At 43.4% G+C, this 272901-nt stretch overlaps 8 protein-coding genes and 1 non-coding gene across 17 annotated transcripts in view; 2 read left to right on the forward strand and 7 right to left on the reverse strand.

The window, feature by feature from the left end:
• LOC120063963 (interleukin-1 receptor type 1-like) overlaps window positions 1-11688 on the reverse strand; it is a 20343-nt gene extending 8655 nt beyond the window's left edge. Inside the window, exons 1-4 of the mRNA XM_039014273.1 lie at window positions 11577-11688; window positions 3042-3119; window positions 673-925; window positions 406-586 (exon numbers count right to left, since the gene is read on the reverse strand). Of these exons, the coding sequence (XP_038870201.1) occupies window positions 406-586; window positions 673-925; window positions 3042-3119; window positions 11577-11688 (624 nt within the window). The remainder of the gene's footprint in view (window positions 1-405; window positions 587-672; window positions 926-3041; window positions 3120-11576) is intronic.
• Window positions 11689-29647: 17959 nt separating this feature from the next.
• Window positions 29648-132216, reverse strand: LOC120064272 (mitogen-activated protein kinase kinase kinase kinase 4-like). 7 transcript variants are annotated; one of them, XM_039014721.1, is made up of 32 exons: window positions 131897-132212; window positions 131522-131587; window positions 80441-80497; window positions 77013-77138; window positions 73630-73740; window positions 73182-73272; window positions 72859-72989; window positions 72433-72487; window positions 72234-72312; window positions 71664-71839; window positions 71489-71561; window positions 71161-71371; window positions 68561-68722; window positions 68386-68472; window positions 64529-64684; window positions 61527-61742; window positions 59257-59369; window positions 57256-57413; window positions 56964-57061; window positions 56730-56738; window positions 55991-56172; window positions 54765-54882; window positions 53856-54170; window positions 51365-51479; window positions 50965-51132; window positions 50727-50870; window positions 47488-47622; window positions 46903-47003; window positions 46585-46734; window positions 45711-45870; window positions 45454-45593; window positions 29648-30120 (listed from the first exon to the last, which is right to left on the reverse strand). In XM_039014721.1, the coding sequence occupies exons 1-32, from the start codon at window positions 131951-131953 to the stop codon at window positions 30037-30039; spliced, it is 4044 nt and encodes a 1347-aa protein (XP_038870649.1). In that variant the 5' UTR covers window positions 131954-132212; the 3' UTR covers window positions 29648-30036. The 7 variants fall into 7 exon arrangements, with proteins under 7 accessions (XP_038870649.1, XP_038870647.1, XP_038870652.1 ...); XM_039014719.1 differs by having other exon boundaries at window positions 68371-68472; XM_039014724.1 differs by lacking the exon at window positions 61527-61742 and having other exon boundaries at window positions 68371-68472.
• A 20230-nt stretch (window positions 132217-152446) lies between these two features.
• LOC120064273 (LON peptidase N-terminal domain and RING finger protein 2-like) lies at window positions 152447-159131 on the reverse strand. The gene is made up of 10 exons (XM_039014728.1): window positions 157844-159131; window positions 156634-156752; window positions 155749-155871; window positions 154912-155070; window positions 154512-154831; window positions 154266-154380; window positions 153889-154010; window positions 153454-153775; window positions 153160-153309; window positions 152447-153056 (listed from the first exon to the last, which is right to left on the reverse strand). Exons 1-10 carry the CDS (start codon window positions 158583-158585, stop codon window positions 152898-152900), a joined length of 2331 nt encoding a protein of 776 aa, XP_038870656.1. The 5' UTR covers window positions 158586-159131; the 3' UTR covers window positions 152447-152897.
• Window positions 159132-205276: 46145 nt separating this feature from the next.
• LOC120064274 (phosducin-like protein 3) lies at window positions 205277-207878 on the reverse strand. The gene is made up of 6 exons (XM_039014729.1): window positions 207790-207878; window positions 207345-207477; window positions 207037-207127; window positions 206445-206588; window positions 206015-206223; window positions 205277-205835 (listed from the first exon to the last, which is right to left on the reverse strand). Exons 1-6 carry the CDS (start codon window positions 207793-207795, stop codon window positions 205693-205695), a joined length of 726 nt encoding a protein of 241 aa, XP_038870657.1. The 5' UTR covers window positions 207796-207878; the 3' UTR covers window positions 205277-205692.
• Window positions 207879-217957: 10079 nt separating this feature from the next.
• Window positions 217958-233769, forward strand: LOC120064275 (TBC1 domain family member 8-like). 3 transcript variants are annotated; one of them, XM_039014730.1, is made up of 20 exons: window positions 217958-218320; window positions 220636-220746; window positions 220892-221010; window positions 221243-221471; window positions 221982-222222; window positions 223147-223354; window positions 223793-223978; window positions 224178-224330; window positions 224874-225024; window positions 227233-227447; window positions 227537-227654; window positions 228355-228640; window positions 228731-228872; window positions 228975-229073; window positions 229198-229266; window positions 229404-229650; window positions 230170-230235; window positions 230359-230445; window positions 230521-230639; window positions 232233-233769. In XM_039014730.1, exons 1-20 carry the CDS (start codon window positions 218194-218196, stop codon window positions 232689-232691), a joined length of 3432 nt encoding a protein of 1143 aa, XP_038870658.1. In that variant the 5' UTR covers window positions 217958-218193; the 3' UTR covers window positions 232692-233769. The 3 variants fall into 3 exon arrangements, with proteins under 3 accessions (XP_038870658.1, XP_038870659.1, XP_038870660.1); XM_039014731.1 differs by having other exon boundaries at window positions 230545-230639; XM_039014732.1 differs by lacking the exon at window positions 230521-230639 and having other exon boundaries at window positions 232233-232373.
• Window positions 233770-234932: 1163 nt separating this feature from the next.
• On the reverse strand, window positions 234933-239052 carry LOC120064277 (60S ribosomal protein L31). Its single transcript, XM_039014733.1, has 5 exons — window positions 238930-239052; window positions 237981-238087; window positions 236329-236454; window positions 235467-235579; window positions 234933-235155 (listed from the first exon to the last, which is right to left on the reverse strand). Exons 2-5 carry the CDS (start codon window positions 238085-238087, stop codon window positions 235124-235126), a joined length of 378 nt encoding a protein of 125 aa, XP_038870661.1. The 5' UTR covers window positions 238930-239052; the 3' UTR covers window positions 234933-235123.
• On the reverse strand, window positions 235941-236077 carry LOC120064541. The gene has a single exon (XR_005478612.1). It is a non-coding gene; the product is annotated as a small nucleolar RNA SNORA5 (small nucleolar RNA).
• A 627-nt stretch (window positions 239053-239679) lies between the features above and the next one.
• Window positions 239680-243381, forward strand: LOC120064279 (CCR4-NOT transcription complex subunit 11-like). The gene is made up of 7 exons (XM_039014735.1): window positions 239680-239998; window positions 240154-240318; window positions 240544-240696; window positions 241777-241979; window positions 242101-242303; window positions 242430-242526; window positions 242776-243381. The coding sequence occupies exons 1-7, from the start codon at window positions 239680-239682 to the stop codon at window positions 242971-242973; spliced, it is 1338 nt and encodes a 445-aa protein (XP_038870663.1). The 3' UTR covers window positions 242974-243381.
• A 119-nt stretch (window positions 243382-243500) lies between these two features.
• On the reverse strand, window positions 243501-262859 carry LOC120064278 (plastin-2-like). The gene is made up of 16 exons (XM_039014734.1): window positions 262737-262859; window positions 259983-260059; window positions 259636-259796; window positions 259366-259495; window positions 258935-259067; window positions 258751-258832; window positions 258431-258596; window positions 258107-258249; window positions 257906-258001; window positions 254931-255126; window positions 254735-254813; window positions 254532-254646; window positions 245635-245768; window positions 244414-244534; window positions 244136-244260; window positions 243501-244011 (listed from the first exon to the last, which is right to left on the reverse strand). Exons 2-16 carry the CDS (start codon window positions 260047-260049, stop codon window positions 243879-243881), a joined length of 1881 nt encoding a protein of 626 aa, XP_038870662.1. The 5' UTR covers window positions 260050-260059; window positions 262737-262859; the 3' UTR covers window positions 243501-243878.
• Between the last annotated feature and the right edge of the window lie 10042 nt (window positions 262860-272901).

The following is a 272901-nucleotide window of genomic DNA, read 5'->3' on the forward strand; positions in this document are numbered from 1 at the left end:
TCAAGTTTTCTAATTAAAATGGATAATCATCATGCTGCATTTTGGTCCTCCGATCCTTCTTACTACTCCTCCTCAGATGAGGAGGACGACGAACGTGACACATGGGACCAGAAATCCGCCATGGCATTTCTGACACACCAGACTCTTTTTCCATTGAGGCCCCGACATTGGCCCATTTCCTTTCCTTGAGGCCCCCAAAATGCCCGTTTTTGTCTCTGTGGCCCCCATTCTTAGCCAGATAATTCTAATTCTGTACAAAAAAAAAACAAGTTAGACTATCCCATTGGACCAGCCCATTCGGTATTTTCCCGAAATGCCATTTGGCCAGTCCGCCCCTGCTGTCAGGCGTCCCCTCTCAACACTCTCCTATTAAACTGCACTGTCTGTTTACCCCATTGGACTCACCTTGTACCACTGGATGGAGTAATTGTCCACTTCCCTGATATGGTCACTCAATGGGCAGTTCAGGAAAGAGTTGGCTGTTTTGGTCAGGACCTGTTCTGCCATTTCTGGTCGACTGCATTCTTCTGGGTTGGTGTGGTTCACAATCAGTAAGGCAACCTTCTTGTAGCACCTGGAGGGTAGTCTGTTATCAAAGGTAACAGGAAAGATTTACACACACACACACACACACACACACACACACACAGCAGACAAAAGTATAGCCCCTACCTCACAACACACACATAGTCTCCAGCATCCTCCATCGTGATGTTAAAAATCCAGAGTGTCTTCCCCCGCACCAGAGTCTTTCCTGTCTCCCTGGTCAGCTCTGTCCCAGTCCTTGGGTCATACCATGAGATGTTATAGGGGATGCTGCGGTTGTCAAACATGTTGAGGTCCACCAGGGTGGACGTCAACATGGCAGCATCACCGGAAACTGAAAAGACCCGCTCAGTCTCTCGTCCTTTGTCCACACAGAGCTCTGCACACAAAGAGTATATAGAGTAAAGACAAACATGCAGTACAGGGACTGTTTGAGGACCACCATCTTATTTAATGAGGCCACCTCTTAAAGAACAGAATATATTGGGGAAATGATGCACACCAAAAAAGTATGCAATTATTACGCGTGTCATGTAGTATGCATAGACAGAGTTTTTACATAGATGGCCCTTTCAAAATATATCTCTTCAGAACAAATTCTCCAGTGTTCATGTTTTATTAACACTGATGGTGTTAAATCAATACTGAAAGTGTTGAGTCTGTGGACCCATAGACACCAGAGCTGGGTTAAATGAACACACTGATTAGTGTAAAGCCTTATTCAAATATTTCCCACAGTGCAATGAGTTACCACCCATTACTTTATTTTTTTGTGACAGAGACATAATTGTTGCATTCATCCATTTTTTGTCTTGTAGACTTCAAAAAGTAAGATCCTAAATTAATATGTTTTCATAAAAAATGTATATTTAACACAATGCCATATGTATTTCATAAGGCCTTATTTTGCAGGCATAGTTTTAACCAAATACAGGGGCCTGAAACTCATACACATCACTTTGAACTAAAACCATGCCCATCATATTTCCCAGCATGCTCTATTGCAGGATTTTTTTTTATTTTGAATTGTTTGTTTCAATATCTGTTTGTGCAGGTACATTGGTACATTGATTGATTAAGTGTTTGTTAGCAACATTAGCAACAAACGTAAACCTTTTATTCTGAGAGTGTAATACAAGGGCCTGAAATCCATGTTTTACAAGCCACATCAGGCCTGCAAATCACATTATGCTGGCTTACAAAGTGATGTGTAATTCCTATTGAAATCCAATCAGTGGGTGGAGATCCAACAGTTGGAAAATGAATTCACCTGCAACCTGCATTCAGAATGACTGCCAGGGTTAGGAACATTAAGAACTAAGTGATTGGATTAGTTTAGAAAAATGTATGTAGTTTATCTTTGTGTAGTATATTGAAACAAACAATTCTAAAATATCAACCTGCAAAACAGCCAACGCCGGCCGTAGTTTTGGTTCAAAGTGATGTGTATGAGTTTCAGGCCCCTCTATTAGGGTAAAACTAGGCCCTCAAAATAAGGCCTTATGAAAGACATATGGTATTGTGTTAAATATATATATTTTATTTTAACATTCACTGAGGATCTCACTTAATACTGGGTGAAGTCCATATGACTGAAAATGGATGAATGCAACAACCATGTCTCTGTTAATAACAAATATTGTCATGGGTGGTAACTCTGCAATTTACTCAGGCAAGACAATCTGGGAAATATTTGAATAAGGCTTTATACTAAGCAGAAAGTTAATTTAACACTGTTCCGGTTTTTATATGGGGTCCATAGACAACACTTTCAGTGTTGATTTAAAGGTCATGAATATATAAAATTAAGTTTTTCATGAAATTGGATGATATTTGAAGGAAACCAGATCAAATGATGATGATCAAGGTATGAAAAATGACTGTAGATTCTACATTGATAAAGTTTGATCATAAAGTTACTGGTCCCCTCCCCCACGTTAACGTGACATCACGTTAACTCTTATTTTAATACACCAATGGAACTGTACCATGATATTCTCCTACCTAATTTAAATAACTATCATCTTTTAACCAACATCGGAGAAGACATGTTTGCAGAGGGGCATGGTTTATATAGCTAGATAGCTACTCTACTGGTGCCAAAATGTGACTGAATGGTGTCAGCAAATATAATTACAAGTTTACCCTATTAATCTATGGCAAATATTCTTATATTTTTCCCCTTTCATGTTTGTCTGGTGTTAGCTAGTTACTGGCTAGCCAGGTCTTCAGCCAGCATGGAACAAAATGGAGGAAGGGTAGTTTAAAACTGCACGCAGATATTTGCAGCGTTGCTTTATAAAATTATATAATTCCATCAACCCCCACCAGAGGTCAGACTTAAGACATGACAAAGTGAAGGACCATGTTTCTGGATATAGAGCTGTTAACTTGATCCAGTTTAATTCAATCAGTACTTCTAGCTGTCCTCGTAACATGGTTGATTGATTGATTGATGGCTGATGAATTCTGTGGGTAAAGTTCATCCTACTTACCTCCTACTGCCTTGGAGCTGCCAATGAGACAGAGGAGTGAGAAGAGCAAGAACTGCAACATCTGACTCCAATCCATAGCTGAAACAAAGAGACACACAGAATCACTTGTGAGTTTTAGTCACGCATTGCCATAATAGACTCAAATGAACTATTAGAACCAAGGATCACATCACACTGTCCAAAATCTTCAGCAAGCAAAATGATCTCACATACAAAAGTATCATGCTTCTTTCTAACCATCCACTGAATCCCTTACTTGTCAACTGAATGTCTGTCTCCCACACAAACACACCCCACAGCTACACAAATTATCCAGTGTTAAATCAACACCGAGAGTGTTAAATGAACACTGAAAGAGTGTACCCCTATAGACACTGGAACATTTTAAATAAACACACTGCTTGGTGTAAAGCCTTATTTTTTATTTATTTTTACTTTTTCCTAGAGTGCATTGCCTTTCAAGTGAATTGTAGAGATACAGTACTATCCGAGACTGTATTTGTTAGTGACAGAGACATGGTTGTTGCATCCATCAGCTGTCCGAGCAGCTAACCGATCGCTGCAGCTGTACATAGCCCATCTGTAAATAGCCCATCCAATCTACCTACCTCATCCCCATATTGTTTTTATTTATTTTTCTGCTCTTTTGCACACCAGTATTTCTACTTGCACATCATCATCTACACATCTATCACTCCAGTGTTAATTTGCTAAATTGTAATTACTTGCTACTGTGGCCTATTTATTGCCTTACCTCCTCACGCCATTTGCACACACTGTATATAGACTGTTATTGTGTTATTGACTATACGTTTGTTTATTCCATGTGCAACTCTGTGTTGTTGTTTGTGTCGCACTGCTTTGCTTTATCTTGGCCAGGTCACAGTTGTAAATGAGAACTTGTTCTCAACTAGCCTACCTGGTTAAATAAAGGTTAAATAAAATAAAAAAATATTTTTTCAGTCCAAGGGACTACACCAAGTGAGATCCTTAGCAAATATGTTATCATAAATTGTTTATTATTTAACACAATACTATACATATTTCATATGACATAATGTTAAGGGCCTACTCTGAACATAATTAAATGTTGAATTAACACTCATTGTTGTATAATAACCCGTGTTGGTGTTAATAACCAGAGTTGAACCAAAACCACGCCCATCATAATCATATTTCACAGCGTGCTCTATTTCAGGTTGATTTAAAAATTGCAAGTACAATGATTAATTAATGTTATGCATCTCAAATATAAATGTCATACATTTTCCAAACTAAGCCGACGTGTTAATTGGATTTATTGCGCCAATTACTGAAATGGTTGTTCCAGTTTAGAAGCTTTAGGTCAGGTATTCCCAAACTGGGGTATGTACAATGCCATCGGGGGTATGCCAAATATAAATGTGATTCACATTTTCAAACAGTCCGTTTATATTTTCCAACGGGGCTATACATTTGGGTGAGGTTTCTTTCTCACCTTAGTAGCCTCGTTTCACTGCCAAAAATAAAATTAAACCATCTAGTGTTCAGCGAAATAACAACACAATGTCAAATACAGGTATCCTAGTCAAATAATTAACATCCAATCACATTAACCGTTACTCTCTCGCGGGAATTCCAATATGTAGCCAAACGTAGCTGCTGCTCATTCCGTTTGCTCGAAAATTGATAAATGGTTAAAAAAAGTAAGGTCCGCGTCCATAGAGACACATACCAGCAGTTCTACACCTGCACCTGTCGACAACACAAGTTGTTCTGCTTCCACGAGCACATCCAATGCTAGCATCAGTAATTCTACATTTGTTGTTAGCCCAGCTAACTTAGCATGGACACTGACAGTTGTGAATCTGATGCAGCCAAAGAGTTACTCCCCCCTTACCCGGGAAAGCACCAAACAACAGACAGGGACTTTGGACCATCGAAGCGGCGCAAATATGATGGGAACTACATTGATTTGGGGTTCACTTATATTGGAAGTAGTGCCTTTCCTCAGCCACAGTGTGTTATATGTGCAAAAGTATTATCTCACAACTCGATGAAACCTTCACTCTTGCGCAGACATTTAGAAACAGAACATGCCAAACTTAAAAATAAGCCACGGGAGGTTTTGAGCGAGAATTAAGATGACTTTCGAATAGTAAGACATGTATAAAAGCAACAGATACCATTAATAAGAATTTGTTCTTAATTAACTGACTTGCCTAGTTAAATAAAGGTAAAATGAAATTTAAAAATAAGGAGCTAGAAGCATCTTATATGGTGGTGTCACGATTGTCGTCGGGAGAAGGAGAAGAGGACCAAAGTGCAGCGTGATAAGTATTCATAATACTTTTGAAAGGTGCAACAAAAACACTAAACAGAAAATAACCACCCACAACTACCCGTGGGAAAACAGGCTACCTAATTATGGTTCTCAATCAGAGACGACGATAGACAGCTGCCTCTGATTGGCAACCATACCAGGCCAAAACATAGAAATACAAAACCTAGACATACAAACATAGAATGCCCACCCACATCACACCCTGACCAAACAAAAAATAGAAACATACAAAGCAATCTACGGTCAGGACGTGACAGGTGGCTAGGACAGGCAAGCCCCATACTATTGTGGAGGACTTAATTCTTCCTGCTGCCGCGGATATGGTTGTGTCGTGAAACACTGTTTCACGACACATCAGTGACATGGCAGGAGATGTTTTGAAACAATTACTGCTTCGCATACCAGACAGTGAATTCTATGTTGTACAGCTGGATGAGTCAACAGATGTGGCGGGCCTGGCACAGCTCCTGGTATTTGTCCGTTATGTTTATGGGGGGTCAATTAAGGAAGACATCCTCTTCTGCAAACCACTGGAAACCAGGACAACAGGAGAGGATATTTTTTAAGTACTGGACAGCTTTGTGACATCAAATGGACTTTGGTGGTCAAGAAGTGTTGGTATCTGTACTGATGGCGCAAAAGCCATGACAGGGAGACATCAAATCAAATCAAATGTATTTGTCACATACACATGGTTAGCAGATGTTAATGCAAGTGTAGCGAAATGCTTGTGCTTCTAGTTTCGACCATGCAGTAATATCTAACAGTAATATAACCTAACAATTCCACAACAACTACCTTATACACACAAGTGTAAAGGAATGAATACGAATATGTACATAAAAATATATAAATGAGTGATGGCCCAACGGCATAGGCAAGATGCAGTAGATGGTATAGAGTACAGTATATACATATGAGATGAGTAATGTAGGGTATGAAAACATATAAAGCGGCATTGTTTAAAGTGGCTAGTGATACATTACATCAAGATGGCAAGATGCAGTAGATGGTATAGAGTACAGTATATACATATGAGATGAGTAATGTAGGGTATGAGAACATATAAAGTGTCATTGTTTAAAGTGGCTAGAGATACATTTAATTACATCAAGATGGCAAGATGCAGTAGATGGTATAGAGTACAGTATATACATATGAGATGAGTAATGTAGGGTATGTAAACATTATATAAAGTGGCTAGTGATAAATTGATTACATCAATTTTTCTATTATTAAAGTGGCTGGAGTTGAGTCAGTATGTTGGCACCAGCCACTCAATGTTAGTGATGGCTGTTTAACAGTCTGATGGCCTTGAGATAGAAGCTGTTTTTCAGTCTCTCGGTCCCCGCTTTGATGCACCTGTACTGATCTTGCCTTCTGGATGATAGCGGGGTGAACAGGCAGTGGCTCGGGTGGTTGTTGTCCTTGATGATCTTTTTGGTCTTCCTGTGACATCGGGTGGTGTAGGTGTCCTGGAGGGCAGGTAGTTTGCACCCGGTGATGCGTTGTGCAGACCTCACTACCCTCTGGAGAGCCTTCCGGTTATGGGCGGAGCAGCTGCCGTACCAGGCGGTGATACAGCCCGACAGGATGCTCTCGATTGTGCATCTGTAAAAGTTTGTGAGTGGTAACGGGAGTACAAGCAGTTTCCCCCGATGCCACTTGGGTACACTGCAGCATCCACCGAGAGGCTCTAACTGCCAAGGGAATACCTGACAGCTTGAAAGACGTTTTGGACACTACAGTGAAAATGGTTGACTTTGTTATAGCAAGGCCCCTGAACTCTCGTGTATTTTCTGCATTATGCAAAGATATGGGCGGCGACCATGTAACGCTTTTACAACATACAGAATTGTGCTGCTTATCAAGGGGCAAAGTATTGACACGTTTTCTTGAATTGAGAGATGAGAATAAAGTGTTCTTTACTGACCATAATTTTCCCTTGTTTGACTGCTTGCATGATCACGAGTTTCTCCCATGACTGGCCTATCTGGGTGATATTTTTTCTCGCCTGAATGATCTGAATCTAGGATTACAGGGACTCTCCACAACTATATTCAATGTGCAGGACAAAATTGAGGCTATGATTAGGAAGTTGGAGCTCTTTTCTGTCTGCATTAACAAGGACAACACACAGGTCTTTTCATCATTGTATGATTTTTGTGTGCAAATCAACTCAAGCTTACGGACAATGTCAAATGTCAAATGCGAAGCACCTGAGTGAGTTGGGTGTGAAATTACACAGGTACTTTCCCGAAACGGACAACACAGACAACTGGATTCATTATCCCTTTCATGCCCTGCCTCCAGTCCACTTACCAATATCTAAACAAGAGAGCCTCATCGAAATTGCAACAAGCGGTTCTGTGAAAATTGAATTTAATCAGAAGCCACTGCCAGATTTCTGGATTGGACTGCACTCAGAGTATCCTGCCTTGGCAAATAGCGCTGTTAAGACACTGATGCCCTTTGCAACCACGTACTTATGTGAGAGTGTATTCTCTGCCCTCTCTAGCATAAAAACTAAATACAGGCACAGACTGTGTGTGGAAAATGATTTAAGACTGAGACTCTCTCCAATACAACACAACATTGCAGAGTTATGGGGATTCTTTCAAGCACACTCTTCTCATTAACCTGTTATTCACAATTTTCAATGAACAAATAAGGTTTTTAATGTTAAGTAAAGAGCAAAATCATTGATTATTATTATATTATTATTTGTGCCCTGGTCCTATAAGAGCTCGTTGTCACTTCCCACGAGCCGGGTTGTGACAAAAACTCTCACTCATTCTTATGTTTAATAAATGTATCATATAGTGTGCGTATGGCAGGCTTACAATGATGGCAAAAAACAACATTTGAGAGTGCACTGACCCTGGTGCTAGAGGGGGTACGCAGGTTGAATGTTTTAAGGGGTACGGGACTATAAAAAGGTTGGGAACCACTGCTTTAGGTAGTCTCATATTTCAGTATTCCCAACCCTGGCAGTCATTCTGAATGCAGGTTGCTGGTGATCTAAAATTCAGAAGGTTGGATATCCCCATTCTTGCTGGATATTTATCAGATTTAGACATCACTTTGCAAGCCAACATGTTGGGTTTTTCAAATGATCCAAACAGGGTTTATCAAATTAGTTTTTATTCACTTTCTTTCTGGGTTGGCCAAGCAGCTCGGTCTTTTTAAACATAATCCATAGATTATTTTCAGATAGTTATTTAGATAGTTATTTTTGGCCATCCGTGAGAGTAAATGTCATTCCTGTCGAACATGTTAATTTTGTACACTGTAACATAACATTTTACTTGAAAGTTATTCCACATCACATAATCTAATACAAAAATGTTAACATTATTATTACTATCCCATTGGGGATATCCGATTATGATTTGCATAGGCTTTTAAGGAACTCATATACTTCTGTAGGCTTAATTAAAGCTAAAAATAAATAAATAAAATTCAACAGAACAGATCAACTGGAATTACATTTACTCTCACGGGTGGCCAAAAATGACTTCCTGAACCTACACCCCTACTACGTCAAGCCTCCAGTCTTCTGATTTGACCCACTCGGTCATATCTCAGTAACCCAGAGTCCCCAAATCCAACCTTGCTCTTTTTAAAAAACTACCAAACTAAGTGACCCAATGCATGCAACTCAGCTGTTGGGTTATCCAAACAATTCAGTATGTTTTAGAGTGTTAGCCCTCATGAGGCCTTATGAAATACATATTGTATTGTATTAAAGGTCCTAAACAGTCATTCTGAAAAGTACTTTTTCTGTCATGTCTAACTACCAGGAAGTTTGTAAAGAGGCTGAGTATGCCGGGAGCTTATATTCATGAGCTCATCTTGACTGACAGCTCTTTGAAACTCCCATGTAAAGAAACTTGGATGCAGTCAGCCATGTTGCAACAAAATCATCTCAAGCAAATTTGCTGATACACAAAGCAACTCAAACATTGAAATTGCATCAATGATATCAATTCTTTTTTATACATCCCCTGTTTGGCATGTCTCTTGTGATGCAGTTCACAACAGCACTGATCAATGTGTTGACATGACAACTGCTTCAGAGTTTTGAATGACACCCCCACCCTTTGTTCCATGCTAGCTGAAGACCTAGCTAGCCAGTAACTAGCTAACACCAGACAGAGATGAAAGGGGAAACATATAAGAATCTTTGCCATTGATGAACAGGGTAAACTTTTATTTATATTTGATGACACCCTAAAGTCAAATTTTGGCACCAGTAGAGTGGGTATCTAGCTATATACCACATCCCTATGTAAACATGCCTTCTCCAATGTTGGTTACAAGGCAGTACTTTTCGAAATGTTGCCATTGGTTAATTAAAATTAGACTGAAGGCGATGTCACCTTGTTCCCTTAATAACGAATCCAAGTGTTTGACATGGGGGAGTTGACCAGTAACTTTATGATCAAACATTATCAATCTAGAATCAATTGTAATTTTTCATACTTTGGTCATCATACTTTGATCTGGTTTCCTTTAAATATCATCCAGTTTCATGAAAAACATGATTTTGACTGTCCAATACCTTTAAATAGCTCAATTTTAATGATAACATATTCACTTAGGATCTCACTTGGTGAAGTCCATAGGGGAATTTGCTGTGTAGAGACAATCTGGGGCAGGCCTTCACGGAAAACAAAAAATATTTGACTACAGGAGTCACCACGGTAGTCAACCACTACAGCCCGTGACGGTAGTCAACCACCACAGCCCGTGACACGCAGGCAGGCGAGCTAATACCTCATACCTGGAGCAAGGCCAGACACATCCCACCACAGAAAGACTCTATCACCAGGGGGGAACAACCCTAACCTGGGAGAACTACCTTGCTGCACTCAAACCCTTAACAAGAACACATTATTCTGCTAGTTGCTCACCAGGACTGATTAGTTGAATCAAAAATCTAATCAAAGTTTATTGCTCACATAGACAGTTTAGTAGTTGTTATAGTGGGTGCAGCGAATTGCTTGCATTATTAGATCCTTACAGTGCAGTAAAATGTCAAACATCAGGTGTGATTTAGCAAAAGCCTGCATACCCAGTTGCTGTCCAGCAGCAGGGTTGGCTATCCCTGGAGTGATGATACTGTGCGGCGTAAGAGTCATATGGAATAAAATAATGGTTAAACCTGGAATTTTTAGTTGCTACGTATAAATTAAAAATATATACCCAGTGATTGTTATAGAATATAACTTATGAATCCCTCATAAGCTTAGTTCAATTGTTGTAACCCATCAGAACCCAAAATACAAGCTTGCTTTACTCCAATGATCCACTACACTACTTTCATACGCAACAGAAGGAATTAAAACGTGAAATGCAAAACAAGATAATGCGACTCACAAATGAACGTAACAGAGAAGAACATCAAGGCAGTACAAAATACAATTTAAAAAACTCTAAATGTCACCTACCTGACTGAACCCTAGTCAACACTTTACTCAGAAGTCAACCACACACACCACTAAACACCCTCGAAAATTCCACTCCTGGGGTTGACACAGTTGACTTTTTTTTAGCAGGTTACTCATGCAGGGTCACAGCTCTGCACTCTCTCTCTTTAATACGTGCATGGCCAACGCTTTTTACTCCATGATCATACAGAGTACTAACCGGCAGCAACAACTAACACATTCTTAGCATACATTAATGATATAGTCATAAATTAATGATATACTGTATACCCATTGACTCTTAAAGGATAACTTATAAATCCCTCATGAGCTTAGTTCAACTGTCGTACACCATCAGAACCAAAATACAAGCTCGTTTTACTCCAATGTTTCTAAACAATGTAAATGTAAACAAACACTGTATTGCCTCAAAACATGGTTAAAACTATAATTTTAATATGATGGATGGTCAGTCTTTGCATAGCTCTGTCTATAAATTTGATAGTGTTTACATTTCTCCAGGTCCATCCCTCAGCTTTTTACCAAAACACGGGTTGGGTTACCACTTTGTTATTGTTTCAGTTAAGGATTCTAGCTTTAAAGTTATATCTCTAGTTATCACTGGTTAACCTCTGCAGGATAATTTACTGCCATTATTTTTTGCATTTGACACTTCAGTCACAAGAACAGAGAGATTGTCCTCAGCTATCTTCCCCGCAGGGACCCGCACGGTAGCAGTTGAAAAAGTGAGGAAAGGTGAGTGCCCTCCAACCCGATCACCAAGCTGGGGATCCTGGGACTGATAACCTCCCTCTGCAACTGGATCCTGGACTTCGTAATGAGACAGCCCCAGACCCCAGGTGGTGAGGGTAGGCAACAGCACTTCCGCCATGCTGACCATCAACACAGGGGCCCCTCAGGGGTATGTGTTTAATCCCCTCCTGTATTCCTTGTTCCCCCACGACTGCATAGCCACGCACAACTCCAACACCATCATCAAGTTTGATGGCGGTGAGACAACCTACCGGGATTAAGTCAGAGACTTGGCATTGTGGTGCCAGGACAACAATCTCTCCCTCAACGTCAGTAAGACCAAGGAGCTGATCGTGGACTACAGCATAAAGAGGGGAGAGCACGGCCACATCCACATGGATGGGGCTGTAGTGGAGCGGATTGAGAGCTTCAACTTCCTTGGTGTCCACATCACTAAAGACTTAACACACACAAACACCCGCACAGTCGTGAAGAGGGAACGACAGCGCCTCTTCCCCCTCAAGAGGCTGAAAAGATTTGTCATGGGCCCTCGGATCCTCAAAAAGTTCTATAGCTGCACCATCGAGAGCATCTTGACTGGCTGCATCACAGCTCTGTATGGCAAATACACCGCCCTCGAATGCAAATCGCAACAGAGGTCCTGCCATCCAGGACTTCTACAGTATATCAGGCAGTGTCAGAGGAAGGTCCGAAATATTGCCAAAGATTCCAGTCACCAAAGCCATAAATTGTTCACTCTGCTACCGTCCAGCAAACAGTGGTCGAATCAACAGACTCCGAGACAGCTTCTACCCCCAAGACTTAAGACTTTGAAATAGCCATAAGATTGCTAAATAGTTAAATAAATGGTTACCCGTTTGGATATCCACAGTGACCCTATCTTGCACTGACTCTATGCACACTTAGGCCGTGTCTACATATGACACTTACAAGTGACTTATGCAATCAGAATACGAAGATCGCATTGAAAAGATGGGTCTAGATGCACAACAGTTACATTGTGATTTGATTGTGTTCAGATCTTTACCTCAGGAGGTAGTCAGGGACGCATTGTGTGTGGATTTCTCCTCAGTCTGGACAAATTCATGCTACCGAAAGTGCATACAGTGGGCAACATCATCAGCACGTCGCCCACAAGTCTCCATAAAACTTGTGTTTTGGGACTGAGAGGTAGCTTTTCATTATAACGTTGGAGGAAATACATTCCAAGAGTATGTTTGCTGGCCTCATCAATGCTAGCCAGCTAGCTAATATTTAGAAGAAAAATAAATCTGTTTCGCTACAATTATGCTAACCTGTTTGCAATCCCTTTAGCATTGCTTGCTAGCTAGCTACAGAGGTTAGCAAAGCTAGTCACCTACATTAGTTACAGTTGAAGTCGGAAGTTTACATACACTCAGGTTGGAATCTTGTTTTTCAATCACTCCACAAATGTCTTGTTAACAAACTATAGTTTTGGCAAGTCGGTTAGGACATCTACTTTGTGCATGGCACAAGTCATTTTTCCAACAATTGTTTACAGACAGATTATTTCACTTATAATTCACTGTATCACAATTCCAGTGAGTCAGAAGTTTACATACACTAAGATGACTGTGCCTTTAACTTCTTATGGCTGCAAGGGGCAGTATTGAGTAGCCAGTTAAATCGTGCCCATTTCAAACGGCCTCGTACTCAATTCTTGCTCGTACAATATGCATATTATTATTATTATTGGATAGAAAACACTCTCTAGTTTCTATAACCGTTGGAATTATGTCTCTGAGTGAAACAGAACTCATTCTACAGCACTTTTCCTGACAGGGAGTGAGATTTCAGAAATCTTGGCCCCTGGTCCCAGGTCAGTTTTAAGGTCCCTGTAAATGCTATGAGGATACAAACACTGCCTACGCCTTCCTCTAGATGTCAGTAAGAGGTGACAATTTGAATGGAGTCGATTGCGCAATCAGGGCCTGTATAAAAGAGCACAAGGCGGAAGTAGCTTTCTTTTCTTCCTGCGCCTGACGCACGATGGACGTCGGGACTGGCCTCCTTCCAAGCTTTGGTTTAGCCACTTATATATCGCCGGTCATGTTTTTACTCGTTATAGGTGTTAAAAACATCATAAGGTAGTTAATTTAAACCGTTTTATAGCAATTTATATCCGTTTAGTGCGATTTTGAGGCATTTCTTTGTGGTGCACTTTGAAGCGCTGGGCACGTTTCCAGTACCGGTCGAACGTTAGTGGCCATTTCGACGGGACAAGAGGACATCTTTCGACCAAAAGACGATTAGACCCGAGAAAGGATACATTGCCCAAGATTCTGATGAAAGATCAGCTCATAGTAAGAACTATTTATGATGATAAATCGTTGTTCTGTTGAAAAATGTTAAACGCATAAATCGCCATTTTTTTTTGTGTAGCTTCGCTTGGCGAACCCTGTATTGCACAGTAAGGATAATTTTAGAAATGTAATTCAGCGATTGCATTAAGAACTAATTTGTCTTTCGATTGCTGTCCACCCTATATTTTTTAGTAAAGTTTATGATTAGTTATGCATTAGATTAGATCACTGTCAAAGATGGCGGCCGACGTTTTCGGCCCAGGTTGGCTACTATTCTCATTGTATAACCACGGTTTTTTGTGGCTAAATATGCACATTTTCGAACAAACTCTATATGTATGTTGTAATATGATGTTACAGGAGTGTCATCGGAAGAATTCTGAGAAGGTTAGTGAAAAAATTAATATATTTTGGCGATGATAACGATATCGCTCTCTTTGGCTTGAATCAATGCTCGGGTAACGTTTGCATATGTGGTATGCTAATATAACGATTTATTGTGTTTTCGCTGTAAAACACTTAGAAAATCTGAAATGTTGTCTGAATTCACAAGATCTGTGTCTTTCCATTGCTATGCGCTGTGTATTTTTAAGAAATGTTTTATGATGAGTAAATTGGTAATACACGTTGCTCTCTGTAGTAATTCTAGTCGCTTTGGTGAGATTTGTGATGGTGGCTGCAATGGCAAACTATGATTTATACCTGAAATATGCACATTTTTCTAACAAAACCTATGCTATACAATAAATATGTTATCAGACTGGCATCTGATGAAGTTTTTTCTTGGTTAGTGGCTATTTATATCTTTATTTGGTCGAATTTGTGATAGCACCTGATGGAGTAAGAAACTGATGGAGTTAGAAAAGTGGTGTCTTTTGCTAACGTGGTTAGCTAATAGATTTACATATTTTGTCTTCCCTGTAAAACATTTAAAAAATCGGACATGTTGGCTTGATTCACAAGATGTGTACCTTTCATATGCTGTATTGGACTTGTTAATGTGTGAAAGTTAAATATTTAAAAAAAATATTTTTTTGAATTTCGCGCCCTGCACTTTGAGCTGGATGTTGTCATAGGTGTACCGGTGTCGGGCTGCCGCCATAAAAGGTTAAACAGCTTGGAAAATTCCAGAAAATAATGTCAGAAGCTTCTGATAGGCTAATTGACATCATTTGAGTCAATTGGAGGTGTACCTGTGGATGTATTTCAAGGCTACCTTCAAACGCAGTGCCTCTTTGCTTGACATCATGGGAAAATCAAAAGAAATCAGCCAAGACCTCAGAAAGAAAATTGTAGACCACCACAAGTCTGGGTCATCCTTGGGAGCAATTTCCAAACGCCTGAAGGTACCACGTTCATCTGTACAAACAATAGTACGCAAGTATAAACACCATGGGACCACGCAGCCGTCATACCGCTCAGGAAGGAGACGCGTTCTGTCTCCTAGAGATGAACGTACTTTGGTGCGAAAAGTGCAAATCAATCCCAGAACAACAGCAAAGGACCTTGTGAAGATGCTAGCGGAAACAGGTACAAAAGTATCTATATCCAAAGTAAAACGAGTTCTATATCAACATAACCTGAAAGGCCGCTGAGCAAGGAAGAAGCCACTGCTCCAAAACTGCCATAAAAAAGACTAGTTTGCAACTGCACATGGGGACAAAGATCGTACTTTTTTGGAGAAATGTCCACTGGTCTGATGAAGCAAAAATAGAACTGCTTGGCCATAATGACCATCGTTATGTTTGGAGGAAAAAGGGGGAGGCTTGAAAGCCGAAGAACACCATCCCAACCGTGACGCATCATGTTGTGGGGGTGCTTTGCAGCAGGAGGGACTGGTGCACTTCACAAAATAGATGGCATCATGAGGGAGGACAATTATGTGGATATATTGAAGCAACATCTCAAGACATCAGTCAGGAAGTTAAAGCTTGGTCGCAAATGGGTCTTCCAATGGACAATGACCCCAAGCATACCTCCAAAGTTGTGGCAAAATGGCTTAAGGACAACAAAGTCAAGGTATTGGAGTGCCCATCACAAAACCCTGACCTCAATCCTATCCTAGAAAATGTGTGGGCAGAACTGAAAAAGCGTATGCGAGCAAGGATCCCTACAAACCTGACTCAGTTACACCAGCTCTGTCAGGAGGAATGGGCCAAAATTCACCCAACTTATTGTGGGAAGCTTGTGGAAGGCTACCCGAAACGTTTGACCGAAGTTAAACAATTTAAAGGCAATGCTACCAAATACTAATTGAGTGTATGTAAACTTCTGACCCATTGGGAATGTGATGAAAGAAATAAAAGCTGAAATAAATCATTCTCTCTATTATTATTCTGACATGTCACATTCTTACCTTCTTATGGCTGCATCCCGCTACCGGGATCGATATGGCAGCAGCCAGTGAAAGTGCAGGGTGCCAAATTCAAAACAACAGAAATCTGATAATTAAAATTCCTCAAACATACATGTGTCTTATATCATTTTAAAGGTAATCTTGTTGTTAATCCCACCAAAGTTTCCGATTTCAAATATGCTTTTCAGCGAAAGCACTACAAACGATTATGTTAGGTCACCACCAAACCACAATAAGCACAGCCATTTTTCCAGCGAAAGATAGCTTTCACAAAAAGCAGAAATAGAGATAAAATTAATCACTAACCTTTGATTATCTTCATCAGATGACACTCATAGGACTTCATGTTACACAATACATGCATGTTTTGTTTGATAAAGTTCATATTTATAACAAAAAATCTGAGTTTACATTGGCGCGTTACATTCACTAGTTCCAAAAACATCAAGTGATTTTGCATAGCCACATCATTTCAACAGAAATACTCATCATAAATGTAGATGATAATACAAGTTATACACATGGAATTATAGATATACCTCTCCTTAATGCAACCGCTGTGTCAGATTTCAAGAAAACTTTACGGAAAAAGCAAATCATGCAATAATCTGAGACGGACCTCAGAACAATAGCCAAATTAGCCGCCATGTTTGGGTCAACAGAAACCAGAAAATACATGATAAATGTCTCCTTACCTTTGATGAACTTCATCAGAATGCAGTCCTAGGAAACCCAGGTCCACAATAAATGCTTGATTTGTTCGATAATGCCCGTTATTTATGTCCAATTAGCTACTTTGGTTAGCGCGTTAGTGGTAAACAATTCCAAAGTCACAAAGCGCATCCTCTATAACGTGACGAAATGTCAAAAAGTTCCGTAACTCAATCTTTAGAATGTTGTTAACATACATCTTGAATAACGTTCTAACAGGAGAATTAGATTGACTTCAGAAGAGCGGTGGAACGGAGGTCCTCCTCATGTGAAGGCGCATGTGAAAGCATGGTCAGCTCGTGGCAGTCTCCTTCGGCCCCCCTTCACATTAGAGTCATCAGACGAAGTTCTATTGACTGTTGACATCTAGTGGAAGCCGTAGGAAGTTAAAACTCATCAATATCTCGCTGTAATGTCAATGAGAGCTTGGTTGAAAATCTGCCACCTCAGAAACAATTCAAACAAGAAGTGGAACTTCTCAGGTTTTTGCGAGTTCTGTTATACTCACAGACATAATTCAAACAGTTTTAGACACTTCAAAGTGTTTTCTATCCAATATGAATAATAATATGCATATATTAGCAACTGGGACTGAGGAGCAGGCAGTTTACTATGGGCACCTCTGTGCACCTTTCATCCAAGCTACTCAATACTGCCCCTGCAGCCATAAGAAGTTAAAATAAAGTGGTGATCCTAACTGACCTAAGACAGGGCATTTTTACTAGGATTAAATGTCAGGAATTGTGAAAAACTGAGGTTAAATGTATTTGGCTAAGGGTTATGTAAACTTCCAACTTCAACTGTATGTATATATATATATATATATATATATATATATATATATATATATATATATATATATATATATATAAAACAATGAACCATGGGCTAAATTCGGCCAGTGTTGGGGAACCAGGATATATACACACACATTCACATACATTACATACGGACACATACGTAACACACACACACGCATACCGACAACACAGACACACGTTTACCGACACAACACAAACACACACACACGTTTACACTCATTATATGCTGCTACTACTCTGTTCATTATTTTACTCTTATTATTCTCTATCCTGATGTCTAGTCACTTTACCCTGCCTTCATGTAAATATCTAGTTCAATTACTCCGGCACATTGATCTGGTACCAGTACTCCCTGTATATAGCTTCATCGTAGGGACCACAACCCTTACTATAGTCAGTCTATTGTGGTAGCAAGGTGGGCCCCATGACATAGCTGCTGGACCATTCTGGATAACATTTTGCTCTATTATCAGAACTAACTTGAAACATGCTGTTATTCCTTCCTAATGGCTACATACATAATAAGCCCAAGTGTACCAATAGTTTGGAGTAACAATTGCAGTACCTATATGAATACATTTACCTTCTTAGAGATGATAAACCCAAGGTGCTCCTCTTCACTTCGTTTCACAATGAGGGGTTTCAGGTTCGCTGAAGTGTGATTTTAAGTTAAACTCTTTAGGTTGACAAGACAATGCTGGAGGTTGTTTTCTTGATGTGTAAAACCTCACCTGGATTTTTCCCCCATTTGATTTGAGAATCCCCAGTCCTAACCAAACAGAGGCACAGGAGTGAGTCAGAAGATGTAGGATACCCCCGCCTTTTAGGGGCCCTGCCCTACTTCTGTCCTAGAGCTAGGAAGTGGCTTCTACCTCAGAGATTCACAGAAACATCATGTGAATGCACTTCTTGGAACCTATCGTGCAGTCACACAACCACAGGTGCACATGGACTCTCGCTCAAACACAAACACACAGCGGTTAATACTCAGGTGGGGGGAACTATGTAACCACCAACTTTCTCTTATTGTCATCTCTCATTTGTTTGATTTTAGTCTTGCTGATCTCAAGGGAATAGGTCAACTTAAATGTATGAAACCAGCAATAGATCAAATACCACTCAAATTAAATGTGTATATGGGGCCTCCCTAGTGGCGCAGCGGTGTAAGGCACTGCATCGCTGTGCTAGAGGCTTCACTACAGATCTGGGTTTGATCCCAGGCTGTTTTACAGCCGGCCTGACCGGGAGACCCATTAGGCGGCGCCCAATTGGCCCAGCATCGTCCGGGTTAGGGCAGGGTTTGGCCTGCTGGGATGTCCTTGTCCCATCGCGCTCTAGCGACTTCTTGTGGCAGCCGGGCGCATGCACGCTGACTTCGGTCGCGAGCTGTACAGTGTTTCCTCCGACACATTGGTGCGACTGGCTTCCGGGTTAAGCAAGCAGGCTGTCAAGAAGCAGTGCGGCTTGGCGGGGGTTGTGTTTCTGAGGACACATGGTTCTCGACCTTCGCTTCTCCCGAGTCAGTACGGGAGCTGCAGCGATGAGAAAAGAGCATACCAATTGGATATCCCAATAATTGGGGAGAAAGGGGGTAAAAAGTATGAGGGGAAAAAAAGGTTTGTATATGCATTTGCATTTACTGGCACTTTTGGCATTTCTTATTTTACAGAAATAATTTTCAAATTCAATACAAATGACCTCCCCATTGGTACAACTCAGCATTATATCATTCTGTCAGGTAGGCGTACATTGCAGTCAACATTTAATTGGAAAGTTTTTTGGGGAAACCCTTTAGAAATGTTCATGCAAACAGTGCATGGTGAATGGATTGCACATTGCAAATAACCTACTAACCAAGACTAAGGACAAAACTTGTTCAATACCTGATTTGCATACCCATTGTTGCCTTAGTTAGCATTTACTGGTAGATATCATATGTGGAAACGTATTTCCTACCTACCGGATACCGATGTCATTCTTCTGTGAGCTGCTCCATGCGACAACTAGTTAAGAGCTGAGCGCTCTTGCTGCCTGCAGATGATATTCCACTGAAACTAGTTTATCAACTATATTTCACATGCTTTGTGATTGTGTAGGCTACTTTGTGCATGATCCACTACACTACTTTCATACGCAACAGAAGGAATTAAAATGTGAAATGCAAAACAAGATAATGCGACTCACAAATGAACGTAACAGAGAAGAACATCAAGGCAGTACAAAATACAATTTAAAAAACTCTAAATGTCACCTACCTGACTGAACCCTAGTCAACACTTTACTCAGAAGTCAACCACACACACCACTAAACACCCTCGAAAATTCCACTCCTGGGGTTGACACAGTTGACTTTTTTTTAGCAGGTTACTCATGCAGGGTCACAGCTCTGCACTCTCTCTCTTTAATACGTGCATGGCCAACGCTTTTTACTCCATGATCATACAGAGTACTAACCGGCAGCAACAACTAACACATTCTTAGCATACATTAATGATATAGTCATAAATTAATGATATACTGTATACCCATTGACTCTTAAAGGATAACTTATAAATCCCTCATGAGCTTAGTTCAACTGTCGTACACCATCAGAACCAAAATACAAGCTCGTTTTACTCCAATGTTTCTAAACAATGTAAATGTAAACAAACACTGTATTGCCTCAAAACATGGTTAAAACTCAAATGTTGATATCATAGATGGTCAGTGCTTGCATCGATAGCTGTGTCCATGAATTTGAGAGCTTACATTTCTCCAGGCCCATCCCTCAGGCGGGGGGACCGCTTCAACTAAGAATTCTAGCTTTAACGTTACTTCTCTAGTTATCACTGGTTAAAGGTGCTACACATAGGATTTTTTTTGTATTGTAATTTCAGAAAATGTCCATAATATATCTGATGTAATAGTAGAATGGTAGTGTTTCACAGTATTACTGTACTTACCCACCAGCGTTGTGATTGGCTGTGATATTCGCTTATTGTTTTCTCCCGCCGGAGCGGCATCTGTTGTCAAAATGGGAAAGCTGTTCTGACTTTGTGTCTATGTTATCTAGTGGAAATCGCTCTGTCAATTCTTGGTTGCTAAAATTCGACACTGTTTGCTTAATTTCAGTTTATGTGAGAAAAGAAACAATGAATAGTGTAGGGAATCTATGCTAGCAGATACCCATAGACTTCCAGTCATTGCACTAATGCTAGTTAGCATTGGCTTGCAAAACTACCTCTAACTTCCTTCATACTGGACACATACAAATTATATCCACAAGTTCTCTGGGGAAGTAAATAAAGGGCCTCATTGCCACAATCCTGAAGTATAATTTTAAAGCCTGCAGTGTGAATAAGGCTTTAGAGGGCCTCCAGGCAGAGCTAAATGGTGGGGGCTACTTAAAGAGCCAGTGCAATTGAGACACAACATGAGCTCCATGGTGGAGTTGCTTCTCCGTGAGGACCACAAACCTTACTGAAGACATTGTGTTGTGGTAGCCAGGTGGACCTCATGACATACAGTGCATTCGGAAAGTATTCAGACCCCTTGACTTTTGCGACATTTTGCCACATACCCCATAATGACGAGGCAAAAACAGGTTTTTAGTAATGTTTGCACATTTATTAAACAGAAATATCACAGACCTCAGAAAAATAATTGCAGACCTCCACATGTCTGGTTCATCCTTGGGAGCAATTTCCAAACGCCTGAAGGTACCATGTTCATCTGTACAAACAATAGTACGCAAGTATAAAATCCATGGGACCATGCAGCCGTCATACCGCTCAGGAAGGAGACGCGTTCTGTCTCCTAGAGATGAACGTACTTTGGTGCGAAAAGTGCAAATCAATCCCAGAACAACAGCAAAGGACCTTGCGAAGATGCTGGAGGAAACAGGTACAAAAGTATCTATATCCACAGTAAAACGAGTCCTATATCGACATAACCTGAAAGGCCGCTCAGCAAGGAAGAAGCCACTGATCCAAAACCGCCATAAAAAAGCCAGACTACGGTTTGCATGGGGACAAAGATCGTACTTTTTGGAGAAATGTCCTCTGGTCTGATGACACAAAAATAGAACTGCTTGGCCATAATGACCATCGTTATGTTTGGAGGAAAAAGGGGGAGGCTTGAAAGCCGAAGAACACCATCCCAACCGTGAAGCACGGGGGTGGCAGCATCATGTTGTGGGGGTGCTTTGCTGCAGGAGGGACTGGTGCACTTCACAAAATAGATGGCATCATGAGGTAAGAAAATTATGTGGATATATTGAAGCAACATCTCAAGACATCAGTCAGGAAGTTAAAGCTTGGTCACAAATGGGTCTTCCAAATGGACAATGACCCCAAGCATTCTTGTGTTGTGGCAAAATGGCGTAAGGACAACAAAGTCAAGGTATTGGAGTGGCCATCACAAAGCCCTGATCTCAATCCTATAGAAAATGTGTGGGCAGATCTGAAAATGCGTGTGCGAGCAAGGAAGCCTACAAACCTGACTCAGTTACACCAGCTCTGTCAGGAGGAATGGGCCAAAATTCACCCAACTTATTGTGGGTGGCTTGTGGAAGGCTACCCGAAACATTGACCCAAGTTAAACAATTTAAAGGCAATGCTACCAAATACTAATTGAGTGTATGTAAACTTCTGACAAACTGGGAATGTGATGAAAGAAATAAAAGCTGAATTAAATTATTCTCTCTATTATTATTCTGACATTTCACATTCTCAAAATAAAGTGGTGATCCTTATTGACCTAAGACAGGGAATTTTTACTTCGTGTCACATATCAGTTTGCAAAAATGTAAAAAATAAAATATAAAAAAATGATTATATTTTATGCTTTCTTGAGTAAGGCATCTCCAAAAATCTCAGTGCTTTCTGTCGTGGAGGGGCAGCCAGCGGAAAATACAGAGGGTAGGGGTTGATAATCTTCTCTACTATTGCTGTGATTGTCTCAGTGTTCTGTCACTCAATGGGGACACTACATCACCACAAAATCTACATGGAGAGCTTGAAAGTTCAAGCCCCCTTGGGTGCTGCCATAGATTTACATTAGAAGTGCCATTCCAAAAGGCTCAAGGTCATTGGCCACAGATAAAATGACGTCAAATCACGTTAGATCTACTGTAGCTTTGATTGGACTGATCATGTCAACGTCATACTTTCAAAATCTTAGCTAGCAAGCTAGACAAGCAGTCATCCTCATGAATCACGTTGAAAATCTACTGGCAAATCCTTTTCCATCCTTGTCATATGAAGAGAAATCATGGATAAAACATATCAGTGGTCATCGGCCAATTAACATAAACATTACACAACAAGTTGGAAATCGCAAATTCAACAATGAGTGGTTTGGAAGGAATCATTCACTAACTGCAAGCGTTGAAAAGTAATCCCTATTTTGCTTCCCCTGCCTGCCTGCCTGCCATTCGGTGGAGAGGGTGTGTGGTGCAAGTCTGAGTTTAAGGGTCTCTCTTTACCAAGCTTAAAAGGATAAACATTCACATGCAACACCATGGGCCAGAAAAGGTTGAATACGTTGGCCATGCTGTCAAGCCAGCATGACATCTGCCGCGCTCAAAACAACTGGGAACTCAGAAAAAAACGAGCTCCGACTGGGAAAATACGTTTTGAACGGTCATACAACTCGGGATTCCATATCGGGAACTCAGGCCTCTTTCTAGAGTTCCTAGTTGTCTTGAAAGCACCAGAAATCCAGAGAATGTCAGACTTTGATGACAAAGTTTCATGGCAAAATTTGCCCACAAGAAGGACAGCCGCGCAACATTCCTGTTCAAGTGGGCATAGCATAGCTCTGAGTCCAAAAATGTCTTGTATGCTACTGCATAAATTATGTAATATGCCAGGGAGATAGTTTTACTTTCTTAGATACAGTATACATAAGTGTAGGTTGTAGTAAGCTGTTAGTAACCCATGTGCCTCACCCTAATAATTTGGTCTCTTTCTCCCTCATAACTTAGCCTACTGTTCTGACTTGGTAACTGCTGGACCATTCTCAAATCTATAAAGTGTTACTCTTTTATCAGAACTAACTTTAAACCTGCTGTTAATCCTTCCTAATGGCTATCTTCATGCTACATATGTTTTTTCTATCCAATAGTAATAATAATATGCATATTGTACGATCTAGAATAGAGTACGAGGCAGTTTAATTTGGGCACAATTTTTTCCAAAGTGGAAACAGCGCCCCCATATTGACAAGAAGTTAATCCCATTGAGAACTTGTGGTCAATCCTCAAGAGGCGGGTGGACAAACAAAAACCCACAAATTCTGACAAACTCCAAGCATTGATTATGCAACAATGGACTGCCATCAGGCAGGATGTGGCCCAGAAGTTAATTGACAGCATGCCAGGGCGGATTGCAGAGGTCTTGAAAAAGAAGGGTCAACACTGCAAATGTTGACTCTTTGCATTAACTTCATGTAATTGTCAATAAAAGCCTTTGACACTTATGAAATGCTTGTAATTATACTTCAGTATTCCATAGTAACATCTGACAAAAATATCTAAAGACACTGAAGCAGCAAACTTTGTGGAATATAATATTTGTGTCATTCTCAAAACTTTTGGCCAAGACTATATGTACAACAGATGTAAAAAAAAAAACAGGTAAAAATGGCACCTTATGGAACAGCGGGGACTGTGAAGAGATACACACGAAGGTACAGACACACGCATATGCATACATTGTAATATTGTTGTATGGTGGTATTATACATTTTGTATTGTACATTTTGTATTGTAGATACAGTATGTAGTGGTGTAATAATGTATATGATGTACTGTTTTATCTTTTGTTTTATATGTCATGTAAGTGCTTTAATGTGTTTGGAACCCAGGAAGAGTGGCTGATTTCTTGGCATCCCTAATAAATACAAATACAAATACTCAAAAAAGTATACAGCTGCTCCATCGAGAGCATCCTGACTTGTTGCATTACCGCCTGGTATGGCAACTGCTCGGCCTCCAACCACAAGGTGCTACAGAGGGTAGTGCGTACGGACCAGTACATCACTGGGGCCAAGCTTCCTGCCATCGAGGACCTCTATACCAGGCAGTGTCAGAGGTAGGCCCTAAAAATTGCCAAAGACTCCAGCCACCCTAGTCATAGACTGTTCTCTCTGCTACCAAACGGCAAGCGGTACCAGAGCGCCAAGTCTAGGTCCAAAAGGCTTCTTAACAGCTTCTTACCTCTTTTTTTTCTTAAAACTACATTGTTGGCAAAGGGCTTATAAGTAAGAATTTCATGATAAGAGGAAAATAACTTATATGTAAACTGTTATACCCACTGTCTTAGTCTACTACTACCACTACAACTACCACTACTACTAATACAGAGCAGTTAATTAAACTGAAGTTGGGAAAATATAAAAACAAACTGTCTCAGTTCCCTCAGATTACATTTGTACAGTACAAGCCAACACATACCCTAGTGTATCTTTTGTATGTACCAAATCAAATCAAGCTTGTTAGTGTGTGCACATCTTGTTGTTACAGCCTGAACTCGAAATGGATTAAATCGTTTTTTCCCCTAACCCATCTACACACAAAACCCCATTATTACAAAATTAAAATGTGTTTTTTGAAATCTTTGCAAATGTCTTGCAAATAAAATAAAGAAACATATATTTTACGAACGTATTCAGACCTCTGAGTAAATACATGATAGAATCACCTTTGGCAGCAATTACAGCTGAGTCTTTATACGTAGGTACATCCCTAAGAGCTTTGCACACCTGGACTGTACAATATTTGCACATCTTTTTTAAATTATTCAAGCTCTGTCAAGTTGGTTGTTGATCATTGCATGACAGCCAAGTCTTGCCATAGATTTTCAAGACGATTTAAGTCAAAACTGTAACTAGGCCAGTCAGGAACATTCAATGTCGTCTTGATAAGCAACTCCAGTGTATATTTGGCCTTGTGATTTAGGCTATTGTCCTACTGAAAGGTACATTTGTCTCCCAGCGTCTGTTGGAAAGCAGACCGAACCAGGTTTTCCTCTAGGATTTTGCCTGTGCTTAGCTCTACTCAGTTTATTTGTATCCTAAAAAACTCCCTAGTCCTTGCTGATGACAAACATACCCATAATATGATGCAGCCACCACCATGCTTGAAAATATGAAGTTGTACTCAGTGATGTGTTGTGTTGGATTTGCCCCAAACATAATGCTTTGTATTCAGGACATAAAAGTTCATTTCTCTGCCACATTTTTTGCAGTTTTACTTTAGTGCCTTGTTGCAAACAGGATGCATGTTTTGGAATATTTTTATTCTGTGCAGACCTCCTTTTCACTCTGTAATTTAAGTTAGTATTGTGGAGTATGTACAATGTTGTTGATCCATCCTCAGTTTTCTCCTATCACAGCTATTAAACTGTAACTGTTTAAAAGTCACCATTGGCCAAATGGTGAAATCCCTGAGTGGTTTCCTTCCTCTCTGTCAACTGAGTTAGGAAGGACGCCTCTATCTTTGTAGTGACTGGGTGTATTGATACACCATCCAAAGTGTAATTAATAACTTCACCATGCTCAGAGGGATATTCAGTGGCTGCTCTGCGGTCCCGTTCTGTGAGCTGCTGTGGCCTACTGTACCACTTCGCGGCTGAGACGTTGTTGCTTCTAGAATCTAGACGTTTCCACTTCACAATAACATAACTTAGTTCAACGGGGCAACTCTAGCAGGGCAGAAATGATACAAACTGATTTTTTGGAAAGGTGGCATCCTATGACAGTGCCACATTGAAAGTCACTGCCAATGTTTGTCCATGGAGATTGCATGACTGTGTGCTCGATTTTATACACCCGTCAGCAATGGGTGTGGCTGAAATTGCCAAATCCACTAATTTGAAGGGCTGCCCACATACTTTTGTATGTAATGTATTTGTTGTAGAAAATATTTCTTACCATCAGGGACATACTATTGGATAATGCATGATGACATTCTCGCACTCTCCACTTCAAGAATTCAGTCAGTCAGAGAGGGGACAAGACAAAAGACTACAGTAAATCTTTATATTACTTTAGAGTTTATTCAAAGAGAAAAGACCTTCAGGAAAATACAAGACTTCCTGTCATACACAGAGAGCACATAAGTTAGAGTAGCATGGCAGAAACACTGGAGAAAAACACCCAAGCCTGACTTACATCCAAGCCTGCAAGGAACGGACTTTATGTCACTACAATGTCCCCACAACTCTGGGAACGATGTTATGGGATCATCTGGAGAATCAAATGTTGCATGTGTATTGTTTATTGTGTTTTGAGTTGTTTGAAAAAAAAATAAAAAAGGCATAATTTAGGATTATTGACGAAAATCATGTTCAATATAAAACAAGCTAAAAAAACGAATATCATGATACACATTAGTGTAACAAAACATTGCCTCTGTAAACATTGCCATTTTCTCAACCTAACATGAGCGTTATAATAGTCAACCACTGCAGAGTACATAAACTATTGTTAAGCTTCTTAACTAAGTCTAAAACTTAATGCTTCAAGTGAGATCTTAAAAAAGTATATTTATCAACATTGTGGTTTCGTCATTCCTTTTACACTTTTAATGTTGCCATCTTGGCACTTTTATAAAACATAAAATCAGCAAGCGAATGCTTTTCAGATTGCGAAGAAATTGTTGTCCGTTTTTCCATTAATAGAATATCAATAACCATAAACTTAATAAACTTAATAAACTCACTTACGCCACTCATGAAGGCCTTGATGTAACCAGAAAGACATAGTGGGACAGCGCTGGGGGGGGGGGGCTATTCAACACACACACGTACAGCATTGGGGTTCGCTTTTCAAACTGGTTTCTTTTTCCATATATAAAAAAGGTTGGCTTGTGAAAAAATTCTGTGATGTATAATTTGCAGTGCCTTTCCCACAGCTCTACACACAATGAATGGCATGACTGTTAGTAGGAGAAAGACCCAACTCAGAGAGTGATTGACCCACCATGGAGTCTGAAACACAGTTAGGGTAGAGAATCTGTCCCCTTAGGTGAAATAACTTTGATCCATCATCACCATTAAAACACAGTTGTGTTCCTTGGGAAAAGTAGGGTAATCCTCCTCAGGAAAATAATATTATTCATGTTGTTTGTCACCATGTTTTAGGCAGGTCAGATACCCTGTCGTGAGAGAGCCGTGGCAGGGAATATTGCAGTGTATTGAATAGTCTTCAGATGTACAGACTATACCCTTTAACAGTGAACAACAACAAAAAAGATTCTTCCCAAAGTGGGTTTCTGTGGTGAACACCTTCAAAGAGCTGTAGAATCACAGATGTCACCCATGCTCTGGCTTCTGATGACCAGTCTGCTCTCCTCTGATTTGAAACAGTTGTTTTGTTTTGCCTTCCATTAACAAGCTGACACATCACACGAGAAGGACAAGAAGTAGAGCTCAAGACTTCTTTATTGAGCCTGGCAATGTTGTTTACAGTTAAACACTGAGGTCTAAGCCCTGTTAGCGCATCAGGTTGATTAAGCTACTGTGAGCATACCGGCCCCACAGGAAACTACTGTGGCCTAGCACCTTCTCAACTCAGAGCTGTTAACGCTCAAGCCCCGATTCACTTTAAAACATTGAGTTTGTGAAAGGAGTCACAACCTAGTCTCAGAAACTATTCAGAATTGCCCCAAAAACTGACATCTTCCTTAGAGCCTCCATTGTTTAATATTCACTTGTGTCAACTTGAAATTGATCACTTGTGACAAGGAACACAAATAAAATTCTCATGCCTTTGACCACCACACAGTATATTTCTTTCTACATTCTTGACACTTAGTGCATTGCATTCATAAAAAGATATTAATGAAAAACAACAATAAAACACCACTGTTTTTTCCATCCACCGACTATGAGTCCATTGAGTTTTGCTGACCATGTGTAACCTTTCTGCTACAAAAACTTACATTGACACCCCTCCTCTCTCATCTATTGGCCCCTTTACTACCACACACAAACTGTATATGACCTGAACCTTCTCCTCCACTCTCTTTTATTATATCTGTCTATTCACATCAGGACCATGTCCTCCATCCTGGACTCTGATGGTCCAAGCCGGATCACATCGTCATGTTGGACTGAGGATTCCACTAACATGACCATTGAAACTATGAATGATATTAAATTAATATTTATTATACATAGATACTATTTAAATGTTTTACCCACCCACTCTCTGACTCCTAAAGCATTTGAATGTGTTGTGGGTTGGAATAAAAGCAAAGAAGACTGGAGGCTATGTGCATTGTGATTTTTAAAACCAAGGTCAAATAAATATTAACTCCAAATAGTTACTTTTTTTAGGGAATCATAATAAAATAAAAAACACTATTTCAAAGTCCATCTGGTTCAAATCCTTTTCCATGAACTTGCCCATTAAAATACGGTAGCTGTCCTAACTATCAACACACTCCAGCTGAGTCCTCTCAGATAACAGACTTACGGTAAAATGCATAGGCCCTTCCCACACACTGTGTCATGACAGCACTGAGCCTAGAACCAATTGGCTCCCTTGCTCAGCTTCTTTATTCCCGCCTCCTCCCTGACTGACAGCTTCAACACCTGCCCCCCCCCCCCCCCCCTGCAGTCAGCAATCATTGGACCAAACAGAAAGACATTGACATACACTACCGTAGCATTAACACTGTATGCTCCGCCCCCTGCCCCTCCTTCGCTAAGGAAAGGAAGGGGTGGAGGGGAGGGGGGCACCTGAAATACGAGCAGAAGATGCACAGTTAGTAGTAGACTTTAAGCCCATACCACAGTCAGGAACTAGGAACGACACACACACACACCAACACACACACACACACACACACACACACACACACACACACACACACACACACACACACACACACACACACACACACACACACACACACACACACACACACACACACACACACACACACACACACACACACCTTCAGGGCAACGGCCCCGCACAGACGTGTGTCCACAATCTGTTGAGCACCAAAGTGGGGCAAATTGTTCACCCCCTTTCTTCACATTTTTTTATTTGATTTATAATCAATTAACTTCATTTTTTACAATTCTCATATCTGGTATTCACGGCTGGGGCGACGTCATCTGGATGTTGTGTATCCTCAATATAGCACGATGCTCCGGGTCGAAGGTCTATGTCGGAGGTGGTTGGCTTTTGTCCGTTGGCATCGCTGAACGTCGGGTAAAACGTGGTTGGTTGGTTTCCAGTGTAGAGGGGGTGTAGTCTCTCTACCAGCTGAGCAGAGAGGTGCGCCCCAGGGTCATAAAGTACACCTGGCTGGCTCCTCCGGATCGCACCGAGGCAAAGAACACCTGCGTATGGGAACACATGCACACACGTCAGTCAATAATGAAACAAATCAGTGACATCAGTAATGACCTTAGTGATCACTGTTTTACAGCCTGTGTTCATAATGGATGCTCAGTTAAACGACCTGTCCTGATTTGTCAGACGCTTGCTAAAAAACTTTAATGAGCAAGCCTTCCTTCAAGACCCGGCCTCTGTAAATTGGTATAGAATCAGCTTGATCCCCTCTGTCGAAGACGCTTGGACCTTCTTTTTTAATATTTTCAGTGGTATTGTTAACAAACACGCCCCCATAAAGAAAATGAGAATTAAAACAGGTTCAGCCCCTGGTTTGACCGTGATCTGGCAGAGTTACTCTACCTCAAGAATTCCATTTGGCAAAAGGCTTGGCACACGCATACTCAGGCTGACTGGCTCTAGTTCAGGAAAATTTGAAATAAGTACACTCAGGCGAGCAGTTCTCTCTCTGTGGGTCTAATCCCAAGAAGTTCTGGAAAACGGTTAAAGACCCGGAGAATAAACCCTCCTCCTCACAGCTGCCCATGTCCCTTAATGTGTGTCACGCCCTGACCTTAGAGATCCTTTTTATGTCTCTATTTTGGTTTGGTCAGGGCGTGAGTTGGGGTGGGCATTCTATGTTTTGTTCTATGTTGTCCTTTTCTATGTGTTTGGCCTGGTATGGTTCCCAATCAGAGGCAGCTGTCAATCGTTGTCTCTGATTGAGAACCATACTTAGGTAGCCTGTTCCCACCTGTGTTTGTGGGTAGTTGTTTCCTGTTTTGTGTTTTTTCACCTTACAGGACTGTTTCGTGTCGTTCACTCTCTTTGTTGTTTTTTGTCATTCAGTGTTCAGCTTATTTAATTAAATTTACTATGAACACTTACCACGCTGCGTATTGGTCCGATGATTCCTATTCCTCATCATCAGACGAAGAGGAGAGTCGTTACAGAACTACCCACCACCAAAGGACCAAGCAGCGTGGTAGGAAGGAGCAGCAATTGATGGACTCCTGGACATGGGAGGAAATTTTGGAAGGCAAGGGACCCTGGGCACAGCCGGGAGGGTATCGCCGTCCTAAAGAGGAGCTGGAGGCAGCCAAAGCGGAGCGGCGACGCTACGAGGAGTTAGCTCGAGGAGAGGTGCACGAGAGGCAGCCCCAGAATTATTGTTGGGGGGGCACACGGGGAGATTGGCGGAGTCAGGTAGGAGACCTGAGCCAACTCCCCGTGCTTACCGGGTGGAGCGTCGTACTGGTCAGGCACCGTGTTATGCGGTGGAGCGCACGGTGTCTCCAGTACATGTTCATAGCCCGGTGCGCTACATCGCAGCTCCTCGCATCGGCCGGGCTAGAGTGGGCATCGAGCCAGGACGGGTTGTGCAGGCTCGTTGCTCGAGACCTCCAGTGCGCCTCCACGGCCCAGTGCATCCGGTGCCTCGGCCAAGGACAAGGCCTCCTGCATGTCTCCCCAGCCTGGTGAGTCCTGTGCCTGTGCTAAGCCCTAACCATCCTGCATGTCTCCCCAGCCTGGTGAGTCCTGTGCCTGCTCCCAGAGCCAGGCCTCCTGTTTGTCTCTCCACTCCAGTGATAATCCATGGCACAAAGCCTCCAGTGATGATCCATGGCACGAAGCCTCCAGTGATGATCCATGGCACAAAGCCTCCAGTGATGATCCATGGCACAAAGCCTCCAGTGATGATCCATGGCACAAAGCCTCCAGTGATGATCCATGGCACAAAGCCTCCAGTGATGATCCATGGCACAAAGCCTCCAGTGATGATCCATGGCACAAAGCCTCCAGTGATGATCCATGGCAAGAAGCCTCCAGTGATGATCCATGGCACGAAGCCTCCAGTGATAATCCATGGCAAGAAGCCTCCAGTGGTGATCCATGGCAAGAAGCCTCCAGTGGTGATCCATGGCAAGAAGCCTCCAGTGGTGATACATGGCACGAAGCCTCCAGTGGTGATACATGGCACGAAGCCTCCAGGGATGATCCATGGCACGAAGCCTCCAGTGATGATCCATGGTACGAATCCTCCAGTGATGATCCATGGCACGAAGCCTCCAGTGAGGAGTTATGGCACGAGGCCTCCAACGAAGGCCGTCAGTCCGGAGCCTCCAGCGACGCCCTCTAGTCCAGAGCCTCCAGCGACGCCCTCTAGTCCGGTGCCTCCAACGACGCCCTCTAGTCCGGAGCCTCCAGCGTCGCCCTCCAGTCCGGAGCAGCCAGAGTCTCCCTCCTGTCCGGAGCAGCCAGAGTCGCCCTCCTGTCCGGGGCAGCCAGAGTCGCCCTCCTGTCCGGGGCAGCCAGAGTCGCCCTCCTGTCCGGGGCAGCCAGAGTCGCCCTCCTGTCCGGGGCAGCCAGAGTCGCCCTCCTGTCCAGGGGCAGCCAGAGTCGCCCTCCTGTCCGGGGCAGCCAGAGTCGCCCTCCTGTCCGGGGCAGCCAGAGTCGCCCTCCTGTCCGGGGCAGCCAGAGTCGCCCTCCTGTCCGGAGCAGCCAGAGTCGCCCTCCTGTCCGGAGCAGCCAGAGTCGCCCTCCTGTCCGGGGCCCGCTGCGAGGGTCCCCAGTCCGGGGCGAGGGTCTCCGCTCCAGAGGCGCCACCTCTGTGGGCCAAGACTAAGGTGGAGCGGGGTCTACGTCCCGCACCAGAGCCGCCACTGCGGATAGATGCCCACCCAGACCCTCCCCTATAGGTTTAGGTTTTGCGGCCGGAGTCCGCACCTTTGGGGGGGGGGGGTACTGTCACGCCCTGACCTTAGAGATCCTTTTTATGTCTCTATTTTGGTTTGGTCAGGGCGTGAGTTGGGGTGGGCATTCTATGTTTTGTTCTATGTTGTCCTTTTCTATGTGTTTGGCCTGGTATGGTTCCCAATCAGAGGCAGCTGTCAATCGTTGTCTCTGATTGAGAACCATACTTAGGTAGCCTGTTCCCACCTGTGTTTGTGGGTAGTTTCCTGTTTTGTGTTTTTTCACCTTACAGGACTGTTTCGTGTCGTTCACTCTCTTTGTTGTTTTTTGTCATTCAGTGTTCAGCTTATTTAATTAAATTTACTATGAACACTTACCACGCTGCGTATTGGTCCGATGATTCCTATTCCTCATCATCAGACGAAGAGGAGAGTCGTTACAATGTGGCTGTTACTGACAAGGAGCACATGGCTGGGCTCTTTAAATCACCACTTCATTAACTTCTTATGGCTGGGGGTAGTATTGAGTAGCTTGGATGAATAAGGTGCACAGAGTAAACTGCCTGCTACTCAGGCCCAGAAGCTAAGTAGATTTGGATAGAAAACACTCTGAAGTTTCTAAAACTTTTTGAATGATGTCTGTGAGTATAACAGAACTCCAGGCAAAAACCTGAGAAAATCCAACCAGGAAGTGGGAAATCTGAGATTTGTAGTTTTTCAAGTCATTGCCTATCAAATATACAGTGTCTATGGGGTCATATTGCTCTTCCTAAGGCTTCCACTAGATGTCAACAGTCTTTAGAACCTTGTTTGATGCTTCTACTGTGAAGGAGGGGGGAATGAGAGCTGTTTGAGTCAGGGGTCTGGCAGAGTGCCACGAGCTCAGTCTCACGCGCTCCCGTGAGAGTTAGCTGCGTTCCATTGCATTTCTACAGACAAAGGAATTCTCCGGTTGAAACATTATTGAAGATTTATGATAAAAACATCCTAAACATTGATTCTATACTTTGTTTGACATGTTTCTACGAACTGTAATATGACTTTTCGTCTGAACTTTCGCCTGGACTTGCCCGTGCCTCCTGAGTTTGGATTTGTGTACTAAACGCGTGAACAAAAAGGAAGTATTTGGACATAAATGATGGACTTTATCGAACAAAACAAACATTTATTGTGGAACTGGGATTCCTGGGAGTGCATTCTGATGAAGATCATCAAAGGTAAGTGAATATTTATAATGCTATTTCTGACTTCTGTTGACTCCACAACATGGCGGGTACCTGTATGGCTTGTTTTTGTGTCTGAGCGCTGTACTCAGATTATTGCATGGTGTGCTTTTTCCGTAAAGTTTTTTTGAAATCTGACACAGCGGTTGCATTAAGGAGAAGTTTATCAAAAGTTCCATGTATAACACTTGTATATTTTATCAATGTTTATTATGAGTATTTCTGTAAATTGATGTGGCTCTCTGCAAAATCACCGGATGTTTTGGAGGCAAAACATTACTGAACATAACGCGCCAATGTAAACTAAGATTTTTGGATATAAATATGAACTTTATCGAACAAAACATACATATATTGTGTAACATGAAGTCCTATGAGTGTCATCTGATGAAGATCATTATCCTATTTGACTCAGCCATTGCCCGTCCAACATTTTTTAATCTCCACCCCTTCCAATGCGACTAACCCCGATGCTCCTCCCTCTTTTTCCCCTGCCCCACTACAAAGTTTTTCACTGCAGGCAGTCACTGAGTTGACTTGGCCAAAGCTTTTGATACAGTAGACCATTCCATTCTTGTGGGCCGACTAAGGAGTATTGGTGTCTCTGAGAGGTCTTTGGCCTGGTTTGCTAACTACCTATCTCAAAGAGTGCGCTGTATAAAGTCAGAACATCTGCTGTCTCAGCCACTGCCTGTCACCAAGGGAGTACCTCAAGGCTCGATCCTAGTCCCCACGCGCTTCTCAATTTACATCAACAATATAGCTCAGGCAGTAGGACCCTCTCTCATCCATTTATATGCAGATGATAGTCTTCTACTCAGCGGGCCCCTCCCCGGATTTTGTGTTAAACGCTGTACGACAAAGCTTTCTTAGTGTCAAACAAGCTTTCTCTGACCTTAACCATGTTCTGAACACCTCTAAAACAAAGGTCATGTGGTTTGGTAAGAAGAATGCCCCTCTCCCTACTGGTGTGATTACTACCTCGAAGGGTTTAGAGCTTGAGGTAGTCACCTCATACAAGTACTTGGGAGTAGGGCTAGACGGTTCACTGTCCTTCTCTCAGCACATATCAAAGCTGCAGGCTAAGGTTAAATCTAGACTTGGTTTCCTCTATCGTAATCACTTCTCTTTCACCCCAGCTGCCAAACTAACCCTGATTCAGATGACCATCCTACCCATGCTAGATTACGGAGATATAATTTATAGATCGGCAGGTAAGGGTGCTCTCGAGCGGCTAGATTTTCTTTACCGTTCGGCCATCAGATTTCCCACATCACTTCATCCTATACTCCTCTGCAAACTGGTAATCTCTGTGTACCTGTCGCAAGACCCACTGGTTGATGCTTATGTATAAAACCCTCTTAGGCCTCACTCTCCCCTATCTGAGATACTTACTGCAGCCCTCATCCTCCACATGCAACACCGGTTCTGCCAGTCACATTATGTTAAAGGTCCCCACATCCCTGTGTCACTCCTCTTTTCAGTTCGCTGCAGCTAGCGACTGGAAAGAGCTGCAAAGAACACTCAAAATTGACAGTTTTATCTCCATCTCTTCATTCAAAGGCTCAATCATGGACACTCTTACTGACAGTGTGGCTGCTTTGCGTGATGTATTATTGTCTCTACCTTCTTGCCTTCTTGTGCTGTTGTCTGTGCCCAATAATGCTTGTACCATGTTGTGCTGCTGCCATGTTGTGTTGCTACCATGTTGTTGTCATGTGGTGTTGCTACAATGCTGTGTTGTCATGTGTTGCTGCCATGCTATGTTGTCTTAGGTCGCTCTTTATGTAGTGTTGTGGTGTCTTGTCCTATATTTGTATTTTTAATCCCAGCCCCCATCCCCGCAGGAGGCCTTTTGCCTTTTGGTAGGCCGTCATTGTAAATAAGAACTTAACTGACTTGCCTAGTTAAATAAAGGTTAAATAAAAATAAATAAATAAAAACATCGGTTAGTTACCACTGCCACAAAGTCACAACTGTTGGACCTGTCTCCATGCTGCTGTGCTGTTTGTTGCTACTTGGCTACCTACCAACCTTTTGGTTTTTACTTTTACTAACTGTTTAATCAAAATCTGCATTTAACACATTTACCAATGTCTTAGTTTTTACCTCGCTCTACTATTTTCATTTAACTTTTTCACCCTGGACGCTTTATCTGGACATGGTTCTACAGGACCACCAGCCAAAGCTAAGTAGTAACATTAACACCATGACATTTAATTGCAGTAGCTGTACTCATAATATACAGGAGAACTATCGCCTTATGGTGAGGATAGCCGTGTTGCAAGCACAGCTTCAGATGCAATCGTTAGGCAAGGGCAATTTTAATTTTTTTTATTTTAAAATTTTATCCCCAATTTTCGTGGTATCCAATCGCTAGTAATTACTATCTTGTCTCATCGCTACAACTCCCGTACGGGCTCGGGAGAGACGAAGGTCGAAAGCCATGCGTCCTCCGAAGCACCACCCAACCAAGCCGCACTGCTTCTTAACACAGCGCGCCTCCAACCCGGAAGCCAGCCGCACCAATGTGTCGGAGGAAACACTGTGTACCTGGCCCCCTTGGCAAGGGCAATTTTAAGGATGAAACAGCATCTGTGCAACCAGTAAGTACAGATAGTAGTATAAATATCCCCACACAGTACCCGCAGCCGGACAATTTTCTGGAAAGAAATGCTGTCGGCATACTCAGCCGGTGTCGCTCATTCAGCCGACAGAAACTTTCAACCGGTTTTCCCCTTTTAGCAACGACTCAGAGTCAGAGGCCGAGCCTTCTCAGGTCTCTCCTCCACCCGTTACGGGGTCTGAGCTGCCGAAGCCTCCCATTATTAGCTCTGACAAATTGAAAACCCTAGTCACTGGCAACTCCATAACCCGCAGTATTAGACTTAAAAATAATCCTCTAGCGATCATACACTGTTTACCAGGGGGCAGGGCTACCGACGTAAAGGCTAATCTGAAGAGGGTGCTGGCTAAAGCTAAAACTGGCGAGCGTAGAGAGTATAGGGATATTGTTATCCACGTCGGTACCAACGATGTTAGGATGAAACAGTCAGAGGTCACCAAGAGCAACATAGCTTCAGCCTGGAAATCAGCTAGAAAGATGTGTCGGCATCAAGTAATTGTCTCTGGCCCCATCCCAGTTAGGGGGAGTGATGAGCTCTCACAACTCAATCGCTGGTTGAAAATAGTTTTCTGCCCTTCCCAAAAGATAGAATTTGTAAATAATTGGCTCCCTTTCTGGGACTCACCCACAAACAGGACCAAGCCTGGCCTGCTCAGGAGTGACTGACTCCATCCTAGCTGGAGGGGTGCTCTCATCTTATCTATGAACATAGACAGGGCTCTAACTCCTCTAGCTCCACAATGAGATAGCCTGCTGCCTGGCCTGCAACCTGTTAGCCAGCCTGCCAGCTCAGTGGAGTCTGCCACTAGCACAGTCAATGTAGTCAGCTCAGCTATCCCCATTGAGACAGTGTCTGTGCCTCAATCTAGGTTAAGGAAAACAGAAAATGGCGGTGTTCGCTTTAGCAATCTCACTGAAATAAAGACCTCCTCCATTCCTGTCATTATTGAAAGAGATTGTGATATCTCACATCTCAAAATAGGGTTACTTAATGTTAGATCCCTCACTTTCAAGGTAGTCATAGACAATTAACTAATCACTGATCATAATCTTGATGTGATTGGCCTACCTGAAACATGGCTTAAGCCTGGTGAATTTACTGTGTTAAATGAGGCCTCTCCTCCTGGTTACACTAGTGAGCGACTAGTGAGCGTCTAGTCATGTAATCTATGCAGCCTAATCAATCACTTTTTATAGCTACTGTTAACAGGCCTCCTGGGCCGTATACAGCGTTCCTCATGGAGTTCCCTGAATTCCTATCGGACCTTGTAGTGATGGCAGATATTCAAATTTTTGGTGACTTTAATATTCACATGGAAAAGTCCACAGACCCACTCCAAAAGGCTTTCTGAGCCATCATCAACTCAGTGGGTTTTGTCCAACATGTCTCTGGACCTACTCACTGTCAGTCATACTCTGGACCTAGTTTTGTCCCATGGAATAAATGTTGTGGATCTTAATGTTTTTCCTCATAATCCTGGACTATCGGACCACCATTTTATTACGTTTGCAATCGCAACAAATAACCTGCTCAGACCCCAACGAAGGAGCATCAAAAGTCGTGCTATAAATTCTCGTACAACCCAAAGATTCCTTGATGCCCTTCCAGACTCCCTCTGCCTACCCAAGGACGTCAGAGGACAAAAATCAGTTAACCACCTAACTGAGGAACTCAATTTAACCTTGCGCAATACCCTAGATGCAGTTGCACCCCTAAAAACATTTGTCATAAGAAACTAGCTCCCTGGTATACAGAAAATACCCGAGCTCTGAAGCAAGCTTCCAGAAAATTGGAACGGAAATGGCGCCACACCAAACTGGAAGTCTTCCGACTAGCTTGGAAAGACAGTACCGTGCAGTATTGAAGAGCACTCACTGTTGCTCGATCATCCTATTTTTCCAACTTAATTGAGGAAAATAAGAACAATCCAAAATGTATTTTTGATACTGTCGCAAAGCTAACTAAAAAGCAGCATTCCCCAAGAGAGGATGGCTTTCACTTCAGCAGTAATAAATTCATGAACTTCTTTGAGGAAAAGATCATGATCATTAGAAAGCAAATTATGGACTTCTCTTTAAATCTGCGTATTCCTCCAAAGCTCAGCTGTCCTGAGTCTGTACAACTCTGCCAGGACCTAGGATCAAGAGAGACACTTAAGTGTTTTAGTACTATATCTCTTGACACAATGATGAAAATAATCATGGCCTCTAAACCTTCAAGCTGCATACTGGACCCTATTCCAACTAAACTACTGAAAGAGCTGCTTCCTGTGCTTGGCCCTCCTATGTTGAACATAATACACGGCTCTCTATCAATCGGATGTGTACCAAACTCACTAAAAGTGGCAGTAATAAAGCATCTCTTGAAAAAGCCAAACCTTGACCCAGAAAATATAAAAAACTATCGGCCTATATCGAATCTTCCATTCCTCTCAATTGTTTGGGAAAAAGCTGTTGCGCAGCAAAACTCACTGCCTTCCTGAAGACAAACAATGTATACGAAATGCTTCAGTCTGGTTTTAGACCCCATCACAGCACTGAGACTGCACTTGAAGGTAGTAAGGTAGTGAAGGTAGTAAATTACCTTTTAATGGCGTCAGATCGAGGCTCTGCATCTGTCCTTGTGCTCCTAGACCTTAGTGCTGCTTTTGATACCATCGATCACCACATTCTTTTGGAGAGATTGGAAACCCAAATTCGTCTACACGGACAAGTTCTGTCCTGGTTTAGATCTTATCTGTCAGAAAGATATCAGTTTGTCTCTGTGAATGGTTTGTCCTCTGACAAATCAACTGTAAATTTCGGTGTTCCTCAAGGTTCCGTTTTAGGACCACTATTGTTTTCACTATATATTTTACCTCTTGGGGATGTAATTTGAAAACATAAATGTTAACTTTCACTGCTATGTGGATGACACACAGCTGTACATTTCAATGAAACATGGTGAAGCCCCAAAATTGCCCTCGCTAGAAGCCTGTGTTTCAGACATAAGGAAGTGGATGGCTGCAAACTTTCTACTTTTAAACTCGGACAAAACAGAGATGCTTGTTCTAGGTCCCAAGAAACAAAGAGATCTTCTGTTGAATCTGACAATTAATCTTGATGGTTGTACAGTCGTCTCAAATAAAACTGCGAAGGACCTCAGCGTTACTCTGGACCCTGATCTCTCTTTTGACGAACATATCAAGACTGTTTCAAGGACAGCTTTTTCCCAACTACATAACATTGTAAAAATCAGAAACTTTCTGTCCAAAAATGATGCAGAAAAATTAATCCATGCTTTTGTTACTTCTAGGTTAGACTACTGCAATGCTCTACTTTCCGGCTACCCGGATAAAGCACTAAATAAACTTCAGTTAGTGCTAAATACGGCTGCTAGAATCCTGACTAGAACCAAATAATTTGATCATATTACTCATATTACTCATTTGATTACATATTACTCATAGTGCTAGCCCCCCTACACTGGCTTCCTGTTAAGGCAAGGGCTGATTTCAAGGTTTCACTGCTAACCTACAAAGCATTACATGGGCTTGCTCCTACCTATCTTTCCGATTTGGTCCTGCCGTACATACCTACACGTACGCTACGGTCACAAGACGCAGGCCTCCTAATTGTCCCTAGAATTTCTAAGCAAACAGCTGGAGGCAGGGCTTTCTCCTATAGAGCTACATTTTTATGGAATGGTCTGCCTACCCATGTGAGAGACCGTTAAGTCTTTATTGAAGACTCATCTCTTCAGTGGGTCATATGATTGAGTGTAGTCTGGCCCAGGAGTGTGAAGGTGAACGGAAAAGCTCTGGAGCAACGAATCGCCCTTGCTCTCTCTGCCTGGCCGGTTCCCCTCTCTCCACTGGGATTCTCTGCCTCTAACCCTATTACAGGGGCTGAGTCACTGGCTTACTGGTGCTCTTCCATGCCGTCCCTAGGAGGGGTGCGTCACTTGAGTGGGTTGAGTCACTGACGTGATCTTCCTGTCTGGGTTGGCGCCCCCCCTTGGGTTATGCCGTGGCGGAGATCTTTGTGGGCTATACTCGGCCTTGTCTCAGGATGGTAAGTTGGTGGTTGAAGGTCCCTCTAGTGTTGTGGGTGCTGTGCTTTGGCAAAGTGGGTGGGGTTATATCCTGCCTATTTGGCCCTGTCCGGGGGTATCATCAGATGGGGCCACAGTGTCTCCTGACCCCTCCTGTCTCAGCCTCCAGTATTTATGCTGCAGTAGTATGTGTCGGGGGGCTAGGGTCAGTCTGTTATATCTGGAGTACTTCTCCTGTCTTATCCGGTGTCCTGTGTGAATTTAAGTATGCTCTCTCTAATTCTCTCTTTCTCTCTCGGAGGACCTGAGCCCTAGGACCATGCCTCAGGACTACCTGGCATGATGACTCCTTGCTGTCCCCAGTCCACCTGGCCGTGCTGCTGCTGCTCCAGTTTCAGCTGTTCTGCCTGCGGCTATGGAACCCTGACCTGTTCACCGGACGTGCTACCTGTCCCAGACCTGCTGTTTTCAACTCTCTAGAGACAGCAGGAGCGGTAGAGATACTCTTAATGATCGGCTATGAAAAGCCAACTGACATTTACTCCTGAGGTGCTGACTTGTTGCAACCTCGACAACTACTGTGATTATTATTATTTGACCATGCTGGTCATTTATGAACATTTGAACATCTTGGCCATGTTCTGTTATAATCTCCACCCGGCACAGCCAGAAGAGGACTGGCCACCCCTCATAGCCTGGTTCCTCTCTAGGTTTCTTCCTAGGTTTTGGCCTTTCTAGGGAGTTTTTCCTAGCCACCGTGCTTCTACACCTACATTGCTTGCTGTTTGGGGTTTTAGGCTGTGTTTCTGTACAGCACTTTGAGATATCAGCTGATGTAAGAAGGGATATATAAATACATTTGATTTGATTGTCCCGGAAAATGTAAAAATTGGCTTATATCGAACCTCTTCGATATTATACCTCTTGGTGATGTCATTCGGAAACACAATGTCAACTTTCACTGCTATGAGGATGACACACAGCTGTACATTTTGATGAAACATTGTGAAGCCCCAAAATTGCCTACCGGGAAGCCTGTGTTTCAGACATAAGGAAGTGGATGGTGGCAAATGTTTAACTTTTAAACTGAAAAAAACAGAGATGCTAGTTCTAGGTCCCAAGAAACAAAGAGATCTGCTGTTGGATCTGACAATAAATCTTGAAAGTTGTACAGTCTCAAAACAGTGAAGGACCAATAATATTTCAAGGACAACTTTATTCCATCTTCATAACATTGCAGAAATGATGTGGTAGAATTACAACATTATGTTAATCACATTACTTTTATATTAGAATGTATTCCCATATTAGTACTTTCACAATGTCTGTCCTTCTGAGAGGAGTCTCTGAGGCTTAACGCTGACAGCTGATTTACGATGCCTTGGTGATAAAACCTAAAGACTGCAATCCATTCCATGATTAGTGTCTGTGTGCCTGTCTGCCAGTACCAGGCATACCCTCCCTCCAGTTTATTTCTCCCACATGGCAGATGAATACTGGACTTCATAAATTAAGTGAAGGACCTGGTGTCCTATGTTGCATTAGTATTTTTGTACAAACAAGTAGAAAATGACCTAGAGACAGAACCTGGTGCAATGTAAATCTTGCTGTCTGTTGCATGAGAGCACAATCTACCTTTGTATAATTTCACAAATCTGTTGTTTGTTCCGTATTCAGGTGGATGTGTCTTAACTATAAAATGCTGTGGCTTAGTTCTGCTCAGTGATTACCTTAAGGGTGGTTACCGACCAACTCCATTACTGAAGTAATTAAAAAATAAAGTCCAATTGTTTTGAAGAAATCTAAAAGTCTCTCTCCTTTACTAGAATAATTCCACGACACCATGGTTTTGTCACATCTAGATTATTCTACTGCAATGCTCTACTCTCCGGCCACCCGGATAAAACAGTAAAAAGACATCAGTTAGTGCTAAACACGGATGCTAGAATCTTGACTAGAACCAAAGAATTTGATCATATAACTCCTGTGCTAGCCACTACATTGGCTTCCTGTTAAGGCTAGGGCTGATTTCAAGGTTTACTGCTAACCTCAAATATTACATGAGATTTCTCCTACCTATCTCTCCGATTTTGTCCTGCCATACATACCTTCATAAGCGGCAGGCCTCCTTATTGTCCCTAGAATTTCTAAGCAAACAGCTGGAGGCAGGGCTTTCTCCTATAGAACTTAATTTTCATGGAATGGTCTGCCTATTCATGTGAGAGACAGAGTCGTTCTCAACCTTTAAGTCTTTACTGAAGACTCATCTCTTCAGTAGGTACTATGATTGAGTGCAGTCTGGCCCAGGGGTGCGAAGGTGAACGGCAAGGCACTGGAGCAACGAACCGCCCTTACTGTCTCTGTCTCTCCCCTCACTCCACTGGGATTGTCTGCCTCTGACCCTATTACGGGGGCTGAGTCACTAACTCACTAACTTACTTACTTACTTACCTAGCTCTTCCATGCCGTCCCTAGGAGTGGTGTGTCACTTGAGTTGGTTGAGTCACAGATGTGATCTTCCTGTCTGGTTTTGCGCCCCCTCGGGCTCGTGCAGTGGAGGAGATCTTTGTGGGTTATACTCAGCCTTGTCTCAGGGAAGGAAATTGGGGTCTGATGATATCCCACTAGTGGTGTGGGGGGAATGCTTTGGCACAGTGGGTGGGGGTTATATCCGGCCTGTTTGGCCCTGTCCGGGGGTATCATCGGATGGGGCCACAGTATCCCCTGACCCCACCACAGCCTCAGCCTCCAGTATCTATGCTGCAATAGTCTATGTGCCGGGGGGCTAGGGTCAGTCGGTTATATCTGGTGTAATTATCCTGTCTTATCTGGTGTCCTGTGTGAATTTAAGGTCTATGTATCAGGACTACCTGGCCTGATTACTCCTGGCTGTCCCCAGTCCACCTGGTTGTCCTGCTGCTCCTGTTTCAACTGTTCTGCCTGCAGCTATGAAACCCTGACCTGTTCACCGAATGTGTTACCTTGTCCTCGACCTGCTGTTTTCAACTCTCTCTCTTTACTGCACCTGCTGTCTTGACCTCTGAATGCTCGGCTATGAAAAGCCAACTGATATTTACTACTGAGATACTGAGCTATTGCACCCTCTACAACCACTGTGATTATTATTTGACCCTGCTGGTCATCTATGAACGTTTGAACATCTTGAAGAACAATCAGGCCTCAATGGTCATAATCTCCACCCGGCACAGCCAGAAGAGGACTGGCCACCTCTCAGAGCCTGGTTCCTCTAGGTTTCTTCCTAGGTTCCTGCCTTCCTAGGCAGTTTTTCCTAGCAACCATGCTTCTACATCTGCATTGCTTGCTGTTTGAGGTTTTAGGCTGGGTTTCTGTACAGCACTTTGTGACATCTGCTGATGTAATAGGGGTTTATAAATACATTTGACTGATTGATCGGTGATACATCAAGATAGAGGCGAACTTACAGACATGCATATGATTTTTTGATGCCATTCACAATCATTGATCCATATTGACCATGGAAATCAAGATGTGTCGTCATGAATTATAAGAAACCTCTAGTGATAACAATGCAGAGAATTCCTATTTAAACAACAGTCAGTAATACAACCCATAAAATCTATGGTAAAGCTATATCAACCACCAGGAAGTCAAACCCAAGATAGAAATTCTCTGGCCTCTGGATTGTCTAACAACTTCCCAGAAGTATACAGTACATTCAGAAAGTATTCAGACCCCGCAACTTTTTCCACATTTTGTTGCATTACAGCCGTATTCTAAAATGGATTAAATAGTCCCCCCCTTATCTAACAACACATAATACCCCATCATTACAAAGCAAAAAGAGTTTTAGATTTTTGTGCATTTCATATTTTTTTACTGAAATATGACATTTACATAAGTATTCAAACCCTTTGTGTTATTTCATAGTATTCATGTCTTCACTATTATTATACAATGTAGAGAATTGTAAAAATGAAGAAAAACCCTTGAATGAGTACGTGTGTCCAAACTTTTGACTGGTACTGTATATACTAGGCGGTGTCAGAGGAAAGCCCACATTTCTTTATTTTAAAGACTCCAGTCACCCCAGTCATAGACTGTTCTCTCTGCTACCGCAAGGCAAGCGGTACCGGAGCGCCAAGTCTAGCACCAAAAGGCTCCTTAACAGCTTCTACCCCGAAGCCATAAAACTGCTGAACAATTAATCAAATGGCCACCCGGACTATTTATATTGCCCGGTATATATTGTACCGGTACCGAGTCAATGTGTGGGGGTACAGGTTAGTCGAGGTAATTTGTACATGTAGGTCGGGGTAAAGTGACTATGCATAGATAATAAACAGCAAATAGCAGCAGTGTAAAAATAAAGGGGGGGGGGGGGGGGGCCCCCCCCCTTTATTTTTACACTGCTGCTATTTGCTGTTTATTATCTATGCATAGTCACTTTACCCCGACCTACATGTACAAATTACCTCGACTAACCTGTACCCCCACACATTGACTCGGTACCGGTACCCCCTTTATATAGCCTCATTATTGTTATTTTATTGTGTTTCTTTTTATAAAATGTTTTACTTTAGTTTATTTAGTAAATATTTTCTTAACTCTAATTATTGAACTGCATTGTTGGTTAAGGGCTTGTAAGTAAGCATTTCACGGTAAGGTCTACACCTGTTGTATTCGGCGCATATGACAAATAAAATTAGATTTTGACAGAGTTATTCATGTAAACAGACCTGGGGAGAGTACCTCCAAATGTGTGTGTACGTGTCCAGGGGTCTCACCTTGTCGTTCCTCTCACACAGGAACTTGAGTCTCTGGGCTCTCTTGTGCATGAAGACTCCATCCAGATGTCCAGTCTCCACAGATCTGATCTCTATGGCTTTCTCCCCCCAGCCCATTATCTGGTTAGAACGGATATAGGCTACAGAGAGAAAGACAAAGGATAGGGCGGTGAGTCGGTGGGATGGCAACCGAGTTAACATGTTTAAATACATAATTTAAGGACCTATTGTGTGTGAGTGTGTCTGTGTCCACTTACCCACAGAAGTGGGCATCTCGCCCCACTGCAGCACCACATCCTTGGTGATGCGTCCGTAGGTGTTGACATAGACACCCTCGTCCTCGTAACACACCAGCAGCTCAATGCCATCTGTGTTGGGCAGGATGATGATGGCATGGGACTGGATACTGGTCTGGATCTACAGAGAGACAGACACAGAGAGAGAGAAAAAGAGCACGAGAGGGAGAGAGAAAGAGAAGAAAGGATAAGAGAGAGAGCGAAAGAGGGGGGAGAGAGAGCAAAAGAGAGGGGAGAGAGAGCAAAAGAGGGGGGAGAGAGAGCAAAAGAGGGGGGAGAGAGAGCAAAAGAGCGGGGAGAGAGAGCAAAAGAGCGGGGAGAGAGAGCAAAAGAGCGGGAGAGAGAGCAAAAGAGGGGGGAGAGAGAGCAAAAGAGGGGGGAGAGAGAGCAAAAGAGGGGGGAGAGAGAGCAAAAGAGCGGGGAGAGAGAGCAAAAGAGGGGGGAGAGAGCAAAAGAGCGGGGAGAGAGAGCAAAAGAGGGGGGAGAGAGAGCAAAAGAGGGGGGAGAGAGAGCAAAAGAGGGGGGAGAGAGAGCAAAAGAGGGGGGAGAGAGAGCAAAAGAGCGGGAGAGAGAGCAAAAGAGGGGGGAGAGAGAGCAAAAGAGCAGGGAGAGAGAGCAAAAGAGGGGGGAGAGAGAGCAAAAGAGCGGGGAGAGAGAGCAAAAGAGGGGGGAGAGAGAGCAAAAGAGCGGGGAGAGAGAGCAAAAGAGCGGGAGAGAGAGCAAAAGAGCGGGAGAGAGAAAAATTATTAATTCAATAATGAAGTTATCCTTGAAAGAAAAAAAAGGAGGAAGAGAAGGGGATGAGAGGTTCCATAGACATGAGTGTGTTTCTTACATGGGTGGGCAGGTAGATGTCGTAGACGGCCCCCGAGTCCACGTCCACAGCATGAAATCCGTTACTGGAGCCATAGATTACCTTTAACCTCTGACCCTCCTCCACCGTCAGGTCAACCAGCAGGGGCTTGTGCACCAGGTCACCAAACGACTGCAGGGGTCAACCAGGGAGCAAAGGTTATTCACATACAGTACAGTAGTGTGTGTGCATGTGTGTCGGGAAGTCATTTTATCATTGTCATGACAATTCACAATAGCTGCATGACTAATTGAATAGATGGAAGTGAATATGCATAAGCAGGGGCATCGAAGGTTTCACCTTGAAAGCCATGAACTTGTGGTAGGGCTTCGGTGCCCATGCATAGACCTCCACCGAGTTCTTCAGGGCCAAAACCAAAAACTTGATCCTCTCGTATTTCACTGGGGAATAAACCAGTGGGGACACATGAGGATGTTGCCATAAGGAGGCACCAACTAACAGGGTCAATTCAGAGCATCCTCAAGACGTTTAATGACACAGTAGCCTTATTGTTTTTAAGTTCTCTGCCCCAGATACTATATGTAGTAGGAAATCAAATTCTACCAAAATGCTATTAGCTGACATATATTACAGTCTACTCAGAGATGTGACAGTGCAGAATTGGGACATTGTGTTTGCTGGGTAGACAGAGGGTATTTCGTACGCTGCTGTAGATTTCATTACCAAACTCTGGACTCTTCCAACATGTTTCAGTCATGTCATGAAGTGCTGACTTATAAAACAGTGGTTCCTAAACATGTGTGCAGACTCATTTGACCATGACATAAATTTCTATGCAAAAACTGTCCTCAATTTTCTCCGCAAAAATGAACTTCCCATCCTTTCAATTCCACTGGCCAGATGCATGCTGGAGATGGGACATACCAACTTTGTAGTGAACAGCACCCTCCAGGTCTCCCACAGTGACCCAGCCCTGCTTCTTCTCCACCTCAGGGTCGTTGTGCAGGATCTTGTTCCTCAACCAGGACAGATAGTACACACGCAACTTGTTCTTCTTGCCTTCACAGGACAGGGTCAGACAAGCGGGAGAGGTCAAGAGTCAGGGTACCTACGATATATAATCCATATGTAATGGCACAGGGGGTGAAGTTTCCCCTAGGTACAGATCTAGGATCAGCTTCCCCTCCACCAATCCTAAACTTAACCATTAGTGGGGAAAATCCCAAACTGACCTAAGATCAGCATGTAGGGGCAACTTCACCCTACTCCTATGTAATGGGTGGAGGAAGCGTCTTTATTGTACACACCGATTTCAATGAATAAAGGTATTATTGGAGTTTTTACTATGTATTTAATTATTGGTATTATATTAGACATCATTATCAATACTAGTACAGAGGATATGCTGAGTCAGTGACAGGGTCTGTATTGTTGTAGAACCTGTACTGAATATTTGACAACACGTTGCAACATAACGGAATATTGTGTTTGTAAATTTAGGTCAAGGTCGAGGTCAAATTGAAAGACAACATTTTCTTTAAACTGACCAACAAGTCGGCACACACACACACACACAACTTTTATATTCATCTACCGAGAATGATAGAGTACAATGACATGAAGAATAAAAAATATGCTAAAAACTGAAGAAGCAACATCAAATTGTCTCAACGTCTCTTTTGAGCATGGACCCTTTCTTCATTCATTGCAAAATGACATCAAAATGACAGATGACACTGTATCTATGTGTGTTTCCGTGCTTCCACCATGGAAACCTTTGCATGTGTGTCAGTGGACATGCAATACAAATATATGATGTCGTACACTCTAACTAGCCATTTACTCGATTTCCTCTGGCTGAATGTCTGTTGGGTGACACCAGAGGAACCAGTGCTGGTTGTTACAGTGAATGGATGACGTGACCACAGCACAGGAAAGAGAAGCAGGAACCTACAGTGAGCCACCGCCCGACACCTTTGCACGAACGGTCTCATCAGAGAGATCACCTAGACATCTTAAAAGTGTGTGTGTGTGTGTATGTGTTGTGATAGAAAAATTATGTATTCACCTTATTTGTTGGATATGTAACAATTATTTACTTAACAAAACAGTAAGATATTTCTGTCCTGCTAATGCTGTGTTTTATGGTCTCCACTCTAGCACCTTGCAGCTAGTCTGGCTGTTGAGGACATGGGTTTTACTAGAGAAAGCTTGAAGCTGACAATTGATTGATGTTGGTGATAAAAGCTGGCATTCCATTGACAAGAAATGGTGTGTGTGACACAAGATAGAGATAGCCTGGAAGAGTTCAGAACAATCCCTCATTGTCCATTCTTCCTGGCATCTGGGAAACAAAGCCAGGTTGGGGGTAAAACACCATCCTGTGTAGATAACCAAGGTGGCTTATGGGAGATGGAACCATTGTGACTAAGCATTTTTAGGTCCTATATAATATAATTATTTTCATTTTCAGTTAGGCTCTCAGCCTAACAGTCAGAACAAGACTGTTGGGCTGACGTTTTCATTATTGCAATAATTAATCGATATTAAATAAAAATGATTGTTTGAAGAAATGATCAAGTCTCTCTCAGTACTGAATTTCACACGACAGTGTTTGCATGTCTGTGTTTTCCCATGTACAGTTGAAGTCGGAAGTTTACATACACCTTAGCCAAATACATTTAAACTCAGTTTTTCACAATTCCTGACATTTAATCCTAGTAAATATTCCCTGTTTTAGGTCAGTTAGGATCATCACTTTATTTTAAGAATGTGAAATGTCAGAATAATAGTAGAGAGAATGATATATTTAAGCTTTTATTTCTTTCATCACATTCCCAGTGGGTCAGAAGTTTACATAAACTCAATTAGTATTTGGTAGCATTGCCTTTAAATTGTTTAACTTGGGTCAAACGTTTCGGGTAGCCTTCCACAAGCTTCCCACAATAAGTTGGGTGAATTTTGGCCCATTCCTCCTGACAGAGCTGGTGTAACTGAGTCAAGTTTGTAGGCTTCCTTGCTCGCACACGCTTTTTCAGTTCTGCCCACAAATGTTTTACAGGTTGAGGTCAGTGGCTTTGACCACTCCAATACCTTGACTTTGTTGTCCTTAAGCTATTTTGCCACAACTTTGGAAGTATGCTTGGGATCAATGTCCATTTGGAAGACCCATTTGCGACCAAGCTTTAACTTCCTGACTGATGTCTTGAGATGTTGCTTCAATATATCCATATCATTTTCCTCCCTCATGATGTCATCTATTTTGTGAAGTGCACCAGTCCCTCCTGCAGCAAAGCACCCCCACAACATGATGCAAACCGTAGTCTGGCTTTTTTATGGCAGTTTTGGATCAGTGGCTTCTTCCATGCTGAGCGGCCTTTCAGGTTATGTCAATATAGAACTTGTTTTACAGTGGATATAGATACTTTTGTACCCATTTCCTGCAGCATCTTCACAAGGCCCTTTGCTGTTGTTCTGGGATTGATTTGCACTTTTCGCACCAAAGTACGTTCATCTCTAGGAGACAGAATGCGTCTCCTTCCTGAGCGGTATGACGGCTGCATGGACCCTTGGTGTTTATACTTGCGTACTATTGTTTGTACAGATGAACATGGTACCTTCAGGTGTTTGAAAATTGCTCCCAAGGATGAACCAGACTTGTGGAGGTCTACACATTTTTTTCTGAGGTCTTGGCTGATGTCTTTTGATTTTCCCATGATGCCAAGCAAAGAGGCACTGCGTTTGAAGGTAGGCCTTGAAATACATCCACAGGTAAACCTCCAATTGACTCAAATGATGTCAATTAGTCTATTAGAAGCTTCTAAAGCCATAACATAATTTTCTGGAATTTTCCAAGCCGTTTAAGGGCACAGTCAACTTAGTGTATGTAGACTTCTGACCTACTGGAATTGTGATACAGTGAATTATAAGTTAAATAATCTGTCTGTAAACAATTGTTGGAAAGATTAGTTGTGTCATGCACAAAGTAGATGTCCTAAGCGACTTGCCAAAACTATAGTTTGTTAACAAGAAATTTGTGGAGTGGTTGAAATACTAGTTAATGACTCCAACCTAAGGGTATGTAAACTTCCGACTTCAACTGTATGTGTAATAACTGTGCATGTATAGTGTGTGTAGTAACTATATGTATAGCGTGTACAAACCTGATATAGTAACCAGGACGTTGAGTCCCTCTAGGACATCCATTTGTTGGAAGCGGCGTCGGCTGATGAGGGGATACACCTTCCCCTGACCGCTACGATCCAGCAGCATCAGGCCACTCTCTGTCCCCACCAGCAGGTTCACTCCTACAAACACTTTGGCATTTAGTTTGCTGCCACCTGTGGCGAAGACTGATATGACTGAGATAACTACATAGCAGAGATAATTGTGACAACTCACCCCAGAGCGCAGCACACAGGATCTCAGAGTTGAACCTCTTCTTGTACTTGCGGATCTCTGGGGTGTCGCTCTGCGGCCGTGTGTTGACAGGGTTCACATTGACCACGGAGCCTTTACGTGACGGGTCCGCCCTCAGTGCCTCCGCCAGCCTGGCATCGTTCCCAAAAGCTGCGGAGGACAAGGAAGGGATTGAGTGTAAATACAAGCAGATTATGTTTTACTATCATATAGATTCAGTTATATTTAGTATACATTTATATAACTTTTGTCAGTTATAAACAGGTGTTCTCTGGTGTTGCCTCAGAATCTAACACCAGGTTGATTGACACTGGAGGGAACCACTCAGATACTACTGAAGGGGACTTGACATCCAATAAGGGGGCTGGGAGAACGGGTTTACCCAGGTTGTTGAGAGCGGCGCCGGATGTAGAGACCTGGAGGAGGCGTGGATCGATAAAAGGAGTGAAGGAGGAGGAGGACTTGTGTTTCTGCATTGTGTTGCTGACAGAATGACTCTAGAGGAGCAGGAGAATAGAACAACAATGAGGATACATAGAATCACACGTATTTCTACCATTATGACATTGACTTACCTGCCAACTCATAGACCAAGACAACAATGACAGCAGTGTGTGCAATATGAAATATATAGTGCCTTCGGAAAGTATTCAGACTCCTTGACTTTTTCCACATTTTGTTATGTTACAGCCTTATTCTAAAATGTATTAAATGTTTTTTCCCCTCATTAAATCTACACACAATACCCCATCATGGTAAAGCAAAAACAGGTTTTTAGAAGTGTTAGCAAATGTATTAAAAAAACCTTTGGCAGCGATTACAGCCTTGTGTCTTCTTGGGTATGACGCTACAAGCTTGGCACACCTGTATTTGGGGAGTTTCTCCCATTCTTCTTTGCAGATCCTCTCAAGCTCTCAGGTTGGATGAGGAGCGTTGCTGCACACCTATTTTCAGGTCTCTCCAGAGATGTTTGATCGGGTTCAAGTCCGGGCTCTGGCTGGGCCACTCAAGGACATTCAGACACTTGTCCCGAAGCCACTCCTGTGTTGTCTTGGCTATGTGCTTAGGGTCGTTGTCCTGTTGGAAGAAGAACCTTCGCCCCAGTCTGAGGTCCTGAGCGCTCTGGAGCAGGTTTTCATCAAGGATCTCTGTACTTTGCTCCGTTCATCTTTGCCTCAATCCTGACTAGCTTCCCAGTCCCTGATGCTGAAAAACATCCCCACAGCATGATGCTGCCACCACCATGCTTCACCGTAGGGATGGTGCCAGGTTTCCTCCAGATGTGACGCTTGGCATTCAGGCCAAAAAGTTCAATCTTGTTTTCATCAAACCAGAGAATCTTGTTTCTCATGGTCTGAGAGTCATTAGGTGCCTTTTGACAAACTCCAAGTGGGCTGTCATGTGCATTTTACTGAGGAGTGGCTTCTGCCTAACCCCTCTACCATAAAGGCTTGATTGGTGGAGTGCTGCAGAGATGGTTGTCATTTTGGAAGGTTCTCCCATCTCCACAGAGGAACTCTAAAGCCCTGTCAGAGTTGTTGGTCACCTCCCTGACAAAGGCCCTTCTCCCCCGATTGCTCAGTTTGGCCGGACAGCCAGCTCTAGGCCAGCTCTAAGAAGAGTCTTGGTAGTTCCAAACCTCTTCCATTTAAGAATGTTGGAGGCCACTGTATTCTTGGGGTCCTTCAATGCTGGAGACATTTTTTGGTACCCTTCCCCAGATCTGTGCCTTGACACAATCCTGTCTCGGAGCTCTACGGACAATTGCTTTGACCGTATGGCTTGGTTTTTGTTCTGACATGCACGGTCAACTGTGGGACCTTATATAGACAGGTGTGTGCCTTTCCAAATCATGTCCAATCAATTGAATTTACCACAGACGGAGTCGAATCAAGTTGTAGAAACATCTAAAGAATGATCAATGGAAACAGGATGCACCTGAGCTCAATTTTGCATCTCATAGCAAAGGGGCTGAATACTTATGTAAATAAATACAATTTCTAAAAACCTGTTTTCAGTTTGTCATTATGTGGTATTGTGTGTATATTGCTGAGGATTTTTTATTTATTTAATACATTTTAGAATAAGGCTGTAACGTAGAAAAATTTGGAAAAAGTCAACGGGTCTGAATACTTTCCGAAGGCACTGTATAAGTTCAATATAAAGTTCAAAGACTACCAAAGAGAAATGTTGAAAGACGGAAGCAAGAAACTGAGGCAGATGTAAGGAGCATGCAGCTATCAGGCTTAGGGAAAAATTCACAAAATCACACATTGAAGTAAAGTGAACAAGGCAAAAACAAGAGGTCTCTATGGTGGTGGGTAAAAGTAAAACAGATGGAATGTTCAGGTAAAAACAAAAGCTGAGGAACAAAAATATATTTAAAGGAATGTTTTTTTAATGGTAAAGCAATTGCCAGTGCTAATTCATGAAATATGCTACGTTGTAGCCTAGTCTTGAGAGGGTTTCTGGAATATGTCTTTAACGATCTGACTGATTAAAATAAACAAATAATAATCAGAGATAGAGATCTTAGGGCTAAAGGAATACCTGTAATGGGCCTCCAAGAACATGTAAGCCAGTGCAACCTAATATAGTCTCAAAAAGAAGAAATTATGTCAAATACCAGAAACTTGCTAAAAATGGTCAAAATAATATTTTTTCAGAAGGAGCAACAAAAATGATCCATCACCACACCACCGTACCTACAGAGCTTGGAGGAAACTAGATTAGTCGTCGCACTCAGAAAAAGGAAACGATAAAGAGCACCACTAGGTGGCCAGAGAGAGAGCAGATGCAACCAGCAGAGGGTGCTCCTTGCAGGCCCAGGCCTGAAGGAGGACCAGGGGTCAGAGGGGGGCAGAGGGACATACCTCCAGGAGTATGCTGAGCTTGTCCAGGGGGCTCTGGGGGGACATGGACATGGTGGGGCTCGCCATGCTGGAGGAGGAGGGAGAGGAGGAGGCAGAGGAGGAGGGGGAGTGGTGGCTCTGCTGGATCAGGTCAGGCAGGAGGTGAATGCGGCCCACAAAGCCATTTTTCTCCTGGTGGCCTTGGAGACCAGGGTGGCCTTGGAGGCCTGGAAGGCCCTGGAGGGCAGGGTGAATCAGCCCAGGGCTGGTGTTAAACCCAGGGACAGGGCCATGACCAGGGCTGGGGGCAGGTCGCTTTTTGTTGTCACCTGTACTCTGGAAGTAAGAACAGGGGCACACTTTGGGTCTAGATTTCTTTCTCTGCGGTGGAGGGATTCTATTGGCTATTGTGTTAAGGGAAGACTAGTCTACTAAAGTAGTCTAGTAAAGTAGTCTACTGAAGCTACAGTCTACTACTGTAAGAGACTTCAGACACATTCAATTGAGGATTAAGTATAAGAAAATGGTCAACAACAGACACCAAAAGTATAATAATTTTGTTTACATTTATTCATAAATGATTTCTATGACTTTAGTGGAGCCATTTTATGATGTTCAATCTGTTGCAGGACTACCATCTAGCCTTTATACTTGTCATCTAATGGGGGAGCGGGTGGTTAATACCAGGTCCATTTCTCCAGGCTAACCGACCCCTTTCCACTCTAACCCAAACCCTTTCACCAGCAACACAAAGTAAACAATGACAGAACAAATAAGATGAGGTCCAACACAATATCAAACAGTGGGTAAACTATAAAGGGACAAATTAGTAAATTAAATACCACAATAAAATAACTAAAAGGTTTACAGTGTGTGACTGATATGTTGTTATAAGAGAGGTGGACGGCATGGCCTGGGTGTTGGCCTTACCGGTCTGACGATCAGAGTGTCATCTTTACAGGGCGTGATTTTAGAGTCACTCTCGCCCTCGTCGTGAACGATCAAGGTCTTCACCGATTCCATCTCTCCGTTGCTTAGTCTGGAGGAGCTGGTGGAGTAGATCGAATAAACAGAGAACCAGGAAGATGGTTAGTGCTGGGGGAAAAAATCAATACAGTTACATATCGGGATATTATTTTTGATGATATATGGTATCGTTTTCACAATATGGCAATATTATTTTTGCACTAGTTTTCTGTTCCTGCACCAAAACTCCAGTATTTTTCCTTCATAGCTTGTTCTCCATCTTCTTTTTAAATAGGGAGCCAATTTGTTTTCAGCACTTTTATTTCCATGACTGATCAAAGCTCGTTTTCTCAAGGCTCTCTCTTGTCTCTCTGCAGCAGACGTATGGTTTAGACTATCGAATCGCAATACATATAGAATCCTAATACACATCATATTGGCACCGAAGTATGGTGATATTATCGTATCTTGAGGTCCCTGACAATTCCCAGTCCTAGTTATAATGACCGGACTTTTCCTTCACTTCAATCAAAAGCTCAAATATCATTGCAATATGATGTCATTGAGTACATTTAAATGCACACTAATAATTCGATATTAAACGGATTATGGCACTAGGCTGAGTATGGCAATAGTCAAGTAAACACCTAACTGCTCATTTTAAATCAGGGTAAGGTCATAATCGAAGTAAGCATACAACGATTAAGCACCTGGTTTTCTGAGCAGTCTTTCTAATTATTAGGACATGTAAATGCCTTTATTAGAGTTCCAGCTGTGCAGTTTATCTGTGCATGTGCTAGCACGAGCAGCACAAGCTTCCTTCTTTTGCGCGACTGAAGTGAGTTCGGAAAAACAAAGTATGAATCGTAGAAATAGTTTTCACAAACACACTTTAATATGTCCGATCTAAGAATCAAATAGTTATCTCAAAAATAACATGGTCGCTGTGGTAGAATGTTTATTTTGATTGGTGATTTTGGGCAAATATCCCATCAGGTAGCCTGATTTCAGATGTGTCCATGTAAACAGGATTATTAGAGAAATCGTTATTCTTGCAAAGCATGTTAATGTTTAAAGCAAACTATTATATTAATCTGACTTTTCACAACAATTGTATTATTGCGTGCATGTAACTGTACTCATTGTGAGAAGGGTTAGGGGTTAGGGTTCAGGTGTCCTCCTCTACATACACAGCGTGAGAGTCCTCTGGTCCTGAGGTAGACTCCTCTCCTCCCTCCTGGTCCACCTCTTCATCATCCTCATCCTCATCCGTGGTCCCCGACTCCTCACTAGATGAGGAGTAGTCCGTCACCTTGTGGGGGCGTTGCACGTCCTCCACCACACGCAGCTCTTTGGCCAGCGCGGTCAGGTCCTGTGGGGGGGGGGGGGGGGGGTCAGAGGTCAAACTATGCTTCCATCCCTTTCTTCTCTCTCTTTCTTTCAGTCTTGCTTTCCCTCTCCCTCTCTTTTTTAGCTCTCTTTCCGGGTTGTGGATGTGTTACCAGGTTACTCGCAGGGTTAAATGCAGGAGACAGGATGCAGGAAGCTGATGGGGGAAGAAGTGAGGTCACAGGTGCGCCAGCCAATGAAGAGCCGGCCGGTGAGTAGCAAAGCCAATAGGATATGAGAAAAGAGATGAGTAAGTACATACACTGCTGCCATACTGCCAATGTGTCCACAAGGCTGGAAGAGGTTAGTGAGTCCATCAAGAGACCAGACCCGAGCATACAAGGAAGGAAGGGGCTGCAAGTATGTGAGTGATTGAATGATCCAATAGAAAGAAATAACAAGTATGAGGGGAGGAGATTGAGGTTAAAAGGAACATGAGTAAAATAGCACCAATCAGGAGAGAGGCAAGCCATTAGTACAAAACCCTTCAGCCAATGAGATCGTCAGTACAAATACACACCCCATTTCATTCTAGCTTACCACTTCCCCCTACAGAATTCACAAGTACCGGTAATCCACAGCGCAGAGGGCGAAACAAACACACACACACACACACACACACACACACAAAGAACTATGTCAGATTATTGTAAAACCATCATTCCCACTCAAAACTTAATTCCACCTCTTTCTGAAGTGTCACAACACTTAGTGTAGTTCAACACTAGTTAGTACACTAGGTAGACCACTAGTTTCACGGGGGTCAGGTCTCACCGCCAGTCGGTTAGTTCTGACCGACTCCTTCCTCTCCTCAGGTTTTTTCCCAGTATGCTCTGGATGCTGGAGGGGAGAACCCTCAGACTTTGATGAGGCTGAGAGGGGGACAATGGGGGATACCGGTCAGTAAATTAAAGAGCAATGTGGAGAATTGTGCCAAGAATTTAATTGTAAATGTGAGTACTTTGTAAACAGTAATTATGTGTGTGTGTGTCTTGAGAGTGTGCATGTAGGAAACTATGCGTGAGACTATGAATGCATGTGTGTATCAGGGGAATAGCAGACTCACAGCGGGCTCTGAACCTCTCCCCTGAGCCACTGTGAGAGCTGGGCTGGGAGCTGGAGTTACTGGAGCCGGAGGAGCTGCAAGTACTACCACTGCCACTCGTTGGCCTGGGAACCAGTTTCTCCACCCGCTCCCACAGCAGACGCGGCTCCGCTGCAGCACTGTGGAGAGAAACAGAGAGGGTTTGTTATAGTATAGACACACAACCTTTACATATAGACACACAACCTTTACATACTGTATAGACACACAACCTTTACATATAGACCTACAACCTTTACATACTGTATAGACACATACTTTACAGACATACATACTTTACATACTGTATAGACACATACTTTACAGACATACATACTTTACATACACACACAGTACTTTACATACACTCAGTGGTCAGTTTATTAGCTACACCATCCCGTTTACAAAAATTGTTCACTCCTACAGACAGTGAGTCAGGTGGCCGTGGCTTGTATATAAAGCAGGCAGAAAGGCATCGAGGCATTCAGTTACTGTTCGATTGAATATTAGAATGGGCAAAATGAATGACCTAAGCGACTGAGTGTGGTATGATCGGTGGTATGATCGGTGACAGGCGCGCCGGTTCCAGTATCTCAGTAACGGCTGGCTTCCTGGGTTTTTCACGCACGACATTGTCTAGGGTTTACAGAGAATGGTGTGACAAACAAAAAACATCCAGTCAGCGGCAGTCCTGTTGGTGAAAACAGCTTGTTGATGAGAGGTCGAAGGAGAATGGCAGTCGTGCAATCTAACAGGCGGGCCACAAACAGACAAATAACGGCGCAGTACAATAGTGGTATGCAGAACATCATCTCGGAATGCACAACTCGTCAGTCTTTGTCATGGATGGGATATTGCAGCAGACGACCACACTGGGTTCACTCCTATCAGCTAAAAACAAGAAGAAGTGGCTCCAGTGGGCATGCGATCACCAACACTCAACAATTGAGGAGTGGAAAAACATTGCCTGGTCCAACAAATCCCGGTTCCTGTTGAGTCATGCTGATGAGTCAGGAGAACATGGCCCTATACTGACAGGTGTCAACGGTACTGGCTGGTGTCAGTGGTGTGGGAAATGTTTTCTTGGCACACGTTAGGTCCCTTGATACCAATTGAGCAATGTTTTCATGCCCTGAAGAATTCAGACTGTTCTGGGGGCAAAGGGGGGTCCAACCCGGTACTAGATGGGTGTACCTAATAAACTGGCCACTGAGTGTAGACACATACTCTTTACATATAGACATGTATACAAATACATACAGTACATATTAATAGACAGACCCATAAATAAACACAAATACTTTTCCATAGACACAGACATGCACAGTCTCAAAGGAGATGAAGCTCAGCATTATAAAGACATACTAAGAAGGGAAGAGTGTGTGTGACAGTGCACACACACACACACACACAGGAGACAAGGATATGTAACGCATGGCAGAACAGTAAGTAATGTTACATAAATCCAACCCAATATCCATACATTGAGAAGAGGGCTCTACAGAGTACAGATAGACACACAGTGTAGAGATTTTACATTAGGGAAAGGGGATACCTAGTCAGTTGTACATTGAATGCATTCAACCAAAATCTGTCTTCTGCATTTAACCCAACCCCTCTGAATCAGAGAGGTGTGGGGGGATGCCTTAATCGACATCCACATCATCATCACCTGGGGAGCAGTTGTTGGGGGTTGACTGCCTTGCTCAAGGGGAGAACAGAAGATTATTACACCGGGGCCCGCTCAGGGATTCGAACCAGCGACCTCTCGGTTACTGGCCTAAAGCTCTTAACCGCTAGACTACCTGCCGCCCAGTACTAACAACCCGAATAGAAGTGGAGATGGTGGAGTGGTGAACAGAGGGACAGACGGAGGGAGAGACAAACAGCGACAACAAAATAAAGCAAAAAGGATCAATCGAAAGAGAGAAATAAAGAAAACGAGACAGAGAAAAAGATAAATGGAGGGACGTGAAAAGGTACCTGCAGGCGTTCCTCTGGCCCGCCGGGTTGTTAGGCGTGGCATTGAGGTTGCCATGGAGAGGAGAGTCCCTGCGTGACAGTACTGGAGACCTGGACGTTGTCCTCACAGGAACCTTCCACACATACAGATGCCTGCTCATAAACACACTCTACGGGCACACACAAACTCTCGGAGGGCGTATGTGTAGTGTGACAGGGGTGCCAGGAGCACAAAAGCTAGACACACACTGTTAAGATGTCCCTAGAAAGTCCCCAAAACGTTTCTACAACGTCCAAACTATGTCCCTGCATACTCACACTGCGTAAAGCCAAACCACTGAGAGTGAGTTCTGTCTGACACAGCAAAAGACAGCATTATATCCACACCAATCTTCCCTCAAATGTTTTTCATCAATGAGCAAATTTCAGGTCTGCTGAGCGCAGAAAATTCTGTGCGTGCTTTTACTGTGAACACTAAGGCTGTATCCGCTTTAAGTTAATTTTAACAGTGGTCAATTAGGCTACTGTGGCTATTTGATCATAACGTAGGCCTACCACAGAGTGGCTTACCATTAAAAACAATGGAGACAATGCATCCCATAACATTTTAACATGGAAATTGCTGTTCTATCGTTCAGCCTACAGTAGCAGCCAATGTGTGGTGTTCAATGTAGGCCTACATTCCATGAGACCTTTGAAAAAAACATGCAGGGCTTGACATTAAGGGCTTGACATTATTGTCCTTCAGACAAGGAGGTGACTGAAAATGTTGTTGCGTTGTTTGATGCAAGAAACCATTTTACTAAATAAAACTCATAATTAATCCCATACCATTATTGCAGAGAATCAGACAAATTATGCTACCCTCTGCCTTTTGGCTACTTAGCTTATTCAAGCATGTCTCAAAATACAACACTGCCCCCTTTAAGACAAAAAAAAATGCGCTTTAGCTAACTTGCTTTTCAAAGACACCTAGAAATGCACACGTTTTGTGCTCTTGTAGGAAGTAATCACTCCCCCATTGCTGTCTACAAATGATCTATAACTGGGCTAATAACTCACTAAGTATATGAACAAATGTATAAATGTGCACGTCGCTACACATAGTTCTCGCTTTGATCTCAAAACAAACACATCTACTCACAACAGCCCATGCTGTAAAAACAGTCCAGTTAAAAGTGAATGCCACAGATCCATATATGGCAATGGTATTTTTGCATATAGGCCTACTGCAGCTCTGATTGGATATGATGCACAGGTTTGTGTAGAGCCGTGCCTGTCAATGAAATAGAATCCTAGTCTGATGTGATTCTCTGCGCGCTAATATTTCTTCTGCGCAGCAGTCCCGGGGAGCTGCGGGCCCACACAGGGGTTGATAAGGGAAGCGTGTGGATATAATGCTGTCTTTTGCTGTGTCAGACCTAACGCTCTCTTTCAGTGGGGTGGCTTAACACAAAAACAGCTTTAAAGTTATATCATAGATTTCAGCATTTCTCTTTGGTAGTTTCCAGGGGACAGGAGGGAGAACAGCTTAAGAAGGAACAGGGGGAAGCATCGAAAGCAAAGCAGGGCGGAACACAGCCACTCCATTCAGATGGAACGCTAACTAACACTGACATTGATATGAGACACTACCAAAGGCTTACACAGGAAGCAGGGGGCAGAACAGGAAATGGCATACTCATACCTCACCAAAGAAGAGGAAGTGATGTTTGATAGTTAGGCCCTATGTGAAGAGAGGACAATAATACCACCTCTAATTTGTGCAGATGGGGGGCAAAAAAAAGGTCACGATTTCAACATGAGGAATATTTTCCTTGGAGAACGTTTCTAACAGTCTGAATCCTACCCTTTATTTGTGACAGCCTCCAGCGTCCCATTGATTGGGAGCATCTCTAAAATGCTGAGATGCAAAAGCACTCAGCTGTCGAGTGATTGCTGCTGCAGCTTTCTTTCTCTGGTATTTTTACATCAGTCTGCTATGGAGGGCTGGGAGGTTGAACGAGGGAGGGTTCTGAGAGGAGAGACAGAGGGGGAATAGAGAACGAGCCTCTAATCCTTTCATAACGTTCTGCTCTCTCTGAATCCTCTCAGCAGGCTAGAGTGAGGAGGAGGTCGCTCCGTTTTAGAACTGTTACTAAGACAAATATCACTCTGCTCACTCACTCCAATGTTGTCCTATCCAGCATCTAGTGACTACTAGTATACCGGTCTACAGTTCAGACTTCCTAGCAAAGCCGTCTAATGACTACCAGTTTACCCGACTTTGCCAGAGGATGGGCCTATCTTACCCTGGGAGGGGTGTCGTCTGTGGGGGCCTTGTCAAGGGGCAGGGCCTTGGGCTGGGGGTTGGACTGCGGGTCAGTGCGTGCGGGTGATGATGGTGCAGGGTGATGGTGCTGCTCCTGAGAGCACAGGTGGAGGTGTGCAAAGCTAGGGACGATGGGCTCACTGAAGGAATGGGAGCGTGAGACGACGGGGGGAGCGGCCAGGTGGGACCACTGGACCTTCCAGAGACAGAGACAGACAGGTGGTGTCAGAGGGGGAGGACACATTGGGAGGAGTGGGGAGGTTTGGGGGAGGAGGAGGAGGAGGGAAACAAGAGAACAAGACCACAAACCCAAGCAGCAGACAGTGATTGGATACTGAAGCTTCAGGAAGCATCAAAATGGGCGGAGTTGTCTTGAGACCAATGGGAAGTCTTAGGAAGTCAGATTAACCATTTGATTGTTTCACATCACAGACAGCCAATGACTGCTCCACCCGTTTTGATGCTCATGACACTTCACTCTCATCACCAGTTGTGAGAATGAGCATGGATCACATAAACAAGGCATACACAGATCAGCTACTGTAGCATCATGCATAGACAGTTAGACACAAACACTCACATAACGGCATGCACACATTCAAGGATACTTTTTCTGTTACAAGTAACTAAGAGTGGGTGCACCTCAGCCACGCTCAAGGTCCTAAACAATATCTTAACCGCCATCGATAAGAAATAATACTGTGCAGCCGTATTCATTGACCTGGCCAAGGCTTTCGACTCTGTCAATCACATCCTCATCGGCAGACTCGATAGCCTTGGTTTCTCAAATGATTGCCTCGCCTGGTTCACCAACTACTTCTCTGATAGAGTTCAGTGTGTAAAATCGGAGGGCCTGTTGTCCGGGCCTCTGGCAGTCTCTATGGGGGTGCCACAGGGTTCTATTCTTGGGCCGACTCTCTTCTCTGTATACATCAATGATGTCGCTCTTGCTGCTGGTGAGTTTTAGATTCACCTCTACGCAGACGAACATCAAACATCTCCAATCCAAAGTTAAATCTAGAATTGGCTTCCTATTTCGCAACAAAGCATCCTTCACTCATGTTGCCAAACATACCCTCGTAAAACTGACCATCCTACCGATCCTCGACTTCGGCGATGTCATTTACAAAATAGCCTCCAATACCCTACTCAATAAATTGGATGCAGTCTATCACAGTGCCATCCGTTTTGTCACCAAAGCCCCATATACTACCCACCACTGCGACCTGTATGCTCTTGTTGGCTGGCCCTCGCTTCATACTCGTCGCCAAACCCACTGGCTCCAGGTCATCTACAAGACCCTGCTAGGTAAAGTCCCCCTTATCTCAGCTCGCTGGTCACCATAGCAGCACCCACCTGTAGCACGCACTCCAGCAGGTATATCTCTCTGGTCACCCCCAAAACCAATTCCTCCTGTGGCCGCCTCTCCTTACAGTTCTCTGCTGCCAATGACTGGAACAAACTACAAAAATCTCTGAAACTGGAAGCACTTATCTCCCTCACTAGCTTTAAGCACAGAGCAGCTCCCAGATTACTGCACCTGTACATAGCCCATCTATAATTTATCCCAAACAACTACCTCTTCCCCTACTGTATTTATTTATTTATTTATTTAATTTGCTCCTTTGCACCCCATTATTTATATTTCTACTTTGCACATTCTTCCACTGCAAATCTACCATTCCAGTGTTTTACTTGCTATATTGTATTTACTTCGCCACCATGGCCTTTTTTTGCCTTTACCTCCCTTATCTCACCTCATTTGCTCACATTGTATATAGACTTATTTTTCTACTGTATTATTGACTGTATGTTTGTTTTACTCCATGTCTAACTCTGTGTTGTTGTATGTGTCGAACTGCTTTGCTTTATCTTGGCCAGGTCGCAATTGTAAATGAGAACTTGTTCTCAACTTGCCTACCTGGTTAAATAAAGGTGAAATAAAAAAAATAAAAAAGAGGAGTATAATCCAATAGGGACATATCCATACTAGGTTTATAACTGAATTTATTCCCTTTCCAATTGACTTCAAATATGCACTGAGAAGCGCTCAGACAGGAAACCCCAAAAAGATTTATCACTCAACAAATACGTTTTCTGTAACAAGCCCAACACGCCTCATATCTGTCTCTAATGACGTGTCACTAACGACAGAAAAGTGACTAATGCATTTAATGGCTCTGCGAAATCATTTAGCAATCAATTACATCATCATCATCACCAAATTCCACACTGTTACATCTAATTACCATGACATGATCCAAAAACAGAATGTTTCCCTGAATGGTGCCCTGTGACATTAATGACTGTATTCACGCTGGGTTGGTTGAGTCTCTGAGCAGATGATATTAGTAATATACTGAGTCACTGTGAAATCAGAAAGACGAATTATGGATGTGTTTGTGTTGTTTAGCACACAGTCAAGATGTACATGTAACAGCTCTACCTTTATAAAAGGAGTCACCAACCTGGCAATGTACACACACACACTCACACAATAGAGAAAGCAGTCAGAGGTAGAGGGAGTGGGTAAAGCTGGTATTGAGCAATGAGTGGCCAGAATAGAAGCAAGCAGCTTGGACCTCGTAATAACACAGTGGTGGAGGATAGGCTGTCACCCAGGGAAGGGAAGATGGAGTTACCTATTAAGGGACTAGAAAAGGTTAACTATGTCATCAGTAAGGGACAGAGAACAACACCCACATTTCTCCACACTGTGAAAGAATTCAGCTAGAACAGAGGCTAGAAGAGAGTTAGCGAGGGGGAAGAGATAGTAAACACAATAACAAAAATCTACTTTAGCTAGTAAGACACCACTACTGCAGATACACAACCCGGAGAGAGAGCGAGAGAGAGAGACCACCCTGTTAGAACTACCTGGAAGGAAGAAGGGATTGGAAAAAGTAGAGCTACGGAAAAGGGCAGAGTAACGAAAGGAGGAATAAGCAACTGGCGATCGGCCATCTTGGTTGTTGTGGTTACCTGGGGTTCCATGGGCCTTTGCATGGCAGGCTGGACAGCAATGGGGGCGTTTCCATTGGCGATGGTCTCGGCGGCGCGGGGAGGAACCGGCGGCTGAACCTTAACCTGGGCGGCCTGAGGAGAACCTTGGATGTTCTTACGGTACCTCTCATCAGCCTGGAGGGACAGAGAGAGAGGGACAGAGTCATTAACCATCATCAGGACAAAGAGGATCGAGCCACAGCAGCAGTGGGAGGGTCAGTAGTAAGACATTTCAGGTGGTCTTTTGAATTACCTGTTATACTAAAGGGGCATTATCATAATTCTTCACAATTTCACAGTATTATTCCAACCAGTGTGGAAATATGTAAAACACAGGACACTCACCTTTTTGACTGCACTAGGCGTTTAATGTTTTATGTTCATAATAATTTAGTTTGGAGAAGAGACAAATATAAAGAAGAGTTTTAATTTTTCCAAAGTGCTGTATTTCCATCTGACAACAGGGGTCTTTATTTGACAACAAAACCCAAACAGGACACTTCCATGTACACTCGATTGGACAGATTGGCAAAATGCTAAGATATTGCCATCTGAATGTAGAAAGGATATGGGTAGGTAGCTTGGACATGCATTTTCCCAGGGGTGTATCTGTAGTTTCTATAGAGGCCTCATCCTGAGCAGGAATAGTAACATGACCACTACAGTGAAAGTCCCTCACACCAGAAATCAATCCACACACCCCACATAAAAATGCACACCTTACAGCAGTTTATGACTACAGCAGCAGCACAAGCAAAAGCTTTTGCACAAGCAAAAGCAGCATTCGACAGTAGCGTCATGGCAATGAAGCTTGGGTTCACCTCTCCAATCGGCCCAGGCATGGGGGCCTTTGGGGTCAGGGGTCAGTTGCTGTTGGGACTTGGTCCTCTCCTGGATCAACAGCTGTGGGGACATGGTCCTCTCTTGGATCAATAGTTGTTATGGGGAATTTGTCCTATCTTGGATCAATTGTTGTTGTGGGGACATGGTCCTCTCTTGGATCAATAGTTGTTGTGGGGACATGGTCCTCTCTTGGGTCAGTTGTTGTGGGGACTTGGTCCTCTCTTGGGTCAGTTGTTGTGGGGACTTGGTCCTCTCCTGGATCAACAGCTGTGGGGACTTGGTCCTCTCCTGGATCAACAGCTGTGGGGACTTGGTCCTCTCCTGGATCAACAGCTGTGGGGACTTGGTCTTCTCCTGGATCAACAGCTGTGGGGACATGGTCCTCTCTTGGATCAATAGTTGTTATGGGGAATTTGTCCTATCTTGGATCAATTGTTGTTGTGGGGACATGGTCCTCTCTTGGATCAATAGTAGTTGTGGATAATGAGACCTGTTGGTGGCTGGCTGCAGGGGTTTTGGCTGCTGTTGGAGGAGCAGTAGGTAGGTCTGCTCCTGCTATAGCTGCTTCAGGGCCTTATGCTGCTCCTCCAGCTCCCAACACGTGTTCTACTGAGTGCAGGGAGGTGTGCTGATGCATCATCATCTAAACTTGGCCCCCCCACTGAAGCATGGTGTGTGCTGTTCTATTTGAAGTAGTTCTGTATAAATAAGGGCTGGTGTCTTTATGGTACAAGCTGTATCCATGTAATGAGTAAAATGTTGAGTGGGTTTGTATTTTCACTGGGACCCAATTAGGTGTTTAAATGCTTTGAAAATGTTTACTATTACAATATAGGCCAAATATTGGTTTAAAATGTAAAAAGGAAAAATGACTGAGCTAAAAGCTGATGATGCGTAAGAAGACATGAGGGAGACAGTAAGACATTGGTTGAGAGAGAGAAACGATGACAAGCAATGGTGGTGTGAAGTTGAAGGGATGTGGGTGATCATATCCTCACATTATCTAATGTCCTCGTCAAACCCCTGGAGGAACAGAGGCCTTCAACAACACACACAGTGTTAACACGTTGCCACGCAGATCCGCTAACAACACACCATCTCAGCAGAGTTAGGAACATTGGTAGAGAAACAATGAAAACCTTCTCTTCCTGTTGGTAGGACACTCCCACATCCTGGAGACATCCTCAATTAAGGACTGTAATAAACATTCTGGCTTCCCCAACTTTGCCCAGAGAATGAATAACTCCAACCTCAATAGTTAGCTCCATTCAGATATACTGAGATGTACTCTAACTAGATATTAAGAGTAGGGTGTGACAATAAATCCATTTTTCAACACCCTACTACAGAGCAAAACCCATAGACTGCAAACCCCTGACTTAGAAGGCTAGAAGAACAGATGGATAATGGGAGATATACAGTAACAGTCCAAAGTTCGGACACACCTACTCATTCAAGGGTTTTCTACACTGTAGCATAATAGTGAAGACATCAAAACTATGAAATAACACATATGTAATCATGTAGTAACCAAAAAAAGTGGTAAAACAAATCAAAATATATGTTATATTTGAGATTCTTCAAAGTAGCCACCCTTTGCCTTGATGACAGCTTTGCACACTCTTGGCATTCTCTCAACCATCTTCATGAGGTAGTCACCTGGAATGCATTTCAATTAACAGGTGTGCCTTGTTAAAAGTTCGTTTGTGGAATTTCTTTCCTTCTTGAGTCAATCAGTTGTGTTGTGACAAGGTAGGGGTGGTAAACAGAAGATAGTATTTTACCAAATAGGGCTAAGTCCATATTATGGCAAGACCAGCTCAAATAAGCAAAGGGAAATGACAGTCCATCATTACCTTAAGACATGAAGGTCAGTCAATCAGGAAACTTTCAAGAACTTTGAAAGTTTCTTCAAGTGCAGTCGCAAAATCCATCAAGCGTTATAATGAAACTGGCTCTCATGGGGACCGCCACAGGAAAGGAAGACCAAGAGTTACCTCTGCTGCAGAGGATAAGTTCATTACAGAGTTCACGTAACAGACACATCTCAACATCAACTTTTCAGCGGAGACTGCGTGAATCAGGCCTTCATGATTGAATTTCTGCAAAGAAACCACTACTAAAGGACAGCAATAAGAAGAGACTTGCTTGGGCCAAGAAACACGAGCAATGGACATTAGACCGGTAGAAATCTGTCCTTTCGAATGATCAGTCCAAATTTGAGATTTTTGGTTCCAATCGCCGTGTCTTTGTGACGCAGAGTAGGTGAACGGATGATCTCTGCATGTGTGGTTCACACCGTGAAGCATGGAGGAGGAGGTGTGATGGTGTGGGGTGCTTTGCTGGTAACAATGATTTATTTAGAATTCAAGGCACACTTAACCAGCATGGCTACCACAGCATTCTACAGCAATTCACCATCCCATCTGGTTTGCACTTAGTGGGACAATCATTTGTTTTTCAACAGGATAATGACCCAACACACCTCCAGGCTGTTTGACTAAGAAGGAGAGTGATGGAGTGCTGCATCAGATGACCTGGCCTCCACAATCACCTGACCTCAACCCAATTGAGATGGTTTGGGATGAGTTGGACCACAGAGTGATGGAAAAGCAGCCAACAAGTGCTCAGCATATGTGGGAACTCCTTCAAGACTCTTGGAAAAGCATTCCAGGTGAAGCTGTTTGACAGAATGCCAAGCGTGTGCAAAGCTGTCATCAAGGCTACTTTAAAGAATCTCAAATATAAATATATTTTGATTTGTTTAACACTTTTTTTGGTTATTACTTGATTCCATATGTGTTATTTCATAGTTGTGATGTATTCACTATTATTCTACAATGTAGAAAATAGTCAAATTTAGAAAAACCCTTGAATGAGTAGGTGTATCCAAACGTTTGACTGGTACTGTATAAAAGGCTAGACGAACAGATGGATAATGGGAGATATACAGATGGATAGAAGATAGATAGGCTTACACAGTTCGGTCTCACCAGTAGCATGGCCTGTTCATGGAGCAGCTGCTGCTGCAGGATCTCCAGGTGCCTCTGCTCCTCCTCCAGCTGGCGACGGATGTACTCCTGTCAATCAAACCACACACACAGCAAGTGTCAGGGGTAGACTACAAGTATCATGAAATAAACTGTTGTTGATAGAGAGTTCTCCTACCTGCTCCCGGTCAGCCCTCCTTTTCTCCTCCTCAGCCCTCCTGCGCTCCTCCTCCTCTTTACGCCGGCGTTCAACCTCTTCCATGCGCCTCTTGTCATCCTGCTCCCGGCGACGCTGCTCGCGCTCCTGCTGCCTCCTCATCTCCCGCTCACGACGTTGTTGCTGTGGATGACCATAGAGCAGGCGTCAGGAGCAGACATCACTATGCATTAATACTCTGAGCTCTAGCTCTCTTGTTTCTGGTCACCATATCTGGACTTTATGAGATAAGCTAGCCATTTCTTATTGTGAGCATGTGAGATGCTTATCTCACTTCCCAGGGTTCACGGTTGGTGGACTACACTACGTATGTGCCAAGTTGTACCTGTAGGCTTACCATCACCACTTCAGTAATACTGGCAGGCTTCTCAGTTGGCTAATTAGTGTTCATTTATTGCAGCCATCTCTATAAATACAGTAAGTAGCTCTACACCATTATAAAATGGGTGGGTCTAATCCTGAATGCTGATTGGTTAAAACCGCATTCCAGCCGGTGTCTATTCCACAAGTTGCCACCGGCTAAATCGATGACGTTAAAATGCCTATTTACTCTGTTCCATCTGACTGCGCAATCCACTGTCTCATCAACTCAGCCAGGTAATTTATAAACTTGATCTCCACTATAAAAAGCATCTAGACATGATCTCACATTTATTTTAGACTAACATTTAATTTTCAACTGCGGAGACTTGTATAAACCTTGCTGTATGTCTCTATGACATTTGCAACATTGTTTCAATATTCAAATTCGATCTCCTGCTGTCCCATAGTAATTAGCTGTCGTGAGTCGGGACGAAACAGACAGGCAGGCAGCGTTTCTTAGCCAGTCAAAATTATGATTCAGCTGGCATCATTTTTATGGATATATCCCAAAAAATGTATATTGAAAAAAGGCAAAATGAAATGCAGCTAATTTGCAGTCTTTCCAGCTTCAGTTTGAAGTGATTGTGTTACTGTAGCTATGTTGTTAGCTAGCTCCTCTGAACGACAGTATCCTGACGAGTGAGTACATTTTCTATGCCAGGCGAAGTCGCGCCTCATCAGCTTATTGTTATGGATGTATCCAAATAAATGTCACTAGAAAACAGCTTAAACAAATGCAAATTCAGATACTTTGCTGTAATTCTGGCTCCAGAATAACAGCAAACTGTAAGTTAGACACGACTGTAAGTTAGCTGTAGTTGGCTAGCTAGCAAGCAAGGGATAAGAACGTTGCCAGCCAGTATGGCAATGGAACACTTAGAACGAACAACCATAGATCGAGAACAAAAAGACGATGACTGGAACGCGTCTCTAGCAACCCTAGATTTTTGTCGGGATTATATCTTCTGGAAGGATGAAAAAGTATGAATAAATTGATCAAACTAATGTTTTTAATGAAAATATGTCAATCATTATTTGAATATGTTGGTAACCTGTTGTATAAAAGTGATAATGCCCTCGAAGCCGGTGTTTGGAGGATATATTGGCACGGGCCTAACAACACCCAAGCCAATATTTCCTCCAAACACTGGCTTCTCTGGCATTATCACTTAAGTAGAATAAGTACCCTGTGGTGGTCCCTGGCTGCATCATGAAAAAGCATGTCTCCGTATTTAACCTTTAAACATGGACTATGCCATATAATTCTCATGCCCCTTGGTCAACTCGCCCAAGAGGATTCCCTGACCCTACAGTATAATGTGATTCATTAATGCATTTTCTCATTAATCAGAAAAAAGCCTGAAACTGTAGGAAAGTGTATGCAGAGGTTAAAGCAAAAAAAAATGACTGAAACAAGTCGATGACTGAAAAGGCGAAGTTACACTCCCATTTCATGTAGTTCTTTCAGGGAAAGAGGATCCTTTTGTACATGTATTAAACTGTGAGTTTGACCAATTGAAAAAAAATAAAAAATAATAACAAACAATTTTTAAATAAATTATCCATATGACGGAAATCCGTCGGAAGTGACGGAGAACTTTAACCCTTGTGTATGGGAAACTATATGGGGAAACTATGGGAATATTTGTGATTTTGAACTATTCTACACTGGAGGAGCACTCAGCTGTTATATTTTCTGACTCAATTGTACAGGTTATGTGTCTTTAAAGAGGTTCCAACCAGATAACTTAGACATGGTAATATCATGGGGACTACTGCATATAAGGCATGGGTCAGGGAATTGGCTGTGCCGTTTTCTGCAGACTAAAACAACCGGAAGTTCTCTCTCTCAGGTTCTAGTAGCTAATGACTGAGGAAGAAGTCTTTCTGACCCAGCCTCCCAGAGAGGCTAAAATAAAGACAGACAGAGCCCTGTGGTCTTCCTCAGAGAGATAAAGGCCAATTAGGAAACACAGCCCAGAGGGCCAGAGGCTGCACACAAATACACTAATCACTACACATTACTAGAAACACAACACAGAGGGGGGAGACGTCTGTGAGGAGTGTGTTGACTGCTTTAGCACACACACAAACACACGTTATGCACACATACACCATTTATGGGTGCAGACTGCAGAGTAAAAGGAACAAACACACACCATTAGACAGGGAGAGAGAACACACACACTCTTTCATACCTCCTCCAGCCTCCTCCTCTGCTCCTTCTGCTGCTCGATGCGTTTCTGCCTCTCTGCCAGTAGTTGGCGCTTGTACTCCTCCTGCTCCCGGAGCTGCTGCTCCTGCAAGAGCTGCTGTCTGCGCAGGGCCTCTGAGCGCTCCTTGTTCTCTTGCTGCAGACGGATGAAATCCCTACGCAGGGTTGACTCCCCTGGTTGGTTCACTATGGAGCTACAGGACAAAGACATATGTTAGTATGGAGCTATGGATCAAACAGACACTTTAGCTAACGCATTTGCTATTAGTATGTTGGCTAGTTTTTGCCATAGGTATATGTGGGTTAGTTACCTGGGCTCCCCCTCCTGCTCCTGAGCTTCCTCCTCCTCTTCCTCACTCCCGCTGTACTCATACTCGGTCTCATCTAGAGAAGAGAGGAACGGTGAGAATGTTTAAGTAAAAAAAAAAATCTTGTGAAGAAGAGGTTTTGGAGAAGTGTGTGTGCATTAGTATGTCTAAGACTCACCCTTCTCCCCCCTCTTCTTCTTGGTGCGGTCGATGTGATCTTTGAGCTGGATGCGGACCTGCCTTTCATTGGGCTGGTCTCTGATGAAGGGGTGTTTCAGCAGCTGGTCGGTGGGGGGGCGCTGAGTGTAGTTCTTCACCAGGGAGCCCTCGATGAAGCTGCAAAACTTCTTAGACCTGAGGAGAGGAGGCATTTGTTACTTTTATGAGCTTATGCTATATCTACCAGGGGATGTCAGCTGAGCTATTTTTGTATTTAATCTTTATTTAACTAGGCAAGTCAGTTAAGAACAAATTCTTATTTTACAATGACGGCCTACCCCCTCCCCTAACCCAGACGATGCTGGGCCAATTGTGCGCCGCCTTATGGGACTCCCGATCACGGCCGGTTGTGATACAGCCCAGGTTCGAACCAGGGTCTGTAGTGACGCCACTAGCACTGAGATGCAGTGCCTTAGACTGCTGTGCTACTCGGGTATGAAGGAGTTTCACCAGTGTCATTGTTCACAGTGGGATTGTAAAATGGTGGCTTAAATGTTTGAAATCATAACGGCAGAGATTAGTCACACACCATTTCTTTGACTTGAGTCGAGGAGGAGGGTTTCTGGGGATGAGGAAGAGAGCTCTCATTGGATGCATATCGCACAGCGCTGGAAGACAAGACCAAACCCAGGTCAGACAGAGGAAAACAAACATAATTTCAACCAGGTTTGCCATCTGGGACAAATAGTAGTGTAGAAGTCCAATAGTAAAAGAATGTCTGTACTTACGAGGAGCTCCCTCAGCCATCTCTATAGCTGTGATTCCAGTGGACCACAAGTCACTCTGCAGGAGAAAACACACTATGAAAGATATGGACACAGCTACCATTGTGTGTGTGTGTGTGTGTGTGTGTGTGTGTGTGTGTGTGTGTGTGTGTGTGTGTGTGTGTGTGTGTGTGTGTGTGTGTGTGTGTGTGTGTGTGTGTGTGTGTGTGTGTGTGTGTGTGCGTAAATCTATGCATGCATACGTCTATAGGATGGTAATTACCACCCTCTCTGGTCCTGACAACATCAGCCCCAACCTGCTACTGTACTGTCCCATCAGCCTACACAGCCACATACAATGGCACAAACGCAAACAGCTATCAATCCACCAACTCGACACATCGCTGGACACTGACAGAAAGCAGCATGGTTTTATTGAGCGCATCTTACTCTGTAGTCATAGGTGGCGTCTGGGTTCTCGTCGCAGGCGATGACCTCGGGCGCCATCCAATAGGGCGTACCAATGAAGGTGTTCCTCCTACCCACTGTCCGGTCCAGCTGGGCGCTCACACCGAAGTCCACTGGAGGAGGGGGGAGTAGACCGGTCAGAACCAGTTCAAACTAGTTTAACACCCACATATCAAACCAGCCCCATGCAGTTTAAGCCAGCTTAAACCAGTTCAAACCAGTAATAAAGCAGTCCCAGTTCCAATCAGGCCCAGCTAAAACCAGGCCCACTTGAAAGGCCCACCAGTTTAAACCAGTGAACTCACCTAGTTTGACCTCTGCGTTCTCAGTTAGCAGCACGTTCTGGCCCTTGATGTCACGGTGGATCACATGGTGGGCGTGGAGGTGAGCCAACCCCTGAGGAGACACACAGTCATTTATTGTTTTTTAACCTACTTGTAGAATCTCCAAAGCTCAAAAATAGGAAGAGTTGGGGCTTCTAGGGCAATTCAGGCAGCTGATTGAGTAACTTTTTACTGAAGAAAGTGTTTGTTTTATATTGTGTTTTGCTTTTCGTGTATATTGATGTGTATAGTGTATTATGTATATTCATGTGTATTGATGTGTATGTCTGATAGAAGGTTCATCTGTAAAAGACCTTGGTCTAAGCATGACTCCCTTTCGAAATAAAGGCTACATAAACAAATAAAAAATAAACTACAGATCCCAGCATCCAACAGCAGGGGAACTTGTAGGGCGTAAATGTGGACTCACCCTGAGGATCTCACGAGAGATGTAGGCGATCCAGTCCTCCTTCAGTGTGTTGCCCTTGGTGTTCTTCACAAGGTCTGTGATGGAGCCTGCACCACAGAACTCCATCACCAGCTAGAGACCCAGAGAGAGAGAGAGACCCAGAGAGAGAGAGAGAGAGAGAGAGAGAGAGACCCAGAGATACCCAGAGAGAGAGAGAGAGAGTTAGAGTAATGTGCACACTATGCAGCCATTATTATTAACAGTGTAGATGTGAAAGATTAGAGTCACAGCTGTGAAAACACTAGACCGAGTACTTGAGTCTTTACTGGGAGAACCACTTACTCTCCTTCCTTCTCTCTCCCTCTCTCTTTCTAAGAAAACTATTGATGGTTGGCAATAAATTGGGAATAACCCTGGTCTAGCAAATTATAGCAAGATAAATCCCTCTCTCCCCTACTCCATCCCTCCTCCTCTCCCCCCTTTAGTTTCTTGATGCACCTGCACCTCTGAGAGACAAAAATCCCCAGAGTTTGACAGGGGCCATCAAAGGTAGCACTTTCAGAGAAACACACAGGGACTGACTCCGAGAGAAGGCAGGTGAGGAAGGGGGAGTTCAAACTTCACCCAACCTTTAGAGGATTGGAGGAGAGAAGGAAGGGTGGTTTGTGGAGGGTATGCATCAGTGGAGGCTGCTGAGGGGAGGACAGTTCATAATAATCTTTGGAATGGCATCAAACACATGGAAACCCAGCCATTGCCACGAGCCCATCTTCCCCAAATAAGGTGCCACCAACCTCCTGTGGTATGCAGGTACCCACTACCCACTCACTTGAGGGATATGGGTGGGTTGGAGTTAGGTTGGACGCAGCTATGGTATCCATATTTGTCATAGTGATACTAACGTTTGTAGGTGGGGTAATTTGGGCTGTATGGGTTAAAGCAACCAAAAAAAATCCCATTACAAACTTAAGTCAATATCAGATCGGCAGGAAAGATTTATACCACAATTACGAAAGAAAGCAATACTAAAGCACACAATTACCATTAGAAATAACATTTTGATGGTATCATATTTTCATTTCATACCTTCTCATATTTTGGTTGCTAGAGACGTGACCCAGTCGTTCGTTCGATTAGCTTGATATTTATGGATGCGACTCAATAGATTTTTCTACATGTTCCGTTGCCAGTTCTTGTCCCTTGCTTGCAATCTAGCCAACTAGCTATGGCTAACACAGTCACAAACTCTGCAGCCAGAATAACAGCAATTTGTGTTTAAGTTGTTTTCTATTTACATTCATTTGGATACATCCATAACAATGAGCTGATGATGCCTGCTTTTGCCTGGCATAGCTAGAAAAGTTTGCCCTCGTCAGGACACTCAGTCACTGTTCATTACGAGGAGATCACATTGCATATCAAACACTAGGCTAGAAGCTAGCTAAATAGTTTGTTGCTAGCAAACATGCCAATGTGACCTCCGAATTCAAAAAATACCAGTTGCTGAAAACAGCTGGTGAAACTAGAAACACGTGGGAGGATTTGACAGCATTGCGCCACTTGCGTCATGACTGCAACATAGGAACCAGAGAAATTCATGTTCATCAATCACCACGTTAGGTCATCAGATGGGCCAAAAAAATATGTATCTGCAAAAACAAAGCAATGCTAGGAACACTATATATACACACAAAAGTATGTGGACACCCCTTCAAATTAGTGGATTCGGCTATTTCAACCACACCCGTTGCTGACAGGTGTATAAAATTAGAGCACACAGCCATGCAATCTTCATGTGTAACTCTGTGTTGTTGTATGTGTCGAATTGCTATGCTTTATCTTGGCCAGGTCGCAGTTGCAAATGAGAACTTGTTCTCAACTAGCCTACCTGGTTAAATAAAGGTGAAAAAATAGACAAACATTGGCAGTAGAATTGCGTTACTACAGAGCTCAGTGACTTTCAACGGGGCACCGTCATAGGATGCCACCTTTCCAACAAGTCAGTTCGTCAAATTTTTGCCCTGCTAGAGTTGCCCCGGTTAACTGTAAGTGCTGTTATTGTGAAGTGGAAATGCCTAGGAGCAACAACGGCTCAGCCGCAAAGTGGTTGTCCACACAAGCTCACAGAGCGGGACTGCCGAGTGCTGAAGAGCGTAAATATCGTCTGTCCTCGGTTGCAACACTCACTATGGAGTTCCAAACTGCCTCTGGAAGCAACGTAAGCACAATAACTTGTTGGCAGGAGCTTCATGAAATGGGTTTCCATGGCCGAGCAGCTGCACACAAGCCTAAGATCCCTTTGCACAATGCCAAGCGTCGACTGGAGTGGTGTAAAGCTTGCCGCCATTGGACTCTGGAGCAGTGGAAACGCGTTCTCTGGAGTGATGAATCACGCTTCACCATCTGCCAGCCCGACGGACGAATCTGGTTTTGGCGGAATTCAGGAGAGCGTTACCTGCCCAAATGCATAGTGCTAACTGTAAAGTTTGGTGGAGGAGGAATAATGGTCTGGGGCTGTTTTCATGGTTTGGGCTAGGACCCTTTGTTCCAGTGAAGGGAAATCTCAATGCTACAGCATACAGTGACATTCTAGACAATTCTGTGTTTCCAACTTTGTGGCAACAGTTTGGGGAAGGCCCTTTCCTGTTTCGGCATGACAATGTCCCTGTGCACAAAGTGCGGTCCATACAGAAATGATTTGTTGATATTGGTGTGGAAGAACTCAACTGGCCTACACCCATCGAACACCTCTGGGATGAATTGGAACGCCTACTGCGAGCCAGACCTAAATCACGAAACATCAGTGAACAACCTCACTAATGCTCTTGTGGCTGAATGGAAGCAAGTCCCCGGAGCAATGCTCCAACATCTAGTGGAACGCCTTCCCAGAAGAGTGGAGGCTGTTTTAGCTGCAAAGGGGGGACCAACTCCATATTAATGCCCATGATTTTGGAATGATGTTCGACGAGCAGGTATCCACATACTTTTAGTTGTTTAGCGAGCTACCATTTTTCCCTGTTGGACCTGCATTGATAAGATATCCAATTTCAGTTTGTGTGGTTCTCGATTTAGCTTTCTGTAACTTTGTAGCAAGTACGGTCTGCATGTGTAGGTGCATATTGTGTCATGATTGCAAGTTGTCCCGATATCTTTTCCAACAGTCCCGTTATCTGGTGTTAATGTCCATTCTAGAATGCCCTTCCGTCCAATCAGAAACGAGTGTCAACAATGCTGTGGTAAAAATATACATTTCATTTCTAAATACTTTCTACCTAGTTTTAGTGTGGCCTGGAGTGTGTTTTTTACCTAAACCTCTTGCGTCATCCATATGATGTAAATCCGACGCAGTGACGGAGAACTTTAACCCCTGGGGCTGAGGGAAAGCAGGAGGTAAACCAACTTACCCATAGTTGGTCGTCGTGTCCTGGGGGGCTCTTCTTGATGAAGGCTCCGTAGTAGGTGGCTATGTTTCTGTGGTGGGAGTACTTCTTCAGCATATTAATCTCCAGTTTAATCTCCTCCTCTTCATCCTATAAAGAGCGCAGGAGAGCAAATGAGGGAGACCATTAATTGAGTTAATGTCTCCCAGATGACCTGATAACAGTTTAATCTGGGAGCCCCCAAGACAAACAAACAACCAACCAACCAACCACAAGTCATACACACACACACACAAACTTCCTAACAAGCTATTTGTTTTGTTTATGATGGCTTATGAGATGACACTCCATGGTTGTTTACCACTCTTGGCATTCTTCAGACCGTAAGTTTATTGTAATCATGACAACAACAATAACAGAACAGGCTGGTATTTATTCAACCACATTATGAGCCTAGTAAATACCACAATTTATTGACTTTCAGTCAAACCGAGACTGTTGATGAGCATGGCAGTGAAAACAGCACATTCTATATCGTACAAGATAATGGAGCCTAATAAACCAATATCACACACACGGTGTGTAGGATTCACTCATAAACCATGTCAGGCATCCATTTAATGAGAAAACATCGATTCAGTGTAATTTTTAACAATACTCCCTCAACATGTGGTCTTCCTGTTGGTAGAATGACGTGACATTTCCCCTGCCTGGTTTTATCATTCAGAGAGGGGGGAGAGAGAGACAGAGAGAGAGAGAGAGGAGCTGACAGACAGAAGCGGTTGGGGTCTGGGTTACAGCTGCTCAGGCAAGGAAATATGACATCATCTCTCTCCTCTATCTCACCTTCACATCAGTCTGCACTCTCCATAACCTCATATCTCACCACACCATCTTCTCTCACTCTGTCCTTCGTATGCCCCACTTTCCTCATTGTCCTGATGCTATAACCACCATTCTAACTCATGAAATGGTGGGAGAAGGTGGTATCAGCCATCATACAGATAGTATCACACAATGGAAAAAATAAGGGTGATGTGCAACCCTTTTTTTTACTGGGTGCAGAGAGTGATGCAACACCTCCGCCAACCATTTTCTCACCTTCTACACTGTAAAGATATTCAGCTGGGAGAGAGGAGAGAGAGAAAGCACGAGAAAGATAGAGAGAGCACAAGAGAGAGTGGAAAGATGGAGAGGCTGTGTCTGTATCAGGGCTTTTACTAAGAACTTCTGACTACTATTGAATCACAGTGAATGATAGCCACCAACAGCAGCCTTTCTGCTAGGTTAGGGGAGCAGGCCTCTAGATAGTACAGCCCTCTGCTCTGCCGCAAGTAGACCTAATGTGATTAGAAGTTATACAGTGAGACACAGAGGCAGGCAGAGGAGTGGTAGGTAGAGAAAAAGCAACAGAGGAAGGGAGAGAGGAGAGATGGGTAGTGATGGGAAAGAGAGCAAGACAGAGAGAGATGGAGCAAGACAGAGGGTGTGAGGGAAAGCAACCAAGAGAAAAAGGGCAGCGATAGGAAGAGAGGGAGAGAAAGAGGGACAGAAGAGCGAGACAGTGGTCAAGAGAGGTGAAGAGAGCCAAGTGGCTGAGCGCCTTAGACCCCTCCCATAATCCCACTGCACTTCAACTGAACCTTCTGAGAGGAGGAGGAAAGAAACTCTCCCTCCCTCCCCCTCTCTGTGCTGTATGTAGGACAGGATGTGGTATCTGGGTCAGGGCACATATGCTGAGATGAGCCTGTAGAGTAAAGTGAAGCTAGAACTATACTGGAGCTGTCTCTAGATCTACTGTAGTATGTTCTATACAGGAACAAACATACATGGTAGGGAGCTTGGCCAGAAGTACTAGGCTGACAATACATGCTTCCATCCTAGGCATGTTTCCATCCTAGGCATAGACCCTATAACTGGTGTGCACCACCGCTACACACCTCAATGATGCTACCTGACTCTGTTTCTTGAAGTAGTAGGCTACAACAACACAGTTCAACAAAATATACCGAAAATACCTCAAGTAATAGCTCACAAACAGATGTTTTCTGCTGACCAGGAGTTCCTGGATGGCACATATCATATGTCCTGTCGGTTCACTAGACTAGCTTATCTATCCCCCTGCAGGACAACCAGAGAACATTTTCAAAAATAAACAAGCTACTCCAACCCAACTCTCGCTCCTGGCAAACACCCAAACCTCAACTGAATTGTTTATTTTACAAAACGGCTTTAAAAACCCTCCTCTCAGAAAAGAGCTGATGTGTGTAAAATATCTCTAACATGTGTAGATCACCAGTAGGACTGTATACACGGCAATACTCTCATTCTCTGTGCTCCTACGGACTATCCATCCTTCTCCCTGTCCTAATCGCTATTCCATCTTTTCTTTAGTCTCTATTTTGCAACGTTCACATGAGAAATGAAAGGATTGTGCTCAGATGTCTTTTCAAATCAATTATTAGAGACAGGGTAGGAAGATGCTTTGTCATGTAGACAAATACAGTCTAACATTTGCTTAGTGACAATAGCCTGGGTCTGTCTTTCTGTTCAGGCACCATAAGAGACACCGTTAAGGCAAATGGGTGGAGGCAGACACTTAGTACACACACACACACCTCGAAGGCAGGCTGACTTCACAAGACATGACAGGGGGTCCATAGAGACTGTGTGCAACCCTCCTCCAGAGTATCTGAACACCAGACCTCTCAGCACTGCCTAACGCTGCCCTGGGCTACATAAAACCACCTCCATCCAGCTCCAAACACAAACTCAGCTCTGTGGCATGAAGAGGAAAAACACGGAGGTTGAAGCACTACATTCATATAAGCCTGATATTATGGCTATTTTAGGAGGGAAAATATTGACTAGGGGAATTGGGGAAAGGTTTATCTTGGCGACTGTTGCCACCCTGCTACAGTATTTGTGTTTTGGTTCAAATTAAAGACATACTGTATCTAGGGCCTCGGATGCAATAAAACTCAACTTGGGATATGTCCCAAATCTACATGGGCTAGAATGTGGCTATGGAGTATTTATTATTAAGCATAGCTGGATCATTAAGCATAGCTGGATCAAGTACTAAAGATCTATTCTGTGATCCAGATTTTTACTTGATTTGGTCTTGACATAACGTCTGACAAGGGATGTAATTTGTGTATCTAATGGTTTGGGTCTTAAAAAGGAAATGTCTCTCTGAGGAGCCTATTGGAGGGAATATAAAGTCTAGAATGAGTCCAAGGAAGGATTAGACCATGATGTTATAAATCAACAGATTATTCAGGAAGTAGTCTATCAACACTGGGAACCAAAATGGAACTGTTAATGAATGGAAGTGAATGTGTGGGAGCAAATGGACAACCAAGTAAAGCTATGGCGACTACCAAGTAAAACTGTCAGTCAAACCAGCTCTCTGTTAAATCACACACAAACCCAATCGAGCACCAGTTTACCTCTGTGACGTCCATGACCTTGATGGCCGCCAGTTGTCCTGTCTTGACATGTCGGCCCTGCAGAGAGAAAAAGGGATGAATTAATGACGTAATTTCAACCCTGACATGCAAAGTATCCATGTGACGTAGTTTCAGTCAGAAAGACCTTGAGTGCTTGATCCCAGACTAAATACTGGAGATTCCTTGATTCCTAACCATGAGTTATTACTCTACATGATGATCATGGAAACACCAGACATCAGATACCTAAGCAACAACCCAGTCCATATCATTGAGTCAAGTACTAAAGATCTATTCTGCCATGCTTTTCTCTTTTCAGCTGAAACCAGTCTTTAGTTACCTCACAATGTGAATGACTCTAACCACTGCAGACTTCAATGACATCATATTTTCTGTTAACAGAGGAAGCAGCAGAATAGAGGGGACCACTCTGCAGTGAAACTGCCAGACAGAGAGAGGGTCAGTGAAGGGTAGGGGAATAACACTGCTGCAGGATTGGGTTTCCTTTGTCTGAACCGGCGACACCTGAGCTGGACCTGACCCCCACTGTCTAAAATGGGAGAGTCCGGGCGTTGAGTGATGAGGGATTAACCCACTTCAACAAGGCGGGGGAGGGGGTAATGAGGGGGTCACAGGCTTTGTTGGTCTGACTGGAAGCAGACTAGTAGAATGACTAGAACAAAGAAAGAAGTGGGTTCACAACCTTGCATTAAAACATTGCATTTTCTACTGCTTAAAAATCATAATCACAGTAAGCTAGTTGTAAGAGATAGAGAGAGAGATGAGAAACAGAGAATCCCAGAGTCACGACAGATCAGTTGTATGGGCCATATGTCAGTGCTGAGTTTGGGAGTCAGTATCAGAGTGCTAGTCTTTATCCCAGAATGCTTTAGTCTCCTCAGTGCCCTGCTTGGAGCAATCACCATGACAACCTGTCCTACCACGGCTTTTAACAGAGAGGGAGGAGAGAAGGCTGAAGTAGAGGAGTGACAGGTTTAGTGAGTGTGTGTGTGTCCATCCTCAGGGCTTGGCAATCCTGCCTGAGTCGCACTAGACAGGACACAGATTTAAAAGCTCTGCCGAGAGAGGACTCTGACAAAGACACCCCACCAAGGGCAGGGATCTCAGCCAGGCAGCAGCAACACAGGACCTCCCAGCACAGGACCCAACGAGGACCCTGCCAGCTACCATACAGACTGCACCACAACACCCTTGGGCTGCCCAGGGATACGCCAGACCAGAAAGGCCCTATAAATGAACCACACACTCCCTATCAAACAGAACTGGACTAACTATTTCCCTGTTTAATGACAGGCATGGTGTAGGCAGCTGTGGTCCTGGGGGGGTCCTGTCTGGGAGAGGGGGTAATCTAATCTGGAGATCTGTCTAAGGACTGTGGGGATTAAAGAATGTCTCACCAGTCCACATTTACACAAACACACATACGTACAACACAAAGAGCAGCCTGTTGTAAGCATAACAGAAAATGTCCCATCACTGTTATATACCAACAACTACATACAACTAAATTGCAGAGTTACAATTCCTATACTGTTCATGAATTGAATTGGTCTTTCGATAATGGTGCAGAATGGTCATCTAACAGCGGTGTTATTACCCAGCGATGTTATTACCTTGACAAGACCTTTAGTGTGAGAAGGCTTGGCTGAAGTCCAGTAAATGGCTTCTATCATTGAGGCCACTCCAGTCATGAGTCTCTCTAACTCCTATCAGTGTGCTGTGAGGCTTTCAGAGGGACGGTAATGGACTCATTTGGCTCATGTGTGTGTGTGTGTGTGTGTGTGTGTGTGTGTGTGTGTGTGTGTGTGTGTGTGCGCAATGGATGACTCAGCTAAACTGGTATAATGGCCACACATGCTTGAGGAAGATGGATGCTGCAGTTAAATGGAAGCTGATGGAAGTTGACCACTGGCGTCCTTCACTCTGAGTGACCACTATGTACTCAGACACACACACACACACACACACACACACACACACACACACACACACACACACACACACACACACACACACACACACACACACACACACACACACACAGACAGTACAAGTCAAATATTGCACACAACTACTCATTCAAGGGTTTTCTTTATTTTTACATTTTCTACATTGTAGAATAATACTAAAAACATCAAAACTATTAAATAAAACATGTGGAATCATGTAGTAACCAGAAAAGTGTTAAACAAATCAAAATATATTTTAGATTCTTCAAAGTAGCCACCCTTTGTCTTGATGACAGCTTGCACACTCTTGGCATTCTCTCAACCAGCTTCATGAGGTAGTCACCTGGAATGCTTTTCAATTAACAGGTGTGCCTTGTTAAAGGTTAAATAGGGGAATTTCTTTCCTTCTTAATGTGTTTGAGCCAATCAGTTGTGCTGTGACAAGGTAGGGGTGGTATACAGAAGATAGATTTTGATTTGGGAAAAGACCAAGTCCATATTATGGCAAGAACAGCTCAAATAAGCAAAAATAAATGACAGTCCATTACTTTAAAGACATGAAGGTCAGTCAATCCGGAACATTTCAAGAACTTTGAACGTTTCTTCAAGTGCAGTTGCAAAAACCATCAAGCACTTTGATGAAACTGGCTCTCATGAGGACCGCCACAGGAAAGGAAGACCCAGAGCTACCTCTGCTGCAAAGGATAAGTTCATTAGAGTTACCAGCCTCAGAAATTCCAGCCCAAATAAATGCTTCACAGAGTTCAACAGACACATCTCAACATCAACTGTTCAGAGGACACTGTGTGAATCAGACCGTTGTGGTCGATTTGCTGCAAAGAAACCACTACTAAAGGACACCAATAAGGAGAAGAGACTATAAGGAGAACACGAGCAATGGACAATAGACCGGTGGAAATCTGTCCTTTGGTCTGAGGAGTCCATATTTGAGATTTTTGGTTCCAGCCGCCGAATCTTTGTGAGGCGCAGACTAGGTGAACGGAGGATCTCTGCATGTGTTGTTCCCACCGTGAAGCATGGAGGAAGAGGTATGATGGTGTTTTGCTGGTGACACTGTCAGTGACTTATTTAGAATTCAAGGCACACAACCAGCATGGCTACCACAGCATTCTGCAGCGTTACGCCATCCCATCAGGTTTAAGCTTAGTGGGACTATCATTTGTTTTTCAACAGGACAATGACCCAAAACACACTTCCAGGCTGTGTAAGGGCTATTTGACCAAGAAGGACAGTGATGGAGTGCTGCATCAGATGACCTGGCCTCCACAATCATCCGACCTCAACCCAATTGAGATGGTTTGGTATGAATTGGACCGCAAAGTGAAGGAAAAGCAGCCAACAAGTGCTCAGCGGCGTCTGGTAAGACAAGGAAGGGGTGGTGGTCGATGTATTTTTGTAAACAACAGCTGGTGCACGATATCAAAGGAAGTCTCGAGCTATTCCTTGCCTGAGGTAAGGTTTCTCATAATAAGCTGTAGACCACACTACCTACCGAGAGAGTTTTCACCTGTATTCTTTGTAGCTGTTTACATATCACCACAGTCAGGCTGGCACTAAGAAAGCATTGACTGAGATGTATTCCGCCATTAGCAAACAACAAAACGCTCACCCAGAGGCGGTGCTCCTAGTAGCCGGGGACTTTAATGCAGGGAAACTTAAATCAGTTTTAACAAATTTCTATCAGCATGTTAAATGTGCAACCACCTATACTCCCCACACAGAGACGCATACAAAGCTCTCCCTCTATTTGGCAAATCTGACCATAATTATATCCTCCTGATTCCTGCACCAGTGACTAGATCAATAAAAAAAAAAGTGGTCAGATGAAGCAGATGCTAAGCTACAGGACTGTTTCGCTAGCACATACTGGAATATGTTCCGGGATTCCTCCAATGGCATTGAGGAGTACACCACGTCTGTCATTGGCTTCATCAAAAAGTGCATCAATGACGTCGTCCCCACCATGACTGTACGTACATACCCCAACCAGAAGCCATGGATTACAGGCAGCATCCGCACTGAGCTAAAGGCTAGAGCTGCCGCATTCAAGGAGTGAGACTCGGAAGCTCATAAGAAATCCCGCTATGCCCTCCGATGAACCATCAAACTGGCAAAGCATCAATACAGGACTAAGATTGAATCGTACTACACCGGCTCTGACGCTCGTCGGATGTGGCAGGGCCTGCAAACCATTACAGACTACAAAGGGAAGCACTGCCAAGAGCTGCCCAGTGACACGAGCCTACCAGACGAGCTAAACTACTTCTATGCTCGCTTCGAGGGAAATAACACTGAAACATGCATTAGAGCACCAGCTGTACCGGAAGACTGTGTGATCACGCTCTGCACAGCCGATGTGAGTAAGACCTTTAGACAGGTCAACATTCACAAGGCCGCAGGGCCAAACGGATTACCAGGGTGTGTACTGCAAGCATGCGCTGACCAACTGGCAAGTGTCTTCACTAACATTTTCAACCTCTTCCTGTCCGAGTCTGTAATACCAACGTGTTTTAAGCAGACCACCATAGTGCCTGTGCCCAAGAACACTAAGGTAACCTGCCTAGGACTACCGATCCGTAGCACTCACATCTGTAGCCATGAAGTGCTTTGAAAGGCTGGTCATGGCTCACATCAACACCATCATGCCAGAAACCCTAGACCCATTCCAATTTGCATACCGCCCCAACAGATCCACAGATGATGTAGTCTCTATTGCACTCCACACTGCCCTTTCCCACCTGGACAAAAGCTCAGCGTTCAACACCATAGTGCCCTCAAAGCTCATCAATAAGCTAAGGACCCTGGGACTAAACACCTCCCTCTGCAACTGGATCCTGGACTTCCTGACGGGCTGATCACCAACAACAACGAGACAGCCTAAAGGGAGGAGGTCAGAGACCTGGCCGTGTGGTGCCAGGACAACAACCTCTCCCTCAACGTGATCAAGACAAAGGAGATGATTGTGGACTACAGGAAAAAGAGGACTGAGCACACCCCCATTCTTATCGATGGGGCTGCAGTGGAGTAGGTTGAGAGCTTCAAGTTCCTTGGTGTCCACATCACCAACAAACTAACATGGTCCAAGCACATCATTACAGTTGTGAAGTGGGCACGACAAAACCAATTCCCCGTCAGGAGACTGAAAAGATTTGGCATGGTCCTCAGATCCTCAAAAGGTTCTACAGCTGCACCATCGAGAGCATCCTGACTTGTTGCATCCCTGCCTGGTATGGCAACTGCTCGGCCTCCGACCGCAAGGCACTACAGAGGGTACCATTACATCACGGGGGCCAAGCTTCCTGCCATCCAGGACCTCTATACCAGGCGGTGTCAGAGGAAGGCCCTAAAAATTGTCAAAGACTCCAGCCACCCTAGTCATAGACTGTTCTCTCTGCTACGGCATGGCAAGCAGTACCGGAGCGCCAAGTGTTGGTCCAAGAGGCTTCTAAACAGCTTCTACCCCCAAGCCATAAGACTCCTGAACATCTAGTTAAATGGCTACCCAGACTATTTGCAGTGCCCCCCCCCCTCTGTTGTCATCTATGCATAGTCACTTTAATTAACTCTACCTACTCCCTCAAATAACCGGTGTCCCCGCACATTGACTCTGTACCGGCACCCCCCTGTATATATTATTATTTTTTACTGCTGCTCTTTAATTACTTGTTACTTTCATCTCTTATTCTTATCTGTTTTTTTTTAAACTGCACTGTTGGTTAAGGGCTAGCCGAGTAAGCATTTCACTGTAAGGTCTACACCTATTGGTGCATGTGACTAATAGAATTTGATATGTGGGAATTCCTTTAACCTTTCTAGGACACACGTTCCGCTAGCGGAACCCCCCCCACACATTCCGCTGAAAAGGCAGCGCGGGAAATTCAAAAATATTTTTTTGAAATATGTAACTTTCACACATTAAACTTCTTCTCAATAGGGGGTGCTATTTGCACTTTGTAATAATTTCGTTCCCAAATTAAACTGCCTCGTACTCAATTCTTGCTCGTACAATATGCATATTATTATTACTATTGGATAGAAAACACTCTCTAGTTTCTAAAACCGTTTGAATTATATCTGTGAGTGAAACAGAACTCGAGTTAGAGCTATCCTATGAGGATGTGAGAATGCAGAAATCTGCTTGCTGTTCTGAGATCGGTTTATAAATATGCCTGTCTTCTATTGGTTGAGATGCACTGCATACGTCTTCCCCTGGGTGTCAGCGAATAGTGAGAGTTGAAATGGGGTTGCTAGGCAGAACTGAGAGCTTATAAAAGACCTCGGAACAAAGTGTCCGGCCTTTTTTCACTTCGCTCTGACGCAGGGAGGACATCTGGCTGTGGCTCTAGAACGCTCCGGTTATAGGCCTTAGATATATCCGGTCATGTTTTTATTCGTTATAGGTGTTAAAGACATCATAAGGTAGTTAATTTAAACCGACTTATAGCAGTTTATATCAGTTTATTGCGATTTTCTGGAATTTCTTTGTCACGCGCTATCACGAGTTGGACACCTCTCCTGCACATAGCTAGCGTTAGCTGCTATTTCTACAGGAGAAGAGGACATCTTTCAACCAAAAGACGATTGTTCTGGAGAAAGGACACCTTGCCCAAGATTCTGATGGAAGCTCGTCGAATAGTAAGAAGTCTTTATGCTGTTAATTCGTATTTATGTTGACAAATGTTAAACAATAATTCCGCCATGAATTTTGGTGCGGTCTCGCTTTAGCGCACGCTGTATGCGCAGTAACGTTAATTTTAAAAATCTAACACAGCGGTTGCATTAAGAACTAATGTATCTTTCATTTGCTGTCCAACCTGTATTTTTTAGTCAAGTTTATGAATAGTTAATCGATTAGATTAGGTGCCTCTCCAAGATGGCGCCGGACAGATTGCTTGAAGTTTGGCCACTAATCACATTGTATAACCACGATTTGTGCCGCTACATATGCACATTTTCGAACAAACCCTATATGCATTGTGTAATATGATGTTACAGGACTGTCATCTGAAGAAGTTTATGAAGGTTAGTCAAAAATTATATATCTTTTGCTTGCTTGTTACGATCGCTAACCTTTGCTGCTGGTAAATGGTGTTGTGTTTCTGGCTATTGTGGTAAGCTAATATAATGCTATATTGTGTTTTCGCTGTAAAACACTTAAAAAATCTGAAATATTGGCTGGATTCACAAGATGTTTGTCTTTCATTTGCTGTACGCTGTGTATTTTTCAGAAATGTTTTATGATGAGTATTTAGGTAATTCACGTTGCTCTCTGTAGTTATTCTAGTCGCTTTGGTGAGAGTTGTGATGGTGGCTGCAATGGTAAACTATGATTTATACCTGAAATATGCACATTTTTCTAACAAAACATATGCTATACAATAAATATGTTATCAGACTGTCATCTGATGAAGTTGTTTCTTGGTTAGTGGCTATTTATATCTTTATTTGGTCGAATTTGTGATAGCTACTGATGCAGAAAAAAAATGGTGGAGTAAAAAAAGTGGTGTCTTTTGCTAACGTGGTTAGCTAATAGATTTACATAGTGTCTTCCCTGTAAAACATTTTAAAAATCAGAAATGATGGCTGGATTCACAAGATGTGTATCTTTCATCTGGTGTCTTGGACTTGTGATTTAATGATATTTAGATGCTAGTATTTACTTGTGACGCTATGCTAGGCTATGCTAGTCAGCTTTTTTACTGATGGGGGTGCTCCCGGATCCGGGTTTGGGAGGAATTAGAGGTTAACAAGTCCAATACAGCAAATGAAAGATAAACATCTTGTTAATCTACCCATCGTGTCCGATTTAAAAAATGATTTACAGCAAAAACACAACATATGATTATGTTAGATCACCGCCTAGTCCAAAAAACACACAGCCATTTTCCCAGCCAAAGATAGTAGTCACAGAAAGCAGAAATAGAGATAAAATGAATCACTAACCTTTGATGATCTTCATCAGATGACACTCATAGGACATCATGTTACACAATACATGTATGTTTTGTTCGATAATGTGCATATTTATATCCAAAAATCTCAGTTTACATTGGCGCCATGTTCAGAAATGCCTCCAAAATATCTGGAGAAATTGCAGAGAGCCACATCAAATAACGGGAAATACTCATCATAAACTTTGATGAAAGATACATGTTTTATGTGGAGTATGATGTATATTTCTGTTATTTGTATGTGAAGCTGGTTGAGAGAATGCCAAGAGTGTGCAAAGCTGTCATCAATGCAAAGGGTGGCTACTTTGAAGAACCTCAAATCTAAAATATTTTTTGATTTGTTTAACACTTTTTTGGTTACTACATGATTCCATAGTTGTGATGTATTCACTATTATTATACAATGTAGAAAAGAGTACAAATAAAGAATAACCCTGGAATGAGTAGGTGTCCAAACTTTTGACTGGTACTGTATATATACACTGCTCAAAAAAATAAAGGGAACACTTAAACAACACAATGTAACTCCAAGTCAATCACACTTTTGTGAAATCAAACTGTCCACTTAGGAAGCAACACTGATTGACAATAAATTTCACATGCTGTTGTGCAAATGGAATAGACAAAAGGTGGAAATTATAGGCAATTAGCAAGACACCCCCAATAAAGGAATGGTTCTGCAGGTGGTGACCACAGACCACTTCTCAGTTCCTATGCTTCCTAGCTGATGTTTTGGTCACTTTTGAATGCTGGCGGTGCTCTCACTCTAGTGGTAGCATGAGACGGAGTCTACAACCCACACAAGTGGCTCAGGTAGTGCAGCTCATCCAGGATGGCACGTCAATGCGAGCTGTGGCAAAAAGGTTTGCTGTGTCTGTCAGCGTAGTGTCCAGAGCATGGAGGCGCTACCAGGAGACAGGCCAGTACATCAGGAGACGTGGAGGAGGCCGTAGGAGGGCAACAACCCAGCAGCAGGACCGCTACCTCCGCCTTTGTGCAAGGAGGTGCACTGCCAGAGCCCTGCAAAATGACCTCCAGCAGGCCACAAATGTGCATGTGTCTGCTCAAACGGTCAGAAACAGACTCCATGAGGGTGGTATGAGGGCCCGACGTCCACAGGTGGGGGTTGTGCTTACAGCCCAACACCGTGCAGGACGTTTGGCATTTGCCAGAGAACACCAAGATTGGCAAATTCGCCACTGGTGCCCTGTGCTCTTCACAGATGAAAGCAGGTTCACACTGAGCACATGTGACAGACGTGACAGAGTCTGGAGACGCCGTGGAGCATGCAACATCCTCCAGCATGACCGGTTTGGCGGTGGGTCAGTCATGGTGTGGGGTGGCATTTCTTTGTGGGGCCGCACAGCCCTCCATGTGCTCGCCAGAGGTAGCCTGACTGCCATTAGGTACCGAGATGAGATCCTCAGACCCCTTGTGAGACCATATGCTGACACATGCACATTGCACATGCACATGTGGCCTGCTGGAGGTCATTTTGCAGGGCTCTGGCAGTGCACCTCCTTGCACAAAGGCGGAGGTAGCGGTCCTGCTGCTGGGTTGTTGCCCTCCTACGGCCTCCTCCACGTCTCCTGATGTACTGGCCTGTCTCCTGGTAGCGCCTCCATGCTCTGGACACTACGCTGACAGACACAGCAAACCTTTTTGCCACAGCTCGCATTGACGTGCCATCCTGGATGAGCTGCACTACCTGAGCCACTTGTGTGGGTTGTAGACTCCGTCTCATGCTACCACTAGAGTGAAAGCACCGCCAGCATTCAAAAGTGACCAAAACATCAGCCAGGAAGCATAGGAACTGAGAAGTGGTCTGTGGTCACCACCTGCAGAACCATTCCTTTATTGGGGGTGTCTTGCTAATTGCCTATAATTTCCACCTTTTGTCTATTCCATTTGCACAACAGCATGTGAAATGTATTGTCAATCAGTGTTGCTTCCTAAGTGGACAGTTTGATTTCACAGAAGTGTGATTGACTTGGAGTTACATTGTGTTGTTTAAGTGTTCCCTTTATTTTTTTGAGCAGTGTATATACATACACACACATAACGTAGCAACCCTTTGCATTGATGACAGCTTTGCACACTCTTGGCATTCTCTCAACCAGCTTCACATTGAATGCTTTTCTCACACTATGAGCATGCACACACCCAGTACAAAGCAATATCCTGTGCTTATTGCCTACTCAGTCTAGCCTCTTTCCCTCACCTTGAGAATTTGTAGAACACATTATCTCTCTCCAAAGGCTTTTATGCAATTTTAAGTGTATATGAGTTTGAGAGAGAGACTTGGGTACAGAGGTGGCGGGGGGAGAGATGGAGGAGAGGTGGCAGGGGAGGAGGGAAAGGGAAGAACAGAAGAAGAAAAAAAGAGGCTGAAGGCCAAGTTTTTCTGCTGATCTAAGCAGGTTTTCCGGCAGAATCTGGGAAAAGAGTGTGTCGACTGGACCTAATCACAGCCCCTCCCCACACACAAACTCTCAGATACCGCCACAGACTGGGTGCATACGGTAGGCAGGGCTGGTATAGGTGCTCTGACTGTCATGATGTCAGTTTCAGCCTTTGGCTGTGTCTCAATGAGCTGTCTCTCACTCGCTCACTATTTCCCTCCTTCCCTCGCTCTCTGCTTCAAGGGGTTTGGTTTTAGGCCTCTTTGAAGTAAAATAACCCACAAATGATTGGCACCCAACCAGCTCACTTTCAGAGGTTTGCATGTGTGCGTGTGTGCGTGTGTGTGTGTGCGTTCTCTCCCAGACCAATCACCGGAGGCCAACTTCACTATGACATCATCCTCCTCTCAGGTTCCTCTACTCCAGACAGTCTTGAGTCTGCCCTCTGTCTGCCTAACACAAACAGATGCACGCACACACACAAACAGGAGCATGCTCACACACACACAAAAGGACAATAACCCCCCCACCATGTGAGTGTTTCTATTTTCTGTGCATTAACTTCCCCATAACTTGCTCTATGACCAGTCTCTGTGCTGTATCATAATGTATCTTCTCTACCCAACCCTACTGAAAAGTCTGTATTCTCTGCCTCTAGTCAGTCAAATATAGGAAGTAGTGGTTAGTTTGTCTTACCTGCGGCTTGAATTGAATAAAAACAAATTACATAAAATAGACTAAAGTCCACCGTCTCAGTTGACTGTGCAAAACTTACATCTTTGACCACAAGCAAACCATTTTGGAGTGACTTCCTCCATAATAGTAATTTCACAAAACTTTGGTCATGTTCCAACAGTCTTGAAAGGCCTGTTTTCCTTCAACCTTCTAACTCCCCTTCCAATAATCACCAAGGGAAGGAGATGTGGTAATTAAGCCTTCTAGGACTATGGGGACCAGACCCCTTCAGTTAATAAGATAATCATTCTGGGAGTCTGACCTTTGACCCCAGCACACAAGGGGTTAATCTAGAGTCCTCATTAAAAGGACCAGAGCACCATTTGGCTTCCTGTCGACCTCCACAAACCATAACCCAACGCCCATCCCGAACTAACTAACCTCACCCCTTTTCTACAAATGGCAACAAATGGTGGAACATTAATTATTCTCCTATGCAGTAAATAATGGTGACAGTCAAGGACTGACTGGAACTAGTTAACCTCTTTGGGCTAGGGGGCAGTATTTTGACTTCTGGATGAAAAGCGTGCCCAAAGTAAACTGCATGTTACTCAGGGCCAGAAGCTAGGATATGCATATAATTGGTAAATATGGATAGAAAACACTCTAAAGTTTCTAAAACTGTTAAAATAATGTCTGTGACTATAACAGAACTTATATGGCAGGCAAAAACCCGAGGACAAACCATCCAGAAAAAAATAGGTTCAGCACCCCACTGTTTCCAAAGGCTGTCATGTTTAATATGAAGGGAAAACCTTTGTAGTTTGTAGTTTTTCTAAGTGGCTCCCATTTTGGCTGTAGTGTTTTCATGCGCGTGGATGAGAGTGCGTTCTTTGTTGTTTATCTCCGGTAAAGACAATAACAATTCTCTGTCTTAAATTTTATCGTTTATTTACGTATTAGGGTACCTGAGATTTGATTATAAACATTGTTTGACTTGTTTGGAAAAGTTTATTGGTAACGTTTGGGATTCATTTTGTATGCATTTTGAAGGAGGGAAACCCGTGGATTATTGAATGAAGCGTGCCAGCTAAACTGAGTTTTTGGGGATATAAAGAAGGACTTTATTGAACAAAAGGACCATTTGTGATGTAGCTGGGACCTTTTGGAGTGCCAACAGAAGATCTTCAAAGGTAAGGCATTTATTTTATCGCTATTTCTGACTTTCGTGGCGCACCTGCCTGGTTGAAAAATGTTTTTAATGGAAATCAATCAAAACAAAGAATGCAACAGAATGCAAAAGCAGTAGTATATCAAGTACAGAACAAACCAAAGCAGAAAACTGAAAAAGAGTGAAAAGTTAATAAAGCAGTAGAGTATAGGAAGTGTATAGTTCAATGTCTTGTGTCTGAGGAAGATAAAAGCCAGATAAGAGAGCCACTTCCCTGAGGAAATACCAGGGGAGTAGAGTCATCCTGTATCAGCACACACAAATGTGAAGCTTCTCACACACATTTTTATTTAACTAGGCAAGTTAGAACAAATTCTTACAATGAAACCCTCCTCTAACCCGGACGACGCTGGGCCAATTGTACGCCGCCCTATGGGACTCCCAATCACGGCCTATTGTGATACAGCCCGGAATCGAACCAGGGTCTGTAGTGACGCCTCTAGCACTGAGATACAGTGCCTTAGACCGCTGCGCCACTCAGGAGCCTATACACATTCCTGTTTTTCTGTGTCTATCAATACTGAAATGCCACCATGCAAAAATAAACGTCCATGACTGGAAACTGGCCCTGAGCACAGTGAAAGAGAGAGCGCGAAAGAGAGCGAGAAAGAGCGAGACAAAGTATGTGTGTGTGTGTGTGTATCTGTTGTAGTACTGCTCCATGCCCGCACCTGGCCCTCTTGTCCCGTTCCTCAAGCCTAGAGGGGTGCAATAAAGAACCCCTTGTCCAAAAAACTGGAGGTACACACATACAACCACACACACACACATTACAGAGCACTCCAGCCCGCCCAAGCTCACTGAGGAGGGAGACAAGAGAACCAGAGCAGAGGAATTAATGTTGAAGCACTGCATTCTAGATACCAGAACATAATTAATGTTGAAGCACTGCATTCTAGATACCAGAACAGAATTAATATTGAAGCACTGCATTCTAGATACCAGAACAGAATTAATGTTGAAGCACTGCATTCTAGATACCAGAACAGAATTAGCACACCAAAATGCTTTTTTTTGTTGCTTTTCTGATATATGTTTGTTTCAATCTCATGTACACACACTTACGCGTGAACAGATGTACACTTACGAACAAACATGCAACCACACTGACACAGAAAAGCACAAACACACCATGCAACCAAGCAATTTAGTGCAGCACAACTCTGTAAAAGGCCTGTGATGTAGACTTGTGCAAGAACATGCAGGGGAATACACCACCACAACTCTTCATCTCGAGCAAGAGAGGTGTGTCCTTTGTGTAAGTAGGCAAAGAATACAGTCGTGGCCAAAAGTTTTGAGAATGACACAAATATTAATTTTCACAAAGTCTGCTGCCTCAGTTTGTATGATGGCAATTTGCATATACTCCAGAATGTTATGAAGAGTGATCAGATGATTTGCAATTAATTGCAAAGTCCCTCTTTGCAAATGAACTGAATCCCCAAAAAACATTTCCACTGCATTTCAGCCCTGCCACAAAAGGACCAGCTGACAACATGTCAGTGATTCTCTCGTTAACACAGGTGTGAGTGTTGACGAGGACAAGGCTGGAGATCACTCTGTCATGCTGATTGAGTTCGAATAACAGACTGGAAGCTTCAAAAGGAGGGTGGTGCTTGGAATCATTGTTCTTCCTCTGTCAATCATGGTTACCTGCAAGGAAACATGTGCCGTCATCATTGCTTTGCACAAAAAGGGCATCACAGGCAAGGATATTGCTGCCAGTAAGATTGCCCCTAAATCAACCATTTATTGGATCATCAAGAACTTCAAGGAGAGCGATTCAATTGTTGTGAAGAAGGCTTCAGGGCGCCCAAGAAAGTCCAGCAAGCGCAGGACCGTCTCCTAAAGTTGATTCAGCTGCGGGATCGGGGCACCACCATGACAGGAATGGCAGGAATCAGAAATGGCAGCAGGCAGGTGTGAGTGCATCTGCACGCACAGTGAGGCAAAGACGTTTGGAGGATGGCCTAGTGTCAAGAAGGGCAGCAAAGAAGCCACTTCTCTCCAGGAAAAACATCAGGGACAGACTGATATTCTGCAAAAGGTACAGGGATTGGACTGCTGAGGACTGGGGTAAAGACATTTTCTCTGATGAATCCCCTTTCCGATTGTTTGGGGCATCCGGAAAAAAGCTTGTCCGGAGAAGACAAGGTGAGTGCTACCATCAGTCCTGTGTCATGCCAACAGTAAAGCATCCTGAGACCATTCATGTGTGGGGTTGCTTCTCAGCCAAGGGAGTGGGCTCACTCACAATTTTGCCTAAGAACACAGCCATGAATAAAGAATGGTACCAACACATCCTCCCGAGAGCAACTTCTCCCAACCATTCAGGAACTAGTTTGGTGACGAACAATGCCTTTTCCAGCATGATGGAGCTCCTTGCCATAAGGCAAAAGTGATAACTAAGTGGCTCAGGGAACAAAACATCAATATTTTGGGTCCATGGCCAGGAAACTCCCCAGACCTTAATCCCATTGAGAATTTGTGGTAAAAAATAATCACGGTTTTCGATCATTTATTTTAAACATTAAATGCATTATGAAATAATGAGATTAAAATGATTAGAGCTTTTTCATGGAAATTCTAAAGCCAAAAATGTTGAACATTTAACTGCCAAAACATTGAAAATATTCCATTGTCTCTGTCAGATCAACATTGGGTAGACAAAAGAAAAATAAGACAGTTGTGTGTATTACTTACTTTTATTTGATGACTATATCATCTCATTCCTTAAAGTCATCATCTCATCTCTGCTGAGGCAGTAGCAGCCAACCAGCTAACCATCTAACATGATCTCTGTTCTCCCCATACTGTACTGTCTTTAGTCATCCTATTTTGCTAGGCTAGCCTTCCTAAGTGGTGAAGAGCTGTCTGACAATCATTTAACTCGTTTTTCAAAGAAGATGAGGCATACTTTCACAAACTCTCTCTATCCCCCTTTCTCATCGTTGTGTTGTGTACATATGCGGTATGGGTGTAATCTAACATAGCATGCCTAAAAGTGTATCCATATCTGTCTGAGACAGAAAATAGCAGGCTCAATGGATTATGGTCGTTGTAGTTAATTACAACGTTTCTGCGCTGAATTAGGTTGAATATTGGCTTAATGAAAACTACAACTTTCTTCAGCCCAGCATTCCATTTAGTTAACGACTTAATTTCTCTCATTAATTATTTGATTTCTCTAGAGAAACGGCATGTTAGGCTTAAAAAAAAGATTTTTAAATAAACTAAATAGAATTCAAGTAATTGAACCGACGTCAGTCAATTAGTTGTTTAATAATGCATAAAACATTTTATCAAACTGCTGACTGAAGATGGGACAGCCGGGCATTCATGCGGTTGAATCCGTTTCTGCAGTAACATGGACTCTTAACGTGATGACACTGTTGCTCCTTGCTGAAACAAGCAAGGTTTTGTAGCAAACGAGCACACAGAAAGGTTCAGCAGCAGGACACAGAAATAGAATTTATGGCAGCACATGCAGTCAGGAGCAGCACATGCAGTCAGGAGCAGAGGAAAACACATGTTACGTTACAGCCTTATTCTAAAATTGATTAAATTAATAAAAAATCCGAAGCAATCAACACACAATACCCCATAATGACAAAGCGAAAAACTGTTTTTTTTAAATGTCTGCAAATGTATAAAAAAAAAAAAACAGAAACATTGTATTTACATAAGTATTCAGACCCTTTGCTATGAGACTCGAAATTGAGCTCAGGTGCATCCTGTTTCCATTGATCATCCTTGAGATGTTTTTACAACTTGATTGGAGTCCACCTGTGGTAAATTCAATTGATTGGACATTTTTATTTTATTTTTTTAATTTCACCTTTATTTAACCAGGTAAGGTAGTTGAGAACAAGTTCTCATTTACAACTGCGACCTGGCCAAGATAAAGCAAAGCAGTGCGACAGAAACAACAACACAGACTTACACATGGAATAAACAAGCGTACAGTCAATAACACAATAGAAAAAAAGAAAGTCTATATACAGTGTGTGTAAATGGCATGAGGAGGTATGGCAATAAATAGGCCATAGTAGCAAATAATTACAATTTAGCAGATTAACACTGGAGTGATAGATGAGCAGATGATGATGAGCAGATGATGGTGTGTAAGTAGTGATACTGGTGTGCAAAAGAGCAGCAAAGTAAATAAAAACAATATGGGGATGTGGTAGGTAGATTGGGTGGGCTATTTACAGATGGACTATGTACAGCTGCAGCGATCGGTTAGCTGCTCAGATAGCTGATGTTTAAAGTTAGTGAGGGAAATGTAAGTCTCCAGCTTCAGCGATTTTTGCAATTCATTCCAGTCACTGGCAGCAGAGAACTGGAAGGAAAGGAGGCCAAAGGAGGTGTTGGCTTTGGGGATGACCAGTGAGATATACCTGCTGGAGCGCGTGCCTACGGGTGGATGTTGTTATCGTGACCAGTGAGCTGAGATAAGGCGGAGCTTTACCTAGCATAGACTTATAGATGACCTGGAGCCAGTGGGTCTGGCAACGAATATGTAGCGAGGGCCAGCCAACTAGAGCATACAGGTCGCAGTGGTGGGTGGTATAAGGCGCTTTGGTAACAAAACGGATGGCACTGTGATAGACTGCATCCAATTTGCTGAGTAGAGTATTGGAAGCTATTTTGTAGATGACATCGCCAAAGTCGAGGATTGGTAGGATAGTCAGTTTTACGAGGGTAAGTTTGGCGGCGTGAGTGAAGGAGGCTTTGTTACGGAATAGAAAGCCGATTCTAGATTTGATTTTGGATTGGAGATGTTTGATATGAGTCTGGAAGGAGAGTTTACAGTCTAGCCAGACACCTAGGTATTTGTAGTTGTCCACATATTCTAGGTCAGAACCGTCCAGAGTAGTGATGCTAGTCGGGCAGGCGGGTGCAGGCAGCGAACGGTTGAAAAGCATGCATTTGGTTTTGCTAGCGTTTAAGAGCAGTTGGAGGCCACAGAAGGAGTGTTGTATGGCACTGAAGCTCGTTTAGAGGTTAGTTAACACAGTGTCCAAAGAAGGGCCAGATATATACAGAATGGTGTCGTCTGCGTAGAGGTGGATCAGGGAATCACCCGCAGCAAGAGTGACATCGTTGATATATACAGAGAAAAGAGTCGGCCCGAGAATTGAACCATGTAGTACCCCCGTAGAGACTGCAGAGGTCCGGACAACAGGCCCTCCGATTTGACACACTGAATTCTATCTGAGAAGTAGTTGGTGAACCAGGCGAGGCAGTCATTTGAAAAACCAAGGCTATTGAGTCTGCCGATAAGAATACGATGATTGACAGAGTCGAAAGCCTTGGCCAGGTCAATGAAGACGGCTGCACAGTACTGTCTTTTATCGATGGCGGTTATGATATCATTTAGTACCTTGAGCGTGCCTGAGGTGCACCCGTGACCAGCTCGGAAACTGGATTGCACAACGGAGAAGGTACGGTGGGATTCGAAATGGTCGGTAATCTGTTTGTTAATGACTCCAACCTAAGTGTATGTAAACTTCCGACTTCAACTGTATATACACTGCTCAAAAAAATAAAGGGAACACTTAAACAACACAATGTAACTCCAAGTCAATCACACTTTTGTGAAATCAAACTGTCCACTTAGGAAGCAACACTGATTGACAATAAATTTCACATGCTGTTGTGCAAATGGAATAGACAAAAGGTGGAAATTATAGGCAATTAGCAAGACACCCCCAATAAAGGAATGGTTCTGCAGGTGGTGACCACAGACCACTTCTCAGTTCCTATGCTTCCTAGCTGATGTTTTGGTCACTTTTGAATGCTGGCGGTGCTCTCACTCTAGTGGTAGCATGAGACGGAGTCTACAACCCACACAAGTGGCTCAGGTAGTGCAGTTCATCCAGGATGGCACATCAATGCGAGCTGTGGCAAAAAGGTTTGCTGTGTCTGTCAGCGTAGTGTCCAGAGCATGGAGGCGCTACCAGGAGACAGGCCAGTACATCAGGAGACGTGGAGGAGGCCGTAGGAGGGCAACAACCCAGCAGCAGGACCGCTACCTCCGCCTTTGTGCAAGGAGGTGCACTGCCAGCGCCCTGCAAAATGACCTCCGGCAGGCCACAAATGTGCATGTGTCTGCTCAAACGGTCAGAAACAGACTCCATGAGGGTGGTATGAGGGCCCGACGTCCACAGGTGGGGGTTGTGCTTACAGCCCAACACCGTGCAGGACGTTTGGCATTTGCCAGAGAACACCAAGATTGGCAAATTCGCCACTGGCGCCCTGTGCTCTTCACAGATGAAAGCAGGTTCACACTGAGCACATGTGACAGACGTGACAGAGTCTGGAGACGCCGTGGAGAACGTTCTGCTGCCTGCAACATCCTCCAGCATGACCGGTTTGGCGATGGGTCAGTCATGGTGTGGGGTGGCATTTCTTTGTGGGGCCGCACAGCCCTCCATGTGCTCGCCAGAGGTAGCCTGACTGCCAATAGGTACCGAGATGAGATCCTCAGACCCCTTGTGAGACCATATGCTGACACATGCACATTTGTGGCCTGCTGGAGGTCATTTTGCAGGGCTCTGGCAGTGCACCTCCTTGCACAAAGGCGGAGGTAGCGGTCCTGCTGCTGGGTTGTTGCCCTCCTACGGCCTCCTCCACGTCTCCTGATGTACTGGCCTGTCTCCTGGTAGCGCCTCCATGCTCTGGACACTACGCTGACAGACACAGCAAACCTTTTTGCCACAGCTCGCATTGATGTGCCATCCTGGATGAACTGCACTACCTGAGCCACTTGTGTGGGTTGTAGACTCCGTCTCATGCTACCACTAGAGTGAGAGCACCGCCAGCATTCAAAAGTGACCAAAACATCAGCTAGGAAGCATAGGAACTGAGAAGTGGTCTGTGGTCACCACCTGCAGAATCACTCCTTTTTTGGGGGTGTCTTGCTAATTGCCTATAATTTCCACCTTTTGTCTATTCCATTTGCACAACAGCATGTGAAATTTATTGTCAATCAGTGTTGCTTCCTAAGTGGACAGTTTGATTTCACAGAAGTGTGATTGACTTGGAGTTACATTGTGTTGTTTAAGTGTTCCCTTTATTTTTTTGAGCAGTGTATATATTTAACTTTTTTTGTTGTTGCCATTTTGTTATTACGGAGACTGCGGTCACTTGGACTGGCCAATTACAGTCATCCAAAATTCCATGACCGTCACAGCCGTAGGTGTAAGTGTGTGTTGCACATACCATCAGGTCAAGTACTAGTAAGTAAGAAGTTAAATTCTGCGCAGTGGCACAACTTTCCCACACCTAAGAGTGCTCAGCACATATTTAGATCCACTGGGGTTTGAGTTACACACACACACACACACACACACACACACACACAAGGTTTATAAGTGGTGATGGTGATAGACTACAATATGAAAGGTTCTCCAAAATCAGCACCCTGGATAGTGTGAAGTAAATCTCCACGCTTCCGCCAGACGTGCCGCAGAGAGACCTAAGCATAACACCTTCAAATCTTAACATAAGACCATTTGGAGACAGTAAAATGCTAGCCAGAAGCTGGGAAAAGACTGCAGCTCCGCTATGCAATCCCTGCTTTATGGTGTGTAGCTTACAGACAGACAGAGGATCCCCCCTCCCCTCTCCTCCATCATACACCCATCCCCTCCTCACATTCCTCATTTGAAGCACAAGAATCACTAGTAAAAACAGCCAGGGGAGTGGAGCTAGAAGTGTTAGAGAGGCAGGGGCAGTGTTGCTCAGGCCTGAGCCCCTGAATAAAGCCAAGTGAAGCCCTGGGCACACAGGAGGATTACCGCGCTGTCCGATGCCATTATTCATGTTATTACGGAGCACTATCATCTGGAGCGCTGCGCTGCCTCGCCCTGTCAGATCCACCTTGTCCAGAGGGAGAGAGTTTATTTCATAAACTCATTCAGAGCGTGTGGATCTGGGATGAGTGAATTACAGAGATACAAATCAGAGAATCCACGAAACAAAGGGGCTCAAAGGAAAGCTTTCTTAGACTAACATTGGGGGGGGGGGAAACAATTAGGATTTGGAGCCTGAGGAAGTTACAAGCTAAAGTGGCTAGCTAGCTAGATGCTAATCATATCCATCGTCCAGAATTAGGGCTCTCAAACAATTTAAAATAATTCAAATCGAGTTAATGGCATTAGTTAATCACAATTTAGAATGTGTCAAAATTTGCCCCCCCAAAAAACAATAAATAATCTGTATCAGAATGTTTTTAAATGGCATTTTCACCATAAAACACAAAAGTCACTGTAACATTACAGCTACTAATAGTACCCGCAAAACACCAGTCTCAACGTCAACAGTGAAGAGGTGAAGCCGGGATGCTGGCCTTCTAGGCAGAGTTGCAAAGAAAAAGCCATATCTCAGACTGGCCAACAAAAATAAAAGATTACGATGGGCAAAAGAACACAGACACTGGACAGAGGAACTCTGCCGATAAGGCCAGCATCCCGGAGTCGCTCTTCACTGTTGACGTTGAGACTTGTGTTTTGCGGTACTATTTAATGAAGCTACCAGTTGAGGACTTGTGAGGCATCTGTTTCTCAAACTAGACACTCCAATGTACTTGTCCTCTTGCTCAGTTGTGCACCGGGGCCTCCTACTCTTTCTATTCCGGTTAGAGACAGTTTGCGCTGTTCTGTGAAGGGAGTAGTACACATCGTTGTACGAGATCTTCAGTTTCTTTGCAATTTCTCGCATGGAATAGCCTTCATTTCTCAGAACAAAAATAGACAGACGAGTTTCAGAAGAAAGTCCTTTGTTTCTGGCCATTATGAGCCTGTAATCGAACCCACAAATGCTGATGCTCCAGATACTCAACTAGTCTAAAGAAGGCTAGTTTTATTGCTTCTTTAAATCAGAACAACAGTTTTCAGCTGTGCTAACATAATTGCAAAAGGGTTTTCTAATGATCAATTAGCCTTTTAAAATGATAAACTTGGATTAGCTAACACAGCGTGCCATTGGAAAACAGGAGTGATGGTTGCTGATAATGGGCCTCTGTACGCCTATGTAGATATTCCATTAAAAATCAGCTTTTTTACAATGGTAATTTTCAACATTAACAATGTTTACACTGTATTTCTGATCAATATGGTGTTATTTTAATAGTGACGACCCTCCCACTCTGCCTGCCGTATTCTTTCTCTTTGCTCTCGTTTTCCTTATTAGTATGCCGGTGGGCGGAGCCGGGAGGGTCGTCAGCGACATGGGACACACTTGGGCCCGGGTGTGTCCCAGGATAAATACACCACTTCCCCATTTATGGAGGAGACTCTCTCCATGCAGACACCTTTATAGATTTTGTTGTGGTATTTTTGGTGGCCTTTTGTTTGGGCACCTTTCAACAACCCACATTATCACATTTACGCATGCAAACACTCACACTACTGATTACACACACCATTGTTAATTGTATTTAGTTTACTTCATTTAATAAATATATTTTGTTATTCCTTGTCTCCCTTTTGTTATGAACTTTGAGCCGGTTCGTGACAAGTGGGGGCTCATTCGGGATAATAAGGTTGGTTCCTAGACATTTTGGTGTATAGCACTTTGTTGCATTATGAAGGACTAATACTAGTGTCATTTGGCTTACTAGTATGTGTGGTGTTTGGGAGAAAAGTTCTATAAAAATTCTATAGATGCTTTGTTTGTATCTTTTGTTACAGTTTTTGAGTTTGGTAGGCCCAGTATTGGTTGCCTTTGTTTGTTTTTGGTAAACTTGGCACTGCGGTGGATAGTGTGCTGTGTTGGAGAGAGTACATTGGTTAGTTTCCAGGCCCCTGCCCAGCCTGGAAACTCTTGCTTTACTCGCTGTTGGGACATTGGTCTGAGGTGAATACAATTGGCTGTGTACCTCAGTGGGAGATTTGGGTAGGGTAGTGACACTTACTACCCGGAGCTATAACCTTTTTCCCCTGTTAGGCTTAGTGACTTGTTTCATTTTGGAATACGATGGCCATGGTTATTTTGTCTGTTATTTTTGTGTGGTGTCTGTGGACTGAGCAGTTGTCTCGGGGCACATCCGTGGCTTGGGGGAATCTGCCAGGGTGCTGGGTGGTTTATTTCCTTGCCAGTGGGCTACAGTGCGCAATTACCCACCGCAAATCTGCATGAAGACTAGGGTTGAGTTACTGTAGGTTTTGGGGAAGCTCCATATATATCTCATCTCTCTTCTGTGGTGCCCAGTGTGATTGTCACTTCTCTTGTGGTCTGGTGTGTTCAGCAGAGCGGAAGAGCGAGAGATATATATTTTTTTGTATTTACTTCTGACTATGGCGTCTAATGTAGACGAGTTCATTCACTTTCCATCAGAGGAACTGTTAGAATTAAGTAATAAAGAACAGCTGTTGAAGATCGCTAAACACTACAAGTTTAGTCAAAATCGGGCCAGTGGTGTCTGAGATATCGCGTGGGTTAGCTAGACCATATCCCTGGGCATGTGTGCCAAATCAAACAGGTCAAGAGATAAACGTGCCCGTTAGCGCGCCACCATGTAGTCGATATGAATGTTCTTGCATATGTTGAGTCTTGACAGTGTTTTCAACATGTATACCCACTTTTGTTACAATACAAATATCCATGACTGCTTTATATGCATTTATGTGCCAGAACGTCCACATTACTGTTTTAGGTACTAGTCTGGAAAATATTGCGTTGAAACCTTTTGTCCATAGATGCCACAAATCAAGAATTGCGCAAATCAGTAACTCGGTGCCAGAAGAGAAGCGCCTCAAGTGTTTTTCACAAAATTGTAAATGGCGGAAAATCCATCATGGCATATCTTATGAATCGCAAATTAGTTATTTGTGAGAGGGACTTATATAAACTCAGCAAAAAAAGAAACGTCCCTTTTTCAGGACCCTGTCTTTCAAAGATAATTCGTAAAAATCCAAATAACTTCACAGATCTTCATTGTAAAGGGTTTAAACACTGTTTCCCATGCTTGTTCAATGAACCATGAACAATTAATGAACATGCACCTGTGGAACGGTCGTTAAGACACTAACAGCTTACAGACGGTAGGCAATTAAGGTCACAGTTATGAAAACTTAGGACACTAAAAGAGGCCTTTCTATTGACTCTGAAAAACACCAAAAGAAAGATGCCCAGGGTCCCTGCTCATCTGCGTGAATGTGCCTTAGGCATGCTGCAAGGAGGCATGAGGACTGCAGATGTGGCCAGGGCAATAAATTGCAATGTCCGAACTGTGAGACGCCTAAGACTGCACTACAAGGAGACAGGTCAGAAAGCTGATCGTCCTCACAGTGGCAGACCACGTTTAACAACACCTGCACAGGAACGGTACATCCGAACATCATAGCTGCGGGACAGGTACAGGATGGCAACAACTGCCCGAGTTACACCAGTAACGCACAATCCCTCCATCAGTGCTCAGACTGTCCGCAATAGGCTGAGAGAGGCTGGACTGAGGGCTTGTAGGCCTGTTGTAAGGCAGGTTCTCACCAGACATCACCGTCAACAACGTCGCCTATAGGCACAAACCCACCGTTGCTGGACCAGATAGGACTGGCAAAAAGTGCTCTTCACTGACGAGTCGCGGTTTTGTCTCACCAGGGGTGATGGTCAGATTTACATTTATCTTCGAAGGAATGAGCGTTACACCGAGGCCTGTACTCTGGAGCAGGATCGATCTGGAGGTGGAGGGTCCTTCATGGTCTGGGGCGGTGTGTCACAGCATCATCGGACTGAGCTTGTTGTCATTGCAGGCAATCTCAACACTGTGCGTTACAGGGAAGACATCCTCCCTCATGTGGTACCCTTCCTGCAGGCTCATCCTGACATGATCCTCCAGCATGACAATGCCACCAGCCATACTGCTCGTTCTGTGCGTGATTTCCTGCAAGACAGGAATGTCAGTGTTTTTCCATGGCCAGCGAAGAGCCCGGATCTCAATCCCATTGAGCAGGTCTGGGACCTGTTGGAACGGAGGGTGAGGGCTAGGGCCATTCCCCCCAGAAATGTTCAGGAACTTGCAGGTGCCTTGGTGGAAGAGTGGGGTAACATCTCACAGCAAGCAATTGGCAAATCTGGTGCAGTCCATGAGGAGGAGATGCATTGCAGTACTTAATGCAGCTGGTGGCCACACCAGATACTGACTGTTAGCAGTGAGAGGACGTTTCTTTTTCTGCTGAGTTTACCTAATTTCATGACTTTTCAAAGTTTTAATTGTCAATCTCTTGTTATAGCACCACCATCTGGCCAATCAGTGTAAGTGTAAATGTAGGATCTTTATGGCAAGACACATCATTCACCCATGTTATTCAAAATTGGGCCAGTGCTGTCTGAGATATCACATGTGACTAATGTACCAACGGACGGAGACAAAACCATAGTCAACGTTCCCTCTAAGCTGCATACAGCTCCCCTGGGACTGCAGCGCAGAAGAAATATCAACCCACGCAAGAAGCACAAGATTGAACTTCACTTTCCCTTTAGTTAACACTATCAACGTTTCCATCTACTGTAGGAATTGCCAATATTAGCAATTTCAATGCAACATAGCGAAACTTAACTATGCAAGAGATTTTCTTGTAGGCAGAACGCACCGGATGGGGGATTCTATTGCATTGATAGGCACGACTCAACTGTACTCTACAGACAGGTGTGACAACCAATCAGAGCTGCAGTATCCCTTTATGCAAATAGATCATTGCCATATATGGATCTGTGCCATTCCTTTGAACTGGATTGCGTTTACAGCATGAGTGGTCACGAGTAGATGCTCTTGTTTTGAGATCCAAGCGAGAGCTGCATGTAGCCACGTGTGCACATTTGTTCCTTATATTTGCTAGTAAGTGAATTATTAGCCCAGTTATAGCTAATTTTAATTATCCTCTTAGGCACAGAACCTGATCAAACCAAACCTGGAACCAATGCTACGGTTAATCAGAGAGGGGACAGCAGGGGAAAGCGGTAACTGAATTAGCGGGAGCTGTCTGTGTTAGCTATTAGCCTATCTGCCCTCTTAAACGGATGGGGAGAGCTAATGGCTGAACTAGCCTAGCTCTTATTAGCGAATAAGACGAGCTGCTAGGTCTGGCTTCCAGTTATGATTTATACTCCAAGCTCTGATATTAGGATTCATTATTGCTATGGGGAGTGACAATTACCTTAACATCCGGATGGGGGAACTCAATAAAACCAGACCATTATGAGACTATTATAACTATGCTTAGAAATGCAGGAAAACCCAGAAAAACATTACTACTGATGGATATTGTCAATGCCAACCAGCCACTTACCTACTGCACTGTTGAGCAACCCAAAATACAGCCCAACCAGTCAACTAACAGATAATCTCACAGCACCGTTAACACGAGCAGATAATGGAGTCTCAGAATCATTTTACACACCAACCATTTCAAGGACAGACAGTCCATCGGATACAGTGCAGCCAGCTAGTTATAGCTACAGGCAACCATTATGAAACAACACAGACGCATGTCTGTTGTCTGACACGACTTCAATAGTGATCAGTTGCTCAGCCTGCCTGGTCTCATTTGCCTTCCTGTATGTGAAAAGTCAAAAGGCCTAGTTTCTCTGGCTGGGTAGTGATGCAAGAAGAGCACTGCTACAGAAATCTATTAGCCTCTGCTGCTTTCTAAATGCAGCATGCCTGAATACTGTACAAATGACGTATCTAAGAGAGCTACATAGTACATGAGCACTGGAGAGAGACACACACGGCAGTATTTTACTCCTTTCTTCTTTCCATTCCATTGGGTTATAGGGGTTAATACAGAAAGCATATGTATTCTTTATCAAGCCTCGAGGGGAGGTGTGTGTGTGTGTGTGTGTGTGTGTGTGTGTGTGACTGTGAATGTAGAGTAGGCCTACAAATGCATAGTGTAAAGCATCAGTGCATTCTTGCATGAATGTGCACTCTCAGCGAGGACGGAAACAATCGGAATCGGATGCATCTGGTTTTTAGGGGAGATGGAAGAGATCCTTTGGACCTCCTCCACAATTACTGGATTGGTTGAACAGTGCAGAAGGGAATCTCCCGATAGTATTTCTTTTCTCTCGTCAGGACCAGAATGTGGGGAATCCCACTCAGGCGTTTCTTTTATGCCTGCTACGTAAGGTTAATGAATGTGTGACTGGAGAAGTGTACATCTGGAAGAGTGTGTGAGGGAGTGTGTGTGTGTTTGTGAGTTGGTTCTTCTATTCTTGTGGGGACCTAAAATCCCCCAAAGGATAGTAAAACAAGGAGAATTCCCACATCCCCATGAGGACAAAGGCTATTTTAAGCTTAGCGGTTAGGTTTACAATTAGGTTTAGAGCAAAGGGTTAGTGGTTAGGTTTAGGGTTTGGGTTTGGGTTACGAGTTAAGGTTAGGGTTAAGGAAAAAAAATATTTTCAACGGAAATAAATTGTAGGTCCCCATGAGGATAGAAGAACAAAACATGTGTGTGTGTGTGTGTCATCTTCTTGACTGGACACACAACAGTGCAGGGGTGGCGTGGTGTGCATATTCTCATTCCCATAAGACATAAACCTCTGGTTGCACTACAGAGTGCAAGGATTGCATCACCATGGAAACAAGCCAACATCATAATCCTGATTTAGCTCTGTCATAAAGACCAATCTATAGAGGTCAAAGGTCAGAAAGGTCTCCAACCTACCCAAACACCCACACTATTTCTAATCATATGTATTGTACTCATGCATCATTGAGTGGCAGTAATGTGATGGAAAGACTGAGAGGACAGGTAAAGATGAAGAGCGCTGCATGGTGGTCCTGGCGGTGTATATAGGTGCAGTTTGACAGAAACAGGGTTGCCCCGTCCACTCCACTTTGGCCTGTATGACTACCAATTACATACAGCGAGAGGCTGCAGCACACACACACACCACCACCAACCTTCCCAGGGCCAAGGGGAGACCCTCCCATACCAGCTCCTTTAAGTGCACTGAGCAATAACATCACCGCACACGCCAAGCTCCAATCACAGAGGATCGTATGGAGTATGATATCGAAGACACTCCAGCCAATGACAAACCAGGGATTCCTGCTTCCTTCCCTTCCCCTTGACGACTCATCCATGTAAAGTCTTTGGACTCGTCATTCTCAAAGGAGTGGATAGGCGGGATAGGATCCTGGATAACTATGCGTCAGAAAGAAAGAGGAGCTATTCTGGATGTGTCTGTAGGTGGATGCTAAAGGAAAACTAGCAATGGGGAGAATTTGACAGGGAGAGTCAAATGCTTCTGAAAACCAAATTAAAAACTCTCTCTCTCTAGGATCTATCCTGCTCGGTCATTTCTCCACGTCTCCCAGACAGGAAGCTGCTGTCGGGGCCTTTGAGTCCACCAGGCCTCCTCAAGGCTCCATAACCGTCCATTTTGTGGGAACAAGTGGGGTGATATCTAAACCACTGGAAATTTTTACACAGGCATTTTTATCACCTCCTCAAAGGGCTGGGTTTATGATAAATATATGTCCTTGTGATGAGGTTTCATATTCACAGTAATAAAAGAGTGCCTCTTTGGTGCAGGGAAGGGCGAGGCTCAGTTAATTAAGACAGAGTTGTTTTAACCGCCAGTAAAAACAAATGCCAAAAAAAGAGAAACGGGGAGTGAGAAACATTACACTGGAGATTGGATAACAGTCCTTGAGAGGAACACAGTGCCCGGTGTTGTTTCGTCGAGATTTTCTTTCTCACGGCACGCAATGATGGCTAGTCTGACACAATGAGCCGCTTCAGAGAAGAGCTTCTTCCCCAAAAGCTCCGGCAACGCCATAGACAGCCCAAACGATTTAAGTTGACCAACTTTGCCAAGAACTGCACAAGCATACACATGGTCAGCAAAAGTGCTGTGAAGTTGTGTGAACCATAGAAGTTGTGATAGAAGAGAGCATTCTGTTCGGACAATGGCTTTGGAAAGCCAAAAATGTATGGGTCCTCTTTTACAAAAACCAGAGTCCTTTTCAGGCAACTGCATGGACAGTCCGTACTCTGTTGGTCTTCTTCTCTACCAAAAACACGTATTGTAGGCTACTGTGGTCCTTGTGACATCCATTATAAAAAGCTTTAGCATTGGGAGGTAGAAGATGGGGAGTTGTCATAACGAAGCTTATCCACCCTCTCAGTTCCAAAACAACACATACCAACATGTCAACAAGGAGACATTAATGCTTACTGTCGCACCGGGTCAAACCCCGGCCCTCTTAGTGAGAGGGTGACACATTCAACACCCATCCACCTCCTGTTCCAAGGGAGTAACCCAAAAACAAGGCCTCAGACTGGGTGTACCTCCGGGATCTGTACTGGTACCACTCATTAAGGTGGGCGTTTACAGAATAGGATACAGTCAAAGTACAAGGTCATACAACGAACATACAAAAGCTGACTATTGTGTGCTTTGTTAGCTATACACTCAGGAGGCTGAAACCTGTGTTTGTCTTAGATTAGGTGTCTATTTTAATACTAATATCACCAATCATAATAAACACACAATCCAAGGCTAATAATAGCAGACAGCATTTTGTCCGCTATTCAGACCCCTAATGCAGGAGCAGAGCTTCACCGGCTTCTTCCTTCTGTAAACATGTACACAGTGCAAGGGTTCTTTCAGTCTGTCTGTGTGTGTGTGTGTCTGTGTGTGTGTGTGTGTGTGTGTGTGTGTGTGAGAGAGAGCGAGAGAGAGAGCTGGGCGATATGGACAAAAATCCATATTGCGGTATATTGTTTGAATTGATGCGATAACGATAAATAGAACATTAATCTGCACCACAGTTTTGTTTATTTATCCTTTAAATAACTAGTTAGATGGTTGGAGCCATCAATTGTCCCAATAACAATCTCCCAGATTATCAACCTTATTTCATGTCAAACTTCACATTTCTTATCGTAATGAACGATATCAGCAAAATGCCTGTAATAAGTGATCGTATGGTCATTGTCGATACTTTTCACTTTATCATACCAGCTCTAGTGTGTGTGTGTGGGGGTGTGTGTGTACTAAAAAGAATATGCCTGTGTATTAAGTGTGTACGCCTATGAGAGACCGTATGCGTGTTATCGTGGTTGGAGGACTCAACAGAAAGATGGATTTGAACGTTGATCGCTCTTAAACTGAGCAAACAGCTGTGAAGGGCTGTTAGCGCAAAACCCTGATTCCTGGGCTAGCCTAGCGCCGTGGAGGCCTCACCCTGAACCACTACCCAGATCACATATGACTGTAGCCCCCTGCCTCTGCCTGAAACACATACTAACCCACAATGCAGCCCTGCTGCGCTACAAAAATAGCTGTTAATCCACAGCGAGAGGAGAGGCAGACAGAGAGAGCAGTTTAACCCTTCCCGTGCCAGTCTGCCAGATACCAGCAGCGCTGGGGTTAATGAGCTCCCAGCCTCCTGCATCTGGTCTGACAAAATCTTCTGTCATTTAGGCTACACATCCAGGAAACAGGGGATCATTTATTTAGATGGCTAGGAGAATGAGAAAGGGGATTACAATAGAGGATGGGAGAAGAAAAAGGGAGAGGGGGAAAAATAAAACATTTAACCATATGCCCATCGAGGCAACAGTCTGTAAACCCTGTCGTAGGGTTCTGTTAAGGTAAACTTGCCTCTTCTCCCTTGCATCCTCATCAGCATCATCAGCCTCGGTCTGTCCTCAATTCCCCCTCCTCCATCAATCTGTTCTCCATTATGATGTCCCCCTATGCTTTATCCTCACAGAATGCTTTGCATGAGATGACAGAAGAAAATAACAAATCCTTCCTAAAAATAGGCCTGAGCTACAGTCCACAAGGAGAGAGAAGTTTGGCTGTGATTCTAATGGTATGGAAGGGAAGAAGAAAAGTGCTGATGGTAAAACAGATTGGTGGTTGGAAGGTGTTTTTAAGGACAGTATTAGCCACTAGTCAGCAGGAGAGCAGACAGAATAGGAGCCAAATCAGCACGACATGATAAATAGCTTTATTTTACACAATCTGTTACTGCCTCGCCAGAATATTACATTATTGTGGTTTTTAGGGGGGGGGGTGATCTGATTCTCGGCAATGGACCACTGCCGGTACAAAAACAAACACACTCCCCTATAAAGCACTGTGGGCTTGTGAGGCCCGAGCTCATAAATTGTCCCAAAGCAACTGTGCACAACAGCACTCAGGAGAGAGATAGAGCTCGGCAAATCTTTGCCATTAACACCACTGAAGCCATTAACACTTTCCTACTGGGCCTGACACAGATCAACTGATTCACTAGCTCGGTCACTCTCTCGCTTCTCTCAGGGGAGCGGTCTAATATAGCAGCTATACCTGTCTGCCTCACAAGTTGCCATGGGACCATGGTTGCCAAGGGCTTGTTTTAATCATATGGAGGGGGTGGTGGTGTTAGTCATGAAGAAAAAGAGAGTGAGAGAGGGAGGGAGAGAGAGAGAAATTACAAAATGATTACAGTGCAGAGCGATGCCATGATAAAAAAAAAAGAATGAGGCCTTCACAGAGAGAGTGAGATATTTACCAAGTAGGAAGAGGGGGAAGGGAGGTAGTAGTGATGGGGAAAACATTGATACAGTTACATATCGCAATATTTTTGGAGGATATTTTTTCGATATTTGACTACAAGTATCGATTTGTTATATATATATATATTTCATACATGTATCATATTTTTTACTACTGTAGGTAGCGTTAGCTAGGGCTAGTCGGCTGTACTGGCACCAAAACTCCAGTATTTTTCATCCTATACCTTGTTCTCTTTTTAAAGTGAGCCAACATGTTTTCAGCACTGTTATTTCCCTGACTGATCAAAACTTGTTTTCTCGTGCTATCTCGCCTCTCTGCAGAAGATATATAGTAAGCAAAATGTTTGGAACATCAAATTGCAATAAAATCTCAGTACATATAGAATCGGGAGACGCAATGCATATCCTATAGGCACAATACATATCGTCTCATCCCCAGCCCTAGGAGGGATGATGAAAGAGAGGGAGTAAGGGAGGGAGAGAGAGGGAGAGTTCTATGAGTACACAGATCTTCCGTGCATCCAAGGCATTTATGTGTTGTGTACTGTTGTTGACTTCCATTGATGCTTTTTCCACTTGACACACACACACTCATGCACACACGCCACAAACACACACACACCACAGTGATGAACATAATATTTACTGTGATGCATTACTGTTGTTGAGTAGCATTCCTGACCCACCCTTTAGTGCCACAATCTGGGGTCTGATTTTCCCTCATTCATAAGTGTGTGTGTGTGTGTGTGTGTGTGTGTGTGTGTGTGTGTGTGTGTGTGTGTGTGTGTGTAAAAAGTGAACCTGTGGAACTAATGAATAACATTAGCTAACACAGTTGGTCATCTGAAGAGTTTCTTCTAACACCTCAAGTCAATACCAACGAGATAAAGTCACCGTCTCACACAACATTACGTGAGCCACCTAATGTATGTGCGCACACAATATGGTGGCTTGTATCATGTCATTCTGAAGACATGCACTGTCAGTCTGTCCGTATGTCTTCTTGTCAGAGTCTGACCTACAAACGCAGATTAGGGATGGGTATGCTACTTTGCGAACTGCTAATGCCATTAACAATTGGTTAGCCGAGGCTAGCTAGACGGGTTCCACACTGAAAAGATGCTAAAACATTAGTTTGACAAAGACAAAGAGCGTATTTTCATCAGAATCATTAAGCATAGTCCTTCTCACCAAACAGATGTCCTGGCTGTGATTCATCACCATGCACTGTTCAATGTGGAGTTGTTCATCCACTCAGAACATAAGAAATAAAATGGCAGAATAATCTAGATCAAACCTAGCGAAATGACAGATTTTGATTTGTAACCCTGAAATGTTTTTATTTCAACTTGCCCAATTGAGCCCAGTTTCAAATGATCACTCTTTGAGAATAACTGTTCCAGACGCGCGTCACTTCACACTTGCAACTTTTATCATTTGAAAAAATATTCTGTTCTAGATCACATCATGTTTTTACCATAAAATAGGTGGGTCTGAATGTGATAAGGGCTTGGGAAATAACAGCGTGTTGTCTGTTAATTAACAAATAAAAGGCTATGTCATTGCACAGCTATAGGCTTCTTCAAGCAAGCGCCACTGCTGAGGTTATTGCCTTTCTGAAGATTGTGTTCCATGATATAATATAACCAGTTGATATTACGGGTTAGATAAATTCATCTTGAAAAGGCATTGGCTTTTTCATTGACTGAATATACAGTACATACAGTTGAAGTCAGAAGTTTACATACACCTTAGCCAAATACATTTAAACTCATTTTTTCACAATTCCTGACATTTAATCCCAGGAAATATTCCCTGTTTTAGGTCAGATAGAATTACCACTTTATTTTAAGAATGTGAAATGTCAGAATAATAGTAGAGAGAATTATTTATTTCAGCTTTTATTTCTTTCATCACATTCCCAGTGGGTCAGAAGTTTACATATACTCAATTAGTATTTGGTAGTATAGCCTTTAAATTGTTTAACTTGGGACAAAGGTTTTTGGTAGCCTTCCACAAGCTTCCCACAATAAATTGGGTGAATTTTGGCCCATTCCTCCTGACAGAGCTAGTGTAACTGAGTCAGGTTAGTAGGCCTCCTTGTTCGCACACGCTTTTTCAGTTCTGCCCACAAATGTTCTATAGGATTGAGGTCAGAGCTTTCTGATGGCCACTCCAATACCTTGACTTTGTTGTCCTTAAGCCATTATGCCACAACTTTGGAAGTATGCTTGGGGTCATTGTCAATTTGGAAGACCCATTTGCGACCAAGCTTTAACTTCCTGACTGATGTCTTGAGATGTTGCTTCAATATATCCACATAATTTTCCTTCCTCATGACGCCATCTATTTTGTGAAGTGCACCAGTCCCTCCTGCTGCAAAGCACCCCCACAACATGATGCTGCCACCCCCGTGCTTCACAGTTGGGATGGTGTTCTTTGGGCTTGCAAGCCTCCCCCTTTTTCCTCCAAACATAAAGATGGTCATTATGGCCAAACAGTTCTATTTTTGCTTCATCAGACCAGAGGACATTTCTCCAAAAAGTACGATCTTTGTCCCCATGTGCAGTTGCAAAGCGTAGTCTGGCTTTTTAATGGCAGTTTTGGAGCAGTGGCTTCTTCCTTGCTCAGCGGCCTTTCAGGTTATGTTGATATAGGACTCATTTTACTGTGGATATAGATACTTTTGTACCAGTTTCCTCCAGCATCTTCACAAGGTCCTTTGCTCTTGTTCTGGGATTGATTTGCACTTTTCGCACTAAAGTACATTCATCTCTAGGAGACAGAACGCGTCTCCTTCCTGAGCGGTATGACGGCTGCGTGGTCCCAATGTGTTTATACTTGCATACTATTGTTTGTACAGATGAACGTGGTACCTTCAGGCATTTGGAAATTGCGCACAAGGATGAACCAGACTTGTGGAGGTCTACAATTTTTCTTCTGAGGTCTTGGCTGATTTCTTTTGATTTTCCCATGATGTCAAGCAAAGAGGCACTGAGTTTGAAGGTAGGCCTTGAAATACATCCACAGGTACACCTCCAATTTAATCAAATGGTCAATTAGTCTATCAGAAGCTTCTAAAGCCATGACATAATTTCTGGAATTTTCCAAGCCGTTTAAGGGCACAGTCAACTTAGTGTATGTAACCTTCTGGCCCACTGGAATTGTGATACAGTGAATTATATGTGAAATAATCTGTCTGTAAACAATTGTTGGAAAAATTACTTGTGTCATGCACAAAGTAGATGTCCTAAGCGACTTACCAAAATCTATAGTTTGTTAACTTCTTTATGATAGGGGGCAGCATTTTCACTTTTAGACTGCGTGCCCATAGTGAACTGCCTCCTACTCTGTCCCAGATGCTAATATATGCATATTATTATTACTATTGGATATAAAACACCCAAAGGGAATATTTATGATGTAATTTCGTATTTCTGTTGACTCCAACATGGCGGAGAAATGTTGTTATGTTTGAGCGCCGTCTCAGATTATTGCCGTCTCAGTGTGCTTTTTACGTAAAGTTTTTTTAGAAATCTGACACAGCGGTTGCATTAAGAACAAGTGTATCTTTAATTATATGTAAAACATGTATCTTTCATCAAAATTTATGATGAGTATTTCTGTTATTTGACGTGGCTCTCTGCAATTTCTCTGGATATTTTGGAGGCATTTCTGAACATGGCGCCAATGTAAACCGAACAAAACATAAATGTATTGTGTAACATGATGTCCTATGAGTGTCATCTGATGAAGATCATCAAAGGTTAGTGATTCATTTTATCTCTATTTCTGCTTTTTGTGACTACTATCTTTTGCTGGGAAAATGGCTGTGTTTTTCTGTGGCTATGTACTGAGCTAACATAATCGTTTGGTGTGCTTTCGCCGTAAATCCTTTTTGAAATCATACATGTTGGCTGGATTCACAACATGTGTAGCTTTAATTTGGTGTCTTTCATGTGTGATTTCATGAAAGATAGATTTTTACAGTAATATATTTGAATTTGGCGCGATACATTTTTTTTCTTGCTTTTAGCCAAGTGGGACGCTACCGTCCCACATATCCCAGAGAAGTTAACAAGAAATTTGTGGAGTGGTTGAAAAACGAGTTAATGACTCCAACCTAAGTGTATGTAAACTCCTGACTTCAACTGTACATATATGGCAATTTAGCAATTAGGATTTGATATCTGTAATGGTTATGACAAATTAGGCATTGTTGCGCACTGTTGGCGTATAGATAAATGCACACTTTTTTTCCAGTGTGGGCCTTGTGTTCTAAAAATAGTTTTAAAAATGTCAAATGCCCATCCCTAAAGCACGCACCAGTCACAGCCCCTGAGCTGAGTGCAGTGCAGAAGTAGGCCAAGTGATTTAAGGCAGGACGCTCACCCTCAGCCTTAACCCACCACTGTCTGGCACATAACTTACACACGTGGCACAGCTAACTCTATGTAGGGATGAGAGAAGAAAGGGAGGAGGGAAGGGAGAGAGAAATGGGGATGGGGGATTTAGAAAGAAAGAGTGCAAGAGACAGACGGGATCAGAGAGAGCCAGAGAGATAGGTGAAAACTAACAGTGAGAAAGACAGAAGTCTTGGGGCACCTTCATGGCCATTCATTCAGTAGAGCTAGGGATTCACCACCAGTAACACACTTCTATCCAAAAATACCCTGGTCCATCTTCTCTCTATTACACCACCCAGGGCTCTCTCCTCCCCTCCCATCCTCTGCCAGCTGGTCCTGAGCCCAGCAATTAAAGACCTGCCTAAACCACTCTACCTCCCTGTTTCCTCCGGGTATGGCGCTGCTCCACATGAAACTGATAGGGGCTGAGCATGACAGGCATCAGATGGGCTTACCTGCAGAAAGAGAGATGAGGGGAGCAGGTGCTAGCCCTCTTTGTCTGGACTTGCCCTACAGTATGTGGTGAGCGGTGAAAGTGTGCTTTTGTTTTTGGGGAAGAGGGGGTGGAGAGGTAGTTACAGGTTACCAAGTCAGTTAAAGGCTGACTTTCACTACACTGAGAATCGCTGTGTGGAACTGGAAACAGATGACCCATTACGCACACACACACACACACACCTACCTTGGAGAAAACAGTGCACCACAACAGGGAACCAGAGTTTAAATGAAGTACCATACTGTCCAGAACCCTGAGACAAAACCATGGCAACTCATCACCATGACATCTATACCGCACCCCCCTAACCTACCACCCACTTCCCCTCAATGAATACTCCCCCACCACCTGTGCAACTGAGACAAACTTGTGTGTGGAGAGAGAGGAGAGAGGGGGAAGGTCTTTGTGAAGTCAGTTCAATACCTTAGCAGTACCCTTGGGAAGGGGGTCCCAGTGCTGTATATAAGCTGGCTGGCGGGAGAGGATTGCAGCAGTTCTTTCCCTCTTGTTAAAGGCAGTGTTGGCATGTAGAACACCTTGCTAGTGAGTCTTCCAGCTCAGAGCAAAGAGTTGGCACAGACAGAGGAGAGGAGGAGAGAGAAAGAGGCTGCCCTTCTCGTGCCTGGTGTCAAAATGCCCACGGCTGCATCCACAACCACAATGAGACTAGGCTTTCACTATTCACCTCCACTGTAGCAAACAGGGTGGTGAGTGTGTGTTGTTTATGTAGATGTGCATGCACGCACACACACACACACACACACACACACACACAGTACCAATCAAAAGTTTGGACACACCTACTCATCGAATCATGTTGTAACCAAAAAAGTGTTAAACAAATCAAAATATATTTAATATTTGAGATTCTTCAAAGTAGCCACCCTTTGCCTTGATGACAGCTTTGCACACGCTTGGCATTCTCTCAACCAGCTTCATGAGGTAGTCACATAGAATGCAATTCAATTAACAGGTGTGTGTTGTTAAAAGTGAATTTGTTTGAGCCAATCAGTTGTGTTGAGACAAGGTAGAGGTGGTATACAGAAGATATATTATGGCAAGAACAGCTCAAATAAGCAAAGAGAAATGATAGTCAATCAATACTTTAACTGACCTTCATGTCTTAATGCGGAAAATGTCAAGAACTTTGAAAGTTTCTTCAAGTGCAGTCGCAAAAACCATCAAGCGCTATGATGAAACTGGCTCTCATGAGGACCGCCACAGGAAAGGAAGACCAAGAGTTACCTCTGCTGCAGAGGATAAGTTCATTAGAGTTAACTGCACCCAGATTGCAGCCCAAATAAATGCTTTACAGAGTTCAAGTAACAGACACATCTCAACATCAACTGTTCAGAGGACACTGCGTGAATCAGGCCTTCGTGGTCGATTTGCTGCAAAGAAACCACTGGTAAAGGACACAAATAGACTTGCTTGGGCCAAGAAACACTAGCAATGGACATTAGACCGGTGGAAATCTGTCCTTTAGTCTGATGAGTCCAAATTTGAGATTTTTGGTTCCAACCGCTGTGTCATTGTGAGGCACAGACTAGGTGAATATGGCGCTGTACAACGTGACGGTCGGGAGTACAGTACTGGGCTATTTAGCTAAAGAATCCTTGTGTCGTGTGGGCAGGGCACGCAGGAGACTGGGGTTCAAGTCCCCGACAGAGAGGAAGGAGTAGGCTGTCCTTGTAAATAAGAATTTGTTCTTAACTGACATGCCTCGTTAAATAAAGTTTACACTAAGAGCATAACATTTCTGCACACTAATTTTCTTATCTAGTCTAACCAATACCCAAACGGAGATTAAGTGAAAATAAAATTGATTGATTGATTTATCAAGACCAGTCCCCATGCTCGTCTCAGAGCAGCGCAAAACGGTGCTAAAATCCTATTGCTTCCAACTTCAATATGCTCTTTAAATAAATAAGACCTACACCACTTTTAACAGCACATTGCTCAACACTAGTGAGACTCATTTCGCCTACGGTAGGTCTACAGTATATCGTAAAAAATTATGTGACTCTCTGCCAATAATTACATATAGAGGATTGGAGGATTCTAAATTAAAACCAAAAGCCACCTCATGCGTCTCCCGGTGGCGGCCGGCACGGGTATCGAACCTGCATCTGTAGCAATGCCCATCCACTCCGGAGCAAAGTATCAAAATACAGAGAGGTGTTGGTAATGGGCTATTATAATACTGTACATGGTGTCCAGGTCAGGATAACTAAGACATTTCTTAATTAAAGACTATCAGAAAGAATGTTGGTACGTATTTATTTTGATCCAAAGCCATGAATGAGTGAGTCACTCAGCTTTATGTAGGTGCCGGCTATATGACTGTGTCATCAACTTGATAATATATAATGATATTTTGGAGGTTATTTCGTCTTCAAAAAACGGAAGAGAGCGATTGCAATCTGAATAAAGGCCAAAATAATATTTGTAAAGGCAAAAACATTCTTTCTGTTTTTAGAGGGAGGGAAACGCTGGGCCAATTGTGCGCCTCCCATAAAGGCCAAAACATAGCTCTGCTAATATCCATAATGGTGCTGTACAACGTGACCGTGTGTTTGAAAGAGTATTTTCCAGTAAGCAACAATTTGTTTACCTTCATTAGACAACTTTGTTCCAATATTTCTGTAATTCACTGATATTTATTCCCATAGTAATTCGTTATGGATCCATAACTAAATAAACATCAGCAGTTTGAAAGAACATTTTTATAATTATTTTATTAACGAAAGCATTAAGATGTTGATGAAGAAATACTGTACTGTTGTTTTGAGTTGGAAATGTAACACTTCAGAGTACTTAAGCATCGAATACATTGCAGGTAGGGGGATGTTCACGCCTACAGTAGCCGGGCTATAGAGTCTGTTGTCCTGCTAATCGGGCCACAAGTGTTTGAAAACCTGTTTTCAAAATGCCACCAGCTGTCCATCACTACCGTAAATAAAAGCACAGCACCTTGTTTACATTCTTTATTGTAACCACAATGTCACAAATAATTTGTATCTACATTTCCAATTACTTTTAGTAATTTTAGTTTGGGATTAATTTGATTAATATTATGGTGTTTCTTTTCCAAGGAAAACGAAAAACACTCTGGGTTTCCATTAGGCTGGAACGAAAAATATGGCGCTGTACAACATGACGGTCGGGAGTATAGTACTGGGCTATTTAGCTAAAGAATCCAGTGTCCTGCGGGAGACCGGGGTTCAATTCCCCGAAGGGGAGGAAGGAGTAGACTGTCCTTGAAAATAAGAATTTGTTCTTAAACTGACTTGCCTAGTTAAAGGTTGCAATAAGAGCATTACATTTCTACACCATCATTTTCTAATCTAACCAATACCCAAACAGGGATTCAGTGAAAATAAAATCTCATTGATTTATCAAGACCAGTCCCCATGCTCGTCTCAGAGAAGCGCGGAACGGTGCTAAAATTCTATTGCTTCTAACTTCAATGTGCTCTTTAAATAAATAAGACCTACACCCCTTTTAACGGCACATTACTCAACACTAGTGAGACTCATGTCGCTTACGGTAGGCCTACAGTATATTGAAAAATATGACGTGACTCTGCACCAATAATTACATATAGAGGATTGGGGGATATTTCTGTAATTCAGTGATATTTATTCCCATAGTAATTCGTTATGGATCCATAACTAAATAAACATCAGTATTTGTATCATTATTGTATTATTGACTGCATAAAGATGCCATTATTAGTTACATTGTTTTAGTCTGAACGTGCAGACTGGCACTAAGAACAGAACAGCGGGAACGTTTCCCTAGTCAGCGCTATTATTAGTGTAATGCCCCTTAAATATTTTGGAGATAATTTTGTAAAATGAGTGAGAAAAAGGCCATTCTTGAACATGGGGTGAGACATTGGTACTAATTTGTAAATAAAACCAGTTTGTTATTTAGAATGATTTATTTATGTTTTTAGAGGGAGAAAAACCAAAAACCTACAGCTATCTCATGGGTCTCCCAGTCGAGGCCGGCACGGATACTGAATCAGTATCTGTAGCAACACAGCTTGCACTGCTATGCAGTGTCTTAGACCGACTCAGGCGCTGTACAACGTGACTGGTCGGGAGTGGCCTACAGTAAGAGCAAAATAATCCTAACAAAATAAAATAATAAAAACCTTAGTGTAACAACAGTTTTAGTAAGTAATACTGAAGTTGTGCACAATTATCAGTTTCTATTTAGGTTTATGTCGCCCATTCATTGTCAGTTAGAGACACAGTAGGCCCCAAAAGCATAATCAGTGGAGTAATGAAGTGGTGACACAGAGTACCTTACTAAACCACAAATTACCTCTAAATCCCGCGGCGTAAACTCACACCTTTTAAGAGGAACCACTGTAAGGGCTATTTGACCAAGATGGAGAGTGATGGAGTGCTGCATCAGATGACCTGGCCTCCACAATCACCCGACCTCAACCCAATTGAGATGGTTTGGGATGAGTTTGACCGAAGAGTGAAGGAAAAGCAGCCAACAAGTGCTCAGCATATGTGGGAACTCCTTCAAGACTGTTGGAAGAGCATTCCTCATGAAGCTGGTTGAGAGAATGCCAAGAGTGTGTAAAGCTGTCATGAAGGCAAAGGGTGGATACTTTAAAGAATCTCAAATATAAAATATATTTTGATTTGTTCACCACTTTTTTGGTTACTACATGATTCCATGTGTTATTTCATAGTTTTGATGTCGTCACTATTATTCTACAATATAGAACATAGTAAAAATAAAGAAAAACCCTTGAATGAGTAGGTGTGTCCAAACTTTTGACTGGTACTGTATGTGTGTGCTACTCAGGGTATTCAAATAATTTAAATATGATACGGGGGAGAGAAAGTGAAAGTCAGTGTCTCAACACAAGCCTGTGTATGTGTACAGTCAGTGCATGCGAAAGAGTGTCAGTGTTCAAATCAAATTTATTTATAACGCCCTTCTTACATCAGCTGATATCTCAAAGTGCTGTACAGAAACACAGCCTAAAACCCCAAACAGCAAGCAATGCAGGTGTAGAAGCACGGTGGCTAGGAAAAACTCCCTAGAAAGGCCAGAACCTAGGAAGAAACCTAGAGAGGAACCAGGCTATGAGGGGTGGCCAGTCCTCTTCTGGCTGTGCCGGGTGGAGATTATAACAGAACATGGCCACGATGTTCAAATGTTCATAGATGACCAGCAGGGTCAAATAATAATAATCACAGTGGTTGTCGAGGGTGCAACAAGTCAGCACCTCAGGAGTAAATGTCAGTTGGCTTTTCATAGCCGATCATTCAGAGTATCTCTACTGCTCCTGCTGTCTCTAGAGAGTTGAAAACAGCAGGTCTGGGACAGGTAGCACGTCTGGGTTCAACTCTGAATCTCCATTAGTGTGTGGAAGTATGTATGTGTTAGATAGACTATGAGGATGTATCTTTGTGTGCATATGTGCGTTTGAAGTACACATTCTCTCGGGAGTTTAGAGAGTCTGCCCAGCTACAGGAGGAAGTGCTCTGGTGCTCTGCTCCAATCACAGGCCTGGGTTCTAGTCAGGTGACCTGTGTTATAGTCAGGTGACTTGGGCAGCACTCAAGTGTTGTGAATCAGATTAAAACAACCTTAAATGAGGCCCACAGTCATTCAGTCAGCCAGTCATTAATTTAGTTCAACCAGCCAGTCTGTCAGTCGAACCAGCCGCCTAGCCCTGAAAGTGGAGGGGAAGGGGATGAAAGGAAAGAGGCAGCCCCCAATTAAGAAAAACAGCCATTATAAGAATCAGGGACATATGGAGATTGCATGGAAGTGTGTTAAGTGAGTGTGTGTGGGAAGTGGGAGGAGTTTAAGTGAAGGAAAACTACAAAATAAGACAAATTAAACTTTGTATAAATAAACACACTGATAGATATATTTAAGGTTAAACCGAAATGGAAGACAATAGGGCCATGGTCAGAAATGTGTTTGGAGGAGATACAACTTTTATGCAATATAAAAAGCCATTAAAACAAAGAAGAGTCAGGTACAACATTACAGCAGGGGTGTCAAACACATTTTGTCTCAGGGGCCGCATCCGGTCTTCAATGAGGGCCGGAAGGCCACACTGAAATTTCCTTGCCATCAAAATTTGCAAAAGATAGTCCTTTTTTCTGATGTTCCCTGACTCTCTAGATGTCATTTAGGTGATTATTAGCTAGCTGGACATAAACTGTATGACTGCAGGTCCATTATAATTTTTACACAGTTTGAATTTGGTTTTAGTCATTTTAAAGTATAGTTCTTTATTTACTCAAACCACTGGCCTGCGGGCCATATGTTTGGTACCCCTAAATTAAAGTGAATACAGCCAGATATACCAACAGTCTCACTACTGAGAGTGGTATAAGCTATTCCAATGGACACCTGCTGTTTTTTGTCTTCTTTTTATGCTACATTCCCCAATCTCTCCCTAAAACCATGTGCCCACACAGATCAGACAGAGTGCCTCAGCCTGCCCCTCCCATCCTTATATCCCCTATACCCAGTCCAGATGGCCTCCCATACAGTAGCATGCTAAACCCTAAAGGCTCAGACAAGCCACAACTGTCATTAAGAACAAACACAACACACCGAGTTAGACTTTTCAAGACACAGAACCTGAAGATATATACCTAAGAGCTAGTGAATGTCTTGCAGCCAGAAGCCACAAGACAATGTCTCTCATCCTAAACTGCTAGTACCACCATTCATCGGACCTTGCTTGATTGACTACACTAATAGACAGAATACATAAGACAGTAATACTATCTCCTTGTGTCTGAACCCCTCTCAGGCAGAGTGTAGCATTGTGGGGTTTCTCCAGAGCCCGCCCGCTCACAGTTGCCCTTCGGTCTGTCCGGTACACACGGATCTGATGGCAGCTGGCCGGCCACGGCGGACATTTTGGTGTGGAACAGAGAGGCCTTCTCTAGGCCTTATCAGTCAGAAGGAGGTCAGAAATAGATAGCAGAATGAAGGAGCTGTTGTCTGTGAGGCCAGTTAGCACCAGGCTCTCTGTGTCTAACAGACAACTCTTTTAAGAATCATTACAGCCAGGCGAGCGAGCGAGCAAGAAAGAGGAAGAAAGAGAGAGAGAGGGGGAGAAGGAGAGCGACATCTGACTAAGCTAAACCTACTACCCCACACCATGGGACACCTCGAACACGCATGACTGATGAACTGACAGTGACATGACATGTGTGCCATTGGACGTGGGTGCGTTCCTGTGTAGACCTATGACTCATAGCCATCTACTGGTCTCCTTCTTGGTTTAGATAGAATAACTCAGAAAAGACTCCTGCATGTCTAGCTAACCCTCTTTAGGGGTAGAGTTGCAGCCTCATTTTGAAAGACCTAAAAGCCAGCGGAGCACACTTGTTCTCTACACACTACATAGACATAATACTGTAATGTCTTCTTCAGCCCCAATGAAACAATACACGCCTTGCAAAATAGCATTGTGGACTTCAAAGTTGTATCTGTGAAGAAAGTATCCAGTGAGCTGTCAAACCCACACAGAGGAAATAGTGTTTTCACAGAAATGCACTCAAAAAGATCAGTGCTGTCACTGTCTCTGGGAGCTAGAATGGCTGTCTATTTACCCTATTGTCTGAATTTATTAGTCATTGGGCCGCCCTATAACAGAGCATGAACACATACTGAGTGTATTGTATAACAATCTGTCTCTTCACAGGGGACATAAAGATGCTTATGGTTTGGAAATTAATGAGTCTGAAGGCGATCAGGACAAACAAGCAGCTGGTGCTTGTGATGATTGTATTTTGTTGGAGGCACGCAAGCGAAGAACAACGCTTAGCCCTTATTGATCAGGTCTCAACTCCCTTCACTGCGTCTTAATTTTCCTATCATATGGGGGAGGGGAGTGGGTGGGCATGGTGTACTGGGGGCTAGCTGGGTATATGGAAGGACCAAAGCTAGCTTAATAATCAGGGGGACAAGTTAAAAAGGGGGAGGAGGTAAATGGACACGATCTAAATGGGGGGGTAAAGTTGTCGCCCAGTCACATCATGGCCATAAGCTGCTAATTAGACATGGCTATGCATGGCTGGATAATGGGCCAGCCAGCCACCTGACCCTGAGGGCAGTCAGAGGGGTGTCAAGTCAATCTGGGGCCAAAAGCCAGGTCTCTCTCTCTCACTCCCTCTTCACCCCCCCCCCCCCCCCCCCCCCTCTTAATTCTCATGGACACAGCCCAGACCTTGCATTCCACAGTGAGGGCTCGTCCACTACTGCCATAGTGGAGGGAGAGGAGAGAGGTGGACCGCTGTATGTTTTGCAGCTTTTCCACCGTTCACAGCAAGCTGCCAGGGGGCTAAGCATTTGGCCGAGCCCCTGTGCTTGGGTGGCCGGGCTCTGGGAAGGATAGGACAACTGCAGTCTCTCTATTAAACTCTTGTTAGGGAGAGTCGAGCCAGCGTTTCAGTACGCAGTAGCAGTGACTTCATCTGGGTAGAATGTCGGTATGTTCATGAAGGACCTACACCTGGAGCAGGTAATGAGGGGAAACTAGGTGTTAACCACAAACAGTGTTTTAATTAGGTGGTAGCTAATGTCATGGACTGGTGTGCCTGACATTACAGTGAGAAGGGGCAATCCAGTGTTAAATTTACACTTTCCTTCAGTTTTTTTTAAAGACACCAGCAGGGATGGTGGTTTGAATCAGCAGAGTGTGGAAATGAAAGTCAGGTGAAAAATCAGGCCTTACTTCTTGCCAGGCTTCTAGTACATTTAAGCTGCTGTAAGTAAGTGTAGGTGCCCACTCCAAACTACATGGACACTGCACCGCATCACACCTCCCACCATGGACCGTAACCCTGTTCCTCACTCGCTCTCTCATCTTTGTCCTCTCTCATCTCTTGTAGACCTAAGGCAGATGGAGAAGGAGGTGGTGGAAGGTCAGGGCAGGGGGAGATCTCTAAAGCAGACAGCTCCTGCAGAGCCAAGCCAAAATTCCCCTGGCCCATCTGTAAAGTGCTTCAACGCTGCCTCTCCGTCTTTGCCAGTATTTACTCTGATGTACGGTATTGATGCCCAACCCAAACATCCGCCTGATAAAAGCCCTCGGTCCCGGAGAGAGGAGGAGAAGAAAAAGCCAGAGTTCAAAAAGCAAGCTCAGCCAACCATGCCTAGGTGCTTCAAACGAATGGAAAAGATAGATAAAAAAAAATAAAAAAGATAGACTGACACAGAACCTTCCTTCCGCCATGATCCAAAAATGTGCACTGGACTTTTCCCTTGGAAAGTTAATGATAGCTACAGGAGCTGATCTTGAGTTGCAGCCATAAAGGAATGTGTTATGCATAGGTGTGGGTGAGGCACATACAGTACCAGTCAAAAGTTTGGACACACCTACTCATTCAAGGATTTTTCTTTATTTTTACTATTTTCTACATTGTTGAATAATAGTGAAGACATCAAAACTATGAAATAACACATATGGAATAATGTAGTAACCAAAAAAGTGTTAAACAAATCAAAATATATTTTATATTTGAGATTCTTCAAAGTAGCCACCCTTTGCCTTGATGACAGCTTTGCACAGCTTGATGACATCTTGGCATTCTCAACCAGCTTCATGAGGTAGTCAGCTGGAATGCATTTCAATTAAAACAGGTGTGCCTTGTTAAAAGTTCATTTGTGGAATTTCTTTCCTTCTTAATGCGTTTGAGCCAGCACAAATAAGCAATCAGACTCATTCGACATCCATCTCTGTGTCCAAAATGGAACTTCAGATTGACATGTGGGGTTTGGCGGTATCCAGATTTTCATATCGTCATACCGTCCTTCTGTCACCCCGGGATTTACTGTATTTTCGGCTTGGTACACAAGGAGGCGCCAAAATGCTAAAAATACCATTGGGCATCTATTACCAGAATGCTAACAAAATTAGCACAAGTAATAGAACATTTCCATGGAGGCTGCTAGCTAAATATTCTAAATAAGCACAAACAAAAATAAACTAATTGCAAAGACAGGCAATCCAGCTCATAAAGTTAGACATTTATAGGGAGGAGCTAACCGAAGAGTTTGGTGAGTTTGGACATGCTCTGCTCGGAAGAAGAGGGAGGAACAGACGGCCGAGAAATATCATGCTGCGTTTTATAAACGCAGATCTAAAATGCTTCTTATTGTAATTTCTGCTCAGCATCAGACAACTTTTGTGCTTCAGTTGCACTTCTAAACTCAGATGAGAATTCACGAACGGCATTCTATCAACTGACAGCACTCTGACTGATGTGTAGCTACTTTTCTCCTCTCGGTGAAGCCAGACCATTTTTCTCCAGTAAAATGCAAGATTAACTTAGGAAATATATCTTAGGAAATATATCCGGCTACATTCTTTATATGACAGGCCTAAACATTAGAAATATGACGGTCATGCATCGTTTCGCAAAAAAGACCTTGCTATTTCATTGTTAGCTCATTTACTTGTTTGGCTGGCAGTCATAGCGTTACACTTCTGTTGTCATCTGATGAAAATCAATTTTCTGAATGTGTTGCACTAATGTATTTTCTGTTAAGGAAAACTATAGTTGCACATCCCTAATCACTCTGTAGAAGCAAAAAAAGACTTGACTTTCAATATAAAACGCAACCCTGTCAATACAGAGCTGGACTCACTTGCTCCCGATTTCTCCCGTTGTGCTATTTACAACTGTTCAGGGTAACTACGTAAGCGTCATAATGTAAAATATGTGACAGGTGAAATGAAGAACGGAATCTACTTTATCTCCTAATGCATTGCACAAGTTGAAAAATATATATATATATAAATATCCAAATGTATTGAAAAACTTCAAATAAATAATTTCAACGGTATTGAATAACCATCCCGTGGCTATTTCCAAATACCCCGGTATACACAGTACACCGCTCAAGTCACCAACTTCTCGTCATTACATGATGACTTCTGGCATTTTGCTACTTCCTCAAGTCTGACTAACATCCACCAGCTCTCTACAGAAAAGCTGAGGACCAAGCAAACAATATCAAGTTCCTTGAAATAACCATGTCAGACTAACTAGAATTAACTGAACCGTTGACCAGTTGTAGAATGGACTAGACAGTTATTATGAGGGGTTATAATTGGGTTAAAATATTTGCAGAATGGGCCATTACAACTCCTGCTGGGTCTTACCATCTAAACAAAAACACCTTTCATTATGAGATTCTCTCTCTCTATGTTGACTCCAATGCTTCCCACAGTTGTGTCAAGTAGGCTGGATGTCCTTTGGGTGGTGGACAATTGTTGATACACACAAGAAACTAACCAGCATGAAAACCCCATCAGCGTTGCAGTTCTTGACACAAACCGGTGCGCCTGGCACCTACTTCCATACCCCGTTCAAAGGCACTTAAATCTTTTGTCTTGCCCATTCACCCTATGAATGGCACACATACACAATCCATGTCTCAATTGTCTCAAGGCTTAAAAAAACGTATTTAACCTGTCTCCTACACCTTCATCTACACTGATTGAAGTGAATTTAACAAGTGACATCAATAAGGGATCATAGCTTTCACCTGGACTCACCTGGTCAGTCTGTCATTTTCTTAATGTGTTGCATACTCAGTGTAGTTTGTATTTACAATGGTGTTTGTGCTTCACTGGTTGCCCTTTTCTTGTGGCAACAGGTCACAAATATTCCTGCTATGAATGCACACTGTGGTATTTCACCTAATAGACATGGGAGTTTATCAAAATTGGATTTGGGAGTTTATCAAAATTGGATTTGTTTTCTTTGTGGGTCTGTGTAATCTGAGGGAAATCTCTCTCTCCACCACAACAGCTGCTGTCCACATAGCTACAAAAAAGGCACACAGCTGCCATTAGCACGTCTGAATATGATGGCCAATCAAAAAGGGCTGTAGATCGAATATACACATGCAGATCCTAACACAAACACACACAGCTGTGGATCAAAACATATGCAAACCCCAAACACACACATAGACTGAGGCACTAAATGAATGTGGGATATGGGAAACTCTCTATTTTAATGACCGAGTAGGCTTAATCCTTCGGCAGCCTTCATGACGTTGGCAGTCCCTAAACAATATGATTTGATGTAACATTTCTTTACGCCCGGTTCTTTATATATAGCAAATTGTTTATGTGCCAGTCCCCAGATCTAAGAAGACATTGTAGCTAGCTACTCATGGTGAAATGATTTCATATAAAACAAGTTGATTCAGTCAAGGATATCATCTGCTCTCAAGAGAAAATGGCTGCTACAGAATGTATGTTTTTAGATTTATGTACAGAGAATATCTGCTACAGTCCCTAAAAGGAAGACAACCTGTCAGCACACACCCAAATGCAGAGTGGATGGTTTTAGACAGAATCAAGATAATGACACACTACAGAAAACTCTTGGTTGTATCTTGATGTTGACATTCTGTGGATTCCTGGAGGGAGGAGGAGCCTGTATTTTCAGTAGCGGTGTGTGGGTAAAATCACCGGGGAAGCCAATGCAGAAGAAAAGGCATATTACAACCTGTGTTGTGATAATTGCCTTGTTTGCTCTATAACCTGTTAGTTCATATGCCTGGACACCGTGATATATAGGCCGAAAGGCCGAGACAATACGAAAACAGTTGCAGAATAAATTCAACCACACAATTCTTTCAGCACAAAACTGTCCGGTGAAGTCCACAAAACATATTGCATGTAGCAAACAGTTACATGACCTACAGCATGGTCAAGCAAAGTAATATTTCTGACAAATTTTCAGACTACTAATCAACTATTGATTTAGAACCATGGAGAGTTACCGCAAGTCTCAAAGAAAACGGGAGCTGCTTCCACTATTCCAGCACCATTTCAACATCTAATCATCTATGCTTAGTTCAATACAATGACAACTAAAAGAGAGCAAAAACTATTTAGTCCCATCAACGTAAGCTAAATATGATGTGGCTGTCCATGGTACTGATTTCTGTGTGTGTGTAAGTAGAAAAAACATGTTGACTCACTCTACTTGTAGAGAAACACAATGCCATCCTCCTCTTTCATGTTGCCTAAACGGTCTATCACTCGGTCATACAGTACACGCGTTTGTTTTTTTTTGTCCTAGACTACCTGGCTAAAATACTTGCTCACTAGACTAACTTCCTTTCATGGGCAATGATGTGCCAGGCCAGCTAGCTAACATTAGCATACTATATCTAGCTACATGTTGATCTTCCATCCTCTCAGGCCAGGGGCACAATGTATGAGTTTACGGTTGATCAAAATCGCCATTATAATCATTAGCCAGTACGGAGAATTAAGTAAAACCACAAGTCCAAATCCCTATCTCCATCCATGGCTAAATTAGGAAAGGGATGATTTTAGCCAGCTAGCCACCAGAGGACAACAACACAATGAAATAAATACATTTTTGTTTTCTGTCAATAATGACATGGCTTGTGATTGGTCTGAAGCCAAACCCAAACTGGCTTCCCTTGATAATTTTTTGGGGTGCGCCAGAACCATTCACAGCTGAGCTCACTCAGTTTAGCTCAACGCTAATTGGCTATTATTTTAATCAAGGGATGCCAAATGCTCGCTGGCTTCCCATGCATTCAATGCTATGGGCGGCAACAATGGCACATTCTTTCTGACCAGACATCAGATAGATACGCTACACAGATAAGCTTTGCCAGCAGCATACCACCCTGCATCCCACTGCTGGTTTGCTTCTGAAGCTAAGCAGGGTTGGTTCCTGGATGGGAGACCAGATGCTGCTGGAAGTGGTGTTGGAGGGCCAGTAGGAGGCACCCTTTCCTCTGGTCTAAAAAAAAATATCCTATTACCCTGTGTAGGGTGTAGTCTTTCAGATGGGATGTTAAATGGTGGACTGACTCTCTGTGGTTGCTAAAGATCCCATGGTATTTAATGTAAGAGTAGGGGTGTTAACACTGGTGTCCTGGCTAAATTCCCAATCTGACCCTCATACCATCATGGTAACCTAATCATCCCCAGTTTACAATTGGCTCATTCATCCCTCTCCTCTGTAACTGTTCCCCAAGTTGTTGCTGTAAATGAGAATGTGTTCTCAGTCAACTTACCTGTTAAAAAAAAAAACATACTGAGACAGAGGGATGCTTTCTCCAGTGAGATACATTCAGCCTCTTGAAAATTTATGAGAGACGAAATATCTTCTCTTTTTTTGGGACACCTGGCTTCCGTTGGCATCCATGAATACACACCACTGTGTATCCTCACTCTGAACCTCTGACATGTCCTCTGATTATTACATGTTTCTATCATACCCTGCTGAACAGCTATGTAGAGCTGATGGAGGTCAGCTTTGATCACTGTATCACTGGATATCGACTGACTCAGTTCATCACTAGGCCCGTGAGATCTGCACTGATCCAGTCCTGGTCAGCCCGGTCATTGTATACAGTAGGGTGTAGTAGCGTACACTGTGAATCCATGTGTTTGTTGGAGTGTTTCCACCCACGGAGGACTCATTTGTCCAAATGTTAGTTTTACAGACCGTTTTATGTCAAATAAGTTTATGTAATTAATTACATATGTCAAATACATCATCTATATAGTGCAATTTATTTGGCTTTGAGTTGGCACTTTTGAGACTATGCCATTGCATATGTTACCAGGCAAGCAACATCATTATCAAATTGGCTATTTGAAAGTTTTCAACCAATTTATTTGACCCAGGTCTAAGTCTTCCATTGGAATCCATGTGACCAATAAAATCAGGCGACAACAGTGTGATGCAAGTCGTCTATGCTGAACAAGTCTGGACATATTCTCTTTCTACAAGGTAACAGCAGCTTCAAAACAACAGGATGTGATGTAGGTAGGCTGCTCTAACCACTCTCCAGTGACATGGGGAAGGGGTGACGGTAGCTGGATACTGTAGGCGCAATCTCCTCCACATCGAATCCCATGCTGTGCTAGTCGACTGTTATTACAGTGGCATGTCAATTTGCCTATCACGGCATCGGATCTGAGTATACAGTAGGCCTAACTAGAATGCGCAACCGTGCACACCCAGTAGCGCAACGGGAGAAGTTTGTCAGGCTCGTATGATGGCCTAAGCATTGGCAGGAAAATTGGCAGGGAGATGAGGGTCTGGTTTGGCTTACATGTTGTTGACGGATAAATAAACGAACAGTTGGTAAGTCCTAACACAATAAAACACACGAAAAAATCGTAAAGAAAATAAAAGGAACAGTTATATAGGTTGGCCTTTACATCTCAGCGCATTACTAATCCAGTCCAGACCGCACTGGTCCAACGGTCTATAATTGCAGCTTCTCTTGAGTAGGGAGAAAAATACATGTTTGAGCTAGTTTCCGCCTATTTCGAGTATATACCCTATATGGAATATGAAAATCCAAACAAACCTTGTATACTTGTCCATAGGTACCATTGCCGACCACTTCCACCAGTTCGAAAATACCAGCTGGGTCCTATAAAATTAAATGATCAAATGGTTAACATTTACCAAATAACTGTTTGTGAGAGAAGGATGGTTTAGTATGGGCCACGTTACAACCCGTTAAATCAGGTGGTTGCGACCGAATTGCCTCACATCCCAGAGCATTGCAAACAAAAGAATGATTGGAACTCAGCCACCTAACGGTATCCACAACAAGAACAACACATACTATTTGTGACACATTTTACCAGGGTTTATTCCATGGTGGCGTCAATAAAATTACAATACAAGGATTTGAACAGCAAATAACACAAATCCGCATAACATGCATTGCACTCACCCGCAAAGAGGCAAGGTCTATGTCCACTAGACTTTTAGCTGGAGACTCGTTCGCCATTTTTCTATAATAAATAGAAATTGCAACGTCTATTTTAGTCTCTTCAAGTCAATTGTCTATATGCAATGCCGTAATCTCATAATTGAAATTGTTATCTTATTCCTTGCTAATGTAATGTCGATCCAAAGCGGGGTTTTCTTTGTAAACTACTCCCGTCGTTGTCGAGCGGACGCGATTACTCCATATTGCGCTACCACCGTTGGCAGTGAGTTTGCTCCTCTCAATTCTCCGCCCTGCCCCTCTCTCGCTCTCAATTCAATTTAAGAGCTTTATCTCTCGTTCTCGCTCTCCCACTCACTCCACTGTAAAGCCTCACCAACACAGGAAGCAGAATCAGTCAGTGTCTGAGAGACAGATAGACCCGAGAGAAAGACGCTGCAGGTGCAGGGGGAGTGGATGGAGAGAATAATAGTGAAGAGCTCCCCCATCAGAAATTCATCCAAACATGCTGAATTTATGTGCCCTGCTGCTAAACTCATAATAATGACTTTTTGAGCATTGTTGTTTTCCTGTAGTCTTCATAAAACCACATCCATGCAAGTACACAATCTTTATTTGACCCTGGGTCTGTTAATCAAATTGTATGGGTGGGAGAGGGATTGAAGTAGAGATCAGTGTCACCTTTTGGATTTATTCATGTTTATGATGGATAAATAAACTGTTTATTATATTACTGTAAGGTGTAACCAAAATGTGTTTATGTGCTTGCAAGGGCTCTCTCTCTTCTTTCTGCTGTCTGTCAGTTTGTTAGATAAGGCTTTCGATCAGTTAACTCATTAGTCTTTAACAATGACAAATAGCCTGTAATTCATAAAAATTATATTCAAAATTATATTCTTATATTCATCAATCTACTCACAAAACCCCATAATGACAAAGTGAAAACTGTTTTTTAGAAATGTTAGCAAATTTATTCAAAATAAAAAATGAGCTCAGGTGCATCCTGTTTCCATTGATCACCCTGTGGTAAATTCAATTGATTGGACATGATTTGGAAAGGCACACACCTGTCTATATAAGGTCCCACATGTGACAGTGCATGTCAGAGCAAAAACCAAGCCATGAGGTCGAAGGAATTGTCCGTAGAGCTCCGAGACAGGATTGTGTCGAGGCACAGATCTGGGGAAGGGTATCAAAACATTTCTGCAGCATTTAAGGTCCCCAAGAACATAGTAGCATTCTTAAATTGAAGCAGTTTGGAAACACCAAGTCTAGAGCTGGCCACCCGGCCAAACTGAGCAATCGGGGGAGAAGGGCCTTGGTCAGGGAGGTGACCAAGAACCCAATAGTCACTCTGACAGAGCTCCAGAGTTCCTCTGTGGAGATAGGGGAACCTTCCAGAATGACAACCATCTCTGCAGCACTCCACCAATCAGGCCTTTATGGTAGTGTGGCCAGACGGAAGCCACTCTTCAGTAAAAGGCACATAACAGCCCCCTATGAGTTTGCTAAAAGGCACCTAAAGGACTCTAACCATGAGAAACAAGATTCTCTGTTCTGATGAAACTGAAATTGAACTCTTTGGCCTGAATGCCAAGCATCACGTCTGGGGGAAATCTGGCACCATCCCTACTGTTAAGCAAGGTGGTGGCCGAATCATGCTGTTGGGATGTTTTCCAGCAGCAGGGACTGGGAGACTAGTCAGGATCAAGGGAAAGATGAATGCAGTAAAGTACAGAGCGATCCTTGATTAAAACCTGCTCCAGAGCACTCAGGACCTCAGACTGGGGTGAAAGTTCACCTTCCAACAGAACAACGACCCAAAGCACACAGTCAAGACAACGCAGGAGTGGCTTCGGGACAAGTCTCTGAGTATATACACTACCATTCGAAAGTTTGGGGTCACTTAGAAATGTCCTTGTTTTTGAAAGAAAAGCACATTTTTGTCCATTAAAATAACATCAAACTGATCAGAAATACAGTGTAGACATTCTTAATGCATCCCAGAGTTGCCTCTTCACTGTTGATGTTGAGACTGATGTTTTGCAGGTACTATTTAATGAAGCTGCCAGTTGACTGTGAGGCGTCTGTTTCTCAAACTAGACACGCTAATGTACTTGTCCTTTTGCTCAGTTGTGCACTGGGGCCTCCCACTCTTTCTATTCTGGTTAGAGACAGTTTGCGCTGTTCTGTGAAGGGAGTAGTACACAGTGTTGTACGAGATTTTCAGCTTCTTAGCAATTTCTCACATGTAATAGCCTTCATTTCTCAGAACAAGAATAGACTGACGAGTTTCAGAAGAAAGTTCTTTGTTTCTGGCCATTTTGAGCCTGCAATCGAACCCTCAAATGCTGATGCTCCAACTTCTTTAATCAGGACAACAGTTTTCAGCTGTGCTAACATAATTGCAAAAGGGTTTTCTAATGATCAATTAGCCTTTTAAAATGATAAACTTGGATTAGCTAACACAGCGTGCCATTGGAAAACAGGAGTGATGGTTGCTGATAATGGGCCTCTGTACGCCTATGTAGATATTCCATTAAAAATCTGCCGTTTCCAGCTACAATAGTCATTTACAACATTAAAATGTCTACACTGTATTTCTGGTCAATTTGATGTTATTTTAATGGACAAAAAATGTGTTTTTCTTTCAAAAACAAGGACATTTCTAAGTGACCCCAAACTTTTGAACAGTTTTTTGTATATTTTCACAGTAATTCTATTCAAAACATTTCCTTTTCACCATGTTCTATAGAGCATCAATCCCTGCTCTTTTGTTGAATGTGATTTATATTTCTCTGGCATCACATGGCTTTTATGAAAAGGGCCTTATTGTAACATAAGAGCATTTTATTCTGCATCTGCACTGCACTGTAATACCACTCATATTGCAGTCAGTTGTTACTCTATCTCATATACACTGAGTGCACAAAACATTAGAAACACCTTCCTAATATTGAGTTGCACACCCTTTTGCCCTGAGAACAGCCTAAAAACTTGTCTGGGCATGGCCTCTACAAGGTGTCGAAAGCGTTCCACGGGTGATGCTGGCCCATGTTGACTCCAACGCTTCCCACAGTTGTGTCAAGTTGGTTGGATGTCCTTTGGGTGGTGGGCCATTGTTGATACACACGGGAAACTGTTGAGTGTGAACAACCCAGCAGTGTTGCAGTTCTTGACACACTCAAACCAGTGCCCCTGGCACCTACTACCATACCCAGTTCAAAGGCACTTAAATATTTTTTCTTGCCCATTCACCCTGTAAATGGCACACATTCACAATCCATGTCTCAGTTGTCTCAAGGCTTGAACATCTTTCTTTAACCTGTCTCCTCCCCTTGATCTACACCAGCGGTAGGCAACCCTGTTCCTGGAGTGCCACAGATACTACAGGATTTTGTTCCAACTAGGCACCACACCTGACCAACTGAGCTAATTGATCAGTTCAGTGATTGCCTAAATTCAACACACCTGGTCTTCTAGGTCGGTTAAATAAAAAACATGACTAGGGTTGCCTAACCCTGATCTACACTGATTGAAGTGGATTTAACTGGTGACATAAATAAGGGATCATAGCATTTACCTGGATTCACCTGGTCTGTGTCATGGAAAGAGCAGGTGTTCTTAATGTTTTGTACACTCAGTGTATGTAATCAAATCAAATCAAATGTATTTATATAGCCCTTCTTACATCAGCTGATATCTCAAAGTGCTGTACAGAAACCCAGCCTAAAACCCCAAACAGCAAGCAATGCAGGTGTAGAAGCACGGTGGCTAGGAAAAACTGCCTAGAAAGGCCAAAACCTAGGAAGAAACCTAGAGAGGAACCAGGCTATGAGGGGTGGCCAGTCCTCTTCTGGCTGTGCCAGGTGGAGATTATAACAGAACATGGCCAAGATATTCAAATGTTCATAAATGACCAGCATGGTCAAATAATAATAATCACAGTAGTTGTCGAGGGTGCAGCAAGTCAGCACCTCAAGAGTGCACCTCAGGTGCAAAAAAGACCATGTTTGTTCAGGACCCATCCAGCTACCACTGCACTCCAGACACAATCACACACTTTCACAGATGGTCTGCACTGAGGTGAGGAAGAGGGAGGGAGGGGTTTTATGGGCAGGTGAACGATATGAGGAGTTTTTGCGTGGCCCTTTACCCCATAATATACACTAGAGATAAGGATAACATTTTTGACACCCTTCTAAACAGGAGTGCACCGCAGGAGTGCACCTCAGGAGTGCACCTCAGGAGGTACATGTAATGTACCTTTCTTTAATGCCAATACCCTATACATTACAATGATGTCACTTTCCAAATTGCATTCCCTCACAGAATCTAATTTGGCAATATGGGAAGTAAACAGTTCCTCGGTTCCTAAACATTTCCTCATAACTCAGTCTGTGTGATTTCCCTCATGTAAGCAGATCCAAATATGCCCAAAACAAAATCTCTCATTAACCATTGCAGTCTATAAAAGTAGAGTAAAGTTCAATATTTGAGCATCCAAACAGAATATTTAAATATTGTCTGTCCTAACAACCTCATACCTCCCCCTACACTAGAGCTGGTTGGGTAAACAGAAGAGATTCACCTCAGTGTGTGTGTGTGTGTGTGTGTGTTTGCCTACTTGCCTCAGGGGCGCAAAAGTGGAAAACAAGAGCAGACACATTGAAGAGGGAGGTAAAGACTTGGAAGTGCAAATGAAAGGACACTCGAAGCAGAGCCATTCAGTTCTTCCTGTTTATTCAGTATTACAGTTATCCACCTTTACAACCTGTGGTGTCTGATAACTGTCACACTGTGCTTGTACACACACACACAAACACTGCTTCCTCCTCCGGCCACAGAGAAAAGCAGAAAAGAGAAACCGTTTGCATACAATATATCGGCGGCAGGTGTGGGCAAAAAGACAATGTTTGTTCAGGACCCATCCAGCTACCACTGCACTCCAGACACAATCACACACTTTCACAGATGGTCTGCACTGAGGTGAGGAAGAGGGAGGGAGGGAGAGGTTTTATGGGCAGGTGAACGATATGAAGAGTTTTCCGTGGCCCTTTACCCCATAATATACACGAGAGACAAGGATAACATTTTTGACACCCTTCTAAACAAATGCAACCCATCTTTTACTCCTGCTGAGTAGACAGTACCTCAGTTACTCTGGTCTAGAAAACAATGTTGTGACAATACTCAAATTACTATGCAAATACTCCTCATGACTGCATTGTAATTCCGGTACAACCCAGTTACACAAGTATTTTCATATTTACAGATAAGATGTGTATGGTGTTTGAGTGGAGAATATACAGAATGTGTGGGATGAGTGTGTGTAACTCAAAAGCCTCAGCCAATTTCACGCACCTCCAGGGGATAGGTTTATTACAAAAAGATAATCTAAATGAAATGAGATGCCAACAAACATACTATCTCATGGGATCTGTTGGTTCAAGCATCATGTGATACGATGATACAGTTCCAGGCTTCTGTACTGTCATGCACCACAAGCGTGTGTGCGCACACCTGAGTGCTTGAGTGAGTTTTGCAAACTCGTAAGGATAGGATCAGCAAAGACCTGGAGGATCTGGAGAAGGTCTGTATGGAGGAGTGGGCCAAAATCCCTGCTGCAGTGTGTGCAAACCTGGTCAAGAACTACAGGAAACGTATGATCTCTGTAATTGCAAACAAAGGTTTCTGTACCAAATATTAAGTTCTGCTTTTCTGATGTATCAAATACTTATGTCATGCAATAAAATGCAAATTAATTACTTACAAATCATACAATGTGATTTTCTGGATTTCTGTTTTAGATTCCGTCTCTCACAGTTGAAGTGTACCTATGATAAAAATTACAGACCTCTACATGCTTTGTAAGTAGGAAAACCTGCAAAATCGGCAGTGTATCAAATACTTGTTCTCCCCACTGTACCTTAAACCATGTATAAACATGTATAGATAAACCATACACGCAGATAGCTGTAGGCTATACATTCTCAAGCTGATTGATGTAGACACAGACTAACACACAGCACATGAAATTAGGAAAAATACTAAATTACTTTGATCAATCTATTGGGAAATAGATCACGGTTCTGAATCAACATATTCACCTCATGGATCAAGGCCTTATATTGACATCTGTGCTCAGAATCTAGGTGACCATCAAAGGCAGACTGGGGTGTGTTCTGTCTGTTGTTGTCACAAAGGGAGAACATGAGCTGTCTGTCTGTCTAAGTGTCTGTGAACTCAGTGCCCCAAAAATAACCCCACTGAGTGACTCATCTACTGTAACTCTCCACTACCACCCGGTGGTCAAATAACATTACTGCAGGCTACCAACAGCTAGGAGCTCAACGTCACTGCCCAGCAACAGCCCCATTATAGACTAACTATACACTGTGTACAAAACATTACGAACACCTGGGCTGTGACTGTCAGGTTGTGGTGCTGACCACAGTGCATGCTGGGTATACTGCAGCTGGTGGAGTTGCTGTCACAATGGGTCCAGTGGCAGCCTGGGCCGACTGCACGCACCAGGTAGGAAGACATTTTTTTATTTAATTTTTTATTTAAGTCAGTTAAGAACAAATTCTTAATTACAATGACGGCCTATCCCGGCCAAGCCTTAACCCGGGCGACGCCCTATGGGACTCCCAATCACGGCCGGTTGTGATACAGCCTGGAATCAAACCAGGTCTGTAGTGACGCCTCTTGCACTTATATGCAGTGCCTTAGATCGCTGCGCCACTCGGGAGCCACCTGAGCTCATTGTTCCCATGCCAGCATTGCTACCGCACTCCACCTGAACACTGACTTTCTGGGCCTCACAGGATACTGCACACAGAGACAAGGTTAGAAAGGAAAACACACACAGTTAAAGGGGAATATAGGGCTCTGGAAAGCCGGGGCACTTCAATTGGTATGACATGTTACGTTTCATATTGTATGTATTCATTTGTTTATTTCCATCATCCATTTCGTATGATATGTTACAGATAGCAATTCTTACAATATGTAACGAATTTCAATTTGTACAATATGTTCTGAAATTTGCAAAAATGTATGATATGTAACGAATTCCAATTTGTTGTGGCTAAAGTTAGCAAGGTGGCTAGGTGACTAACGCTAAAGTTAGCTAGGTGGCTACCGTTAGCTAGGCTAGTGGTTAAATTTAAGGTTGGGAATTAGGTGAAAGGGTTAGGAGATGGGTTAGCTAACATGCTATGTAGTTGCATAAGTAGCTAATTAGCTAAAATGCTAAAGTTGTCCATAATGACCTGCTCATATAATCCTTACCCAAAAACAGAAGTGTGACTGGAGCTAAATCTAAAAGACTTATGGAAAATAAATGATCCATTTCCCTTTACTGTAGTCTTCATATTCATGTAGGTGTGGGGCCAGGAGTTTTCCTGACCCTTTTACCTGAGCAGGAAAACTCCTAAGCCTAATACAGTGCCTTGCAAAAATATTCATCCCCCTTGGCGTTTTCCCTATTTTGTTGCATTACAACCTGTAATTTAAATGGATTTTTATTTGAATTTCATGTAATGGACATACACAAAGTAGTCAAAATTGGTGAAGTGAAATGAAAAAAATAACTTGTTTCAAAAAATTCAAAATGGAAAAGTGGTGCATGCACATGTATTCACCCCTTTGTTATGAAGCCCCTAAATAAGATCTGGTGCAACCAATTACCTTCAGAAGTCACATAATTAGTTAGATTGCACACAGGTGGACTTTATTTAAGTGTCACATGATCTGTCACATGATCTCAGTATATATACACGTGTTCTGAAAGGCCCCAGGGTCTGCAACACCACTAAGCAAGGGGCACCACCAAGCAAGCTGCACCATGAAGACCAAGGAGCTCTCAAAACAGGTCAGGGACAAAGTTGTGGAGAAGTACAGATCAGGGTTGGGTTATAAAAAAATATACGAAACTTTGAACATCCCACAGAGCACCATTTAAATCCACTATTAAAAAATTGAAGGAAGATGGCACCACAACAAACCTGCCAAGAGAGGGCCGCCCACCAAAACTCACGGACCAGGCAAGGAGGGCATTAATCAGAGAGGCAACAAAGAGACCAAAGATAACCCTGAAAGAGCTGCAAAGCTCCACAGCGACGATTGGAGTATCTGTCCATAGGACCAATTTAAGCCGTGCACTCCACAGAGCTGGGCTTTATGGAAGAGTGGCCAGAAAAAAGCCATTGCTTAAAGAAAAAAATAAGCAAACACGTTTGGTGTTCGCCAAAAGGCATGTGGGAGACTCCCCAAACCTATGGAGAAGGTACTCTGGTCAGATGAGACTAAAATGGAGCTTTTTGGCCATCAAGGAAAACGCTATGTCTGGTGCAAATCCAGCACCTCTCATCACCCCGAGAAAATCATCAGTGAAGCATAGTGATGGCAGCATCATGCTGTGGGAATGTTTTTCATCGGCAGGGACTGGGAAACTGGTCAGAATTGAAGGAATGATGAAGGGAAATTCTTGAGGGAAACCTGTTTGTCTTCCAGAGATTTGAGACTGGGACAGAGGTTCACCTTCCAGCAGGACAATGACCCTAAGCATACTGCTGAAAGCAACACTCGAGTGGTTTAAGGGGAAACATTTAAATGTCTTGGAATGGCCTTGTCAAAGCCCAGACCTCAATCCAATTGAGAATCTGTGGTATGACATGCTGTACACCAGCGGAACCCATCCAACTTGAAGGAACTGGAGCAGTTTTGCCTTGAAGAATGGGCAAAAATCCCAGTGGCTAGATACCAAGGGGGGTCAATGCCAAGGGGGGTGAATACTTTCGCAAGCCACTGTACATCATAGGGCAAGCATAATTGGGAGTCAATCTATAGTTTTTATTATGTATTTTCTAACCAAGGGCTGAGATTTGTATGGACTTATCAGTGGCGATTTTAGCATGTAAATCTTGGTTGAGCAAAAAAATAATAATGTGGGATGCATGCCAGCAAAGCCACAACACTAAATTAATTGCACTATAACGGTGACAAACGGTGCCCACAAACTGTTAGGGCCTACATACAGCTGTCCCAATAGCAGAGTCCCAACAGCAGTCCCAACACCTTACCACTGCTACACCTGGCTATCAGCGGAGCATTGTCTGGCATCGAAACAGTTCATTCAGCCTCATTTACTGCCTTTAAAAAAAACATAACTGATATGGCTGACTTGCTTAAACAAATGTGGTTTCTACTGACAATTGAGATGTACAAACTGGCATAAGGGGACGACAAGCGGATAAGAGGCAATCTGTAATTTCAATTAAGACATTAATGAGCGAGCTAGGACGGATGTAGTCAATATAACTATTTGTTCAGCACTTTTGAAATGTATAGCGATAGAATTCAGAACATTCGTTCTTAGTGTTCTTCCTGTACTCTGTCAGAACCATAGGATAAATAAAGGGGGCATGTAAGCAGCCAATGAAAGCTCTTACAATATTAGATGATTACATTTCTCAAAAATAGGTTATAGGCTACGTGTGCACCACCAAGTCAGAACAGTAGGCGAAATTAAGAGGTGAAAATATACCAAATAATTAAGGTGAGGCACGTGGGCTACTAACAACTTGATACACAACATACACTTAGTATTACTTTCTTAGCAACAGTATACATATATCCCTGGCATATTACATCATCTATGCAGCAGAATACAATACATTTTTGGACTGTGCTGTGCCCACTTGAACAGGAAGGTGGCGTGGCGGTCCTTTGTGGGCAAACTTTGTCATCAAAGTCTGGCATTCTCTGGATTTATGGTGCTTCAAGACAACTGGGAACTGGAAGAAGAAGAAAAAGGTTGAAACATGATTACGTCAGTGATCTTCAGGTCGTAGCTCTACAAAGAGGCCCGAGTTCCCGATTCACAATTCCGAGTTGGATGAAAGTTCAAAACGTTCCCAGTTGTCTTGAACTCACTAAAGTCAGGTTTTGCAGTTCAGAGTTAAGTTGTTTTGAGCGCGGCACAAATCATGCTTCATTGACAGCATGCCCAATGTTGAATGGTTATCATTTTAAACTTGGATCTTAATCTTGGGACCACACAGCCACTCCACTGAATAGCAGGCTAATGATTGCTTTGCAATGCTTACAGTTAGCCACTGATTCCTTCCAAACCACTCATTGTTGAATTTGCAATTTCCAACTTGGCCGATGAGCCAATGGCCGATGAGCACCGATACATCTATAATTTCTCTTCATTATTTCTCTTCATATGACAAGGATTAAAAAGGATTTGCCAGTAGATTGTCGACTTGATTCATGATGACTACTAGCTAAGATTTTGAAAGTATGATGTTAACATGATCAGTCCAATCAAAGCTACTGTAGATATAACATGATTTGTTGTAATTTTATCTGTGGCCAATGATCTTGAGCCTTCTTGGATGGGCACTTCTAATGTATCTCTATGGCAGCACCCAACGGGCTTGAATTTTCAAGCACTACCCTTAGACTTGGCAGTGATGTAGTGTCTCTATGAGTGACAGAACACTGAGCCAATCACAGCACAATGCTCTGTATTTTCTGCTGGCTTGCCCCACCACTGCAGAAAGCACTGAGCTAGGCTGAAACACCTGCATTGTGGAGCTGCCTTTTGGAGCTGTCTTACTTTTGGAGCTGCCTTGCAGCTTTATTAACTCAACGATATATATATTATTTTTTTTACATGCAAAACAGGCAAGCCTTGCTAAAAATGTGAGGCTCAAAACAAGTGGGGCTCTGCCTACATAAAACACAGCCCTTATTTTAAGTGTTTCTAAAAATCCCCTATGGGAAAAATGAATGGTGTAAAAACAATTTGGAACCATTTCCCTGTTTGACCACTAGGTTTTATGGGTATTATGACATCTCCACTGAGGAGCTCTATGGGAGTCGTCCGAAAGGCAGGAAGGCAGGCAACAAGTTTAGACCCAAAATAAAACAATAGAGACTTATTGGGATTATTTTGGACAGATTTTGTAGAGAGAGAAACCTCTCGCTTCGCCTTTTTCTCTGACACGTAGCCGAGCCAGGGGAAATGGAGCAGTGGATTGTAGTTAATTACCATGTTTCTGTGCTGAACTAGGTTGAATATTTGTTTAATGAAAACTACAACTCCCTTCAGCCCAACGTCCCACATAGTTCTAGAGTTGATTTCTCTCGCGAATGATTTGATTTCTCTCTAGAGAAACGGTGTGTTGGGCTCACAAAACCCAACCTAAATGGAATTCAAGTAATTGAACCGATGTTGGTCAATTAGTTGTTTAATAACCCCGCAAAAATGTTGGTTAATCGCTCAGCACTATATTTGAATAAAACAATCAATTCAAATTTTGCTTACATTTGTATACGATCACATAGCCTACTGTATGTCTCTCTGTGTGGGAATAATTTGGAACAGATTTCTCAAATTAAAATCACTTGGAGCTGATTTGCTGGTGTTTTTACACTCTTATGTCAACAGTGTGGTGCATTGGCACAGAAACCTGTTGGTGTAAAATTCTTTGCCTGTAAAAGCAGAGGGTCCATATCAAGGCCAGAAAATAACATTTCATAAACCCTTCCAGGATAAACAGACAACACCAAGCAAACATGTTACAAAAACAGATATTTAAGAGGGACAAGCCAAAGGGAGCAGCAGACTATCTCAGAAGATCAGAGTTCCAAAACGGAAGATTTATTTAATCATTCAATCTATTTAACATAATAATACAAAATGTCCGTTTTTTTTTTAGCTGCGAGCTCCGTCTCAATCCATCACAACCGCCTATGTCTGCCTCCCCCATCTGCGGTGGAAAAAGGCAGAGCTACAGCATTGTTTGTCAGACTAAAAGACAATTTAAGCTTGATCCGAAAATGTGGTCGGAGGAGCCGTATGGATGGTGTGATGCAATTGCGGAGCCCCCGGAGGCATCCAGAGGCCAAATTGAGCTCTGTACCGCATCGCTGTGCGCCTCTCAAATTTTGTGACAATGCGGAGGGCTCCGTACTGACATGATTGGTTGAAGGTAGGTGAGGGCAGGAGGCCCACTCACTTCCTTGAGAACTTCCTTCACAACAGCTCTACGCTGCTCGGCAATGCACAATACGTATCAATGCCCTGACTCTTACAGAGGCCATATCACCGTAAATGCTGCACGGCCAACGCAGACGTCAGATTGACCATGCAGCGCCTTTTAGAGACATCCCGAAAATCGGTCTTCTCACGAAAACGTCTGTAGCATCAAAACTACTATACCACTCTCACAAACAAGATGGTGTTCTCCGTTTTGCTCTATGACCCCCACAGGTGTCACGGGACTAGTATGAAGGTAACCCGGTACCAGTACCAAAAATGAATGGAAGTAGTTTTGCACCCCCCCACAAAAAAGGGGTTAAATATATATCCTGACCTTTACATCTCCTAGATATAGTAGACACTTCGAAACCCTATTCCTTATCATTTATTTGACTTGTCTGTTTTGCCATTTATGAAAGTGTTATTCAATGTGTAAAATAGTAGTAAAGGCCAAATTCAATATTTTATCAAATAATATAAAATACAATTATACCTACAGGTCCTAAAATTGGGGATATTCTACAAAGATCTGAATAAATAATATAGTAGACTTATTTTCCACAATGAGAGTAATTTGCATGTAATGTGCTCTGTGTTTCTCTGCAAAACATGCTCTCAATCCATTATCTCTACTGTGGCTTAGTTGGTTCAGCTTCCTGTTCAGATAACATCACAATGATATGCCAACAATTAATCTTTTTGACCACTTCAAGGAAAACAATCGGAAACAAAATACATTTCAGACATATCTGAACTTGAGTGTTTTATTATTCCAGATACAAAATTGATGCAGTTCCTTTTAGAAATATACATGGGGAATACAGCATGTCATATCACCATCCAAAAAGGAGTTACATTTCAAACAGATCAATGTGAAACAAAATAATTATACACGTACAGTACATTATCGTTGTTTTGGACTATCATGATTACATTAAACTATGATACACTATATGACCAAAGGTATGTGGACACCTGCTCGAGCATCTCATTCCAAAATCATGGGCATTAATATGGAGTTGGTCCCCCCTTTGCTGCTAGAACAGCCTCCACTCTTCCGGGAAGGCTTTGTACTAGATGTTGGAACATTGCTGCGGGGACTTGCTTCCATTCAGCACAAGAGCGTTAGTGAGGTCGGGCGATTAGGCCTGGCTCGCAGTCGGCGTTCCAATTCATCCCAAAGGTGTTCGATGGGGTTGAGGTCAGGTCTCAGTGCAGGCCAGTCCTTCCACGCTGATCTCAAAAGAACAAAAAATCCATATGGACCTCGCTTTGTGCACGGGGGCATTATCATGCTGAAACAGGAAAGGGCCTTCCCCAAACTGTTGCCACAAAGTTAGAAGCACAGAATCGTCTAGAACAGGGGTGGGCAATTCCAGTCCTCAGCGGCCTGATTGGTGTCACAGTTTTGCCCCAACCTCAGCTAACACACCTGACTCCAATAATCACCTAATCATGATATTCAGTTTGTAATGCAATTTGATTAATCTTCTGTGTTTGTTAGGGGTGGAGTAAAAGTGTGACACCAATCAGGCCCCTGAGGACTGGAGTAGCCCACCCCTGGTCTAGAATGTCATATGCTGTAGCGTTAAGATTTCCCTTCACTGGAACTAAGGGGGACTAGCCCGAACCATGAAAAACAGCACCAGACTATTATTCCTCCTCCACCAAACATTACAGTTGGCACTAGGCAGTCAGGTAGTGTTCTCCTGCTGGCATCCACCAAATCCAGATTTGCCCGTCAGACTGCGATGGTGAAGCATCATACCAGAGAACGCGTTTCCACTGCTCCAGACTACAATGGCGGCGAGCTTTACGCCACTCCAGCCGACGCTTGGCATTGCGCATGGTGATCTTAGGCTTGTGTGCGGCTGCTCGGCCATGAAAACCCATTTCATTCAGCTCCCGACTAACAGTTATTGTGCTGAGGTTGCTTCGAGGCAGTTTGGAACTCGGTAGTGAATGTTGCAACCGAGGACAGACTATTTGTACGGGCTTCAGCACTCAACGGTCTGGTTCTGTGAGCTTGTGTAGCCTACCACTTCGCGGCTGAGCCGTTGTTGCTCCTACACTTTTCCACTTCACAATAACAGCACTTACAGTTGAATGGGGCAGCTCTAGCAGGGAAGACATTTGACGAACTGACTTGTTAAAAAGGTGGCATCCTATGACGGTGCCATGTTGAAAGTCAGAGATCTTCAGTAAGGCCGTTCTACTACCAATGTTTGTCTATGGATATTGCATGGCTGTGTGCTTGATTTTATACACCCTCGCTAGCCCTCTCCCATACATCCTCTGCAGGGTGGTCCCTCCACTCGCAACCTCAAGAACCCAGCAACTGCTCTCTGCACCCCTGAAATAGCTTAATCCACTCATTTTAATAGGTGTCCACATACAAAAAAAGTATGTTCATAAACAATGTCAAATTAGTGGAGAAATGCATGTCTCTATTTTACTGAAAGTTTACAAAAATGTCAATGAGTTTAACCCCAAACCTCTTCAATCTACATTTAAACCAATTTTAGGACTCTTTAGCATTTCTTTGATATGCGTGATTATTACTTTACCACTATTGAGGCATATACAGTTGGAATTTTACATACACTTAGGTTGGAGTCATTAACTCAGTTTAACCACTCCACACATCTTGTTAACAAACTATAGTTTTGGCAAGTCAGTTAGGACAAACAATTGTTTACAGATTATTTCACTGTATCACAATTCCAGTGGGTCAGAAATTTACATACACTAAGTGGACAGTGCCTTTTAAACAGCTTGGAAAATTCCAGAAAATTATGTCATGGCTTTAAAAGCTTTTGATAGGCTAATTGACATAATTTGAGTCAATTGGAGGTGTACCTGTGGATTTATTTCAAGGCCTACCTTCAAACTCAGTGCCTCTTTGCTTGGGAAAATCAAAAGATATCAGCCAAGACCTGGAACCACGCAGCTGTCATACCGCTCAGGAAGGAGACGCATTCTGTCTCCTAGAGATGAACATACTTTGGTGCGAAAAGTGCAAATCAATCCCAGATCAACAACAAAGGACCTTGTGAAGATGCTGGAGGAAACAGGCACAAAATTATCTATATCCACAGTAAAACAAGTCCTATATCGACATAACCTGAAAGGCCGCTCAGCAAGGATGAAGCCACTGCTCCAAAAAAGCCAGACTACGGTTTGCAACTGCACATGGGGACAAAGATCGTACTTTTTGTAGAAATGTCCTCTGGTCTGATGAAACAAAAATAGAACTGTTTGGCCATAATGACCATCGTTATGGAGGAAAGAGGGAGGCTTGCAAGCCGAAGAACACCATCCCAACCGTGACACACGGGGTGGTGTAACAGTTTTAACTTTACGGCGTCGCCCCGACCCGGGCGCGAACCAGGGACCCTCTGCACACAACAGTCACCCACGAAGTGTCGTTACCCATCGCTCCACAAAGGCCGCGGCCCTTGTAGAGCAAGGGCACTACTTCAAGGTCTCAGAGCAAGTGATGTAACCGATTGAAAGGCTATTAGCGCGCACCACCGCTAACTAGCTAGCCATTTCACATCCGTTACACTGGCAGCATCATGTAGCACTTCCGGGTTGGAGCGAGTAGTCGCATTCCGCATTCCGCTTCGCTCCACAGGTAGTATTACCATTTCATTTTCATTTTCATTACAGTACAACGGTTTGATTTGTTTGATCTTAGCTGGCTACATAGCCGTCTTTGTATCAAAGATAATTGTGTAGTTATTGAGGTTCGCTAGCCAGCTATTTTCGTCCTAACGTAACGTAACGTAGTCAACACTGCTAGCTAGCCAGCTAGCCACCGAATAGCAGCACTGTAGAAACGATTGCATTACAACGGAACGACTTGATTAGTGTAGTGTTAGCTAGCTACACAGTTGTCTTTGCTATCTTTGATTTGTTTGATCTTAGCTAGCTACTTAGCTAGCTACATATCCGTCTTTGTATCAAAGATAATTGTGTAGTTATTGAGGTTCGCTAGCCAGCTATTTTCGTCCTAACGTAACGTAACGTAGTCAACACTGCTAGCTAGCCAGCTAGCCACCGAATAGCAGCACTGTAGAAACGATTACATTACAACGGAACGACTTGATTAGTGTAGTGTTAGCTAGCTACATAGTTGTCTTTGCTATCTTTGTATCTAAGATAATTGTGTAGTTTTGAGTAATTATCGGTTAGCTAGCCAGCTATTTTCGTCCGCCGCGCTGCCGTTCTCCTACCTAGTCAACACTGCTAGCTAACACTGCTAGCTAGCCAACTTCTACCGAATAGCAGCACTGTAGAAACTTACATTACAACGGAACGACTTGATTAGCGTAGTGTTAGCTAGCTACATAGTTGTCTTTGCTGTCCTTGTATCCAAGATAATTGTGTAGTTTAGAGAAATTGTCGAGGTTACCTAGCCAGTTAGAGGTTACCTAGCCAGCTACACTTTCAAACAAAGTCAACAACGCAGCCACTGCTAGCCAGCCTACTTCACCAGCCAGCAGTACTATATCATTTTAGTCAATAAGATTATTATTTTTTTTTTTTTTGCAACGTAAGCTTAACTTTCTGAACATTCGAGACGTGTAGTCCACTTGTCATTCTAATCTCCTTTGCATTAGCGTAGCCTCTTCTGTAGCCTGTCAACTATGTGTCTGTCTATCCCTCTTCTCTCCTCTCTGCACAGACCATACAAACGCTTCACACCGCGTGGCCGCCGCTACTCTAACCTGGTGGTCCCAGCGCGCACGACCCACGTGGAGTTCCAGGTCTCCGGCAGCCTCTGGAACTGCCGATCTGCGGCCAACAAGGCAGAGTTCATCTCAGCCTATGCGTCCCTCCAGTCCCTCGACTTCTTGGCACTGACGGAAACATGGATTACCACTGATAACACTGCTACTCCTACTGCTCTCTCCTCGTCTGCCCACGTGTTCTCGCACACCCCGAGAGCTTCTGGTCAGCGGGGTGGTGGCACTGGGATCCTCATCTCTCCCAAGTGGACATTCTCTCTTTCTCCCCTGACCCATCTGTCTATCGCCTCCTTTGAATTCCATGCTGTCACAGTTACCAGCCCTTTCAAGCTTAACATCCTTATCATTTATCGCCCTCCAGGTTCCCTTGGAGAGTTCATCGATGAGCTTGACGCCCTGATAAGTTCCTTTCCTGAGGATGGCTCACCTCTCACAGTTCTGGGTGACTTTAACCTCCCCACGTCTACCTTTGACTCATTCCTCTCTGCCTCCTTCTTTCCACTCCTCTCCTCTTTTGACCTCACCCTCTCACCTTCCCCCCCTACTCACAAGGCAGGCAATACGCTTGACCTCATCTTTACTAGATGCTGTTCTTCCACTAATCTCACTGCAACTCCCCTCCAAGTCTCCGACCACTACCTTGTATCCTTTTCCCTCTCGCTCTCATCCAACACTTCCCACACTGCCCCTACTCGGATGGTATCGCGCCGTCCCAACCTTCGCTCTCTCTCCCCCGCTACTCTCTCCTCTTCCATCCTATCATCTCTTCCCTCTGCTCAAACCTTCTCCAACCTATCTCCTGATTCTGCCTCCTCAACCCTCCTCTCCTCCCTTTCTGCATCCTTTGACTCTATGTCCCCTATCCTCCAGGCCGGCTCGGTCCTCCCCTCCTGCTCCGTGGCTCGACGACTCACTGCGAGCTCACAGAACAGGGCTCCGGGCAGCCGAGCGGAAATGGAGGAAAACTCGCCTCCCTGCGGACCTGGCATCCTTTCACTCCCTCCTCTCTACATTCTCCTCTTCTGTCTCTGCTGCTAAAGCCACTTTCTACCACTCTAAATTCCAAGCATCTGCCTCTAACCCTAGGAAGCTCTTTGCCACCTTCTCCTCCCTCCTGAATCCTCCTCCCCCTCCTCCCCCCTCCTCCCTCTCTGCAGATGACTTCGTCAACCATTTTGAAAAAAAGGTCGACGACATCCGATCCTCGTTTGCTAAGTCAAACGACACCGCTGGTTCTGCTCACACTGCCCTACCCTGTGCTTTGACCTCTTTCTCCCCTCTCTCTCCAGATGAAATCTCGCGTCTTGTGACGGCCGGCCGCCCAACAACCTGCCCGCTTGACCCTATCCCCTCCTCTCTTCTCCAGACCATTTCCGGAGACCTTCTCCCTTACCTCACCTCGCTCATCAACTCATCCTTGACCGCTGGCTACGTCCCTTCCGTCTTCAAGAGAGCGAGAGTTGCACCCCTTCTGAAAAAACCTACACTCGATCCCTCCGATGTCAACAACTACAGACCAGTATCCCTTCTTTCTTTTCTCTCTAAAACTCTTGAACGTGCCGTCCTTGGCCAGCTCTCCTGCTATCTCTCTCAGAATGACCTTCTTGATCCAAATCAGTCAGGTTTCAAGACTAGTCATTCAACTGAGACTGCTCTTCTCTGTGTCACGGAGGCGCTCCGCACTGCTAAAGCTAACTCTCTCTCCTCTGCTCTCATCCTTCTAGACCTATCGGCTGCCTTTGATACTGTGAACCATCAGATCCTCCTCTCCACCCTCTCCGAGCTGGGCATCTCCGGCGCGGCCCACGCTTGGATTGCGTCCTACCTGACAGGTCGCTCCTACCAGGTGGCGTGGCGAGAATCTGTCTCCGCACCACGTGCTCTCACCACTGGTGTCCCCCAGGGCTCTGTTCTAGGCCCTCTCCTATTCTCGCTATACACCAAGTCACTTGGCTCTGTCATATCCTCACATGGTCTCTCCTATCATTGCTATGCAGACGACACACAATTAATCTTCTCCTTTCCCCCCTCTGATAACCAGGTGGCGAATCGCATCTCTGCATGTCTGGCAGACATATCAGTGTGGATGACGGATCACCACCTCAAGCTGAACCTCGGCAAGACGGAGCTGCTCTTCCTCCCGGGGAAGGACTGCCCGTTCCATGATCTCGCCATCACGGTTGACAACTCCATTGTGTCCTCCTCCCAGAGTGCTAAGAACCTTGGCGTGATCCTGGACAACACCCTGTCGTTCTCAACTCACATCAAGGCGGTGACCCGTTCCTGTAGGTTCATGCTCTACAACATTCGCAGAGTACGACCCTGCCTCACACAGGAAGCGGCGCAGGTCCTAATCCAGGCACTTGTCATCTCCCGTCTGGATTACTGCAACTGCCTGTGCTATTAAACCCCTACAACTCATCCAGAACGCCGCAGCCCGTCTGGTGTTCAACCTTCCCAAGTTCTCTCACGTCACCACGCTCCTCCGCTCTCTCCACTGGCTTCCAGTTGAAGCTCGCATCCGCTACAAGACCATGGTGCTTGCCTACGGAGCTGTGAGGGGAACGGCACCTCCGTACCTTCAGGCTCTGATCAGGCCCTACACCCAAACAAGGGCACTGCGTTCATCCACCTCTGGCCTGCTCGCCTCCCTACCTCTGAGGAAGTACAGTTCCCGCTCAGCCCAGTCAAAACTGTTCGCTGCTCTGGCACCCCAATGGTGGAACAAACTCCCTCACGACGCCAGGTCAGCGGAGTCAATCACCACCTTCCGGAGACACCTGAAACCCCACCTCTTTAAGGAATACCTAGGATAGGATAAAGTAATCCTTCTAACCCCCCCTTCCCCCTTAAAAGAGTTAGATGCACTATTGTAAAGTGGTTGTTCCACTGGATATCATAAGGTGAATGCATTTGTAAGTCGCTCTGGATAAGAGCGTCTGCTAAATGACTTAAATGTAAATGTAAATGTTGTGGGGGTGCTTTGCTGCAGGAGAGACTGGTGCACTTCACAAAATACATGGCATCATGAGGGAGGAAAATTGTGAATATATTGAAGCAACATCTCAAGACATCAGTCAGGAAGTTAACGCTTGGTCGCAAATAGGTTTTCCAAGTGGACAATGACCCCAAGCATACTTCCAAAGTTGTGGCAAAATGGCTTAAGGACAAAGTCAAGGTATTGGAGTGGCCATCACAATGCCCTGACCTCAATCCTATAGAAAATGTGTGGGCAGAAGGCTACTCGAAACGTTTGACCCAAGTTAAACAATTAAGGCAATGCTACCAAATACTAATGGAGTGTATGTGATGAAAGAAATACAAGCTGAAATAAATCACTATTATTCTGACATTTCATTCTTAAAATAAAGTGGTGATCCTAACAGACCTAAGACAGGGAATTTTTACTAGGATTAAATGTCAAGAATTGTGAAACTGAGTTTAAATGTATTTGGCTAAGGTGTATGTAAACTTCCAACTTCAACTGTACATATGACTGGGCTAGATGCAAAATGTCTGGTTTTGCATCCATTTCCCCAGTCATGTAGAAATGAAGAGGCCAATTAAGCAGGAGCACATTCTCATATGTACACCTTCTACTCCATTTGGAGGTTTCTATCGCTCTGGGTTTTTTTCTATCGCTCTGAGTCTCAACATAGTCAGCAGGGATTAAACAGAAACGTAACACCCAAACTGAAGACAACACAATACATTCGCCATTGGCTTCTTTTTCAGTCACACAAATTATTTTTTGGTACTTGTCAGGTCTTTTTATTTTTCAAAAAAAAAAAAAATGTACACCAAGTCACAACATTGTGGACCCAACACCGTTAATTGGTCGGCCCAGTTCTGTTCAGTTACATCATGAGTCACCAGTCTGATTTCGTGCTCTTATTCCCTCCCTTGAAAGAGGGAACATAAGAAGTTGAGAGATAGCGTGACAGAAGTCCATAATTCCAGTGAGTTCTTGTGACAGAGGACAGGTGAACTGGACATTGATAGGTAGATGGATGGATAACCAGAAACAATGACCTCCCTATCCCACCCCCTACAATCCAACCCAATGGCTTCTTCAGATTCAGAGAGCGCCATTTGTAAAGGAGTCAAAGGCATTTCCCTCATATGAAAGCGAAGTGGGTTTACTGAATGATCATGCATGGTCTACGCGGTTGTGGTGGCGGCTGAGCGGTCATCGGAGTCTCTTGCGCGTGACAAAGATCAGGACCCTGCGGATGGCAATGAGGCGGTCCTTGAGGGAGGGCATGGCCAGGATTGTGAGCTGGGCACGGTTGTCAAGAGGCAGCACAGCCAACAGCCACCAAGCCCACGCTGGACCACTGGGATTACCCTGGAGGGAGAGGGAGGAAGTCAACTTGATAACAGCAACACACTCAATCACTATATGACATGAGTGTGTGTGTGTGAGAGAGATGGTTAGGTTAGTGTCGTACCTGTGGGTCAGGGTCCTTCCCGGGTAGGTGTCCAAAGTGGCTGATTATCTGGCTCGTCATGTTGTCTTTAAGGGAGGTGAACCAGCCGCTGGCCTGGTCGTACATAGAGACATAAAGCTTCTGCAGCTCCACTAATTCCTGGCCCTCCACCTGACCACACACAATATTTAAAAAAAAGTTAGCATACACTCTAATCACACCAAACTTACAAAAGTGAGGATACGAATATCTATAATGCACTTTTTGTATCCACATACATAACCTTCCTCACACACAGCGTTTGCCAGTACACACCTTCTTATCCTCCAGGTACTCGATCTTGGCCGTGTTGTATCCGTCTCTCTGGCCGTGGCTCAGTACTTTGAAGCGGGACACACCGATGGTGTCGACCACAGACCTCCCATCAGGAAAAAACTTGACGTCCCGGACCTCCAGCATGCAGCCGTAATCAGCAAAACCCTTCAACTCGTCAGCTATGCACATGCCAAACTGTTTGGTGCCGGTCTCCATGGAGCGGCGGATCATGAGGCGGTAGCGCGGTTCGAAGATGTGCAGTGGACAGGGGATGGTGGGGAAGGCCATGGTGCACACAAAGATCGGCACTTCCTGGTTCAAGCTAGGGTGGAAGGAGGGACACGATTGGTCAGTGATTAGCATAAAAAGCAGGACTACAGGATTAATTTACCATTAAGTCAATGGCTAAGTAAAATGATCAAATCTGTGACTCACTTTGCCAGTTCCTTCATCTCCTCCTCGTAGACCTTCTTCCTCTCTGCCAGCTCATCTCCCAGGTAACGCTGCAGCACTTCCTCCATCAGCAGGGTCTTGTTGAATCCTCTAGTGGCCAGATACTGGAATTACACAGTGGAATAGGACATTTACATTTGATTGGATCATCCATGTCTTTGTGCATTTTATATTGGTCCAATATCCTAGTTTAATACATGTGTCAGAGGAAGCTTTGTGCCAACTTTGTTTTTGTCACGCTAAATCATCTATCACACGACAGAAATTACAGCCATCATTTTCATAATCACCAGCTCTGCCCTAAGCCTTCCATACACATATAGAGCACAGCTACTTCCTCTGTATGTATGTATACACACCTCGGAGAGGTTCTCTTTGCAGAGAGGGCAGTTGGGGTTGTGGTCCAGACAGCGCTCTAGACACTTGAGGCAGAAGGTGTGTCCACAGGGGGTGGAGACAGGCTCAAAGAACAGCCTGGAAGAAACAACACAATAACAGGAGCTTTATCAGTAGAGGTAATTATCACTATTGACTGAAAATCAAACATCCTGAGTAGCTAACTGTAAAGATATAATTGTGTGGTGGTTGGTTGATGGTCCTCTTACCTCATACAGAGAGAGCACTCCATATCTCTACTGTCGAGCAGGTCTGAGGACACCGTCCTTCCCCAGAGGTAAGCAGCAGGAAGGTGAGAGGAGGAGCATGCTTCATCTGGTCTGAGAAGTTTGGAGGGAGGGCTGAAGGCTATGCCGTCCCCACTGTGTCTCCTCTTGAGGCTGCCTGGGGGGGCAGCCAGGACACTGGCCAGGCTCTTGGCGTCTTCTAGCAAGGGCTTCTCAGCTTCACTGCTGGGGGACAGGGGATGTTTGGAGGAGTCTGAGGGACCATCGCACAAAGAACTCTTACTCACTCTGAACTCTAAGTCCTGGAGAATGGAAAAGGAGAGGGGTTACTAGGAGAAATAGGTGTGTGGGGGTGTAAATGTGTATGTATGCATGTACTGACCTGTGAGGAGCAGCCAGGCTTCTGTGGCGTGGTGAAGGGGTTTAGAGAGCCGTACAGGGCGGGGGGCTTGAGGCGAGTGGAGGGACCACCCTGTAGAGGATGTATGGGAGTGGGCTGACCATCCTTCTCAAACACCGACGAGAACAGCTCACTAAGCACCTACAAAAACAGAACACACTGTCAGTAAGTACACGCATACAATGTCATAGCACTCATAAGTAGCTTATAACGCTTAATCACCCTCTGACGCTGGCTCGCTCTCCTTCCTGACTTGCCTCAATGCTCTCTCTGTAAGAAAGGTGTTTCATTGTACTTGTGCAAGTGCCAATAAAAACTTGGAACTTGAAATAGTATCCATAGTGTAAAGGGAATATGTGACAGTGGAAATAAAGGACATGGCTCACATACTGAACAGATGGTCTTGTCATAGTGACAGTACATATTGCAGTGAATATGTAACAGCAGTGGAGCTACTAAAACAGGCCACAGTGACAGCAGGGGATAGGGTTGGCATAGCTCCCCAGCTAAGACAGCTGGAATGGGGGCATTGCGTCATCACCTATTGTGGAGCAGGATTTAAAACCAAACTAATCCTGTCTGGTAAGCATAGAGACAGATTTGCACTGTCATATCGTACATAGTGATACTGCATTAGTACCATAGCAACTGTGATTGTACTGTGTACTGTGATTTTTTTATACTATTGTGATGTGACATTAAGGACATTGTTTGTGGTTGAGCCTGTGTAATGGAATTAAATGGACAAAAGAGTTTGAACATTTTTACATTAGCTTCAACAGGAATGCTGAATTGAAGGGGGGTAAAATTGTGTATTACCTTCTGGGCTTCCAGCTTCACCATCATCCAATCAGGTTTCAGTGCCACACACATGAAGTACTCCTTTAAGGCCTCATCGTTGCGGTTGGCTTTACTCAGGGCTGAGGCCTTGATGTAGTGGGCCTGGGAAAACACAGCGAGAGGAAAAACATTTTGAGTAGGAACTACTCTATTGGCATTTCAAAAATAAAGTATATTTTCAAAACACTGATAACGAGTAATCTGAATATTGTTAATGACCTTCCTAAACAATTTAAGAGAACTTTTTAAAAACGGCAAAACATGGGAATTAAATCCCCAACTTGGTAATTATTGTCATAACATTCAGGAGCTCTTCAACCAGGTCAACATAAGCTCTTCCCTATTCACAGTGCCTGGGTTTCAGCTCTATCTGTTCTATTTTGCATGTCTCTGTCAGCAGTGGTAATTTGCATATTAACATGCACACAAGCATGTAGCATCCTATCTCACCTGTGAACACACAGCAGCCTCCAAATCATACTTTAACACATACATAGCTACACAGTCCTAAGCATGTATAATGTGTTGGGTGTTAGCTGGGTCAGCCTGTGGCTGTGGAGAGGTAGTGGGTGTTCATTACATAACCGCTACAGGTAGCCTACCGGTTAAGAGAGTTGTCAGTAACCAAAAGGTTGCTGTTTCGAATCCCCGAGTCGACTAAGTACAAAATATGTCGATGTGCCCATGAGCAAGGCACTTAACCCTAATTGCTCCTGTAAGTCACTCTGTATAAGAGCATCTGCTAAATGACTAAAATGTGAATAACTAGACAGAGACATTAATATTTTAGGCCCAGATATAATGAGGACATTTAGTGGTCTATACTCTGCTGGGTAGATTGAGTTGCATATCTATTTCCCTCACCTTTGGCCAGAGAGGGTTGAGTCTACACAGGCTCTCTGCATCCTGGATGGCCTGGCTGTAGTTCTTACTCTCCAAGTGCAGCTCAGCACGCTGTCCCAGTAGCCGACCTACAGATGGCGCTGCACAACAGAGAGAACAAGCAGAATGAGAAAATTGAATTTACACCCTTTCAAACAGGTACATTGTTGTGAAGTTGGATGTTTATCACAGTATGACATTTGCTACTGGGCAGGCAGCCAGCCTGTAAATGCATAGACAATCCTACAGTGAGTCAGACAACAACCAAATGCTTTTATCATGTCCAAACAAGAAAACATTTTCCTTGAATTAGAATATTGCACTAATCTCCCATGCACAGTCTGTGCTGGGAATTAGGCCTACAATAGCATGTATCACCCTTCTGGCTAGTGGGGAGGGGAGAGACAATAAGGTCAACATTCTGATTAATGATTGCCTATTTTTGGCTAATCTCTGGATGACATGACTCCGCTGTGCCACAATTTACACAACCAGGTCAGTAGCTGACATTAAAGCAGAGCTGCTGTGTGGCCAGCCTCCACTTTAACGCCAAAGGATTTAATCACACTGATGCTGGCTCACTCTCACTCCTGACTGTGACTCAATGCTCTTTCTGTATTAAGGGTCAGGACACACGTTTTTTTTCTAAAGGACTAATTAGGGGCCTGAGTTTTTCTTGGTCAAACTCAGGTCACAGAGTTGGGGAAAACAACTCCTGTCCATATCTATAGGGAGTGAACTGCTCAGGGCTGATCGGGTGTTTCAAAGGTAGAACGGAGGAGGGAGTGACCTAAATCCCGGCAGCTTCCCTAAATAAGAAACACATGGAGCATGTTGGTAAAATGATAGCTGGTGGGGGAAAGACTGAATGGAGTTCAGTCCATTTTAATGTAACAGCACCACCATTATGCAATGAATATTATATCAATCCATGGGGTATGAGACTCGGAGTCAGAGTAGAAATGTGGGTTAGGTAATCGGGGAGTGGGGACTACTGGGCTTATGAAATAATTGCTTCGAAAGATGCAGTGCAGTGTCGCCCCCTATCGGTGACACGATGTGAAATAGAAAAGTAGGTCATTTGGTCTACCAGATCTATCTGGTTTTAAGTCGGTAAAGGGGTTACATAAAATACATAATCTGTTCTAAAACATAAGAATCCGACAATTGCTTAAATGTTACATTATCTTACCCAGTTCTAAGGCTTTGTTGTACTTCTCCAAAGCATCTGTGTAGTCGTGCTTCTTCTGTGAGACCTCACCTTCTATCCAATGCCTCCTGGCTTTACTTTCAGAGTCGAACCATTTATCCAACAAACTACTGAGGATGACATTTACTCTAAGCCCAATGGGTAGGATCTGTACATCGTTTTTGTTCAGTTTATGTTTGCATTGTATGCAGTCTTTGACAGTTTCTTTTTCTAAACAATGTTTGCAAAACGTATGGCCGCACTCCATGGTGGTTGGTTCGGACAGTAAACACCTACAAAGGCGGCACGAAAACAAGTCCAGGGGTTCGTCCTCAAATGCCTCTGTATCGGCCTCGACATCATCGTCTCCATTCCCACTTTTATGACAACTCTTTGCCTTCCCATGAATGTTTAGCTCCTTCTCGCGAAGAGTCCGTGCTATGTTTACAACCAAAAGCTGCAATTCGTCCGGCCGAAGTTTGCCTATGTTGGCCGCCGTGCAGTACGAGTCAAGCGCCTCCGCTATCCGCCCGGCCTGGGCAAGAGCGTCAGCTTTGAGCAAACAGATGCCCCGGTCTGGATGCTGGAGGTCCACCAGCTGAGAGCTATAGATTTCCGCGGCAAGGTCGTAGTCACCTGCCCGGGTTGCTTCCGCTGCCACCTCGAGCATTTCAGTGCATATACCCGCTGCTCTAGGGCTGGATACCGCGTGGACAAACTGGTGAGCTTGGATTCCCGTCTCCATTTTCGTTTCGGACTATAAACGTATAGCTAGCTAGCAGTGTTGACAACTTAACTGATATTCGGACAAAAACAGTCCTTACTCATCAGAAAAATACTTCAGACTCTTTTACATGTGCCATTGTGAAAGACCCGTGTTGTTTTCCAAGAGAAGAGTTAGTAGGCCTTATTCCGCGAGATCCGAATAGAACATGCACCAAGCTGGTGACTAACGTCAAAATAGCTCGTATGAAGACTTCCCATTTTGTCAACCTATATATACAGATTCTATATTACAGCACCGTAATGCCCATTTCCCATGTCCCTAACGTTAGTTGGCTGACATAACCAAACCTCCAATCTGTGACATAACGTTAACTTCGCTAGCTACGCCTCCTCAAAATACAGCAAGAAGGCGGTCTGTAATTGCTGGCTAGCAAAACATTGTTGGCAGCTCAAATCCTTCATCGGAGGTTTGCAAATTTCCTACTCCGTTTAAATAGCCAAATGAACTTTTAACTGTTAGGAAAAATACATTTAAAAGGCAAGTATCTGGTCCTCGCCGTACTCTATCTTGCTGATCAGTTGGTGAATTCAATTTCAGAGACGCATCGCCGCGCACATAAGCACGTGTCGTTATCTGTGAAACGTCATTGGTCCATTATATGGTTACGACGCAACATTGTATATACCCCAATACCATCAACATTGTAAATCGCCCAGGCACTCAATTCATGTAACAACTGGTGGGATATATTGTTTTATGTAATAATTTACATAAGAAGCAAAGCGAGAATAACACTTACATTTGTTTTGAGAACACGGTCAAAACATATTGCAGTGCTTTGAAAGACACGGAAAACCGTAATCCTATCCTTTGAAAATGTGGTCAAAATTGCTGGTGGATGCCATTTTCAAAACAGAAACTTGAGGCATTATTCGATATGATAAAAACAAGAATATGACCAACTCAGATAGCAGGCTAAGTAGCTACAAAATGTATAATTTTGTAATGGCTGTGGAAGACTCTCCCTAACTATCTCTTCCTCTCTCAGCCAGGTAACAATAGCGTTTGTGTCATTTGAAAGTTGTATAAAACACACGCAGTTTATGGCTTATAAAACTGTTGAAGTGTTGACTGTGCTGAATAACAACTTAAACATGAACTTACTCATACAAATAGCAGCTTGTTGCTGTATTTGTTGAGTCACTCTGTGGTCATGGTTTTAAAAGTTTTGAAATCTCACATTATCAACTTTGATGTGCGTTCCAGGCTTCATTTTCCAGACTATTGCACAAGGAAACTGCAGACATGATGATCTGAGCTATCTGATTGGCCAGAGATAGGCGAATAGGTACAATTGATTTGTTCTATGGGCCTTCCCGGTAGGCAGAATTCTACCTTCAGACATTAAATGGTTAAAATTGGTAACATAGCCTTCCTGGCGCTAGGGCTGCTGAATCAAGTGCACCTACCGTCAACAGCTACAGTCTGTTACCTAAAGGTAGGTAATATGGCTTCAGGTTCATCTGCCTCACTTAAAGACCATTCTGGTGGGAAGCTGCTATAGATCACCAAGTGCAAACAGTCATTATCTGGATAACAGGTGTGAAATGCTTGATAATGTACAGGTGAAGTCGGAAGTTTACATACACCTTAGCCAAATGCATTTAAACTCAGTTTTTCACAAATTCCTGACATTTAATCTGAGTAAAAATTCCCTGTTTTAGGTCAGTTAGGATCACCACTTTATTTTAAGAATGTGAAATGTCAGAATAATAGTAGAGAGGATTTATTTAAGCTTTTATTTCTTTCATCACATTCCCAATGGGTCAGAAGTTTACATACACTCAATTAGTATTTGGTAGCATTGCCTTTAAATTGTTTAACTTGGGTCAAACATTTTGGGTAGCCTTCCACAAGCTTCCCACATGTTGGGTGAATTTTAGCCCATTCCTCCTGACAGAGCTGGTGTAACTGAGTCAGGTTTGTAGGCCTCCTTGCTCGCACACACTTTTTCAGTTCTGCCCACAAATTTTCTATAGGATTGAGGTCAGGGCTTTGTGATGGCCACTCCAATACCTTGACTTTGTTGTCCTTAAGCCATTTTGCCACAACTTTGGAAGTATGCTTGGGGTCATTGTCCATTTGGAAGACGCATTTGCGACCAAGCTTTAACTTCCTGACTGATGTCTTGAGATGTTGCTTCAATATATCCACATAATTTTCTTACCTCATGATGCCATCTATTTTGTGAAGTGCACCAGTCCCTCCTGCAGCAAAGCACCCCCACAACATGATGCTGACACCCCCGTGCTTCACGGTTGGGATGGTGTTCTTCAGCTTGCAAGCTTCCCCTTTTTCCTCCAAACATAACGATGGTCATTATGGCCAAACAGTTCTATTTTTGTTTCATCAGACCAGAGGACATTTCTCAAAATATTTGTCCCCATGTGCAGTTGCAAACCTTAGTCTGGCTTTTTTATGGCGGCTTTGGAGCAGTGGCTTCTTCCATGCTGAGCGGCCTTTCGGGTTATGTCGATATAGGACTTGTTTTACTGTGGCTATAGATACTTTTGTTCCTGTTTCCACCAGCATCTTCACAAGGTCCTTTGCTGTTGTTCTGGGATTGATTTGCACTTTTCGCACCAAAGTACATTCATCTCTAGGAGACAGAACGTGTCTCCTTCCTGAGCGGTATGACGGCTGCATGGTCCCATGGTGTTTATACTTGCGTACTATTGTTTGTACAGATGATCGCGGTACCTTCAGCCATTTGGAAATTGCTCCCAAGAATGAACCAGACTTGTGGAGGTCTACACATTTCTTTCTAAGGTCTTGGCTGATTTTTGGGGATTTTCCCATGATGTCAAGCAAAGAGGCGCTGAGTTTGAAGGTAGGCATTGAAATACATCCACAGGTACACCTCCAATTGACTCAAATGATGTCAATTAGCCTATCAGAAGCTTCTAAAGACATGACATAATTTTCTGGAATTTTCCAAGCTTTTTAAAGGTACAGTCAACTTAGTGTATGTAAACTTCTGACCCACTGGAATTCTGATACAGTGAATTATATGTGAAATAATCTGTCTGTAAAAAATAGTTGGAAAAATTACTTGTGTCATGCACAAAGCACATGTCCTAACCGACTTGCCAAAACTATAGTTTGTTAACAAGAAATGTGTGCAGTGGTTGAAAAACGAGTTTTAATGACTCCAACCTAAGAGTATGTAAGCTTCCGACTTCAACTGTATGTGATATCAACAGAGAGGTATATTTTCTGGGTGATTTTAAATATTACTGGCTTTCATCAAGCTGCCCACTCAAGAAAAAGCTTCAAACCGTAACCAGTGCGTGCAACCTGGTTCAGGTTATCAGTCAACCTACCAGGGTAGTTGGCACAGGAATGAAATCATCAACATGTATTGATCACATCTTTACTAATGCTGCAGAAATTTACTTGAAAGCAGTATCCAGATCCATCGGATGTAGTGATCACAATATAGTAGCCATATCTAGGAAAACCAAAGTTCCAAAGGCTGGGCCTAATATAGTGTATCAGAGGTCAGACAATAAGTTTTGTAGTGATTCCTATGTAATTGATGTAATGACTATATCTGTTGGTCCGTGGTGTGTAATGAGGAGCAAACAGACACCACACTTGACACATTTATGAAATTGCTTATTCCAGTTTCTAATAAGCATACACCCATTTAAGAAAATGTCTGTAAAAACTGTTAAATCCCCATGGATTGATGAGGAATTGAAAACTTGCATGGTTGAGAGGGATGAGGTAAAAGGAATGGCAAATAAGTCTGGCTGCACAACCAATTCGCAAAAATTGCAAATTGAGAAATCATGTGACTAAACTGAATAAAAAGAAGAAGAAATTGCACTATGAAACAAAGATAAATTAAATAAAGAATGACAGTAAAAAAGCTTTGGAGCACCTTAAATTACATTTTGGGAAAAAGGCAAACTCAGCTCCATCACTCATTGAATCAGATTGCTCATTCATCACAAAACCAACTGATATTGCCAACTACTTTAATGATTTTTTTCATTGGCAAGATTAGCAAATTTCTGCATGATATGCCAACAACAAATGCTGACACTACACATCCCAGTATATCTGACCAAATTATGAAAGACAAGCATTGTAACTTTAAATTCTGTAAAGTTAGTGTGGAAGAGGTGAAAAAAATGATTGTTGTCTATCGACAATGACAAGCCTCCAGGGTCTGACAACTTGGATGGAAAATTGCTGAGAATAATATCGGACGATATTGCCACTCCTATTTGCCATATTTGAAATTTAAGCCTACTAGAATGTGTGTGCCCCCAGGCTTGGAGGGAAGCAAAAGTCATTCCGCTACCTAAGAATAGTAAAGCCCCCTTTACTGGCCCAAATAGCTGACCAATCAGCCTGTTACCAACCCGTAGTAAACTTTTGTAAAAAATGGTGTTTGACCAGATACAATGTTGTCAATTTGTTTACTGTAAAATAGCAAACTTTCAGCATGCTTATTGAGAAGGACATTCAACAAGCACAGCACTTACCCAAATGACTGATGATTGGCTGAGAGAAATTGATGATAAAAAGGTTGTGGGGGCTGTTATGTTAGACTTCAGTGCAGTTTTTGACATTATCGATCACAGTCTGCTGCTGGCAAAATGTATGTGTTATGGCTTTACACTCCCTGCTATATTGTGGATAAAGAGTTACCTGTCTAACAGAACACAGATGGTGTTCTTTAATGGATAATCCAGGTAGAATCAGGAATTCTCCAAGGCAGCTGTCTAGGCCCATTACTTTTTTCAATCTTTACTAATGAATTGCCACTGGCTTTGAGTAAAGCCAGTGTGTCTATGTATGCGGATGACTCAACACTATACATGCCAACTACTACAGCGACTGAAATGACTGCAACACTTAACACAGAGTTGCAGTTAGTTTCAGAGTGGGTGGCAAGGAATAAGTTCATCCTAAATATTTCTAAAACTAAAAGCATTGTATTTGGGAAAAATCATTCACTAAACCCTAAACCTCAAATAAATCTAGTAATATATCATGTGGAAATTGAGCAAGTTGAGGTGACTAAACTGCTTTGAGTTACCCTGGATTGTAAACTGTCATGGTCAAAACATATTGATACCACAGTAGCTAAGATGAGGAGTAGTATGTCCATAATAAAGCGCTGCTCTACCTTCTTAACAGCACTATCAACAAGGCAGGTCCTACAGGGCCGAGTTTTGTCGCAGCTGGACTACTGTTCAGTCGTGTGGTCAGGTGCCACAAAAAAGGATTTAGGAAAATTGCAATTGGTTCAAAACAGGGCAGCATGGCTGGCCCTTGGATGTATACAGAGAGCTAATATTAATAATATCCATGTCAATCTCTCCTGGCTCAAAGTGGAGGAGAGATTGACAAATTGAGGAGACTAAATTACTTGGCGTTACCTTAGATTGTAAACTGTCATGGTCAAAACATATAGATTCAATGGTTGCAAATATGGGGAGAGGTCTAGCCGTAATAAAGACATGCTCTGCTTTTTTGACACCACACTCCAAAAGCAAGTTCTGCAGGCTCTAGTTTTGTCTAATCTTGATTATTGTTCAGTGCTGCAAGGAAAGACCTAGTTATACTGCAGCTGGCCCAGAACAGAGTGGCACGTTTTTCTCTTACCGTAATTTCTGGACTATTAAGCGCACCTGAATATAAGCCGCACCCACTGAATTTTAAAAAAATATGTATTTTGTACATAAATAAGCCGCACATGTCTATAAGCCGCAGGTGCCTACCGGTACATTGAAACAAATGAACTTTACACAGCCTTTAAACGAAACACGGTTTGTAACAAAAATAAATAGGCTTTAACGAAACACGGCTTGTAACAAAAATTTAAAAAATAGCAGTAAACAGTAGCCTACCAAGAAAGTCATTGGTCACTATCTTCCTCCTCCTGTGCACTGAAACCACTGAAGTCATCTCCTTCGGTGTGTCGGAGTTGAATAGCCTCAGAATTGCTTCATCCGATGTTGGATCGTTTTCATTGTCGCTCTCGTCACTTTCATCCGGAGGCAAATTCCCCGCTGAGCTCATGCTGCCCTCTTCAACACGCAGCAGTCCAGCCTTTCGAAACCCGTTGATGATAGTGGATCTTTTGACAATGCTCCACGCTGTCAGGACCCACTGGCAGACTTGACCATAAGTTGCTCTTCGCATGCGGCCCGTTTTAGTGAAGGATTTCTCCCCACTTGTCATCCAAGCCTCCCACTGAACACGGAGCACCACCTTAAATGCACGATTTACACTGATGTCGAGTGGCTGCAAATACTTTGTTGTGCCCCCAGGAATCACAGCTGGAATTGAGTTTGTCCTCTTGATGGCTTCTTTCACAGAATCTGTTATGTGGGCCCTCATGCTGTCCAACACGAGCAATGCCTTGTTCTTGTGATAGAATCCTCCCGGTCGCTTGCCGTAACACTCTGTATGCCATTCATGTATTAGGCTTTCCGTCATCCATCCTTTCTTGTTGACTTTCACAACAATTCCTCTCGGGAATTTTTCTTTTGGCATCGTCATGCGTTTGAAAATCAACATCGGTGGAAGCTTTTCTCCCGATGCCGTGCAGCTCAGAACACAGGTGAAGTGCGTTTTTTCATGCCCAGTTGTTTTCAGCGTGACGGATGATTCGCCTTTCCTGTTGACAGTCCGAGTGAGAGGCAGGTCAAACGTCAGAGGAACCTCGTCCATATTTATGATGTCGTGCGGGCCGATGGAATGCTCCGCTATCTTTGCATCAGTGAATTTGCGGAAGTTTGAAACTTTTTCCTCGTAGTCGGGAGGGAGCTGCTGACACAGACTCGTCCGTACCCTGATGGACAGGCCTTTACGTCTCATAAATCTTAGACACCACGATGGTCCACCTCTAAAATCCTCAAACTTCATTGCGGTGGTGATTGTTTTGGCTTTCAGTCGGATCTGCACAGTTGAAACACCTCGGCCGTCTGCTCTCTGTGTGTTGACCCAGTCTTCAAGCTCATTTTCTAGTTCGGGCCATCTGCTTTTCTTCCCTCTGAAAGCTTTTGTTGTCTTTCTGCACTGAGTCAGTTGCTCACGCTGCTGTTTCCAACGTCTTATCATAGACTCATTAAGGCCAAGCTCCCGTGCAGCAGCTCTATTTCCTTTTCCAACAGCCAGATCGATCGCCTTCAACTTGAAAGCTGCATCATATGCATTTCTCCGTGTCTTTGCCATGATGAGGGTGACAAAATGACTACCGTAATCAGAATGATGGGAAGTTTGAGCGCGCTCGATTTATGTCACATTATGTGACGGTGCTCAGTTTTTTGGCGGCATGAATTTGTGAAAGCGGGAAAAATCCATAAATTAGCCGCGTCATTGTATAAGCGGCGAGGTTCAAAGCGTGGGGAAAAGTAGCGGCTTATAGTCCGGAAATTACGGTAATTGTAATCAGAGGGCTAACATTAACACTATGCATTTCAGTCTCTCTTGGCTAAGAGTTGATTAGAGACTGACTGCATCACTTCTTCTTTTTATAAGAAACATTAATGTGTTGAAAATCCCAAATTGTTTGCATAGTCAACTTACACACAGCTCTGACACACACACTTATCCCACTAGACATGCCACCAGGGGTCTTTTCATAGTCCCCAAATCCAGAACAAATTCAAGAAAACGTACAGTATTATATAGAGCCCTTATCTCATGGAACTTCCTTCCATCTCATATTGCTCAAAGAAACAGCAAACCTGGTTTCAAAAAACAGATAAAGCAACACCTCGCGGCACAACGCCTCTCCCCTATTTGACCTACATATTTTGTGTGTATGCATTGATATGTAGGCTTCGTGTGCCTTTTTAAAAATGTATGTAGTTCTGTCCTTGAGCTGTTCTTGTCTAATGATGTTCTGTATTATGTCATTCTGTATTATGTTTCATGTTTTGTGTGGACCCCAGGAAGAGTAGCTGCTGCTTTAGCAACAGCTAATGGGGATCCTAATAAAATACCAAATACCACTACTTGTATTTATGAGAGGTTTTGACATGTTGAATGCACCGAGTGCCCTGTTTAAACTACTGGCGCACAGCTCGGACACCCATGCATACTCCACAAGACATGCCACCAGAGGTCTCTTCACAATCCCCAAGTCCAGAACAGACTTTGGAAGACGCACAGTACTACGTAGAGCCATGAATACATGGAACTCTATTCCACATCAAGTAACTCATGCAAGCAGTAAAATTATATTTAATAAACTGATTAAAAAAACACCTCATGGAACAGTGGGGACTGTGAAGCAACACAAACATAGGCACAAGCATACACACACACACGATAACATACGCACTATTCACACACGTACACATGGATGTTGTACTGTAGTTGTGGAGTAGGGGCTTAAGGGCACACAGTGAGTTGTGAAATCTGTGAATGCATTGTAATGTTTTTAAAATGGTATAAACTGCCTTAATTTTGCTGGACCCCAGGAAGAGTAGCTAATGGGGATCCATAATAAATACAAATACAGCGTGAAACGAATAACAATAATTGGAACGCAATGCTTTATTGTTGTTTTATTTACAGAAATGTTTGGTGATCGACTAGGAATAGCTTGGAGGTCAACCGGTTGGTGACCACTGGTCTAAAGGCTTAAAAATCTTTCTTAAACATGTCTCCCCCCTTCTTCTAGATGGATTGAAGTGTATTTAACAAATTACATCAATAAGGGTTCATAGCTTTCACCTGGATTCACCTGGTCAGGCTATGTCATGGAAAGAGCAGGTGTTCGTAATGTTTTGTACACTCAGTGTATATAACAGTTTATCGCAGAGCACACTCTGACAAAGGCAAAAGCAGAACAGGCTCTTAGAGTCTCATCTGGTCAGCATCCATGCAGACATCAAAGAGGCGAAGAAAAGCCAAAACCTCTGATGTAAAAACCATTTAATCCCTGAAGCATAATAATCCGTGGCTAACCTGAGATTCTGGTTAAGAAGAGTAATCTATAGGATTCCCGCTCAGGAAGAAACTCACTGACAGAGTGGAAAGGCCTCCCAGTACGTTATGCACGTTTTACCACATTCACCACAGTTAAGTAATGAGTATCAACACAGTATCTCATGAGTCACCATGACTAGTGATGTTATAAAATGTTGACATATGAGTTATATTTCATAAGAGTTATGTTGGCATAAGAGTTGGGATAAGATCATGCCAAGAGGTGCTGAATGTGTGTGAGCAAAGTGACATATTTGGGCCATTAAATTGCACAAAAGTATAGTAATACAGTTAGGGTTATTGATCATATCATATACTGGTATTTGGGGACCAGAAACACAGAACAGGCCGTTGACATTATCAGGATTATGTAGGATGTTTATGCCTAGGATCTGGGCCACCTTGGTCAGGATTTGCCAGAGCTAAATTACATTCATGATATCACAGTATTCGGGAAAAGTTCCAGGTGCCACTTATCTAGAATAAAAAAACAGAACATACCTGTTGGTTAAAACAGTCATTATACAATACTAACTAATTTGCCCTCATGCAAGATTCATGACATATTTCTTTGAACATTTTTAACATTTTCACCATTTAGCAGACCCTCTTATCCAGAGCAACACTAGTGTTAAGTGCCTTGGGCAAGGGCACATCAACAGATTTTTCACCTAGTTGGCTCGGGGATTCAAACCAACAACCTTTCGGTTGTGTGGATGACGTATATATATGCATGCAAACCTTCCACTCTCGCTATTGATTCAAAACAGCCCCAAGAGACTTTGTTTCTATTCTCAATGCGCAATTGTCAATTCAAAGAAACAGACTTCTCCATGGTATCAATAAATTAAATGATCTAAAATAAGGAGTCCTCCTCTACTCTAACACAAGAGAAAGCGCTTCCCAGACAACCTCTCATTTGTTTAGTTTTGTGAGAGATGCAATAACCATCTCCCCCTGAAGGAAAACAACATAACTTGGGACTTGTTGTTGAGCTTAAGATGCAAACAGGTCTACTTGATAACAACAGTCATACTGGTTTTGCTCCTCTTTGGCCTCAAATTGCCGGCTGTGACCACTTGATGAGGTGATTAGCCAGGGTTGGAGTATGCCCTGAGTGGCCACACGTAACAGTCAGCTCTGTTGACTGGGCTGATAGATGGCTTGAGTCTGAAGACAGCTATACTTCCTTTAAGGGCATTAGTTATTTTTCCCATGTTCAAATAAAATGACAGGTTTTACTTTAAAAACATACTACCACCACTACCAGCCTGGGTAGAGACCCTCACATGTAGATACTTCCAGAATACAGAGTGTGCCTGGGTAGTAGTAGGTAAACAAAGACACTGTCTAAACATTGTTATGGTTGGTTGGATTGAATCCCAGAGGTCAGGCCTCTCTCTCTCTCAGGGAGGAAGTGAAGGCTTAGCTACCTGGGTTGGACTGGCCCCATGTAATCCCCTCTAATCAAGGCCGCTATGTCTATTTGGTTGCATAATTTGTTCAGAAAGATTTAGTTGGATTTGCGTAATGCCATTGACATGGTTATTATTTTGATTGTCAGTGATCGCAATGTAATTGAATATAACAGTTTGATATATGACATTTATATTTCATTTGAAAAATGATTTCTCAAGACTTTCACTGAGAACCAAAGCCATCCCTGTTCTAACAATGATTTAATTTAGGAACCAAAGACAAACTTTCATATATACAGTGGAGTTTGAAATGATTGACATCCTTGATAAAGATGAGCAAAAATTACTATATAAAATAAATTATTCAAATAGTGAGCTAGGTATGCAAAATAAAGGGGAATGATATTTTATACTAATACAATTTCTCAGAGAAATATTTTGTTTAACAAGTAATAATATTTTTTCTCAAAAAGTAAGGGGTTAAAATGAATGACACCCCTGTTTTCAGTACTTCTCAATACCTCACCTTGCGAGGATAACGGCACTGACCCTTTTTCTAATGTTTTATGAGTTGGAGAACACATTGGGAGGGATGTTAGACCATTCCTTCAAACAGAATCCTTCCAGATCTTTGATATCCTTCATCTGCGTTTATGAACTGCCCTCTTCAGTTCAAACCACAGGTTTCAATGAGTTAAGTCCAGAGACTGGGACGGCCCTTGCAATATGTTGATTTTTGTGTCCAATTAAAAATTAATTTTTAAGGACTTTGATGTGTGCTTGTGTGCTGGGTCGTTCCATGTAATTTCAGCAAGCCATGACACCCACCAATCACACATTGTTCTGAAATTGTTTTGGTCATTAGAAACAGATAATATTAGCATTCCTGAAACATTATTTTGTTGAAATATAATTAGATCTGAGAAATTAAGCTAATTGATTGTACCCAAATTGGCCATTTTAATTTATAGGATTAATATAATGTTCAATAAATATTGTACCTAACATCTGATTTGGACCAAACTTTTTTCTAACAATGAGTAAGACATGAGAAATCCAAATACATTGTCAAAAGCCACCCACGGACCCCATGCCAATCCCAACAACGAGTATACAGTATTGTAACGTAGACGTTGAGAGTCGAGAAGCAGGTGTTAAGTTTAATATAACAAACATGAAACGATACAACGTAGGAGTAGGGTCTAGACATGAACAACAGAAACAATATTTCCTGGGGAAAGAACCTAAGGGAGTGCCAAATATAGGGGAGATAATGGAGCCCAGGTGTGCCTAATGATGAAGTGCAGGTGCGTGTAATGATAAATGCCAGGTGCGCGTAATGATGGTTTCGAGGACCGGTTGTTAGCAAACCGGTGACGTCGAACACTGGAGGGCAGGATTGGGAGTAAACGTGACAGTACCCCTCTGGCTCCAGCCATAGGATGATGCCGGCCAGAGAGACGGCCCCGAGGACGAGTATCGGGCCGGTCCGGACGGCGAAGGTGGAAATCACAGATGATATTGGGATCCAGAAAGTCCTCCACCGGAACCCAACACTCCTGCTCTGGGCCATACCCCTCCCAGTCTAACAGGTACTGGAGCCGACCCCCACAACATTGGGAGTCCAGTAGGGATCTGACGGCATAGCCAGGAGCTCCCTCGACATCCAGGTGGGGCGGAGGAACCATGAACAGCCCCACAAACCCGGGGCTCAGCTGCTTGCAGGGCAGGCGGATTGGAAGGTTCCTGGTACAGAGCCAGACACGATCGTCAGGATGGAACACGGGAGTCTCACTGCGGTGGCGGTCTGCCTGCTCCTTCTGACGGTGGACGGCTTGCTGGAATCTCATGTGATCTTCGCTCCACACTTCTTCTGCGCGCCTGAACCACTCATCAACCGCAGGAGCTTCGGTCTGGCCCGGGGTCCACGGAGCCAGAGCCGGCTGAAAACCCAGAACACACTGGAAGGGAGTCAGCCCGGTGGAGGAGTGATGTAACGAATTCTGCATGTACTCCACCCATGGAAGGAATCGGACCCACTCTCCATACCGGTCCTTGCAGTGATTCCTCATGAACCTCCCCAGCTCCTGGTTCATCCTCTCCACCTACACGTTGGACTGAGTCCTGTACCCGGAAGTGAGGCTGACCGTGACCCTTAGCTTCTCCAAAAAGTCTCTCCATACCCGTGTGGTGAATTTAGGGCCACGGTCTGAGACTATGTCCTCCACAAGGCAATAATTCCAGAAGACCCGCTGGAATACAGCCTCAGACCTGGAGAGTGGTAGGGAGACCAGAGCGATGGATGAAACGACAGGATTTAGAAAATATATCCACAACCACCAAAATGGTAGTGAAATCGTCAGAGGTGGGGAGATCAGTGACAAAGTCAATGGATAGATGAGACCAGGGACGCTGAGGCACGGGAAGGGGAAGGAGTTTCCCTGCTGGAGTGTGCCGGGGGTATTTGGTTTGAGCACATACAGAACAGGAGTTGACGTAGTGACTAACGTCCTGCGCCAAGTTAGGCCACCAATACTTCTCGGAGATAGATTGGGGGATGCAAGAAATACCTGGATGTCTAGCGACGACAACTGTGTGCGCCCAGGTCATCAGCCAATCCCTTATCCCCATGGGAACGTAGATGCGCTCAGGAGGACAGGTAGTGGTTGTGGGCTCCCTCCACAGAGCCTGGCGGATGTCCACATCTACGTCCCAGAACTCAGGGGCTACGACTCAAGAGGAAGAGATTATGGGTGCATTCTGGATAGGACCCTCTCCCAAATCATACAGACAGGACATCGGCTTTGGTGTTCTTTGAACCTGGGCGATAGGTCAGCGTGAAGTCAACTCTTGTAAAGAAAAGGGCCCACCTTGCTTGGCGTGGATTCAGTCTCCTCGCTGTCCATATGTACTCCAGGTTCCGATGGTCGTGAGGATGACGAATGGGTCCTTGGCGCCCTCCAGCCAGTGTCTCCACTCCTCTAATGCCAACTTAACCGCCAGGAGCCCCCGATCACCGACGTTGTAATTCCTCTCTGCAGGGGACAGTTTCTTAGAGTAATATGCACACAGATACAATTTTTGTGGATTACTTTGTCGTTGAGACAGAACTGCCCCCATGCCCACCTCTGAAGCGTCCACCTCCACCACAAAGAATATCGTGGGATCTGGGTGTTTGAGCAATGGGGCGGAGGTGAAACGTCCCTTAAGTAGTCGGAAAGCTTCGACAGCTGCTGGACTCCACACCAACCTACGTGGACCACCCTTGAGGAGAGGTGAGAGGAGCAGCGATGGAGCTGAAGTTCCTGATGAAACTGCAGTAGAAGTTGACAAACTACAAAAACCATTGTAACCCCTTTATGGTGGTTGGGACTGGCCCTGACTTTATGGTGGTTGGGACTGGCCCTACCTTCTTGAACATCTTGACTCCTTGTGGGCTGATTTGGTAGCCAAAGAAGGAGACCGTCTCCTGATGAAACTGGCACTTCTCAGCCTTGACAAACAGGTGGTTAGCCAGGAGGCGTTCCAGGACTACTCAGATGTGAGTGATGTGATCCTCCAAGGTAGCCGAGTAGACCAGGATGTCGTCGATATACACGATCATCTGGCTTCCGAGCATGTCCCGGAACAGCTCATTGACGAATGCCTGGAACACTGACGGAGCATTGGCTTAGCCAAATGGCATCACCAAGTACTTGTAGTGACCAGACATTGTGCTAAAAGCTGTCTTCCATTCATCCCCCTCCCAGATGCGGATGAGATTGTATCCATTCCGCAGGTCCAATTTAGTAAAGAACCGGGCTCCGCGGAGCTGTTGGATGGCTGCCGGCACCAACAGGAGAGGGTTACGGTACCTGGTGGCGATTTCATTGAGTCCTCTGTAATCAATACATGGGTGTAACCCTCCATCCTTCTTGGCCAAAAAGAAGAAACCTGCCGACGCAGGAGAAGTGGACGTGCCGATGAAACATTGAACTGCCTCGTGCATGTAATCTTCCATGGCCTGGATTTCAGCCACCGACAGAGGGTAGATGCGTCTGCGCAGGGGCACAGAGCCTGCAAGCAGATCGATGGCAGTCCCAGGGGCGATGAGGGAGACAGGTCAAATCAAAGTTTATTTGTCACGTGCGCCGAATACAACAGGTGTAGACCTTACAGTGAAATTCTTACTTACAGGCTCTAACCAATAGTGCAAAAAACGTATTAGGTGAACAATAGGTAGGTGAAGAAATAAAACAACAGTAAAAAGACAGGCTATATACAGTAGCGAGGCTATATACAGTAGCGAGGCTACATACAGACACCGGTTAGTCAGGCTGATTGAGGTAGTATGTACATGTAGATATGGTGGCGCGGGTTTTGGAAAATACCTCCCGCAGGTCCTGGTATACCTCCGGGATGTTTGGCTGAAGGGCAACCACAGGACTCTCAACCGACGTGGAACCACAGGGGATGGGGAAGTAGGTCCTCCGGCATTCGGGTGCCCAGTCTGTGATTTCCATCCTCGACCATGAGATGGATCGGGTTGTGTCGTTGAAGCCAAGGGAGGCCGAGGATGATCTTGTGAGCTGGTGCACTGGTGATGAAGAAGGGGATGTTCTTCTGATGGATGGACTTCACGGTGAGGGTGTGTGGAACCTAATGGCCGAGTATCAAGGGCTTGAACCGGGAAAGGAGAGGAGAGCGGGTATGAGGTGATGTTGAGAGAGGAGGCAAGGGCCTGGTCAATAAAGTTCCCCGTGGCACCGGACTCCACTAATGCTGTAGAAACAGTACATGAGGTACAGTCAACTAGTGCGATCGACACCAAAAAGGGTTTGGCCGAAAGTGATGAAGAGGGGATACTCACACCTACCCCAGGAGGTGGAAGATCACGTGACCGTCCCTCTGTTCTCCTGGGTCCTGAGTTGGGATGTACCGGACACTGCTGGAACTGGTGCCCTCCTTGACCACAATAGAGACAGAGCCCCAGCTGTCTCTGTCTGCGTTGCTGCGGGGGAGGCGTGTGACCCCTAGCTCCATGGGTTCCGGCTCTGATCCAAAGTGTTCACTGAGGGAGGGAGAGAAGCAATGAGTGCCGACGTGTCCGAATAAGTTTATCCAGACGGATGGCCATCGCAAGGATAGGTTGTTGTCTCGACAGGCCAGTTCCGTCTGAACCTCCTCGCACAGTCCTCTTCTGAATAGCGTACGAAGCGCCATCTTTCTGGGTCTCTAAGAGCTTTGCACACCTGGATTGTACAATATTTGCACATTATTCTTTTTTAAATTCTTCAAGGTCTGGCAATTTGGTTGTTGATCATTGCTAGACAGCCATTTTCAAGTCTTGCCATAGATTTCCAAGATGATTTAAGTCAAAACTGTAACTAAGCCACTCAGGAACATTCAATGTTGTCTTGGCACGCAACTCCAGTGTATGTTGGCCTAGTGTTCTAGGATTTTGCCTGTGCTTAGCTTTATACCATTTATTTGAATCCTAAAAAACTCTCTAGTCCTTGCCGATGAAGAGAATACCCATAACGTGATGCAGCTACCACAATGCTTGAAAATATGAAGTTGTACTCAGTGATGTGTTGTGTTGGACTTGCCCCAAACATAACGCTTTGTATTGAGGACATAAAGGACACACATGTTTTGCAGTTTTACTTTAGTGCCTTGTTGTTTTTTTATTTATTTAACCTTTATTTAACTAGGCAAGCCAGTTAAGAACAAATTCTTGTTTACAATGATGGCCTACCCAGGCCAAACCCGAACCCTGACGACGCTTGACATCATGGGAAAATCAAAAGAAATCAGCGAAGACTTTTTTTTGTAGACCTCCACAAGTCTGGTTCATCCTTGGGAGCAATTTCCAAACGCCTGAAGGTACCACGTTCATCTGTACAAACAATAGTGTGCAAGTATAAATACCATGGGACCACGCAGCCGTCATACCGCTAAGGAAGGAGACGCATTCTGTCTCCTAGAGATGAATGTACTTTGGTGCGAAAAGTGCAAATCAGTCCCAGAACAACAGCAAAGGACCTTGTGAAGATGCTGGAGGAAACAGGTACAAAAGTATCTATATCTGTCACGATCGTCTTGCGGTGAGAGAGAGGACCAAGGCGCAGCCTGTGAAAAATACATTCTCTTTTATTAGAGATGAGAGAAACACGAAACGAACACTATAAACAAAAATAAACAAAACAACAAACGACCGTGAAGCTACAAACGTAAGTGCAATACACAAGCTACAAACGTTCTACATAGACAATTACCCACAAACGCATAATGCCTATGGCTGCCTTAAATATGGCTCCCAATCAGAGACAAATGAAAGACAGCTGTCTCTGATTGAGAACCACTCAGGCAACCATAGACATACCTAGACACATTCACTAAACACAACCCCATACACTAAACCCAACACCCCCTTTACCATATAACCACCCAAGACTTAGACAAAAACACAAACATTCCCCATGTCACACCCTGACCTAACTAAAATAATAAAGAAAACAAAGAATACTAAGGCCAGGGCGTGACAGTACCCCCCCCCCCCCCCCCCCCCAAAGGTGCGGACTCCGGCCGCAAAACCTAACACAGAAGGGGAGGGTCCGGGGTGGGCCTTCCTATGGCGGCGGCTCGGGTGCGGTACGTGACCCCCACTCCACCATTGTCAATACCAGCTTTGGTGTCTCTGGAAAATCCTGGCTGGCTGGCGACTCTGGCTGCTCATGGCTGGCTGGCGACTCTGGCTGCTCATGGCTGGCTGGCGACTCTGGCTGCTCATGGCTGGCTGGCGACTCTGGCTGCTCATGGCTGGCTGGCGACTCTGGCTGCTCATGGCTGGCTGGCGACTCTGGCTGCTCATGGCTGGCTGGCGACTCTGGCTGCTCATGGCTGGCTGGCGACTCTGGCTGCTCGGGACAGACGGCTCTGACTGCTCGGGACAGACGGACGGCTCAGACGGCGCTGGGCAGGCGGGCGGCTCAGACGGCGCTGGGCAGGCGGGCGGCTCAGACGGCGCTGGGCAGACGAGCAGTGCAGGCGGCGTTGGGCAGACGGCCAACTCTGACCTGCTGAGGCGCACAGTAGGCCTGGTGCGTGGTGCAGGAACTGGTGGTACCGGACTGGAGACACGCACCTCAAGGCTAGTGCGGGGAGCAGGAACAGGGCACACTGAATTCTCGAGGTGCACTATAGGCCTGGTGCGTGGTACCGGAACTGGTGGTACCGGGCTGGGGACACGCACCTGAAGGCTAGTGCGGGGAGAAGGAACAGGGCATACTGGACCCTGGAGACGCACATTAGGCCTAGTGCGTGGTGCCGGAACTGGTGGTACCGGGCTGGGGACACGCATCTCAGGGCTAGTGCGGGGAGAAGGAACAGGGCATACTGGACCCTGGAGACGCACATTAGGCCTAGTGCGTGGTGCCGGCACTGGTGGTACCGGGCTGGGGACACGCATCTCAGGGCTAGTGCGGGGAGCAGCAACAGGACGCACAGGACTCTGGAGACGCACAGGAGGCTTGGTGCGTGGTGCCGGAACTGGTGGTACCGGGCTGGAGACACGCACCATAGGGCGAGTGCGTGGAGGAGGAACAGGGCTCTGGAGACACACTGGAAGCCTGGTGCGTGGTGTAGGCACTGGTGGTACTGGGCTGGGGCGGGGAGGTGGCGCCGGAAATACCGGACCGTGCAGGCGTACTGGCTCCCTTGAGCACTGAGCCTGCCCAACCTTACCTGGTTGTATGCTCCCCGTAGGCCGACCAGTGCGGGGAGGTGGAATAACCCGCACTGGGCTGTGTAGGCGAACCGGGGACACCATGCGTAAGGCTGGTGCCATGTATGCCGGCCCGAGGAGACGCACTGGAGGCCAGATGCGTTGGGCCGGCTTCATGACATCCGGCTCAATACTCAATCTAGCCTTGCCAGTGCGGGGAGGTGGAATAACCCGCACCGGCCTATGCACACGTACAGGAGACACCGTGCGCTCTACCGCATAACACGGTGTCTGCCCGTACTTTCGCGCTCCACGGTAAGCTCGGGGAGTTGGCGCAGGTCTCCTACCTGACTTCGCCACACTCCCTTGTAGCCCCCCCCAAGAAATTTTTGGGTTTGACTCTCGGGCTTCCAGCCTTGCTTCCGTGCTGCCTCCTCATATTGCCTCCTCTCGGCTTTAGCTGCCTCCAGCTCTTCACGAGGGAGGCGATATTCTCCCGGTTGAGCCCAAGGTCCCTTACCTTCCAGTATCTCCTCCCAAGTCCAAGAATCCTTTATGCGCTGCTCCTGCTGCTGCTTAACACGCTGCTTGGTCCCGTTACGGTGGGTAATTCTGTCACGATCGTCTTGCGGTGAGAGAGAGGACCAAGGCGCAGCGTGTGAAAAATACATTCTCTTTTATTAGAGATGAGAGAAACACGAAATGAACACTATAAACAAAAATAAACAAAACAACAAACGACCGTGAAGCTACAAACGTAAGTGCAATACACAAGCTACAAACGTTCTACATAGACAATTACCCACAAACGCATAATGCCTATGGCTGCCTTAAATATGGCTCCCAATCAGAGACAAATGAAAGACAGCTGTCTCTGATTGAGAACCACTCAGGCAACCATAGACATACCTAGACACATTCACTAAACACAACCCCATACACTAAACCCAACACCCCCTTTACCATATAACCACCCAAGACTTAGACAAAAACACAAACATTCCCCATGTCACACCCTGACCTAACTAAAATAATAAAGAAAACAAAGAATACTAAGGCCAGGGCGTGACAATATCCACTTTAAAACGAGTCCTATATCAACATAACCTGAATGGCCGCTCAACATGGAAGAAGCCACTGCTCCAAAACTGTCATAAAAAAGCCAGACTACGGTTTGCAACTGCACATCGGGACAAAGATCGTACTTATTGGAGAAATGTCCTCTGGTCTGATGAAACAAAAATAGAACTGTTTGGCCATAATGACCATCGTTATGTTTGGAGGAAAAAGGGGGAGGCTTGCAAGCCCGAAGAACACCATCCCAACCGTGAAGCACGGGGGCACTTCACAAAATACATGGCATCATGAGGTAAGAAAATGATGTGGATATATTGAAGCAACATCTCAAGACATCTTAAAGCTTGGTCGCAAATGCGTCTTCCAAATGGACAATGCATACAATGCAAGCATACTTCCAAAGTTGTGGCAAAATGGCTTAAGGACAACAAAGTCAAGGTATTGGAGTGGCCATCACAAAGCCTTGACCTCAATCCTATAGAAAATATGTGGGCAGAACTGAAAAAGCGTGTGCGAGCAAGGAGGCCTACAAACCTGACTCAGTTACACCAGCTCTGTCAGGAGGAATGGGCCAATATTCACCCAACTTATTGTGGGAAGCTTGTGGAAGGCTACCCAAAACGTTTGACCCAAGTTAAACAATTTAAAGGCAATGCTACCAAATACTAATTGAGTGTATGTAAACTTCTGACCCACTGGGAATGTGATGAAAGAAATAAAAGCTTAAATAAATCATTCTCTCAGCTATTATTCTGACATTTCACATTCTTAAAATAAAGTGGTGATCCTAACTGACCTAAGACAGGGAATTTTTACCAGGATTAATGTCAGGAATTGTGAAAAACCGAGTTTAAATGTATTTGGCTAAGGTGTATGTAAACTTACGACTTCAACTGTATTTGTTTGATCTTCTTGCAGTCAATTTGCAGTCTACAAATGATTTGTAATTATGTTCTGGCCCCCTGACCATCCGCAAAAAAAATGATTGGCCGTGGCTGAATCTAGTTGATGAACCCTGATCTAAAGGCTTGGTTTCCTTGCCATGTAAGCACTCTATGGACAAGGTATGACTGCAACCAATGCTTTGGTTTTGTGTACCTTGCCACTGTTTCAAATGTTAAATTGTTTTTGCATTTATGCTTCAAATTCAATGAAAGTCAATGGTACCTATATTCGCATATTCACGCTTCATTTCCAAATCATCAATAAGTAACATTGAGTTACACAATACATTTTTAGATGCCTTAGGATGATTTGAACATGACGTTTTGAAAATGCTAATTAATATACATTGCATTCGGAAAGAATTCAGACCCCTTGACTTTTTCCAAATGTTACGTTACAGCATTATTCTAAAATTTATTAAATCGTTTTTTCCCTCATCAATCTACGCACAATATCCCAAAATGACAAAGCAATATTACATTTACATGAGTATTCAGACCCTTTATTCAGTACTTTGTTGAAGCACCTTTCGCAGTGATTACAGCCTTCAGTCTTCTTGGGTATGACGCTACAAGCTTGGCACAGCTATATTTGGGGAGTTTCTCCCATTCTTCTCCTCTCAAGCTCTGTCAGGATGGATGGGGAGCATCGCTGCACAGCTATTTTCAGGTCTCTCCAGAGATATTGGATTCAAGTCCGGGCTCTGGCTGGGACACTCAAGGACATTCAGAGACTTGTCCCTAAGCCACTCCTGAGTTGTCTTGGCTGTGTGCTTAGTGTCGTTGTCCTGTTAGAAGGTGAACTTTTGCCCCAGTCTGAGGTCCTGAGTACACTGGAGCAGGTTTTCATCAAGGATCTCTCTGTACTTTGCTCCGCTCATCTTTCCCTCGATCCTGACTAGTCTCCCAGTCCCTGCCGCTGAAAAACATCCCTACAGCATGACGCTGCCACCGTAGGGATTGTGCCAGGTTTCCTCCATATGTGAAACTTGACATTCTGGCCAAACTTGGTTTCATCAGACCAGAGAATCTGGTTTCTCATGGTCAAAGATCCCTATGGTCAGAGGACTGGTGCCTTTTGGCAAACTCCAAGCGGGGTGTCATGTGCTTTTACTGAGGAGTGGCTTCCGTCTGGCTACTCTTCCATAAAGGCCTGATTGGTGGAGTGCTGCAGAGATTGTTGTCCTTCTGGAAGTTTCTCTCATCTCCACAGAGGAACTCTAGAGCTCAGATTGACCATCGGGTTCTTGGTCATCTCCCTGACCAAATAAATTTGCCAAAATGTCTACAAATCTGGGTTCGCTGTGTCATTATGGGGTATTGTGTGTAGATTGAGAAGAAAAATATTTGATCGATTTTAGAATAAGGCTGTAACGTAACAAAAAAAATGAAAAAGGGAAGGGGTCTGAATACTTTCCAAATGCACTGTAGGTACCATTCACTTGCATTGGATTTGTGCCACAAATGCTAAACATTGGAAACAGTTGCCAACAAAATCAAAGCATGAGTTGCTGTCATATCTTGGTAATAGATCGCTTACAGGGTAAGGAAACCAATGTAATTTTGTAATTTGGGTGAACTATCCCTTTAACTTTGAAGGGGGGGGACCTTCAAACTATTTTCATCTAATAGCAGGAACAGCACCATCTAGTGATCAGAACCTGGTAATATCAGGATGTAGAATGGGACATAAGCCTATCAACTTCATTGACTAATTTAACAGGGGACAAAAACATCACCAAATTCACTGGAAATACATTGCATAGGATGAAGAAACAATACTTTGAGCCTCAGCTCCATACTACTTGTCAGATACAGAGAACTGATACTATATACTCATTGTTTGGGTGGGATTGGTGTGGGATTGGTGTGGGTTGTGGGTGGCTTTTGACCATTCCTTTGGATTCTAACTCATTGTTAGAAAACAGTTTGGTCCAAATCGGATGTTAGGTACTATATTTATTGAATATTATATGAATCCTATAAATAAAAATCGCCAATATGGATGCAATAAATTAGCTTAATTTCTCAAAGATCAAATTATATTTATACAAAATAATTTTGCAGGAATGCTAATCTTATCTATTTCGAACAACAGAAACGTTTTCAGAAACATCTTAGATAGAGGGTGTTGAGATTCTCTTTCTTGTGCCTTTTGAGGTGGAACGACCCAGCTGAAACTTGGCAGGTGGATCGCAGGTGGATCTTACAGCAAGACAATGACCGCAAGCACACATCAAAATCCACAAATAAATTGTTAATTAGCCACAAAATCAACATTTTGCAATGGCCATCTCAGTCTCCGGACATGAAACCCATTGAAAAACTGTGGTTTGAATTGAAGAGGGCAGTCCATAAGCTTAGATAAAGGATATCAAGGATCTGGAAGGAATCTATATGGAGAAATGCTCTAAGATCCCTCCTAATGTGTTCTCTAACGCATAAAACATTTTAGAAAAAGGGTCAGTGCCGTTATCCTGGCACGGTGAGGTTTTGAAAGGTATTCACAACAGGGGTGTCAGTAATCTTGACACCTACCTTTTTGAGAAAAACAAAATCTCTTTCTTTGAGCAATTATATTAGTATAAAGTTATATAATTTCTCCCCTTTATTTTGGTCATAAAATATAGCTCAGAATTTTAATAGTTTATTTTATACAGTCATTTTTTCTCAACTTTATCAAGGGTATAAATAATTTGACCACACTGTATATATCAAATCAAATCCAATTCGTCACATGCGCCGAAAATACAACATGTGTAGACCTTCCAGTAAAATGCTTACTTACCCTATCCAACAATGCAGTTTAAAAATATATGGATAAGAATAAGAAATAAAAGTAACAAGTAATTAAAGACCTGCAGTAAAATAACAATAGCGAGACTATATACAGGGGGGTACCGGTACAGAGTCAATGTGCAGGGGCACCGGTTAGTCGAGGTAATATGTACATGTAGGTAGAGTTATTGAAGTCCTCTATTGTGTTACTGACTGTATGTTTGTTTATTCCATGTGTAACTCTGTGTTGTTGTTTGAGTCACACTGCTTTGCTTTATCTTGGCCAGGTCACAGTTGTAAATGAGAACTTGTTCTCAACTAGCCTACCTGGTTAAATAAAGGTGAAATAAAAAATAAAATAAAAAGTGCATAGATGATAACAACAGAGAGTAGCAGCGGTGTAAAATAGGGTGGGGTGGGGGGGGGGTCAATGCAAATAGTCTGGGTAGCCATTTGATTAGGTGTTGGTTAGTCTTATGGCTTGGGGGTAGAAGCTGTTTAGAAGCCTCTTGGACCTAGACTTGGCGCTCCGGTACCGCTTGCTGTGCGGTAGCAGGGAGAACAGTCTATGACTAGGGTGGCTGGAGTTTTTGACAATTTTTAGGACCTTCCTCTGACACTGCCTGGTATAAAGGTCCTGGATGGTTGGCCCCAGTGATGTACTGCGCCATTCCCACAACCCTCTGAAGTGCCTTGCGGTCGGAGGCCGAGCAGTTGCCATAACAGGCAGTGATGCAACCAGTCAGGATGCTCTCGATGGTGCAGCTGTAGAACCGTTTGAGGATCTGAGGACCCATGCCAAATCTTTTCAGTCTCCAGAGGGGGAATAGGTTTGTCGTGCCTTCTTCACGACTGTATTGGTGTGCTTGGACCATGTTGTTTGTTGGTGATGTGGACACCAAGGAACTTGAAGCTCTCAACCTGCTCCATGCAGCCCCGTCGATGAGAATGGGGGCGTGCTTGGTCCTCTTTTTCCTGTAGTCCACAATCATCTCCTTTGTCTTGATTACGTTGAGGGAGAGGTTGTTGTCCTGGCACCACACGGCCAGGTCTCTGACCTCCTCCCTATAGGCTGTCTCGTCGTTGTCGGTGATCAGGCCTACCACTGTTGTGTCATCGGCAAACTTAATGATGGTGTTGGAGTCGTGCCTGGCCGTGCAGTCATGAGTAAACAGGAGGGCACTGAGCACGCACCCCTGAGGGGCCCCTGTGTTGAGGATCAGCGTGGCAAATGTATTGTTACCTACCCTTACCACCTGGGGGCGGCCTGTCAGGAAGTCCAGGATCCAGTTGCAGAGGGAGGTGTTTAGTCCCAGGGTCCTTAGCTTATTGATGAGCTTTGAGGGCACTATGGTGTTGAACGCTGCGCTGTAGTCAATGAATAGCATTCTCACATAGGTGTTCCTTTTGTCCAGGTGGGAAAGGGAAGTGTGGAGTGCAATAGAGATTGCATCATCTGTGGATCTGTTGGGGCGGTATGCAAATTAGAGTGGGTCTAGGGTTTCTGGGATAATGGTGTTGATGTGAGCCATGACCAGTCTTTCAAAGCACTTCATGACTACAGACGTGATTGCTATGGGTCGGTAGTCATTTAGGCAGGTTACCTTAGTGTTCTTGGGCACAGGCACTATGGTGGTCGGCTTAAAACATGTTGGTATTACAGACTCGGACAGGGAGAGGTTGAAAATGTCAGTGAAGACACTTGCCAGTTGGTCAGCGCATGCTTGCAGTACACGTCCTGGTAATCCGTCTGGCCCTGCGGCCTTGTGAATGTTGACCTGTTTAAAGGTCTTACTCACATTGGCTGCAGAGAGCGTGATCACACAGTCTTCTGGAACAGCTGGTGCTCTCATGCATGTTTCAGTGTTATTTGCCTCGAAGTTAGTAGTAGTTTAGCTCATCTGGTAGGCTTGCGTACATGTAGTCTGTAATAGGCTCATTAATGATTCACACTATGTAGTGCCTGGTCTCTGCTCATGTAGTGCCCCTCTTTAAGGCATGGAACATGGATCAACTGCTGCTTTTACACAGTCAACCCAATTCTGATATTTTTTCCACTAATTGGTCTTTTGAACAATCAGATCAGCTGTAGAAAAGATCTGACGTGAAAAGATTTGATTTGATTGATCAAAACAAAAGAACAACTAGTGGAACACAGCAGAGTAATAATAATGAATTCATTTATTATCATTCTCTGTCCCTCATATTATTGAACGTGCACTTATTCTGCTTTAGTGAGTCAGATGGCAAGTCTGACCATAGCTCAAGCAGACACTAGTGCTCGTTCAGGATTTTCAACTTGTTCATTATCTGATTCTATACAGAAGATGTTTGTCTGCTACCATTATACACCACAAGATGGCACCCTGTCCTTTACAGCCTTATTCCAGTTTCGTTCTCATAAAAAAATGTAAACCCTTTTTTGCCGTTGGTTGTAAGACAATCTACTGAGTCATCAACAGACATGTAGGTTCCATCCTAGCGAGTCATTCAGCATTAACTGAGAATATGACCTTTGTTGAAGAGAGAAGTGTTCAGTCTGTCATTGATTGGGCTAGGATGACAAACCTAGTCAATCTATTACAGACTCACGACCATAGCGTCACAGTGTTAAATTCCTGGAAGGAAGATCTATGACCGTCAATAAACTAAATCATAAAATCTAGATTTGTACCATCCCTGTCCAGCCTGACCAGTACTGTCAATAATGAAAGTTTAACTACAGCTGAATAGATAAACATTAAATGCTACCTAATTTGCTCATAGACACATTTCAGGGAGAATACACAGCATTGTGTGTGCAAGACGGCGCTTTGTTGTCCCCTAACTTTTAAAAGACGAAAGACCAAATAAGTTAAAGTAGGAGAACTTAAATGTTCAGCTGTGATATAGTGTGTTTATAGTAGAGTAATTTAGTCAATAAAACAATATTCACTGTCTGAAAGAAAAACATTCTAAAGGATATTAATTCAAACATTAAACTACAGCAGTGGGTTGTTTTAACCGTATTACCATCGACACTCACATTTACCACTTTTCATTGAAAAAAAACAGTCAAAGGGGGATCAAAAGTGTTTAAAAACAATCCTGAGCAGGATATGTGGGTTTACTGGGCTCTACTGTCAGGCATTGACAGCCCCCGTCACGCTGCCCCCTATAATGCCCGTATAATGATGTTTACGTCCCACTAATTCCCATAAAACCGTCTAACCTAGGGACAGGTGACTTGACACCTTCTAGGGTGTCCCCTGACATTTGACTGTGATTCATAGGATCCCTGGAACTGGGCATGTGGCTGTGTGCTAACGTCATATCTCGTCGTAGCCATGTCTCTCTGTGAGGCTAATTAATATGGTGCTAAAGGCCTCACACCTTCACTAAGGTAGGCATTTACACTCTACTCCCTCAGAGGTTAATACCAAGCAATGAAAGGGAGAGGGAGGTGGATATTGTCACAATTTTCAAGTACCAACAGGGACACACAGAAAATTAAAAGATTGTGAGCCAATAATTAGTACAAGATTAAGGAAACTCACTATAATGAGTCAATATCTTTTACTACTCATCTGAGTGTGCTTAGGAGATCAGGATCAAATCACATCAAATAGTCATGTAGAATGCAACTGAAAGGGAGTCCTCATGGGAGATTCCCTGATTTCAAGGTTTAACTGCTAACTCACAAAGCATTACATGGGCATGCTCCTACTTATCTCTCCGATTTGGTCCTGCCGTACATACCTACACGTACGCTACGGTCACAAGACGCAGGCCTCCTTATCGTCCCTAGAATTTGTAAACAAACAGCTGGAGGCAGGGCTTTCTCCTATAGAGCTCCATTTTTATGGAATGGTCTGCCTATCCATGTGAGAGACGCAGACTTGGTCTCAACCTTTAAGTCTTTATTGAAGACTCATCACTTCAGTAGGTCCTATGATTGAGTGTAGTCTGGCCCATGGGTGTGAAGGTGAACAGAAAGGCACTGGAGCGACGAACCTCCCTTGCTCTCTCTGCCTGGCCGGTTCCACTCTCTCCACTGAGAATTTCTGCCTCTAACCCTTTTACGGGGGCTGAGTCACTGGCTTACTGGTGCTCTTCCATGCCGGCCCTAGGAGGGGTGCGTCACTTGAATGGGTGTAGTCACTGACGTGATCTTCCTGTCCGGGTTGGTGCCCCTCTCAGGTTTGCGCCGTGGGGGAGATCTTCGTGGGCTATACTCAGCCTTGTCTCAGGGTAGTTGGTGGTTTGAAGATATCCCTCTAGCGGTATGGGGGCTTTGGCAAAGTGGGTGAGATTATATCCTGCGTGGGTGAGGTTATATCCTGCCTGGTTGGCCCTGTCCGGGGGTATCGTCAGGCGGGGCCACAGTGTCTCTCAACCCCTCCTGTCTCAGCCTCCAGTATTTATGCTGCAATAGTTTATGTGTTGGGAGAATTTTTCCTGTCTTATCCGGTGTCCTGTGTGAATTTAAGTATGCTCCCTCTAATTCTCTCTCTCTCCCTCCCCTCCCAGAGGACCTGAGCCCTGGGACCATGGCTCAGGACTACCTTGCCTGATGACTCCTTGCTGTCCCCAGTCCACCTGGTCGTGCTGCTGCTCCAGTTTCAACTGTTCTGCCTGCGGCTATGGAACTCTGACCTGTTCATAGGACGTGCTACGTTGTCCCGGACCTACTGTTTTTGACACTCTCTCTCTACCGCACCTGCTGTTTCTTACTCTGAATGCTCGGGGATGAAAAGCCAACTGACATTTATTCCTGAGGTGCTGACCTGTTGCACCCTCTACAACCACTGTGATTATTATTATTTGGCCCTGCTGGTCATCTATGAACGTTTGAATGCTTGGCCATGTACTGTTATAATCTCCACCTGACACAGCCAGAAGAGGACTGACCACCCCTCAGAGCCTGGTTCTTCTCTAGGTTTCTACCTAGGTTCCTGCCTTTCTAGGGAGTTTTTCCTAGCCACCATGCTTCTACATCTGCATTGCTTGCTGTTTGGGGTTTTAGGCTGGGTTTCTGTATAGCACTTTGTGACATCTGCTGATGTAATAGGGGTTTATAAATACATGTGATTGATTGATTCCAGTGGAGTGCTTGAGGCAAATCTTCCTCAGCTGTCCCCAAAGGTCTATAAAGGCCCACGGCCAATGAGGGACTCCAGATCCAGCCTAGCATCAGCATGTTGGGTTACAGCACTGTGGTAGAGGTGTATCACTGTCCTTTAAGTCCTTCCCTGAAGTGGGTTTGGTCATCACTTTGTGTTATGTATTGTTGCGCATCCATCTCTCCCCCAGCTGTTGGTCGCTCGCTGTTTGACACGTCTGCCCAAGGGAAGGCTTACCTAATCGTTATTAGAGAGCACAACATTGCGATACACTCACACCAATACAAAACAATTAGCATTTCAAGGACACAAACGTTATGTGTTGACAGAAAAACAGATATACACACTCTCTCGCTCTCACTCACTGTAACACACACTGCCCTGCATCATGCAAACATCCCCAGGTTCAATGCAGGTTTGGGATCAATTTCATGTAAATTCCAGTAAATTCAGAGAGCACACAGAAATTCCAAACCATGAGAAAAATGTGTAATTGGAATTTGGTTTGCTTTCAGAATTGACTGCAATTAAAATGGCATTTACCCTAACCCTGGTTTAATAGGTATTCTGATATTGACAAAGGAACAAGTGTGCTTTCATCTTTTTATTTTTTTTATTTTATTTCACCTTTATTTAACCAGGTAGGCTAGTTGAGAACAAGTTCTCATTTACAACTGCGACCTGGCCAAGATAAAGCATACAGTGGGGAGAACAAGTATTTGATACACTGCCGATTTTGCAGGTTTTCCTACTTACGAAGCATGTAGAGGTCTATAATTTGTATCATAGGTACACTTCAACTGTGAGAGATGGAATCTAAAACAGAAATCCAGAAAATCACATTGTATGATTTTTAAGTAATTAATTTGCATTTTATTGCATGACATAAGTATTTGATACATCAGAAAAGCAGAACTTAATATTTGGTACAGAAACCTTTGTTTGCAATTACAGAGATCATACGTTTCCTGTAGTTCTTGACCAGGTTTGCACACACTGCAGCAGGGATTTTGGCCCACTCCTCCATACAGACGTTCTCCAGATCCCTCAGGTTTCGAGGCTGTCGCTGGGCAATACGGACTTTCAGCTCCCTCCAAAGATTTTCTATTGGGTTCAGGTCTGGAGACTGGCTAGGCCACTCCAGGACCTTGAGATGCTTCTTACGGAGCCACTCCTTAGTTACCCTGGCTGTGTGTTTCGGGTCGTTGTCATGCTGGAAGAACCCAGCCACGACCCATCTTCAATGCTCTTACTGAGGGAAGGAGGTTGTTGGCCAAGATCTCGCGATACATGGCCCCATCCATCCTCCCCTCAATATGGTGCAGTCGTCCTGTCCCCTTTGCAGAAAAGCATCCCCAAAGAATGATGTTTCCACCTCCATGCTTCACGGTAGGGACTGTGTTCTTGGGGTTGTACTCATCCTTCTTCTTCCTCCAAACTCGGCGAGTGGAGTTTAGACCAAAAAGCTCTATTTTTGTCTCATCAGACCACATGACCTTCTCCCATTCCTCCTCTGGATCATCCAGATGGTCATTGGCAAACTTCAGACGGGCCTGGACATGCGCTGGCTTGAGCAGGGGGACCTTGCGTGCGCTGCAGGATTTTAATCCATGACGGCGTAGTGTGTTACTAATGGTTTTCTTTGAGACTGTGGTACCAGCTCTCTTCAGGTCATTTACCAGGTCCTGCCGTGTAGCTCTGGGCTGATCCCTCACCTTCCTTATGATCATTGATGCCCCACGAGGTGAGATCTTGCATGGAGCCCCAGACCGAGGGTGATTGACCGTCATCTTGAACTTCTTCCATTTTCTAATAATTGCGCCAACAGTTGTTGCCTTCTCACCAAGCTGCTTGCCTATTGTCCTGTAGCCCATCCCAGCCTTGTGCAGGTCTACAATTTATCCCTGATGTCCTTACACAGCTCTCTGGTCTTGGCCATTGTGGAGAGGTTGGAGTCTGTTTGATTGAGTGTGTGGACAGGTGTCTTTTATACAGGTAACGAGTTCAAACAAGTGGAGTTAATACAGGTAATGGGTGGAGAACAGGAGGGCTTCTTATTACTTCTTATGGCTGCAAGCCCTAAGTCGGGATCAATATGACAACAGCCACTTCAAGTGCAGGGCGCGAAATTCAAAATATATGTTTTAGAAATATTTAACTTTCACACATTAACAAGTCCAATACAGCAAATGAAAGGTACACATCTTGTGAAACCAGCCAACATGTCCGATTTTTAAAATGTTTTACAGCGAAAACAGCACGTATATTTATGTTAGCTCACCACCAAATACAAAAAAGGACAGACATTTTTCACAGCACAGGTAGCATGCACAAAGCCAACCTAACTAACCAAGAACCAACCAAACTAACCAACAAACAACTTCATCAGATGACAGTCTTATAACATGTTATTCAATAAATCTATGTTTTGTTCTAAAAATTTGCATATTTCAGGTATAAATCATAGTTTACATTGCAGCTACAATCAGAAATTGCACCGAAAGCAGCCATAATAATTACAGACACCAACGTCAAATACCTAAATACTCATCATAAAACATTTCTGAAAAATACATAGTGTACAGCAAATGAAAGACAGGCATCTTGTGATTCCAGCCAATATTTCCGATTTCTTAAGTGTTTTACAGCGAAAACACAATATAGCGTTATATTAGCTTACCACAATAGCCAGAAACACAACCCATTCCCCAGTAGCAAAGGTTAGCGATCGTAACAAACCAGCAAAAGATATATAATTTTTGACTAACCTTGATAAGCTTCATCAGATGACAGTCCTATAACATCAGGTTATACATACACTTATGTTTTGTTCGAAAATGTGCATATTTAGAGCTGAAATCAGTGGTTATACATTGTGCTAACGTAGCATCTTTTTTCCCACAACGTCCGGATATTTTTCTGACACTTTTTCTGACACACATATTCTGACCAAATGACTATTCATAAACATAACTAAAAAATACATGTTGTATAGGAAATGATAGATACACTAGTTCTTAATGCAATCGCCGTGTTAGAATTCTAAAAATAACTTCATTACGACATACAGCTTAGGTATAGCGAGAGAGTACCCAAAAGCTGGGCGCAAACGACTAGCACAACATGTTCGACAGATATATGAAATAGCATCATAAAATGGGTCCTACTTTTGCTGATCTTTCATCAGAATGTTGTACAAGGGGTCCTTTGTCGGGAACAATCGTTGTTTGGATTTAGAAAGGCCTTTTTCCCTCTCGATTTAGCAAGCACACTTGCCAAGTGGCGCGAATCTCTCCATGTCAACAAACGGAAGAGAACGGAACACGGCAAAACTCCCGAAAAAATTTCAATAATCTGATTAAACTATATTGAAAAAACATACTTTACGATGATATTGTCACATGTATCAAATAAAATCAAAGCCGGAGATATTAGTCGTCCATAACGACAGCTTATCAGAAGGCAAATCCAGGTCCCTCCTCGAGCTCTCCAGAAAACAGGAAACTGGTGACACGTCATGCCAAGAGCTATGATTCGAGTCCAGATCAAGTTACACACTCCATTTCTTCTCTCACTCCTTGTCGACATCTATTGGAAGACGTATGAAGTGCATCTAAACTAATAAATATCAAGGACTTTAATAGGCAGCCCCTAGAAGAGAGCATCGATTTCAGATTTTCCACTTCCTGTCAGGAAGTTTGCTGCAAAATGAGTTCTGTTTTACTCACAGATATAATTCAAACGGTTTTAGAAACTAGAGAGTGTTTTCTATCCAATAGTAATAATAATATGCATATTGTACGAGCAAGAATTGAGTACGAGGCCGTTTGAAATGGGCACCTTTTATCCGGCTACTCAATACTGCCCCTGCAGCCCAAACAGGTTAAAGAAAAACTAACAGGTCTGTGAGAGTCGGAATTCTTACTGGTTGGTAGGTGATCAAATACTTATGTCATGCAATAAAATGCAAATTAATTACTTAAAAGTCATACAATGTGATTTTCTGGATTTTTGTTTTAGATTCCGTCTCTCACAGTTGAAGTGTACCTATGATAAAAAATTACAGACCTCTACATGCTTTGTAAGTAGGAAAACCTGCAAAATCGGCAGTGTATCAAATACTTGTTCTCCCCACTGTAGCAGTGTGAACAGACAACAACACAGAGTTACACATGGAGTAAACAATAAACAAGTCAATAACACAGTATAATTTTTTTTGTTGTCTATATGACATTGTGTGCAAAAGGCATGAGGAGGTAGGCAATAAATAGGCCATAGGAGGGAATAAATCATCAGATGATCATGTGCAAGTAGAGATACTGGTGTGCAAAAGAACAGAAAAGTAAATAAATAAAAACAGTAAGGGGATGAGGTAGGTAAATTGGGTGGGCTGTTTACAGATGGACTATGTACAGCTGCAGCGATCGGTTAGCTGCTCAGATAGCAGATGTTTAAAGTTGGTGAGGGAAATAAAAGTCTCCAACTTCAGCGATTTTTGCAATTCATTCCAGTCACAGGCAGCAGAGAACTGGAAGGAAAGGCAGCCAAATGAGGTGTTGGCTTTTGGGATGATCAGTGAGATATACCTGCTGGAGCGCGTGCTACGGGTGGGTGGTGTTATCGTGACCAGTGAACTGAGATAAGGCGGAGCTTTACCTAGCATGGACTTATAGATGACCTGGAGCCAGTGGGTCTGGCGACGAATATGTAGCGAGGGCCAGCCGACTAGAGCATACAGGTCGCAGTGGTGGGTGGTATAAGGTGTTTTAGTAACAAAACGGATGGCACTATGATAAACTGCATCTAGTTTGCTGAGTAGAGTATTGGAAGCTATTTTGTAGATGACATCGCCGAAGTCGAGGATCGGTAGGATAGTCAGTTTTACTAGGGTAAGTTTGGCGGCATGAGTGAAGGAGGCTTTGTTGCGAAATAGAAAGCCGATTCTTGATTTAATTTTGGATTGGAGATGTTTGATATGAGTCTGGAAGGAGAGTTTACAGTCTAGCCAGACACCTAGGTATTTATAGATGTCCACATATTCTAGGTCGGAACCGTCCAGGGTGGTGATGCTAGTCGGGCGGGCGGGTGCAGGCAGCGAACGGTTGAAAAGCATGCATTTGGTTTTACTAGCGTTTAAGAGCAGTTGGAGGCCACGGAAGGAGTGTTGTATGGCATTGAAGCTCGTTTGGAGGTTAGATAGCACAGTGTCCAAGGAAGGGCCAGAAGTATACAGAATGGTGTCGTCTGCGTAGAGGTGGATCAGGGAATCGCCCGCAGCAAGAGCAACATCATTGATATATACAGAGAAAAGAGTCGGCCCGAGAATTGAACCCTGTGGTACCCCCATAGAGACTGCCAGAGGACCGGACAACATGCCCTCCGATTTGACACACTGAACTCTGTCTGCAAAGTAGTTGGTGAACCGGGCAAGGCAGTCATCAGAAAAACCGAGGCTACTGAGTCTGCCGATAAGAATATGGTGATTGACAGAGTCGAAAGCCTTGGCCAGGTTGATGAAGACGGCTGCACAGTACTGTCTTTTATCGATGGCGGTTATGATATCATTTAGTACCTTGAGCGTGGCTGAGGTGCACCCGTGACCGGCTCGGAAACCGGATTGCACAGCGGAGAAGGTACGGTGGGATTCGAGATGGTCAGTGATCTGTTTATTAACTTGGCTTTCGAAGACCTTAGATAGGCAGGGCAGGATGGATATAGGTCTGTAACAGTTTGGGTCCAGGGTGTCTCCCCCTTTGAAGAGGGGGATTACCGCGGGAGCTTTCCAATCCTTGGGGATCTCAGATGATATGAAAGAGCGGTTGAACAGGCTGGTAATAGGGGTTGCGACAATGGCGGCGGATAGTTTCAGAAATAGAGGGTCTAGATTGTCAAGCCCAGCTGATTTGTATGGGTCCAGGTTTTGCAGCTCTTTCAGAACATCTTCTATCTGGATTTGGGTAAAGGAGAAGCTGGGGACGCTTGGGCGAGTAGCTGCGGGGGGGGCGGAGCTGTTGGCCGAGGTTGGAGTAGCCAGGTGGAAGGCATGGCCAGCCGTTGAGAAATGCTTGTTGAAGTTTTCGATTATCATGGATTTATCGGTGGTGACTGTGTTACCTAGCCTAGGTGCAGTGGGCAGCTGGGAGGAGGTGCTCTTGTTCTCCATGGACTTTACAGTGTCCCAGAACTTTTTGTAGTTAGAGCTACAGGATGCAAATTTCTGCTTGAAAAAGCTAGCCTTTGCTTTCCTGACTGACTGCGTGCATTGGTTCCTGACTTCCCTGAACAGTTGCATATCGCGGGGACTATTCGATGTTATTGCAGTCCGCCACAGGATGTTTTTGGGCTGGTCGAGGGCAGTCAGGTCTGGAGTGAACCAAGGGCTATATCTGTTCTTAGTTCTGCATTTTTTGAACGGGGCATGCTTATCTAAGATGGTGAGGAAGTTACTTTTAAAGAATGACCAGGCATCCTCAACTGACGGGATGAGGTCAATATCCTTCCAGGATACCCGGGCCAGGTCAATTAGAAAGGCCTGCTCGCAGAAGTGTTTTAGGGAGCGTTTGACAGTGATGAGGGGTGGTCGTTTGACCGCGGACCCGTAGCGGATACAGGCAATGAGGCAGTGATCGCTGAGATCCTGATTGAAGACAGCAGAGGTGTATTTGGAGGGCAAGTTGGTCAGGATAATGTCTATGAGGGTGCCCATGTTTACGGATTTAGGGTTGTACCTGGTGGGTTCCTTGATGATTTGTGGGATATTGAGGGCATCTAGCTTAGATTGTAGGACTGCCGGGGTGTTAAGCATATCCCAGTTTAGGTCACCTAACAGAACAAACTCTGAAGCTAGATGGGGGGCGATCAATTCACAAATGGTGTCCAGGGCACAGCTGGGAGCTGAGGGGGGTCGGTAGCAGGCGGCCACAGTGAGAGACTTATTTCTGGAGAGATTAATTTTTAAAATTAGAAGTTCGAACTGTTTGGGTATGGACCTGGAGAGTATGACATTACTTTGCAGGCTATCTCTGCAGTAGATTGCAACTCCTCCCCCTTTGGCAGTTCAATCTTGAAGAGGAGGGATGAGTTCCGTGTCATAAACACTTGTGTCTGTGCAACTGTCAATAGTCATGCAGGGTGTCATGCATACGCAGAGTTTCATGCATATGTAAGTGTTGTAATCATCAACTGTCTAGTGTGATTGCCCTGAAAAGAACAGCAACAGCAAATATAGGAAACTAGTGATGAAGAGGCCATTTAAAAGCGACTGGCCCACTGTGCTGTTCTGAGGCTCAGTATGAGATAGATTGTGGCCCTCTTTAGAGGACTCTTCAGACCCTGACGCAGTCTCAGCGATACTCATGCAAAACAAGGTTCCTACTTAATGGAGAATATGAGCATCGGCTATCAGGTGACTGCTCTCTCTCTCATTCCACCTCTCTCCTTTTTGGCATTTCTTTCTCTGCCTCTCATTTCATCTACTGTATCTTTCTCTTTCTCTCTCTGTACAGCCTTCTATCTCCCCCTTTATCACTCTCATGTGAGGCTTTAATTTTATCCTTTTCTCAATAGGGGGTGCTGTTTTCACTTTGTAAAAATTTCGTTCCCAAATTAAACTGCCTCGTACTCAATTCTTGCTTGTACAATATGCATATTATTATTACTATTGGATAGAAAACACTCTCTAGTTTCTAAAACCGTTTGAATTATATCTGTGAGTAAAACAGAACTCAAGTTGGAGCAAACTTTCTGTCAGGAAGTGAGAAATCTGAAATCAGGCAGTCTGTTCTAGGGTCAGTTTATTCATTTGCATGTCTTCTATTGGTCGACATGCACTGCATACGCCTTCCCCTAGATGTCAGCAAGTAGTGAGAATTGGAATGGTGTTGCTAGGCAGATCTGAGGCCATATAAAGGGTTTTGGAACGTGGGGTACACTCTTTTCAACATTCGCCATGACACAAGACAGACCTCAGGATGGCGTTCTGGAAAGCTCTCGTTATAGGCCTTAGATATATCCGGCTCTGATTTTATTCGATATAGGTGTTAAAGACATCATAATGTAGTTATTTTAAACCGAGTTATATCAGTTTATATCAGTATATTGCGATTTTCGGATATTTCTTTGTGCTGCGTTATAGTGAGTTGGGCACGTCTTCGCCACATGGCTAATGTTTACTGCTAATTCCAAAGTTGAAGGCGACAATCTACAACCGAGCAACGATTCCTCTGGACAAAGGACAACTTGCCCAAGATTCTGATGGAAGCTCATCAAAAAGTAAGAACTATTTATGATGTTAATTCGTTGTTCTGTTGAAAAATGTGAAACTACTATTCCGCCATTAATTTCGGTGCGGTCTCGCTTTAATGCACGCTGTATGTCGTAGTAACGTTAATTTTAAAAATCTAACACAGCGGTTGCATTAAGAACTAATGTATCTTTCATTTGCTGTCCAACCTGTATTTTTTTGTCAAGTTTATGATTAGTTACTGATTAGATTAGGTGCCTCTCCCAAGATTTCTCCCGACATTTTGTTGGCAGCTTGGCTACTATTCTCATTGTATAACCACGATTTGTGCCGCTAAATATGCACATTTTCGAACAAACTCTATATGTATTGTGTAATATGATGTTATAGGACTGTCATCTGAAGAAGTTTGAGAAGGTTAGTGAAAAAATTAATATATTTTGCTGGTTTATTCGTTATCGCTATTGTTGGCTTGAATCAATGCTGTTGTGTGGTTGGCTATTGTAGTAAGCTAATATAATGCTATATTGTGTTTTCGCTGTAAAACACTTAAAAAATCTGAAACATTGGCTGGATTCACAAGATCTTTGTCTTTCATTTGCTGTACGCTGTGTATTTTTCATAAATGTTTTATGATGAGTATTTAGGTAATTCACGTTGGTCTCTGTAGTTATTCTAGTTGCTTTGGTGAGAGTTGTGATGGTGGCTGCAATGTAAAACTATGATTTATACCTGAAATATGCACATTTTTCTAACAAAACATATGCTATACAATAAATATGTTATCAGACTGTCATCTGATGAAGTTGTTTCTTGGTTAGTGACTATTTATATCTTTATTTGGTCGAATTTGTGATAGCTACCTATGCAGGAAAGAAATGGTGGGGAAAAAGTTGTCTTTTGCTATCGTGGTTAGCTAATAGAAATACATATTGTGTCTTCCCTGTAAAACATTTTAAAAATCAGAAATGATGGCTGGATTCACAAGATGTGTATCTTTCATCTGGTGTCTTGGACTTGTGATTTAATGATATTTAGATGCTAGTATTTACTTGTGGCGCTATGCTAGGCTATGCTAGTCAGCTTTTTTACTGATGAGGGTGCTCCCGGATCCGGGATTGTGTGCAAGTAGAAGTTTTAAGTATGGTATCTCTCTGGAGTTACCTGTGGGAACAGTGGGAGTCATCAACACAGTTGAACAGGAAAGGTTCCTGTTGGCTAGCAGGGATTAAAATCAGATGGGCTAATTGGTTCAAAGCAGGGGGCAGATCAATGCTGCTGGTCAAGCCATCTGAGGCAGTACACTCATGGATTTTTCTGCCATTTAAATTCTTGGCTGGGCCGCCTAAGCATTATTCGCCTAAACATAAATCCAAACAGTGCAAAAATAAATATTAATATTTTTTAAAATTCATTTTCAGGATGGAAAAATGCTTTCAGTGTAAAATGAAATGACTTAAACCAGATATAAAGTATGTAGAAAAGATAATGGACCTATATATTTTTTTTAATAATATAAGCTAGACAGTCGGGGAGAATAAAAATTCCAAAAACTTTTAATTTAGCAGTATTTATTTTGTTATTATGTTTGAGCAAAATAACACAGCAATAGACATGGAAAAATGCAAAGAATTGCTGGAAATTAGCTTTAAAACTTCAATATTTTCTCTACACCGCCAAAATGTTCTGTACAATTCAGCCGTGCCGACGGGCTGACCGTGCCTATTGCCACGACCCTGACAAGGCCACCGCCTAAGCCCTTTTTTGAGCCATGCCTCTAGGTTGGCTGTAGTTGATCCCTCAATCCAGATTACACTGTTGGCAAATCAATACAATGGTTTATTAGAGATATAAATCTTCCCACCTGTCTCTGAAGCTCATCTCTGAAATGTACTGTCCTTTCTACACTGAACAAAAATATATACGCAAGATGCAACAATTTCAAAGATTTTACTGAGTTACAGTTCATATCAGTCAATTGAAATAAATAAATTAGGCACTGATCTATGGATTTCACATGACTGGGAATACAGATATGCATCTGTTGGTCACAGATGCCTTAAAAAAAAGGTAGGGCGTGGATGAGAAAACCAGTCAGTATCTGGTGTGACCACTATTTGCCTCATGCAGCGCGACACATCTCCTTCGTAGTTGATCAAGCTGTTGATTGTGGCCTGTGGAATGTGATCCCACTCCTCTTCAATGGCCGTGCGAAGTTGCTGGATATTGGTGGGAACTGGAACACGCTGTCATACATGTCGATCCAGAGCATCCCAAACCGGCTCAATGGGTGACATGTCTGGTGAGAATGCAGGCCATGGAAGAACTAGTACATTTCCAGCTTCCAGGAATTGCATTATCATGCTGAAACATGAAGTGATGGCGGTGGATGAATGGCACGACAATGGGCCTCAGTATCTTGTCACGGTATCTCTGTGCATTCAAATTGCCATCGATAAAATGCAATTGTGTTCGTTGTCCATAGCTTATGCCTGCCCATACCATAACCCCACTGCCGCCATAGGGCATTCTGTTCACAGTGTTGACATCAGCTAACCGCTCTCCCACACAACTCCATTCATTCTGTCTGCCATCTGCCCGGTGCAATTGAAACCGTGATTCATCTGTGAAGAGCTCACTTCCCCAGCGTGCCAGTGGCCATCGAAGGTGAGCATTTGCCCACTGATGCCAGTTACGATCCCGAACTGCAGTCAGGTCAAGACCCTAGTGAGGACGACAATGAGCTTCCCTGAGACTGTTTCTGACAGTTTGGGCAGAAATTCTTTGGTTGTGCAAACCCAGAGTTTCATCAACTGTCCGGGTGGTTGGTCTCAGAAAAATACACTTTTTCTGCATATGGAACATTTCTGGGATCTTTTATTTCAGCTCATGAAACATGAAACACTTTACATGTTGCGTTTATATTTTTGTTCAGTATAATATGGTCGATACAACATAGAATCACTGCTCAGGGAACCTAGAACACAGTAAGGATAAATTAAGCTGAAGTCTAACCGCAAAAGCTTTTGTTTTTCCATCATAGAGCATAGTGACTCTGTCAGAAGCAGGATGTTATAGGATGTAATAAGCATTCATAACCATGTTATAAGCAATCATAACTACTAATTAACATAGACTAAACAGACAGCATGGAGAATTTACATGTGGTTGTGTTTTACATGTTCCAAGGCGGGTGTCTGGGTCTCCTTGAGTGTTCTGCCCTATTTTCCATCCATGGTCAATCGATCAGGTACAGCAAATCCACAGCCTCTCTGGAATATTGTCTCCAGGTGAAACTCGATACACCGACCCACACTTTCAGCTTTCACACTTACATACGGAAACCACCCCCAGCAATCACAGTCATTCTCTGTGGTCAAACTAACGAAGACTGAAAAATTACACTTAAATATCATTAAATGTACACAGACAACACTGACATTCATGTAGCTTCAGTTAGGTGAGATTAGAAGAGGCCAATGAGACTAACACCCTTGCTTTTCTTAAGATAACCCTAGCCCTTGTCTTTGCTGATAGCTACTTTATTGAGGAAAAACTGTAAGCTACTTGTACTATGACTGTGATATGTGGCTGTCTCCCCTAGCTATCTTAAGATGAATGCACTAACTGTAAGTTGCTCTGGATAAGAGCGATTGCTAAGTGACAAAAATGTAAATGTTGATGACACATTTTCATTCAAAAATATTCATTGATTTCATTCTCAAGATCACAGATTGAAAAGATTAGTAAATAGATACACACACAGATATGTGACATCAGGGTTGGGTAGGTTACTTTCTAAGTGTAATCCGTTACAGTTACTAGTTACCTGTCCAAAACTTTAGTCAGAAACGTAACTTTTGTATTACCCAAACTCAGTAATGTAATCTGATTACATTGTGTTACTTTTAGATTACTTTCCCCTTAAGAGGCATTAGAAGAAGACAAAAATGTGTGTTACCAATTGATAGACATCTATTGCAGGAAAAATCTATGTTAAAGTTTACATAGCTGGCCATGTATGGATGTTAAATTTTACTTTATGGGTTTGTTATGTAGGCTTCTTCTAACCCATCGCTTTCTACTACATATGATTCAATTATATCTTTACATTAAAAACCAAAGTCTATCACAATTCCAGTCATTCCAATAAATATTATACCTCTTAATATTCAAGAATAGGACTTGGAAATATGGAAGTATAGATTAGCTAAATTGTTTTACCTGAGCATAGCCCCAAAACTTTGGACTTATTAGCCAGCCCCACTCTGTTGTTTATGATTTTATTGTCATGGAGGACTGATTTGGCTCATTAATTCGAGTTGAAAAATAAATGCTGCACTCATGGAATGGTATGCTTTGAGCACCACTGAAGAGTGCTATTTACATGTGAAAAATGAATGCCATATGCTGCATTTGCAATAGGCCTATTGTTTACCTTTTTTGTTGGTGACACTTTAATATCTTGAAAATATGCAGCTGTTTAAAGGGCAAATCCACAGATGAAACAATAACAAAACTGCCGCCCAGCCTCTGTTTTGGTAAAAGCTGAGGGATGGGCCTGGAGAAATGTAACCACTCTCAGATGAATAAACAGAGCTATGGATGCAAGGACTGACCATCCACGATATCAAAATTATTGTTTTAACCATGTTATGATGCTATACAGTGTTTCTTTACATTTACAATGTTTACAAACATTGGAGAAAAACAAGCTTATATTTTGGGTTCTTGTGGAGTGTGACAGTTGAACTAAGCTCATGTGTCACGACTTCCGCCGAAGTCGGTCCCTCTCCTTGTTCGGGCGATGTTCGGCGGTCGACGTCACCGACGTTCTAGCCATCACTGATCCATTTTTCATTTTCCATTGGTTTTGTCTTGTCTTCCTTCACACCTGGTTCCAATCCCATCAATTACATGTTGTGTATTTAACCCTCTGTTTCCCCTCATGTCCTTGTCGGAGATTGTTTGATTGTATGTGATTGTGCTAGTAATGTGTTGGTGTGCGACGGGTTTTGTACCCACTTTTGTTGTTTTATATGTTTTGGTTTTTGGAGTTTGGTCAGCACTTATTAAACGACTCCGTTTATACCAAGTTCGTTCTCCTGGGCCTGACTTCCTTAGCACCAACACGAACCCATTACATCATGAGGCATTTATAAATTATATTCTTCAAGAATCAATGGATATATATAATATATACAGTACCAGTCAAAAGTTTGGACACAGCTACTCATTCAAGGGTTTTTCTTTATTTTACTATTTTCTACATTGTAGAATAATAGTGAAGACATCAAAACTATGAAATAACACACATGGAATCATGTAGTAGCCAAATCAAAATATATTTAATATTTGAGATTCTTCAAAGTAGCCACCCTTTGCCTTGATGACAACTTTGAACACTTAACCAGATTCATGAGGTAGTCACCGGGAATGCATTTCAATTAACAGGTGTGCCTTGTATAAAGTCAATTTGGGGAATTTCTTTCCTTCTTTAATGTGTTTCAGCCAATCAATTGTGTTGTGACAAGGTAGGAGTGGTATACAGAAGATAGCCCTATTTGGTAAAAGACCAAGTCCATATTATGGCAAGAACAGCTTAAATAACGAAAGAGAAAAAACAGTCCATCATTACTTTAAGTTATGAAGGTCAGTCAATCTGGAAAATTTCAAGAACTTTGAAAGTTTCTTCAAGTGCAGTTGCAAAAACCATCAAGCGCTATGAAGAAACTGGCTCTCATGCGGACTGCCACAGGAAAGGAAGACCCAGAGTTCTCTGCTGCAGAGGAGAAGTTCATTAGAGTTACCAGCCTCAGAAATTGCAGCTCAAATAAATGCTTCACAGAGTTCAAGTAACAGACACATCTCAACATCAACTGTTCAGAGGAGACTGCGTGAATCAGGCCTTCATGGTTGAATTGCTGAAAAGAAACCACTACTAAAGGACACCGATAAGAAGAAGAGACTTGCTCTGGGCCAAGATACACGAGCAATGGACATTAGATCGGTGGAAATCTGTCCTTTGGTCTGATGAGTCCAAATTTGAGATTTTTGGTTCCAACCGCCATGTCTTTGTGAGATGCAGAGTAGGTAAACAGATGATCTCCGCATGTGTGCTTCCCACCGTGAAGCATGGAGGAGCAGGTGTGATGGTGTGGGGGTGCTTTGTTGGTGACACTGTCTGTGATTTATTTAAAATTCAAGGCAGACTTAACCAGCATGGCTATCACAGAAAACTGCAGCTATAAACCATCCCATCTGGTTTGCGCTTAGTGGGACTATCATTAGTTTTTCAACAGGACAATGACCCAAAACACACATCCAGGCTGTGTAAGAGCTATTTGACCAAGAAGGAGAGTGACGAAGTGCTGCATCAGATGACCTGGCCCACACAACCACCCGACCTCAACCCAATTGAGATGGTTTGGGATGAGTTGGACCGCAGAATGAAAGAAAAGTGGCCAACAAGTGCTCAGCATATGTGGGAACTCCTTCAAGACTGTTGGAAAAGCATTCCTCATGAAGATGGAGAATGCCAAGAGTGTGCAAAGTTGTCATCAAGGCAACGGGTGGTTACTTTGAAGATTTGAAAATATTAAATATAATTTGATTTGTTTAACACTTTTTTTGGCCCTTGAATGAGTAGGTGTGTCCTACTCATTTAAAACTTTTTACTGGTACTGTATATAATTTATAAGTCCAAAAATGGAAGTAGCAACTACAGATTTTCCCTTTAAGTCTATCAAAAGTGAGCAAGTTTGAGCATGTGTCCATTAGGCCTATGGATTTTTTTTCACAGGCTGTCCACTGGTTTAAAAAACAATGATTGATAGGCAGCTTAAACTTCTGGAATTCAACCATTATTGGGTTCAAATACACATTTAGATTTGTGAACAGCCATCCACAACAATCACAATCCATAAGGCGCAAATAGCTAAATTAAAAAGCAGCAGTGTGATTCACATCAATGCGCTACGTAGATATCAATAATAAGTGATATCAGTATCACCGTAAACTACACCACTGCTGACATCCTTATCTTCTAGAGTTTATTCAAGTTGGATAATCTTTGGACGCCGACAGCGGTCAAACCACTGGAAGACATCACTTGGACTGTAGCCTACAAAAGCCTATTCCTGCTCTTTTCCCGCGATCCATAAAACACATTTGGTGTGTCATCATAGTGGTCTCTGATTTATGGTCAGACTCGCTCACATTGAACAAATTTAAATTTGCGCCTATTTTCAATGATGTATGAATGTCATTAAGAAAAGAGAGAAGTGTCAAATACTTTTTTGGCAAACATTATTTCTGAATTTAAAAGTAATCTTCGAAGTAATCATCTAGTTTTTCAAAAGTATCTGTAATCTGGTTACAATATTTTTGCTGGTAATGTAACGTATTACTGTTACAGTTTTTTGTAATCCCTTACATGTAAGAGACTGCATGTAATCTGTTACTCCCCAACATTTACTTGGTTGTTTATGGTTTTCAATGAACTTGAACATCACGGGGTCATTATTCATCACCATGTCCTATAATCAAGTGTACTGAAAAAATATTTGACACCAGTTGTTTAACTTCCATTCCGATTTTATGTTTGGTTAACATCCTGTTTTTGATGGATTTCTTTGATTTAGTTTCCATATCTAAATGTATCTTAAAACCGTTCAAAATGACGAGGGAGAGGGGACTTGCGCACAAACACTCAGCTGGTGACCAAGGAGACCAGTGGGACGTTGATTGGTCACCTGTGCGTGGGAGATGAAGCTTCTCCCATCAAAGTTATAGCCTATATAATTATGTCGGATGAGATAGTCAGTAGAGTTCAATTCTGTACTGTGACGTGGCAATATAACAAGACTTTCTCGGGCAGACCACAAAACCAAACACAGAGCGCATATACCCTCACCAAAGCGCATTAGAATCTCATAGCTCGAGATGAGCGCTTCGTATCTTCAACAACTTTGCATACTTCAATTGGTCTGGTGCCTTGGATGTTGGAAGGCGACAGGTGAGAGATTATTTATGTCATTTAAATGAACTTCAACATTTCTGTATAATTTAGGCTATCTAAATCTTAAAATCTGAAATCGATGTTTATGTTGTTTTTGAATTAGCTATTTATATTGTTGATATTGTTGGCTATTACATGTATTTTTATTGTATGTTATAGATTGATAAAATAAACAAATGTATACTTTTGAAACTTACTTTTTTTCTTTCTGTAGAGGCTAGTCCATACAAAGAGTGTGAACATGGAATTGCTTTCAGAAGGGTATGGGACTTTGTTTTTTTTGCATGCCTATACCTGAAAAGTGAAAATAAAAGGCAATTGTGTAATTCAAACAAATATTGTGAAATTAGTTTTTAAATAAATTATGAATTACTTATGAATGGATTATTAGATTGACAACAAGGATACATTTCCTTACCTGATACCAGAGGCAACGTGTTAAAATGTAGTATGAAGGTATTCTAGGCCCAAATCATTCAATATATGCCTTGAATGTGTATCACTCTCTGTATCTCAGTCTTTCACTGTTTAAACATCTCAGTCCTCTACTGCGTTCATCAGAGGAGAGTTTGCACCACTGGAGAAATCTCATCCGTGTCTGATAAGGGGTCAGCAGGTGATTCCAACCAAATTAAAGGGTGCCTCTTGTTACTTGTGGTGGCTGGGCTAGGTTATACGTGGAGAGGGGGTTGGGGACACACAAGTGAGTCACTCTAACTTAAATCAGACTGGTGGGGGACAGGATGAGGGGAATAAGAATATATAGGACTTCCCCCCACTCCTATCAACTAGACACACCGATGACAGAGATACGATCATTACTTTGCAATGGGTACAGTATACAGTAGACAATGGATGACATGTACAACAGCTTTTATGTTTGCTTGGGTTTAGTGCCTTTAGATGTGTTATAGACTTGTGTTTTATCATTGACCATTGATTTGTCTGCTGCAGGGTCCTGGGATCCAGACTGATGTTGGTGATATGATGGGGAGAGATCAGAATGAGGTAAAGCTTAGCTACCGTATGACTCAATCTTATCACAGATTATATATGATAGCAGCTCTGACGCCAGTGTAATTATTCTCTCCCTGTCCCTCTCCCCGTCACAGGAGCAAGTTCAGAATGTTTTCAAAAGAGTAAGTTCCTCAACAATATCACACCCTATTACTAAATACTTGTTCATACCTTATTCCTCAAAATACTGAGGTTAACTTGCAGGTGCAATATTCATTGTCTTTGGAACAGTGTTGACTTTGTATATGCTCTTTTCGTCAGTTCCTGTTTCACTATTCAAAGGCCAACTCGGTAGACTCTGTACAGCATGCGGTAAGTAGAGAAAGACTCCTTGATGCACAAACTGTATTTCCATATTGCTTCAGAATGTCAGTGAATTATGTCTGAGAGCAAATTAGAACTATGTACACACTCTCAAACAACCATGTACAATGTTTCAGGCATATAAGCAAAAGTGTCATTGGATTTCCTGGACAGCACAGTATGGGATTTTGTCTTTAGATGATAACATGCTGTATTTGTTATAACATGTTTTATTGATCTGATTATTTAGTAATTACATGCGATTGGAATCTAACAGGCATTCCCCTCTCTAGTCCCATTCAGTGCACCCGCTGATGCGCCTGTCACCCAAACTGTCTCAGAGGAGAAAGAAGCAGCTCATGCTTTTGGTAAGGACCCTGTGCTGTTTCAACCTTGATGATTAGCAGAATATCAATATTGAAGCAGGAGACAAGGACACTTCTGACCTGCAAGACCGACTAACCTTAACCAAACCCTTAACCCTGACCTTTACGCAATTTTAACCAATTCTGAAATGAAATATCGGTTTGCAGGTCAGCAGTGTCCGTGTAGCCTTTTCTGATTGAAGCTCAAGAGTTTGTGAAAGCTTCTCCAGTGCCTTTCTCTTAGAGGTTGAGGACCACAGTCTTTCTGTGGCCAGTCCGCAAGGCTCAATCAAGGTACAATATGTACTTTAGACATATACTACCCCTGACTAGAATCTACATAAAAGTTAGAACAAAGTAGACAATTCAAGAAATGCCATGCCTATGACCGAGGTTCTCTCTATTCCCTGCTACACAGAAGCACTCTGATGTGTGATGTAAAAATCTGACTTTAGAATAACTGGACAGAAGACATCAGCACACTGCAACCCCCCTGAACATTGAGCACAAAATGGCAGACTGAGGGACAGACAGAAGCAGCATCCTCAGTGTTCTCTGGCAATGGACTTGATATTTATGAGAAATAAATTGCAGATTGTGAAGTGTCTTCCTGATTTCAGTTGGTAAATGTAAATATTTTGTGATATAAGATGAGGATTCTGTACTTTGCCATTTTGTAGACAATTGCACATACACAAATTCAGACCGCTATCTATGAACAGTGAACACAGTCAAAGGAGTCCTTTATGTGATGGTTACACAGATCAGGGTGAACACTTTATAAAAAGCGTCAACTGATTATGGCATGGGTGAATGGTTACTTACATTTAATTTAAACAATTACAAATGTATTCATTTCTATTGTCATTTATTATGAAACATATGTTAAATAAAAAAAAGGACAATCTTCAACCAAATGTTATGTAAAAACACAAGTTCAGATCTGATTTAGGAGAATGATCTCGTAACATAAGAGATCTTTCAACCGGGGAGGGATAGTACTCTGATGGAGCCTCTCTGCTGACTGAGGTAACATAGAGAGCGTGAGAGGTGTGCAGTTCACCACAGGAGAGAGCCATCCTCACACACAGTGATGGTTGAGCGTTAAGAGTAATGTTATTTGGTGTTACGCGCTAGTCCTCTTCGGAGTCACTGTCTTTCCGTGTGGGGAGAGTGGATCGGATCGACGACATCAGCTTGTCTTCAATCTGCTTCTTGGGGTTTTCTTCCAGGTCTGTCTTGACAGCACCAGATTCTGATAACCTCCACTCCAGCTCTGAGGATGATAGGATAAAGCAGATTTAAATATCTAGTAGAGAAAGTAAGAAATTGTCATTCAAAACTGACAATGCACAAATCTGAGGGTGAGAAGTATACACACTGGACAGCACAAACTACCATATCATGTCGCTAATAGTATCCTATAAAAGTCTAGCTGAGGCGATTGTCTCTTACCCTCAGCTTTGAGGTTCATGCCCCCGAAGACCAGAGGCCCGATGTACTGTGCCTTCATCTCTCCCTCGTGGTAGACAAAGATGGTGGGTAGGTTGTGGTCGGGGTAGTTGGGGATGCATGTGGTGGAGATGGACTTCAGGAACTTGGTCTGGGGGAATTTCCTGGCCATCTCTGACAGATGCTGGTTTATCAGGGTGCACAGAGGAATTCTGGGAGGATGAGAGAATGGAACAGAGAGATTCGATTACAATGGGTCAATTAGTTAAATCTATGTATTTGGCAGATAGACCTATTCAGTGCAATTTAAAAAGGACCACTGTTAATCAGGCTTATATGAACAACAAAAAAGGAAAACCTTGTTTCATGATTTTCAAATAAGGTCTTGGCCAATAAAGTTATCAGATCTAAAAAAAAATCTAACAGAACTCACCCCTGTTTGTAGAGATGCAGCACAACCCAGATGCCCTCTCCAGCTTTGTTCACCTCCTTGATGTAGTCCTGCCCAGAGATCTCCACTACTTCTCCAAAGCAATTCTTTATCTGGGTGGCTTTCCATTCTGCAAGCCTCTTTTGCCTGGTGAAAAGGAAATGGAGAGAGTTAAGGCAATGTAGGTTCATTCTGGTAATAACAAGGTCATAACATTGTCATTCTCTATTTGGGATGCAAAAGGCTATTTCACCATTAACATGATAGCCACAATGGAGCTTTACATTTTTCAGCATCTCTTTTAATGGCAGTAGGTTGTATTAAGGGACTGACATTAAGGTCTGAAAGGCACTTGCCCATCAAGTGAGTATTTTTAGTTCCCCAAAGACTTAAAATGTGCTGTTTACACACAGACATAGGGGAGGAATCAGAAATTCTTTACACTTAGGTTGTTTTCAATAAAATAATTAACATGCCCAATGTGGCAACCACAGAGCCGGCTCAACTTGCCCGATTGCTCAGCTATGGCCCCGGGCCATATGGCAGCCAATATCTGTTGTATGTATAATGTACCATCTTAGTAATGCTTTGAAACCTGTAAATCTCGATGGCGGCCTCATCCTCTTCACTGAAGTCATCCTCGTTCTCATCCAGCTGGTCCAGAGTCATACTCTCATAGGTTTTTACTGGTCACAAAACACCACAGGAAATACAAGTCAGAAAAAGTATAATTTAAGGTATTAAAACTACTAACAGAGGATGCTGTTGACCAAGGATCAGCCTTCCAAAACCATGTCCTGTTAGTTAAAAAATTAAGAATAACATAAAAACTATTTTTAGACCAGTTCAGGAGAAACCTAGTCCCACAGAGGTAGCTATATGATATTAATAGCCACCTCTTACCAACAGATTCTTGCTGAAGAAGAATCTGCTGCTCTAGAGCGTCCTCATCAACCTCATCTTGAGTTTTCTCCTTGGGAGGAAGGATCCCCTTCTTCCTCAGGATGTCATTCCACTCGGTATCTGCGTTAGGGTCCTGGGATTGAGAAATAACAGATCATTGGAGTTTTATTTAAGCACAAACAGTGTTGTTAGTTTGCCACATAGTTTTTAAACATCTGTAGCTAGGCTCTTTGGAATTACCAAAGATACTTATAACTACCGGTAACCACCTTTTATCTGTGGTATTACAGCTAGCGAACATTAGCTAATGTTTAAATGCAGCTAACGTTAGCTATGTCCCAATCAAGGTGACGTGCGAACATATACTCATACTGCTCAAAACGTCAGCTACGACCTTCATTACTACTTTTTCTATAGCTAGAAAAGGTGTTATAAGTTTACAAACCTGCATTTTTTAACTGTTCAAGACAAACGCTGAAATCACACCACTTATCTCCCCAGACACGGAAATAGAAGGACCTCACCCACATTTCTTCCGGAGTAAAACAAGATCTTTAAATGTAAAAAAACGTAAATACTTGTCAGTTATCACAAATATAAACTTGTTTCAGAGTAATTGAACAATAATGTATTTTTCTGAGGACGAATCATATTTAATCGGTGTTTATTATGCATTATTATCAGAAAACTGGCTAGCGCCAGAAAGTCAAGGGACAATAATAAAGGTTGCACCAACATCCGTTTTGCATCTCCAATATGTCCATATAAGGAGTGGGAAAGCTACTTTCCATATGTGGCAGCTGTGAGACAACAGCTGCACCTAAAAATCACGCTGTGCTGTCAGTCTCTGGGGTGACCAAGCTTATAGGGGTGGGGTTACACAGAGGTCCAACACATTTCTAAACAATGCTGGCCTGTTTTTGTGTTCTAATATGATAGCCTAATATAAGTATTCCCAAACTGGGGTAATGCCGTCGGGGGTACGCATAATAAAAATTTGATTCACATTTAAAAAATAAATAAATGTTTTTACATTTCTTCACATTTTCAAACAGTTCATTTATATTTTTCAACTGGGCTATACATTTGGGTGAGTTTTTTTTCTCGCCTGAGTAGCCTCGTTTCACTGCCAAAAATAAAATTAAACCATTTAGTGTTCAGCGAAATAACAACAGAATGTCAAATACAGGTAGCCTAGTCAAATAATTAACGTCCAATCACATTAACCGTTACTCTCGCGGGAATTCCGATAACGGTCCGTATGTAGCCAAACGTAGCTGGTGCTCATTCCGTTTGCTCGAAAATGGATAGATGAAAAAGAAATGGGGGAAAAATGGATAGATGGTTAAAAAAGTTAGGCCCGCGTCCATAGAGACACATACCAGCAGTACTACACCTGCACCTGTCGACAACACAGGTTGTTCTGCTTCCACGAGCACATCCAATGCTAGGATTACAGGGACTCTCCGCAACTATATTCAATGTGCGGGACAAAATTGAGGCTATGATTAAGAAGCTTCTCTGTCTGCATTAACAAGGACAACACACAGGTCTTTCCATCATTGTATGATTTTTTGTGTGCAAATGAACTCAAGCTTATGGACAATGTCAAATGTGATATAGCGAAGCACCTGAGTGAGTTGGGTGCACAATTACACAGGTATGGATGACACAAAAAACTGGATTCGTTATCCCTTTCATGATTCGTTATCCCTTTCATGCCCAGCATCCAGTCCACTTCCCGATATCTAAACAAGAGAGCCTCATCAAAATTGCAGCAAGCGGTTCTGTGAAAATTGAATTTACTCACAGTATCCTGCCTTGGCAAATCGCGCTTTTAAAACACTGATGCCCTTTTACAACCACGTACCTATGTGAGAGTGGATTTTCAAGCACACCCTTCTCATTAACCTGTGGTGAGTTTTTCACAATTTTCTATGAACAAATAAAGTTTTATATGTAAGATGGCTAAATAAAGAGCAAAATTATTGATTATTATATTATTATTTGTGCCCTGGTCCTATAAGAGCTCTTTGTCACTTCCCACAAGCTGGGTTGTGACAAAAACTCACACTCATTCTTATGTTTAATAAATGTATCGTATAGTGTGTGTGTGGCAGGCTTACAATGATGGCAAAAAACAACATTTGAGAGTGCGCTGACCCTGGTGCTAGAGGAAGTACACAGCTGGAGGTTGAATGTTTGAAGGGGTACGGGACTATAAAGAGTTTGGGAACCACTGTCCTAATACATTCAGTGCGGTAAAGTACTTAAGTAAAAAAATAAATAAAGTACTACTTATTTTGTTTTTTTGGGTATCTCTACTTTACTATTTATATTTTTTGACTACTTTTTCTTCACTACATTCCTAAAGAAAATAATATACTTTTTACTCCATACATTTTCCCTGACACCCGTAATATATGGTCACACCCTGATCTGGTTCATCTGTCCTTGTGATTGTCTCTACCTCCTCCAGGTGTCGCTTATTATCCCCGGTGTATATTTCCCTGTGTTTCCTGTCTCTCTGTGCCAGTTCGTCTTGTTTGCCAAGACAACCAGCGGTTTTCCTTGTTCCTATTTTTTCCCAGTCTCTGTTTGTTTCTAGTCCTCCTGGTTTCGACCCTTGCCTGTCCTGACTCCGAACCCACCTGCCTGACCATTCTGCCTGCTCTGACTACCAGCCTATCCCCTTGTACTGTTTTTGGACTCGGATCTGGTTTCTGACCTCTGCCTGGTCTGACCTCGAGACTGCCTATCGTATGGTACTGTTTGGACTCTGACCTGGTTTATGATCTCGCCTGTCCCCCGACCTGCCTTTGCCTACTCCCTTTGTTATAATAAATATCGGAGCTCTACCATCTGCCTCCTGTGTCTGCATTTGGGTCTTGCCTTGTGCCCTGATAAAGGGTGGCCATCGGAAAGTATTCAAAACCCTTGACTTTTTCCATATTTTGTTAGTTTACAGCCTTATTCTAGAATGTATGAAATAGTTTCCCCCCCTCAATCTACACACAATACCCCCTTAATGACAAAGCAAAAACAGGTTTTTACAAATATTTGCTAATTGATCAAAAAAATAAAAATAATGAAATATGACATTTACATACAGTTGAAGTCGGAAGTTTACATACACTTAGGTTGGTGTCATTAAAACTCGTTTTTCAATCACTCCACACATTTCTTGTTAAAACAAACTATAGTTTTGGCAAGTCGGTTAGGACATGTACTTTGTGCATGACACAAGTCATTTTTACAACAATTGTTTACAGACAGATTATTTCACTTTTAATTCACTGTATCACAATTCCAGTTGGTCAGAAGTTTACATACACTAAGTTGACTGTGCCTTTAAACAGCTTGGAAAATTCCAGAAAATGATGTCATGGCATTTGAAGCTTCTGATAGACTAATTGACATCATTTTAGTCAATTGGAGGTGTACCTGTGGATGTATTTCAAGGCCTACCTTTAAACTCAGTGCCTCTGCTTGACATCATGGGAAAATCAAAAGAAATCAGCCAAGACCTCAGAAAACAATTGTTGGCCTCCACAAGTCTGGTTCATCCTAGGGAGCAATTTCCAAATGCCTGAAGGTACCACGTTCATCTGTACAAACAATAGTACGCAAGTATAAACACCATGAGACCACGCAGCCGTCATAGAGCTCAGGAAGGAGATGTGTTCTGTCTCCTAGAGATGAACGTAATTTGGTGCGAAAAGTGCAAATCAATCCCAGAACAACAGCAAAGGACCTTGTGAAGATACTGGAGGAAACAGGTACGAAAGTATCTATATCCACAGTAAAACGAGTCATTTATCGACATAACCTGAAATGCCGCTCAGCAAGGAAGAAGCTACTGCTCCAAAACCGCCATTAAAAAGCCAGACTACGGTTTGCAACTGCACATGGGGACAAAGATCACACTTTTTGGAGAAATGTCCTCTGGTCTGATGATACAAAAAGAGAACTGCTTGGCCATAATGACCATCGTTATGTTTGGAGGAAAAAGGGGGAGGCTTTCAAGCCCGAAGAACACCATCCCAACCGTGAAGCACGGGAGTGGCAGCATCATGTTGTGGGGGTGCTTTGCTGCAAGAGTGTGCACTTCACAAAATAGATGGCATCATGTGGAAGGAAAATTATGTGGATATATTGAAGCAACATCTCAAGACATCAGTCAGGAAGTTAAAGCTTAGTCGCAAATGGGTCTTCCAAATGGACAATGACCCCAAGCATACTTCCAAAGTTGTGGCAAAATGGCTTAAGGATACCAAAGTCAAGGTATTGGAGTTTGCCATCACAAGGCCCTGACCTCAATCCTATAGAAAATGTGTGGGCAGAACTGAAAAAGCGTGTGCGAGCAAGGAGGCCTACAAACCTGACTCAGTTACAGCAGCTCTGTCAGGAGGAATGGGCCAATATTCACCCAATTTATTGTGGGAAGCTTGTGGAAGGCTTCCTGAAACATTTGACCCAAGTTAAACAATTTATAGGCAATGCTACCAAATACTAATTGAGTGTATGTAAACTTCTGACCCACTGGCAATGTGATGAAAGAAATAAAAGCTGAAATAAATCACTCTCAACTATTATTCTGACATTTCACATTCTTAAAATAGATTGATGATCCTAACTGACCTAAGACAGGGCATTTTTACTAGGATTAAATGTCAGGAATTGTGAAAAACTGAGTTTAAATGTATTTGACTAAGGTGTATGTAAACTTCTGACGTCAACTGTAAGTATTCAGACCTTAACTCAGTACTTTGTTGAAGCACCTTTGGCAGCAAATACAGCCTCAAGTCTTCTTGGGTATGACACTACAAGCTTGGCGCACCTGTATTTGGGGAGTTTCTCCCATTCTTCGTTGCAGATCCTCTCAAGCTTTGTCAGGTTGGATGGGAAACATTGCTGCACAGCTATTTTCAGGTGTCTCCAGAGATGTTCGATCGGGTTCAAGTCCAGCTATAGCTGGGCCACTCAATGATATTCAGAGACTTGTCCCGAAGCCACTCCTGCATTGTCTTGGCTGTGTGCTTCAGGTCGTTGTTCTATTGGAAGGTGAACCTTTGCCCCCGTCTGAGGTCCGGAGCACTCTGGAGCAGATTTTCATCAAGGATCTCTCTGTACTTTGCTCTGTTCATCTTTGCCTCGATCCTGACTATTCTTCCAGTCCCTGCCGCTGTAAAACATCCCCATAGCAAGATGCTGCCACCAACGTGCTTCCATGTAGGGATGGTGCCAGGTTTCCTCCAGACGTGACGCTTGGCATTCAGGTCAAAGTGTTGATTCTTGGTTTCATCCGACCTGAGAATCTTGTTTGAGAGTCTTTGGGTGCCTTTTGGCAAACTTTTGGCTGTTATATGCCTTTTACTGAGGAGTGGCTTCTGTCTGGCCGTACTACCGTAAAGGCCTGATTGGTGGAGTGCTGCAGAGATGGTTGTCCTTCTGGAAGGTTCTCCTGTCTCCACAGAGGAACTCCAGAGTTCTGTCAGAGTGACCATCGTGTTTTTGGTCACCTTCCTGACCAAGGACCGCCCCCATTTTCTCAGTTTGGCCAGCTCTAGGAAGAGACTTGCTGGTTCAAAACTTCTTCCATTTAATAATGATGGAGGCCACTGTGTTCTTGGGGACCTTCAATGCTGCAGACATTTTTTGGTATCCTTCCCCAGATCTGTGCCTCGACACAATCCTGTCTCAGAGCTGTAAGGACAATTCCTTCAACCACATGGCTTGGGTTTTGCTCTGATGTGCACTGTCAAGTGTGGGACCTTATATAGACAGGTGTGTGCCTTTCCAAATAATGTCCAATCAATTGAATTTACCACAGGTGGACTCCAATCAAGTTGTAGAATCCTCTCAAGGCCAACTCTTTTCTCAGTATATATCAATGATGTCACTCTTGCTGTTGGTGATTCTCTGATCAACTTCTACACAGATGTTTTATTTTTTAAATATTTTTTTACCCTTTATTTAACTAGGCAAGTCAGTTAAGAACAAATTCTTATTTTCAATGACGGCCTAGGAACAGTGGGTTAACTGCCTTGTTCAGGGGCAGAACAACAGATTTGTACCTTGTCAGCTCGGGGATTCGAACTTACAAACTTTCAGTTACTAGCCCAACACTCTAACCATTAGGCTACCCTGCCGCCCCAGATGACACCACTCTGTATACATCTGGCCCTTCTTTGGACACTGTGCTAACAAACCTCCAATCAAGCTTCAATTCCATACCACACTCCTTCTGAGGCCTCCAACTGCTTTTAAATGCAAGTAAAACTAAGTGCATGCTTTTCAACCGATCGCTGCCCGTACCCTCCCACCTGACTAGCATCACTACTCTGGACGGTTCTAACTTAGAATATGTGGACAACTACAAATACCTAGGTGTCTGGTTAGACTGTAAACTCTCCTTCTAGACTCACATTAAGCATCTCCAATCCAAAATTAAATCTAGAATCGGCTTCCTATTTCAAAACAAAGCCTCCTTCACTCATGCTGCCAAACATACCCTCGTAAAACTGACTATCCTACCGATCCTTGTCTTCGGCGATGTCATTTACAAAATAGCCTCCAACACTCTACTCAGCAAATTGGATGTAGTCTATCACAGTGCCATCAGTTTTGTCACCAAATCAAATCAAATGTATTTATATAGCCCTTCTTACATCAGCTGATATCTCAAAGTGCTGTACAGAAACCCAGCCTAAAACCCCAAACAGCAAGCAATGCAGGTGTAGAAGCACGGGGGCTAGGAAAAACTCCCTAGAAAGGCCAAAACCTAGGAAGAAACCTAGAGATGAACCAGGCTATGAGGGGTGGCCAGTTCTCTTCTGGCTGTGCCGGGTGGAGATTATAACAGAACATGGCCAAGATGTTCAAATGTTCATAAAGGACCAGCATGGTCAAATAATAATAATCACAGTAGTTGTCGAGGGTGCAGCAAGTCAGCACCTCAGGAGTAAATGTCAGTTGGCTTTTCATAGCCGATCATTAAGAGTATCTCTACCGCTCCTGCGGTCTCTAGAGAGTTGAAAACAGCAGGTCTGGGACAGGTAGCACGTCCGGTGAACAGGTCAGGGTTCCATAGCCACAGGCAGAACAGTTGAAACTGGAGCAGCAGCACGGCCAGGTGAACTGGGGACAGCAAGGAGTCATCATGCCAGGTAGTCCTGAGGCATGGTCCTAGGGCTCAGGTCCTCCGAGAGAGAGAAAGAAAGAGAGAAAGAGAGAATTAGAGAGAGCATACTTAAATTCACACAGGACACCGGATAAGACAGGAGAAGTACTCCAGATATAACAAACTGACCTTAGCCCCCCGACACATAAACTACTGCAGCATAAATACCAAAGCCCCAAATACTACCCACCACAGCGACCTGTATGCTCTCGTTGGCTGGCCCACACTACATATTCGTCGCCAAACCCACTGGCTCCCGGTCATCTATAGATCTATGCTAGGTAAAGCACCGCCTTATCTCAGCTCTCTGGTCACCATAGCAACACCCACCCGTAGCACGCGCTCCAGCAGGTATATTTCACTGGTCACCCCCAAAGCCAACACTTCCTTTGGCCTCCTTTCTTTCCAGTTCTCTGCTGCCAATGACTGGAAAGAATTGTAAAAATCACTGAAGCTGGAGTCTTATATCTCCCCCTCTATCTTTAAGCATCAGCTGTCAGAGCAGCTTACCGATCACTGTACCTGTACACAGCCAATCTGTAAATTGCACACCCAACTACCTCATCCCCATATTGTTACTTATCGTCTTGCTCTTTTGCACCCCAGTATCTCTACTTGCACATCATCATCTGCACACCTATCACTCCAGTGTTTATGCTAAATTGTAATTATTTCGCCTCCATGGCCTATTTATTGACTTACCTCCCTACTCTTCTACATTTGCACATACTGTGCATAGACTTTTCTATTGTGTTATTGTCTATACGTTTGTTTATGTGTAACTCTGTGTTGTTGTTTTTGCTTTGATTTATCTTGGCCAGGTCGCAGATGTAAATGAGAACTTGTTCTCAACTGGCCTACCTGGTTAAATGCGCTGGTCTAATGTCCATTGCTCGTTTTCCTTGGCCCAAGCAAGTCTCTTCTTCTTATTGGTGTCCTTTAGTAGTGGTTTCTTTGCAGCAATCTGAGGTGCAGTTAACTCTAATGAACTTATCCTCTGCAGCAGAGGTAACTTTCCTGTGCAGTCCTCATGAGAGCCAGTTTCATCATAGTGCTTCATGGTTTTTGCGACTGCACTTGAAGAAACTTTCAAAGTTCTTGAAATGTTCCGGGATTGACTGACCTTCCTTTTTTTAAAGTAATGATGGACTGTCATTTTTCCTTGCTTATTTGAGCTGTTCTTGCCATAATATGGACTTGGTATTTTACCAAATAGGGCTGTCTTCTGTATACTACCCCTACTTTGTCACAACACAACTGATTGGCTCAAACGCATTAAGAAGGAAAGAAATTCCCCAAGTTAATTTACTTGGGGAATTTTGAAATACATTCCAGTGGACTACCTCATGAAGCGCTGGTTGAGAGAATTCCAAGCGTGTGCAAAGCTGTCATCAAGGCAAAGGGTGGCCACTTTAAAGAAACTCAAATATAACATATATTTTAATTTGTTTAACACTTTTTTGGTTACTACATGATTCCATGTGTTATTTCATAATTTTGATGTCTTCACTATTATTCTACAATGTAGAAAATAGTAAAAATCAAGAAGATCCATTGAATGAGTAGGTGTGTCAAGTTTTGACTGGTACTATATACACTACTCAAAAAAATAAAGGGAACACTAAAATAACACATCCTAGATCTGAATGAATGAAATATTCTTATTACATACTTTTTTCTTTACATAGTTGAATGTGCTGACAACAAAATCACACAAAAATTATCAATGGAAATCAAATTTATCAACCCATGGAGGTCTGGATTTGGAGTCACACTCAAAATTAAAAGTGGAAAACCACACTACAGGCTGATCCAACTTTGATGTAATGTCCTTAAAACAAGTCAAAATGAGGCTCAGTAGTGTGTGTGGCCTCCACGTGCCTGTATGACCTCCCTACAACGCCTGGGCATGCTCCTGATGAGGTGGCGGATGGTCTCCTGAGGGATCTCCTCCCAGACCTGGACTAAAGCATCCGCCAACTCCTGGACAGTCTGTGGTGCAACGTGGCGTTGGTGGATGGAGCGAGACATGATGTCCCAGATGTGCTCAATTGGATTCAGGTCTGGGGAACGGGCGGGCCAGTCCATAGCATCAATGCCTTCCTCTTGCAGGAACTGCTGACACACTCCAGTCTTTATGTAGAGCAACAATTCTTTTTTTCCAGATCCTCAGAGAGTTCTTTGCCATGAGGTGCCATGTTGAACTTCCAGTGACCAGTCAGTATGAGGGAGTGTGAGAGCGATGACACCAAATTTAACACACCTGCTCCCCATTCACACCTGAGACCTTGTAACACTAATGAGTCACATGACACCGGGGAGGGAAAATGGTAAATTGGGCCCAATTTGGACATTTTCACTTAGGGGTGAACTCACTTTTGTTGCCAGCGGTTTAGACATTAATGGCTGTGTGTTGAGTTATTTTGAGGGGACAGCAAATTTACACTGTTATACAAGCTGTACACTCACTATATATTGTAGCAAAGTGTCATTTCTTCAGTGTTGTCACATGAAAAGATATACTCAAATATTTACAAAAATGTGAGGGGTGTACTCACTTTTGTGATATACTGTATATATAGTTATTATAAAACAAATTTCCATAATTTTTTTCAATGTAGTTATGATGAGTATAGGCTATGAATTTATGAATTTCACTTGTGATGATCAATTATATGGTTGCTCTAAAAAACAATGTTTCTTTATTGTGATGAGTAGGTAGAGTATCTTATAATAGGGTCCTTTGACAACTCTGAGCATTACTGACGTGTGTTAATTCTCACCATAGTTTAAAACATAAATCATAGAAATTCTCTTTGTTGATTATGCACTGCATGCATGTTGCAACCACTATTTTACCACAGAAGAAGGCTAAAGCTATATTGCTACTTCCATATAGAACATTCTGTAAATTGTTATAGACAATATGGGTACTTCACCGACATTGCATTGATTTGTCACTAAATTAATATATGGTATGATCAAAAACTATTAAATTGTAAACTATAAGACAAAGAGAATACATCTAAAAATCAAAAATCTGTATTTACACACATTATTCAATTTAATATGAGGGAGGTTCAGTTGTTTTTGACAGTAGGTTACTAGGTCATCTAACTGACATGCATAGTAGTAATGATAATAAGTCATTGTAAGCATAATGCAGAATTGATACAATAGATGTCGTCAACATTCATCTTCTGATTTATTTGTGCACACTAGACAGCATATGGCACATGACTAAACCCATTTACTATGGACAAACAAACAATGTTTTTACAATCCAATTCTATTCCCAGATTGAGTTTTGTATGATAAACTGTTTCAATTAATACTAGACATAATAACCAATCACAAAGGGCCAGTGAAATTAAACTTCCTCGCTTTCGCCGGAAATATGGGAAGGAAAGGTTGAATGCGGAAATGAGACTCTCACTGTGAGGAGTACTTGTATAGTTGCGATCGGGTGGGTGAGAGAAAATATCAACAGAAGACGCTTGCGTTCTCGGGCAGCGCTTGAGATCAGTCACGGATGATTCTGAAAATCTTTTATTTTTCTAATGCGCTTGGAACTAATGAAGAAGTGTGCATGCTATCAACATCAACGACAATCTGCGTTATTTTGTTTTCGTTCCATTCTCTTTTTCAATCTCTTCCTTTGAAAGAATGTGGTTGACTCCAGAGGAAGTTTTGCTGAAAAACGCGCTGAAGCTTTGGGTTACCGAAAGATCTAACGATTTCTTCATTTTGCAGCGCAGAAGAGGACATGGGGATTCAGGGGGAAAATTTACAGGTAATACGCCAGCTACTCCCATTCATCTCACTGTCTTTCGTATGATTTCAGCAGCTTTAGTAGCCTATATTACCACTTGGACACACCAGTCCAACACTTAGTAACAACTCATTTATAAACAATGTTGCAAATAGCTGCGATTCAACCAATATTTTTTTGGTTGATATTTTGCTGGGAGCATAATGTCGAAAGACAATTCTTGGTTGAATTGCAGCTACCGTATGTTGCAACTTGCCATAGCCTTGGCTACAGTGTAGGATCCGTTTTTTACAAAGCTTGGAAACAAGTGTTTTCCCCATATTTGGGATTATCAAAACAATGTTTTCTTTGCAACTTAAAATAATATGTGACATGAAGCCTTGGAGCAATAACAGGCAACTTGTTAACATATCACTTGTTTTTTGGACTGTATTTTCTTTCAGGTCTTCATAGATTCTTTACAATTCCATACAGTTTTTGTCTGATGATGGACCATGATAAGGTGTCACCTGGTCTTGTTTTTGTGTAATCTTCATTGGGATTTTCACTTTAAGATAGAACTGTATACATCAGGCACAGGAGAGGATAGGGAGTATCATCTCATAAAAACAATATAACATTTCCTGGCAAGAGTTTAGAGTATTTCTTTGTTGCCATGGTTTCCAAAGTAAATCTGTGGGTTGAAAGGTCAGAAGAAGCCCTAGTTTTTGGCTCTTACAAAACCACACCCTAGTTTTGTTATGGGAAGAGAAGAACAAGTACAATATCAATTGGGAAAAAATTTATCCATGATTTGATTAAGATAAAACATAAAAAGGGTATTGAGCAGCACTGAAACATCTGCAACGTCTAGTACTCTGTCACTAGCTAAAATAACTTCTGCTTCCTATTTCACAAAGAACACTTTCCTGTGAGGGACATTTAAGGTTTCCTTTCTCCCGACCTCTGAGCACACTGTACATGTCCATTGTCCACAGCCTTACAAACTCAGTGAACAATATAAGCCGAACAAAATACATGATTTACAGTGAAGTAAGCGGTTAGGTGACAAATAGGTTTGTGTTGCCAGGGTACAAAGGTTCAGAGCGGCAGACAGGCAGAGCTTAATAGTTGTGGTGTGGTCTGGGATGGGCAGTGCTCCAGGAGAGAGTTATTTGTCTGGTGTTCAGTTTGTCTTCCATCCCTCTCCTCTTTTGTGGCGGAGCGGTTGGGTGGGGGTGGGAATGCCAAACACTAGATAGTGATCTCACAGCGACCAGACTGTAGCCTAATGAAAGTAGTAAGCCTAATGCCTTGTCTTGCCTGCTGTGTGCTTATTACATATTTGATTTGCCAAATCATTACCAGACTGTTCTTGCAAACTTAATGTTTTATTGTAGTTGAGGCCATGTGCTGCAGCTGACTGTTAGCACTTTGATGGGACTGTTTTTCCCAGCTCTCCCTAAATGCTCCATTCTGTTGAAAATGGCTGTGCTTAGCAAAGGAAAGACATAATTAAAACTAGACAAGAGGGACTAGTGTTTGGTGGCTTTGGCCTCAGTGGAAAATCATGATCCTGATTAGCGGTGGAGTTAAAGAGATACTATGATGATGAGTCTAGGTTCTGTTATGGTACCTCAGGATATTAGAGAGTGTATCTGGTTCCTTTAAGGTGATGACTGGTGGGGTCTCAACACCTAATAAATACAAATGAGTTTGGGATGTTAGGGACTCTCTTAAGTTTGTAGTTTTTATGCCATGGCTTTGGGGCTTCACATGTGGAGGATTTGTGGAGAGGGAGGGGGTCTCGATTCTAATACTGTTACCCTATGATTCTAGTGGACCAATGTAGTGACAAACAGAGAAGAACAATACTTATGTTGAACCTCTTAATAGCTTTTATGTTCTATGTTATGTTCTCACATAATGTGGCCATTATGAGACTGTTAGTGACCATTAGTGGTACCAGTTTATGTCCAATCTATTTTGTAATGCCTCAAGGCTGGAATCCAGTGCTCACTGGAATATCTGAGTCTGTTATACACATGATAATGCCTTTAGCTTTCTGGCGTTATGTGTAATAGGTGCCGTTGTGCCCCATCTGCTTAAAGGCACAATCTGTAAAACTTCCTGCTGTTCAACTAATGATAACCATTGATTATTGTAGGAAATGCCTTATGAGCTCAGTACAATTGTCTTACCATATGAAAATATATGATATAACCGTTCATATGGGTTGGTATAATGTTGCCTCTCTCCCATGTGTCAATGAGCTCATTGATATGTGTGTGTTGTCAGATGGTATTTCTCAGTAATTTCTGGTCTCTTTCTGTGTCTGACTGCTTTGGTCTGTCCAGGTCTTCTGGTGGGAGCTCTGGACACAGTCCTGGACTCCAACGCCCGGGTCACACCATTCCGTATCCTGCTACAGGTGCCTGGGTCACAGGTCAGCTGGACTATAGCTTGTGGTAAGCTCTGAGTAATGTCTCTCCTTTTCCTCTCGCCGATTCTCATATTTGTCGGTCGGTAGGTCCCTGCTTCTACTCTCTTTCTCTGGCTCTCTCTCTGTGTATCTATTTCTCTGTGTGTGCGCGTGTGTCTGTTGTTATACAGGTGCTGCTGTCGAGGACATGAACAGGCATTGGGACTGGCTGGTCCAGAACCTACTCCACTCTCTCTCAGTGTTTGAGAACAAGGAGGATGTCGCCAGCTTCGTCAAAGGGAAAGTCAAGGTACTGTACTATTAGAATAAGATTAACTATAGACCTGTGATACTCTGTAAATACTATGTAGGCCTACTATCAAAAACCACTGTGTTCAACTTAATCTGACTCTCAAATGTTGTCTCTTCTTGACTTTCTTTTCTATTTCTGTGTATCTTGCGCTCAAACCCTGTTTTGCATTTTTGTTTCTCTTCCTCTTTTTCTTTCTCTCATTGCCCATTCATTTCTCTTTCTCCCCCAGGGTCTGATAGCAGAGGAGGTGAGGGGGAAGCAGGCGGCTCAAGAGGAGGACCCAGAGAAGTTCCGGGAGGTACTGCTGAAGTTTGAGCTGCGTTTCGGCCTGCCCTCCTCAGAGAAGCTGGTCACCACCTACTCCTGCTGCTGCTGGAAGGGGCGTGTTCCCCGGCATGGCTGGCTCTACCTCAGCATCAACCACATGGCCTTCTACTCCTTCCTGCTGGGAAAGGAAGGTCCATCCCCTTAAATTCTCCCCCTTTAATTAGCACACAGAATAGCCCCCAGTCTTACTGGTTGTGAACTGGTTGGGAACTAGTCTGAACTGGTTGTGTCTGTTAATTAGAAACTCTATCCTCTGTTTTCCTGTTGTAAAGATGACAAGCCCTTTATATGTCTTGTGAACTGTGACATACTTTCCACAGTAAACATTGTGCCTTTTCAGTTAAAGTGATGCTGCAGAGGTTTTGTATAACTTCAGCCAGTAGTTTTGAAAGTAGCCCTCGAGAAAAAACGTGTCCCTAAAAATGTTGCATAATTGTGTACAATGTCATCCATTTCATATGATATGTAACGTCCTACAAAAAAAAAGGGTATTATCTGTTACGAATTCCAATTTGTACAATATCTTACAAATGTTTAAGTGCTGAAGATCCTGTTCAATCTCTTTAACCATTGAAATCTCTTCAGTGTTCAGTGTCTTCTAAACCTAACCCCTGACCTTTGACCACTTCTCTCTCCCTCAGTGAAGTTTGTGATCCCGTGGGTGGAGGTGACGAGGCTGGAGCGGGTCTCCACTGGCCTTATGACGGACATGGTGCGTGTGACAACGCGGCGGCGCCAGCGGGACTTCTCTATGTTCCTGAGCCCGGACGAGGCGTTCGGGGTCATGGGTCAGCTGGCTGACATCGCACTGCGACGCCTGCTGGACAGTGGAGGTCTGGAACTGGAACAAGTCCTCCAGCAGTCCTCCAACATCACCAAGAGGTCAGGGGGCAACGCAGAATAAGTTAGATGAAGTTGTAGCGTATTGTAGTGTAAAGGAGGGCAGGGGATTTTTTGTGGGTGTGTCATTTGGTTTGTTCAGATTCATATTATCTGTTCTTTGTTGACTTGCCTCACAGTTCTGAGAGGATTGGATTGGTGTCAGCAATCTGATTGATCGGTTGCTTTCCTGATTAAATAGTTTGATAAACAGTAGTTTAATAAGTTTGTCTCATTGTTATCTGCTTTGGTCAAAAGGAACCTCATCAAGCACTTCCTGAAAATCCCTCATATCTTGACTAATTTACTTCCCTCTAGTTTCCGACCATCCTCTCCATAACCTTGCATCATAGTGTGACTGAATGTGTGTGTTTTAGTTCCACCTGTAGTACATTCACCATAACATTTTAAATTTCAGGTTTTGTGTGTAAAATTACAGTTTTCAGTGGTAAAATTGTACTTTGGAGCTGAGCTAAAGCATTCAGTTATATATCTCTATGGATGTAACAGACTGTTTAGTTGTATTATTTATTTGGTAACTTCCTCACATGCAACTCTTGCCAAGTGGGTGATATTTTTGTCCCTCCCCCATCATTCAGCATAGTGTAAATTCCTCATCACCATAACAGGAAGTGAAAAATTATCTGACCTAAATTACAGTGACCAAAATAGTCTGCCTGTATCTGAGTGTATCTGGATTCTTTATAAGTTTTCCTTATCATAGCTGTCAGTCAGAAATGTCTGAGTCACTAAAGGTAACGAGGCCATGAGGATTCACACTCAGTCCGTCTTTTACTCTCTCTCTATCCTGGAGGAGAATCCCTAACTGTCACTCATTTTCTACAGAACAGATCTCTGTCTGTGTCAGTCTAACTCGTCCCCCTGTCAGCTAAGTAACTTTCTATGACTGTCACACTTTCCCCTCAGGGTTCTGGAGGAGCAGGCATTGAGGGCGTACGTCCTGGCTCTTTTCCGGCTACCGCGGGCCGAGTGTCTCCAGGAGGTGGCTCTGTGTTCAGTGTGGACGCCCCATGCCCGATGCCACACAGCCGGAACGCTCTACACCACCGACAGCTACCTATGCTTCGCCAGTCGAGAGGAGGGCCACTGCAGCCTGCTCATCCCCCTTTCAGAGGTATCCATCGTATCATACTGCAGTTGACTCTGCTGGTTAAACTTTAATGGTGGCTTACCACTGTTTACAGTGTATAAGTGTTGTTGGAAGTGTTAGAGCTTACACCTTTAGCCTTAAGCTTTACCATGGTTAACTACATTAGTTGCTATACACCAGAGTCGTGTATAGAGATGTATGGCTCTTGCATACATAAACAAGTTATTCAAAGTTTATTACTGTGTTATTACCATTTTACCATATCATATTTTTCCTTACTGTACCATACTAAATCAAATCAAATGTATTTATATAGCCCTTCGTACATCAGCTGATATATCAAAGTGCTGTACAGAAACCCAGCCTAAAACCCCAAACAGCAAGCAATGCAGGTGTAGAAGCATACTACCAACATTTCCTTGGCTCTTGACCTTTTACCTCTGTCTCTTCCTGTGCTGCCAGGTGATCTCCATAGAGAAGGCTGAGAGCACCAGCCTGCTGCCCAACCCAGTGATCGTCAGTGTGAGGAGTAAGAAGGCCTTCCAGCTGATCGAGCTGCAGGACAGAGACAGCCTGGTGGACAGTCTGATGTCACGGCTCAGAGCCCTGCAATGGAAACACTCCATGTTCCACAGCAAGAAATCTCTGGTATGCTACAGCAACACTACCAGCCCATAAATGCCTGTTGTCAATTACACACATCACATCTCATGGTGATGCCCAACAGGCCTGGTCCAAGAAGCAGAATGCAACTGCAAGGACATATATGATTACTGCTAGTATTTTTACACACAAGTTAGTCATTCATTGTGTATATTTAACTAATTCTGATGTTTGGGTGCTCCAGACGTCCTCATCTCCCTACTATACCTTCTACTATGACACCATGTACTGTGATGGGGAGGAGATCGAGGAGAGACCACTGCGTCACACAGTGAACACAGAGGCTCTGATGGCATACTACCACCACTCTCAACCTGACCGCAACAATAGCACGGCTGTGAGTATGGAAACTAGTGCACCGTCGGCCATAACCCTGATATGGCCGGAGCCTCCTTTATTATGATGTTTACATAGCAGATACCATAATAATGGTGGCTGCAGGGATAAGAGGGCCACATTGGCCAATGTGTCTAGGCTTGACATTTAACATTGGTTGCCTGTTTCTGTTTTAAGCAACTCCTTTGTTGTTGTCATGCTAAATATTTATTAGGCTGAATTAGAATTCTAAATGTTTAGCATGACAACAACAAAGGAGTTGCTTTAACCAAAAGTGGCAACTAAACATCAAGCCTATTAGAAACAGACTGGTAACCAGGGTATGGTATATGTGATATAGTGGTAGTTCTGGGATGAGGTTGTGATTCTGTTACACCTCTTTCATTATTTAAACATGTATTGATCCCTGTTCTCCCCCTGACTGGCACACTGGGTAACTTTACCTCCCAAGGCTATTGCTGAGAATGTGCTTACAGTACTACAATACTCGGTTTGCTCAAGGGTGTGTGTGTCCTGTGTGTGTGTGTGTGTGTGCGTCCTGTAGACCATGGAGCAGATGAAAGAGCGTCTGTGGGATGACCATTTCTCTGCGTATGGTCGAGGTGTCCACATGTTCCGCACAGAGAAGATCCAGAAGCTGGTTGCCATGGGAATACCAGAGTCGCTACGGGGAGAGCTATGGATGACCTTCTCTGGTGAGCGGTGGAGGAGTCTGAGGTCATTGGTTGCTATAACAACAGGTCAAATATACAGTACCAGTCAAAAGTTTGGACACACCTACTCATTCAAGGGTTTTTCTTTATTTGTACTATTTTCTACATTGTAGAATTTATAGTGAAGATATCAAAACTATGAAATAACACATATGGAATCATGTAGTAACCAAAAAAGTTTTAAACAAATCAAAATATATTTTATATTTGAGATTCTTCAAAGTAGCCACCCTTTGCCTTGATGACAGCTTTGCACACTCTTGGCATTCTCTCAACCAGCTTCACCTGGAATGCTTTTCCAACAGTCTTGAAGGAGTTCTCATATATGCTGAGCACTTGTTGGCTGCTTCACTCTCCGGTCCAACTCATCCCAAACCATCTCAATTGGGTTAAGGTCGAGTGATTGTGGAGGCCAGGTCATCTGATGCAGCACTTCATCACTCTCCTTGGTCAAATAGCCCTTACACAGCCTGGAGGTGTGTTTTGGGTCATTGTCCTGTTGAAAAACAAATGATAGTCCCACTAAGCGCAAACCAGATGGGATGGCGTGTCGCTGCAGAATGCTGTGTTAGCCAGGCTGGTTAAGTGTGCCTTGAACTTTAAGTAAATCACAGACAGTGTCACCAACAAAGCACCCCCACACCATCACACCTCCTCCTCCATGCTTCACTGTGGGAACCACACATGCGGAGATCATCCATTCACCTACTCAGCGTCTCACAAAGACACGATGGTTGGAACCGGTCTAATGTCCATTGCTCGTGTTTCTTGGCCCAAACAATTAACTTCTTCTTATTGGAGTCCTTTAGTAGCGGTTTCCTTGCAGCAATTCAACCATGAAGGCCTGATTCACACAGTCTCCTCTGAACAGTTGATGTTCAGAGTTCATGTAAGAGACAAATATGTGAAGCATTTATTTGGGCTGCAATCTGAGGTACAGTTAACTCTAATGAACTTTTGCAGCAGAGGTAACTCTGGGTCTTCCTTTCCTGTGGCGGTCCTGATGAGAGCCAGTTTCATTATGGCGCTTGATGGTTTTTGCGACTGCACTTGAAGAAACTTTCAAAGTTCTTGAAATTTTCCAAATTGACTGACCTTCATATCTTAAAGTAATGATGGACACACCTGTTAATTGAAATGCAATCCTGGTGACTATCTCATGAAGCTGGTTGGGAGAATGCGAAAAGTGTCCAAAGTTGTCATGAAGGCAAAGGGTGGCTACTTTGAAGTATGTCAAATATAAAATATATTTAGATTTTTTTTAAATACTGTTTTTGGTTACTACATGATTCCATATGTGTTATTTCATAGTTTTGATGTCTTCACTATTATTCTACAATGTAGAAAGTAGTAAAAATAAAGAAAAACCATTGAATGAGTAGGTGTATCCAAACTTTTGACTGGTACTCTATTTAAGGGTGGGGTTATCTTTAGGGTAGATATCTGTATATCCTCAAAGGAGGGAGAGCGAGTACTGTTCTGTGTTCTGCTCGACTGCCTACTTTCAGTTCCGTTCCTATGTACAATGCCTAGCATTTATGGTATGTGCCATTTTATCTTAGAGTTTGGGGAGGGGCTTTTACCAGGCAAGCAGTTCCCTTTTTTTTTTAAAAAGTCTTGATGCAACTTTATAGTCTATTCTCAGGGATCCTGCTTTGCTTTATTCTGTTAGTGTCAGAGTTGATGTCATTTGAAATCCAGATCAGCAGGATTTAGTGGGCATACAAATAGCTTGTGACCTCATCGCCAATGAAAACAAGCAATTAGGCCTGTGTGAACACACTGCACAGACTGCACCAGAAACAGACTGGCAGCAGACTGGCTCCACTCCACTGTGATGGACCTGAACAGACTGTTTTCTTTGCCCCCATATCAAACTATCCCCAGTCACCTGTTTACTCCCTATCAATGTTCTAAATGCATCACATCCTCCAGGGGCAGTCAACAAAGGGCAAAGAGCTCCAAACAAGCCTTGTCCCAAAGTAACCCCTATCTTTTTGGTGTTTCCAGTTCTGAAGGAACCAGATAGGTAACTTATCCATTCCTTTCAGATCTGCAAACACTTACGGGTAGGAACGAAAGAGAAGGGTTAGGGCCTAGGGGATGTTTTCCAACCAGGCCTTTATGTACATGTAAGTGCTTATATGCTGTTGCTGTGTAACACCAACACCATTCCCCCTGGAAACACAGACTCATCGTCAGAGTTGGCATCCCACCCAGACTACTACTCGGGGCTGGTGACGGAGTCTATAGGGCACAGCAGCCTGGCCACGGAAGAGATCGAGAGAGATCTGCACCGCTCGCTGCCCGACCACCCCGCCTTCCAGAACGTCACGGGCATCGCTGCCCTACGCCGCGTCCTCACCGCATATGCCCACCGCAACCCCAAGATTGGCTACTGCCAGGTAAGGTATCCACTACCATACAGTAACCTATGTCACAATGTGTATACAGTGCAGGTAGAGTATAACTGACTGCCTGTCATTCTTCCTAGTCAATGAATATCCTGGCATCTGTGCTGCTGCTGTACACTAAAGAGGAGGAGGCCTTCTGGCTGCTGGTGGCTGTGTGTGAGAGAATGCTGCCTGACTATTTCAACCGCAGAGTCATAGGTGAGAGGTCAAACTGACCTGCATAGGTTTACCACTACTATTGTTACTACATTGCTATTACTACAGCGATGGTTCGTCTACTTCCACTTTTACTGACATTATAGCTAGTACTGTACATTAGATGAAGTACTAAAAATAAAGCTATCAAAACCATAGCAGATCAAACATTAGTAGGTCTATTAGTAGCCGGTCTGGTGTTTAGATGATTTGAATGTGAGTTTTTTTCTCCGTCAGGGCTGTTTTTCTGCCCTGACTGCAACAGAGCCAACAATAACTCAAGGCTTTCTTTAGCCAGCGTGAAGCGTAAACACAAGCTAATTTCCTGTGCTTTGTGCCACTATTTATTTCTGGCGCATATGAAATGCATTCAAAGTAATTTCCTCTTCTGGCCTGTTCTGCTTTGAAATTGCAGTTGTTTACTTATTCTCCTTAGAAAATTGATTTTTCATCTCCATGTGGCTTCCTGGTTCAAATAAAGTCTTAAACGATCACTTATCTGGGATATTGCACAATGAGAACATGTCATTCTCACACGCATGTGTGGAAGTCAAGACATCATGAGTATACACGTGTATAGAGCATACATCCACGAGACCATTCATTTCCCTCTATGGGATGATAAAGGATGTTCTGTACTTCTATAGAGGTGTACGTTCATGAGTTTATCTATATTAATGTAGATTTTCACTTGTGTTTGCAGGTGCTCAGGTGGACCAGTCAGTGTTTGAAGAGCTGATCCAGGAGCGTCTTCCCGAGCTGGCCGAGCACATTCCCGGCCTCTCCCCCCTCTCTTCCCTCTCCCTGTCCTGGTTCCTCACCCTCTTCCTCAGTGTGCTTCCCTTCCGCAGCGCCGTCTGTGTGGTAGACTGCTTCTTCTTCCACGGCATCAAAGCCATCTTCCAGCTTGGGCTAGCTGTGCTGGATGCGAACGCTGCGGCGCTGTGTGCTAGTGCAGATGACGGCCAGGCCCTCATGATCCTCACTGGGTAATGCATATGGAGGAATGCATGCATGTCTACACACAGTTCACATCTGAGCATAGTCTACATTCTCACACAAAACTTCTCTGCCTGCAGCTTTCTGGACCACGTGAAGTACGATGAGAATCCGTCTCCACCTGCCGCTCACCCTCCCTCGTCTCCGAGGGGGGAGGAGGAGGGCAGTACGACTGTAGAACTACACACCCTGATCACTGACCTCATCATTGACTCCTATGAGGTAAGACAGCACTGCAATACTCCCTCCACACCACCAGAGGGTAGTTGTGAAAAATATTGCACTGATGTTTGTTCTCGGTGTGTCCCTGTCCTGTTTTGTCAGAAATTTGGAGACCTGACGGTGAGACAGATAGAGCGGTTGCGATGCAGACACCGGATCCAGGTTCTCCAAGCACACGAGGACATCACCAAGGAGAACGCAGTGGGTCTTTCATATCACATCTCAAACAGTCACACGCATGCATGAAATACACAATGACCAAAGGTTGAAATCTTACACTTTTCCTCTCCAAACTGCTTGACCCTTCCCATCTCTCTGTGTGTAGCTCAGGGTGGTGACTCCAGATGTCTCTCTCTCCCCTGAAAACCTGGCTGATGTCTACGACCTCTTCAAGGTACTTCAGTTCAATTCAATACACCTTTATTTATCTTCCCAGGACCACTAAGAAAGGCATTGCCAGAGCACGATGATAACGTCCTCCACCTATAGTCCAACTGTACAACAACACATCTGTGTCTGTTTCTCTTATAGACAGAGCACTTCATCAACCTGTACTGGGGTGATGGGAGCACCACTGTGGCTCTCCAGCACCATGACCCAGGCCAGCCCTATGTGGAGCAGTACAGAGTGGACCCGGCCCAGTTCAAAAGCCTGTACGTGCTACTGGTTCCCTGGCTGTGTGGCCTTCACACTGACACCGTGGCCCACCGGACCTTCACACTGCTGGACCAGGACAGAGACTTACTCATCACCTTCAGAAAGTTTGCCGGGTGGCTGGGTAATTTTTTTAAACGTTTATTTGAAACATGGACAATGTACAACAAAACACAAGTCTCAGAAGTGAGAAGGGTTGCGTTGCACCAGATTTAGCTAACAGCTAATTTACATATTGTGTGTGTGTGTGTGAGTAAGAGAGGGTGTGTGTGTTTAAAAGAGGTAGGGAGAGTGAGTATGTGTATGCCTGAAGAGATAATGTGTGTAATATGAGTGCTTTCATATTATGCTTTCATGGGCATCTGGAATTCAGCCCACCAGGGTTTTATGGGAATCAATATGCAGCCAAGGCTTTTAGGATGAGCTGCCACTGCTGTGTACAGTACATTGACTGAAGTAGAGAAAATATGTAAATTCACCTCTTAAACTCACAGAGCTGAAGGGCTCCCTCTGTGGTCCTCTATCATTTAGACAGACAGTATAAACACTAACTGACACACATTGTGATTTAAAGCCAATGACTGGCTGTTGGAGATGTTAATCAATTGTAATGGTGACAATTCTGTGTCTCTCTCGGCATCAGACACACTATACTGTGAGGAACTGAATGAGAAGATCAGACTTCTGTATCGTTTGCACATACCTCCAGGTGAGTCACATAGCCTTCCTACGGTGTTTTACTCCTCTTTAAGACATGTACTTTAGCTGGACATGCAACTAGCTTTGACTAGAGATCCATTAACATTCATCGTAATGCGACTGTCTCCTGTAGCTCTGACTGAGAGTGAGGATGACCCGTCTCCACTGAAGAGCCCTCTGCTGTCCACTACCAGACCACTCCATATAGAGATGCCTAATGGTAACTATTCATGCGTCAAGTGTTCCAGGTTCATGTTTCTAGCTCTGTCCTGTTCAGATGATCACGTTGATGTAGCTCCTGTGTGTGTTCATGTTGAAGAGGAGATCAGAGACTATCAGGAGCAGTTGAAGCAGATGTTGAAGGACCTGGCTCAGGAGAAGAATGTGGAGAAACCGCTACCTCTAATGAACCAGGTACACAGCGCATTCGGAAAGGATTCAGACCCCTTGACTTTTTCCAAATTTTGGTACATTACAGCTTTATTCTAAAATAGATGAAATATTTTTTCCCCCTCAGCAATCTATGACAAAATAAAAAGTTATTTTTTGCACATTTTAGTTTTTTTTTTAAACATACATTATTTACATAAGTATTCAGAACCTTTGCTATGAGACTCGAAATTGAGCTCAGGTGCATAGTGTTTCCCTTGATCATCCTTGATGTTTCTACAACTTCATTGGAGTCCACCTGTGGTAAATTCAATTGATTGGACATGATTTGGAAAGGCACACACCTGTCTATATAAGGTCCCACAGTTGACAGTGCATGACAGAGCAAAAACCAAGTCATGAAGTCGAAGGAATTGTCCGTACAGCTCTGAGACAGGATTGTCGAGGCACATATCTGGGGAAGGGTACCAAAACCTCTCTGCAGCATTGAAGGTCCCCAAGAATACAGTGGCCATCATTCTTAAATGGAAGAAGTTGGAAACCACCAAGACTCTTCCTAGAGCTGGCCACCTGGCCAAACTGAGCAATCGGGGGAGAAGTGCCTTGGTCAGGGAGGTGACCAAGAACCCGATGGTCATTCTGATAGAGATCCAGAGTTCCTCTGTGGAGATAGGAGAACCTTCCAGAAGGATAACCATCTCTGCAGCACTCCACCAATCAAGCCTTTATGGCAGAGTGGCCAGACAGAAGCCACTCCTCAGTAAAAGGCATATGACAGCCCGCTTGGAGTTTGGCAAAAGGCACCTAAAGGACTCTCAGACCATGAGAAAGAAACAAGATTCTCTGGTCTGATGAAACCAAGATTAAACTCTTTGGCCTGAATGCCAAGCGCCACGTCTGGAGGAAACCTGGCACCATGCTCCGGGGATGTTCTTCAGCAGCAGGAGACTTGTTAGGATCGAGGGAAAGATGAACGGAGAAAAGTACAGAAAGATCCTTGACGAAAACCTGCTCCAGAGTGCTCAGAACCTCAGACTGGGTCGTTGTCCTGTTGCCTCAAAGCACACAGCCAAGACAATACAGAAGTGGCTTCGGGACAAGTCTCTGTATGTCCTTGACTGGCCCAGCCAGAGCCCGGACTTGAATCCGATCGGACATCTCTGGAGAGACCTGAAAAGAGATGTGCAGCGACGCTCCCCATCCAACCTGACAGAGCTTGAGAGGATCTGCAGAGAAGAATGGGAGAAACTCCCCAAATACAGCTGTGCCAAGCTTGTAGCGTCATACACAAAAATACTTGAGGCTGTAATCGCTGCCAACGGTGCTTCAACAAAGTACTAAGTAAAGGGTCTAAATACTTATGTAAATGTGATATCATTTTATTTGTAATACATTTGCAAAAATGTTTAAACCTCATTATGGGGTATGTGTGTAGATTGATGAGGATTATAAAAATAAAACATTTGGAATAACACTAATGTAACAATGTGGAAAAAGTCAAAGGGTCTGAATACTTTCCGAATGCACTGTACAATAAGGAAGGAATTCAATCAGGGACCCAATAAACAGTCATTAAGTCACAACAAAGGTATAATAAACTTATATTGTTTTCTACAGAGGGAGTTCATCCAGTTCTGTAAGACCCTCTACAGCATGTTCCATGGCAACCCAGATGAGAACGAGCTCTTTCAGGCCATCGCTACAGTGACCAGCCTGGTGCTGCAGATCGGTGAGGTCGGCCACCGCAGCCGGTCAGAGGTCAGCAGCGAGGGCGGGGCCGGAGACGAGGTAGAGGAGGATCACAGGGAGGGGAGTCAAGAAGACCACCCTGTCTTCAGCACCAAAGAAGGAGATGGAGAGAGGCAGGAGGGGACCAGGAAGAGTTCCGAGCGGTCTGAGAGCTCGAGCGAGTGGACGGTCAGCTACGCTCAGATCCTGGCCTCGCTCCTCACAGAACAGCAGCTGGTCAACTTCTTTGAGAAACCACTGGACCTGTCAGCAAAGGTGGCTGTAGCAAAGGTGAAACAGTACCATGAAAGGGCCGGTCTGCTTATGCTTCAGCAAGGAACCAGCTGATTTAACATGACCAAGAGAATGACCATGTGACCCAATACTGGGTTTCTAATCTAGTTGCTTGTCTAGATGCCAGGCAGATTTGTCGGCAATAAATTGTCTGTGTCCTCCGTCCTACAAGGATGAGTGGGTCCCAAGAGTCCATATGTGCCTATATTGAGTTGTAGGTCTGTCAAGCACGAGGGAGAAGTACTGTAGATGTGTAGGTCTTCCTATCCTGATGAAATGTGGCCTCGTCTTCTGGGACCAACCGCTCAGTTTGAAAACAGGTTTACCAAAACCAGAGGTGGCTGAGACGTGCATGATAATCAATGAAGACTACATGTATCAACCAGTCAATCATATATATATATATATATATACTACTGTGAGAACGTCCCACACATGATGCACTACATGAAACACCATGAAAAGGGATAACATTTCTCAGTATTTGTAGACGTTTTCATTTTCCTTCATCCAGTCTATGAAATGGGAACAAATTCAAATATTTTATGACATTGGCTGCCTGGTTGGTAATACAGCCTAGGCAGGATCTTGTTTACCATATCTTCCAACCTCAAGTAGAGCAGACAAGTGTTATTTTCCTGCCAAATATTTGCCTTTATTTACTGCGCAATGTTTGTCATACAATAATGGAACGTTGGAATCATGCCTTTGTGTGCAACATTGTAAATGTACACTTATATATTTTGTCCTGTATTGATCTAATTAATGTATTTTGTTCTTTAAGAATTCCTATTTTAAGTGTTCTATAACTGTTTATGAGCCTGTTATTCTACCAAGCATATTTCTTAATTCAAGTGTTAATGACCAGTATTATACTATAGACCAAAGTCCTACACACCTTCTCAAAATCAGTTGAGATACCAACTACACAAATGATACCGCTGTGCCTCAGATTTTGTTAAATGGGTCTTCTATACAAAGAACTTGATTTTGCCAATAGAATCAGTAATGACATTTGACAGTAATGTGCATTATAAATGGGACCTTTGATCAATTCTTTAACATCAATTTCATGTCTGCTGCACAAAGTCTAACATGGTTCGTTTGTAAATCATTAAAACAATATGCCTCATCCATGTCTTGTTCTGTCTTTCAAAGATTGATTCACTAAGGAGATTGTAGACCCTCAAAAGCCCATTGTGTAATGGAATGTCCACCAGAGCTATTGACAGAATTTGTTAATTTCTCTACCATAAGCCACCTCTGTTTTAGAGCATTTGGCAGTATGTCCAACCGGCCTCACAACCGCAGACCATGTGTAACCGTGCCAGCCCAGAACCTCCACATCCGGCTTCTTCACCTGCGGGACCGTCTTGAGTCCAGCCATACGGACAGCTGATGAAACTGTGGGTTTGCACAATCGAAGAACTTCTACACAAACTGTCAGAAACCGTCTCGGAAATTCTCATCTTCGTCCTCACCAGGGTTTTGACCTGACTGCAGTTCGGCATTGTAACCGACTTCAGTGGGCAAATGCTCACCTTCGATGGCCACTGGCACACTGGAGAAGTGCTCCTCACAGATGAATTCCGGTTTCAACTGTACCGGACAGACAGCATGTATGGCATCGTGTGGGCGAGCGGTTTGTTGATGTCAACGTTGTGAATGGAGTGCCCCATGGTGGCGGTGGGGTTATGGTATGGACAGGCATAAGCTATGGACAACGAGCACAATTGCATTTTATCAATGGCAATTTGAATACAGAGATACCATGATGAGATCCTGAGGCCCATTGTCGTGCCACTCATCCACCGCCATCACCTCATGTTTCAGCAAGATAATGCACAGCCCTATGTCAAAAGGATCTGTACACAATTCCTGGAAGCTGAAATTTTCCCAGTTCCTCCATGGCCTGCATACTCACCAGACATGCCACCCATTGAGCATGTTTGGGATGCTCTGGATCGACAGTGTGTTCCAGTTCCTGCATATATCCAGCAACTTTGCACAGCCATTGAAGAGTGGGACATTCCACAGGCCACAATCAACAGCCCGATCAACTCTATGCGAAGGAGATGTGTCGCTCTGCATGAGGCAAATGGTGGTCATATCAGATACTGACTGGTTTTCTGATCCACACCGTTGGGGCCAACAGATGCCTAATCTTATGAATATATGGATTTATATCAGTTGACTGATTTCCTTACATTAACTGTAACTCAGTTAAATATTTGAAATTGTTGAATGTTGCGTTTATATTTTTGTTCAGTGTATATCCAAACACTACCAGACACAGACGCTCTAGAAATAATTTATTTTCATGTGAGAATTTCATTGGACGCGGTGTATCCCGTACATACAACTAATAAAACTTGAAACTATGTAAGCATAAATTGCTCCATCAAGAATCCCAATTAGTGATTGTATAAACTTGTATATAATCCAAGACTGCAGTCTTATAAATTTATTTCAACACCAGTGAATAATTAGTTCTCATCCACATTGACTGTCTGCAGACCTGTAGAGAAAAGAAAAATCAGAATCAAGTCTTTAACAGGCAAATTAGGAAAATAACAGCACAGAACTCACTCTGACCGAAGTAAAGTTCACAGATCCTCTACTTTGTATACCCATTTGCATGCAGATGATCTGAAAATAAGGCTGCCACAACTTGTTCTTCAGTGTCACCCACAAAGGGATATTTTGCACCTTGTCGGTTACAAAAGTATAGCTAATTTCAAACACAACAGATCACCAACCTCAGAATGTCAGAGTACACTTCTGGATACTAGTCAGCACAGGACATGGTCAAGCAGGTCTTGGGCTTACCTTTGTATGTCGTGACAGGGACGTATGTGACGAGGGTATACAGTTTATTGGGAGAGTCCTCATCTTCATTGCGTTTCCTTGACAGGCGCACACGCATACGGTATGGGACATTCCTGAAATAACAGAAATTATCAGTTGGCATGAAGAAACTGTGCTTAGTTTTAGTGCATTGCATGTAAGTGCATGGCATTGCAGAACAATTTATACAGGCATCAACTTGTACTATTTGCACCAACTCTACACCCATCGTCAAGAATACCAGGATATCAGTTTGCTCTGAAGCCAGCACTGACTGGTCAGCTGTTGATGTAACTAGCCTCTACCACTTGATATTGGGACAATACTGCATAAAGCAGATAGGAGGGAGAGTGGTTTTTATTTGGCTGAGAGATGGAGGGGGAGAGAGACACAGAGATCCTGATGCTCAACTATCCCTTAGACTTAAAATTGGACAGAATGTGTATCACTGAAATCAACTGTCTATAGCACAAATGTATCCCCAACATCCATAGAAAAGGAATGTGAGGCCCATGAACTACAGTTTCACTGTGGCAGCCATTCTGGCCAGTACAGTCCAATGTAGAGGAAGCACTGAATTTGACAAGGCTGCAAAAGACTTCCGAATTCAGCATAGTCTGGTTCATATTCAAGTTAAGTGCATGTCATCACAACACTCCTTGCAGCCACAGCATTAACCTGTAGTAGACTGTACCTGCAACTCATGGTCCCTCAGAGTGTTAGATGACAGTTATCAAGTATTGGTTTTAAAATTGAGCAGATCATCAAGGAAAGTCCATAGCCAGCTGGTCCCTGGTTCAGAAAAGCTTGTGGCCTCTGATGTAAGAAACAATGGTTTGCTTACCTCACCCCCTTGGTCCACACAGCCTTGTTCAGGCGAGTGTCGATACGCACGTCAGGGGTTCCCATCTCCTTCATGGCGAACTTTCGTATCTCCTTGAGAGCGCGAGGTGCCCTCCTCTTAAAGGAGCTGAAGGGACACAGGAACAAGAAGCAATGTTAGTTGCATCACCAAACAACGCACTGGATTATCAAAAGAGGTTGATACAAAGCATCACTTGTCAAAGCAAGCAAAGGCAACTTTTATAAGCAACATAACAAGGAAAGCCATTAGCGTACATTCAAACCAGACAAACTCAATTGGAGTAGTGCATTGTGGGAAGGTCTTTGTGTTGCGCTGTCTGTCCATCAGAAATGTTGCAACGAAGTATACTATCCATCAACCAAAGCATAGAATAGCGGTTTTACCAAAATGTTCTCCTTACCCCACCAGACTGCTGCGTTGGACATGCGTTTTGGTTTGAACATACTCTTATGACTAGGGCCAGTACAATATCAGTATCACAATACTCGTTAGTATCATGGCAAGGAAACAAAACAAAGTAGATTTAACTTTAGAAAAAGCCCTAATGTTGGAAACATCATGTTGTCATCCAGAGTCACATTTATTTATATTCCAAGATATAGAACACAATATTCTACATACAGCAGGTTTTTAAAAGGACCAAATAGTTAGCTCTGCTTCGTGTTTTCATTTTTGCCATGGAAACAATTATTGCAGCCCTACTGATGACTATGCCCATAATTGCGTTCCAAAACAAGCATCCAACAATTAACTACACAGCATAAGCTGTTTTTCTCCAGCCACAACTCGAATGCAAAGTAGAGCCACAACATTTTCAGCAGCCTAAGCCCAATAACATTGGCACCTCTTTCCCACAGGGATCAGCATACTTCCAACATACAGCATGTACAAAATCAAAACAATGCTAAATGCATTAGCACTTTACATTGAGGCAAGGATTGACATTAAGAGTTTCCCTATTGCAAGTGAACGGAGCAGTTGTGCTAGTTGAGCCTGCTCGAAGGTTGCCACATTGGGCAGGTGATACAAATCTAATTACAAAATTCTGTGAAAACCAAACTGCAAATTATTCCAGTACCCTAAAACTGATCTCTCGTTCTACCCTATTTAAATTTAAAAAATGAAAGACAGAAAATGTACGGCATTTATGGCAGTCGGGCAAGCGGAGCCTACCGATTCTTTTTTCTACTGACAACCAACATAAAATAATTCCAGAACTGATCTTTCTGGTTCCTCCTGTGTGTAAGTGAATGGCAGGCAATAACGTATATGGCATTTCTTCACGCAAATAAGTTAATCAAAATTTTTGTGATCATAATCTTTGGGGAACCCAAAAAAATACTCCTGATATGCCTGATGGGTAAGTGCCTTTCAGACCTTTATCTCAATTGGTCAAGGTGAGACTTCCTACTTGCATTTGAGCAAAAGACCCCCGACAACTGTTAAATCTACTTGTTTAGTGCTACAGCCCAGCAAATTGACTATCCAGCAAAGAACAGCAATCACAGCAGCAAAGACATCTTGCAAGCGGAAGTAGACATACAGCACTTTATGAAAACCTAGTGCAGAGAACCCACTTTCATAACGCAACAGTAGCGGAGTGGTGTCATGGCCCCAGACAGTGTACTCACACGCCATGTATGCGCTTGTGGATGTTGACTGTGTACTCCCTGGTCACAACCTCGTTGATGGCAGAACGCCCCTTCTTTTTTTCACCTCCCTTCTTGTTTGGCGCCATCTATGAAAATACATAACATAAAACATTGATAAATCTTTAGCTCACTTACATTCAGCTCGGAAGACATGAATTTCTTTAGTGTCCACTGTTTATTTGACTCACTACAGTGTGGCATTTCTACCAAGCCACTGACTGAGCTTGTGGCTACTTGACTGGTTATGCTTTGCCATGAAAGTAAACAGTGACAAGTGAAGTGTAATGGTACATTAAGTTACTATATGAAATATATGTCATGGGTTTACCTGTGGTGTATTCATTAGTTGGATTCCGTTCAAAACGTTGTCTGTTACAAAACGTTTTGAAACGGAAACCGTTTATTCTAGGAACCAACCCTACCTGAATGTCCAATAGAAACTCTGGTTTTCGTTGCAAAACTTTTGCTACAGAATCCGCCTCAGATAACAAGTGAGCCAGGTAACCAGTGTTAATACGGCAATTTTGTCTGATGACGCCAGGCACTATGGCCAACTTCAGCTAACTAATGATGCCGGCATATATTGATCTGATTAGCTGGTTTCAGTGATTACACATTGACAACAAAAAACTGTGAACCAGAAATTGTGGGCCTCAGACAAAACGTTAAACATAGCAGGAATGCGCTCTATAACGAGACATTTATGACATAATAGCTTCGTTTAGCTGACTACTGGTTAGCATACTGGTGGCTACACATTTCCATATACATTTACAATCGATCCTTTGGGCATAACCCATCACAATTACATCGTTTAAGGAATTCAGTGTCTCATATTGTAATTATGTGATGAAAACGATGGACTACATAAGCGCAGGGCCAGGATGAAGTTGGATAATTAACACAAATTTCCCAAAACAATACTCACACTGCCCGAGAAATGTCGGAAAGGAAGTTGCAAGGGCTTGTGGGCACTAAAGAGAATAATAGGTTCACATCCGCGTCGTTAATAATAACATAAATAATTTGTTGCAGTGCGTTTACAAACAAAAATTAATTGACACACAATTTGAAACAAATGCTTTCCCTGTAATTTGTAGACAAGTGTTGTTGTAGCCACGAAAGGTCCAGCGCAAGCAGAAAAACACGAATAATCTACAGTACTATGTCTCCCAGAATGCACGTTGTTACCGGGGACGTGTCAAAGGTCAAAACTATACGCTCCAATGTTGTGAACGAAGTGGAAACTGATGAAAAATTTGACAGCTAAGAAAAGCTAGCTAATTTACTTCTTATTTAACCTTTGATAATAAGCAAAATAATGCTTTTAGATCATTAAGATTGTTATGTACATTTTTTGACCAAGGTCGATATTGTTAAGATGTATCATTTTGTTTTATAATGACTTTAGTCTTTACTGACAAACTAGCAAGCTAACTAGCAAGAGCTAATAACATTTACTAACGTTAATTGTTAACGTTAGCTAGCTGTCCACATCTGCACTCCGCTGGAGTTAATGGAAATGTAACGAGCTTATTTTTCAGTTTTATAGTATGAACTGAATAATGCTATTTACCTGTAATTATTAAAGACTAATAGCAAGCAGTGATTGATCATTTTAGTCACGTAGCTAAAAGCTAGCAGCTTGTTACTGTAGCTATCACTACACATAGGAAAAATGACACTCGCCCCGAAGGAGCTGTCCAACCTCTTGGGAATCATCTCTGAGGAAGCTTGCACCAACACGTTCGAAAGTCTGTCAACCGCGTTTCATCATTACTTCGCAAAGGCCGAACATTTCCGAGTGGGTTCGGTGTTGGTGATGCTGCTGCAACAGCCAGATCTTCTGCCCAGCTCTGCCCAGCGCCTCACCGCCCTCTACCTTCTCTGGGAGATGTACCGCACAGAGCCTCTTGCCGCCAACCCCTTTGCCGCTGTCTTTGCTCACTTGCTGAACCCCTCACCAGTTGGGGAGGAACAAGAGAAACAACTGTCAGGTGAGTGTGTCTAGACTCCTATCAGTGTGCATAGTAATAAGTATTGTTAAAAGTGTGTGTTTCTTTCATCCACAGGTAGTTAAGTAATGTCTCAACCCAGGTCTATGCTGAACATCGACATTTCAAGTACTTACTGATCATTTTACTGTCCACAGGATTCTTGCCACCCATAACACAGCCTGAGAAGTTCTTCCTCTCCCAGCTGATGCTGGCACCTCCAAGGGAACTCTTCAAGAAGACCCCCAGACAGGTGTCATGCATGGACATGGGGAACATGCCACAGTCCATAGACATTAGTGGGCTGCAGTTGGCCTTGGCAGGTACTGTACCAAAATGTATGCACTCATGTTTGTTGTATTGAGGATGGTTATAGAACCTTAACTATTTTTGAGCTGCCTAAAATTCTTATTTGCCTGTGTTGAGACATAACACCTCTCATATCCTTACTGTAGTACAACAGACAGTTCTTTACACTTTATTATGCTGCATTTCTAACACTTAATATGTCAACTATCTTATCTCTCTCTCTCTTCTTGACCCTGCAGAGCGCCAGTCAGAGCTACCCACCCAGAGTAAGGCCAGCTTCCCCAGCATCCTCAGCGACCCAGACCCAGATTCCTCCAACTCTGGGTTTGACAGCTCAGTGGCCAATCAGATCACAGAGTCCCTGGTCACTGGGCCTCGACCTGCACTGGAGAGTAAGTGGAGCATTTAATCAATCACGATGTTATGAGTCTATCAGTTATGTTTATGGAAAGACATACAGTACCAGTCAAAAGTTTGGGCACACCTACTCATGTAAGGGTTTTTCTTTATTTTTACTATTTTCTACATTGTAGAATAATAGTGAAAACATCAAAACTATGAAATAACACATATAGAATCATGTAGTAACCAACAAAGTGTTAAACAAAAATGTTGCTCAATTGGTTTCAAGAGATCTAACGTGTGCCAGGAAAACATTCTCCACACCATTACACCACTGCCACCAGCCTGCACCGTTGACACCAGGCAGGATGGGGCCGTGGACTCATGCTGCTTACGCCAAATCCTGACTCTGCCGTCAGCATGACTCAACAGGAACTGGGATTCGTCAGACAAAGCAATGTTTTTCCACTCCTCAATTGTCCAGTGTTGGTGATCGTGTGCCCACTGGAGCCTCTTCTTCTTCTTTTTAGGAGTAAAAAAGTATTCTTAATAGGAGTAGAACCCGGTGTGGTCATCTGCTGCAATAGCCCATCCGTGAAAAGGACCGATGCGTTGTGCGTTCCGAGATGCCATTCTTCACACCACTGTTGTACTGCGCCATTATTTGACTGTTTGTGGCCCGCCTGTTAGCTTGCACGATTCTTGCTATTCTCATCAACAAGCTGTTTTCGAACACATGACTGCCACATTTTTTTTTGTCGCACTATTCTCTGTAATCCCTAGACACTGTCGTGCGTGAAAAGCCTAGGAGGCCGGACGTTTCTGAGATACTGGAACGAGCGTGCCTGGCACCGACTATCAAACCACTCTCAACGTCGTTTAGGGAACTCGTTTTGCACATTCTAATGTTCAATCGAACAGTAACTAAATGCCTCGTTGTCTGTCTGCTTGCTTTATATAGCAAGCCATGGCCATGTGACTCACTGTCTGTAGGAGCAAACCATTTTTGTGAACTGGGTGCTGTACCTAATAAACTGGCCACTGAGTGTATATAGGATATCCCAAGTATCACGTAAGGCAAAACACATACCCATTCTGTAACAGCTACCTGTGACCCTCCCTCTCCCCAGGTCACTTCCGTCCGGAGTTCATCCGGCCGCCCCCTCCGCTGCACGTGTGTGAAGATGAGCTGGCGTGGCTGAACCCCACGGAGCCAGACCACAGTGTGCAGTGGGACCGCTCTATGTGTGTAAAGAACAGCACGGGTGTGGAGATCAAACGCATCATGGCCAAGGCATTCAAGAGCCCGCTGTCTGCCCAGCAGCAGTCACAGGTGAGTAGACAGGTACACTGTCTACTCAAAATTGTATTTTATATATTTCAAATATCCTTAACCTTCGTTCGTTAATTCAACCTGAATGTCTCTCTTAATATTGCTGCCTCTTTCCCTACAGCTCCTGGGTGAGCTGGAAAAGGATCCTAAACTGGTGTACCACATCGGTCTGACCCCAGCCAAGCTGCCCGACCTGGTGGAGAACAACCCTCTGGTGGCCATTGAGATGCTGCTGAAACTAATGCAGTCCAGCCAGATCACTGAGTACTTCTCCGTCCTGGTCAACATGGACATGTCCCTGCACTCCATGGAGGTGGTCAACAGGTGGGGACTTTGGATAGAATTTGATGTATACAATTCAGTTGTCTACAATCAGTTTTCAATATACGTATAGTTTTAAAATGTGTTTATTTTTCTGTTTATTTATGAGGTTATTCTTTGTGTGCACAGGCTGACAACTGCTGTGGACCTCCCACCAGAGTTCATTCATCTGTACATCTCAAACTGTATCTCCACATGTGAACAGATCAAAGACAAGTACATGCAGGTAAGGAGGACTGTGGAAGGGCCATGGCAGGAGCCTGTAGCTTACTGTTTGACCTGTCAGTCACATTGAAAAGCTTGTCTTACAGGAGGATGCATGCCACTTCCATTCTCAGAAAATTGTAACAGGAAGTTCATTTGAGGGTTGTCCCCGTTCAGGGTGACTGTTCACTACTAATGTTAGTCAATGCTCCACTGTGTTTGCCAGTGTTCCAAATGTGTCTGTGTAAAACTTCTCTGTTTCCATTGGCAGAACCGCCTGGTGCGCCTGGTGTGTGTGTTCCTGCAGTCTCTGATCCGGAACAAGATCATCAACGTGCAGGACCTGTTCATCGAGGTGCAGGCCTTCTGCATTGAGTTCAGCCGTATACGTGAGGCAGCTGGCCTCTTCCGCCTTCTCAAGACCCTAGATACAGGAGAAACCCCCCCTGAGGTGAAACCGGCCAAATAACAGTACATAGAGAACGTGGCACTAGCCTGACCTGCCAAATAACACCCCCAAGGGAGTAAGCCCACAGAGGCACTATCCGCTAAATAGCGCCCCAACCAAGAGATACTGACCAAGGCTGTATAACCAGCCAGACAATCCTCACGATCTCACCAGTACCCACCTGGAGTCAGGTTTGAACTCAGTTACTGTTCTTCCCTCTCTTTTCTGGACAAAGATATTTTGAAAATTCATTTTGAAACAGTGTTTTTTTCCCCCTTCAGAGATTGAAGCTTGTCGGTTTTGTTTCATTAAATGGATATGTGATGAACCATCTGGGTTTTTGGCTTATATTTTCTACAGTGAGTCATACTGTACATGCAAATATAGGATTGGTGGGTTCTGTTTTGAATGTGTACTCTGTTTTTAAGTGAACTAGATGGTTTATCACATGAGTAGATTCTTAATGCAGAACAACTATTTGTAAGTAGACTGCTCATATTGTATAGGTGTAGAGTATGTGTATTACAATACGTGTGAACAAAACCAAGTAACAACATAATTTTTTAATACAAAAAAAAATCATCAGTTTCCCTTATTTTCAGTCTGAAAGCAAAATGGTCTCTATTTAAAATTGAAAACCACATCATTAATAGCATCAATTAAAGAAGTGTAAAGTTAGAAAGAGCTTAATCTCGTGTAAAAAATAAGATGCTCGACTTTCTGATATTTGTGGTATATTTCTAGTATTATCAATTTTTATCTGCTCTTCGCTATATTAGGCCTGAGTTTTGAATCCCTGATTTCTTGACATACTAGCTATATTTTTGAAATTGTCTTGACTTAGTGAGCTAGTATCCTCTTTTCACTGATTCTGGTTGTTGTGCTGATAATAGCTTCAGGTGATGTGTTCTGTGGTGTCGTGACCCCTACACCCTCTTCATGCCCCGGGCCATCAGGCAGGCGAACACCGTCATCACCATCTTAGGTTTGACCTCCACCAGGTCCTCAGGCAGGGCGTACACCCGCGCGCCGATCTTCCTGGCCATGGAGATGGCATACCTGACAACAGGTAGGATTAAGAGGAGATGTGTTAGTGGGGATATCTTTACATCTGTTAACTTGAACGTTTCCTCTCTTTCATCAAGCTATTACCTAAATTTGATTATCATCACATAGTACGTACTTGGCATTATTGAGCTTCTCCTCTTCAGTCAGGTCCTCCACCTTGATTAGGTCATAGCGGATAGAGCCTGGCTGGATGGCATCAATCAGGTCCAGGACTGGCATACTGGTGGCAATGGACCCATCCTACAGAGGCACAGACACACACACACACTGAGCCATTGCTGTGGAGTGTGATTTATTTGCATTTTCTTTACTGCTTAGTGACTAAATGAAGTCTAGAACTTCAAAAAAGGTACCACAGTCAGGAAAATGTTAAACAGCAGAAGTACAGCCTACCTTGAATCCAGAGATGGTGCCTTTGCCAGCCTGTGTGAGTGTATCGTTGACCCAGGTGACGATGGTGTCGTCATTTACCTTCTGCCCGTCACCAAGCTCCTCCAGAATGTTCAGTGTGTACCTGAGAGAAAGAGATGGATCCTTCTAAATGTGGAATTATGGAGTATGCATTGGGCCTGCATAGGGGTTTTTCCTGATCATGTTACAGTATAACTTTAAACCGTCCCCTCGTCCCGACACGGGCGCGAACCAGGGACCTTCTGCACACATCAACAACGGTCGCCCACGAAGCGTCGTTACCCATCGCTCCACAAAGGCCGCGGCCCTTGCAGAGCAAGGGGCAACCCTACTTCAAGTCTCAGAGCAAGTGACGTAACCGATTGAAATGCTATTAGCGCGTACCCGCTAACTAGCTAGCCATTTCACATCCGTTACACTCACCCCCCTTTCGACCTCCTCCTTTTCCGCAGCAACCAGTGATCCGGGTCAACAGCATCAATGTAACAGTATAACTTTTAGTACGTCCGCTCGCCCCGACACGGGCGCGAACCAGGGACCCTCTGCACACATCAACAACGGTCGCCCACGAAGCATCGTTACCCATCGCTCCACAAAGGCCACGGCCTCTGCAGAGCAAGGGGCAACACTACTAATAGGTTTCAGAGCAAGTGACGTAACCGATTGAAATGCTATTAGCGCGTACCCGCTAACTAGCTAGCCATTTCACATCCATTACACTCACCCCCCTTTCAACCTCCTCCTTTTCCGCAGCAACCAGTTATACGGGTCAAGGCACAAATGTTACAGTATAACTTTAAACCGTCCCCTCGTCCCGACACGGGCGCGAACCAGGGACCTTCTGCACACATCAACAACGGTCGCCCACGAAGCGTCGTTACCCATCGCTCCACAAAGGCCGGGTCACGGCACCAATGTTACAGTATAACTTTAAACCGTCCCCTCGTCCCGACACGGGCGCGAACCAGGGACCTTCTGCACACATCAACAACGGTCGCCCACGAAGCGTCGTTACCCATCGCTGCCCCATCGCAGAGCAAGGGCAACCCTACTTCAAGTCTCAGAGCAAGTGACGTAACCGATTGAAATGCTATTAGCGCGTACCCGCTAACTAGCTAGCCATTTCACATCCGTTACAATCACATGACCGGAACAGGAAAAATGTATAATCTGAAGCATTTTAACAGTATTCTGTTGCATTACCTCCTCATCAGCTGCCACAGCAGGGCCTGGGTGAGTTTTCTGTTGCCTTCATTCAGGTCCTGTCCAGCGATGCCAACCAGGGAGAACTTGGCCTCCTTCTTCCCCAGCTCCACTGCATAGTTACAGTTCTCCAACTGGCACAGACAAAACAATCAATCAATCAATTGAAAAGCGTCTATGAAAATCTATATAAAATCAGAAAAAACAACAGTTGGACTGATCCTACAAACCTTCTAGACTCAACAACCTTGAAGCAATTATCAGCAGAATTTTTTTTTTACTAATAACATCACCCCGCCAAAAAATATTAGATACTGTTAAAATGTTTGCGTGGAGAAAAACACCAGGAATGGACGGCTTTCTCATAGAATTTTATTTAACATTTTGGGTCAAAGTATCACCCTTATTTTCACAAATGACAACACAGGTCACTCAAGTCAGTGCTTCTAGTTCCATGTATCAAAAAGGTTTCAGTTATATTAAAACCAGGAGAATCTGGAGTCCACTGCTGATTACAGACCTGTAAGTTTAATAAATTGTGACAAAAAAATAACAAAACTCATAAGCAATAGAATGGGAAAAGTCTTACCAGACTTGATCCATATCAAACAGAGTTTATTAAGATTAGACACTTAAATAAACACAATAACATGTTAAAGTTTAATACAATACGCTAAAAAACAAGATATAGATTTATCTATTTTAATTTATTATTATTTTATTTCACCTTTATTTAACCTGGTAGGCTTGTTGAGAACAAGTTCTCATTTACAACTGCGAACTGGCCAAGATAAAGCAAAGCGACACAAACAACAACACAGAGTTACACATGGAATAAATAAACATACAGTCAATAATACAATAGAAAAAGTCTATATACAGTGAGCGCAAATGAGGTAGGATAAGGGAGGTAAGGCAATAAATAGGCCATAGTGGTGAAATAATTACAATATAGCAATTAAACACTGGAGTGATAGATGTGCAGAAGATGAGTGTGCAAGTAGAAATACTGGGGTGCAATGGAGCAAAATAAAATAACAATATGGGGATGAGGTAGTTGGATGGGCTATTTACAGATGGGCTATGTACAGGGGCAGGGATCTGTAAGCTGCTCTGACAGCTGGTGCTTAAAGTTAGTTAGGGAGATATGAGTCTCCAGCTTCAGTGATTTTTGCAATTCGTTCCAAACATTGGCAATTTTGGATTGGAGATGCTTAATGTGAGTCTGGAAGGAGAGTTTACAGTCTAACCAGACACCTAGGTATTTGTAGTTGTCCACATATTCTAAGTCAGAACCGTCCAGCATCACTACGGGCAGGTCTGGGCAGCGATCGGTTGAAGAGCATGCATTTAGTTTTACTTGCATTTAAGAGCAGTTGGAGGTCACGGAAGGAGAATTGTATGGCATTGAAGCTCGTCTGGAGGTTAGTTAACACAGTGTCCAAAGAAGGGCCAGAAGTATACAGAATGGTGTCGTCTGCGTAGAGGTGGATCAGAGAATCACCAGTAGCAAGAGCGACATCATTGATGTATACAGAGAAAAGAGTCAGCCCGAGAATTGAACCCTGTGGCACCCCCATAGAGACTGCCAGAGGTCCGGACAACAGGCCCTCCGATTTGACACACTGAACTCTGTCTGAGAAGTAGTTGGTGAACCAACGAGACAGTCATTTCACAAACCAAGGCTGTTGAGTCTGCCGATAAGAATGTGGTGATTGACAGAGTCGAAAGCCTTGGCCAGGTCGATGAATACACCTACACAGTATTGTCTCTTATCAATGGCGGTTTTCATATCGTTTAGGACCTTGAGCGTGGCTGAGGTGCACCCATGACCAGCTCGGAAACCAGATTGCATAGTGGAGAAGGTACGGTGGGATTCGAAATGGTCGGTGATCTGCATGTTAACTTGGATTTTGAAAACCTTAGAAAGGCAGGGTAGGATAGATTTAGGTCTGTAGCAGTTTGGGTCGAGAGTGTCTCCCCTCTGAAGAGGGGGATGACCACGGCAGCTTTCTAATCTTTGGGGATCTCAGACAATACGAAAGAGAGGTTGAACAGGCTAGTAATAGGGGTTGCAACAATTTCGGCGGATCATTTTAGAAAGAGAGGGTCCAGATTGCCTAGCCCGGCTGATTTGTAGGGGTCTAGATTTTGCACCTCTTTCAGAACATCAGCTATCTGGATTTGGGTGAAGGAGAAATGGGGGAGGCTTGGGCAAGTTGCTGTGGGGGGAGCAGGGCTGTTGACCGGGATAGGGGTAGCCGGGTGGAAAGCATGGCCAGCCGTAGAAAAATGCTTATTGAAATTCTCAATTATCGTGGATTTATCGGTGGTGACAGTGTTTCCTAGCCTCAGTGCAGTGGGCAGCTGGGAAGAGGTGCTCTTATTCTCCATGGACTTTACAGTGTCCCAGGAACTTTTGAGTTTGTGCTACAGGATGTAAATTTCTGTTTGAAAAAGCTAGCCTTTGCTTTCCTAACTGCCTGTGAATATTGGTTCCAAACTTCCCTGAAAAGTTGCATATCGCGGGGGCTATTCGATGCTAATACAGAACGCCTCAGGATGTTTTTGTGCTGGTCAAGGGCAGTCAGGTCTAGAGTGAACCAAGGGCTATATCTGTTCCTGGTTCTACATTTTTTGAATGGGGCATGCTTATTTAAGACGGTGAGGAAAGCACTTTTAAAGAATAACCAGGCATCCTCTGACGGAATGAGGTCAATATCCTTCCAGGATACCCGGGCCAGGTCGATTAGAAAGGCCTGCTCGCTGAAGTGTTTTAGGGAGCGTTTGACAGTGATGAGGGGTGGTCATTTGACCGCAGACCCATTACGGATGCAGGCAATGAGGCAGTAATCGCTGAGATCCTGGTTGAGGACAGCAGAGGTGTATTTGGAGGGCAGGTTGGTTAGGATGATATCTATGAGGGTGCCCGTGTTTACGGATTTGGGGTTGTACCTGGTAGGTTCATTGATAATTTGTGTGAGATTGAGGGCATCAAGCTTAGATTGTAGGATGGCCGGGGTGTTAAGCATGTCCCAGTTTAGGTCACCTAACAGCATGAGCTCTGAAGATAGATTGGGGGCAATCAATTCACATATGGTGTCCAGGGCACAGCTGGGGGCAGAAGGTGGTCTATAGCAAGCGGCAATGGTGAGAGACTTGTTTCTAGAAAGGTGGAGTTTTAAAAGTAGAAGCTCAAATTGTTTGGGCACAGACCTGGATAGTTAGACAGAACTCTGCAGGCTATCTCTGCAGTAGATTGCAACTCCGCCCCCTTTGGCAGTTCTATCTTGTCGGGAAAATGTTATAGTAGGTATGGAAATTTCAGGGTTTTTGGTGGTCTTCCTGAGCCAGGATTCAGACACGGCTATGACATCCGGGTTGGCAGATTGTGCTAAAGCAGTGAATAAAACAAACTTAGGGAGGAGGCTTCTAATGTTAACATGCATGAAACCAAGGCTTTTATGGTTACAGAAGTCAACAAATGAGAGCGCCTGGGGAATGGGAGTGGAGCTAGGCACTGCAGGGCCTGGTTTAACCTCTACATCACCAGAGGAACAGAAGAGGAGTAGGATAAGGGTATGGCTAAAGCCTATAAGAATTGATCGTCTAGTACGTTCGGAACAGAGAGTTAAAGGAGCAGGTTTCTGGGCATGGTAGAATAGATTCAAGGCATAATGTACAGACAAAGGTATGGTAGGATGTGAATACAGTGGAGGTAAACCTATGCATTGAGTGACGATGAGAGAGATATTGTCTCTAGAAACATAATTTAAACCAGGTGAGGTCACCGCATGTGTGGGAGGTGGAACTAAAGGGTTAGCTAAGGCGTATTGCGCAAGGCTAGAGGCTCTACAGTGAAATAAGGCAATAATCACTATCCAAAACAGTAATGGACAAGGCATATTGACATTAGGGAGAGGCATGCGTAGCCGAGTGATCATAGGGGTCCAGTGAGAGGTTCGGTGGGCTGGAGACATGGCGATTCAGACAGCTAGCGGGCCGGCCCTAGCTAGCTAGCAGAAGGACCTTTGAGGGACGTTGCGACGGAAGAAGTCTGTTGTAGCCCCCTCATGCTGTTACGTCGGCAGACCAGTCGTGAAGGATCAGCAGGGCTCCGTGTGGTGAAAGGGTCCAGACCAATTGGCAAAATAGGTATTGTGGCCAAAGAATTTGTCCGATGGGCCTCTTCAGCTAACAGTCCGATATGCTCTAGACAGCTAGCGGGCTGCGGCTAGCAGATGGGCATTCAGGGAACGTCGCGACGGAGGAGCCAGTTGAAAACCCCCCTCGGGCAGATTACGTCGGTAGTCCAGTCGTGATGGATCGGCGGGGCTCCGTGTTGGCAGTTAAAGGGGTCCAGGCCAATTGGCAAAATAGGTATTGTAGCCCAAGGAGTGGCTGTCGGCTAGCCGAGAGATGGGCCTAGCAAAGGCTAGCTCCAGGCTAATTGGTTCTTGCTTCGGGACAGAGACATTAGCCAGGAGTGGCCACTCGGATAGCAGCTAGCTAGCTGAGATGATCCAGGTGAGAAGGTTCAGAGCTTGCGGTAGGAATCCGGAGATATGGAGAAAAATAAGTCCGATTTGCTCTGGTTTGAATCGCGCTGTGCAGACTGGCAAGAGTTGTTGGCTAAAGGTTAGCTGATGACCGCTAGCAGTGGCTGGCTGACTACTAGCTAGTTAGCTGGCTAGCATCTGTTGGGGGATCCGGTTCAAAAGTAAAGAAAATAGCAGATCCATACCACATTGGGTGAGGCGGATTGCAGGAGAGTATGTGTAGAAGTTGAGGTTAAGAAAAATATAAAAAATATATATGCGAAGAAAAAATATATATAAAAAGATATATACACGGGACAAGACGAGGACAAAGACGTCTGACTGCTACGCCATCTTGGAACGATCAATAATGGCTGTTGATGCCGAAAAGGCTTTTCATCTGTCTTGAATGGACTTTTCTATTCAAAACTTTGGAAGCGTTCAACTTTCCAGCTGAAATCGTCAATAAAAAAAAAAATATATATATATATATAAATGTCCTTATGCAAAAATATACACAAACAATACATGAATTGCTGAAATTGCTTTAGAAAAATGCACAAGACAGGATGTCCTCTTTCCTCCCTCCTGTTTGCACTGGCAGTTGAACTGCTTGCAGAACGAATTAGACAGGACCCAAATGTAACATGTATCAGCATTGGTAATATCAACTAAACTGATTTGCAGATGATCTCCTGATATACCTGGCCAATATTGAAAACTCAATGCCCCCCTTGCTAAAAATATTTTCAGAATACTCAAATCGTGATCGGGAGTCCCATAGGGCGGTGCACTATTGCCCAGCGTCGTCCGGGTTAGGGTTTGGCCGTGGTAGGCCGTCATTGTAAAATAAGAATTTGTTCTTAACTGACTTGCCTAGTTAAATAAAGGTTAAAAAAAACATCTAAAATCTTACAGGTAGAATAAACCTCTTCAGAATGGCATGGCTCCCAAAGTATTGATATTTATTCTTGGTAATACCAATTACCTCACCGAAGACATTCTTTAAAAAAGTATATTTGGTCATAACAGACATTATATGAGCAAATAAACCTCAGAACAGACTCAATGTGTCTAGGCATGGACTCTACAAGCTGTTCCAAAAGCGTTCCACAGGGATGCTGGCCCACGTTGGCTCCAATGTTTCCCCACAGTTTTGTCAAGTTGGCTAGATGTCCGTTGGGTTGTGGACCATTCTTGATACACGCAGGAAACTGTTGAGCGTGAACAAAACAGCAGCGTTGCAGTTCTTGACACAAACCAGTGCACTTACCTACTGCCATGCACCGTTCAAAGACACTTATATATGTTGTCATATTTTGTCATTCACCCTCTGAATGGCACAAACAATTCATGTCTCAATTGTCTCAAGGTTTAAAAATCCTCTCCTCCCCTTCATCTACACTAATTGAAGTGAATTTAACAAGTGACATCAATAAGGGATCATAGCTTTCACCTGGATGTACCTGGTCAGTCTATGTCATGGAAAGAGCAGGTGTTCTTAATGTTTTGGATACTGATTGTAGTTAAATGCACTAAAGAGGACCAATGGGTACATATTGAAGACGTGCATGCTCATCCCCAGAATCTTTTTACATGTCTATTTTCAAAAAATAAAGCTAAGAACAGTAATATCTTCATAGCTAAGAACACTATAACAATATGGAAGAAAATGAAACATGTTCTACATGAACCAATATTACTCCATAAAATCACAACCCTGTGGAACAATCCTCGCATAGCTTTTCACAATTCACAGATAAAATTGGTCCACATGGAAAACTAAAGGCATAGACACCGTAAATTACTTGGTAATAGGAAATACATGTATTTCCATGACAGAATTAAAAGGGAATTTTGGACTGACCAATGTAGATATTTTTAAATACATGCAACTTAAGTTTCATTTTTGTGAAATTTCAATTTTAAATCTTTTGGGCGTCAGAGCCATCTTGAGGGAATCCTATTTGAGTCAGAAAATGATATTTATATGATAGGCAAGTGCCGTGGGAAAAGTATATCTGTTGGATAGGCTCTCTGCAAGGTTTTGTACAGTGCCTTCGGAAAATATTCAGACCCCTTGAATTTTTCCACATTTTATTATGTTACAGCCTTAATTCTAAAATTGATTAAATAAATAAAAATCCTCAGCAATCTACACACAATACCCCACAATGACAAAGTGAAAACAGGTTTTTAGAAATGTTGGGAAATTTTTGCAAAAACAGAAATAGCTTATTTACATAAGTATTCAGACCCTTTGCTATGAGACTCGAAACTGAGCTCAGGTGCATCCTGTTTCCATTGATCATCCTTGAGATGTTTCAACTTTATTGGAGTCCACCTGTGGTAAATTCAATTGATTGGACATGATTTGGAAAGGCGTTCACCTGTCTATATAAGGTCCCACAGTTGACAGTGATTGTCAGAGCAAAAACCAAGCCATGAGGTCGAAGGAATTGTCCGTAGAGCTCCGAGACAGGATTGTTGTCAAGGCACAGATTTGGGGAAGGGTACCAAAACAAATCTGAGGCATTGAAGGTCTGCAAGAACACAGTGGCCTCCATCATTCTTAAATGGAATAAGTTTGGAACCACCAAGACTCTTCCTAGAGTTGGCTGCCTGGCCAAACTGAGCAATCGTTGGAGAAAGGCATTGGTCAGGGAGGTGACCAAGAACCTGATGGTCACTCTGACAGAGCTCCAGAGTTCCTCTTTGGAGATGGGAGAACCTTCCAGAAGGACAACCATCTCTGTAGCACTCCACCAATCAGGCCTTTATGGTGGAGTGGCCAGACAAAAGCCTGTCCTCAGTAAAAGGCACATGACAGCCCACTTGGAGTTTTCCAAATGGCACTTAAAGACTCTCAGACCATGAGAAACAAGATTCTCTGGTCCGATAAAACCAAGATTGAACTATTTGTCATGAATGCCAAGTGTCACATCTGGAGGAAAGCTGGCACTATCCCTACGGTGAAACATGGTAGTGGCAGCATCACGCTGTGGGGATTTCTTCAGCAGTACAGAGAGATCCTTGATGAAAACCTGCTCCAGATTGCTCAGGACCTCAGACTGGGGTGAAAGTTCACCTTCCAACAGGATAACGACCCTAAGCACACAGCCAAGACAATGCAGGAGTGGCTTTGGGACAAATCTCTGAATGTCCTTGAGTGGCCCAGCCAGTGCCCAGACTTGAACCCGATCAAACATTTCTGGAGAGACCTGAAAATAGCTGTGCAGCAATGCTCCCCATCCAACCTGACAGAGCTTGAGATGATCTGCAGAGAAGAATGGGAGAAACTCCCCAAAAACAGGTGTGCCAAGCTTGTAGCGTCATACCTAAGAAGACACAAGGCTGTAATCGCTGCCAAATGTCCTTCAACAAAGTACTGAGTAAAAGGTCTGAATACTTATGTAAATGTGATATTTCTGTTTTTTATTTTTAATATATTTGCAAACCTGTTTTTGCTTTGTCATTATGGGGTATTGTGTGTAGATTGATGAGGGGGAAAAAACAAGTTAATGAATTTTAGAATAAGACTGTAACCTAACAAAATGTGGAAAAAGTCAAGGGGTCTGAATACTTTCCGAAGGCACTGTACAAAACTTTGCAGAGAGCCTATCCAACAGTCAATCTCTTAGAAAAAAGAACATCTATTGGAACCAAGACTTAAAAAGAACTGATATTGGCACAAAATGGAGGGAATATTGGAACGTAATCTAACAAAATTACAGGTTAATGAAAATGTATGCTTATTCCAGTTTAAACTAATGTATAGAATGTATTATACAAAATACAAAATATAAAAATTCTACAGCACAACGACAGAGTCATGTATTAAGTGTAAAACTAACAATAACTCAATAATCAATGCCTTCTGGGAATGCTATAAAGTCCAAAAGTTTTCAGCGGAGTTAGAAAGTTGGCTGTCATAAGTATTACAATGTAAATTTACTTTTAATCTGTCTGCATATTTCAAGCATATGAAAGTGCAGTGAGATACCCGATGGGTTGGACGATACTTTCTTCGTCAATCATCTTGAAAAAAATGTAAACTTAAAAACTGGAAATCAACCAAACCTCCATCGTTAACACAATGGAAAGGTAAAACACGTTCTTATCTAAATGCTGAAAGTGCGTGGGTGACGGAGAGAAACAAAATGGTGCAGTTTGAGGCTATGTGGCGGATAATGATATGGGTGCTGGAGATGGGGGTGTGAGCAGGTCTGGGTAAGTGTGATGTCGTTGATATTTGTGTGCGTCTGTATGTGTATGTTTTGTACTGTAAAAAAAAAAGTACAATTGATCATTTTAATCATAATCACACTTTGGGAGAACTCGTATTGTTCCTAGTCTCACCTTCTTCATGTTGCTGCCCAGTTTGGAGTAAGGGGGTTTGTTTACTCTGTCCCAATCCACTGGCACATTGATCTTCTCATAGAGCTGGAAGATGACCAAAGCATCATCTATGTCCCTGTAAAACATGCACACACACTTTAAATGAGTGCGGTTTCCAAATGATTGGAAATTGTGTGTAATAAGATGGAGTGACCTGTACTTACACATAGAGGTGGTTGACACGAGGGTTGACCCCCAGTGAGTTCATCCAGTTCCTGAAGGTGCGCTCCTCTCTGGTTTCACCTGGAAGTGGCCGAGACAGCATTACACACTGGTTTAGGCCTTGTATATATGGTTTATATTATAATCAGGAAGAGGGGATGCTCAGGAACTGGGTTATGGTCTGGTCCCAAAACTGACCCTCGATGGAGCTCCAGTCAATGTCCTGGTTCTCAGGCTTCTTCAGGGCAGGGTACTTGTTGAACAGGTTGGCAATGTATGCTAAGTTCAGCTTAGGGTTGCCGCGGACCACGTCGGTTGCCGTGACGAACTGCCGGCAGCCCAGACGGTCAGCCTGCTCCAACATGCACTCTGCTCTCTTTATGTCCTCTTTCTCCTGCAAGGGGGGGTAGGGAGATCTTTAACAGCAATATCTGATGTATCACTCATTGATAATATGGTCAATTTAGCAGGCATTTTTAACCTAGGTGGCTAGAAGAACAACACTGTCTGTTGATCAGGTTGGCTGAAACCTAAATTTAAAGCTGCAACATGTAACTTTTTGGGTGACCCGACCAAATTCACATAGAAATGTTAGTAATAGATGTATCATTCTCATTGATAGCAAGTCTAAGAAGGGGTAAGTGTTCTAAGTGCACTGTTTCTATGGTTCCCGTTCTTAAGTTTAGTTTCTGAGTCTTTTATTTTCAGTTTTGTACACCAAGCTTCAAACAGCTGAAAACACAATATTCTTTGTTATTGAAAAAATACTTCACAGCGGTTTAGATGGTACAATGATTCTCTACACCAGTGGTTCCCAAACTTTTTATAGTCCCGTACCCCTTCGAACGTTCAACCTCCAGCTGCGTACCCCCTTCTAGCACCAGGGCCAGCGCACTCTCAAATGTAGTTTTTTGCCATTATTGTAAGCCTGCCACACACACACTATACGATACATTTATTAAACATAAGAATTAGTGTTTTTGTCACAACACGGCTCATGGGAAGTGACAAAGAGCTCTTATAGGACCAGGGCACAAATCATAATAATCAATAATTTTGCTCTTTATTTAGCCATCTTACATATAAAACCTTATTTGTTCATAGAATATTAACTCTGCAATGTTGGGTTGTGTTGGAGAAAGTCTCAGTATTAAATCATTTTCCACACACAGTCTGTATTTAGTTTTCATGCTAGAGAGGGCCGAGAATCCACTCTCACATGGGTACAGTGGTTGCAAAGGGCATCAGGGTCTTAACAGCGCGATTTGCCAAGGCAGGATACTCTGAGTAAATTCAATTATCACAGAACCGCTTGTTGCAATTTTGATGAGGCTCTCTTGTTCAGATATCGGTAAGTGGACTGGAGGCTGGGCATGAAAGGGATAATGAATCATGAAAGGGATAACGAATCCAGAAAATTCAATTTTCACAGAACCGCTTGTTGCAATTTCGATGAATTTCGATCCGACATTTCAAAATCGGTAAGTGGTATCGGTAAGTGATCTGGAGGCAGGGCATGAAAGGGATAATGAATCCAGTTGTTTGTGTCGTCCGTTTCGGTAAGTACCTGCGTAATTGCGCACCCAGCTCACTCAGGTGCTTCGCATTTGACATTTGACATTGTCCGTAAGCTTGAGTTCATTTGCACACAAAACAAAATCATGCAATGATGGCAAGACCTACAGTATGTGTTGTCTTTGTTAATGCAGACAAAAGAGCTCCAACTTCTTAATCATAGCCTCAATTTTGTCCCGCACATTGAATATAGTTGCAGAGAGTCCCTGTAATTGAAGATTCAGATCATTCAGGCGAGAAAGAAAATCACCCAGATAGGTCAGTTGTGTGAGAAACTCGTCATTATACAAGCGGTCAGACAAGTGAAAATTATGGTCAGTAAAGAAAACTTTAAGCTCGTCTCTCAATTAAAAAAAACGTGTCAATACTTTGCCCCTTGAGAACCAGCGCACCTCTGTATGTTGTGAAAGCGTTACATGGTCACTGCCCATATCATTGCATAGTGCAGAAAATACATGAGAGTTCAGGGGCCTTGCTTTAACAAAGTTAACCATTTTTACTGTAGTGTCCAAAATGTCTTTCAAGCTGTCAGGCATTCCCTTGGCAGCAAGAGCCTCTCGGTGGATGCTGCAGTGTACTGAAGTGGCATCGGGAGCAACTGCTTGCACGCGCATTACTTCTCCACTATGTCTCACTGTCATGGCTTTTCCGCCATCAGTACAGATACCAACACATCTTGACCACCCAAGTCCATTTGATGTCACAAAGCTGTCTAGTACTTTAAAAATATTGTCTCCTGTTGTCCTGGTTTACAGTTGTTTGCAGAAGAGGATGTCTTCCTTAATTGGCCCCCCATAAATGTAAAGGACATATACCAGGAGCTGTGCCAGGCCCGCCAAGTCTGTTGACTAATCCAGCTGTAAAGCATATAATTCACTGGCTTGTATGCGAAGCAGTAATTGTTTCTAAACATCTCCTGCCATTTCACTGATGCGTCGTTATACAGTGTTGTTTGATGAAGCCATTTTCTGTATAGTTTTTTTTGGCCTTTTCCCCCAGCATTGTCCCAGCCATATCCGCAGCAGCAGGAAGAATTAAGTCCTCCACAATAGTATGGGGCTTGCCTGTCCTAGCCACTCGGTAGCTCACCATATAAGACGCTTCTAGCCCCTTCTTATTAATGGTATCTGTTGCTTTTATATATTATGTCTTACTACTCGAAAGTCGTCTTTATTCTCGCTCAAAAAACTCCCGTTGCTTATTTTTCAAATTGTAGTTTTGTTTCTAAATGTCTGCACAAGAGTGAAGGTTTCACGCGAGAGAGTAACGGTTATTGTCATTGGATGTTAAATATTTTACGAGGCTACCTGTATTTGACATTGTGTGAACTGAACACTAGATGGTTTAATTTTCTTTTTGGCACTGAAACGAAGCAACATTTTTAAATGCGAATCACATTTTTATTTGGCGTACCCCCGACGGCATTGCCCGTACCCCTGGGGGTACGCGTACCCCAGATCGGGAATACCTGCTCTACACTATACATTGCTTGTATTGTCACATACATTTGGCGAACTATTCGGATTTTAGCAACCAGGAAATGGTGGAAATATTGCACCTTCAATGGTTGATGTTTCTAGTGTAGGAAGAGCATGTACCCTTATCCCTGAAATGTCGATGGCAATAGGAGGGATTCCCTCCTCATCTCCCTTAGGGGCCACTTGGTTCAGGATGTTGTAGTAGGCCTTGGAATCCTGTAATGCAAAACAGAATATTAATACAATCACAAATGCACAGGAAGATCCAGGAGCGACACAGTCATATGACAATCCAGATCCGACATAGCGTGTGTGACCCACCTTTATGTCAGAGCTGAAGTTGTTGATCTTGGAGCAGCCGGCCTCCTCCAGGTGATAGTTGGCCCAGCGCAGCAGCAGCTCCTCTGGGGACAGCTTCATCAGGTCCTCCAGGCTCTCCCCATCCCTCAGCAGGGCTATCAGAGCTGCACACACACACACACACACACCATTGATATTATTATACACACACATACATTCAAACAAGGCTACAGAGATCAAGTGATGTACAGTACTGTAGATATAGACACCCTTCTGTTAAAAAGGTATAAAACACACATACATATTGAAAGCCCATATTCAAATAAACATTTAACACACACACACCTTCATTCCTGCTGATCTCGATGTCAGCAAACAAACCGATCTTGATGACTTGCCAGAGCAGGCCCAGGACCAGATGCTGTCTGCCTTCCTTCAGGTCCTCTGCTCCGATGTTCACCACGTGGCAGCCAATGGCCGACGCAGAGTTCAGAGCCAGGTTCAGATTCTCCTGTTAGAGCACAGCACACACACAGCATACTGTAGATGTGTATGACATAGTGTATATAATGACAAAGAAAATAAACTACTGTGTCAATGGGTTATACAAAGCTGCTGTCCTGTGATAGTCATGTGGTGTTACAGTAATGTCTTTAAAAGGTTACCTGGATGGTGAAGGGTGTGAGCTTCTTCTTGTTGATGGTTCTTTCATCGATGGTGTCCGGAACAGACTGGTTGATCATCTTACTACCAGGTGAAGGAGAGATGCATAGTTAGATATCAATGGAATATTGCCATAGGGATTGGTTTTTACTCTAAAGTAAGTCTATGAGACCAGTTAGAAAGTACCATAAAACGATCCCATCTCCGACAGCGGTGAACAGATCGTTGGTGGTGGGGTCCATGGGGAGGACATGCTTGCAGTCTGGGTCTTTCTCCAAGGCCTTATTCACCCAGTTCACAAAAGCCACCTTCTCCTCCTCTGTCAGTGGAGAAAGGTGTGGGTATGGGGGTGAATGCACAATATACAGTATTTGTACTTATGGGAAATATTTATATACATTAGCCAATCAGAGACGTTCAGCTATGTGACTTCACAGACCAGGAAGAGTTGTTGTACTTATGGATTGTTCCAGACATAGAGATAGATGTGGTTCTGTATGTCTCAGTTGAATGATTAGTGCTTCCTGTGTCATGTTGGCTACAGATATATCTAGAGAGTGACTCAAATAGGTAGCTTGGGGGCATTCTCATTCAGTGAAACAAGTAGGGGCAGTCACCTGAGTAGGAGTGCTGTGTGCCTGAGCTGGACTGCTCTGAAGTTCCTGCTACGGCATAGATGCCCTCCTTCTTGTTGATGGCTTTCTTGAAGGTCTTAGCAACTTCTGTACTCTTCAGTCCATGGACCACCTTAGTGAAAGGAAAAATGGTGAGAGGAGACCATGTATCTCTGGTGTCATGTGAAAATGTATTAAGCTATGTTCTGCTGTTCTTTGACATTGACCTTTTGTAAATGCTATTGATTTTAACCTCTTGACCTCTGAACTTACATTAGCAAACTCGTCGAAGGTGACTTTGCCGTCATGCAGGTCTCCTGTCTTGGTGAGATCCTGGATGATCTCTCTGACTTTGTATCCCGGCAATGGCAGGTTGGCAGCTTTGAACAGGTCATTGAGCTCTTCTGTGCCAATGTGGCCATGAGAGTCCACATCTGGAACAGGATGGATAAATCAAAGGTCATGTAAAATGTAGCCTTGTTGAATGCATAATGAGTAAGTGACCCAGAATAAAAGAGAGAGTGAAGTGATTCTATGATTTATCAACTATGTTTCAGTTTCCATCTTAGTATGGGGGAATCAGGATTGGAGTTTGTTCAGGCTCCCTGTCAGGTTCTCACCGATCTTAGCAAAGGCTTCTCTCAGTTCTTCCAACTCATCTTGAGAAATCTGTGGTGGAGCAGCCATTTTGTGGGATCTGAAACCATCAAACACAACTTCAACTTTATAAACCCATACAATACTGAACATACTCAACAAGGAGGAACTTTCTGCATGTTGTCACTGTGATAATTGCTACAAAATGTGATTTGCTGTACCCAGTGGTTCTGGGCTCTGATGTCTATTTCGTTCTAAAGTATCCTGCTTCTAGTGAGCTGCTTTATACTTTTTCTGGTGAGGTAATTCACACCATTCATGTGTCTTTATTACACCCCTTTGCAACTGCAAGTCATTATCACAAAACTAGCATTTCCAAGTATCCCCAACAACACACATACAAAGTCATCATGAGGATATTGCTTAAGACTTGTGTGAAATAGGGAGAATAATCTATTATGCAATTCAGAGAAGTTTGTCTTGTGACATTCTGTGTGGTTAGCCAGACCAACTCAAAGTTTGTGCGTGAGTATGTGTTTATCAGAAAGTCCTCTGAATTCTTCCTCATCTGCCTTAGGACTAAGTATACATTCTAGGCCTCAGTCTGAGTTGAGAGTGGAGTACAGGTTGCTATAGTGATAACAGACAGGAAGAATGGCTGCCATTTCACTGTGTGGCTTCATCGAGAGCTCTACGGCTGTAAACCACAGACACAGCGAGAGATATAAGGTCACGTTAGATACAGAGACCCACTTTAAACTAGGCCTGCTCTGCTTGCCTCCGAGGTGTGATGTTTGGGGATGAGTAACAAATGTCTCTTTCCATTGTCACCCACCTCATCAGAACAAACCTGAGTGGCTCCTAGAGATTACATCTATGGTTTTCTAAACCTATAGTATGGAGAAGGGTCTAGAGACCATTATTCGTCTATATTCAACAATGTATGTACTGTAGTAGCCCACTTCTTTATTATTGAATTTTTTGTATTTTTATATTTTTACCCCCTTTTTCTCCCCAATTTCAATCTTGTCTCATCGCTGCAACTCCCCAACGGGCTCAGGAGGCGAAGGTCGAGTCATGCGTCCTCCGAAACACGAGCCACCAAACCGCGCTTCATAACACACGCCTGCTTAACCCGGAAGCCAGCCGCACCAATGTGTCGGAGGAAACACTGTTCACCTGATGACCGAGGTCAGCCTGCAGGCGCCCGGCCCGCAACACAAGTCGCTAGAGCGCGATGAGGGACGTAAAGCCCCCCAGCCAAACCCTCCCCTAACCCGGACGACACTGGGCCAATTGTGCGCCGCCCTATGGGACTCCCGATCACGGCCAGTTGTGATACAGTCCGGGATCGAATCCAGGTCTGTAGTGACACCTCTAGCACTGCCTTAGACTGCTGCGCCACTCGTGAGGCCCAGTAGCACACTTCTAAATTCTAAAATAAGTAAGAACAAGGAGATCCGGGTTTTGTTACCTTTCTCCCACCATTGCTATAGAGGTCAGAAGCAGAAGCGAAACTGATGTATTTTCACACCATGTTTCAAAATGACCAGCTTTGTCACTTTGCAAGCATTTCATTTCAATCAGCAGTGAGACACTCTCTGATGATTCAGTAAACCACACACTGGATGACACAATGACACTGTGGTGTTCACTAATCTAACAATAGGATATTATTGTCTTTTTAGGGCCGACATTTACCCAGACTTTACTTTTTGATGATGAAGTAAAATTTGTCTTTGCATTTTGATCATGAGGGGCGTTATCTTTCATGAGGCAAATCCAGTTACTTGATTTGAAATCCCTAAAACCCTCATCTGTCATCAAGGATTACCTGTGGACTCAGACACTAAAATCATCAAGGGCCTTTATGGAAATAAAACTGATATACCCACAAACATCAATCATGGTACCGCAGATTTCACATGTAAATCTTGTTCTCTTTTAAACAAACAGCTTATTCATTATGTAGTAAGAAAATAATCAAACAGTAAGGTACATTTGCATGGATTAGATATAGGAAGAGAGGTTTATTGGAACAATATTATGATGTGGACATTTATCAAAGCCAATCTGTCACTCAAAGTAATCTTTATACAGCAATCAATTGTGCTTCCTCGGTTTCTCTCAATTGTTTTGTATTCAAAGGCACATTCCTTTAAGTGTAGTGTGTGTTATGGATTCTTCAAGCACAATTGAAAGCCAAAATATATATTATATTTTGTTCATCATTTTCTAATGGCTACAGCAGTGTGAGTTCAAAAGATTACAAATTCACGTGTCAGCCAATTCCATATGCTGATGCACATGTTATTCGATGAATAGTGAAGATATGTTGGAAACTTTTAGAAAATGTAAATTTATATCTGAGTTACTGTTAGCTTTCACATGTTAGAATACTTTTCAGTAGCTGCAGCAAGGCTAACCACATCCCAACGTACTTCCTGTTTAATCACTGTGCAATGGTTTACTTCTGCTCTCTGTCACCATAGTCTGCTGACTTTACAGTCAAGACATGGCAATGATACGCATTGATCAGCATGTCTCCTACACATGCTGCCCTCAGATTCCAGGACGACACAATCTATTAACACTCACAGGACTATCTGTGCACCCTTATGGGCTGTTAAAGCAACAGAAATGCATCATCATCATTCATCCTCATCAGAATCAACGTGCAGTCACAGACCATTTTCCCAGTAGATTCAACGTAATAACGACACATGCAGAGGAACACAGTGACACTGAGAGGCCCCTAGGTCAGGAGATTGAATTACCTGAGGGAGGTGAGTTGACTGGCGGATCTGTCTGTGAGTCTGTCTGTGTCACTTTCCTTCCTTCAGTGTGTCTGCTGCTCTCACTGCTTGACAGGCAGGCAGTGCACTGTCTCTCCCTCAGAAGTCAAGCGACAATGAATCTATTCAAATAAACGAGGAAGGAAGTGACACGCGAACCAACAGAACTTCACAAAGAGGAATGTCTTTATATGGCAATCTGCTGTCTGCCACGGGCCTATCAAAGTGATCAGTCTGGCAATAATATTCTACTCAGTTTTGTATTTGTGTAGGTTTGTGTAATTGTTTTTTTAAATTTGTTTTATTTAACCTTTATTTAACTAGGCAAGTCAGTTAAGAACAAATTCTTATTTACAATGACGGCCTCCCAAAAGGCAAAAGGCCTCCTGCGCGGACGGGGCCTGGGATTTAAAAAAATAAAAAATAAATACAATATAAATATAAGACAAAACACACATCACAACAAGAGAGACACAACACTACATAAAGAGAGACCTAAGACAACAACATAACAAGGCATCAACACATGACAACACAGCATGGTAGCAACACAACATGACAACAACATGGTAACAACACAACATGGTAGCAGCACAAAAACATGGTACAAACATTATTGGGCAAAGTCAACAGCACAAAGGTCAAGAAGGTAGAGACTACAATACATCATATTGTGTATGTTCTATTCAGTCTAGTGATGTATTTTATGATGACTTTAGTGACAACTAGGGTTGTGCATTTTGGGGAATATTCAGAGGTGGAAACTTTCTGTGGGAATATATGGGAATTAACTAAAATATATGCAAATGTATATTAATACCATTCAAATGTAGATGTTTTTTGCATTGGATATATTTACAATATCATATGGAGACAGAAATATAAACCTTATCATAAGTAGACATAATTGCACATTTTTATCCTTCCAATAGAAATTTAAAAAACGATTTAGTTACGAATTGAACTTTAGTTAAATGAGTTGATTCTTCACATGGGATGATTTCACTGAAGAACAAAAGAAAGGGAATATTGAATGATCCCCAATGATCCATTGCATCTCCCAAAAACATTTTCACCATACATCTGTACTAATGATAGTCTGGAAACTAAAGCTTGGTTGTCTTCCTTTCAGGCTTCCATGTCTTCTCCCTGTACCTCCTCAATGTCCACCTCTTGAACCTCTTGGACTCTGAGGCCTCATCTCATCTTGGACTCTGAGGCTGTCACTTTCCAACCCTGTTGAGGATGGCTCATTGTCAGGCTTAAAGAGCCTAAAATTTACCCTGATGGCCACCAATTTTTCAACCCTTGTATTAGTCAGCCTGTTCCGTGCTTTGGTGTGAGTGTTCCCAAATAAGGACCAGTTGTGCTCTGAGGCGGCTGTGGTTGGTGGGATTTGGAGGATTATGGAGGCAACAGGGGAAAGAGCCTCAGATCCACAAAGTCCCTTCCACCAGGTGGCTGATGAGATATGTTGGCACGACTCCCATATTGCATCTCCATCCCAAAGTCCTTGCTTGGAAGTGTACTTCGCCGACTGCCAAGAACCTTGCCCTCATCCAGGCCAAGGTGGCAAGACACGGTAGTGATGACACCATAGGCCTTGTTGATCTCTGCACCAGACAGGATGCTCTTGCCAGCATACTTGGGATCCAACATGTACGCTGCGGCGTGTTTGGGCTTCAAGCAGAAGTCTTCACGCGTTTTGATGTATTTCAGAACTACAGTTTCCTCTGCTTGGAGCAACAGTGAAGTGGGCAGGGAGGTACAGATTTCTTCTCTTACTGTCAAGCCCTGATCTGTTTCACCTGTCCCTGTGATTGTCTCCATCCCCTCCAGGTGTCGCTTATTTTCCCCAGTGTATTTATCCCTGTGTTTCCTGTCTCTCTGTGCCAGTTTGTCTTGTATGTTTTCCAAGTCAACCAGCGGTTTTCTCATTCTCCTGCTTTTTGCTATTCTCCTTTTTGTAGTCCTCCCGGTTTTGACCCTTGCCTGTTTTTGGACTCTGTACCCGCCTGCCTGACCTTTCTGCCTGCCTTGACCATGAGCCTGTCTGCCACTCTGTACCTCCTGGACTCTGATCTGGTTTTGACCTTTTGCCTGTCCACAACCATTCTCTTGCTTACTCCTTTTGGATTAATAAACATTGTAAGACTCCAACCATCTGCCTCCTGTGTCTGCATCTGGGTCTCTCCTTGTGTCATGATACTTACATCTGCAAGCAGAGTCTGAACATCAGACAGGATGGCATTGTCTCCCTCAATTTGTGCAATGGCTACTGCTATAGGTTTCAGGAATTTCAGGCTGCTTACCACTCTCTCCCAAAATACATCATCCAGGAGGATCCTCTTGGATCCCCTCAGGAGACTGAAAAGATTTGGCATGGGCCCCCAGATCCTCAAAAGGTTCTACAGCTGCACCATCGAGAGCATCCTGACTGGTTGCATCACCGCCTGGTATGGCAACTGCTCGGCATATGATCGTAAGGTGCTACAGAGGGTAGTGCGAACGGCCAAGTACATCACTGGGGCCAAGCTTCCTGCCATCCAGGACCTATATAATAGGCGGTGTCAGAGGAAAGGCCATGAAATTGTCAGAGACTCCAGTCACCCAAGTTATAGACTGTTTTCTCTGCTACCGCATGGCAAGCGGTACCAGAGCGCCAAGTCTTGGACCAAAAGGCTCCTCAACAGCTTCTACCCCCAAGCCATTAGACTGCTGAAAAATTCAGAAAAATCCCTACCGGACAATTTACATTGACCCCCCCCACCTACATGTACAGATTACCTCAACTAGCCTGTACCCCTGCACACTGACTCGGTACCGGTGTCCCCTGTATATAGCCTCGTTATTGTTATTCTTATTGTGTTACTTTTTATTATTACTTTTTATTTTAGCCTACTTGGTAAATATTTTCTTCTTGAACTGCACTGTTGGTTAAGGGCTTGTAAGTAAGTATTTCATGGTAAAGTCTACACTTGTTGTATTCGGCGCATGTGGCAAATAAAGTTTGATTTGATGGGGCTGTCCATATCGGCAGACTATGATATGGCCATTTCTTGGAGAGACTCCTTCCCCTCCAGGAGACTGTCAAACATGATGACAACACCAGCCCAACAGGTGTTGCTGGGCAAGTTCAATGTGGTGCTCTTATTCTTCTCACTTTGCTTGGTGAGGTAGATTGCTGCTATACCTTGATGACTCTTCACATACCTAACCATTTCCTTGGCTCTCTTGTAGAGTGTATCCATTGTTTTCAGTGCCATGATGTCCTTGAGGAGCAGATTCAATGCATGAGCAGCACAGCCAATGGGTGTGATGTGAGGGTAGGACTCCTCCACTTTAGACCAAGCAGCCTTCATGTTCGCAGCATTGTCTGTCAGCAGTGCAAATACCTTCTGTTGTCCAAGGTTATTGATATCTGCCTTCAGCTCATCTGCAATATAGAGACCAGTGTGTCTGTTGTCCCTTGTGTCTGTGCTCTTGTAGAATACTGGTTGAGGGGTGGAGATGATGTAGTTAATTATTCCTTGGCCAAGAACATACAACCACCCATCAGAGATGATTGCAATACAGTCTGCTTTCTCTATGATTAGCTTGACCTTCACTTGAGCTCTGTTGAACTCCGCATCTAGAAAATGAGTAGATAATGCATGTCTGGTTGGAGGGATGTATGCTGGGGGAAGAACATTCAGAAATCTCTTCCAATACACATTGCCTGTGAGCATCAGAGGTGAACCAGTTGCATACACAGCTTGAGCAAGACATTCATCAGCATTTCTCTGACTACATTCCTCCATTGAGTCAAAAAACTTCTGATTCCAGGAGGACCATGAGCTGTTGCTATCGATAAGGTGTCTGATTCATCATTTTCACCTCGAATAGAAATAGAGGGACTTTTGTCAGAGGTTGCTTGCTGTGAGCGCTGAGGGAACTTTATGCACTTGGCCAAGATGATTCTGCATCTTTGTTGCATTCTTCACATATGATTTGGCACAGTATTTGCAAATGTACACAGCTTTTCCTTCTACATTAGCTGCAGTGAAATGTCTCCACACATCAGATAGTGCCCGTGGCATTTTCCTGTAAAGATGAGAAAAAAATGAGTTAAAAAACCCCAAATACAATTCCATGTACAGATAAATAGATTAAAGTTAGATTAAACAACTCCTTTGTAAGATACATGTTTTAAAATGAAACATGTATGGAAACTGTCACAGTGTCTGTTTCATTTTTGAGTGTGCTTCCTTAGGTTGTTGCTGGAGGGCACCCTTACTTTGTTTCTAGTGTCCAGGTTACCCTGATTGTTATTATTGGTTTCACCTGTGGTTGATTGCCCCCTCGGTTCACCTGTTGCCTGGCTATTTATGTTCTTCAGTGGGCAGGGATCTTTGCTTAGGTCTCATGTTTTAATTAGTGTGCTCTTGCTTTGTTTTTTCTGTGAGGACCTTAGTAAATATTCTGGATTTACCCTTACTTCTGCCTGCTGTGTTTCTCTGCGCCTGGGTCTGAGTTCGTACTAGCATTATTGTCACAGTAGACCTAAGCCACAATGGATCCAGCAGAGTTTTCTCCGTCATCCGAGGGACACTCTGAGCTCCACCATTTACGGTCGGCTCTCACCCACCATGGAACTGTGATTGGTCGTCATGAGGCGCGGCTGAAGACATTGTCGGAGGATTTAAGAACTCTTGTGTCCGCTCTGCAGACAGGACAGACGGGAGCAACGGCTACTACACCTGTGACGGTTCCTAACCCTCCACTCCCTACCAGCTCATCGTCTTCCTTCCCTCGGGAGCCTCATCTCCCGGCACCGGAGCGCTATGAGGGGCATCCTGGGAGGTGTCGTGGGTTCCTGCTCTTTGAGCTGCAGGCATCAACGTTTCCCACGAGCGTTCCAGAGTAGCATCATCTCCTTGCTCTCAGGACGGGCTCTGGCCTGGGCCACGGCCATATAGGAGCAACAATCAGACATTTGTTTTAATTGGCAAAGCTTCAGCCAGGAGATTAACAGGTTTTTGATCACCCCATCAGTGGCAGGAATGCTGCCCAAAGACTCATTGAGTTGCGGCAGGGCAGCCGGAGCGTAGCTGATTACGCCATTGACTTTCAGATGCTCACCGCTGAGAGCGGTTGGAATACAGAGGCACTTCACTCAGCCTTTCTGAACAGACTCAGCGAGGTTCTCAAGGATGAACTGGCTTCCCGGGACAACCCTGACACTCTGGATGAGCTTATCGTTCTGGCCATTCAGATTGACAACCGGGTTCGGGAACGTTGTCGGGAGGGGACGGAGGAGTTACGTGTTGGTTCCAGTGTTTCGGGTTCTGCTGAGGGAGTCGATTCTTCGCTGGTTTGCACTGCCTTATGCTGCGTATGCTTGTCCTGTACCCCGTCAGTGTTCTCAATTCAGCTCTGGGCCTCCTTCATATCCTTAAGATGAGTCTGCAATTGGGATGCACAAGACTGTCTGCTCTGGAGAGAAGGCGCAGGATTAACGAGCAACGTTGTCTTTACTGTGGACAGTCTGGACATTTCCGTGCCTCCTGTCCCGAGCTGATGGGAAACGGGATGACTCGTCAGTAGATGGAAGAATACCGGCGAGTCAGATACAGTCTCCAGCTGCTGACATGGTACGCACCTTGCTTCCGGCCAACCTTTAGTGGGACAATGGTCAGTTTGACATTCTTGCTTTCATAGACTCTGGGGCTACCGGCTGTTTTCTAAATCACACGTTAGATCGCCAATAGGGGCTGCCTCTCACTAAACTGGACATTCCATTGTCGGTCACTGCGCTGGATGGTCAACCCCTAGGGTCTGGGGAAGGTGAAGCAATTCACCATGCCTATTCAGCTACGAGTTCTGGATTACCATGTGGAGCTTATACAGTTACATCTAGTGGAATCACCTGAGCTCCCCCTGGTTCTTGGACATCCGTGGCTTTCCACCCATAATCCTCAAATTGACTGGCCCTCTGGAAAAGTTCTGGAATGGAGTCCTGTTCCCCCGACTGGGGATGACAAGCCTGATCTTTACTGCGTACCTCGGGATTACTGGGATCTGGGTCAGGTCTTCAGCAAACGAAGGGCCAGCGAACTACCTCCTCACAGGTCCTACAATTGTGCCATTGACCTCCTGCCCTGCACCACTCCTCTGAGAGGAGAGATGTATTCTCTCTCAGGTCCAGAGACTGCAGCCATGAAAAGTTATCTTAAGGAGGCGCTGGCGGCTGATTTTTATTCGGCTGTCCACTTCACCTGCAGGAGCGGGTTTTTTCTTTGTTGGGAAGAAGGATGGGGGATTACGTCCCTGTATCGATTACTGGGGTTTAAATAACATTACCATCAAGAACCGTTACCCTCTTCCTCTTATGTTGTCAGCTTTTGAGAGACTCCCGGGAGCTACGGCTTTCTCAAAATTGTACGCATTCCGTAAATCCAATCTGGTGCGCATCAGACAGGGAGATGAGTGGAAGACAGCGTTCAACACCCCTAATGGACATTATTAGTACCGGATCATGCCGTTTGGACTTACTAATGCTTCCGCCATTTTCCAGGCCCTGGTTAATGATGTGCTGCGCGACTTCTTCGTGTTTGTGTACCTGGATGACATCCTCATCTCCTCCAGGTCCATGGTTGAACATGTCCAACATGTTCACCAGGTCCTTCAAAGACCCCTCTCTCATCACTTGTTCATGAAGGCCGAGAAGTGAGTTTCACGTACTTCAAATATCCTTCCTAGGATACATCGTGTCTCAAGGCTGTGTAAGGATGGACTCCCAAAAGGTAGAAGCGGTGGTCAACTGGCTGCAGCCAAACACAGTCAAGCAAGTCCAGTGTTTTTGGGGTTTTGCTAATTTCTCCCAGAGATTTGTGAGTGACTTTTTAGTTCTGTGGCTGCGCAATGGTTCCATCATCCCCAGGTCGCTCATCCTCGCGCCGGTGTCCTGAGGTATAGAGACTGTAGTGAGGGAGGTGCATGGTAGGGAGGCAGTTCCAGACAGCTGTCAACCTAACAGACTTTTTGCCCCTATTGGGGCATGGTCCAAGGTACTTCAGTGGGCTCACTCGTCATGTCTCATCTCTCATCAGGGAGGGCGGCGAATGCTAGAGGTTGAGGAGGAGGTTTTGGTGGACCTCGGCGGAGGCGGACACTGTATCCTTCACTATCTATTCTTTAATATCTATTGCATCTTTGCCACTCTGTCACTACTCATCCATATATTTTATACTTATGTATTCTTATCCCATTCCTTTACTAGATTGTGTGTATTTAGGTTTTGTTGTGGAATTGTTACATATTACCTGTTAGATACTGCTGCACTGTGTCACGATCGTCTTCTGGTGAAAGAGTGGACCAAGTCGCAGCGTGATATGAATACATCTTCCCTTTTATTTATAACGAAGATGAACACGAAACGAAACACTTTTACAAACTATACAAAACAACAAACGACCGTGAAGCTACAAAAACGAAAGTGCACACACAAGCTACTAACGTTTAGACATAGACAATTACCCACAATCACCTAAAGCCTATGGCTGCCTTAAATATGGCTCCCAATCAGAGACAACAATAAACAGCTGTCTCTGATTGAGAACCAAACCAGGCAACCATAGACTTTCCTAAACCTCTATACTGAACACAACCCCATACACTATACACAACCCCCTAAACAATACACACACCCTAAACTAGACAAAACACACAAACATCCCCCATGTCACACCCTGACCTAACTAAACTAATAAAGAAAATCAATATAACAGAGGCCAGGGTGTGACACACTGTCGGATCTAGAAGCATAAGCATTTTGCTACTCTCGCAATAACATCTGCTAACCATGTGTATGTGACCAATAAAATCTGATTGGATTATATTGTAATGACCTGACTAGATCATAAAGGAACAATTGTCCAGACAGAAGATTGAGTTTACGAATTTATGGTTTATTAACCCAACTTCACACAGACTACTGTTTGGCCGTAGCCCACGCCAAATAAATGAAGGATACCCTATAAAACAACCATGACCTTCTCTTGTGAAGGCCAGACGTAAGAGCGAGAACAATGGCTAATCCTGGTCTTAACTTCCAATGCTCCATCCCCCTGCCCAACCCCCCTCCACGCTACTCCGCCAACCACCAGGATGCCCGGCATCAGAACATTCCAGGCATTCCCGTGATTGGCAGACAGCAGGTTGATTGGCATGTCGGACCTGCGAACACTGGGTACTGGTAAGTACAACACAACCAACTAATAGCCTAACACCTAACACAGCTGTCTGTGCGGCATATAAAATCGTATGTTCATTGAAAACAATGGCATCCGGTTTGCCGTCTACCGACGCCGTCTACCGCTTACCACATAAACGCAGCATTAGGCTTGCCAGTTTTGCTCCCTCAGTTGATTAATTAGCTACTTAAAACAGATTACAGGCCGTTTAACCAGTAAATGAAGCTTAGGTTATATTGGGCAGACACACTTGATGCTGATGGGACTGGATAGGTAGCCTATAAAGACTTTGGTGATGGCTCTAACTTACCTAGCTAGCTAACTCTAGGACTTTTATATTATTCCCATCATACTGCTACCATTGGCTCCCATTTACAGCTTCATGAAATATTTGTAGATTGGTTTGTCAGGCATTTATGCTACTCTAAATGTCTACAGTTATCTAGCTACTTTACTTTTTGCCAGGAATTAAAAATGTTCAACGTGGCTATGCCATCAGAACATGCAAGGCTTCTTCGGTGGCCTTTGCCCCCTAAAAAGATTCCCCCCATTGTGAAACCACTTCCTCCACCTATATTTTCAGGTAAGTTAAGTACCTTACCCTCATTGAGCATGTCTCATTGCATTTGATAACTGCAGAAATGAACTGCAGGAAGCATACAATTCGTATCCTTCTTAATCTAGGCCTATGTTTGATGCAACTGTTAAAAGTGTCATGGAATCTTGTGAACTCATTTGTATTTGTTTTCTCCAAGTACAATCATAGACTCATTGCCATCAACAGAGAGAAAGGCTCTGAAGAACAGTGCCACAGAGGGGATGGAGTCGAGCTGCCATGTGCTTCCTCTTTGGGACTATGACCCTGCAGCCTTCAGAGTGGCCCCAACTCCCCTGACCTCAGTCCCAATGATGCTGATGCCTAAAATAATCGAGGGCTTCTCCTGTTAACCCCCATGTGTAACGGATGTGAAATGGCTAGCTAGTTAGCGGTGGTGCGCGCTAATAGCATTTCAATCGGTTACGTCACTCGCTTTGAGACCTTGAAGTAGTGGTTCCCCTTGCTCTGCAAGGGCCACGGCTTTTGTGGAGCGATGGGTAACGATGCTTCGTGGGTGTCAGTTGTTGATGTGTGCAGAGGGTCCCTGGTTCGAGCCCGGGTATGGGCGAGGGGACGGACGTAAAGTTATACTGTTACATTGATGCTGTTGACCCGGATCACTGGTTGCTGCGGAAAAGGAGGAGGTCGAAAGGGGGGTGAGTGTAATGGATGTGAAATGGCTAGCTAGTTAGCGGTGGTGCGCGCTTATAGCATTTCAATCGGTTACGTCACTCGCTTTGAGACCTTGAAGTAGTGGTTCCCCTTGCTCTGCAAGGGCCGCGGCTTTTGTGGAGCGATGGGTAACGATGCTTCGTGGGTGACTGTTGTTGATGTGTGCAGAGGGTCCCTGGTTCGCGCCCGGGTCGGGGCGAGGGGACGGACTAAAGTTATACTGTTACACATGCACCCTCCCTACAATCCCCCTCCACAACCGCCTCAAGACAGACCCCAGATGCATCCCTTCTCCCCCTACCTTTAGCTTCAATGATTTCCTGCGGGACCCTAATGGCGGCAGTGGGCACCAGTTGCTGGAGGGCCTGAAGAAAGTGGCCCTGTCTCGCTGCAACTACAGGAAGTTGGTTGGGTTCTTACTAATGTAACTGCACCAAGGGCAGCGGGCTGAAGTGTCCAAGTCCACTGAGAAAGTGCTAGAGGCAAAGACCAGAATCCCACAGAGGCAGATCATATGTGAAACACACTGTATATAATATGTTAAAAGATGACCTGCCATTGTAGTAGGCTAGAGTCCAGATTGTATTATTAAGTGAGTATTGTATGACAAGGCTGCTTGCTTTTGTAAGTTACAGTGGTGTAC

This window comes from Salvelinus namaycush, chromosome 19, assembly GCF_016432855.1.
Source record: "Salvelinus namaycush isolate Seneca chromosome 19, SaNama_1.0, whole genome shotgun sequence".
Taxonomy (NCBI): Eukaryota; Metazoa; Chordata; class Actinopteri; order Salmoniformes; family Salmonidae; genus Salvelinus; species Salvelinus namaycush.

What these genes read in the sequence shown, in the direction of transcription:
- LOC120064272 (XM_039014719.1), bottom strand. Translation starts at nt 131,953, where the DNA reads ATGGCGAACGAGTCTCCAGCTAAAAGTCTAGTGGACATAGACCTTGCC. An exon ending in ACGCCACCTATGACTACAGA is followed by an intron (nt 72,488 to 72,858) that starts GTAAGATGCGCT and finishes TTTCTCCTGCAG; the next exon opens with AGTGACTTGTGGTCCACTGG. An exon ending in GGAGAGGTTCAGAGCCCGCT is followed by an intron (nt 57,062 to 57,255) that starts GTGAGTCTGCTA and finishes TCCCCCTCTCAG; the next exon opens with CCTCATCAAAGTCTGAGGGT.
- LOC120064273 (XM_039014728.1), bottom strand. Translation starts at nt 158,585, where the DNA reads ATGGAGACGGGAATCCAAGCTCACCAGTTTGTCCACGCGGTATCCAGC. An exon ending in TGAAGCTGGAAGCCCAGAAG is followed by an intron (nt 155,071 to 155,748) that starts GTAATACACAAT and finishes CTGTTTTTGTAG; the next exon opens with GTGCTTAGTGAGCTGTTCTC. An exon ending in GAGATGAAGGAACTGGCAAA is followed by an intron (nt 153,776 to 153,888) that starts GTGAGTCACAGA and finishes CTTCCACCCTAG; the next exon opens with CTTGAACCAGGAAGTGCCGA.
- LOC120064274 (XM_039014729.1), bottom strand. An exon ending in TCTTCAGCAAGAATCTGTTG is followed by an intron (nt 207,128 to 207,344) that starts GTAAGAGGTGGC and finishes TTTTGTGACCAG; the next exon opens with TAAAAACCTATGAGAGTATG. An exon ending in CTGCATCTCTACAAACAGGG is followed by an intron (nt 206,224 to 206,444) that starts GTGAGTTCTGTT and finishes TCATCCTCCCAG; the next exon opens with AATTCCTCTGTGCACCCTGA.
- LOC120064275 (XM_039014730.1), top strand. Translation starts at nt 218,194, where the DNA reads ATGTGGTTGACTCCAGAGGAAGTTTTGCTGAAAAACGCGCTGAAGCTT. An exon ending in CCAAGATTGGCTACTGCCAG is followed by an intron (nt 227,448 to 227,536) that starts GTAAGGTATCCA and finishes CATTCTTCCTAG; the next exon opens with TCAATGAATATCCTGGCATC. An exon ending in ACATCACCAAGGAGAACGCA is followed by an intron (nt 229,074 to 229,197) that starts GTGGGTCTTTCA and finishes CTCTGTGTGTAG; the next exon opens with CTCAGGGTGGTGACTCCAGA.
- LOC120064277 (XM_039014733.1), bottom strand. Translation starts at nt 238,087, where the DNA reads ATGGCGCCAAACAAGAAGGGAGGTGAAAAAAAGAAGGGGCGTTCTGCC. An exon ending in CACAAGCGCATACATGGCGT is followed by an intron (nt 236,455 to 237,980) that starts GTGAGTACACTG and finishes GTGTCCCTTCAG; the next exon opens with CTCCTTTAAGAGGAGGGCAC. An exon ending in CCCTGTCACGACATACAAAG is followed by an intron (nt 235,156 to 235,466) that starts GTAAGCCCAAGA and finishes TTTTCTCTACAG; the next exon opens with GTCTGCAGACAGTCAATGTG.
- LOC120064279 (XM_039014735.1), top strand. Translation starts at nt 239,680, where the DNA reads ATGACACTCGCCCCGAAGGAGCTGTCCAACCTCTTGGGAATCATCTCT. An exon ending in GCTGCAGTTGGCCTTGGCAG is followed by an intron (nt 240,319 to 240,543) that starts GTACTGTACCAA and finishes TTGACCCTGCAG; the next exon opens with AGCGCCAGTCAGAGCTACCC. An exon ending in TCAAAGACAAGTACATGCAG is followed by an intron (nt 242,527 to 242,775) that starts GTAAGGAGGACT and finishes TTCCATTGGCAG; the next exon opens with AACCGCCTGGTGCGCCTGGT.
- LOC120064278 (XM_039014734.1), bottom strand. Translation starts at nt 260,049, where the DNA reads ATGGCTGCTCCACCACAGATTTCTCAAGATGAGTTGGAAGAACTGAGA. An exon ending in AGAAGCCTTTGCTAAGATCG is followed by an intron (nt 259,797 to 259,982) that starts GTGAGAACCTGA and finishes ATCCTGTTCCAG; the next exon opens with ATGTGGACTCTCATGGCCAC. An exon ending in CACACAGCACTCCTACTCAG is followed by an intron (nt 259,068 to 259,365) that starts GTGACTGCCCCT and finishes CTCCACTGACAG; the next exon opens with AGGAGGAGAAGGTGGCTTTT.